The sequence below is a fragment of the Globicephala melas genome, chromosome 2 (genome assembly GCF_963455315.2).
Source record: "Globicephala melas chromosome 2, mGloMel1.2, whole genome shotgun sequence".
Taxonomy (NCBI): Eukaryota; Metazoa; Chordata; class Mammalia; order Artiodactyla; family Delphinidae; genus Globicephala; species Globicephala melas.
The window spans coordinates 174,131,114-174,419,471 of record NC_083315.2 but is presented as its reverse complement, the minus strand read 5'-3'; the positions used below and the strand labels follow the sequence as shown (position 1 = coordinate 174,419,471).

General features: G+C 47.7%; 2 protein-coding genes, 2 long non-coding RNA genes and 2 pseudogenes across 13 annotated transcripts; 4 read left to right on the top strand and 2 right to left on the bottom strand.

Moving 5' to 3' along the window:
* The first annotated feature begins 6,428 nt into the window (after positions 1–6,428).
* On the top strand, positions 6,429–11,205 carry LOC132596791 (uncharacterized). The gene is made up of 3 exons (XR_009562795.1): positions 6,429–6,470; positions 7,632–7,698; positions 11,104–11,205. It is a non-coding gene; the product is annotated as an uncharacterized lncRNA (long non-coding RNA).
* Positions 11,206–18,064: 6,859 nt separating this feature from the next.
* Positions 18,065–83,781, bottom strand: DYNC1H1 (dynein cytoplasmic 1 heavy chain 1). The gene is made up of 78 exons (XM_030883351.2): positions 83,372–83,781; positions 75,924–76,011; positions 73,765–73,938; positions 73,274–73,529; positions 72,550–72,736; positions 70,542–70,813; positions 70,223–70,450; positions 66,146–67,222; positions 65,268–65,447; positions 63,672–63,821; positions 61,886–62,032; positions 59,271–59,411; positions 58,744–58,920; positions 58,500–58,610; positions 58,297–58,416; positions 57,645–57,884; positions 55,887–56,042; positions 55,643–55,756; positions 55,297–55,407; positions 55,009–55,218; positions 54,696–54,842; positions 54,179–54,345; positions 53,903–54,076; positions 53,029–53,194; positions 52,758–52,946; positions 52,470–52,664; positions 51,507–51,789; positions 50,897–50,997; positions 50,141–50,300; positions 48,880–49,123; positions 48,521–48,704; positions 48,038–48,250; positions 47,044–47,282; positions 46,704–46,860; positions 44,827–45,054; positions 44,099–44,329; positions 43,810–43,950; positions 43,393–43,626; positions 43,100–43,306; positions 42,889–43,010; positions 42,257–42,422; positions 41,008–41,171; positions 38,541–38,670; positions 36,975–37,108; positions 36,193–36,307; positions 35,946–36,107; positions 35,650–35,864; positions 35,361–35,565; positions 33,873–34,046; positions 33,642–33,761; positions 33,287–33,407; positions 31,911–32,106; positions 31,312–31,429; positions 31,014–31,229; positions 30,067–30,279; positions 29,808–29,935; positions 27,498–27,651; positions 26,709–26,855; positions 26,462–26,612; positions 26,056–26,309; positions 25,845–25,979; positions 25,648–25,742; positions 25,299–25,473; positions 25,072–25,147; positions 24,209–24,369; positions 23,967–24,078; positions 23,804–23,864; positions 23,586–23,709; positions 23,345–23,458; positions 22,741–22,911; positions 22,436–22,653; positions 22,244–22,347; positions 20,529–20,740; positions 19,949–20,102; positions 19,248–19,390; positions 18,935–19,103; positions 18,598–18,725; positions 18,065–18,429 (listed from the first exon to the last, which is right to left on the bottom strand). Exons 1-78 carry the CDS (start codon positions 83,622–83,624, stop codon positions 18,301–18,303), a joined length of 13,938 nt encoding a protein of 4,645 aa, XP_030739211.1. The 5' UTR covers positions 83,625–83,781; the 3' UTR covers positions 18,065–18,300.
* A 10,051-nt stretch (positions 83,782–93,832) lies between these two features.
* Positions 93,833–93,933, top strand: LOC115867409 (U6 spliceosomal RNA; annotated as a pseudogene).
* Positions 93,934–110,798: 16,865 nt separating this feature from the next.
* Positions 110,799–242,401, bottom strand: PPP2R5C (protein phosphatase 2 regulatory subunit B'gamma). 8 transcript variants are annotated; one of them, XM_060295301.2, is made up of 16 exons: positions 242,253–242,387; positions 241,254–241,319; positions 228,306–228,468; positions 163,332–163,531; positions 143,441–143,551; positions 142,350–142,442; positions 142,131–142,261; positions 137,608–137,667; positions 135,709–135,817; positions 134,257–134,310; positions 128,250–128,420; positions 126,721–126,848; positions 125,942–126,043; positions 123,907–123,979; positions 118,513–118,629; positions 110,799–113,261 (listed from the first exon to the last, which is right to left on the bottom strand). In XM_060295301.2, exons 1-16 carry the CDS (start codon positions 242,286–242,288, stop codon positions 113,130–113,132), a joined length of 1,746 nt encoding a protein of 581 aa, XP_060151284.1. In that variant the 5' UTR covers positions 242,289–242,387; the 3' UTR covers positions 110,799–113,129. The 8 variants fall into 8 exon arrangements, with proteins under 8 accessions (XP_060151284.1, XP_030739216.2, XP_060151280.1 ...); XM_030883356.3 differs by lacking the exon at positions 118,513–118,629 and having other exon boundaries at positions 242,253–242,401; XM_060295297.1 differs by lacking the exon at positions 118,513–118,629 and having other exon boundaries at positions 242,262–242,401.
* On the top strand, positions 204,487–236,189 carry LOC115867229 (uncharacterized). Of its 3 annotated transcripts, XR_009563199.1 has the most exons (6): positions 204,487–204,582; positions 227,448–227,550; positions 229,674–229,922; positions 230,590–230,788; positions 234,931–235,346; positions 235,808–236,189. It is a non-coding gene; the product is annotated as an uncharacterized lncRNA (long non-coding RNA). The 3 variants fall into 3 exon arrangements; XR_009563200.1 differs by lacking the exon at positions 235,808–236,189 and having other exon boundaries at positions 234,931–235,617; XR_011377276.1 differs by lacking the exons at positions 229,674–229,922; positions 230,590–230,788; positions 234,931–235,346; positions 235,808–236,189 and adding an exon at positions 228,617–228,676.
* On the top strand, positions 233,218–233,674 carry LOC115867137 (ATP synthase subunit g, mitochondrial pseudogene; annotated as a pseudogene).
* Positions 242,402–288,358: the final 45,957 nt, after the last annotated feature.

Below are 288,358 nucleotides of genomic sequence, written 5' to 3'. Positions count from 1 at the left end.
AAGTGAAACTGATTAACTGTGTGTGCCTTGAATGGGAACCATTAGCCTCGGGCCTGGATTGGAGACTGTCCAGCGACTTAGCCAATGGGACGGCAGTTGCTATGGTCTGCCATGGGGCCGCTTTTTTAGGACGGGGGGGTGGGGGCCCATGCCCACCCCTTGAGAAACGTCCTCAATACCAGGAATACTGAGGGGATTTGGTAGGTCAGCTCCACCAAGTCTGAAGTTGTTTCATCTTCGTGAGGTGCCCCTTATTCCATTTTATCTTACGGGTGGGAAGAATCCTACTGATGGTACCAGGGCGCAAGCACGCCAGCTCCCACTTGGGTTCTCTATCCCGCAGCCCCCGAGCTAGGGTCTGACGACCTTGCCTCCAAAGATTGAGGTTTAGGAAGAGCCAATAGGACCAGTCCTGACTTCCAAGAATAGAGATGTTTGTTTTGTTCTCTTATGTATCCCAGGTACTTAGTGTTTGGCACATGGCAGGCACTCAAATATTTGTTAACAAATTAGTGTAAGCACTCCACAGTTTATAAACACTTTAACTTCCAGTTTCTAATTGTTTTATTTTGGAGATTTCCAAAACACATGCAAAAAGCAGAGAGGGACACGTAGATGTTGACAAGGACGTGGAGAAATTGGACCCTCAACACGCTGCTGATGGGAGTGGAAAATGGTGCCCTTCTGGAAAACAGCCTGGCACTGCCTGGAAAAGTGAAGCATAGAATCACCATATGATCCAGCAATTCCACTCTTAGGTATCTACCCAGGAGAAATGGAAAACATGTCCACAAAAACACACAACAGTCCTCCCTGGGTATCTGTCCCTCAGGGGCTTGGTTCCGGGACCCCCAAGAATATCAAAATCTGAGGAGCTGAAGTCCTTATATAAATGATGTCGTCAGCCCTCCGTATCCTCAGGATATGTGTACACACGTTTCCATAGCAGCGTTACTCATAAAAGCCAAAAGGTGGAAACAAACCAAATGTCCATCAATGGATGGATGAATGGATAAATAAATGTGGTATAACGGTGCAATGGAATATTATTTGGAATATTGTTGCCGTAGAAAGAATGAACCTTGAAAACCATGCCAAGTGAACGAAGCCAGTCACAAAAGGCCACGAATTTATGATCTTAACTCATGAAGTGTCCAGAATAGGCAAATCCGTAGAGACAGAACGTAGCAGCTGCCTGGCTGGCCGGGACTTCGGGGAAGAGCCGTGGAGAGTGAGCACTTAATGAGTACAGAGTTTCTTTCTGGGGTGATCATAGTGTTGAAAAATCGATTGTGATGGCTGTGCAATACTGTGAATATAGTAAAAGTCACTGAACTGTACACTTTAAAGTGAATGAATTATATAGTATGTGAATATCTCAAACTGTTATTGAAAAAATGTAAAAGAGTTTGGTGGTCCCTCAAAAAATGAACAATTACCATATGATCCAGCAATTCACTTCTGGGTATATACTCAGAAAGCAGTGACTCAAAAAGGTATTTGTACACCAGTGTTCATAGCAGTGTCATTCATATTAGCCAAAAGGTAGAAACAATCCAAACACACTCATCAGTGAATTAATGGATAAACAAAATGTGGTACATACACACAATGAAATATTATCCAGCCTTAAAGAGGAAAGATCTTCTGGCACATGCTATGACATGGATAAATCTTGAGGACAGTAAGCTACATGAACTAAGCCAGACACGGAAGGACAAATACTGTATTTATGATTCCACTTACTTCTTTTTATTAATTAAATTTTCTTTTCTTTTTTTTTTTTTTTTGGCTCTGGTGCATGCAGGATCTTAGTTCCCTGACCAGGGATCAAACCTGTGCCCCCTGCAGTGGAAGCTCGGAGTCTTAACCATTGGACTGCCAGGGAAGTCCCCTGTATGATTCCACTTAATATGAGGTCCCTGGAGCCGTCAAATTCATAGAGACACAGTGGAATAGTGGTCGCCAGGGGCTGGGGGAGGGGGAGTTGGTATTTAATGGGGGCAGAGTTCCAGCTGGAGATGATGAAAAAGTTCTGGAGATGGACGGTAGTGATGGTTGCACAATGTAATTGTATTTGATTCCACTGACCTGTACACTTAAAAAAGGTTAAAATGGTAAATTTTATGTATGTTTACACACACACAAAGTACAGGGAGCTGTTTTATGAGCCCCTACATACCCATCAGCCAGCTTCAACAATTATCATTCTGGGTTCTCACTTGAGTTTGGAACCTTCTAAGTATCTTTACTGATTCCTTTTGATAGATGAGGTAACTGCAGCTCCAATGGTCATGGGTAAGAGGTGAGGCCATGAATGGACTGCGTTTCCCACTACTCACTTCCCCAGTGGGTTGTCCACAGACCTCGGCTCTTTTCCACACCAGCTCTTCCATTCAAAGACCCATTCAAAGCGTGTGATTGACGGAGCCTGTCCTGGGCTGTGTCCTAGATGCCTGGTCTCTCAAGGCCTTCACACGCCACATCACAGCTCCTCCACCTGGGACGGTAAAGTATACATAACCTAACACTTACCATGGTAAGTGTACGGTTCAGTGGCATGAACTATATTCAAAATGTTGTGCAACCATCAACAGTATTTCCCAAACTTTTTCATACCCCAAACAGAAACTCTGTACCCACGAAGCAATATCTTACCTGGGATGGTCTTCGTGCCCCTCTGTCCCAGGCTAAATCCTCCCACTGCCTGACCTCAGTTTACCTGTGGCTACACTCCCTGCATCCTCTCCCTTTCTTGGTGGCATTTCTCACAATTGTCCTGCAATTAGTCTACAGTCCGTCTTGCTGTCTGTCAGCCACGAAGGTAAGCACGTGTATAGTCTGTCCACTGCCAGCCGGGTGCACCTGATATATGTTTGTGGCTTGAGTGGATACCTGGTACACACAACTGTATTTCCCCCCTTCCTATGGGGATGGCAACTTGTTTAAACAATTTTGTATAATTTGGGAAGATGTCCTTCCTTTTTCTAAGACTTCAAGATCTGCTCAGACCTTTGAAAGTGTGATAAGAGATTACGCTTCTGTAGGAAGGAACATCACTTTTCCTCCGAGGAGGGACATTCCAGGAAGCAGGGCTCTTCGTGAGTCATGGTGTATTAACAGCACCATCAAAACCTGAACAAAGATCCTGTGATGCTGTTGCAGCTCCGAGGAGCTGAGCATAGTATCTGCCAAGTGTATCTGCTCAGAACACACATCATCTTTTTTTTTTTTTTTAAATAATGTTTATTTATTTTGGGCTGTGTAAGGTCTTAGTTGCGGTGCGTGGGCTCAGTAGCCCTGCGGCATGTGGGATCTTAGTTCCCTGACCAGGGATCAAACCTGCACCCCCTGCATTGGAAGGCGGATTCTTAACCACTGGACCACCAGGAAAGTCCCTAACATACATCATCTTCTCATGAAAGTACTGTTAAGTCCTCAACACTAGACCAGTGAAAGTTCTAGAGCTTTACATGTGGTCCAAAAAGCACTGTGTATTTTTTTTTAATTCCAAATTAAAAAAAAAAAAAACCAAAGTGAAAAAAATTGATAAATCAGCTACCCACTTTTCAAAAAGTTGAATGGATGAAGCCAATAAAATATTTAACATTTGAACTCTGTTCATTGTATGTGCTGTTGTTTCAATTCAGCCAGCTGGTCGTGGCCAGTCAGGCCAATCCACACCCCATGCAACCTCCCTCCATCCCCTCAGCTTTCTGAAGCAATTTCTGAATTTCATTGTATCAATTCATCTGCAAGTATTTCATCTTTTCCTTAACATATCTTTGTAACTCAAACAGACTGAAGATACTTGGCAATACAAATAAATGCACGATTAAAAACAAGACAGGATGTTCATTTTCACCGCTTGAATTCAACACCATACTGGAGGTTCCAGCTAGGGCAGTTAGTCCTGATAAATAAAAGGCACCCTGATCGGACAGGAAGGAGTAAAAATTATCTCTACTTGTAGATGGCATGATCTTGTATATAGAAAACTGTTAGGAAGGGACTTCCCTGGCGGTCCAGTGGTTAAGACTCCGAGCTCTCAATGCAGGGGGCACAGGTTTGATCCCTGGTTGGGGAACTAAGTTCCCGCATGCCACACGGCGTGGCCAAAACAAAAACAAAAAACAAACTGTAAGGAATACACACACACACACACACACACACACACACACATATTAGAACAACAAGTTCATCAAGGTTCCAGGATACAAGATCAATATACAAAAATCAGTTGTATTTTTATACACTAACAATGAACAATCTAAAAATAAAATTAAGAAAACAGTTCTATTTACAATAGCAGCAAAAAGAATAAAATACTTAGAAATTTTAACAACAAAAAAATACAAAACTTGCATACTGAAAAAAACTACAAAACATTGTTGAAAAAACCTAGAGGAGACCTAGGAAATGAAAAGACATCCCATGCTCACATATTGGAAGATGTAGTACTGTTAAGATGGCAGTATTATCCAAACTGATCTACAGACTCAACACAATCCCTATCAAAATCCCAGCTGGCGTTTTTGCAGAAATTGACAAGCCTATCCTAAAATTCATATGGAAATACAAGGGACCCAGAAGAGTCAAACAATTTTGAAAAAGAAGGACAAAGTTGGGGGTCCACACTTCCTGACTTCAAAAATTACTAAGAAAATCAGTGCAAATCAAAACCACAATGAGGTATCACCTCACACCTGTCAAAATGGCTATCATCAAAAAGTCTACAAATAAATGCTGGATAGGGTGTAGAGAAAAGGGAGCCCTCCTACACTGTTGGTGGGAATGTATATCAGTGCCGCCACCATGGAAAACAGTATGGAGTTTCCTTAAAAAAACAAAAATAGGGTTACCATATGATCCAGCAATCCCACTCCTGTGCATGTATCTGGAAAAAACAAAAACACTAATTTGAAAAGATACATGCACCTCAATGCTCACAGCAGCGCTATTGACAATAGCCAAGATATGGAAGCAACCTAAGAGCCCTAAGAGCCCATCAACAGACAACTGGGTTAAGAAGATGTGGTGTATACACACACACACACACAATGGAATATTACTCAACCATAAAAAAGAGTGAAATACTGCCATTTGCAACAATGTGGAATATTATGCTTAATGAAGTACAGACAGACAAAGACAAATACTATATGATACCACACGTGGAATCTAAAAAATAATACAAATGAACGTATATACAAAACAGAAACAGACTCACAGGCATAGAAAACAGACTAGCAGGTACCAAAGGGAGGGAAGCGGGGAACGACAAATTAGGGGTATAGGATTAACAAACAACTATGTATAAAATTAAGCAGCAAGGATTTCCTGTATAGCACAGGTAACTATACCCATTATCTTGTAATAACTTCCAATGGAATATAACCTGCAAAAATACTGAATCACTATACACCTGAAACTAACACAATATTGTAAATCACTATACTTCAATTAAAAAAAATTAGTGACTGTGCAGCTAATATGATTTGTGGCATATTCATTTGGTAATTCCTTTCACCATTCATTGAAAAAAAGTATTTTTGAGCAGTTATTGTGCTGTGCACATGACGGAGTTTAGGAGTGAAAGTTCCTTGGCTCACAGGGTGACAGTCTACTGAGCCACATACAAATCAACAGGCAGGGGCTTCCCTGGTGGTTCCAGTAGTTAAGACTCTGCGCTCCCAATGTAGGGGGCCCGGGTGGGTTCGATCCCTGGTTGGAACTAGATCCCGCATGCCTCAACTAAGAGTTTTCTAATGCCACAACTAAAGATCTTGCATGCCGCAACTAAGACCTGGTGCAGCCAAATAAATAAATACAATTTTTTAAAAACGAAATCAGTAGGCAGCTTCTACACAGGTTGGTCTGGCCTGCTGTGGGAGTGCAGAGGAGCGGCTCTTAACCAAGACTTCGAGGTCAAGGAAGGCTTCCTGGAGGAGGTGCCAAACTAAGCCGCGGAGGTTAAGAAAGTCGGGATGGGGGCGGGGTGAGGGAAGCCTTTCCAGCTGAAGTCAGATCTGTGGATGGTTGGGAGGGAGGGGGCTTGGTACCTTCCCAAATCGGGAAGGAGACGTGGGAGGGGCTGCAGCCCTGGGGCAGGCGCAGTGCTCCGGTCAGGATGCCGCCGGGGAGGAGCGCTGGGTTAAAGAGTTTGAAGGTCATCCCAGGGCACAGGGGAGTCACTCAAGGTTTTGTGGCAAAATTGTGTCCTTAAAAAGGCCTCCCTGGCCGCGAGTGGAGCACGGATGGGGGGCCTAGCGCGGCGGAAAGGATCAGAGGAGTTTCGCGAAGGGGCAGCAGGAGTCTACCGCCTGAACGTTGGGGCGCGGCGGGCAGGGAGCCTCAAGATTCGTTGCCATGGAGATGCCTGTGACGTCACACAGGTCCGGACCGCAAGACCCTCCTTCTCGACTCGGTGATGGTGACTGTGGGAACAAAATGGACATGCCATTCAGAAGGTAAGTCTGCAGTGACCGTCCTGTGCCCTGCGCACCCGACGTTCGCATTCCGACCCCAGCTGCTCTGAGTTAGCATCAACCGCGGCGCCAACTTCACCTGCCCAGGGGTCCCGCCGGCCCCGACTTGAGTAACAGCACGGCCCCCCGGAGTCGCCCTCAGGAGCCAGTTCCTTGCTACGTCTGGAGGCGGCAGGGGCCGCTGCTGGTCTCGGGCAGGTGGGCGCAGGTGCGCCCGCCCCGCAAGAGGTGCTGCCCCCTGGGGCGCCTTTCCCCGCAGCTGCTGCCGGGCGCGGGCGGATCAGGACGCGGGTGGGCCTCCTCCAGCGAGGAGTGGCCCCAGCGTCCAGGAGGGGCCCGAGGCGGCCGAGCCCAGACCCTGAGGGGGTCCCTGCCCCGTGGGAGGAGGACCGCCCAGCCCCGTGGTGGCCTTGCAGGAGTGAAGACCGCGTTCCCCTCGTGGTGCGTGTCGCTGCCCTGTGGGACTGAGGACCTGGCCCCCAGCCCCGGGGGGGGGGTCACTCGTGGGAGGGAAGAGCCTCCACCGTGCGGGTGGGCCCTGCGGGAGCGAAGCACCCTAGGGGCCCCTCTGACGTGAGGAGTGAGGATGGGGCCCCACTCCCTGGGGCTGGGCTCCCTGCCTCGGAGAGGCCGCGGTTCTTTCCCCCTTAAGGAGGAACATCTGTTGTCCCCTTCCCCGCCTCCCCCTGCCCCGCTCCAGGAGTCGGGCCTGCAGGGTGGAGAGTCCCCGGCACGAGGTGAGGGCTGGCGGCGGAGTGAGGGATTGAGAAGGGGCACCGCAGTTCCCCTCCGGGGGGCGCCCCGGGCCGGCTCTGGCCAGGCTGAGGGCGGGAGGGCGGCCCTCCGGCTGACCCCGCCCCCTCCTGGGATGGCTGGCAGGCAGCCTGTTCTTGGGACGTCCGGAAGCTCCCCGCCCCCAAGCCCACAGGAGAATTCTAGGACGCCTAGGAATTTACCTGGGGTTAATTAACGTCTGCACGCAAAGCTACGCAGCATTTTTCCAAACTAAAATATTATTTTAATCTGTGGTTTCCTCTAGACAAACTGACGTAAAATAAGAAATAAAATCCCGGATGGTCTTGTTCTCTAGGTTTTCTGTGGGTTCCTTCAGCCTGAACGGGAATTCTTCTGTTTTGGTTGCAGAATTTTGTGATCTGATGGATTCTGAGGGGAGCCCAGGAGCTTTGGAGAGGCTGACCTACCACACAAGGTAAAATGAGACGTGGCCACCTCTGAAACGGCTTTTCCCTTTAAAGCTTGGTCAACATTGTCTTAAACTGGAGTTGTAAGGTTTTTTAAAAAAAATATTTATTTATTTATCTTGGCTGCCCCGGGTGTAAGCTGCAGCATACGGGATCTTTAGTTGTGTCATGTGGACTTCTTAGTTGTGGCATGCATGCAGGATCTAGTTCCCCGACCAGGGATTGAACCCAGGCGCCCTGCATTGGGAGTGCAGAGTCTTACCCACTGGACCACCAGGGAAGTCCCCAGGAGTTTTAACTTTTGACCTGATTTTCACATGGCATTAAGGGACAGGAGATTGCAAAATGGAAAAAAAAAATCCACTGTCATTCCTTTTTTTGAAAAATATTTATTTTACTTATTTATTTTCCTTATTTTTTTGGCTGCGTCGGGTCTTAGTTGTGGCACATGGGGTCTTCGTTGAGGCATGCAGGATCTTTAGTTATGGCCTGCAGGCTCTTCATTGCGGCGCGTGGGTTTCTCTCTAGTTGTGGCGCGCAGGCTCCAGGGCACAGGGGCTCTGTAGTTTGTGGCACGTGGGCTCTCTTGTTGAGGCGTACAGGCTCAGTAGTTGTGGTGCGCGGGCTTAGTTGCCCTGCGGCATGTGGGATCTTAGTTCCCTGACCAGGGATCAAACCCGCATCTCCTGCACTGGAAGGCGGATTCTTTACCACTGGACCACCAGGGAAGTCCCTGTCATTCCTTTTTAATTTATATCTCAGAATAATTGTACCCAAAAGTGTCTGGTCAAAATAATAGCAAGTATGTATGAAGGTGTCCGTCTTAAAAATTAACACTGGAGAAAAAAAAAAGAAGAAAGAAATACCCCCTGTGACTTGCGCACGAAAATACAGACTTAAATGTCCCCCGCCCTTCCCAAGAACCTGACCACATACCGGCAGAGTGTATTTGTTTATTTATTTATTTTTTCTTTTTTGTACTTTAAAAAACTGGTATATACTCAAAATAAATCATGCATTCTTTCTAATGGGATTGTATTTTACTATTCTTCCTACTCTTTATTTTTAAATATTTAAAAAAGATGGGGTATACATCTTAATTGACTTTGTATACCACTGTTTATCAGCATTTCACATTATTAATTACAATATAAATTTTTATTATTATATGATTGAATGGGAGAAACCAAAAATAAAGGAGAATTTTGTGTTCTCTTCCTATTAAAATATGACAAGTTATTACACTTGCTTGGTGCATTACAAATTAGAACAAGTGAATAAATTGGTGAGGGAATAAATGAACTGTAAATGCTTACGAAGGACAGGGCATAGCTAATATTTTGAACAGTAACCCCAGCTAAAATTTATTGGGTCCAGTATTTATTTTAAACTATACATAATATTTCCACTAAATTGCAAGGAGATTTGGGACAAAATTTGAAATTGGTCATTGACTATATATTATTTTTAAGCAATCTTAATATTCAAAAACAGTCCACAGCTTCTTGTTGGACAGGATTGAATGCATGCATTCTTCTCTGCTCCTCCCTAATAAATACAACTATAAACCCGAGAGATAATGTAAGAAGCTACCAAAGGAGGATGCTGAAAGGTGGTAAGAGGAAAGCCAGATACTTTGGTACCCCAGGACTGGTGGAGCAGCTTAATGAGATGAAGGCTTATGGCTGCCCCTGACACACACACATACGCTGCAAGTGGACCCAGAAGTTTCCCAGCCCCCATCAAGCAACAGAAGGCAGCTCAAGTTGGCTCATTCATTTCCCTAATTGAACAGGGGTTCAACTAAAAATTGTAAGTGCGTGATACTCGAGACAATGATATTTAAAAGTAAGAAAGGTAAAAAGAAGTAAGTGGAAGCAAAATTTCTACACTTCATCTGAAGTGGTAAAACGTTGATACCAGTAGATTATTATAAGTCACATATGTATACTGTTACACCCAGAGCAACCAATACAAAAACTATATAAAGAAACACATTCAAATACACTGTCACATATAAATGGAGAAAATCCAGCTAAAATGTGGTTGAGCTGGGATTGGAACTTAGGCAATCTGGCTTCAGAGCTGTGCTCTTGACTTCTCTGCTAGATTTTCTCTCAGTAGTTAGACACCACATATCTGTAGAAATGAGTAAAATAGCTAATACTATTGTCCACAAATCAGACACAAAATTAAATCATTTTCATGCATTAGTTCACTTAATTCAAACAATACTCCCATAGGACAGTTATATTTATCCCCATTTTACAAGTAAAAAGTTGGAGCATTTAGAATTTACTTGCCCACATTGATGCCGAAAACTCGATCTCTGTGCACTGGGGATGAATTGAATCACGAAGACAGAGTTTTGGGTGAAGTAGAAAAGAACAGCTTTATTGCTTTGCCAGGCAAAGGGGGACACAACAGGCTTATGCCCTTCAAAAACTGTCTCCAGAACATATTTATTTGGAGCGTCCATTCTTTTTTTTTTTTTTTTTGGCCAGGGCTCGCACCCCGTGCCCCCTGCAGTGAAAGCGTGGAGTCCTAACCACTGGACCACCAGGGATGTCCTGGAGCGTTCCTTCTTGTTCTTTGTGCAGTTAGGAAAGGGGGATAATGTTCAGTCTCCTGACTTCCCTTTAGACTATGACACTTGAATAATATTTGCTGAGAACCTACCCTGGCTGGCCCAGGGGCTGGGAGTTGAGCCGATGAAGGTGTCCTTGGAAGATGTTCACATCCAGGATTGTTTCTTGTTAGAGTGTGTGTGTGTGTGTGTGTGTGTGTATGTATGCGTGTGTGTATGTGTGTATGTGTGTGTGTGTGTGTGTGTGTGTGAGAGTGTGCACAGGGGTTTATCTTTAGAAATTCGACCTTCAAAGACTTCTTGATCTCTCAGGTTCCTGGTCCAGGAAAGGTGCTCAGATATTTGAAGCTTGGCCCAGATCTTAGTTTCACGTGGGTAGAAAAATAAAGACCTAGCCTCCTGTGAGATGACAGGCTGTTTCCAGGCTGCCTGTCTGCACTCGGATAAAGCTAATCGTCTTAGAAACCACTTTGGGGGAAGAAGAGTTTGAGAAATCTTTCAGGACAAATTTTATTGCAAGGAAAGGATGCCCATTTTGAGCTGTTGGTTAGTTTTTGAATATTGTTAAGTGAGAACTTTTTGAGTGTGTTTTTCCTTTGAAGTGGGCATGCAAAATTGAGTTAAGCGCTGGGGCCCACTTCGAGGTGCCCCGTTTGGCATGCGCTGAATCCCTTCGTCCCCAGCATGCCTCTTCCATGTGGTCATATGGAGGGTGGGGGCCAGGAGGCTCACGGTATTTTTTCTCCTCTGCAGATCTTGAGAGTAGATTTGCTAAGCTCCTCTTTGTCGAAAGACCATTTTGCATCTGCTCTGTTCTTTTCTCCAGACCAGCGTCTCTCTCCCCCAACTCCCCTGCTCTCAGAAGCTGGCTCTCTGGACTTCACCTCCACCTTCTATTTGCGGCCGTTGCTCCTGGACTCCAGGTAGGAACCTTCAGAAGTGGCTCCAGTTCGGGAGCTGGCGTGTCCCTCAGGGGTGTTCCTCCTGGGTGTGGCTCCAGGGGTGGGGTGACCTGAGCTGCAGAGCCTCTGAGGTTTTGGGCTTGTTTTGGGAAGGCCCGTTATCTTTTCCCTCTTTCTGCCTTGTTAGCAGGCTTTTTTTTTTTTTTAAATTGGAGTATAGTTGATTTACAAACAATGTTGTGATAGTTTCAGGTGTGCAGCAAAGTGATTCAGTTTTATGTATATATACATATATATTCTTTTTCAGATTTCTTTCCATTATAGGTTATTATAAGGTATGGAATATAGTTCCCTGTGCTGTACAGTAGGCCCTTGTTTATTTTATATTTAGTAGTTGTATCTGTTAATCCCAAATTCCTAATTTATTCCTCCCCCCTCCTTTCCCCTTTGCTAACCATAAGTTTGTTTTCTATGTTTGTGAGTCTATTTCTGTTTTTTTTTAAAATTAACTTATTTAATTAATTTATTTTTGGCTGCATTGGGTTTTCGTTGCTGTGTGTGGGCTTTCTCTAATTGCAGCAAGTGGGCTCTACTGTTCATTGCAGTGCACAGGCTTCTCATTGTGGTGGCTTCTCCTGTTGCGGAGCACAGGCTCTAGGCGTGCAGGCTGTGGCTCGCGGCCTTCAGTAGTTGTGGCTCGCGGGCTCTAGAGCGCAGGCTCAGTAGTTGTGGCGCACGGGCTTAGTTGCTCCACAGCATGTGGGAGCTTCCCAGACCAGGGATCGAACCTGTGTCCCCTGCATAGGCAGGCAGATTCTTAACCACTGCACCACCAGGGAAGCCCTATTTCTGTTTTGTAAATGAGTTCATTTGTATCATTTTTTAGATTCCATGTATAAGTGGTATCATGTGATATTTGTCTTTTTCTTACTTCACTTAGTATGATAATCTCTAGGTCCATCCATGTTGCTACAAATGGCATTATTTCATTCTTTTTTATGGATGAGGAATATTCCATCGTATATGTTAGCAGGCATTTAATTTTTTTTTTTTTTGGCCGTGTCTTGCAGCTTGCGGGATCTTAGTTCCCTGAGTAGGGATTGAATCCATGCCCTCTGCAGTGAAAACACAGAATCCTCACCACTGGACCGCCAGGGAGCTCCCAGCAGGCATTTAATTTTTATTATTAATTTTTTTTGCTATTATCCAGTATTTTACTAATGCATTAAAGCATTCTATTTACAAAGTGAATTTTTTAAAGCTTCAGTAGGAAAATTTGGCAAGTGTTCAACCTGCAACAAATGTCTACTTACCACATTGACCCTTTGCCAGTTAGTACATGAAACCAGCAAAAGATGCCAGAAGAGGCTGAGAGACAAACGCACCCTCTCATCTTCCATTTCTGTCTTCCTGTTGGGCTTTTACTCCTCTGGTTTAATAACCACAATTGTGCAAAGTTGAGGCCCCGATGGGCAAGGGGATGGGGCTAGGACAGGTCAGGGGCAGACCCGGGACTGGCCAGCAGTTGGTTTGCTGGTCCCTCATTTTTCCATTTTAAAACCCCAGGTTAGGGACTTCCCTGGTGGTCCAGTGGTTAAGACTTCGTGCTTCCACTGCAGGGGGTGCAGGTTCGATTCCTGGTCAGGGAACTAAGATCCTGCAAGCTGTGTGGTCTGTGGCCAAAAAAGAAAAAAACAAAAACCCAGGTTACCAGGTTATGACTTCTTGACACCTGTGAAGTCAGTCTATGAAAAAGACCTTTCCCCAGGTGGCCCCTGGAATTGTTTCTGGCTTTGTGTGTGTGTGTGGCCATGCTGCATGGCTTGTGGGGCTGGGACTTGAACCCACATGCCGGGTACTTCTCCCCACGTGTTGGGAATATCACTTTAAATGATTGAAATTCTGGCGACCAAAGTTGAATTCAGGATGATTTCATGTCTAACCTGGTCTTGTGCCATCCTTGGTGCTTTCATGTTTGACTACAGATGCCTCCAGCCCAGGTTGGGGGCTGTCCCATCCCTCACAAACCGAACAGTGCCGTGATCTGCTCTTGTTCTTTTGAAGTTCAAGTGAAAAGAACAGAATTCTTTAAGATCATATGATTTTTCTCTGAGTACAACACTTGTACTAACAGGACTTGTTAGCTTCCTGTGGCTGCCATAACAAATTACCACCAACCAGGTAGCTTGACGAAACAAGAGATTTATTCTCTCGCAGGCCTGGAGGCCAGAAATCTGAGATCCAGGTGATGGTTGGTTCCCCTGGAGACTGAGGGATACCCTGTCCTAGGCCTCTCTCCAGCTTCTGGTGGCTGCCAGAAACCCTGGGTTTGTGGTCACATCACTCCAATCTCTGCATCACTCCAATCTCACATCATTCCAATCTCTACATCGCCTTCTGCTCTGTGTGTGTGTGCATGTGTGTGTGTGTGAAATCTCTCTCTTAGAAGGACACCTGTCACTGGATTTAGGGCCCACCCTAAATTTAGGATGATCTCATCTTGAGATTCTTAATTATGTCTCAAAGACCCTTTTTCCAAATAAGGTCACAAGTTCTGGGGTTTAGGGTGTGGACATATATTTGAGGGAGGGGGTACCATTCATTCCACTCATTTTACGGGGCCTCCTGAGAGAATTTTGGACAGCACCCTCCCATCAAAGAAGAAACACCATATGGCATGCAGACTTCCACCACCCGGTGGATGGGTGACGCTGATTTAAAATGTACTTTGGGACTTCCTTGGTGGTCCAGCGGTTAAGGTGCGACTAGGGTTCAATCCCTAGTCGGGGAGCTAAGATCCCACGTCTTGTGGCCAAAAAACCAAAACATAATACAGAAGCAGTGTTGTAACAAATTCAAGGAAGACTTTAAAAAATAAATAAATAAAATAAAATGTACTTTTCCAGCGGCTGGGTGCCCTTTGAGCCTGATTCCCTTGGGTGGTGATTTGCATGGAGTTGGACGTTTCAGTGACATGTTCATCTCGGAGCAGCCAGTGAAATAATAAACCAGCACAGAGAGCAGCGTGCTAATCCCTCTCACATCCGTGATGGGCTCCTCAGCGGCTCACCCATTTTACTGATGGGGAGACTGAGGCTGGAGAAGCGACTTTATCTTTTCAATTATTTATTTATTTATTTATATTGAAGTATAGTTGATTTTGAAGTATAGTTGATTTACAATGTTCTGTTAGGTTCAGGTGTACAGCCAAGTGATTCAGTTATACATACATATATATCAGATTCTTTTCCCTTGTAGGTTATTACAAAATATTGAGTCTAGTTCCCTGTGTTATACAGTAGGTCCTTGTTTATCTATTTTATATGTAGTAGTGTGCATCTGTTATATTCTAAACTCCTGATTTATCCCTCCCTGCTTTCCCTTTGGTCACCGTAAGTTCGTTTTCTGTGTCTGTGCGTCTGTTTCTGTTTTGTATGTAAGTCAGGAGAAGCTACTTTATTTATTTATTGGCCTCGCTGTGCGGCTGGTGAGATCTTAGTTCCCAGACCAGGGATTGAACCTGGGCCCCGGCAGTGAGAGCTGAGTCCTAACCACTGGACAGCCGGGGAACTTTCTGGAAAAGCTACTTTAGACATCTGAAGTCGTGCAGCTGGGTTAGTAGCAGACATGGATTTTGGACCCGGGAAGTCTGGTCCCAGGGCCATCAGTTATTCAGCCTCCAGGAGAATCTTTGTGGTTTCTGGCTTGGAGGTCTTACAGGATGGTGGAGCCGCTCTAGCCACAGTGAAAGGAGGGGTGTGTCATGCGGGGAGAGCATTTGGTTTGGGACGTACAGAGCGAGAGGTCTCTGGAGCCCACGTGCGTGATTCATCCAGGAAAATTCACTGAGTGCCGCTGCGTGCTCCTTGCCGGGCCAGGCTTGGGGGACACAGCTGTGGACACAGCAGCAAAAAGCCCAGGTGATGGAGCGCGAGCGGGTTGAAGGGGCTGCAGATCCCGGAGACGGAGGAGGAGGATACAGAGGACGTTAGAGAGAGATGAGCGCCAGGGAGAAAAGCGCAGCCTGTGTGTGTGAGAGAGAGAGGATGGCAGCTGAGGGCGGGGAACGTTAGCACAGGGGAGACACGGGGCCTCTAGGATGGCCTCACGCACACTCTGGTGTGTGTACCGGCCAGACGCTGGGCGGGCAGGGGGCACTCAGGGGTAGAGCTTAACGGACACGACTGGCAGGTAGCAATTTGGTGGCTCTCGGGACAGAGTGGTGACTTCTAAACTCTTCCATAGGAAATGTGCAAACAATACGTCTTCTAACATCTCCAGCTTCTGAGCAGAAGCCTTTGTAGTCACACGTGCGGCCCACCTGGAGTTGTCACCTGGGTTAGGCTGTGGCCTCGGTAGCGGGCCGCGAACTGCGGAGGGTGGTGGAAACTGCGGAGGGTGGTGGACGGGGAGAGAGCAGCGCAGCACCGTGGGGTAAACGAGCGGGGACGGGGCGCTGCAAAGAGCCAGAGGAGAGAAGGTACAAGGTCACCCGGCTGAGACGGGCTGGGAGATCCTGGGGCCGAGAGCCACCTTCCGGGGGTGGAGGGGAGGGCGTGGTGTAGGGTGAGGAAGGGGCTGGGGGCCTCCCAAAGGCCCACTTTGACCTTGGCTAGGAAGTGTCCAGGAGAGGCCAGGAAGAATTACTGTGTTTATGTAACCTGGTGGCTTCGAGCTTGGTTTCAGAGAATTCTCCAGTAAATCTGCATGATAAGGGATTTTTTTTTTTGCCGTATGCGGGCCTCTCACCGTTGTGGCCTCTGCCGTTGCAGGCTCAGCGGCCATGGCTTATGGGCCCAGCTGCTCCGCGGCACGTGGGATCTTCTCGGACCGGGGCACGAACCCGTGTCCCCTGCATCGGCAGGCGGACTCTCAACCACTGTGCCACCAGGGAAGCCCCTTTATGTCTTTTTTTAAGATTTAAACAATAGAAATGTATTGTCACAGTTTCGGGATCTAATAGTCCGAGACGAAGGTGTTTGTTAGTAGTTTACGTCCTAAATAATGTCTCTGGGCCCCACTACTTCGCCTACAACTAGGTTTCCAGTTCAGGAAAGGCCCCGCCTCCCTTGAATCCCAGAGAATTTCCTTACTTTTGCTAAACATTTATGTATTTTTTAAACCTTGACCTGGGGCGGTAGGGGCCCACTGCTCTCTGGCTGACGTGTCTCCCGTTGGGCCCTTACGCCCCCAGAGCTCTTCACACGCAGCCGCCCTCGGGGAGCTCGGGCTCTCGGGATATTGGGATTGATGACAGAGTTTCGTCAGGATAGTGAAAGCAGATGGGCCCCTACCCCTGGCCTGAGAAGACTCCCTCTGCCCCGTCCCCTCTCCCGAGCAGGGTGTCCTGATGGGGTAACATCTGAAAGAACAGGTGGCGGAGGCTCGTTCCTTTTTCTCGCTGAGCCTCTGTTTTTTTGGTTTTTTTGTTTTTATTATTTCTTTGGCTGCGTCGGGTCTTCGTTGCTGCGCGCGGGCTTTCTCTAGTTGCAGCAAGTGAGGGCTACACTTCGTTGCGGTGCGCGGCCTTCTCATTGCGGTGGCTTCTCTTGTTGCAGAGCACAGGCTCTAGGCGCACGGGCTTCAGTAGTTGTGACACGTGGGCTCAGTAGTTGCGGCTCGCGGGCTCTAGAGCGCAGGCTCAGTAGTTGTGGAACACGGGCTTAGCTGCTCCGCGGCATGTGGGATCTTCCCGGAGCAGGGAGGACTCTGTGTCCCCTGCATTGGCACGTGGATTCTTAACCAATGTGTCACCAGGGAAGCCCCGGTCCCCCTTTCTGCCGGCTCTGCCCACGGTCTAGCCTGAACCCCTGATGGCAGGTGAGGGGTAGTCTGATGTGGGGTCCCTCCTCGGGCCCCACGGACAGAACTTCCACGGGGGTGAGGCTGGGGGGCAGGAAGTAGGGGCTCAGGGTACTCCTTGTGGGGTCCACGGGGAACCCTGACGGGGAGCCTCAGTCCTGGGCCTGCAGTGCCCTGCCCCCAGCCCCAGGACACATGGGGACAAGGGTCTGGCAGTGGGAGTGGCTCCTGCCCTGCATTCCCCACCCCCGCCAGGCCTTCAGGGCTTCTAGGATGGCATTCCTTCCCCTGTGCCCTGGAATCCCTGCCCGGCACCACCCAGCACCTGTGCTCAAGACCCTTCCCCGTAAATGGGGTGGAGGGGGGCGAAGAAGGCTCAGGCGGGGCCAGGCACCCACGGTGGGCCTCCCGGGGCTCTCCCGGGCATTAGCAGCGCTTGGGCGAGAGCCTGCGGCACCGTTAAATACTCCCGGTGACTGAAGAAAAGCTAAAAGGCCTTATTGGTTCAGAGAAAACCATGTAAAATGGGCCCCAACCTTCAGTCCGATACCGCTCTGGACTTCCTCAGGCCACCCAGGGACCCCAGAGGGCCCGTCCGGAGCTGGGTGGGAGGTGGCTCCGGCTCTGAGGCCCCTGGCCGCTCCGCGGAGGCCGCTGGGGCTGGGAGGGTGTGGGCAGGGCCAGGGTGTCCAGTCAGGCCTCAGGTCGTCACCTCGCTGGGCCCGAGCTTGGCTCACAGGCAGCCCGTGGCAGGACGGCCGGGGTCATGGCGGGGCCTGCGCTGATGCCTGGGCTGGCGCCCCGGCGCCCCAGGAGCTCTCGTGAGGCCCCGCACAGGCCAGAAACCTGCTTCGCAGGACAGCATGCCCGTCACTTCCAGCCACCACCCTAGGGTCGTGGGAACGAAGGCGCCAGAGAGGAGGCGGGACGAGGGCGTCCACCTGGGCCACGGGTTCCCAGTGACGGACACGGCGCCAGCCCCACGCCCCGGGAGCGCCAGCGCTCTCCTAGGAACGGGGCTGCCTCTGTGTTGTGAAGGGTCCAGGGTGTCCACAGGAGCCAGAGCTGAGACAAGAGGCCGGAGCCGGCTCATGCTTAGTGTTTTATTTCATAAAACAAGCCATGCTTCGGCCCTCAAAACCACGTCCCTGTATCCCTCCCGTTTCCACCTCCCAGCCGTCTGGCTTCTTTCGGCTTCTTCTAGCCTCACACCAACAACTTTCCTTTGACAAGTCCGTACCTTCCACACATCCTAATAACGAATAAACGTTAAATATTAATTTTACTGTTACAGAAAGGGGCGCCAGAAAAGGCGAGTCTCACTCGGTGCAGAGAACGGCAACGCCGCGCTCGTAGAAGCTGCGAGGGTCCTCCTTGGTCGCGATTTCAAAGTCCACGGTGAAGATGAGGTCTGCTCGGGTGAAGTTCAGGTAGACGGGAAGGGTCACCTGCGAGGAAAGGGGGCTCTGGGGCAGGGGCTTCACGCGAGAGGGAACGGACGGTTCCTCCTGTGACGCAGGGACTCGCGGCCGGGAGAGGGCGGGGACGTCGCCCTGGCGCCCGGTGGGCGTCCTCAGAGCCTCCCTGACCACAGAGGACAGGAAGGAGCCACTCACCACGTTAGCCTTTTTCTCTGCGCTTGTCTGCTTGACCCAGCGCAGCTGCGTCAGGGGGAGGACGGTGGAGATGGCGTTGGAGAGCGAGAGCTTGTTGTTGTTGCACGTGGCCCCCTGGAGCTTCAACCCTGTGGTGGGGGGGGGCGGACGGTCAGGACCCCCCGAGGGGAGCACGAGCTGCGTGGCCACAGGCCTGGGCTCTAACTTAACGCGTTCGCGTGGGAACCACCAGCAGGCGGCCCGTGAGGGGGCGATGGCTGAGCTGCAGGCCCAGGGACAGGGGAGGGGAACCTGAGAGAGAAGAGAAGCCCGGCCGGCCGGAGTGGCCCCCACTCACCCGTGACCCCAAAGCTGCAGGCGTCCAGCGTGGTGCTCTGCGAGGTGGTGACGTTCACCTCCAGGCAGAGCTCCTCCAGGGACCAGCTGTTGGCCTGGGCCACGTACTGCCTGGTGGCAGTGATGTACGCCTCGGGCACAAACAGGCCGCCCAGGCACACGTGGATGTTCTGTGGGAAGAAGCAGTCCCAGATGAGAGCCGGCCCCACCGGGCCCGAGAGCCAGCACCCGGGCCAGCTGCCGACCCTCCCCGGGGACCCTCCTGGGGACACTCCCCGGGGACCCTCCCCCAGCTCCTCAGGAGTGGCCACCACCTTTAGCTCCTTGGCGCCACCAGAGGCAGCCGCCAGTGAGATGTTCTGCAGCTGTTTGATCCTCTCACTGAAGTCGGAGACCCACTGGATGACAGTCATGCCGGCGGGCACCGTGTAGTGGGACCAGCTCCGGGGCAGAATTCCTGCAAGCGAGGAGCCCCGGCCTGGCATCAGTGCCGACAGTTCCCCCGGCGCAGGTGGGCGCACAGCTGAGCGCTGGCAGGTCTGCCCCCGCGTGCAGGCTCTGCTGCTTCCCCTCCCTGGTGCACCTCACGCCCTGCATGGGCCACCATCCCCACCGCACGTGCTCCGCGCCCAGTCCGGGTGACCCACAGGACGCGTCTGGAGGAGCACAACCGCTCCGAGGAACCACAGCTACAAACCCCCGCCACGGGCAGCTCGGCGGTATTGCCAATGGAGGCTCTCAGAGCTGATGGAAACCCCGGGGGTCCCTGTGCCTTTGGACTCCAGCACCCTGCCCTAGTCCTCCCTAAAGACTGCAGAAGTGAGTAAAGATTCTGTTCAGTGCTCAGTGAACCAGCATAAAACGGATACAAATTCTCGGGCGTTTCTAAGTCTGCTCCCAGGTGCGGGCATCGAGCTGCCCTGAGGGAAGTCTGGGCGAGGCCCGGCTGGGACCTGCCGCCACTCTGAGGGGCTCCCGGGAGAACCCCTGCACCCCAGCGGCACCGCGGGCCCACCTTTCACCAGCTCGTTGATTAGTGTGCGCAGGTAGTTGGTCTGCTTCTTCTTGCCCTCGCACACCTGCACAACGTCAGCAAGATCCTGGCGGACGTCCTGGAGTAACTTGGCGCCCATCTTCACCTCTCTCTCAAAGAATCTGAACAGAGGATCCTACAGGTGTTGGGAAAGAAGGCCAGAGTGAAGGAGTGGAGGGAGTCTGGGAAGAGGTCTTTTCTCCAGCAGAAAAGACAACCAGAAGTAACTCAGCCTCAGGGAGCCCCGGTTTCATAGCCCTCCCCGTATTATTCACAATGTCACCCCAGCTCGACCCTGCACTAGACCTCGCATGAAGCTGCGGGCCTGCCTGACCGATGGCAGCTCTGGGCAATTCTGTAGAGGAGAACGGCTGCCGCCGCTTCCTTGGGAGTCATTCACCTCCTTGTGGAAGACGCACCACCTTCATCCTAGGGACTTCCCTCCAGCCCGGCCCAGGCGCGCGTGCGCTCCAAGACAACACTGAGGTCGGCTCGACCCGCCCGGTCCCACTTGCTAGGACCCCCGCAAGCCCCAGGACTCGGCGGGGGAAGGGCCAGCCACCTTGATGTTCTCCACCGTGCGTTTGAGGTGGCTCAGCGTCTGAGGAATGAGATGCAGCCAGTTGGACGCGGTGGTGTGCAGCGTCCGCATCCAGGCGGGGCGCCCGTCGGACGTGGCATCCGGCCTCGTCTTCTTCTCCGTCTCTGCGTAGGCCAGGTCGTCCTCGTCCTCCAGCATCTGCATCTTCAGCATTTTACTGATCATGTCCACGCCTGGGCCGCAGGGAGAGAGTGCACAGCAGGAGAGCAGAGAGAAAGGGACTTGAAGGTAAAGGCCGCACACTGCGTTTGTTCCACAGGTGTAACTGTGTGCCCTGCAAGGTACCACGTGGGTACCTGTCCTAAAGCACGGAGGACGGCCTGACCAGAAAGGTAAGGCAGCAACGACAGAAGAAGCAGCACCACCAGGTCAAGTCCTGACTGCTGGGCTGCTCCAGTGGCCGAGTGCAAACCCCAGAGGCCTCTGCTAGGCTCGCGCATCCACTGTCGTCAGGGGGTGGGCTCTGGGGCGCGCCAGCGCCAGGCAGGGAGGCCACCTGGGCTGCTAACGCGTGACCACTTCCAGCTGAGACTGCGCGGAGCCGTGTGGCGGCCTCCCGCGGGCTCTGGACTCTGCCTCTGCCTGCGGGTCCCTGACCCGAGTGGGGCGCTCCAAGTCCAGTTCCTGAGCGGCACTCTCACCTGGAGGCTGGGCTGGAGGACAGGGCTCAGCCTCCCCAAGCCAGGCCCCTGTGGCTCATACCTCACGGCCTCCACGTGGGCCACACCACCTGGGGCACCATCAGCTCTGGCGTGACATGGGGCTCAGATAACACTCACTACAGTGTTGAGCGGGACCCAGCGCCGGTCCCAGCAGGCAGCACGGTATTAACTCGCTAAGTGATCTCAGTACACGCTGCTGTATGAGACAAGGCCCAGCGCCCCCCCCACCCCCACCCCCGGCCGAGACCTGCCCAGCACCCAGGCCTCAAGCCCTCCTCTGCTTCCCTGCTGGCCAGCCCGGCCTCCCATTTGGTCACCTGTGGGGCCTGCCACCCCCCACCTCCCCCAGCGAGAGGCACGCGTTCAAGGTCGTCGTCAGTCAGAAAGCAGGCCCCATGGCGAGGGGTTCTTCTCATTACAGAGCTGAATCGCGGGCCTGAGGTGAACTGTTGGGGTCTGTCCTATCAACCAGGGTATGAGTTTGGGCAAATCACCCGTCTTCTGGGCCTGTTTCCCATAAAGAGAAGCCTGGCTCAGATAAGCAGTTCTCAAACCTGAGTGTCTCAGCGACCGGGGGGTTTATCAAAACAGACGCCAGGCCCCAGCAAGTCCAGTTCTGATTCCCCGGCGTGGGGCCCGAGGACCTGCCTGTCTAAATTTGCAGGGGAGGCTGAAGCTGTGGTCTGGGGACCACACTTCGAGAACCACTGGGTTAGATGATTTCTTGAATAGTCCTGAAGTTCCAAAAAAGCGTATTCCAAAAAGAGACTAAAAGATTTAAAACGTCACTTAACCCAAGAGTTTAAGAAAACTGAACAAGAGAAAAAGTGAAATTTCTTCTAAGACAAAAAACCTAAATGCAATTTCCCGACTCCATGTAAGCAGCTATCGAGCCTTTTCCCCAGGACGGAGCCTGTACCGCAGGAAAGACACCAGCGGGAGCAGATCGTTTTCCCTGCCCCCCTGAGTGGAGGGAGGGAGGTGCGGTCTAGGGGAGGACAGCTGGGTACCCACCCTGCGTGGTGAGCAGGACCTTCTCAGCATTGTTGGGCAAGCCCAGCCAGGAGGGGGTCTGCGTGTCCGGGAGCAGCTCCACCCACTGCACGAACTCCTCTCGCCTGGAAAGGCGGCACGCTGTTAGTGCCGTTACACGCGGGCCGGAAGCGCGCGGTGCCTCCCCTGTGGGTCCCGGGGGCGGACGCATACCTGATGCCGTCTGGCATTTGGATGTCTTTGTGCCCGTCGACCTTGCAGGCCAGCTTAAATTCACTGTCGAAACTCCTGGTGGTGAAGAGACGCTCCAGGAAAGTGTTGAGCAGGCGCTGGTCGAACTCATTGTCCACCCGGCCGCCGTAGATGGACTGCGCCATCAAGGTCTTGAGCGCCGCCCAGGGGATCTTGTCTGGAGAGATGTTCTGCCTTCCCTGGGGGGTGGGGGAGGCTGGTCACGCCCACGGCAGGCGGCCACCTGTACGCGAGTCCCCCCCCCCCACGGCACAGCCCACGCTTGCCTTGGCGGTGTCGTCCAGCCACGTGTCCACCGTGTCGCAGGCCGACCGCAGGTCAGACTCCCCGAATTCATACTTCTTCGACCACCCCAGGGGTGCGTATCGTAAGCGCTCTTGGATGATGGCGTGGAACCAGGCCAGCAGGAAGTACAAGCGAGCACGCTCGTTGGGAGACTAGGTGGGGAAGTTAGCAAGGAGAGAATCACCAGAACGCAGCCCCCTTTCTAGCTAAGAAAATAGTGCAGATCCTGTCGGAATCAAAGTCTTAAAAAGAGCTTTCCATGTACTAACGTTGGAACCACTGTGATCTTAGTAATTAACACGAATATTGTCGTTAGGAGAAAACTACGCCAATTTTTATATTAATAAAGGTGTGCTCCCAACTACGCTGTGTAACCAGAAAATTACATAGAAGAGAACAAGTTTCTAAAAATGGTAGAAAAGGTGGATTAAGGCACAAAAGGAAACAGCGCTTAAGAAACACAGAACCGATGCACCGCTCCTGCCACAACGCTCCCCTGCCCACGAGCCGGGCCCCGGCCTCCTCTCGGCGCCCGGACGTCCGCGTGGCCGCCGCACCCAGCTCGACTCCGAGCCCCGTGCTCACCTTGCATATCCGAGACACGGGGATGCTGCTGAAGGTCCTCAGCATGTTGGCCTTCACGCCCGGCGGCGGCTCGAACACGAAGATGCGGCCCGCTCGGAGCAGGTTCACGGGCACCTGAGCAAGACACGGCACCCGTGACCGCGGTTTCCACGTGTGTTTCAGCTCACACACACGTGCACACGGACACACAGGTGCCAAACCAGCGCCTCGCGCACCGCCTCGCGCCCTCCGTGCCGCCCACCTTGGGGTTGATCTCCATGGTGAGGAAGAGCCTGAAGCAGGCGTGCGGCTGCAGCGAGTGCAGCTTCTTCTCCAGCTGCATCAGCCAGCCCGGAGCCAGGTGCACGTTCTTCAGCATTACCCACCTGCAGGGCAGGGACAAGGCCGCAGCCACACCTCACTTTCCGGCCTGAGTTCTTGGGCACTCGGGCCTGGTAAAGCAAAACCCAACAAGCCTACCTGCCCGACTTCACGGCTGTATTTATTGCCTTATCTGCTTGGTTAAAGCCTTCTGCCGAGCCTGGTACCAGAAAGCTTAGTGTCAGCACATGGACTTGGACTTCAACGCCCACCCACACTGAAGTCTGGGGTGCCCCCCGTGGAACTGACCAAGCACCCTTACCAATGGCAATGGACGTGATCTGTGTGTTCTGCTCAGCTGCGAGGTCCTCCACGTGCCCGCTGGCATCGTAACCAGGCACAGAGCACATTAGGACAGGGGTGTTTGGCTTTACCTGCAGATCAGGAAGTCGGAATTGGGTGAGAGAGCATCCCACCCGACAGCGCACCTGTCGAGGGAGGAGAGCCCTGCGGAGGGGCTCGTGAAAACGGGCTGGGTTCAGAGTCCGCGGGGCCAGAGCGTACCTCTGTGTCCACGATGTGGGTCAGGTCGAGCGGCTGCTCCATGATGGACATGAAGGAATCCCCGAGGTTTGTGGAGACAAACATGTGAGCCATGGCCAGCAGGCGGTCGGGGCGGAAGGCCTGAATCAAGAGCAGCCGGTGGATGGCTTGCCCGATGGGAGCTGAAACGAGGCCGTGAGAAGGGCTGGGGGTTGGTGACAGCACAGACTTTGAGATGTTCTCCCGCCTGGACTGCTCTTGCCACCAGCTCTCGCTCTGCAAACACTCATTGTCCGAGACTCAGCTCTAACACCCCAGACACCACGACGCCCGCTCTGTCCTCTCTGCCTGAGAACTCCACCACCTCCACGCTGTCACTGAGCCCTCTGGGAAGAGCTGTGACAAGACCTACGCCTGGGTCTGTGGGTGATGAGCGGTGACTGATTCTAAATGGCTAACTACATCGTACCCATTTGTGGAGAACGCTGAAGATTCTCAGGAACGTCTAAGATCACAGACACCCTACAGCCCACGACTGAGCTGCAGCCACGCTGGACATCACCCTTTTCTTCCTCCCCATCGTGGGGCCTGTCTGGTCCAGAGCCTCGCGTAACACGCTCGAAACCAGCCGGTTTCCCCCCGATGTCGGGCAAGGACCTTCCGATCTATTTCTCTTTTGGTCTTTAAGCATGAGTTGCAACAGGAATTGGGAGTTTTTCGCTTTCTTACGCCTAAGCTGTCTCCTAAGTTTTAACACCGAAATACTTATCTCAGGAATCAATGGCTTTTTATCTTTGGGGAGCGTCCCTGCATTCAAGCAGCAAAGCCCAACTGTACACTCTGGTCCAGAATGAAAACAACGGGGGAGGCCTCGTGGGGCTTACTTGCAGGGCTTTCCTCGCTCCAGAGGTACGGCACCGTCTGCTCTGGGGAGCTGCTGTCCAGCCAGATGCCAAATTGCTGTGGGGGCAACAGCGGAAGTGAGGTTGGGACCAACGTGTCGATGTTTGACGTGAGAAAACACTGCACAACGTCCTGGGTGTTACACGACACGCGCGACTCCCTGGGAGTAAGGCCAGCTTCCCCCCGGGAGCGTTCACAAGACACTTACCTCGTCTGCTTGAACCTTCGCAATCAGATCCCTAAATGCGGGCAGGCAGCTCAGCCGCACCGCCGCCTCGGCCTGCTCCACCGTCAGACCCTGGATCTTGGGCGTCGAGCCAGCGTTCAGGACGATCTCCTTCCCCCTCAGGAAGTGCTGGAACTCGGCATCGTAGGTGGGCTCCCTGGGAAGGGGGCAACAGTCAGCTGGGGTCTCCCAGATTCACTTCTACTGTCACTAAAAGAGCAATAATGGCTTTAAGAAGAAAAAAAAGCTCATCCCATCAGAAAATGCTAGCAGGCAGGCTGCAAAATGACGATGTTCTCTGGTGGAAAGTGAGGCGGGGCAGCCGACTTACCCGATGGTGCCCTTCAGTTTGATTCTCGCCAGCAGCATGGCGAAGGTGATGTGGTCCTGGTGCAGCATGCCTCGAGCTACCCGGTTAAACGCCACCTGGAGCCAAATGCAGGAAGCACTGCCGACCCTGAAGCACTACTCCCGAGCCCCCCACTGCACACACGCGTGCACCCCGGGACAGCCGGGCGTGCGCCGTACCTGGAAGAGGTCCTTGGTGATGATGGAGAGGCGCTGCGTGTGGTCGGTGACGCCCTTCAGGTTCGGGTTCTCGTACAGGACGTTGTGGTAGATGTCCAGGAAGAACTGCAGGGAGTACTGGTACAGGAAGTGTATCTGGAAGTGGCGAAGGCGGCTGTTAGCGCCTGTGCAGGCGGGGCGGGAGCCCCCGGCTGGGCGCGGCCCCGCTCACCTGCTTCAGGGACTCCATGGTGAAGTAGATGCTGCTGCAGGCGGTGGACAGCGGCAGGTACTGCTGGGACACAGTCTCCACCTCCTGCATCACAATGTCCGTCTCCTCGACTTTCCTCGTCACCTCGGCGGCCTCTTTCTTGAGGTTCTCCAGGGTCGTTATGATTGTGTCATCATCCAAAATGCGCCCTTTCACCTCATTCAGAGCTTGTAGCAGAGACTTTTCCAGCTGACGTAAGCGCAGCTGAAATTCCCCTTAAATGATGAGAACACCCAGAGCTCGCTACAGGACTTAGTTCTTTCCACGGAGTGCTCCGTGATGCGTCCGACACAAGCCCGGCGCACCCTCGTCCTGTGAAAGTTCAGGCCCCCGACCTGCACCGAGAACTACGGATCCAGAGACATACCTTGGAGTTTAAGAAGATCGGAACGTTTTTCATCCACGTCAGGTCTTTCTGCCTTGAGAACTTCATTGAGACACTGGCTCTGCAGACTGCTACGGGTGACGGTGAAGTTGACGAAAGTAACCCGGGAACAGAGATCAGGTGGGAACTCGACCTGCCAAAAGGGGCGACAGACCAGGCAGCTTTGCTACACATCCGCGGCCTCACCTAACGCCGCCCCGTCTTCACGGAGGAGGGCCCCGTCCCTTACCGTGGGATCCCGGGTGGACAGGAAGATGACAAAGGATGGCGACAGGTCTATGTCCTGGTCACCGAGGGTGATCAGCACTCTCCCCCCTGTTCGCCGGACTTCACGGTTCAAAACTGGATTCAGAACTGGATCATAGCTCTCCACGTCCTACGTGTGTACATGTGAGGTGTCATTGACAGGGAGTTTTACAGCGTTTATTTTCACCCATATAACTGACTTCCTACTCCAGATAAACACATCTCCCCAGAAGCCACCCAGCTATGTAGACCTGCGCTGCCCAATACGTGGCCATTAGGCACACGTGGCTACTTAGACAAAATTGAAAGTTCAGTTCCTCGGCACGCTGGCCCGTGAAGTGCTCAACAGTGGGGCCGCCATGCAGTTCAGCACAAGCTAAAGAACGTTTCCGTCGCTGTCCCGGTGGATGGTGACGATCTAGACCAACTAGAATTTTAAGTGCAAACACTGCTTCTGTTGGATTTTTTATAGAGGCAGAGCTTTAGCTTTGCCTTTTTAAAACTTTTTTGGCCACGCCGCTCGGCTTGTGAGATCTTAGTTCCCCGACCAGATGTTGAACCCAGACCCTCAGCAGTGAAAGTGCGGAGTCCTAACCACTGGACCATCGGGTAATCCCCTAACCTTGCTTTCATATCAGATGACGTCTTGCAAAGTTCAAAAAGTAGCACGTATTATGTGATTCACATCAACTGCGTTTGCAAAAACCTAAATGCAGCCCTAAAGGCCATCCCTGTGGGAAGCAGAGTCTGCAGAGCTGAGATGCACACGAACCTGGACCAGAAGGGGGTTGCCGAACCTCAGCGCACTCTCCAGGTTCTTCCTGAAGGCGTCGTCCAGGAAGCTGGTCCGTGTGATCTTGCGGTCCTTGTACTCATTCATGATGAACTCTGTGGCCTGTCCTGAGGGGTCGATGATCAGTGGATACCTGAGGACGGGCCCCAGAGAAGGAGGTTAGAGGTCCACAGGAAGCACAAGGACGTGGCAGGCAGAGCCCGACAAGATGACAGGAAGGCTGTCCCACGCTCAGCTGTGGGTTCCAGGTGTATCAGCAGAGACCAACGTGACCTAAGGCTTTTAATACTAAAATCATCTTTTTGAAGAACTTCTATGACGGGGAGGTAACTAAACCACAGACTCTGCTAAGAAGGGCTGTAGTCAAAGCTTTTCTTTCTGGGACACACAGTGCTTCTCTAAGAAGTCCGAGCATACTGCACTAGGATGACTGTTCTCTGTAGAATTTACTGCTGCCCCTCTCAGGGCCAACTCCTGCAGGGCAGGTATCAACACCACTGCTGCTGCAGCCCCGCGAGCTGACGGCTGGGAAGGGTTTACGCTGCCCAGGACCCTCCTTCACTCAATGCTCACGATAACCCTACAAGATAGGTGTTATCCTCACGTCCATTTCACAAAGGAGGAAAAAGGGGCACAGAAAGGCGAACATCATTTGTCCAGGGTCACACAGCTGCTTAACAAAAAAATGTTAAAAACATAGTACACACACGTGATTGTACAAAATTCAAGAGCTACGAAAGGGCAAGTGGTGAGAACCGCCCCTCCCCCTCCTCCCTGGTCACCGGTTTCTGGTCCATGTACACAAAGGAGGTTTATGTGTTCACAGACACACGTGTGTCCCCGGGGGAGCACACCACCCCACACTGTGGCCTGCCGGAAGCACCCTCACACGCAGGCTCTGGACGAAGGGCCAGGTCTGCAAGGGCCCCCGGCCTCCCACCGGGGGGACGCACGGTGACCTGTTCACTGGCCCCAACGAGCGGCGTCAGAGGCATTTCCGGGCCTCTGGTAGGACACACTCTGTCCTGTGAATGTTCTGAGATGCATCATTCTTCACGAGTGCCGGGCTTTGGGACACCCGGAAGCATGCATTTCCATGTAAGACAAATGCAGCCCCCCACACAGACCCCTCATAGACGCCACAATGGATGGACATTCCCGCCAGCGGCCCCTGGCGAGACCCCGCGCCACTTGTGAGACCTGAAGGTTGGCTCCTCTTTGTGCCCTGGGGACAGTGGCATATACAGCAAGGGCTCAAAGGTTCCAAGATGTGCAGATATGGTTAAATAGGACTCTGGGAATCAGTTTTTTGAAAGAGAAAGAAAACCCAGGGTGGCTGGGTTTGGGAGCTGCCACAGAGGAGGGGGTCAGTCCTTGAACTGCTCTGTGAGCCCCCCTCAGCTGCAGGCCCGTTCCTCCTCTTACTCTGGCCCCCTCCTTAAACCAAAATCAGGGAGCCGCTTCCCTTAACTCTCTCTCTAGCTAAACACTTCCAATTCTTGTAATATTTTAAGAGACAGTCTGTTTTTTGTTTTTGTTTTTTGGCCGCACTGCATGGCTTGGGGGATCTTAGTTCCCCAACCAGGGATCGAACCCACACCCCTGGCAGTGAAAGCACCGAGTCCCAACCACTGGACCGCCGGGGAATTCCCGAGAGGGTCCGTTTTGATTTTCGCCCAATACACAGCCATGCCCATCAATTTCAAAAGGTTACATGAGGCTTCCCTGGTGGCACAGTGGTTAAGAATCCACCTGCCAATGCAGGGGACACAGGTTTGAGCCCTGGTCCGGGAAGATCCCACATGCCACGGAGCAACTAAGCCCGTGTGCCACAACTACTGAGCCTGCACTCTAAAGCCCGTGTGCCACAACTACTGAGCCAGCATGCCACAACTACTGAGGCCCGTGCACCTAGAGCCTGTGCTCCGCAACAAGAGAAGCCACTGCAATGAGAAGCCCACGTGCTGCAACAAGGAGTGGCCCCCGCTCGCCGCAACTAGAGGAAGCCTGCGGGCAGCAACGCAGACCCCATGCAGCCGAAAATAAATAAATAAATAATTTTTTTTTTTTAAAAAAAGGTTACATGAGATCCACTCATTGTAGGACAGTTTGGACAGTCACAACGAAAGAAAAAGGGAACCGTGCCCAGCCCACCATCAGAGGTGAGCACGCGGACCCTCCCAATGTCCTATTCCCCTCTTCTAAAGGTGTGTTTTGAAAAAAAATGAAAAGGGGAGCACTGCACACGAAGACTTCTAACCCGTGCCCTTGCTGCGCACAAGCACTTACCTATTGAAGCGTTTCAGCATGATGGCGTTCTCCGTGCACAGGTCGTCTGCAGGTAGGGAGCTGGCTTGCCAGCGGAGACGCTCGTCAGCGTTGGACAGATACTCCGTCCTCGCGATATCTGTGCGGAACTGAGAGGGACAGCAGTTACGGATCCTTTTCTTCAGGACGCAGACAGGCACAGCTTCCCAGTGGAGATGGTGACAGCTTACTGACCCTCATTTTGGCTCCCACCTTTTTGAAATTCCCTGCGGACGGTTACCTGGATGTTGGCTTGCTGTAAGTGATGGGACCAGGTGGTAAACAAGTTCTGGCGCATCTGCTGGTCAAAGTAACCCGCATAAGCAATAAACGCAGCTGACAGGAGACAGTCCCCGGCGATGGTGGACATCTGGTTCTTGAAAGTTTCACTTGTTTTTTCCCATCGTTCCCGTTCAGCAGACAAGCTCTTCAGAAGAGCGGTGCTCCGGTTTACCTAAAAAGAAAACCAAACAGGCTTTATGCTGAAAAGTGCACATCCGTTCCTGCCCACGGTGGGCAGGGTCTGGGAGGGCTGGAGAGACAAGCACACTCATGGTTCAGATCCCGAAGGAGGTTGGGACCCAGATCACCCACAACTGAGGACGACACAAGCCTCAGAATCTGAGGGCATAAGATGAGTGTAGAGAATTAAGTGTCAGCCTTGAGACTTGTGTGTGAGCAGGTATGCGGGCAGGAAGCAGGTGGAAGGAGCCTCCAGGGGAAGGTTGACCTGGAGGGAAGAGGCGCCAGAGGCGGGAGGCCAAAGCGCCCATTTTGAGGACACAGGAATGGGGGCAAGAGCGACGGGGACCACAGCAGAAGGGACAAGCAGAGGGACGGGAGAGCCTGACAAGGAGGCCCTCGGTGATGCCACTTCTGAAGCCCAAGGCGGGAGAACAAATGGGTTTGGAGCTGGCCGCGGGGGAGAGGGATTCCCCGGCTTCAGAGTGCCCGGCTGCCATCCACCTAACACCACTCAGTAAACGCACAGGAAACAGTCACCAGGACCCCCGTGGACGTGAAAGAGCTAATCCCCCGGGATGACCGCGGTCCGTGCGGCCCGTGTTGTCGTCTGTTACTCTCAGCGCTTCCCCCGGCGAGGCGAGCGAGCACGGCACGGTGAAGGACACCGAAAGGCAGCGTTTCAGGGGAGCGGCAGAAAGAGTGCGCTCGTGACGACCACCTTACTTTGGCTTCGACGGCAGCCAGGTCCGCTTTGATGGCCTGGGCCTCCGAGATGAGGACCGCGTACTCCTCCTTGTAGCGGGCGATGCTGGCCTCCAGCTCGCGGATCATCCGCTCCACCTCGTTGGCTTTCTGCTGGTTGTCCTTGGCGTCGTCCTCCAGCTTCTGCAGCTCGTTGCGTAGGGGCTCCACTCGCTTTAACATGTCGGCGTAGTTAAGCTGCGGAGGGCAGATCGACTGTTTGCAAAAGGGACGGGACACTAGGCCCCCTCGCACAGGGGTTCCCAGCCAGGCTGATTACCTGTGCGATGGCCCACTTAACCATAGGCCCGCAGGCCAGGGAGGCCCGATTGACGATTTCGTAATTGTAACTAGGATTGGACATGTAGTTCTTCTTCATCTTCTCCCTTATGGCATCACTGCAAAAGAGGAATTGTATTTCTAAGCATGTGCAGGGCAAAAAGTAAAGAAGAATTTTCAGGGAATCAAAATGTAAAGACTAGAGCCAGCTCCCATCTGTTGCTCCAGTGAGCACCAAGGATGAGCCAGCCCGACCCTAGTTCTCAGGTGGCGAGGCCACTGCTGCTGAGAAGGACCCTCACCTTCCCGCCCCTTCCCTGTTCCCCGACAGGAGACAAGCTCAGGGCCAGCGCTGTGCTCATAGCCACTCGTGGGGACGGAGCAGCATGCGGCTCACAGAGGTAAAGGGGTCAGGGAACTACTGTCAGGAGTGGGGAGAGGAAATCTGACTAGTTTGCGTGGAAATGGCCTGGAAAGGTGTTTGTGCAACTGCTGAGCTGACATTACCTTCTGTGTGCGCTAAGCCAGAGACACAAGGCCACAAGCAAACACGAGAACCTCAGGCCACCAGATCAGTTTCCCCCACCGGGTGCCACCCACCTGATCTCCTCGGCAGAGAAGTTCACGATGGTGGGGATGAAGTTCTCCCTCATGATGATGGAGCGAATCTGCTTCCAGTCCGTCGTGCTCTCCCCGAGCAACAGGCAGATGGACTCGAGCGCCAGCTTCACGGCGGCAGGGGGGTTGGCCATGGACCGCACCTCCACCAGGTGCTGCTTCTTTATGGACTTCACAGCTGGGCGTGGCGGGAGCACAAGAGGGTGGGGTGGAAAGGACGTGGTGAGAAGGGGACCAGAGCACAGCCAGACGCTTTGACTCTCACCAGAAAAGGGACAAGTGCGCAGAAGATCCAAGTGAATGTGGGATGTTCTGTCTTAAAACCCTCTGGAATAGCTGAAGTGGCCAAAATAATGACAGAGATCTTGCTGTACTAAGCGTAAATCGCAACATTCTGTAAGAAGGACAGCATCTTTAAAAATGTCTCACAAATTCTCATCAATTCCTTTACCTCTGTGAAGATTTAAGTATTAAAAAAAAAAGCAAAATTGTTCATTTATTTTATACCAATTGAACAAAGACCTTTTCAGTCTGCCACAATTTAGAAGTTGTCTTTACCGGCTGGGGTGAAGATGTGGAATTAACAGTTCTAAAAAAAAATGGCCAACACTTTCCATAAACTGAAATGCACGTTTTCCTAACCTGAACTTTTATTAAAGCACTTTTTTAAAGTAATTCTTTGGCAGGTGAGAGCTAAATTAAATCCTCATCAAAGCACAACTCTCAGTGAAAATCTATGGTGCATTTTAATTCCTCTTGTGGTGTAATGTGAAAACTACAAGCAATTGGGTTATTTGAAGTAAGTTAAAGGCTGATGGGCAGGAAGGGGCCCAGGGTTAAGGCCACGCCTAGGTACCGGGCAGACTGCAGACTAAGACGGGACGCCGGGTCACTGCGCTCCCTCCTGCAGCATTTCCCAGGTACATGGGGTGGAAAAGGAAGGATGGGGGGCTGCTACCAATAATTAAATTAGTCATCGCCGGCCACGACCAGGACACTCTAATAATTACAGGTAAGACAGCAACACTGCCTACTTCATGACATTTCTGGATGAAATTCAAGCCAGAGGTTTGCAAATAGCATATTTATATCACCAGATTTTAAAAAACGTACCGACAAAAAGCTGATTTTGTCCATTTTCTCTTATGAAAAGGGCTTCACTATGGTGAAACAGACTAGCTTTACGGAAACTTTGCTTTAAGAGGTGAAGACAGTCTTTAAGTATTTAGAAAAGGCTTCAGAGACTTGAGACTTATCAATGACGCTGTGGAAACGTACATAACCGGGACCTCTGGGGGAAGGCCCCCTAATCTGTCCACCCTCCCCAGAGAGCCAGACCTCTGACAGTGTGCACACACCATTCTGGGCCTCGATGACGGCCGGCTCCACCTTGTCAAGATCTTCCTTGACGCTCATCTGTTTGTCTGCGATGACCTCCTGCTGCTTGTGCAGCTGTTCCTGAATTTCTTGGCTCATGACCTAGAAAGGAAGGACGGCTCGGCTCTGGGGTAAGCAGTGGTTAATTCGCTGAGTCCTAAAGTGGCACTCCTCATGCCGCCCGGGACAGACACACACAGACACACACACACACCCTGCCCCCACTACAGACCCGTTCAATCCTAAAACCCATCTCGGACTAAACTCCCTACTCCCTCATGAGACACAGAGATCGCCCGGCCCACACAGGCCACGGTTCCCAAAACACAGAAGCACCTTTTTCTTCTCCGCCTCCTGCTGGTCCTTCACCATCTTCTTCAGCTTGTCGTTGGCCGCCGCGTTCTTCACCTCCAGCTCTTGGCTCTTTATCCTGAGGTCCCGACGCAGCTCTTCCACCTGAGGAACAAAACCACGTCAGGGAAATGGAAAACACGCGGCAATTACCTTCAAATTAAGAGGCCCTCCCCTAGCGCAGCCCCAGAAAACGCTGCTCAGGCCGCGACCTACCTGGTCAACCGTCTCTTTGATCTTCCTCAGCCCGACGTTCAGGTGCATCTGCTGCTCCTCCAGCTCGCTCCGCTTCTCGTGGAACAGGTCGGCGTAGTGATTGATGAAGTCGAGGTAGTGGCGGGGCGTGATGGCCATGGTTCTGCCTCCCCGCTTCGCTAGCCGAGCATTAGCCTTTTGGAAAAAAGTCAAATCTCTTCACTCTTCAGGACGTTCGTCCTCTGCGGCTTAACCTCAGAAGATAACTGTTGCGCTGGTGTGGCGCGACGGCACAGCCCCAGCCCACGGGAATTGCATCGCTCGAGACGGAGTCTAGCTCAGGCGCCCACGGGACCGCAAGGAGCCCTCACACCTCTGAGCTTCTCCTCCGACTTCTAGGGGTAGGGAAGGGCCAACAGGACACCCACAGGCTCAGAGTGGTCTTCACAGAGCCTTCCAGAGGGGAGCAGACTGGACTCTTCTAACAAAAAGAGTCTAAAGGAGGGGCAGCAAACCACAGCCAGCCCGTCAAACCCTGCAGCGCAGACTCTGCATGCGGAGTGTCAGCCCCACGGCCATGCTTGCTCATGGCAACGCTGTTCTCACGCCACAGTGGCAGAGCTGGGTAGCCGTGCAGGAGCCCAGCTGGCACCTGGCCCTTTGCAGAGAGAGTGCGTGACCCCTGCTCTGGGGGAAGAACACAGGCCTGGCCAGAGGGGCAGCGAGAGAAGCAAATGGAATCAGTGTGGGCAGGGAAGGGGCCAGACGGCTCCGGAACACACAGCCGGGCGACAGGCGGGGTGAGACGTCATTGACAGAGGTAGGAAAACAGGTGAGAAACGGGCATCTCTTTTGTGGGTGATGGTATAGCGTCAAATCCAAAGCACCTGGGGGTCTGCCTTTACATCGGTTTAGCTTTACGTTAGTACAGCAGTTAGTTTTGCTTTTGCCATGATCTCAAAACTAAACCCACACTCAGCCATAAAAAGAAACGAAATTGACTTATTTGTAGTGAGGTGGATGGACCTAGAGACTGTCATACAGAGTGAGGTTAAGTCAGAAAGAGAAAAACAAATACCATATCCTAACACATATATACAGAATCTAAAAAAATACGGTTCTGATGAACCTAGGGGCTGGACAGGAATAAAGACACAGACGTAGAGAATGGACTTGAGGACACGGGGAGGGGGAGGGGGAAGGGTAAGCTGGGATGAAGTGAGAGAGTGGCATGGACATATATACACTACCAAATGTAAGACAGACAGCTAGTGGGAAGCAGCCGCATAGCGCAGGGAGATCAGCTCGATGCTTTGTGACCACCTAGAGGGGTGGGATAGGGAGGGTGGGAGGGAGACGCAAGAGGCAGGGGATATGGGGACATACGTATATGTATAGCTGATTCACTTTGTTGTACAGCGGAAACTAACACACCATTGTAAAGCAATTATACTCCAATCAAGATGTTAAAAAAACAAAAAACAAACTCCCCCAAAAAACTAAACCCACCTGGTGGAGAGTCTGATGAACGAACACACAGCTGTTCACGATGGCTTCCCGGTGTGACGGCGGCTGCGGCAGCTTGTCATACACGACTGGCATGTAATCAGGCACGATGTAATTCGGCTTCTCCAGGTCCATCTTACTAGTGAATTCTTTGCCGACCTGATACAGAGCTTCAGTGGACCAGTCCCCAAACCAGTTCAACACACACCTGAAAGAGATGCCCACATCTCAAAACAGCTCCCGAGAGCAGGGTCTGCCCCGCGGAAAGCAGAGCTGAGTGGGATCGGCGTACCTGTTGAACAGAGCGGGGGAGGTGGCCGCGCGGTCCTTGAGCCCCTCTGAGGATGGGTTCATGGTGAAGACGACGTGGAGGTTGCGGATGACCTGGCTGGTGAACCACTTGTACAGCTCCTCGTGCGAGTCCAGCATCAAGCCCTCCTTCTGGGCCCCCTCCTTACACTGGGTCATCAGGGTGGCATACTCATCTCCTTCGAAGAGGCCGGGAACCTAGGAAATAAGACGGCACCGTGGCTGGCCGGTCCTCGGAAGCCGGCGCCACGTAACACGATGCGGCGTGTCACTGATTACCTCTCCGTTGGCCAGAAGGGTATTCATCCGCTCCAGGAATCCAGAATCTAACACGTTGGACTCGTCCATTATAAAAGCTATCTTTTCGTTTTTACAGCCAGAACGTCTCAACACCGTGCGGAGATCCTCATCGAAGTCCTCCCCCGTGTACTTCCTGTGGACCTACAGAGGCGGGGCAGGTCAGCTCCTCTCTTGCTCAAGGAGCTGCGTGCATGAATAGGGGTTGACAGGCTGTGGCCAGACCCACCTTAATCTGGTACACGCTCAAACCGTTCATCCAGGCCACGAAACGGGACAAGGTGGTTTTGCCCGCTCCACTGACCCCGATCAAAAGCAGGTGGCCTTGAGGCTGACGGAATATTCTGAAACATAATCAGAAAGAAGAAAGAGTCAGGCTTTTATGCTCCATTCCCCTTTTGACACTCAAGTCCTAAACCTTCTCAAGATTAGTCTACAACATTTGGAACGCCTTTTTTTTTTTTTTTTTTGCGGTATGCGGGCCCCTCACTGTTGTGGCCTCTCCCGTTGCGGAGCACAGGCTCCGGACGCGCAGGCTCAGCGGCCATGGCTCACGGGCCCAGCCGCTCCGCGGCATGTGGGATCTTCCCGGACTGGGGCACGAACCCGCGTCCCCTGCATCGGCAGGTGGACTCTCAACCACCGCGCCACCAGGGCATCCCTGGAACGTGTTTTAACTTGAATTTGTACGCTAAACATTCGTACAGCAATTGTTATTTGCCAGGTCCGGTGAGGCGGCAAAGATCAAAAAGACATGGCGCCGCCCCCGGACACCCTGATGACTCGAGGGAGACAGGCCGATTCTAGCAGGAGGGTGAAGGGCTGTAGTCGCAGCCGGTGGTAAGCTCCGCTCAGCAGAGCTGGACTAAGAAGCGGGAGTCGCTTGGCAGACGAAGGTAGGGGCGTGGGAGGCCCGTCAAGGGGACAGCACGAGGCCTGGCCTGACCCCCGCCCCCATCAGATCGAGAGCAGCTCGGGTGAGTGGTGAGGCTGCAGCAACAAAAAGCCCACCGGTCAATCCTGAGCACGTGGTCCAACACCTCATTAAACAGGACCAGAGGAACATCGAGCTCTTCTTCATAGAAGACTTTCAGCCTGGCTTTGACATAATCTCTTAACTCTTCTTGGTCTACTGGGATGTAATCCTGTAGGAAAAAAGGTAGATCCAATCACGAAGAAGAAATCATCTTAGTTCTTATAGCAAAGTGGATTATGTTTCCATATACCAAGAAACTGTCAAAAAATGAGACGAGAGCAGGTAGTTATAACATAGGAACAAAAGTATAAGTAGACTAGGATGAGACATGGAAAGACATGGAAAATTTTTACAGAGAAAACTGAACTTCACTGAAAGGCATCACAGAACATCTAAGTAAATGAAGAGATACACCATGATCATGGAGAAAAGAACACACAACTAAAAATGTCAGTTCCACCCAGCTGACACACAGATTCAATGTAATCCAGTCAGAATCTCAGTGGTGGGTGGTGCAACTTGGCAAGCCAATTCTGAATTTCGTTTGGAAGGGGAAGAGCCCAAGACTGGAAAGACGACCCACCCCTTTAAGAACCAGGTGCTCTGGACAGGGACTGTCCTATCTGGTGGCCTTAGAACTGTGATCAGGACCACGTGGTTTTAGCACAGGAAGCAGCAAATGGACCAGTGGACAGGACAGAGCTCTGTAGCAGACTCACGCGCACAGGGAAACCCATGTGACAGTGCGACACTGCAGAGTCCCAGTGCTGGGACCGTGGACATGCACAAAAGAAAAACTGAAAATGAACCCACAGCTCACCCCATACACTAACTCAATTCAGATGGATTAAGGGTTTAAACGATATTCCGTTACGAATGTTTGTTCTTCAAAAGACGCTATAAAGAGAGTGAAAAGACAAGCCACTGGGAGAAGATGGTGCCCATAAATGAAACAGGATTAGTATCTAGAGTCTAGAAATCAATAGGAAATTCTAGAAACACTGAGCAAATCTCTCTTGTTCGTCTTGCTTCTGTGCCTTTGCTCCTATCAGGCCCTGTGCCTGCCATGCCCTTGCCGACACTCAGATGAAGGCCTATGGACACTTGCCTAAGCCCCTATGTCAGGGTCAGCCCTCCCAAGGTGGGGCCATCCACCCTATGAGACGGAGCTCCTAAAGGAAGGCTGTCCTCATTCCTACATCAGCATCGCCTACCGAAGGACATGCACATCAAGACTGTCCTTTCCTACGATGTCGGATGTCGGCTCTCTTTTTCAGAGAAAATGGCAGCTCACAGCTATTCTGGAAATGTCACTCTGTTCAGCATCCTAGTATACGAAACATTTTCACACAAGTTATCCCTCACTGCCCTGATTTCACTGAAGTCCCGTCTCCTGCTGGTTGGATCCACAGCTCTTGGAGTGGTCCTGGGATTCTCTGCCCTGAATTATCAACGGCTGCAAATACACGGCCCATCATGCCTACAGCTGCAGCTTCCTTTATAGTGCCCTTCAAGGAAAAGACGTTTCTGACGAGAAGGGAATTCTAACTAGAAGGACAGGAGCAAAGAAAAGTATTCCTAACGTGATGTAGACGCGTTACCTTTGACAACCAGTTGCTGTACAGGATGGGCCGGCTCATCGCCTTCTCCTTGTCTATGTTGGGGAAGTGCTTCAGAGCAACCATGTCAATATTTTCGTCGGTCCAACGCCTCTCCTCATCTTCTACAAGTCTGTCGGAAGAGAAGACAGAGGCCATGATGAGAAAACACCTGGTTTTGTGGGTGCTGTGGGCTACTCCAAGGGCTGGCATTAGTCTTCTACCAGAAATTTTCATTTTCTACAAATGGAAGAACCTAAGACTCTGAACTCGAGACGACTTAAGTAGTCCGAAACATAGATATTAAACACGAAAATCTTAAAAAAAAAACTCCTCTAAAAATGTTTAATTACATTGATTTACAAAATGAAAACTTCATTTTAGTTTCTAAGCTTGCTTAATATAAATGTTTCAAGTATCAAGGAGCATTATGGGAACAGAAATAGAGAACTACAAGGTGTACAGTTTTGGAAACACAAGGTTTACAGAGGAAACCACAGAGCAAGCAGGTGAGACTCTAACTGTCCCTATAGGTGTGGGAGGTCCTTCTGAGCAGCTGAATACATGATAACTTAGGCTACGAGGTGAAGGTCCAATGAGCATGTCACGTACTTACCGTAGCCAACCAGAATTTAGAAGCACAACTGCTATTGCGATATTTCAATCTAAACAAAATTATATCTCTGGTATGTTAAGAAATATAAAAATGATACTGTAGCCCAATTATTTTTTTTAATTAAAGAAGGGAGAATGAAGGTAGCGCACGTAACATAAAAAGGACTGCCTTTTAAAGCGGCAGAGCCGCAATACAAGAGCTCAAAGCTGGGCTGCCAGGGCTCGTGTGCCCCCGCTCTGCCTCGGTTAGCTCATCTCTCTCCCTGGCTCTCTGCAGGGCAGCTCTGTGGGAAATGAGAACTCCAAGGAGGCTGGCGTGGAGCCCAGTCATCTACAACAACGCAATATTCCAAGACTCCTCGAAAGCATGGGTGAGAAAAGCTGCCTGAAGGCAAGAATAACTGGTCCAGACGTGTGGCTGCCAAAGGCTTAAGTATTTCTTAGCCTGGAGGGAACCACCTGCCTTGCGATCTGCCAGGGGAGTAACCACTAACCGACTCCTACGACTACCCACACCTGAGGCCATGAGTGGTCAGAGGAGCTTGTCCTGCTGGGACCGTGTCCTCTACGGATGGGCCACCTCGGGCGACCTCACACGTAGCCCGGGCCCGAGGGGTCCTGCCCTCCTGCTCCTACTCTGCAGCCCCTCTTGCTCTGTTCCGAGTAACCTGTTCACGGGCAGAACATTTCCCCAAATAGTTTGCAACAGGAAATCGTGGTGCTGCACTAAATAGTAAATCAGTTAAGATTTGTTGTTTGTTAGAAGTTTAGAGTTAAAGCAACACAAGTCTAACTTTTTCTCACTAATCAAAAATGAGCCTAAAAGGCTATGAAGGACTGCAGTGCTGAGATACATAAAATTAACAATATAAGAAAAATCAATAAAAACGACAGAGCAGGAACTAGGAAAACTAAGAACCTACTATAAGACAAAGATCGTACACAACTATAAACAAAGAATACTAGAAAAAGATTCTGATTTAAAAAGGTCAATAGGGACTTTCCTGGTGGCGCAGTGGTTAAGAATCCGCCTGCCAATGTAGGGGACGTGGGTTCAAGCCCTGGTCCAGGAAGATCCCACATGCCACAGAGCAACTAAGCCCGTGCGCCACAACTACTGAGCCCTCGTGCCTAGAGTCCTTGCTCCGCAACAAGAGAAGCCACCACAGTGAGAAGCCCGCTCACCGCAACGAAGAGCAGCCCCCTGCTCGCCCAGACTAGAGAAAGCCTGTGCACAGCAACGAAGACCCAACACAGCCAAAAATAAATGAATGATAATAAAAAAAGGTCAATAACTTTCAAGATGCCTTAAGAGAGAAAACGACTCAACGTTTTACTGAGACTTACAATGTTCAAACCACAAAACCTTCCACAATCCAAGCTGACCACTACAGCCGCTAGCAAGTCTCTCCCTTCAGTACTGGTCACTTAACTAGAGAAAGTCAAAACTTGCAAGACTTGAAATAAGTGGCCAACAGGTAAAAAGAGAAAACTAAAGTCCCAGAGATACAGCTGCAAATCCTCTGATGAGAGCAAAGACTGAGGGTGAGGAAGGGGTGGTGGTTACGGAACTGCACCCCAGGCTGCTGTTAGAAGGCACTGAAATTCACCTGTGACCTCTGTGCCCTGACCTTGTGTGGGGCCCACCCGACAGTGAAAGAGGTGAGTTAAAGTGCCTTGCCCGAGGTTACCGGTAACCAGCAGGGCCGTCGGGGTCTCGTACATAGGGGTGGCCGTGATCAACTCCCAGATGCAAGGCTGCCCTCGCCACCTCACTCCTGTCCATCACCAGCTCAGCCTGCCTCATGCAGACCCTAACTCGGGGGGTCGGAAGAGTCAACATCCTTGGTTTTACCTGTCCTGGAAGAGACGGAGGGCTTCATGTGCCCAAATCCGAATGAGGCCTTCCACAGGCAGAGTCTCCAGGGGTCTCAGTGCCTCGAAGATACCTCGCACCCACCGGGTCATTTCACGGGGCGAGTAGATATAGTGGGGCTGTGTGTCCTGAGTGAACCTCTCCTGCAGGAATCGAAAAGATGCAAGTTACATGTAAATGTCCTAAGACACGGAAAGTAGTTAAAAAGTCAAATGCAGTATAACATTTTTATATTGAGAATAAAGACTCTAGACCCTGGAATATTTGAGAATGAATTGGTAAATAATGTTGGGACTACTGTTCAGTAGATCCAAGTTGCTCACTTTATGTTGCAATTAATTATATTTAAAGATTTATACGTAAAAAAAAAAATAGGGCTTCCCTGGTGGCGCAGTGGTTGAGAGTCCGCCTGCTGATGCAGGGGACACGGGTTCGTGCCCCGGTCCGGGAGGGTCCCATGTGCTGCGGAGCGGCTGGGCCCGTGGGCCATGGCCGCTGGGGCTGCGCGTCCAGAACCGGTTCTCCACAGCGGGAGAGGTCGTGGCAGTGAGAGGCCCACGTACCACAAAAAAAAAAAAAAAAAAAAGATGGCTGTCTCAGGGGAAAGTCGGCAGTTCTCTTGCAAGGGCCCTTGTCAGAGGCTGACAAAGAAACGCAAGCCAAAACCGTGAGAGCCACTTCTGCTCATCTGGTGGGCAAAGATCTTTTTTTTTTTTGGCAGTACCCCGCAGCACGTGGGATCTTAGCTCCCCAACCAGGGATCGAACCCGCGCCCCCTGCATTGGAGGGATGGAGTCTTAACCACCGGACTGCCTGGGAAGTCCCAGTGGGCAAAGACCTTTTCAATAAATATTTTTTCAAGGCTGAAAGAGGCATTGTGGTGGAACTGTAACCGGTCCAGCCCCGACAGGTTTGGCCACATGCAGTCACCACAAACACTGCAGAAGAACAAGTACAAACAGGCACATGTTGGTGCTGTTAAAACAGAAGTGGCCACGTCCTTTTAGAAACGGCACAGCACGGTCTCGGTTTCGTAAGGGGAATGAATACACGTACACGTGCCAGACGAGGACGGCAAGAACAAGAGGATATTCGCGGTTGCAGAACCTGCCGGAAGCATCATCTGTTGAGACCCTGGAGCAAGTCTCCCGGCTCAGCCGGAGTTCCAGGTGAAGCTCAGTCTCTCAACAGAGCCTTTCGGTCACGACGGGGCAGAGACGCCACACACCTGGGACATGGTGTAGAATTCCACCATCGCCGCGGTGAGAGGCTCTGCGTATGTGCGCAGGGACGGGATGAGGCGCAGCATGGCCCGGTTGAAGGTACCGTAGATCTGCGTCAGGGAGGCGGGTCCCGGGTAATCCACATACACCACAGGCACGTGACGCAGGAACCTACACAAAGACAGCCCGGCTCAGCCTCGTATGGCGTGAGGGGCAGCATGCCTGGGAGGGCTGCCTCCCTGTCCCAGGCCGACCCGGGGCTTCCTGACCCGCCCCCACGGCTTCGCGCCACAGCTGACTGAGGTCTCACTCAAACTACTTGGGCCTGGGTCTGACACGTAACTGTAGATGCAAAAAACCGAAAAAGAACCGAGCAAAGGTGGGAAAACGATTCAGGCTTATTTCAGCCTCATCCTGGCCCTACAGGCAGGTCTGGGGCAGCTCACTACTGCCCAGCAAGTCGTCGCTTTCGTTTTGAGTGTGTTCCCAGCACAGTGACATAACCCCAGAGGAACCCCACGACGAGCAGTATTTTGTTACCTTTTTATAATGACGACTACAGTTTCGTCATGCTACATTTAAAGCAAACCCGGAACCGGTGTGTGAGATCAGGGAAGTCTACGGGGCTGTGTGTTACCTGTGAGAGAGGGGCTTCCTTCCAGGATCAGTGGGCGGGTTACAAGCCCCGACAAACTGGATCCTCTCCAGCTTCACCCAAGTTTGATCTGAGGTTCGGTAAAAGCCTCCGTGCTCCACCATCTGAGGGCAAGGGGGAGTGAGACACGTTAGGGGCACACGTGAACAGGACCCGTTGTGGAGGAGAGAGCACCTCGTGGACGTAAACACACCTGTCTGATGAAGGATATGACCCTCTGCGTCCCGTATTTATCCATGTCTGGCAGGTTGATTTCATCACAGAACAACACCAGCCACTTCCCAAGCTGAACAGGGGCCAGGACGACCCCGTTCGGCGTGCGTCTGTACTCGCAGTAGTGGTCAAAAGTCTTTAGCAGGAGCTCTGGAGTAGTAGCGCTGGAGAAGTTAAGACCCACGACCTGGAGAAGGGAAGAAACAAGTGAGGTGCTGGAAGGCCGACCCCGTGCTGGAGCCCCAGGCCCACTGCCCACTCCAGCCTCCTTACCTCCATGTCGGGCAGGGCCCGGAGGGCGCTGAAGAGCGTCATGGTCTTGCCAGACCCAGGAGGGCCGCACAAGACCAGCGGCTTGTGCTCGGCCAGCCAGGTGTACAAGAGGGCCTCGTGGCGGACGGTGTCCAGCGTTGGCACGACGACGTCAGGGGCGGCCACCTTGTGCGTCTCCACTTCAATCTGAGGCACCTTGGCCTGCCACGGCGACCATTCTCCGCTGATGGACACCTGCACACACGGGCGGGCGCCGGTCACCCTGGGACCCACGTACCTGCTCACCTACAAGACTTGCTCGCTTTCATGCAAGTCAGAACCTCCAAGTCAACCTGCATCCCTTGTGCCACAGAAAACTAAAAGGACAAAACCCTCCCACGAAAGAAAAGACGACATCCAGTCGAGGCGCGCACTCACTTCGTAGTCGATGATGGGGATGTTGGGAGCAGCGGGCAGTGGCACCGTCGTGATCCTTCTGATGTATTCACCCAGCTCTGCTCTCATTTTCAGCCGACTGTCTCCAGACAAGGACCAAAGGATGGCGTAAACCAGATACCGCTATTGGAATAGGAAGTGGGTCCCGTTTTGAATGGAATTTCAACAATAAAGGAAAGACATTTACAACGATGTTACCCTGAAGCAGTGGTGCCCAGAGATGCTGCCGGCACCTCCCCCAGCACCTGGCCACAGCTGGACCCCTCCTGACCTGGATGTAGCGCTCCAGCTGCTCGATCTGCATGGGGAAGTCGGGGTGGTTGGCGTTGTACTGGGCCACGTTGCGGCAGGCCTGGTGCAGCATGGAGAAGAGCGAGCCCAGGCAGCGCAGGCGTGTCAGGTCCATGATGTGCTCCAGCTTGAAGGCGTGCTCCAGGGCCTTGGTGACCAGGCCGTTGGACGTGAAGTACGGCTGCATGATCGTTGCTGCGTCCCTCTGGATCTACAGGAGGGAGTGAGTGATGCTTAGCTACCATCTCAAAAAGCGGGGAGGTTTTCATCTCCTCTAACCTAGGCCCAGGAGAGGATCACGCAACTGTGAAAAGTAGTTTTATGGGTTGAAAAAATGAGGAATGAAGCTTCAACGACCAACCCTTTATTCCTTCATCTTGGTGGTTCTCAAAAAAAAAAAATCACGCTTCCTAGGAACATTGGTCTTCACCAACGAAATGCAAAAGGTCCACCTTTCATCAATTTGCAAAGAAAACTGAAAGAATTCTTTAAATTTTCCGTGCACGGCTACGCTTTTGCAGCAGCGACTGCACTGATTATGCAAACCTCCAGCGAGTGGCCGGCTTCAGCAGCGGAGCAGTGACCATCGTGAAAAGCACGCCGCCTTCCAGATGCTCAGGGTGGGACACCCGGCTCGCTCTGCGCCGCGGCCCAGCACCCTCAGGTGCCAGCTGGCTGCACTCGGCGGAGCGGCGCTGGCCCGCGTACCTGCAGCATCGGGGAGGCGGCCTCCTCGCCCTCGTCCTCCTTGCCCTTGCGCCGGCGCTGGGCCTCGTCCTCCCCCTCGTCCAGGGGGATGCTGCGCAGCCTGGCCAGGAAGTTGTTGAATATCATGTCCGTGCTGAGCACGTCCTCGCTGAACCAGACCATGCCGCAGCGCGACACCGTGGCCAGGGTGGCGTACTTCAGGTCCTGCACTTCAAACATTATGCGCACCTTGAGAGAAGAGAACACCGAGCACGGTTAATGACATGGGTTTGGTACAGACCCGGGTACTAATACTTTACCTATATGCCCACTGAAAGAGCAATTTAAATCCAATCTCACTGCACTTGGTTTAGAAGTAAAAATGTCTACGGTCTGCCTCATCACAACATCCACCAACGCTCTCTCCCTGAGAATCTGGGCGGGAAAAAACCTGTGTGTGGTGGGGAGGAGAGGAGAGGAGAGGAGCTCTGGTGGGACGGAGCCAACAGCTCCCTGGGTGGCAGGGTCAGCAGTGAGGTGCTGTGGCCAGGTTCCTGGCCTCGAACCCGCCGGCAGGCTGGCCAGCAGGGTCCCCTTTCGCACGTGGGGTTGGCAGCCTCGCCGAGTCCCACTGCTAGTCGTCAGTGGGGCTGAGATTCAAACTGGACCATCTGATCCCAGAGCCTTAACATCACTGCTAACACGCCTCACAAGGAGATCAATCTTTCTGACAACAGTTAGAATCTACTGGGTAGTGAGCTGTAAGAAAAGAACCCGACAAGTCAAATCAAGACACGAGTCTGCATACGTGCATGTTCCCAGACCCGCGGCTTGGTTTCTGAAGCGGCGATAACCACCGATGCTGACCCTGCATCGCAGGAAAGGCTCCTGCTCCCCAGCGGCTCAGGAGTGCGGCCGGACTCCTCCCTTCCCTTCCACCCACCTCCAGCCCGTCAGGCGACCCCACTGGCACAAGCTTGAACTCACACCCACAGCTCAGCTACTTCTCAGCACCTCCACGGTTGTGCCTGGGGTGCCGTGGCCTCCCAGCTCACCTAGCGCGCAAGCTCCAGTCCTCAGTGACCCCGGGCCTGACCTCATCTCGCCTGTTCCCCCTTGGGTCCCGCCCCAACTTCTCTCCACATCAGCCAACTGCCCCGCTCTCCTCGCACACGCACACGCCGGGCACAGCCAGACGCTCCTCCCCCGCCATCCGCCCCTCCACCTGGAACGCCCGGAAGCCACAGGAGCCGCCCCCTCGTGCCCTCAGCTTCCCCGGGGAGCCTCGGCGCCGCCCCTTCTGCCAGTGCAAGCTCCACCCCTTGGCACCGGCGGCTGCTCTCCTCCAGTTTACTTTCTCCGTAGCCCCATCACCACTTATCCTGTCTGTCTCCCACCTCAGACTGTGAGCCCTGGGAGAGCAGGGGTTTTGTCTGTGTTGCTTACAGCTACATTTTCAGCATCTAGAACAAGGCCCGGCACACGACGGAACTCCAGAAAAGTGGGGTCAAAGTATGAACGCACGCCCAGGCCAGGCCTGCCCATGTTTACCGCTGTCAGGGGGCGTGGTCAGGACCTGGATCAAGGGCTCATTTCCAAGGGATGACCCTGAAAGTGTCCATATGTAAATCCCTTGTTCTGCCATTTCCCAGGAATCCTAACTACAACCCCACCTCACGGAGTCGTAGGAAAGGCTACCCAGGAATTACTGAGTAGGCTTAATATTCAGCAAGTAGTGGAAAGTCATGAATGAACGCTTTGAAAACATTTCTCACCAGCCACAGGAATGGAAAGAATGTAGCACAGAGAGGCCCCGACACTGACTGCTGCCACAGAGGCTGGAGCCGCTCCCCCCGGCTGCGCGCCAGGCAGTCAGGGTGGGATACTTAGCCTCGTACGTTGGGCGGAAGGCTGAGGCGCTCTCCGTTGGGCAGGGTCAGCAGCTTGTTGTCATCCAGCACCGAGTTCAAGTTCTCCACCCACTCGGGATCCACGTCGCCATCGAAGACGATCCATTGGCGCTTCTGCAGCTCGCCCCTCACGTTGTCTATGATCCTGGTGGGAGGATTTTACAGCAGCGCGTGACTGAGGCTGAAAACGCTCAGCCTGTAACGGTTTCTAAAGTGACTTTGATTTGTCCAGAGCGTGGTAAGAAGAATAACGTACGCTGTTACCACGAGGACAGAGTGCCTAGGTCCCAGTTCTCCGGAGTGCGGACACCCACCCAAGTGCACTTACTTTCTCAGAACATGTGTGAACAGCCCATCTGTCCATTCCCTGGTGTTGGGGTCCAGGGTTCCGTACAGGTGGTCTTTGCTGATGGCTTTAGGGTCGATGATATGGGCCACGCCCTCCACACCCTCGAGCCTCTCCAGAGCCTTCAGAAGAACGCGCCAGGCCATGCTCTTCCCGCTGCCCGAGGGCCCCACCATCATCAGGCCGTGGTTGATCTGGGTGATCTGATAGAGCTGGAGAACCTGAGGGCCAGACCGACCAGCACCATAAGCACTCCAGAGAAAGAAGGTGGAAGGTTCCTCACCACTTCTCCCGCCGCCAAGCAAGAGACGTGTGCTGTGACTCTTCCAAGGCAAGTACTGGGACTTTCTAACCAGAGAGACCTTCAACTGGCCACAGCACAGCAAACACAGAGGGTTTTTACTGAACTGTGGAGCTGTCTGACTGAGTCAGGAGATGCTCACCGAGCTGCCTCAGGAGAGACCCCTGAGGTGCCCTGCCGGGAGGACAGAGACCGGATGAACGAGCCGCCTTGTCTAACCCAGGACCGCAGCGGAGGATCAGCACGCACAGCTTGTGCACGTGACACGCTTTTTCTTAAGTGAATCTCACAGAGGAGATAAAGGAAAGAAGTCGATACAGAATGTAAACCCTATTGATTACACATTTATGTTGTTAATCATGGTACTGGGAAGTCTTGTAAGCAGATCATTTACCGCCATAGACGGTTTTCATCGTGATCCCCTTTTAGCCAGCATTTTCAGAGAACAAACTGTACCACATAATTGAAAATTTCAGGTAAGTTTCCCTATCACTACTCTCAAGTTAAGAAAAAATCCTAACAGGACTTGGGGCAAATCTCCACAAACCAGACGACGCCCCTGGTGGACAAAGCCCGGTAAGACGCGGCTTCTCCACCAAGTCCACGGCCATCATTACCGCTCGTGGCCACCTGCGGGGTCTGTGAGGCGCCAGCCAACACCACGATCCCAGCTACCTTTTCAACCCACATCCCGCCGACTTCTTCTCCGTCTCCGTATGTCAGGTACATCTCCTGGCACACTTTCTTGAGCTCCTCCCTCAGCGCTGTCATCTCGCCCCGGTGATACTGGACCCCAGGGAACACATCCGACAAGAGGCTGAAAAGCAGCGGGATGTCTTCTGCCACCAGCTTTGGCACCATCGTCTCACAGACGCTCTGGATCAGGATCTGCGTGGGGTGAAGGGGATGAGCTCTGCGGGGGGGCGGCTCCACGTCTACTGCCCTGTCCCCGGAGGACCCACGGCACAGCTGTCCCGTGAGCAAGCAGTGAGGCCCAGCGCCCCGCCCCCACCCCCAGGCCTCCCGTCAAATGCGGGTCCCCTCCGTTCACCCCGGGGCACGTGAGCCACAGTGAGAGCCCTCCAGGCACGACTTCAGGGTGGCAAAGGGTAATACAAGCAGAGCCTGGGCCTGAGCGGTTAGGGGCGCCCCGCCCACCTCTTGCTCCGGAAGATTCTCCGCGATTTCTCCTTCGTCCACCGCCTCCCCGCGCTCCGCCTTCTCCCTCTTGATCTTCTGGATCCGCTCCCGCTTCACGTTTCCGGCGCTCACCAGCACGCTCTTCAAGGCTCGGAGACCAAAGTCGTAGTGGCTTTGAGAAGAGAGCTGCTCGTCGCATAGTCTGAAAGAGAAAGCGTTTTCTTAAAAAACAGTACACTTTGAGCACCAAGAGCATCGAACAGCAAGAAATCAGAGACGGATACGTGGAAGGTAGTGTTGCAACTACACAGGTAAACTTTAAATGGCACACTTGACACATGCCAGAAACACGATCCAGAATAACTCAAGTGACTCACTTGAAGAACGGGACGATCTTGTTGGCAAGGACCTCGGCGGTGCGGAAGCCCTGTGAGTACAGCATGACCTGGGCGATGAGCTGCCGGTCGGGCTTGGTCATGGCCAAGCTCCGGAACAGCTTCTTCAAGTTGTCTGGAAGGTTCGACCGGCCCGCGTAGCCGGGGTTCATGGTGATGAAGATGGCCATGTCTGGGCTCACCTTGACTTGTTTGTTCAGCAGCTCACAAGTAATGGGGGCAGAGGCTGAAAATCGGAGGATGGTGTTAAGACTCGTGATAGTCAAAAATCCACTCCAAAATCTCTCTAAAACTGCAGAGCAAGCACCCATCTCCCTGCCGGCCCAGGACTCCAGGGGAGCTGGAGGCTGTCACCAGACACGATGCCCACCGGCCCAGGCAGGCCCATCTTCACCCACTTCACCCACACGAAAACCGTCCGAATGTGTAACGGATCAAGTCCCAGAGGCAGGAAGCCCACTATTTGTGCATTACTGAGCGTCACAAGGTCAATGCAAGAATAGAAACACAGCCCAACCACAGTTGCAGAAATAAAAACCAATCCATGTTGTGACAAAACTGACCGGCTGAAGTCACGAGAATGACCCTCTCGTAGGGTCATCAAAGGAAAACACAAAATAAACAGCCCCCCCGCCCCCCATCCCTGGACTACTTAGGGATCAGACTTCCTCCATAGGAGAACACGGAACATGGAGTACACAGGTACTGATTTGACACTCCTTTTGTTTTATTTAGGAGGTCTGGTAAGATGAGTTACCGTTATTATGGGAAAAAAGGGAACTTTAAAAGGTAAACTCTCCAACGTGGATGTATTTATTTACGTCCTCCAGCTCACGAGCCCAGGCTGTGTGCGCAACAAGCTCCCGGGGCCCTCCGAGCAGGCACTCCCACCGTGACGAGGGCTCGTTCCCAACACTCTGGCCAGGAGGCTTGGCTCTGCGGGATGCAGGGAGGGGGAGGGGAATGCGGGGGGCCCAGAGCGGCTCAAACCTGTGTTGTGTGCAGACGCCGGGGGAGGGAGCACAGGGACTCTGCTACAGGGGAAGGACTGATGGCTCCGCGGGGCTGCTCTGGGACGAGGGTGCAGCGTTACCCTGGGCCCTACCGCCTGTCTTCACTCAGGATGCACTGCCCCGCCTGCAGCAGCGAGTCCTGGAGCTATGTTAAAGTCTCGCTTATTTCTGATCAAAGAGGCGACCCCCTCTGCGCCCTCCAGGCAACTGTAAGGAGAAGCCGGTCTCACTCTTATCGTAGCTGGGGCTGGAGTGCTCGCGCAGCGCCTCCTGGATGCACTGCACCTGCTGGGACACGGCCGACAGCATCCGTTCCTCCAGGCGGTTGAACTCGTCAAAGCAGCCCCACGCGCCCACCTGGCAAAGCCCCACAAAGATCCGTCCCATCGCCTGAAATGAGAAGAAGGGAAGGGAGCTGAAACCACGGCCATGGTGCTGGCTGTATGGGGCTCCGATTCTGGCTTGGATGACTGGTCCCACCCTGGGCAAATCACATCTTGAAACCCTTGTCTGCTCATCTTTGAAATGGGAACAATATTGTCTTCCTCCCAGGGTGGGGGGGGGTGGTGGGAGGGGCTGTGAAGGTGGCATCAGCTTCACACATGAGGCAAGGAGCCCAGCCCCACAGGTCAAGTGCCTCATAAACAGTGGTACAGATGTAACGTATCATTTTTCCTCCTGTGCCAATAAAATCCCAATAACAAGGTTAACACGTTGTTTAAAAAACCTTTCCCACAATATTTGTTTATTCCCAGGCATAGACACCAGGAAGATATGTTACACTGACGAGTTTGAAGAATTTGAAGACGTGAAGCTCAAGTCGGTGTCAAGCACGTGCTGGGAACCTCCAACAGCTCAAGTAACCCTGTCCCCAGAGGACCATGCTGTGCTGTAAGGCCAACACAGCTCGAAGAGGTGCCGCCTGCTATTCCCCACCCAGCCCTCTCAGGCCCTTAACTCTAGGTGGTTCCCACAGAGCTTCTCACCTGGAAGTCAAAGGTTTCATCACAGTTGAAAACTAAAACAAAGCGTCCAAGCTGATGGCCGAGAGCTTTGACAGACTCGGTCTTCCCAGTCCCAGCAGGCCCTATTGTTTGAAGAAAAGGAATTGAGAACTCAAGTAAGAACACATCTTTAGTTTTAAGAACTGTAAAAAGCAATTCATTTTAAAAAACCGAAATACAATCATCCCTCGGTCTCCATGTGGACTGGTCCAGGACCCCTGCGTCTACCCAAATCCATGGACCCTCGGGTCCAATAGTTGGCCCTCCGTAGCCACAGGTTCTGCATCCCTGGATTCAACCAACCTCGGACGGAAACTTTAATCCACGGTTGGGTCAATCTGAGGCTGTGAAACCGGTGAGCAGGAAGGGCCGACTGCCTATCTATTAAAACAACTCTGCGTCTAAGTGGACTCACACAGTTCAAATCAGCGTCGTTCAAGGGTCAAGTATAAATGCGATAGCCGCCAACGCATTTAAAGTTTTAGAAGGTACCAGCCAGGCAGTTAAGAAGTACGTTTAGATCATTTGCTTAATCTTGGAAAAGTACGTTTCCTATCTGACTCCACCTGTCCAGGTGTGGGGAGGGACTCACCGAAGGGGGACCCGCCCAACCTGGCCTCCAAGGCCTGTGTCATCGTCAGGTAGCAGCGGTCGGTGAGGGGGGTCTGGACCAGCTTGTCCTGGACACCCAGGTACTCAAAGCCATAGTTAAACTTGGCATTTGCCATTTGAATCGACAACTGCTGCAACACATCGGTTTGCTTAGGGTCAAAGTAAAACCGCATCTGGCTGAGCCACTCGAAAGACTTGGCGTTGTCAATCTTGCTCTTCATCAGGGACCTGGTGACGTCTCTCTGGTGAACCAACTCTGTGATCTGAAGAAAGAGTCACTTTAAAGAGCTTATCAGAAAGTACATTTCATGAGCTGAAGCATGTAAACTAAAGTACGTAAGCGTATCCTCGGGGTGCAGGGGTTATTCAGTAGACTTTTAAATTGAGATTCTAGGTCCAGTTACAGTGTAAACATTCACTTTTAAAAACAACAGAACTGTTGTTCACTTTTAAAAACAATAAAACTGTTATTCACACAATGGAATTACACAGAATCAAGAGCTGCAGCAAAAACAAAGAAACAACAAAGAAAAGCTCTGCTAGTTGCAACTAGCATAAAACGTGATGGGAGAAGAGCTGTCTCTATCCTAACAGTCCATCTGCTGCACACGGCAGTGCAAAGGCCAGCAGCAAGCACTCGGGCTCAGAGACACGCTGGCTGGTCCGCCACGGGGCGTGTTCTCTGCGAAGGACAGGACGAGCGTGTGAAAGACCCAGAGGCACGAGTGTCACCCCTTTGTGTCGGGAGGTCGCGTGTGTGAACTCCTGTCCCCCAAGACTGCCTCCCACAGTGCCAGCGAGTCAAGGACACACCCCAGCTTTTGTCAACAGGACATCCACTTGTTTTTCTCCCTGACACCAATTAGGATGTTTTTCAAGCGTGAGTTCTTTCAACTGTCCGAGGCGAAGCCCCAGGAGCCTGGCTGGGAGGAATGGGACTAACCAAGTGCTCCAGCTTGCGTCTCCGGAGCGGTGGCTGCTCCATGAGGACCGAGTCGGCCAGCACGTTGAGGGTGACCTCCACGTTGCTGAGCACGGAGTGCAGGGGGGCCGTGTCGCCGCTCCCGCCGACGCTGCTCAGCGCCGTCTCCACGTTCTCAGACCAGGCAATCTGGGCTGACAGGACCACGAGCTGGGCCTGCGAGACACGGCACACAAGACCCAAAAGGATGGTTTTAAAGATCAGCCAGTGCCCTCACCTTCAGACTGTCCCCCTTCTACTGGACAGTACCTGGTATTTGTCAATCCAGGTGATGTAGGTATTTGGGTCAATTGAAGTTGCTTTACCAAAAATCTCAACTTCTGTAACAGACTCAGCAAGGAGTTTGGCCAGCGTGACTCTCATCTCCTTCTCTACTAGGGTGAGCCACTCGTTGATTTTGGGATGTTCAGTAATTGACACGGGAGTTTTAAACATAACCTGAAATAAAGAAACTCTAAGAATTAAAGTGCGCAAAGATGGGAGTGAAGTGTTCTAAGTTACAATCAATGAATGTAACTACCTCCTCTCCTTCACGGGATGAGATGCCCAGGACGACAGAGTTGTCTTCATTTAGGATGATGCTCGAAACACCAGCAAACATTTTCTTGAAATGTTTCTGTAACTTAGCTACATTCTTACTGTTTCCAATGATTTCAAGCAAATCTTCATCACCCACAAAATAAAACCTAAAATTAAAATAGCATGTAAGTTGCTAAAACATTACATATACACAAATAAGGGGAATCAAGGCAAAACTTCAAACTGTATAGGAAAGGAAGGTGGATATGGATTGTGACGGACCACCTCCAGCCTGAATTCAGATCACATCCAAATTTCTTCCAGCCCTCAGCAAAAGATATACACTCACCTAACAGATCCTGAAGAGAAGTTCAATGGGTTTCATGTAATTCACTGCACCTTAGGAATTTTTTAAAAACCTGCTCTATTTATATTAAGCAAACTATTCAGAAAGAAAAGAATGCCACTTAGAAAATAAAATACAACTTCCCTGGTGGTCCAGTGGTTAAGACTCCGTGCTTCCACCACAGGGGGCATGGGTTCGATCCCTGGTCAGGGAAGTTCCGCATGCCACACAGTGTGGCCAAAAAAAAAAAAGAATCACAGCTAAATTTTTAAGAGATGCTAGCTGCCTGGGAGGGTGAATAATAGTTTAAATGAAGCTTAGTAAATGAACCCACGGCAGAAAATTAAGGATTATTTGTTATAATTAGGAAGCAATGGATGAAGGAGAAACGGTATTCACTGAATCGGTTACTGGTAACAAAACCCTTGACGCCAGAGTGACCAACACACAGGCCAGGAGGGAGGGAGGGGCGGGAAGGAGGCGCCGGAGCGGACCTTCCCTTCAGTCCCCGTAAAAACCACCCTCTCACCTGGGGAAAGATGAGCGCTCTCTTTCCAGGTACTCTCCCAGGGCTTTCTGGATCTTTCCTAGCAGGTCTGCTAATCTCTCCAGCGACCTCTGTACCCCCTGGATGTTCAGAACATCCATGACCAGGGGAGACTTGGATACTTTTTTCATGAGAGCCAAGAATTCCGTGCTGATACTACAAATCAAATTAAAAGCGAGGTTAACGTCAGCCTTCGTGCAAAGGGTGGTCACCAGCCAAGCCTACCCTTCAGCCCTCCGTCCCGGCTCGAGGCTGTACCTCTGGAACCGCTGGGTTTCCACTGGCAGCAGGTGTTTGATGTCTGCGCTGCCCGTGAAGATGCCCTCCAGGTAGACCCAGCGCCTCTGCACGTCGATCCACACGTCGAAGAGAGCCATGATCCGGTTCAGTTTGTCTTCCCAGCTCAGGGCATCCTCTTCAAACACCTAGCGGGTGGATGGAAGGCAGAGCTCAACTGCTGAACTCTCCACTCTCAGATACACCAGGACTCATGCCAATATGCAGATAAAGATCCTGTCAACTTACGTGACTCACATTTTCTACCAGAGGCACCTGGGAACTGTGAGTCTGGCCATTTTTATTTTTTAATTATTTAAAAAGAATCTATTTTGGCCACACAGCATGCTGGATCTTAGTTCCCCTACAGGGATCGAACCCGTGCCCCCTGCAGTGGAAGCGCGGAGTCTTAATCGCTGGACCACCTGGGAAGGCCCTGACTGTAAGTCTGAAGGTACAACGGTGGATGTGCGGGAGGGACACCTCCCCACAGCGGTACCTTATAATACGGAGAGAGCTTCATGGCGGACACGCTGTTGATGTGCTCTTTGACCTTGTTGAAGAGGTCGTCCCAGCCTCGGATCAGGCGACACTTGTTCTGATAGTTAACCAAGTCTAACTCGTAAGTATTCCACACTTCTCTTATCTGAATGAAACCGAAAGAGGCACGTCATCAGTATGTGGGCGTTCGCCAGCCACACAAGTGACCGAGAGTAATGGAGACAAAAGGGACCACATGTGAGGCTCAGTCTATGTCAGTCTATGTCACAGCCTGAAACAAGATCTGGAATGCCCATCAGCCTATTACCTACCTGCTTCAAAAATTCCTCCAAAGCCATCTCCCCCTGTGCTACAAGCAGCACATCCTTGACAACCGCTTCATTTTTCTGCAAGTCAACGTCCCAGATCTGGCCGAGGGTCAGCTCAGAAACAACCCAGTTTACATGAAGCCGTTTCATCAGCTGTTTCCAGTGGCGATCTTTAAGTGCTTCAGATTTCAGTTCAATCACCAGCATGTTTATCTGTGGAGAGAGGGAGCCGTGTTACCTGTGTGGCGTGTTTCTAGCGGACATCTGTGACCGCAGCTCTGAGTCACCGACCTTGAGGTAACCTTTCAGAAGCCTCTGGACAAACTCGTAGGACGCGTACTGCCGTAGTCGTGCGGGGAAGTTTTTCAGCTGGTTCAAGAGGCCGTCTAAACTTTGCCGAAGCTGTCAAGAGAAACACAAGACGGTATTTAGTTTGCCAGCATTCCTTTAAACGATGGAATGTTTTTAAAATGGTTTCAGGAGAAATTTTACATTAATCTGGATGAGTAATGTAAACGACCATCAAGTGAGGTTTTGTGAGCTCTAACAGTTCCTTGCTTGCCGAGTTTCTAGGTGACGCCTACAACTTTCAGTGCGTGAAGGCGCGTACATAACAGCTACCGGTAGCTCCACGTACCTTCCGAGGCTGCACTGAAACCCACGGCTGCTCCTTCATCTGATCGATCTGCTCCCAGACCTTAGAGAGTTCTGACCAAACGCCTTTGAGGTCCTGTAGCTCCTCTAAGGCCACCTGCGATGAAGCAGAGTAAAGCAGCTGAACTTGGAAGCAGAACCACCCCACGGCTCTCGAGACACTGTGGACCAGAAGCAGCGTGAGCACGAGGGGCCCGGCCCCAGCTGCCCGCTGGAGCGGTTCGTACCTGGACGCGCTCTTCGCTGCCACCGAGAAGTCCCGTATCTGTCAGTTCCAGCGCCTCCTTGGCCTTCGCACACTTCTCCCTGTCGTCCTTCAGCCTGCCGAACTTTCCTTCATATATGGTGAGAGCCTGAAGCGCCTCCTCCGGGCGAAGGTTGCCCTGAAGCAGAGTCAAGGCCAGAGGATCAGAGCCGGGGCTCAGGACACACGAGCTCTGGCTCCGAAACGGTGGAGGGGGCCTGCTGGGCTTCTAGAATATGTGACTCCTTGAACACGTCTACGTGCATAAACATCCAAAAGCTGTACACTGATGATGCACGTCCATTACTGGATGAACTTTTACCTCCAGGGTTGACACGGGGAAGGTGGAGCACCTCTCGACTCAGCCATCCCCTCACTAAGTGCCGAGGGAGACGGAAGAGAAGAGTCAGGACAGACCTGGGCCTGGAGCAGGACGCTCCTGACTGAGGGGACAGGGTGCTTGGGGCTGCCAGCCACGCCCTCCCTGAGGTGCGGAGTCGTTTATCAGTCACCGAGAGAAGAACGAAAAGGAAAGCACTGTTCTCACTGGAGGAGACTCTGCTTCAGCCTTAACACTGTTGACACACTTCCTTTCCATTCTGATAACCTTTGAGGATGACTACACAAAATATCAAAGTTTTCACTCTAACACATTACTAGCAAGGTGAGGCAGCAAAAGATATTCAAATTCAGGTGATCACACTCTTTGTCTAGTGATCAGTACTCACTCCCCTGCAGAGCCTGGAAGCTCTGGCGTTAGCAAAAGCACAAGCCTGCTGAACAGCGGGGCCCCTCGGCCAAAATGAAACACAAGGCAGGACCTTGGGCCCAGCAGCACAGAGGCCAACCCAGTAGACGTGGGACGGCCAAATCAGCCCCCAGCACTGGTGCGGAGAACCTCCATCCACACTACAAAGCCAGACTGACGTTCAGAGCATTTCGAAACCCTTCCCCTTCTATGCGTACGTGTATGTCTAAGTTTGAATTCCACCCAGTGAGCCAGGCAGACCGTGACCTACGTGCCTGAGCCCCACACTGGCCGTCCCCCTGCCTGGACGCCCCCTTGGCCACGGCACGCTTGCCAGCCCCTCCCTCAGCCTCCACATGTCAACCCCCTGCAGAGCAGGAAAGCACCAACACCCCTTTCCCGCGGCACGTGTCACCATCTGACTTAAAATACCTGTTCTTCCCGTTCACTCTTTACCCTCCGTGCCCCAGTGGAGCGTTAACTCCATGCAGGTAGGGCTCCTTTCTGGTCACCACTGTATCTCTGCTGCCCAGAATATAGTCGGTGCTCAATAAATACTTGAATGAACCCAGAGACCAGGGTGTGGCAGGTCCCGGTACAGAAAGCCTAACGACCGCGACAATGACGTCAGAGTTCAGGGCTGCCCCCCACTGCACAGACCTAGCAGTGGCGGCAGCGGGATGCTTGGCCTGCGTCCACGAGAGAGGAAATTCTAACTTCTGACTATGCCTAAGTAAGAGGATAACTTACAAACAGAAAAACGTTAGTCTTTAAAACAATTCCCTGACTTAAGTGACTGTCACGAGGAGGTCTAAGTCGGCTTTTGTGTTTCCAAATCCACTACCTGCAAGTACTGCTCCTTTTAATTACAGGGAAAAGTCTTCATTCTGGAAATCTAAGCCATGGCAGGGCCTTTTAAGTCTCCGAAAGCAGAGACGCCAGGTCACCTGCTGCTGGCTTGGGAGAAGCTGCGGCGCCGGGGGCGAGACTCACCGTGACAGGCTTGGTCTTCTCCCAGTCGGTCAGCAGGTCGGAGGTGCGGCTCTCCACAGCCCGGTCCTCCTGGACGATCTTCATCTGCAGGTTCGCCACCTGCTGCTGGATGGCAGAGTCCTTCCGCCGCATGATGTCGTTGAAGGCCCCCCACTCTCCCTCGATGTTGTCAATGTAAAGCCAGGAAGGCGGGAACTGGAACCTTTGCTTTTCCAGCAAGCGCTGGCCGTTGCGGTAGAGCTTTGAGGGTTACAGAATAAACTTAGCACTTTCCTTCACAAGGGCAGCAGAGACTGCCGTCAGGTTCCCACGGACGGGAAGGCACCCCGCGGCTACGGAGCACACGTGCTCCCCTCCCGACGGCGCCGTGGCCAGTCCCGCGACTGCTCCTGGCTGCACCGGGCGGCCCCGAGCAGGGTCTAAGCGTGCTAGAGCTGGGCGTCACACCCTCCTTCCAAACTATGAGAAGGTAATACAAGTTTGAGGACCTGAAGGTCCACAACTACAGCAAAAGATTTTAAAAGACAGGAGCCTGTGGTTCTCAAACCCTGAAGTGCCTAAGAATCACCTGCCCGCCCTTACAAGCACGGCAGGGGCACGACAGAGACGCGCCGTAGACCCCACCTGAGACACAGTGAGGGACAGAGCTCACCTCCACTTGCTTTTCAAACTGCTTGATCTTCCGTTTCAGAGACTGCACGTAGGTGATGAAGGTCACAGCGTCGGAGGTGCTGGCCGTGTCCACGGAGTGCTGCTCCAGCTCCTGGCGAGACTGTCCGGAGAGAGCAGAGCGTTTAACGGAGAGCCGAGGGGCACCAGGGGGTTCATCACACCGGCAGGACCCTGCCTCCTCACCTTGGAGATCTGGGAGTGGAACTCTGTCATGTTTGAGCCAAGCATCTGCCCAAATTTGCTGAGGACCTCCTTGTGCCAAGAGTCGTACTTCAGGTTCACCTTAGACTGGACCTGCAGGTGAAGGAGCACACGACAGCGGATGAGCAAGTCTTTCACGCTGGAGTGTTTATGCCTCAACTTCATTTTAGTCAGATGTTGCCGTCCCAGCTCCCTGGACACCTTTCAGTGAGACAGCAGAGCTCACCTTGCCGTAATCTATGACTACTGGTCCGAACTCCTTCTTGGTCTCTGCATTGTCAAAGGTTCCTCGGGCCTTCCTTATCTGCACCAAGAGCGCCTGCCACTTGTTGAGATCCTCCCCGAGTCTGTTATAGATGTTCTCAGCTTGCATGTCCCACAAACACTGATACTGAAGCCAGACCTGCAAGTGAAGAAGAACAGAGTTAAACACTACAGTTTGACTTTTCATTTTGTAAAATATTAACATATATTTTCATATTCTGTTAAAAGTCTCATGTTCTTTCATCGCCGTTAGGAAAACTCTCACTTCCAATCCTCAGAATTTTCCTATCAAAAGAGAATAGTTTCCTGTTCTCCAAAATGATTAATATCCCACAAGGTTTGCCCTATTGTTCACTCCTTGTTTTAAGACAGCAAATATCACCTCATCGTTTACATTACACATAGTCAAGGCCTTTTAGCTCCATATTCATTAAATCTCATACTCCTAAGTGTGTAAGACAACATACTTGAATGTAATTAGCTTCTCACCTTGACATACTGCTCGACTTCAGTTACGATGCCCATGACTGCAGAATAGGATTCCTCCAGGGCAACGGGGCCATCTGGCATCCGTGTTAGAGCATTCCGGTAGAATTTCTCTTCTTCGGTCAGTTCATAGTGGACACCCACCTAACCAAACAAAGCCAGAAATGAACGCAGGTAGTGCGCACAAAAATGTGAATCTCAGAGTCACTTTCACTTAATTAAAATAAACCGAAAGAAACTGTATTTAAGGGATAACATTCACTTATCCCAGTCACAGGTAACCAGAAGCCTACTTATAATATAACTCCTCAAACCAACAAAAGGAACATCAACCACAAGCCAAAAGATGTGGCGTCACTACTGGCACAAGGCAAAAACGGTTAGAGAGCAGGCGCCCCAGAGCAGGGCCCTGCAAGACCTGAGCCTCTCATCCAAGGAGGCAGGACCGAAGGTGGCGCCTACGAGAGCGTGAGGTGACCAGACCAAGTGTTAACACCAACGTGGATGCTGGAACCCGCGACACAGTCATTCCTTTGTTTCAACCACTTGTGGGCTGTCACGTGCCAGGCACTATTGTAGGTACAACAAACAGACAAAAACCTCTGCTCACATAGATTTACATTCTGTGGGAGGAGGGAGACAACTAAGGGAAAAGCAAAATACGCAGTATGTCACAGGGTGAGCAGTGCCATGGAGGAAGGAGGGAAGAGGGGGCGAGGGGACGTGGGAGCAGGGAGGATGTATTTTGAGCAGGGGAGCCAGGGAAGGCCTCACTGAGGAGGTAACGCATGGGCAGGGACCAGGAGGTGGAGGGAGGGAGCCTGGTGAGTACTTGCTCCCAGGGCTTCCGAGCAAGTGCAAAGGCTCAGGGGCAAGAGTGCACCTGGCACGTGTGAGGATGAGCAAGAGCCCAGCGCTGGCTGCAGCAGAGCCGTGAGGGGAGGAGCAGATCAGGGAGGCGGCGTGTCACGTGGGGCCCAGCAAGGTGCCGTGGTGGGTGAGACAGGAAGCCGTTAACGGGCTCCGAAAAGAGAAACGTCAGGGCAAACACACAGTTTTAAGACGCACTCTGGCTGCTGTGTTGACGACAGGTTGTAGGGGGCAAAAGCAGACACAGAGAGACCAGTCAAGAGGGGGCTTAAATAATCCGACTGAGGGATTATGGTACCTTGGACGGTGGTAGCGCTGGATGTGGTAAGAAACAGATTAGGGTTATTTTTTTTTTCAATTTTTAAATTAATTAATTAACTTATTTATTTTTGGCTGCGTCAGGTCTTTGTTGCTGCCCGCGGGCTTTCTCTAGTTGCGGCGAGCAGGGGCTACTCTTTGTTGCGGTGCGCGGGCTTCTCATTGTGGTGGCTTCTCTTGCTGTGGAGCACGGGCTCTAGGCGCATGCAGGCTTCAGTAGTTGTAGTGTGTGGGCTCAGTAGTTGTGGCTCGCGGGCTCTAGAGCGCAGGCTCAGTAGTTGTGTGGCATGGGCTTAGTTGCTCCGTGGCATGTGGGATCTTCCCCGACCAGGGATCGAACCCGTGTCCCCTGCATTGGCAGGCAGATTCTTAACCACTGCACCACCAGGGAAGTCCCGATTAGGGTTAATTTTGAAGATAACGACAGTGGGTATCCAGAAGCAGGTTGGAGGATGGGAAAGAAAAGACTGGGGGAGGAGCAAATCTGAGGGAGGGGTCTGAGAGACAAGTCCAGTTTGACACGTCCATCAGGTGGTCACATGGAGACGCCAAGGAGGCAAAGGGACAGGCAGTCTGGAGTTCAGGAAAAGGCCTGGCTGGAGACAGGAACACGGAGTTGTGGCACTGGTATTTAAAGCCAACCCGCTGGATGAGACACAGAGAGAGTGGGGTGGAGACGGCGCTGAACACGTAGAGCCAGTGAAGCAGACAGGCCAGCAAGGTGGAGGAAAGCCAGGAGAGCCGGCAAAAAGAGTGTGGCAAGGAGGGGGCAGGACAAAGAGAACTGAGCTTACGTTCACAGTCAAGGAAAGAGACACGCCTCCGGATAGGATCACTGTCTTCCAGAAAAGTCGGTTACAGCAGAGATCGTGGAATATGTTTATTTGAAAACCACTGGTCCTGTTTAGAAGTACTATTGCCTAGAGACCAGGGACTGAATGCAACGGTCTCTTGAGTTTTCCTTTTGCTCTAGGAGTGTCCTACTAAGAGCATACTATATCTGGGATTTGCTTTAAAATAATCTACTGCTGCGGGGTGGGGAAGGGAATATGATGAAACAAAATTGGCCACATGTTGATAAATAAAGCGGAGCTTTATTTATGAGCTCACATGATTCCCTCTGCTTCTGGGTATGTTTGCAAATTCCCATAATAAAAATGTAAGTGGGAGGGTGGGCAGGGAAAAGCAGGAATTAAAATTCCCACAGAAGTTCACGGAGGGAATTTCTAAGAGACCACTGACACCAGACCTCCAAACCCGACTGTGTGGAAAAGTAACTACTGGGAAGAACGTCAGGTCACACAAAGCTTCCTCCAGCTTTCCCTCAGAGTGCCGAGCTGAGGTCTGGAGTTTGAAAAGACGCGTCAGGAGCTCTTTAAAGAGGCGCGTGGAGGTGGAGTCCCAGAGCGAGAGGGAGACGCAGAGCTCACCTGGTACCTCTGACTCTGGATCCTGGGGAGAGACAGTACCACCATCTTCCAGGCGAACATCTCCTGGTACAGCTTGTACCTGCACTCCTCGATTGGCGGGTTCAAATAGATGACCTGGTTGGTTATTCTCAGCTCATGGACGACATTCTATGAAGCAAAGATTTCATTTTCACTCAGCAATCTATTTCAGTAAAATGGCTTTGATAAAGAACACTTTCTCTCTCTAATTATTAAACTACTTCCGTCTGAACCACAAAGTCTTACTTTATCAACAGACTCCGTCTTCCCTGACTTCATGTTTGTGGTCTGTGCCCCCGCCAAGGAAGAGGAGGTCAGAGGGCAGGCCCTGCTTGGGTCCTTCCTGGGTCCCCCAGTGCCTGGGTGTCATACACACAACAGGTGCTCCGTGAAGCACCATCGGATATGACGTGTGTGATGATATCTGGACACGAGGACCTTGCGACCTGAGAAACCAGTGACACGAGGCTGATTTTACTGATGTATGTTTACAAGTCGGGGTCAGTCTGTGCCACCTGCCAGTGCTTTAAGCTGATGGAGAATTCCAGCTCAGTCTCCACTAGATACTGTATCCACTCAGACACACTCACTGGCTTTTCTGCATCTCAGTATTTTAAAAAGTACACTCTGGGGATGAATATCTGTAATATTCCAAAGTGAAAACATTTTTCAAGCATAAAAGCGGAAAAAAAAAGAAAAGGTATAAAGTCTGCGTAGAAAAAAACGCCAATAGTTTCTCCCAGATCGAAGTTTTTACTCGCCCAGCTCTTCTAGGCTTCTGTTTTGTGAGACCTTTTTATTGGTAAATATAACACACATACTGTAAACTACATAAAACTAACACACGGCTTAATGAATCAGTGTGAGGTGGACAGCTTTATAGCCACCACCCACGACAGGAGACAGGGACCTACTTGCAGAGTCTGAACAGAGCTTTCTGGAAAGCTTGCTAGGCCCCAGCTGGCCACTCCGTCACACGAATGGGCAACAGCTAGCTTGGAGACAGACTGCTGTCCTGGGCGCTCCTGCATTCTCTCACCAGAATTGGACTCAGATTTTTGTGAAAACAGTGACATTTTAGGGTCATAGTCTGAACACCTGCTTGTAGCAGATTATCATGTTCAGTTCTGGAAGTGATTTCTTACACATCATACATGCTTAGAAAGCAGAGATTTTTTTTTCCCAGTGTAAATTTATTTCTAAATATTATTTTCTATTGAAAAAAACTTCTATTTTTGAAACCATTTTACACTTACAGGAGAGTTCTAAGGCAAGTATGAAGAGTTTCCATACACCCTCACCAGCTTCCTCTAACGTGGTGTAATTACCAAAACAAAGACGTCAGCACTGATATAATACTATGAACTGAAACACTGACTTCAGTCAGATTCCCAGGATCTAACAAGGACACACATCACAGTTAGTTGTCACAGCTCCTCACTCCCTTCCAGTCTGTGACATTTTCTCAGCTTTTCCTGTCTCTCTCTCATGACCGTGGCATTCTGGTGTCCTGTGAGATGGCCCTCCACCTGGGTTCGCCTGACGTTTTCCTCATAGTTACTGGGGGGAAGACCATAGGGGTGAAGAGCCCTTCTCATCTCACCACAGGTGACAGCATACATCTCCCCTGGGATGCTGACTTGGGTCAGCTGAGCGTGGTGGCACCTGTCGGGTTTCTCCACTGTAAAGTGACCTTTTCCCTGGTAGTTTTTAAGGGGAGAACCTTGTTTAATTTACTATCGAATCGGCTGCCCTGGGAAATACTGACCTTGATCTTTGGCTCTCCTCCAGGTTTGTGACTAACTTGAGGTGCGTCCGTATCCATGTCAACCTCTGCTTTATCCTCAGCTTGTCCAAGAAGCACCTGGGTCCAAGCTCTCAGGCCAGCTTGCAGGCGGACGCCCAGTATTCTTTCAATCTGCAGAGAAAACACGTCCAAGAACACTGTTTCTTCCAAACGTTAGCTCAGAGCACGTTAACGGAAAGCTGATGCTTTAGGTCCAGGATGGACTGCTTCTGACTGCAAGCCTTCGCCCCTGCTTCTCAGCCTCATTTCCTCCCCTTCCAGCCTCAGATCACCGTCTGCTAGGCTGACTGTGCTTTCCACTTGCAGGATCCCCACTTATAAGGGATAAAGATACCAACACAAACGCAGCAGATGTAGCGAAGGTCTGGATATTTGTTCGGTATGATAGACAATTTACAGAACAAAAGCATTTTCCTGGTAGCCTCAGAGATAAAACTAGAAAACTATAATTTGGAGATTAAACAATTTTCTTTTTCTTTTCAAAACGGAGGCATAAGTGACATGTAACATTATTATTAGTTCTGGACATACGACATAATGATTCAATATTGGTATATACTGCAAAAGGATCACCACAGTAAGTCTAGTTAACAGCCGCCACCAAACAGTGACCATTTTCTTTCAACAAGTAAAGAAGAAAGCCAGAATTCTCTTCTGATCTGTAACGAGACAAACAGATTGACAAATACATTTCCTATGACTAGGATGTCTGTATGTCTTGTTTAGCGTCTGGCCACACAACCATCCTGGGAATGCTGCGAGGGCGGCTTGAGATAAACTGGGACTTGCAGTCGATTCAGAAGAGGGGGGCCTGTGAACTTTCACTGTTTGGGTCCCACTGGTGGATACACTGCAACTTCTGTATCCATTTTAAAGGAGAAAACCTGTGACCCACACACAACAACTTCAGAACTGACCAACTACCATCTGTCAACTGAGTGACCTCCGCCATAAAACATCCTCCTTCTAGAGACTTCACAGCTGCACTCTGACATACACTGACAAGAAAGCAACATGGGGTGGCAAGTATGCTTCAAACACACACACACACACACACACACACACACACACACACACACACACACACACACACACACACCCTACACGCGTGAGCCAAGATCCTCTCCACCAGGAATAAGAGGTTCTTGGATGCTGGGTGGGATGGTGGAGGGGGACAAGGTGGTCAGAGAAGGGTGCCAGGAGAAGAGGGCCAGGAAGAACCACCTAAATTATCAGCAGAGCAGGGAAGGGCAAGTAGGAGGTTGTCAAATATCCAGAAAACAGAGAGAGCTCCTTCTCCTCCCCCACAGCTCCCTGCTCCCACCTTACAAAGAAGGTTGCTACGGCCAACACCACAAAGAAGGTTGCTACGGCCAACACCACAGCTCAGCTCTACCATTAGCTACACGGGGTTTCCGGAGAGAACTGGACTGTCACTGGTAACTTCTATGGAAACGCGCTTCTCAGTGACAAACTAATCAGCTATGGAACAGGGCCCACCGCTACGCAGACAGCAGACAAGTGGGCAGCACCGTGTGTAACAGGCCCCATACCCACCTCCATGTCCAGCTTGTTGACCCAGATGGGCAGGTTGGAGTAGGAGTGCAGGTTGAGGTCGTCCACAGCCTTCTGCACTCTGTTCAGGATCTCGGAGAAAGTCTTATGATCATACATGCAAGTCTCCAGGGACCGGACTTCCAGGTCTATTTTTTCCTCAATAATCAGCAGATCATCCACCTAAAGGAAGGTATACTTAGTATTTAAAACAGCCACTCACTCTATTTCTTTATCTTACGTATATTCTTCTCAATTAATAAATGTCCGAGGCAGAGAAGTTCTTCCACAAATAGCTAACCCTACGTGTTGGCGTGAGAACACACGTGTGACTCTGTGGAGGAAGGGAAATGTATGGAAACGAGCAGCTTCCCCCCTTGCCCGCCCCTGTTCCCGGGAAGGGAGACCTCCGACTGTCAGTTTGGGAGGAGGATACCAACGCGCTCCGCTCAGCACTTTCCCTCGCTGGGAGCCGGCCGCGCACCAGACCAGTGGACTCTGTTCTGCCCGCAGTGGCAGCTGGGCAGCTGGGCGAGGGTCTGGGGTGGAAGTCCAGGTCTGGGGCAGACTGACCGCAAGCACCACGACTGCAGATCGAGAGCCCATTCTCCACGCAGCTTTACCAGTAATAAAGCTCTCGTGCCCTTCACCTCTCTACTGGTTTCCGACCTGAACTCGGGCTGTCACTTAACGGCTTCCCTAAAGCCGCAACACCATCCAGCAGCCCGGTGAGTGAAAGGCTGCTTTCTCCCTCTCAGCGGACTCGGCCCTAAGCTGTAGGGATCACGCGTGCCCTCTGCGGGGGAGCTAATGTATTAACGGATTAGCCATCGCTGGGTTTAGCTCATTCCCCGGACGTGGAGGATGAAAGCAGAACACACCTTTTCTTGGAAGTTGAAGACAGTCTCCGCTAAGCGCTGCACGTAGGGGTCGAGCTTGTAGGACTCCCACACCAAGGCGATGCCCTCCGCGATCAGAGCCTGCACCTCCTTTTTCAAGCCCGCGACCAGCAGGGAGATGGTGTTGCGCTCCTCCACCTTCTCACACGTGCGTTCGTAAGTCCGAACGCTCTCGATCAGCGAGATGGCAAACGGGTAGAGCTGGTTTGCTTGGTGAGCCTTGTTTACAATCGCCAGTGGGACTCGGAAGCCGAGCCACTTGAGGTTTCGAACTTCTTTGGAGAGCGTGATAATCTCGGGGAGAAAGTTAACCTTCAGCTTGAGGACGTTTCCGGACCGGCCCCGGACGCGCGTGCTCTCGATGGTGAAGATGCGGCCTGAGACGCCCAGGTTGCGCTGCTGCACCTTGCGGGCCCAGTCGTCAAAGATCTCCTGCGTGTTGAGCTTCATGCGGAAGCTGTCTCCGTCCTGCTTCAGCTTCTGCCCCTCCACGTGGTTCTCCCAGCCCTTGCCCAGCACGTCCTCCACACGCTTCATGTAGGCCGTCAGCTGTCGGTCGATCTGCTTCGCCCAAATGATGGACCCCGACACCGGTGGCAGGTCGCGCACGTGGCTCATCTTACACGCCTGGCTCTGCGGGTACTGGACCTTGAACTTGTCGTGCAGAGACTCGATGTCGTCCTTCACGCGCTGGATCAGCTGGGTCTGGTACTCGCGGATGGCCCCACGGATGTGAGGCCTGACAAACAGCGCGTTGAACCTGGAGAAAATCCTGAACATCTCATTGGCGTTCTTGGCCGTGCCGAGCTGATCTCGAAGGCGAGCGGTGATCCGGGTCTCCACCCTGTCGATCCTCTCGTCGTATCTCTTCATCGCAGCCTCCCAGGCCTCCGTGCCCTCTTTGGAGACGTCGAGCCCGTCCACCTCCTTGACATTCTCGTAAGCGAGGTTGACCTCCTCTATGGCGTTTGCGTCAGCAGCATCAAAGAGAACCTCGGCTACTTTCATGTCTTGGGGTTCGGGCACCTCTCCTTGGTTCTGCTGTGCCACTGCTGTGACCTGGAAGGAGAGGATTCGTAACGAAAACGTCTGCCAAATGAAGACTCATCCCGTCGCGCACAAGCAGCACACGCCACACAAGATGACCCGTCCACCACGCAGGTTCAACGTTTAGTCAAACGTTTTATAACTACAACTCAACGAGACCATGTAAGACATTATATGGTATGTTTTAACTCTGTGCTGGAAAGATCTTCTGACAATGTAGTTTTGTTGCTTAAGCTAAAAGAACATGTCTTAAAACCTGGGTTTGGGGTTCTTCCCTCTTCAGTGTTTAGACTATGATTAAAATTGCATTGGAAAGCTCAGGAATTCACAGGAGTGCTACGTACAAACTTAGTATCCAACATGCTTTTCCTTTTTCTTTTCTTTTTTTTAAACTTTAAATTATAATCCATCGGTCCATACCACAGTAGAGGGACAGATAAAGTGCTACGGTAACTGAGAAGAGTCCATTCAGTTCCCTTCATGCTACTGGAGAGACAGCAGAGTACACACAGGATCTTTGCCTCAGGAAATGTTAAGACTTCCAGGCATATCTCAGGCCCACACTCTCACAGAATTATAACACTAGGCAGGGGTCTTGATCTGGGGTCCACAGATGCCTCGAATGAAACTCAGACAGTCTGTGAATTTGTTTGGGGAAAATCATTATTTTCACTAACTCCCTAATTAAATTTAGCATTTCCTTCAATTACGAATGTGGGCTACAGCCACCGCTGTTCACAGTTCTGACTCTGTCATCAATAACTCCTTCCTCATCACATCACAGCTGTACACATCCTACGATCATGTTTATGCTCACTACTTCAAACTTATGGTATTAGGCCTGTCACTAGGTCTTGCTCATTTACATGTTCATGGAGAAGCACACAGATGACTAGATCACAATTTCAAAACTGCTGACAACTGTTTATTTGTAAACCTCTGCGTTTTAGTTTATGTATTTAAAAACATTCTGAGGACTCTGGGTGATGACAGTGTAGGAGCAAAAACTGGGCACGGTGATTAAGCAGCCATTTCAAGACAGCGGAAAACAAGCAATGGCGGCCAGCACCTTGAGCTGTGTCTGTATCAGGTAAGAGCAGTGAGCTGACGGCCGTCCTGCCCGGAGGGGCTCCCATCCGCCAGCTCAGGCAGGAAAACCCGCAGCTTTGCAGGTGGGAGGACAACAGCAATAAGCATAAAGGGGAGATTCTGGAAAAGACAGCCTGACGAGGGCCGAGGTACGAAATTACACGGACACACAGGAGACCCTGGGGAGTCCTGCAAGAATGAAAAGTCTGGGCAGATTTACAACTTGCTGTCAACCAAGAATTCTATAACTGGTCAAACTATCCTTCAAATATGAGAGTGAAATATTTTTCCCAATAAACGAGAAATGAGGGAAACTGTTGCCAGCAAACCTATGGAACAAGAAATACTAAAGCAAGTCCTTTAGGCTAAAGAGATAAGACAGCAGAGAGTAACTGAGGCCATAGGAAGGAATGAAGAGAACTGGAAACTATAAATCAGGGACAAACGTAAAAGACTGTATTATTATTTTTCTTTTCTTCTCCTGATTTTTCTAAGATATATATGACTGTTTAAAACAAAACTTGTAACACTGTATTGCTGGGTTTACAATACATGTAATAGGTATGTAATATACATGTATGGAAAGAACAGTGTTATTTCCACCGTTATAAGTACGACAAGCAGGAGGAGACAGGGCTACACCGGTTATGAGGTTCAGTCAGTACTGAGCACATCACGATAAATTAAAGATCTAGAGTAATCCCTAAAAAAGAAAATTCAAAGAAATACAGTACAAGTCTATAGAGGAATTAAAATGATATACTAAAAATAACACAAAAGAAGGCAGTACAGGAACAGAGAAACAACAAAAATGAGACAAATAGCAAATGGCAGGTCTAAATCCAACCATATCAATAATTATCTTACGTGTGAACAGACTAAGTAGTCCAAAAGACCGTTCTGAGAATGTATGTCTGCACACCTGAGTTTATTATACATCTTACAAATGTAAAGGACGTACATATTCCATATGGTTTACAAACAAAAAGAAAGCAGACAATGATCTTTTGAAACAATGATATCTGGGAAGAGGGACGTGGCAAAAAAGGGTCCAGACACCCTAGGCCAGAACGAATCAGCCCCAGTCTCAAGTCTCTCATGGACACAACGAAGGGTTAACATTTAAACCAACACACGCACACGTGTACATATAAATTAGTACCGCACTAAGTAAAAAGATGCCGAGGATGCGTTACTAACAATCTGCTCCACCCTGAATAGCAGGCACTCCTATCGGAGAATGAACCCTTCTAGACGGCATAATTTCTAGACTGGATCCCCCCCAACCCAACTAACAGCTTATTACAAAATTTTCAAACTACAGGAGGGTAGAAAGAATTCTAGACTGAATACCCATATACCGCCACCTAGAGCCTATAATTAACATTGGCTCTGTACTGGCTTTATCCTATATCTATCCACTTACCAACGCTTCTACCTATAAGTATTTCTGGACTGGGTTTTTTAAAGGGAGAAAGGCATTGGTGAAGAAGAGTGGTGGACTGAGAAGAGATAAAAAAGCACGAACAAAGAAAAGGAGTCATTTAATTCTTTTAATAAATCTGAGGCAAATGCAATTATTATCCACATTTTAGAGATAAGGGGTCTGGGGAAAAGGTTAAATAACGTGCCCCAGGCACATGGCTAGTTCAACGGTGGGATTAGGATTTAAACCCACGAAGTCTGGCTCTGGGGTCCATGCAATTTGGAGATGGGGATGAATCGATGGAGAATGTGAAAGATTTGAACTGAAACACCAGGATTCAGAATCACTCGATCTTAAAAGATTACAGTGACGGGTAAAAACGGAGCTAAGGAAGTACTTCACAGTATAAAACAGAAACAAGTAGTTAAATCTAAACAAAAAAAGAGAGAGGGTCATTCAAACAATGCACATACGAATTTCTAGAATGTGAATCACACCTGTGGCCTCAGGACCCTGACAATGACAGCTCTCAGCTGCTCGTGCTGGCGTCTAAACTTCCTCATCTGGTCCAGGCGAGCCTGAAGCTTCCTGTGGGCAGGGTTGATGCGCCACACCATCTTCAGGTTTTCTTCCCTTTTCCTTTTGACAATGTCTCTCAACAACACCTGGAGTTTCTCATATTCATCATCCCAAGTCTGAAAGACTTCAAAGCACGCGACCATAACCTGGTATATAATTTAAGAAAGGAAGTTTATTATTAAAGCGGATTTTCATCTCAGTGCCCCCAGGTTGGTTTTCTGATATATTACAACTCACTTTTTCAAATTCTTCATAAGCAACATGCATCAGTTTTCTAGTGCCCAGCACTTTGAGTAACTGAGAACTCAAGTCTCTTGAGATCGCCTCCACCAAACGCAGTGCCCTCTGAATGGGGTATTTTGTGTTTCGGATCTTTCTCAGATGGGTGAAAATTGCAACAAGTGCCTGCCTTATCTTGTCCAGCTCAGTGGCAGACAGCAAGTCATTCAGAGGAAAATCTTTCATCAGAGGATTGTAGTCATTCACAGTTTCCAAAGCCTGTTTCAGACCTAGATTAACATAGAAACAGTTAATGGTTTTCACATGAAGTGAGACAACTATAATGTTGTTATATGTCAGTTATACCACAATGAAAAAAAAAAGCAAAAAGATATTTCTTTTAGGTTTAAATACTGGTTAAGTAAACGAAAGTATATCCTCACAACAGAGCATTTTGATGTTGCAAAAGATTTACTGACACAGAAATTGTGCTATTTGAAAGAAAAGAGTGTTATTAACAAGATAATCCCAATGTGGTCTCATTATTGCTTTTTTAAGAATATCAGTCAACTCAGACAACTCATATGCACTCCAAAGGCTATGAGTGGTAGCCCCAAAGGTTTCATCTTTTTTTTGCTTTCTATATTATCTAAACATTCTAGTAATACCACCTTAGTATTTTTTTTAACATCCTTATTGAAGTATAATTGCTTTATAATGGTGTGTCAGTTTCTGCTTTATAACAAAGTGAATCAGCTATACATATACATATATGCTCATATCTCTTTCCTCTTGCATCTCCCACTACTTTAGTTGTTTTGTTTTGTTTTGTTTTTTTGCGGTACGTGGGCCTCTCACTGTTGTGGCCTCTCCCGTTGTGGAGCATAGGCTCCGGATGCGCAGGCCCAGCAGCCATGGCTCACGGGCCCAGCCACTCCACGGTATGTGGGAATCTTCCTGGACCGGGGCACGAACCCATGTCCCCTGCATCGGCAGGCGGACTCTCAACCACTGCGCCACCAGGGAAGCCCTACTTAATTTAAAAAAACTAGAATTTTATCATCCTTAAGAACAGTAAAATTTAAATTTTATACCCATGGCTCAAGTTAGGGGAATGTATTATGGACATGGAATCACAGAAAAACCTGGCTCCTGGTCTGTTTTTTTTTTTTTTTTTACTTCCTCTGGCATAAGATTTACAAAAGAAATGTATTAGGAAAGAAATAAAGGTTTCAGAGGTATTAAAAAATTCAAGGTATACACTTCAGTACTAGTGAGTGCCCATATCCCAGTGCCCATATCCCAGTGAACGTATGCAGTATGACCAAAATAACTGGAAGGTTTCCACCCGGAATTCCCTCTAACATGTAACATGTGGGCACCACAACCTTTTTTGGAGGCGAAGAAAAGAACATGACAACTGCTGCAGTCCTGATGACTTGTTCTAACACGTCTCTGGTGGGCACAGAGTGGTAGAGCAATGTCCACCCATGGCCAGTCATTCCACATTTGTGTGCCTGGTACATGCTCATTCAACATCACTCCCCCTGCTGCCTGTTCAGAAAATAACTTTATCTTGACTACTTTTCAGAACAGGGAGGAGGGCAGAGAACAGAGGAAAGGGGTAGGTAAATAGCGGAAGAGAAAGTACTGACCAGCTCTCCTTCCACAGCCCTGTGGGCAAAGAACTTCTGCTTAACATAAACTGTGTTTCTGCTTAGATTGTCAAAAGCACACTTGACTTTACACTAAAAAAGTACAGCCTACTCAAGGAACCAAGTAACTGAGAAAACAGGAGGGAAGCTCCCAGCGTCCCCTGTACTCATGCCTAGAAACTGGCTTATGTTCTTAAAACCCTGGAAGGGAAAGGGAGGTATGTGAGAGAATCATTTTCATTACCTAGAGCTGGGGGAAAGATGAGATAAGTTGCCAAGTAAACAGTCAGAAAAGATGGTGCATCTATTCATTTTCATCACAAAACCCAGGTCAACAGCTTATTGATCAGACTATCAGCTCTAGTTCTTACCTGTGTCAGTGTCGAAGCTGACGGTGGCATGGAAACGCTTGCCGTGTTTCAAGATATCCAGCGTCAGGAGAACTTCTGGGCTCTCTCGTTTCTCCTGGATGCGGTATAACGCACGTTCCAAGTTTAGCCAAAAACTGATTTCCTGTAAGGCAGTTCCTGAGGCAGGATCTCGATCAAGTTTGGTCACCTTAAATATAAAATAACATTCAAGAGTATTCAGCATTTAAACAAAGGTAAAAAACGTACCGTTAACTAAGAACATGCATTATAATTTAGTTTTTACATTTCAAGCAGATTTCCTTCCTTGTATTATAAGCGGTTTAGTTTGAAATCAAAGGTCTGGACTTCCCCGGAGGTCCAGTGGTTAAGACTCCACGTTCCCACTGCAGGGGGTGCGGGTTCGATCCCTGGTTGGGGAACTAAAATGCTACATGCCACAAAGCACAACCAAAAAAAAAAAAAAAAAAGAAATCAAAGGTCTGAGACAGCTGAGATTAGCGCTCTCTCAGGGATGGTATTTAAACCATGTCACACGGTACCCTTGACCACTCCACTCCACCCCTGGGCCGACATTAATCCTCCACTGAGCATTCCCAGGACCAGTGGGAGGTACTGCTAACAGTCATCACAGAATTCACCTCGTTGACAAGAACTCGGACCAGTTTTCTCACAGATATTAAAGAGTAAAGCGTTTTACATGACATTTTCAATACTGTGCTCTTACTTTTTGAATTTCTCGGATCCAGCGGTTAACTCCAGATTGCAACTGATTGAGAAAAGTTGGGTCTTCAACCTTATCTCCAAAGTCTGTAACTTTCGGCTTTTCTCCACGCTCATAACACTGTTTTGCAACATTTGTAATAATTGGATGAATGGGCAGGCTGATCTCTGGAATTTCAATATTCTGCTGCAGGTGAAGGAGTCCCATTTCAAGTTCTGCAATCTTTTTTTCAACGGAAGGAGCCATTTTATCACCATCCCTAAAAAGACAGGAAATGCCTCAAACTTTAGCGCTATTGGTCTCCAAAGAGATTCTATCATCTCAGGTCTGTCAAATGTTAATAATACACATTTTCTTAATGCAACCGATTTACACCCTCTTGGTTTACTAGCTTTTCCCTCCCGATTTCTGAATTTTACATCATCTTCCACAGCGTGTTGTGAACGTTAAGTAAAACACGGCATTCAAACTAACAAAGGAAAAATGGTTTTTACCTGTCTGCCTTGCCAGACTCTCTGATATAGGACTTAAAAAAAGGAGCCACCGCATTGCTAATGAAAGAGTGCAAGGTTTCATACGGCGAGTCTTCACTGAGTGTGAGGACGCGGAGCTGGGACGACACTGGCTTGTCTGCATCAATCACTGGAGTCCGTTTAATGAATGCCAGGCTGAAAGAACGGAAAAGAAGAAATTAGAACAGAGTCTCATTCTTCATCAGTTTCAGTAACTGCAGCCTTCTTTGTGTTGCATGCAAACTAAAAATTCATTTGAATGTTTTAATTTTTAAATCATATTAGGAATAGACTAAATTGTTGCTTTTCTAATAGTGAAATACATTGCTTCTCTTTCTTTACTCACCTATGTGAGAACTAGCGAATCAAGGTTAAGGTTATAACATGTGACCATGAAAGCAGACCAAGTTAGTTTATCTCACATGGGGGTTGAGTTCATAACCTTGCCCTCAGGAAAACTAACCTCCCTAGCAATTGCAAGTTACTAAGCCCCGATTAACTTAAATCCGATCTCATAATAATTTGTCCCATTCATTTACGGCATTGAATCACATGTCAACTTGACTAAACAAAAGTCACCTGCAGGTTGAAGTGATGAGAGGACACTCCAGGCCCCTGCAGCCTGGCCTAAACCAACCCTTCCAGTTTCATTTCCTGCTACACACCCCCTACCCCACCTGAGACACCCTTTAAGCTACATGGCCCATTCTCTAAACTTCATGTGCTTTTGTGTAGTTGCTTAAGAAACCTATATTCATCTGCTGAAATTCCAAGTAACCCCCAAAACCCAACTCCAGCATCACTTCTCCCGTGGGGCCATCCCTAAGCAGGAGCAATCTCCCCAGTCTTCATGTTTCATGGTATTCTACACCTCTAAGATTTGGCCAAGTATCACAGCTAGTTGTGTATCTGCCATCCTTTCTCCCAAAAGACCATAAACTTCTTGGGAAAAGGAGCTATGTTTTATTCCTTTGCACACCTACTGCTGTATCTTACACATAACAGGTGCTCAAAGGTGGTTGAATTAACAGCTTCAACAGAAGCAATATTTGAATTTTCCAGTTCTCAATATTACGTATATGTACTTTATACATAATACTTCACATTATTCTAAAAAGTCAGTGAAGCTTCCTGATGTGACACGCTGAGAAGGAACACAGTCACAGTAGTATTCCTGCTGAAAATGTGCAACTTGACTGTAACCATGGAGAAACATCAGACAGATCCAATGGAGGGGCAGTCCGTCAAACTACTGGCCTGCACTTATCAACAATGGCAATGTCATCAAAGACACAGAAAGAAAGACACAGAATTGGATTCTGGATCATGGGAGAAATACTGTAGGGGACATTATTGAGAAAATATGAATATGTACTATACTTAGCGTAATACTGTACCAAAATTTCTGGAATTTGAAAATTGTACTGAGGCTGTGAACAAGAATGTTTTTGTTCTTAGGAAATGCTGCGAAGTATTTAGGGATAAAGGGGCAGGTTGTCTATAACTCTCAAATGGTTCAGGAAAAAAAATGATGATGCAAACGTGGCAAATGTTAACTGACATCTGGGAGTTCTACATGCTACCCATGCAACACTTGTAAGCTTGAAATTATTCAAAGTAAAAAGTTTTAAAAAGCCAAGGCAAGGTAAACATTTATGCACTTGAATTTGAATATGTCTACTGGAGTATAAACTGGCACAACCTTTTTAAAAGGTGGGAGATCTGGTAACACACATTAAAGACTTCAATGATGCATCGCATCTGAACCAGTAATGCTATCTTTAGGGATTTATCCTAAAAAGAATCAGACCGGTGTACCCATGAATGTTTACTGCTTACTTGTAATAATGGAAACTCAGGTATACTCTGAGAGCATTATTATTAGATATGCTAAGTACGTTACGGCTCAAACCTAGAATGGATGATGCCATGATATGGCAATTAAAATAAAAATATTTTAGATTTTATACTGACTTGGAAATCCTCTTAATTTGAATAAATAAAATCAAAGATAAGAAACTGAATTAAAGAGCAGAAATCTTTTGAGTGTTTTCTTAGCATCTTTGTCTGAGTCGATCAGGATTTACATTTAATCCTCACAAGTTTATAGTCCAAAATAATGGTATATTCATACTACTCACCTATTGGACTTAACTCCATAATGAATGTCTATGTTGATGTTATAGGAAATAAATTCTTTTTCTTCTTCTCCTTCATCACCAACATCCTCTACAAATCATAATAAATATTCTATCAAATTCATGTCAGTATTCCAATTTTTAATTTATCAACTGTTCAGAGCACGACTAGCCTCACCCCAACCCCAGCCTGGCGTTTAAACCCCTACGTGACTCGGCTCTACCGAATTCTCCCTTCTACCCATTTTTTCTGACTGCTGACCCAGGCACTTATTTGCTGTGGGATCTCGGGCAAGGTTCTTAACTTCTTGGCATCTCCGTTTCCTTGTTTGTAAACTGGGGACGCACTGGCATGCCTGGGTCGTTGAATGACTGACTGAGCCGCTGCCTAGAGTGGGCCCCGGCCCCAGGGCGGTGCTAGGTGGTGTCCGATAAGGCCAAGTTCTCCCCACCGCATCCCAGCAGTCTCATCCCCTGTGCTCCAGTCACAGAGGTCGCTTCCCACCCCCAGCCCCAGGGTATTCTGCTCAGGTGTCTACTCAGCACTTGCTATGCGACAGGCATTACTTTAGGCGCATCACACATCTACCCCTCAACGACACTATGGGGCTTGGCATGACTATTATTATTATTATTTTCCAAGCAAGGAATGTAAGTAAATTGCCCTCAGACATGTGACTGGAAAGGGACAGAGTGAAAATTCAGAAGTCTGATTCCAAACCCAGGCTCCTCAACAGCCTGCCCTCTTCCCTCTTTAAGGCCCCTCCAGGGAAGCCCCCAGCAAGAAGCATCCCCAGGTCACCAAGGGGGCATTCACCTGGCTGTCCCCTCTGCTCTTACGGCGCTTTCACAGCCTGCTCTGGGGTCAATTTAGGAATACAGCAGTGATTTGAAAAAGCTTACTGGAATTTAATGCTAAGATAACTCAAGACACATGCGAATAAAATTTCTAGATAAAAATGAAAATTGAAAAATTAATATAAAAATCATAAAAATGGGAAGTAATACAAACCTCTGGATCTAGTACTGATCAGCTAGATGGGTACACCCTCTAGCTGAATCATCTTTGGGACGACATACTGTATGGAATAACTGCATTAGCAAAAATTAATATCGAAGGATTAATCTAACTTGATATGTACGATTCACCTTCACTTCTACGTCATGGTGTAATAACAAAGGCAGTAGACTTAACTAAGTGATCTCGGGAAAGTCATTTTTCTTCCTGTCAGCTTCAAATTCGTAAAACGTAAAAGGGGCAACAGAGGAGGGGGTGGGATATGAAATTAGGTGGTCTAAAAGGTTTCTATAAATGCTAAAAACTACGCACAAAAGCTATTTGCTTCTTTCGTTTTAAGATGAGACAAATACAAAATTCACACTAAAAGAATATAAAGTATTAGTATATTTATTTATATATATATATAAATATATATTCATCAAGACAATTACTCTTCCAAAATGTTGTTTTTAGTATAATTTTAGGAAGGAGAGGAGGAGTGAGTGGCGGAACATTTTCGTATGCCAGTGACTTCCTAGCTGTTTTTTGGGGTTTTTTTTTGCCGTACGCGGGCCTCTCACTGTTGTGGCCTCTCCCGTTGCGGAGCACAGGCTCCAGACGCGCAGGCTCAGCGGCCATGGCTCACGGGCCCAGCCGCTCCGCGGCATGTGGGATCCCCCCGGACCGGGGCACGAACCCGTGTCCCCTGCATTGGCAGGCGGACTCTCAACCACTGCGCCACCAGGGAAGCCCCCTAGCTGTTTTTTAAAATTACTAACTACCTGAAAAAACCCCCAAACCAACCAACTGAGTTTTTCTAACTACTGAAATGTGGACATACCACAAGATAAGATAAATCATACTGCCTGAAACCTATCAAACATATAATTGCAATCTGTAAAACACAAAGACAAAGAGTATAAGGAAATACCCCCAACCTAAAATAGTTGTCAGGGTGGTGGGATTATGAAATATTTTTGGAACTTTCAATAATGCTGTTCTATGACTTATATAAAATATGTCATTAAGATAACACCCAAACAATAAATAGACAATAAAAGTAACATTCTACAATCACCAAAGGAAATTACTAAGTAAAAAATATGCTGTAACCTTGAATCATATCTTCCTCCCGGACAGAGCGGCATCCTCTATACAAATAAAATCATACAGAAAACATGCCAACTGGACACAACATCTAACCACATCCCCAGCACATCCTAATGCGAACAGGGTTACAGGAACTGGCAGCAGGCCAGGTGATGAGTCACGGCTGTCTGGGGACCACTGTGAACGCCCAGCCCAGCCCAGCCCGCGCTAGGAATAACACTGCAATGCAGCAGGAGACGGCTGGGCTCGGGAACGCACACAGGATGACATAATCCTCAGACACGGGTATGCAAAATACGTGTCCTCTACTGCTCTGTAAAAGTCTAACTTCCTTTGATGACAGTAATTTATGCAAGTCATTATTAATATCAGCCACAAACTACATTTTGGATTAGTTTTTTAACGCTCTTCCCCATAAATACGAAGATCCTATGAAGTCTGAGGATGTCTGATTCCCGTTATAAAGAACACATGACACTGTTTTATAAACTGCCGAACAATTTAAACTTTCCTGCCTCTTTATAAATTATTGTATTTTCCAAATAACAATAATTCTATTTCTGCAGAAACTTTAAAAAAAATTGTTTAAAGGAGGAGAGAAAGACACTTATTAGTTGATTCCCAACAAAGAGGGTACTAATCCTGCTATATACGAACACCATCTGCACGTTTATCAGGTAATACCACTTTCGGTAAAGTCTGAACCAGTTTCCTAATGATGCTAAAGTTACTGGTTAATACACAACAGACTGATACTGTGCTGCCTACTAACACATTCAGGGAACTAAAATACCAGCGCAGACAGGCTGCGCCCGACTCTCGAGTTCCTGTGCTGCAAGCCATACTGATACATCTTACAGCGCCCTGTGGACATTTCTTTGGTTAACTTCTGAGAGTTTATCAAATTCCTAGAGATGTTCAAAATGTCATTTAGCACTATTCTGCATATGCTTCTACTGAAAGATGAATGTATTTCAAAGTACAAGTGATTTGTATCATTACCTTGTGAATTAGGTAAGCAATGTGCCTCATTTAATGAAGTACAAACAGATGCACATTCAATTACCTTACGACTCATACCACCTCTCCTAGGTAGATGGGTATGTGTCCGCAGACCGGTGAGCAGGCAACTGGAAAGGGGTGAGGGGAGGCTGCGGGCTCCCCTGCCCTCGGTCATCCCCTCCCTCCCTCTCCCCTCCCAACGTTCTCCAGCCACAGGGCAAGCCTCCTCTCAAGCTACCAAACGAAGCCAGTCATTTTCTTTGGCCAGATGACGTGTTACGTGTTCCTGGCTCTCTTTATCTTTCCTTTTCTTTTCCCTTTAAAATCCAAACAGACTCCTAATACCACATTACTTTGGGCGATTCGCTGTCGTACACTCCCTCCTGGTACGCGCCCTCCTGGTAGCTCTCCGCTTTCCCATCCCTGGTACTTCCTCCAGCCACCTTGACGTCCACCCGCCCTTCTGTCCTCCTTCTGAGGCCGTGACTTCTTCGCATCCACTCCCTGCCCCGCACAAGGCTAAGAGTGTGGTGAGCGTCTTGAGTCTTCTCCTCCATCAAAACATTGTTGGGAATTTGAAAGGAGGGTTGAACCCCATGTAATCCTTGTACACAAGGTAAAACTGGGGCTCCTCTTGACATTTCCAGAAAAAAAGAGAAGGAAGTGAAAAAAACTAAGTCAGTGATGCCTAAAGGATTTAAGACTTCATGCTTTTTAAGGCTAACACTAATTCAAAAGAAATAATTGCTATGAAGTAAATGAAAACAAACACTCCTATTTAATGGATACCAAGGAATTCAACAGAGAAATTAGTTCTTAGGTTTCAGAATCCTTCTTAAAACATCCTTTTCCTAACTGGGTCTTAAAATCCTGCGGTTTTGGTTTCCTCACTCATGACAGAGGCGCTGGACTAAATCTCTCCCTCCGTTCCCAGCCATGATGCTGAGAGTCGAAATTTCCATCTGTCTTTACTTTTTAAGAAGAAGTAACGACTGCTTCCCCTTTCCTGTACATGAATTCCACTCACTACGAAACACCTCACTTTAAACAGCATCTTGCTGCAGACTGCTTTGTCCTGCAGAGGGTGGGGGGCCCACTATGGCGTGACAGCACAGGACAGCAAGAACTCAGGCTGGCGGACTCCTGGCCCAGTGCTCCAAGACAGTGCCACGTCACGGCAAGTGTTTCCTATTAATTTATTAATCATTTTATTAACCATTTTGGGGTCTAAGCCAGAAATGAGTACTTTTTACTCATCCATCTACTACATTTCTTCTCTTTTTAGGGAAATTAAGTCCTCAGAAAAATAATGTTTAAAACTCCACAAAAACATACCTCTCCGTACGCCACCGCGTCTCTAGGAAGCTGAGTCCTGCAAGGAGCAATGGCTTTCTTCCAGACTCCAGTCATCTCTGCACTAATGAAGAGCGTAAAACCCCCTGCCTGGTCCCAGACAAGCCCTGGAACCACCACTCCAGCAGCTGCAAACCGCAGCATCCTTACCAGTCCCTACCTTCACCACCCAACCTTTCACGGGACAGAACACACCCCAAAATGCACTTCAGGTAAAAAGCGCTACAAAAGTGTCATTAACATCGTAATATGCCTATCACGTAGGGATCACCCACCTGGTCATACTTTTAGAAGTACGCTATGAGGAAAACAATTTTCTATAGGCCAGGAATTACAGGAAGGAGATTTCTCTTTTTAAAACGGGGAGCTACAATTTGACATTCCCTTTCACCAACTCTTCACTATCAAAATTAACTGTTAGGGGGCCTTCCCTGGTGGTCCAGTGGTTAAGACTCCGCGCTTCCCCTGCAGGGGGCACGGGTTAGATTCGATCACTGGATGGGGGACTACGAGCTCGCAGGCCAAAAAAAAAAATGATCTAGTGTTACAGTCACTACCTTTATTCTACACTTTAAAGGCGGCTTTACTTTAACAAAAAAACTTTAAAGCTAGCTGGAGTACTTAAAAAAACATATAGAGATATACCTTCATATAAAAAAAAGCTTCTATATACAATTACATGTGTTTGGAAAATTCTTTCCATAAAAAAGGGGGGAAGTGGGGGGAAGATAAAGTAAAAGTAACTTCTCCTGTTCATTAAATAAGTTATATGACTTCATTGTTGGTGGCGGTCTTTATTCAGTTCAAACCATTCAGATTTATTCTCCACATCATAATGCAAGCCTGCCTTTTCACCGTAAGTAACTACTGGATGTTCGTATTTGATTAAATGTGCAAATGGCAACGCTACCTCATAAAAACCAGCCGTCCTTCTAAGTGACCTGGGCTAACACTTATGTCTAAATTATGCTAGTGTAGCCAGGATGCTAAGAAGACTGATGGGACGCCATAGTTCTTCCTCAGATTTTTGTAAGTGAAAAATAAGTTAAGACAGGTTGAATTACTAGAAATACTTCCAGGACTTTTATAAATCCAGGAATGAGATAGGATTTCAACTGCAGACAGTCTCATTACCTAGTCAACATTCAAAAGTGCAAGTCATTATGGAGCCAAGATTTGGATCCGTGGATACTCGCTCTGCTGAAAGGAGAAAATGGACCCATCAAGAAAACAGAGGTGATTTGCACCAGAAAGCATTCAACAGAAATAGGGTCCCCCTCCAATAACTTTAGCAAAGTTCAATTCTAAGTTGTTTGAGAAAAGTGAATCACTGAGGAGCACTCTAGAAGCAAAGAACAAAACCTACCATTTTTTTCTGTAAAAAAGAAACGGAGACCTAAGATGGAAATCACTGATTTCAAAACAAAAACTGTGCAATGAAAATATGATCAAGAATCAGCCAAGGTAAAGCTACTCAAAATACAATAACAATGCAGATTAAAATGTATTTTAATAAAATAATGTATATTCATTAAAAAACGACCAGAAAGACAGATATCAAAATGCTGACAGTGGTCATATCCAGGTCGAAGGATTTCAGGTGGCTTTAATTTTATCTGTATACTTTAATTTTCTATTGTGACTATATACTTTTTTTGAAAGAAAACAGATGAGTCAAAAAAAATTTTTTTTTAAACAGTAGCAGTTTCCATGCAGGAAAACAACCCCAAACACTCGCTGGGTCACACTCGCTGACCCTCCTGCAGAGGTCAATGCTACAATGAAGCATCTCCTGAGTAGGAAAAACCTTTGAAAGAAACAAACTATCTGCAAGGAACTAAGTGTGTGTAGGGGAGCGGTGAGGCAGAGAGTTGAGATTCTCTTACTGACAGAACCATACAGCCTTTGAGATTATAAGAAGCTTGTCTCCGAACACTTTCAGACAATGCCCAATCCTTGGTGCTAAGCTAGCATTTACCTGGACATCATCCTTGGCTTCCCGGATGGACGGTGCCACACCCAGACATGTGCTGTCAAATAAGCTCGCCATTGGCTACAAAATGGTCTGAAAGCATCAAGGGGAAACCCTCCCTGAAGGCAAGCTCCACTCTCAAGAGGAACCTAGGCTTGCTTTTGGGAGGTCACTATTTGAGGAGACTGCTGGAATATGCAAACCTTTTGTCCCGTCCCTCCACTAGGTGCCTAACCAAAGTCTCTCTCCTTTTAAGATCTGTAAAATAGATTCAAAGACCACGGGGCCATCATTAGGATCATCTAAGCATCACACAAATACAAGGCATGATGAAGGAAAACAAGCAGTGGGCTGGACACTGAGATGCTGAGTCTAGCCTAGGGAGTAGGATTAGCTGGTGTGACCTTGGGGCAGTCACTTCGACTGAGCCTCAGTTTTCTCGCGTCTGAAGTGGGCAGATGCACCCACTCAACAGGGACAGCATTAAGTCCAAGAGGGAGACCTGCGTGCGCTATCCACCTAGAACAGTGATGCCCCGCTCGCAGCCGGGGCTGTCACTGTCACTCCTCGGGCCTCGGCATCTGGGTCCGCACAAGGCAGAGGCTGGGATGCCCGCCGGTCAGGGCTCCCCCAGCTCCGGCTCGCCAGTATCTCCCCCTACACCCGGACGATCGAAGGACCACAATCCAGGCTGCCCCCGGCGCCACCCCTGACACATCCCTCCCGAGGCCGGCCTTGGCCTGGACGCAAATCGAAACCGAAAAGCCCATGTGACATTGGAGGCCGGGATGCGGCCTCCGCCCGCGCTCAGCCCGGGAGACGCTGTCTCCACCCAACTCGGCCATTTTGAGGCCGAGCTGACAAAGCGATCCCATTGTTGCGGGTGACGGCGAGGCTGGGCGACCTCCTCCGTCCTCGCGACCCGGAAGGGGGCACCCTGAGGCCCCGGCGTTAAGGGGTGTGGCGGGAGCGAGGCGGGGCGCCGGGGGACCCACCGCAGCCCCGGCCCCGCACCTTTGAGCGTGGAGCGCTCCACCAGGACCGTGTGCACCTGCGGGTCCGAGAGGAACTTGCGCATCTGCTCCAGGGCGCTCTTCTCCTCCAGCGCCGCCTCGAGCGCGGCCGGGGCCTCGCCGCCATCCTCCAGCAGCAGCGGCACCAGCTTGCGCAGGTGCTTCTGCAGCACCGACACGTCGGCCACGTTCTGCACTGCCGACACCTCCAGGCCGGCCGAGCCGTCCTCGCCACCGCCCCCGGGCTCCGACATGGCGCCGCGCTCGGGACCCGCAGGCAGCGCTGAGAAGGCGGCCGCGACTCGGCGCGAGAGCGAGCGGGCGGACGCACGAGAGAAACGAGCAGCACAAGCCGACCGCCCGCTAGCCCACTGCCGACTGAGGAGAGGGAGCGCCGGCTCCTCCCTAAAGGCCGCCGCCCGCCGGCCCCGCCCCGCCGCCGCCGCCGCCCGCCTCCCGTCGCCCGCGGCCGGCACCCGCCGCAGCCACTGGGCCCCCTCACGGTACCGACGTCACGACGTCGCGCTCAGGCGGCCCGGGTGACTCCGCCGCGCAGCCTTCTGGGACTCGTAGTTCCAGTGTTGGGCGGGGCTCCGCAGTACCGACACCTCAAGCCCTAACGGTGGGAACTTGCGGGGGGCGGTGAGAGGTGGTCAGGGACTACGTCTGTCCTGTTCACTGCTGTGGACTCAGCGAACGGCACAGAGTCTGAGACACTGCACTAATACTGAATGAATGAATGGTGTTAACGAGCTAACGTGTTTTGAGCATTTAGCCTGTGCCTGACATTGTTCTAAGCACTTAACCTGTGTAGTTTCTTTGAACGAATGAATGACTACGATGTGTTGAGCTAGAATATAGTCATCTGTGTTATTAAATATACATAGGGAGACTGAGGATCTTTTTCAGAGGGAGAGGAGATGAGGGAAGTGTCACATTGCTAGGCTGGAAAGAAGGAGGTTGGGAGGGGACGTTCCCAGAGCAGGAAGCAGCTTCTGCAAAAGCAGAGAGGCCTGACTGTAGGAGCGATGTACGGGAAAGCCAGAAGGTGACACTTGAACGGTGGGGTGAAGCCTGGCTGTTGTAGGTTCTGGTTGCTAATGGCAAAATAATTCCCCCCAGAATGCCGTGAGGACCACGGGGGAGTGGTCCTACAAGCATCCACCTAGAACAGCAGCCGGGGCTGACGCTGTCGTTCCGATGGCCTCAGCATCTGGGTCCACACAAGGCAGGGACTGCCGTGCCTGCCCAATAAGTTTCCCCCCAGCTCCCATTTGCCTGGACCTCCTCCAGTACACCGAGATGACATAAGGGCCAGAATGGAGGCTGCCCACATTCTTGGTTTAGAAATGACAGTTATTATAAGGAGCAGTAATTGGCTTTTGAAAGTTCAAACTCATCACTCGCTTCTTAAGTTTGGTGGAGGAAGGGAAGCCAAAGGTGCTATTTTTATATCAAAGTGCACAGTCAGAGAGCTGAATCCTGATTGGTAGAACGATGATGGGATGATTTGATTTCCCCAAATCATCTTTGGAAAACTGCAAAACACGCAGTATGCCTATTCTTGTTCAGTTACCCAGTGCCAAGCCCCAGGAACTGCTGGAACATGAAGACTAATGAGATGATTCTTGTCTTTAAGAAGCTCATGGCAGAGGGGACAGATTAATATCCCATCCTCCTCCTGCCTTCCATCAGTCCACTCTTCTTTTTCTGTGGAATTTTTAAAATTGAAGTATAGTTAATGTACAATGTTGTGTTAGTTTCAAGTGTACAGTAAAGTGATATATATATATATCTGTTTCAGATTCTTTTCCGTTATAGGTTAAGATTTTTTTAAATTAATTAATTAATTTATTTTTGGTTGCATTGGGTCTTCGTTGCGGTGCGCAGGCTTCTCATTGCAGTGGCTTCTGTTGCTGCGGAGCACGGGCTCTAGGTGCGTAGGCTCAGTAGTTGTGGCACATGGGCTCAGTAGTTGTGGTTTGCAGGCTCTAGAGTGCAGGCTCAGCAGTTGTGGCGCACGGGCTTAGTTGCTCCGTGGCATGTGGGATCTTCCCCGACCAGGGCTCGAACCTGTGTCCCCTGCATTGGCAGGCGGATTCTTAACCACTGCACCACCAGGGAAATCCCTATTATAAGATATTGAGTGTAGTTCCCTGTGCTATACAGTAGGTCCTTGTTGCTTACCATTAGTTTGTTTTCTGTCTGTGAGTCTATTTCTGTTTTGTAAATAAGTTCATTTGTATCATTTTTGAAGATTCCACATATAAGTGATATCATATGATATTTGTCTTTCTCTGTCTGACTTATTTCACACTAGTCCAGTCTTATATCATATGCCCGAGCAGATCTAAATAAACTTCCTGGAAAAATACAAAGCACTGCAATGAGTTTGTGCTATGATCATAATGGTAATGAATAATAGTAACGCCACCAACAACTAACACTGAGAGCTCACTCAATACCAGGCACTCTGCTAAGGGCTGCCCCCTGCCCCATGTCCTTTGGGGTAGGAACAGGGATGGAAGAAAATCTGTTAGGTGCAGGTTAGTGAACTCTGAATTGACCACACACCATTGGAGCCCCAGAAACCCAGCAGCAAACTGGCAGACGGAGAGCGGCTGCTTGCAGCCTGCACCGTGAGTCAGCACCACCCAGGAGACGCAGCCATTTGGGCATCCAAGGGACTCAAACATCTGCAAACTGGCTCCGAGCCTGGGCAACAGGGCAGCAGGCTCCGGAGGTGCAGCCCTATATGTGAGATAGGCTCAAAATTAAAAGTGTTTGTTGTTTCTAAGAGAATGGAAATCAGAGGAACCTGAACCATCAGTCTACAAGGATCCGTACATTGATCAAATGTGCCTGCATTTCTGTTTTCTAAAGATGTTTGCTGTGTTGAATAAATACATCGTAAGAAGAATGGTCTATGTTGACTGACGGCTTACAGAGGGTGCCCAGCACTCTAAATTCCTTATCCTGGGGGCTGGCTAGACTGCCCCCAGCTGACAGGGAAGGGGATATTTTTGTGAGATGCTCCCTTGGCCTCCTGGGGCAGGACTCTGCCCCGAGCTGACTCTGTGTGTGTTGGGGGGGACCCTCCACCCAAACCTGGCCTCTCCCACCGCAAACTCTGTTTGGCATCTCCGCTTTCTCTTGTTCATAGTAGAGGCTGCTTTCAGTTGGCAGTAGGCAGTGGGTGCTGGCGAGAGAGAATTCTTTCTAAGTTGATGGGGGATGGTAGTGGCTGCTGGGCCACATGTATTTTATCAGAAGTTGGTGATGAACTGTCCACATGTCCATTCCCCGCCCTTCTTCTTCAAGTACTGCACTGGATGGCCCCTCGAATCCAAGCTGAGGGCTCCTTCTCATCCCCATCTTCCCTCTCCCTCTCCCTCTCCCAACCCTGGGCCACACTGAGCCCTCAGCGGAAGTCCGGCTGGCCCAGCACCTTCAGCCTCTGCGTCTGGCATTCCCCTCTCCCCCCTCGAAATTCCACATTGGGTTCGCCCATTCACTCACTCACTCATTCATTCATTCATTCCATGGGCTCATTCCCAGCACCAGCAGGGCCTGGCGCAACGTGGGTGCTTGGTTAATGGCTGTGAAAGCAACGCCTCACGTCTCGGGAACGCGGTGCCGGGTGGCAGCGGCGGCCGGTCCACAGAGCATATTTTGGATTTTGACCTTCCCAGCTGCTCGAAACCAGGCAGCGTCATTCCGTCGCCAGCGCGGGACTCCACCCACCTATCGCTCACCGGGCTACAGGACACTTTCTGATGAAGGTCGTCCTGGCATCCCCCCCTTTTCTGTCTCGGTTCCTTGTCTGATGAGCCTCTGGGTGAGTCTGGAATCACCCCGGGCTCCTGGCGACTTTGAGCCGGGCTGAACGCGGCTGGGGGGCGGGCGGGTGGGGGTGGGAAGCGCCGCTAAGGAACAGAGCGGTCGCTTGGCGCCCTCTAGTGGCGCCGCGGAGGACGCGCACCCCGGAATCTTTTCCGGTCGCTCCTAGGCCTCCTCCCAGCCTGCTGCCCCATCCGTCCCGGGGACGCCTCCAGGTTCACCTTCCCAAGGTCACCCGGGTGACTCGTCCAGGGTCGCAAAGCGAGCAATGGCGGTGACCAGAGGGAAATGCCAGCCCGTGGTCCAGCCTGCATCCCACCGCCCAATGATAAAGTTAGAGGAGATTGCCTCTAATGCAGACAGTTCAGTCTCTCTCCTGCGCGCAAGCCCCCCGGGACGCCTCCGCTGCCCTGGCCGCTCCTCTGGAGGTACCCAGCCTCTTCTCTTACCTGAGAACTGTCTGTGTCCCCAGCCACGGCCACCGCTCCCTGGGGACGCTGGGCCCCACCACCTCTCATGGACATCGTCTCTGAAATCGTGCCCTCGCCCTCAAACGTTCCCTCTCTCCCTCCTGGGTTCTTCCCGGCCACGTCCAAGCTGCTCCAATGCATCCCTTCTTTCGAGAAACCCTTGCCACACCTTCCTGCCAGCACTTCTCATGCTTTGCTGACTTCTTCAGGAAAACTCCTTGAAAATGAGCATAGGTGGGGACTGCCTCTCACCCAGACCAACCCCCCCCCCCCCGCAAGTGCTGTTGTCAAGGTCACCAATGGCCTCCACGTGGGCAAATCCAGTGACCAGTTCTGGGCCCTTCTCTTGCTCGACCCTTGGACGCCATTGACACTGCGCGGCTTGTGTGTGCTGTCAACACTCCCTCCCAGCCCTGTGACACTCAGTACGTCTGCACACCGATGAGTCCCAACCTTAGAAGTCACATCTGCTGTTGTTGGGTGGAGTGTTCTAGAAAATGCCAATCAGGCCAACTTGGCTGAAAGTGTTAAGACCTATATCCGTGCTACTTGTTCTACCTATTGAAAGAGGTGTTGAACTTTTGGCTTATAACTGTGCAATTGTCTCTCTCCACGCAGTTCAGTCTGTTTTTGCTTCCTGTATTTTGAAGCTCTATTATTAGATACATAAAGCATTGTCGTGTCCTTTTCATGAATCGACCCCTGGATCACAGTGAAACGCCCCACTTTATTCCTGGTAGCCTTATTTGCTCTGAAATTTACTTCATCTGATATGAGCACGGTCTCTCTGGCTTTCTCTGGATCAGTGTTAGTGTGATGTCTTTTCCATCCTTCGCTTTTACCCCATCTGTGCCTTTATACTGGGTTGCCCAAAATGTTCGTTTGGTTTTTTCCGTAAGCTGGCTCTAGTAGCACTTAGTTGTCTTTAACTTCATTCGAAACAATTTTGTTAGATTGTACGTGACAGCTGTCACATCCGCGTGCATTTTAAAAAAAGTATCAAAATTGGTGAATTTCTGTGCAGCCATTTTAATATGGAAGAAAAAAAAGCAACATTTTCAGCATATTATGCTTTATTATTTCAGGAAAGGTAAAAATGCAACTGAAATGCAAAAAAAGATTTGTGCAGTGTATGGAGAAGGTGCTGTGACTGATCCAACGTGTGAGAAGTGGTGTGCGAAGGTTCGTGCTGGAGATTTCTCGCTGGACGATGCTCCACGGTCGGGTAGACCAGTTGAAGTTGACAGCGATCAAATGAAGACATTAATTGAGAACAACCAACGTTATACATGGCTGACATACTCAAAATATCCAAGTCAAGCACTGAAAATCATTTGCACCAGCTTGGTTATGTTCATCGCTTTGACGTTTGGGTTCCACATAAGTTAAGCGAAAAAAACCTTCTTGACCATATTTTCCCATGCGATTCTCTACTGAAACGTAAGGAAAATGTTCCGTTTTTAAAACAAATTGTGACGGGCGGTGAAAAGTGGATACGGTACAATAATGTGGAACAGAAGAGATCGTGGGGCAAGCGAAATGAACCACCACCAACCACACCAAAGGCCGGTCTTCATCCAAAGAAGGTGATGTTGTGTACATGGTGGGATTGGAAGGGAGTCCTCTATTGTGAGCTTCTTCCAGAAAACCAAACGACTAATTCCAACAAGCACTGCTCCCAGTTAGACCAACTGAAAGCGGCACTTGACGAGAAACGTCCAGAATTAGTCAACAGAAAACACACAATCTTCCATCAGGATAACACAAGACCGCATGTTCCTCTGATGACCAGGCAAAGACTGTTACCGCTTGGCTGGAAGCTCTGATTCATCCGCCGTGTTCACCAGACATTGCAACTTCAGATTTCCATTTATTTCGGTCTTTACAAAATTCTCTTAATGGAAAAAAAATGTCAATTCCCTGGAAGACTGTAAAAGGTACTCGGAACAGTACCTTTTATCAAGAAGATAAAAAGTTTGGGGAAGATGGAATTATGAAGTTGCCTGAAAAATGGCAGAAGGCAGTGGAACAAAAGTGTGACTACTTTGTTCAATAAAGTTCTCGGTGAAAATGAAAGACGTGTCTTCTATTTTTATTTGAAAACCGAAGGCACTTTTTGGCCAACCCAATATTTAAAGTGGGTTTCTTATAGTTGGCTCTTGCTGTAAAAAAAATCCTGACAATCTCTGCCCTTTATTTGCGGGGTGGTGTGGGGTTAGAGATATGGCTGGGTGAAGTCACCATCTTGATATTTGTTTTCTATTTGTCCCACCTGTTCTTTGCCCAGAAGTGAACCCTTGATTCCCCTCCCCGACACCCCCAGAGCTCCCCATCCCAGGAAACACTGCCTGCCTCACCCAGGTGCTCAGGGTGTTCCTTGGTGTCTCTGAAAAAACTCCCAGCCCCTCACATCTCCGTCTGGTCCAGCAGCAAACCCTGCCACTCTCCCCGGACGCCTCCCAAATCGGGCATCTCTTCTCCACCTGCACTGCCAGTCCCAGCCTAAGGGTCTTCCCCTCTTTCTAAAATGCTCTTCCTAACAGAAAGACTCACAGACACAGAAAACAAACTTATGGTTACCAGTAGGGAAAGGGGGGTGGGGGGGAGGGATAAGATAGGAGTTTGGGATTAACTGATACACGCTACTTTATATAAAATAGATAAACAACAAGGTCTTACTGTATAACACGAGAAACTATATTCAATATCTTGTAATAACCTATAATGGAAAAGAATCTGAAAAAAAATATATGAATCACTTTGCTGTACACCTGAAACTAACACAACACTGTAAATCAGCTATATTTCAATAATTTTTTTTTTTTTTTTTTGCATGGTACGCGGGCCTCTCACTGTTGTGGCCTCTCCCGTTGCGGAGCACAGGCTCCGGACGCGCAGGCTCAGCGGCCATGGCTCACGGGCCCAGCCGCTCCGCGGCATGTGGGATCTTCCCGGACCGGGGCACGAACCCGTGTCCCCTGCGTCGGCAGGCGGACTCTCAACCAGTGCGCCACCGGGGAAGCCCAATAAAAATTTTTAAAAAATAAAAAATAAAAAGAATGCTCTCCCTCCAGGGTCCTAAGGAGCTTGCTCCTTCTCTGCGCCAGACCTCTGCTCAAGCGTGACCCTTCAGAGGGGCCTTCAAAATAACACCACCACTGCTCACCCCTTTGTTTATTGCTTCATTTTCCTCCAGAGCACGTTTCCCTGCATGACACATATTTGTGCTTCTTGCTTAGGGTCTGAGTCCCCACCTAGAACGTGATTCCATGAGGTCCAGGGCTTGCTCTGGTTAACACTGAACCTTAGAGTGGGCCAGTGGCTGGAACTGCGTCTTTGCTCACTGTGGGTGAGGAGGGAATCTTTGAGGCCTGAGGAAATAAACAGAGTAATTCTGTTCCCTTCAGGTGAATTACAGGCTGATTCTAAAAGAACAGAAGTTAAAAAAAAAAAAAAAAGTGGGACTTCTCTGGCAGTCCAGCGGTTAAGACTCTGCGCTTCCAATGCAGGGGGCATGGGTTTGATCCCTGGTCGGGGAACTGAGATCCTTCATGCCACACAGCACAGCCAAAAAAAAAAAAAAAAAAAAACAACCAGTATTACTCAGCAGGTGTTAGCTACAAACACATCAAAGCCGATTTGTAAAGACACGGTCACAGCTTATTTCTATGATGTCCCTCACGTCACACGCACGTGTTGATCGCCGCTCTAAGTCATCCCAGGTGTTTGGAGCTCATCTCCTTCCAAACCCACAATGCATTCCTTCATTTCCTCAAGACTTTGGGAAGAGGCGACACAAATATAAAGTTCTCAATGCATCTTCATGAAGAGTTACTTGATGGGATATCTGGGGATTTGAGAGGTTGGATTACGTCCCCCAGAAGACACGTTGAAGTCCTGACCCCTGGAACCTGTGAATGTGACCTTACTTGGAAATAGGGTCTTTGCAGATGCAATTAAGATGAGGTCATTTTGGATTAGCATGGGCCCTAAATCCAATGACTGGTGTCCTTATAAGAAAAAGGGAAATTTGGACCCAGACACACAGACACACACAGGACGAACAATGTGTGACGACAGAGGCAGAGATTGGAGCGATTCGTCCACAAGCCAAGGGTTGTCAGCCGCCACCAGGAGCCGGTAGAGAGGCCTGGAGCAGATCTTCCCTCAGAGTCTCCAGAAGGAGCCAGCCCTACCAACACCTGGATTGTGGATGTCCAGCCTTCAGAACTGCGTGAGAGCAAATTTCTACTGTTCTAACCACCCAGCGTGTGGTAATTTATTACAGCAGCCCTAGGGAATGAATGCACCACTGTTCCAGAGACAGCTTAATAATTTGACCGGCACACCGAATCCTGCATCATGGAAGCTTTAAGACTATGGGACGGAAGGCAGCTAGGTCTCCTTCTGCAGAAAACGAAGTTGTCTGAGACTTCCTGTGGCTGTGGGATAGATCACCCCACTGCAAGTCTGTCACTGTGTCCTCCGCAAAATAGAATGGGCGAAAGACCTGTGTGTCTGATGGGGCACAAAGATATGAGCTTTGGGCAAACCTTTTATGAGTGCCATTGCGACATGCTGCTTTCAGTGTCCTCATGCAGCATTCCGGGATTCACTCTGATGTTGACATGGAATACCGTCTGGTCATTAAATGTGAGGGACCGGCAGAGCGAGCTTCATCTTCTGGGACCTCTGACACCTACAGCAGAAATTGCAGGTGCAGGTGGTAAGATTTCGCTTTCTGCCCCTCATGAAGAATCTGCTGGACCGCAAGCTGAGGGACGTCTAGCGCAAGGCTAGCTCTTTTGTTGGTTTCCTGGGACTTCCTGAATGGTGATTTGTGCTCCCTCAAACATAAGTTTCTGCTCCGTGCCCTCTCTTTCTGTTCCATCTGTTTGTATCAGCAAGAAACATTATGACCAGGTGGAGGCTTTGGGGGTTTTTTGTTTTTTAAAAATTTTACATTATATTGGCATATAGTTGATTTACAATGTTGTGTTAGTTTCAGGTGTACAGCAAAGTGATTCATTTATATATATACATATACATATATCCATTGTTTTTCAGATTCTTTTCCCATATAGGTTATTACAGAATACTGAGTAGAGTTCCCTGTGCCTTACAGTAGGTCTTTGTTGATTATCTATTTTATATATAGTAGTGTGTATGTGTTAATCCCAAACTCCTAATTTATCCCTCCCGCTACCCCCCTTTCCCCTCTGGTAACCATAAGTTTGTTTTCTATGTCTGTGAGTCTGTTTCCATTTTGTAAATAAGTTCATTCGTATCAATTTTTAAGAGTCCACATATAAGTGATATCATATGATATTTATCTTTCCCTGTCTGACTTACTTCACTTAATATGATATTCTCTAGGTCCATCCATGTTGCTGCAAATGGCATTATTTCATTCTTTTTTATGGCTGAGTAGTATCCCATTGTATATATGTACCACATCTTCTTTATCCATTCACCTGTCGATGGACATTTAGGTTGCTTCCATGTTTTGGCTATTGTGAATAGTGCTGCTATGAACATAGGGGGTGCATGTATCTTTTCAAAGTATGTTTTTCTCTGGATATATGCCCAGGAGTGGGATTGCTGGATCATATGGTAGTTCTATTTTTAGTTTTTTTTTTAGAGAACCCAGGGGAAGGTTTTTGAAGTGATCTCTGCACTTGTAGTCACAGAACCCAGTAGAGCAAACTCCAACATACAACCTCAGGGAAAGTAAGGGTAACTGTATCAATCATGAGAGGCTGGGTTATACTGCAGGGACAAATGACAGTCAAACCTCAGTGGCTAGAACATTTCTTGCCCCAGCTCCATGTCTATCTGGGGTTGGCTGTGACTTTGCTGCATGTGCTCTTATTCTGAGACCCGGGCAGATGGGACAGCTTCTATCTGGAGCACTGTCTGTTGGGCACTCTAGAGCCCAAGAGCCACAACTACTGAGCCCACGTGCTACAACTACTGAGCCTGCGCTCTAGAGCCTGTGAGCCACAAGTACCGAAGCCCGTGCACCTAGAGCCCGTGTTCTGCAACAAGAGAAGCCACCGCAACGAGAAGCCTGCGCACCACAACGAAGAGTAGCCCCCACTTGGCGCAATTAGAGAAAGCCTGTGCGCAGCAACGAAGACCCAATGCAGCCAAAAATAAATAAATTTATTTTCTAAAAACTGGAAGGATACAGAGAAGGTGAGCACGATCCTGCACAAGGGGGACACAAATTCATGAAGCGCTCTGAATCTTTACAACAGTGTGAGTGTACTTAATACCACAGAACTGTACACTTGGAAGTGGACGGGGTGGCAGATTTTATAGTATGTGTATTTAACCACAATTTTAAGAAAAAAAACTGATCAGGAGTAGTTTGGGCAGTGCTTGCCTTCTTCTCATTGTATAACTTCGGATATGGAATGAGCATCTTTTCTCTGCCATGGTGAACCGTCATCGTCTTTTCTAGGTCTGGACCAGCCTCCAACGTGACCTTTGCAGGTTGAGTGATTTGACACGTCTCTGAGTTCCTTTACCGCGAAGGTTTTTGCCAGCACCACTTCCTCGGCATCTTCCTCCTTCTTGTCCCTCCCCAGGTCCCTCAGCCACACACCTCCAGCCCTGGAGCAGCGGCAGAGCCTGCACCCCAACCCTCCCCTGTCCTCCTTTCCTTCTAGGACCGTCACCCTTCACTCCAGTTGCACTGCCAGCTTTATTAGTGTTTTTGGCACCCTTCCTGCACTTCCACCTTTTGGCCAATTCCCTGTGTCAATGATGCATTTTTGTAAGACATTAAGTGGGTTTATCACAGAAGGCAACACAACTACACACTTTGCTGGCTGTGTAGGAACTGAGTAGCAGGTGTGTGGTGACCAACAACTTTTATTTTTTAAATTTTTATTTATTTATTTTTTAATTTTTTGGCCGTGTTGGGTCTTCGTTGTTGTGTGCAGGCTTTCTGTAGTTGCGAGTAGGCAAATAGAGTAGGCAAGTGGGGGCCTACTCTTTATTGTGGTACGTGGGCTTCTCATTGCAGTGGCTTCTCTTGTTGCAGAGCACGGGCTCTAGGCTCGTGGGCTTCAGTAGTTGTGGCTTGCCAGCTCAGTAGTTGTGGCTCACGGGCTCTAGAGCGCAGACTCAGTAGCTGTGGCGCACAGGCTTAGTTGCTCCGCGGCATGTGGGATCTTCCTAGACCAGGGCTTGAACCCATGCCCCTACATTGGCAAGCGGATTCTTAACCACTGCGCCACCAGGGAAGCCCTGACCGACTTTGAAAGTAGCGCCATGATGGGTTGTGGGTCTGAGGCGCACCTGCTGGTGATTTGCAGACTGAATAGCTTGCAGCACAGTTAGTACTTGACGCAGTTACTCACGTTAACGCATCGAGGTAACTGATATTTGACTATATTATTAACTATATTATATTAGTTTTATTATATATTATTATAATATATTATATATAATTATTATATAAATAATATATAAAATAAATAATATATTATACATTAATATTTATAATATTATATAGTTATATTATAACTATATATTAGTTTTATTATATTATATTATAATTATTATATATAATTATAATATAATTATAATTATAATATATATATTAGTTTTATTATAATTATAATATATACTCTATATATTAGTTTTATTATATATTATTATAATATATTATATATATCATTATATAATGTATAATTATTATATAAATAATATATATAATAAATAATTATATATATTATTAATATTTACAATATTATATTATAACTATATAATATTATCTATATTAACTATAACTGATATTTGGCGTTATTTAACTAGACCACAGTAATTAAAATCTGTGCACATCGGAACTGTGCAAAGTAGGGACCACCTACACTGCCACTTTCCCTCTGTCTTCCTGCGCCTTCTCCCCCTGCAAGCAGGAGCTGGCCTGGGTCCCTTGCCGTAGGATTAAAAGCAGAAGGTGTCTGTGGGTCTTTCAGACTTTGATTTTTCCCAGAAGTCCTAGCCCCTAGGAAAACAAGGATGTAAGGAAAAGGAAAGAAGAACTGGAGTCTCCCTTGTGGGCAAAGTGTCCTGGAGAAGTAGGGGGCGATGAGGTATCCTGGGCCGTGGGAAGATTCCCTGGGCTGCAGTGGGAAGGCAGGTGACAAGGTCCCGGGCCTGCTGCCCACCAGCCCCCAGAGAGCAATGCAGGCTGTGCACCCAGGTGGTAGGACCCCAGGCAGGCTGGCCAAAGTGGTCCTCGAGGCTGGGGGCAGCATTGCGGCATGGGACCCGGAGCCTGCAGTACCGGTGTGGATAAATGATGAGTGGCCAACAGGTCCCCACTCTCCCCTCCCCAGGCCCTGTCCCTGTGGGAGTCCTGACTTAGGAAGGGGCAGAACTCTGGAACTGACTTCTGTGATGCGCCAGCCCATGGAATCGTGGAATGGGAACTGGGGTCAGAAATTAGGCTGTTATAGAAAACGGAGCCAGTGGAACTTCCTGCACACACGTTTGTGGCCGGAGAGTCATGCTTGCGATAATCACGGCTGTGCTACCGCCACGAGCTGGCCTGATCTAACGGCTTTATCCGACACCCACAATCTTAACAAGGTAGCTTATTATCACCGCAGTTTGAAGACGGGGTAATAGAGCCGAAGGCAGAAGTAACCTGCTTAAGGTCTCACAGGTAGCAAGAGGCAGAGGAGGAGTTCAGACTCACTCAGAGACTGCCTGTGTCTAGAGGCTTCTAACCACCAGGAGCGCGTGGACTGTCTTTTTTCCAGTCTCCACTGTGGCACCAAGCACAGGGGGGCTGCCAATGCTCCCTCCCTCTCCCAAGTGTCCCCTGGCGCCCACCTCCACTTTTCATCTGTAAAACAGTGATCACTGGCCTAGAGCAACTGCATAGCCATCCAAAACTCTGCTCACAGGGTTAAGCATCTGAGTGTTCACTTTGAAGAAAGAATCTCCTTCTTTACTCCAAAGGATGGAAACGTTTGATGGGGTGCTCCCACATTTTCAGTGGAATTCCCTATCTGGTGAGGTGTAAAGCACAGGGCAGTGTCCTGCTAGGTTGGGACTTTGCTGAACCTCAGTGCAATGATCCCTTTTCACCATGGGGGCAGAGATGGGACACTTCCACGATTTTATTGACAAGACAAAACCCCCATTTTGCCCTGAAAGTGGTAGGATCTAAAGGGTTTCATCAGAAAACATGTACTATTTCCCTGATCCCAGTAGATGCTGGAATCCCCCTGCACTGCCAGTCAGCCTTCTTGTGAGTTTGACAACTGCTGTTTCTGTAACCGAAACAATTTCATATTTACTTCCTAAGTTGAGCAAGGAGGGGCCGTGGTTAAGCCATTTAACCTCCTTGCACGTCTGCTCCTCTTCCACGAAGTGAAGATGTGAGACCCCTTGCTTAGAAGCAGCACGTTTCCCAGTATCGCCCGGGCAGCTGTGCACGGCAACCTGGAGGCTGGGGGCTGGTCGTGCATTGAAAATGGGCCTCTGGGGTCACATAAGGTTGGGAATCACTACGTTAGACAAAGCTTAACGAGTTTCTTCTGGACAGGACTTTTCAGGGCCTCTAGAAGGCCTTGTGAGTGTCTGCGGGGCAGGGGAGGTGTAGTTTCTTAAATTCCTTGGCTATGGAATTCTTGGTGCAACGTCAAAACCCAGCCAGTGTGGGGCTGGAGATTTACAGGTGATACCTGGAGAACACTGCTGCAGAACACAGACCCATGTGTTTAATAACCAAGGGTCACCACTGCAGCTTTTTGCAAAAGCAGGCAACCAGCGCTTCCCACCAATAGTTGATTAGTCCTCACTTTGACCAGACAGAGGATTCCGCAGTCACCCACCAGCCTCACGTGCAGGCCTGTTGAGGGACACCTTTCTCCTGTTACTAAGCTGGCTTTGGAGGGGTTTGGAATGCTTGGCTGGCACGGCAGTGGGTGGTGAGAAAGTCCTGGTTCTGGTAGGATCCTGGCGCTGCCACTACCAGCTGTGTGACCTTGGGTGAGTCTCTTAACCTCTCTGTGCCAAGTTCTCCTTATTTAAATGAGGCTAATGAGTGCAACTGCCCCTGGAGCTATGAGAGGAATACATGAGACAAAGTGGCCAGCACAGCTAGCCACTCACAGGAAGCTCTTTTTTTTTTGCGGTACGCGGGCCTCTCACTGTTGTGGTCTCTCCCACTGCGGAGCACAGGCTTCGGACGCAAAGGCTCAGCGGCCATGGCTCACGGGCCCAGCCGCTCTGCGGCATGTGGGATCCTCCCGGACCGGGGCATGAACCCGCGTCCCCCGCATCGGCAGGCGGGCTCCCAACCACTGCGCCACCAGGGAAGCCCAAAACTTAAGCATTGTAAAGTGTACAATCAGTGGTATTAAGCAAATTTGTGTAACCGTCACCACTATCCATGTCTAGAATGTTTTCATCACCCCAAACAGAAATTTTCAATCCTCTAAACATAACTTCCCATCACCCCAACCCGAGGGGCCGCTCTGAGAAGGGTCGCTCCGGAGGGAAGCCCCTCCTCAGGGCCCCGCCCTCCCCCAGGACCCAGTGCCCCACTTGGCTGGCACCCGCCAGACACAACACCAAAACGCAGCCCCCAGCAGCAGCCTCTTCCCTAGCATTTTCTCAGACTTAAAGCCAAGAACAAGTTAAGCAATTACGTGCTTCTTTAACCTCTCTCAATACAGCACCTTCAGAATGAGAAAGTGAGGTGGACAATTACATGTGACACAGTATCCTTGATGGGATCCTGACACAGAAGAAACACACTGGGGAAAAACTAAGAAACTCTGAACAAACTATGGACTCTAGTTAATAATAATGTATCAATATCATCTCATCAATTGTAGCAAATGTACAACTAATGCAAGATGTTAACAATAAAGGAAATGGTGTGTGTGCCCGTCTATGTGTGTATGTGGGAGGCTGTAACAAGGGCACTCCCTACTCTTAACTTTTCAGTAAATATAAAACTGATTGATTGATTGACACGTTGCGGGGCATGTGGGATCTTCGTTCCCCGACCAGGGATCGAACCTGTGCCCCTGCAGTGGAAGCTCGGAGTCTTAATCACTGGACTGTCAGGGAAGTCCCTTTTCTTTTTCTTAATATAGTCTAATAACAGAAAGTGAAGCAGGGTCCGTTGTGATGATCTCATGTGTCAGAGAGCCCCTCCTCTTGAGGGCCAGACATCCTAACGGGCGGTGGGTGCCTTTGGTTCTGGGGAAAAGGATCCCGATGTGGCCATGCCTAGACTGCTCAGGGGCAGGCCCCATCCTGTACAGTGAAACTTGCAACTCTGGGCCGTGGCTCCAGCATCCTAATTATGCTCCCAGAACACCACAGGCCTGTAAAGGTTTTCCAGACACTGAGGCTGATGATGGAAGCAGAGGGGACACGAGTGACAAGTGGGTCTCATGAACGAGGGCCGAGTCCCTTCTGGAGGCGCTGCACAGGCCCCCTCGGGGTGCAGGAGCCACTGCTGGAAGGCCTGCGGGTTGAGCAGGTTGATGCCTGGGTCCAACCCTGGCTCCTTCACTCCAGGCTGTGCGGCCTCGGCAAAGTCTCCCCATCTACGACACTGACCCCGCACCGCTGTTGGAAAGATCTAGTTAAGACAACAAAGTCAAGTGGTTCGCACCTAGAGGGTGCAGGCCCGCCACATACCCACTGTCTACGACTGGTCCCTGAAGCCATTCGAGGACAGGGGGCGCTGATCCACGGCCAGCTTTCTGGGCAGATGAACAGGGTGCCCGTTTCCCCGGGCCGCTGCGTCCAGCCAGGACTTCGCCCCGCTTCTTACTTGGCAGGCATTCCACTCACCCCGCCTCACCTAGACCTGAGGCAACCCTGTTCTCCCGGCAACACTGTACCCATGTCACAGGCGAGGGAACTGAGGGCCAGATCACTTTTAAGGCGGGTTCTTTATTCAGCAAGTGTTCGAACTCGACTTGCCCACGGCCGCGTGCGGAGGCCGAGACCGGCCGGTAGCCCGCGAGCTTCTGACTCTAGGTCTCTCCGGCCCTTCACCCCTGTACAAAGACACCGTCGCCGCCTCGGTCAAGTGCCCGGGACTCGGCTCGGTCCAGCGCCCCATGGCCCACTTAACCATGTGAGCCCTCGGACCAATCCGCAGGGCCAGGAGCGGGAGGCCTTGGGATTGGCCCATCCCAGCCGTGGGGCGGGACTCTTGTTCGGAGAGTAGAAGCCTCGCCTTTCCTCCCCACCCAATCTCTGTCATCCGCGTGAATCTCGCTTGCTCGCGAGACCTGTATCCGGTTGGTGCCTTTAACCCCCCACAATGCACCGGCGGGGGCGGGGCAGTCGTATTTTGGCATGTACTCGCGCGCTGCTTGCGTCATCTTTCCGAGCCGGAGATTAGGACCCTTCTGGGCGCGGGAAGTTTGCCCGGATCCCAGTTTCTGGATAATAGGATAAGTTTCTTAAAATGGGTCCAAGGGCCTTCCATCGCTGTTCCTTCCCTGGCCCTAAGGCCTTGTCCCCGCAACCGTCTCCGAAGCGCTGGGTTCCGTCCTCACTGCTGTCTTGGCGTGGCTCGCGCTCCAAGCACTCATTTGATTTTTCTCGTTCCACCTAGAGTAGGGATACTTAAGCTGTGGTCCTTGACTGGGGTTCCGGAGGCTGTGATCCGCTTCCAGGTACATGCAGAATAGGCTGTGTAGGAGCCCCTGGGGATTGGTGGGGGCGGAGGGGCTCTCATCAGACTTAGGTGCTGAGAACCCTCACAGGACTAACAGGGCCCCACTTAGTTCGTCTGTGGGCTCTTTGTCAGCACGGGGCCTGGCACAGATGTCCTCAGATGCTTATTAGAGGGAAGAGAATATTCCAACTTTACTTCTCCCAATTACCCTCCGCACACTCCTCAATCTACTTCACGGGAACACTTGGTATCACCGCGCACAGCTTTTGCTTGCACACCTCCCTGGTGGGATCAGGCTCTTCCCTCTGCCGGATCGTTCATTCATTCATCCTTCCATCAAACCATGATGGAGCCTGTGAACTAGCGAGTGGAGGGGTGGAGCACAGCGCCAGACACTGGAGACACAGTGGTGAACAAGACAGGCCCAGGCACTGTTCCCGCTGAGCTCATGGTCTCCGGGAGACACAGGGAGGTTGGGGCTGAGGGAAAAGCCGTGAGCGCCTCTGGATTGGTCACCAGGGAGAGCTGAGACTGAAGGATAAATAGCTAATAACCGAGTCAGGGTGAGGGGGGAACGGCACGGGTAAGATTCCAGCCTGTCACAGGAGAAGAGGAGAGAAGAGAAGGCGTAGGGCCAGCGTTTTGACCCTTGGAGGGTTGCTAGGAAGGTGTGGACTGATGAGATGCGTGTTTTTGGAAGATGCAAAACCAGGGGTGCTCTCACATGAAGAGCTGGCTGGCTGTTTATGTGAGGGATGCAAGAGCAGGAGGGAGTTGGGCAGATGGAGGCGGGAAAGGGAACGGCTGAGCAAGGGCTGGATGTAGAATCCGACATGTGCAGGAGCCTTCCTGGGCCTCAGTTTGCCCATCTGTAAAGTGTGAGGGCTGGACTCCACCTTTAAGGTCCTCCCACCTGTGATTCGAATTTAGCAACACTTCAGGGAGGTGAGGGTTTGTAAGTGATTACAGCAGGGAGAGAGAAGGAAGGGAGGCGGGAGAGAGTGACACAAACACAAAAGGGAAACTGGGAAGAGCAGGACCCAGGGGCCTGCCCAGGTCAGAGCCATCCTTAGATTCAGACCCTCAGTTGTCCTGCTGTGGGACCTTGGGCAGTTCACTCCAGCTCCCAAGGGCTCAGGTTTTGTCTTTGTGATATGGGGATAGTTAGTAATATAGGTGACACTGTCTCTGGGTTTTCGGGGATACCGTAGCCAGGGAACTGCAATTCAGAAAAAACCAACTACAACATTGATTTGCATACATATAAAATAATCTCTGGAAAAACAAGCAAGTTTGCCTCCAGGGAGTGGAACTGGGTGAGTGGATGGTGTAGGGCAGAGAGGGCAGAGAGGAGAGGAAGGAAAGTTGTTTTTTTTTTTTTTTTACTGTTTTTCTTTTTGAATTTTGAACCACATGGCAAGTCAGAGAGCAATGCCAGGCCTTCGTGTTTCTGCACTGGTCACAGCCGGGCGCATACCAAACTTGAAGGCAGAGGGCACATTAGCAAGGGCACGTTCTGGGTATCTGGACACTTGAGTTCTGATTGAGGTCTCCCACCAACACACCCTGGATTTATTTTCTTCACTCATAAATTTGGAGACAAGTGGGGACTTTATAGAGGGTAAAGCAAAATCTTAGGACCCTGCTGGCTTGCAGGGATTCAGATTCTACCAGTGACTAGCTGGTGAGCTTGGGTAAATCACTTAATCCCTCAGAATCTCAGTGTTCTCATCTGAAAAATGGGGATTAATGCCACCAACCTAATTGTTGTGAGAATTTGATAAGATGCTGTGTGCAGCAGCGGGACAGTCCAGCATGTGGTAGGTGCTCAGTAAGAATTACTTCCAGGTGGGGGAGGGACGGACTGGGAGTTTGGGATTCGCAAATGCAAACTATTACATACAGAATGGAGAAACAACAAGGGCCTACTGTATAGCACAGGGAACTGTATTCAATATCCTGAGATAAACCATAATGGAAAAGAATATAAAAAAGAAGGTATGTATATGTATAACCGAATCACTTTGCTGTAGAGCAGAAACGAGCACAACATTGTAAATCAACTGCACTTCAATCAAAAAAAAAATTACTTTCATTCTTTCTCCTATTCTAGCTTTGAAGAACCCATGACTGTTAGGCTGGAGAAACATAACCGAGTTAATGTTTGTTTTTTCCATTTAAAGGCTTTCAGAATGTGTGATGCAGGGAGAACGCGTCAAGAAGCACAGAGTGTCCAGTTTACAGTACAATCTGACCGGCGATTATGTAAAAATACCTGAGCGTGAGGAGGCTCAAGGCAGGCCTCTCATATGCTGGGAGGCGGCGGTGCGATCCGGCGGGTGCTCCTGGCGGCCCTCTGGTGGTGAGGAGGGAGACTGCGTGTCAGTGTAACGGCCTGAGCGTCTCACATCAGGACCTGGCTGATTCCAAGTGTTGCAACCTGGAACAGGAATGTACACTTGTAAAATGTACACTTGTAAAATTAGTGCACATATTCCAGAAATATATAAGCTCTTGAAATATTTATTTTTTGCACATACTGACATTATATATAGTATATGATATATTCTGTTTGGGGATATTATATATGTGTATGCATAGAATATGATTCTGTTAAGCAAACTGTTTTGGAACTTGCTTGTTTCATCTAAACATATATTTTGAATAACTTTCCATGTAAGAACATATAGTTTTAATACAGTCTCCATTTTTAAAAAAAATTTATTTATTTTATTTTATTTATTTTTGGCTGTGCTGGGTCTTCCTTGCTGTGCACAGGTTTTCTCTAGTTGTGGCAAGCGGGGGCTACTCTTCGTTGCAGTGCGCCGGCTTCTCATTGCGGTGGTTTCTCTTGTTGCGGAGCACGGGCTCTAGGCACACGGGCTTCAGTAGTTGTGGCTCACAGGCTCTAGAGCGCAGGCTCAGTAGTTGTGGCACACGGGTTTAGTTGCTCCGTGGCACGTGGGATCTTCCTGGACCAGGGCTGGAACCCGTGTCCCCTGCATTGGCAGGCAGATTCCTAACCACTGCGCCACCAGGGAAGCCCCACAGTCTCCATTTTTTAAAACTTTTATGGAACAGTTGAAAGCATAAAATATACTAATCTTAAGTCTGTGGCTCAATACATTTTTATATATGTATACACCCATAATGCATTCTTTTTCCCAACAGATAAAAAATGTTAATCTCCATAATAATAGTTAATACATTTAATGTGTTCCAGGCACTACTCTTAAGTGCTTCTCCACATAGAACCTTCTTTTTTTTTTTTTTTTAAATATTTATTTATTTGGCTGCCCTGGGTCTTAGTTGCAGCACTTGGGATCCTCACTGACGCATGCAGGATCTTTAGTTGCGGCATGCAGGATCTAGTTCCTGGGTCCTCTGCATTGGGAGCGCAGAGTCTTAACCACTGGACCACCAGGGAAGTCCCCACGTAAAACCTTCTTTAAAGTTTACGTACTATTCCATTCTATGGATGGTCGAAGATAAATATAGACAACATTAGTTAAAGTGGTGAAAATAGATATTATTCAGTCATTACAGGCAGCAGGGGAAAGAGCTGAGTTCTGTTCTGATTTGTGCAGAGGTGACCAGTGTTTAATAGAGTATAGTTGATTTATGCCCATTTTTATTAAAAAAATTTTTTTATTGCATATATTTTTTTTGGCCATGCTGCGTGGCTTACAGGATCTTAGTTCCCCGACCATGGATCTAACCCGGGCCCCTGGCAGTGAGACCGCCGCGTCCTAACCACTGGACCGCCAGGGAAGTCCCTCAGAGGTGACTGGTGTTTTAAAGGGAGGATGAGGGAGTAGGGAGGGGTGTGGGCAGTGGCGCTCAAGTGAAAAATCACCAATGGTGGGTCCGTGTAGATGAGACTGGGCTGGCTGTGTCTGCTAGCCGATAATTACCTGTCAGAATTCTACCCTCCATAAAAGCCCTATGCTTCCTGATGAGTCCATTTCAAGGGAGTGGCTTTCAGGTCGTTGAGAAAGACACCCCTGAGCTGTGGAAGGTACACATACACCTCAAAAGGGACCGAGCAAGGTTCATAACTGTAAGCCCTTCTTCGTAAATGCTCTGAGGAAGGCAGGTCCGGGCCTGTGGTCAGGGGTTGGCTGGAACAAATGGGAAATTCTCCTGGCAGCCTTGGGCTTTCTCAGGCAGGCATTTTAATGGGGGGCTGGGGTCATCCTAGGGACACAGCCTCCTGCTGCTAGAACCAGGCTAGAGTTTGATCGTCTCAGTGCCGGGGTTTGGATGGAGCCATTATGTGCCAGGAGCTCTAAGTTCTCAGGATGCACCTGTATTTATTTAATACATTCTCTGGCTTCTACCACTTTTCACTATGGAGAATAAGGCTACCATGAACAGTCTCAGTGGCTAAATTCCTAGAAGCAGATTTGCAGTGTCAAAGGCATGACATTTAAAATAGTTTTAATATTTAATATTTTAAACATTACCCAACTGCCCTTCTAAAGAGTTGTACAAGTTTGCATAGCCATCACAATAAACATAAATGCTATTTCCTCCCAGCCTCCCCACTCCGGTGTGAATTTCCTTCTTGGTCCATGGTGACCAGCTCCTCCCACCAGGGTGGCTGACTTTTCTGTGGATGAGCACCACCCCCCCCCCCGCCCCGTTCCCTCGGGAGCCCTTGTTTTCTCACTGTGAAACGGGGTGAGGACACATAACAATAACAATTACAGCAGGTGCCGTCTGCTGAGCTTCCTCTGCCCACTTTATTTATTTTTTGTTTATTTATTTTTTTGCGGTACGTGGGCCTCTCACTGTTGTGGCCTCTCCCGTTGCGGAGCACAGGCTCCGGATGCGCAGGCCCAGCGGCCATGGCTCACAGGCCCAGCCGCTCTGCGGCATGCGGGATCCTCCCGGACCGGGGCACGAACCTGTGTCCCCTGCATTGGCAGGCAGACTCTCAACCACTGCGCCACCAGGGAAGCCCCCTCTGCCCACTTTAAATGATCATTTCTTTAATCCTCCCAAACACCTAGAAGGACTGAATCATTATCTGCATTTCACAGATGAGAGCACAGAGGGGGATGGAGCTGGAATCGCAGCCCAGTGTGAAGGCTACAAGTCGCCTTCCTCCCTGGAGCCCAGCTTTGGAGGGTGAGCTAGAAAGCTGCCATGAGTGGATGGGGCCCTCTGGCATCTGTCCCAGCTGCCCTCGGGGGGCATTACGGGGTAATCACCTGTTTGATGTCTCTTCAAAGCTTAGGGGGATGCAACCCCAGGGAGGCACCGTCAGAGGAAACAGATTCTTTTTCCTCCTTTATAGTGAGAGAAAGGCCAGCTGCCTCTTGTGAATTCTGGGTCATCACCTGTAGCGTCCTCGCAAGAGCCGGTTTCAGGGAGAATTAATGGTAAATCGCAAAACCTCATGCCGGAGGAGGGGCGAGCAGGTGGTGGGAGGTGGAAGGTCGGCCGCCCTACCCTGGGCCTCCCATGTGGCCAGAGAGAATCACACCACCGGCGTCACTTTCAGTACAGCCTCTTTGGACATTCAGAATTCACTGAACATTGAGGGGATCAGAGGGCAACTCGCTCATCTACCCGCCGCAAATCTATGCATCTACATGAATTCCTCCCTCTCTGCCTTCCTTCTGTTACAATGGATAATCTGTCCTTGTTCCTGTTGAAGACCAAGCCCTGCACTTGTGCTCTGGGTTCCAGGCCCCTGTCGCCTTCACAGACCCCACGATGGGCTTATTCCCTTTGATGCACAAACACACTTGAGCAGCCCCCCTGCAGCAGGGCCTGTTTTCTGGTTTCCTAAACCCCAAAGTGTCTCCATCAAGATGCTGAGACGTCCCCTGTCCACGTCCTCACCTTCCGTCCTGCTTCCCACCATGCCCAGCGGTTCTCTCTCCGAGGTCAGCAGCCTCCCCCGATGGCCAAGCCCTCCGGAGACCCTTCCCGACCCCACCTGCCTCCGGGCCCCAGGCAGCTGGGCTAGTTAGTTAAGTCTTCAATTCATTCTCTTCTGCCCAAGGGGAGGTGCTCGAGGATAGCGCCATCCTGCTCAGAATACAACAAAGACATGTGTGGAGGGAATGGACCAAATGCGTGAGGTCGAATGGCATCACCATTCAGCGCCACCCAACTGAGCTCGGGTCACCTTGCTGCTTCTCTTTCCTGTGTGCCTCCTGCGTCTGGTCAAGGGTGTGGGCGGGCAGGGGTGGGTGAAGGATGAGAGCAGTGTTTGGATCCCCGCCACCCGGGTGAGGCACGAGCTTTGCTCCTGCTAAGAACAGGGCAGGCCACGCATCCTCTGAGTCTCTGTCCCCGGGCTGCCCCCTAGCTTGGCGCTGGGGTGGTGGGAGAGCACGTGGACACCCCGTCCACCCTCTGTGCAGAGGGACCCTGCACAGCCTTCTCCGGCCACCAGCCTTCCTTCCCTTGCCATCGCGGCCCGACTCCTTGACACGCGGGCGTTGGGAACGCAGGGGCTTTCCGCCTGGTCCCCACGGCCAGACGCCCCGAGTCCCAGTGGTAGCAGAAACTTCGCACCCTGAGGCGGCTCTGGCTCCTCCCGACCGGTCCTCGCTCTTCTGCACGGGACCCCCACTCTCCCCAGCTCATTCAATTTGAGGGGCTTACGTGCCCCCCCACCTTCCCACCCCCCACCTATCGGCTAAGGTCCACATTCCGCAGCGAGCTGGCCCTTGCCGACGACTGCAGCCTCATTCCTCGGCCGCTTTCCCTGGTCCCTCTGGTGACGGTGTAGCGCCAGCAAAACTTCAGGCCTCCCCCATCGCTGGGTCTCTGTACACATCCCTTTGCTTGGAACATTCTCCACCCTCACTGAGCGGAGCCCAATGAGACGTCCCCTGCAGCGCCCCGCCCTCTGCCTGTCGTGATCCTGACTTGTTGGGCATCTCTCCGCAGAAGCAGGATGTCTGTGAAGCTCATCACCACCATTACTGTCTGGCACATCCCGTAAACCCCGTGACGGGATGAGCAGTGAGCGAGATTCCGCAACGGCCTGCCTCTTTCAGGGGTCCAGTCCCTCCCCGGAGGGCATCCCAGCATTTTGCATCTTCATTCGCCTGACAAAGTGAGCAAAGTCTGCACCCAGGGCAGAGCTGGGCACTGGGGACACACGATGCAAAAGCAGATGAGGTCCCTGTCTGACGGTGGAGGCACCTAACTAAGAAACAAATAGAATTACAAATTGTATCAGGGCTCTGCAGGAGAGGGGTGGGCTGAGGGTAACGGGGGTGTCCAGCTCGATAGGGTGGTCAGAGAAGGACTCTTTCAGAGAAAACATTGCCGTTTAGACTGGTGGGATAAAAAGAAGCCAGCCAGGCCACTTTGGGGGATGGGATGGGCATGACAGCCTGTGCAAAGGCCCTGCAGTGCGAAAGAGGTCATCATCGGGTGAGACATGGAGGCCACTGATGGAACACATCGAACACGGGTTGCAGAGGTCAGCAGGAGTCAGAGCAGAGATTCTTATCTCCATGGCGAGGAGTTCAGGCTTTCTTTAAGTGTCATGTGAAGGCACTCAAGTGTTTTAAGCAAGAGGGTGACATGATCACCGTTTAAGATGCTCTGTAGAGAAAGCCGTCACACTGTCTGGGGGATGCTGGAAGCCGGGGCAAGGCAGATGGACAGAGATGTACCTGGGAGGCGCGGTCTCTGGGATTTAAGAATCCCGATTTAAGAATCCCTAGTGGAGGGAGAATCCAGGCTGTGTTCCGGGTTTGACCAGCAGGGGTGACAGCACCAATCCCTGGGATGAAGAAGAGGGCAGGGTCGTGGCTGGGAGGTGGCAGGCAGGTGTGGCCCGTCCTGCCAGCACCGGCCCCTCTATGTGTGGGTGTCAAGACCGTCCCAGGCACCCTGAGGGCCCAGCGCCCACATGCGCACAGACATCTGTTGATTGGAATTCTCTCCACTATCTTCACCTGGGTCAAGTCTTCACTCTAGGGGGCCTGTGTTTGATTTTAATTTATTATACTCAAGTTTTGCAAGAGCAACAGGTGAAAAATAAAGGTACTTTTTTTTTTCAAATAGAAAATGTGTGGTTATAAATGACTGGGCATTTCTGGTACATCCTGTACAATGCACGGATGACTCCAAAAAGCTTTCCTCAAATGTTCTGAGAAACTTGGATTTTAATATGGCATTTTTTTCTATTCAGGAAATACCTAAATTTTTACTTGTTAAAGTAAAAACATTTCCATATGAAGCTTGTTGCCTATCTCAAGTAAATCTTTCATTTTCCTAGAGATATTTAAAAAATTCACAACCTAGAAAGAATGCAAGTGGCAGGCAACATAAAGGATGACCCACAAGCACCCAACTCTGAGATTCCATTAAATATGTACGATGGACCGGGTGCCGAGGCCCACTAGTTCCGGGCTTTCCTGTCTCTGGGTCTATTTCATTTTCTGTAAAACAAGGGTTTTGAACTAGACCAGGGGTTCCCAGAATTCCAGATTCCACAGGTCAGGAGGCGGATCTGCACTGTTGCCATATTATTTTTTCCGGGGGGTGGAGGGTGGCCCACGGTACTGCCAACTGTTTTCAAGTAGGGAATTACTAAGAAACTGCTATTTATGTTTGCCATTTAAAAATTTTTTTAATTTTAAAATTAATTAATTAATTTTATTTATTTTTGGCCGCGTTGGGTCTTTGTTACTGCGCCTGCGCTTTCTCTAGTTGCAGCGAGCGGGGGCTGCTCTTCGTTGTGGTGCGCGGGCTTCTCATTGCGGTGGCTTCTCTTGTTGCGGAGCACGGGCTCTAGGCGCGCGGGCTTCAGTAGTTGTGGCTCGCGGGCTCTAGAGCGCAGGCTCAGTAGTCGTGGCACACGGGCTTAGTTGCTCCGCGGCATGTGGGATCTTCCCGGACCAGGGATCGAACCCGTGTCCCGTGTTGGCAGGCGGATTCTTTACCACTGCGCCAGCAGGGAAGTCCTGTGTTTGCCATTTCCTGAAGGTTTAATGCCAAGAGTGGAGGAAAAGCATGTCAGTTAAAGGATAGATAGTGCTTTAATGGAAGGGAACCGGCTCGTTGCCCTTTCGTCTTGAGTACGGGGGAGCCCTTTATCATGCCCGGCACTGGTGTGTGCAGACTGGCGGCGGGAACCCGTGCACAGCCATCAGAGATCCGACACGGTCCCAGCATCACCTTAGGTGGAGAAGATCTGGGGTCTCAAATCATGTCGGCATGAGCAAGGGGCCAGGAATTGGGAGACGTGGCTTTTACGCTCGCTGAGCCTCCAGGGACCTGGGTCTCATCACCCATGAAGCAACTTGCTATGGTATGAAGTCATGCCGGTCTCCAGGCTGGAGAAGAAAGCTCGTGAGGGACGTAGATTAAGTTACGGTTACTGGATTGCTTCTTGGTTTGGGCAGGGGGCCTGTTCATCGTGTTATGAACGAGTGAGTGAAGTCAGGAAGTCTCTTTTGCCAGAGAATCCCACCCTGGAGACTTTGCCTGGGCCCTTACCTTGCCAGACTGATAACCGAGACGACTGGTTACCTAGACACCTCCCCTTCCTAGACACCCCAGCTCCAAGGGCGACTTCTGCACTTCTGTCCTGGGGTGGGGGGAGTCACAGGGACCGTTTGGCAGATAAAGGAACTGAGGGGCTTGGGTCACAGCCCACCTGCTGGGAGGCCGAGGTCATTGCAGTGACGGGACTGGGCCTACCCCCAGCGACCTTTCGGTAACAGCACCGGTGAGGACAGCAAGGCCCCCAGTAAGAAGGGGGTGGATCAGCTAGGATCCCAAACTCATATTCTTAGCCACACGACTCTGTTCTCCAGACTTCAGTGTCTCTTCAAGAATAATTTTAAACATCATGGTTAGGGCTCAAATAATTCCATTTCTATAAACAGCATTCTGATTCACATTTGCCTACTCACAAAACAAGAGGTGGTCGTTAAAAGGTCATCTCTACTTTTTCCCATTAGAAAAGTAGAAAAATGACCTTACAGAAGGCTCAGCAAAGACGTGGCTGTGATGGACGGCAGCGTGGGCGCCCAGCCAGTGTTGAGCGAGGGACTCCAGCCGGTATCCCTGGCGGGGCTGCCCTGCCCCTAACTGTCGCCGGACAGAGATCGGAACCGGCTTGCCCAACACCATGGCTAAATTTAGCGTCATGATGAGCAGTAAAATTCACATGTTCTTTATTTAGTCCATATAATACACCATTTGTAGAGTTTTTTTTAAAATTAGATAAAAGAGCATATTAAATGGCAAGTGTATGAAGTTTCTCTTCATAAACAATGTCAAAACAAAAAGTTTTGAATTACAAAATGTTAAAAAATACGTAGGTACTTAACATTTCACTAAAGCATAAAGTTACAGATATTTTCTAAAGAAAAATAATTGTGCCACTTACCTATTTTTGCTGTTTCTATGAACTTTTTTTATTCTGTACATAGGACATTTTGTACAAAATATGAAGTCGACATTTTTATTACTCATTACCATAAAACAAAGGTACAATGTATGTACAATATTAAAAGGAAGCCATACTAAAGCTGCACTAAAAAGACACTCGGAATAGTGACATTTCTGATGTACAGATACATTTCAGAAAGAGTGAAGATGCCAAACGCAGAACTTTATGAAGAAAAACAGTCACCAGTTTATTTTCAATGTAGTACTTCTGAAATCAGTTTGGTACAGAATAAACAGTGTATCTATGTAATAATATGTCAGTTGAACAATTAGCACAGGGAATCTGAGTACTAACTAGGAAAACTTTCATAGGCCAAAATATTAAATAATACTCTTGTCAAAGAAAATTAGTTTCTCTCAAAACTTTTTTTTTTCCCTCCCTTTTTGGTGAATGTTTGTCTTCAATAAAGAGCAGAAGTAAAACCTAGACAAAAAGATGTTCTTATCCGTTGAGCTTTCCACATCACCCAAACACTGGTATTCTGCTTTTTCCCTAGGGCAAGAGGAGAGGCTTCCCAGAAACCTCTGTCACAAACATAACTGAGAACATCCAAACCAAGTATATCTGAGAATCTATCAGCTAAAGACGGAAGTTCAAACAATGGTTTATCAAAATACATAAGACGCTGCTTTATACAATAAAAAGCACCCTTTTTCCCTCAAAAGGAGAAGGCATCTAAACTTTTTTTAAAGGATAAATTTCATCATGGTGAAGTGGATGGATACTTCCTGCTCACAAAGAGGGCTTCTCCCCTTTCAGCCGGGGCAGCTTCTAATTTAGCACTTGCTTGGAACACCAGAAATCCCCTCCCTCCAAATGATTTTCCTACAGGAAACAAGGAAATAAACATCATCAAAGGGTTTAAGTGAAACCAACGGGCAGCAGGGACCACAGCTGCACAGGGAACCACGTCTGCTTCTCACAACGTCTGAGTGGATTCCCAAGACCTCAACTGAAAAACAGATCCTGAAAGAAGCCACGTTTTACCTTTGATGCATCAAGACATTTAACATCAAGTTATAGAATCTTATGCCAGAGACAGAAGAAACTAGAATCACTGGTTTAGAGCAGCAGTACGCATCTCAGATAGCTTTCAAGCAGGATAGGTAAGTCAAAATACTGGCCACCCGGAGAGAAATAAAGAACAAAGCGTTAAGTTTAAAGATTTTTCTCCTCGTGCTGTTCCATGACAAACAAAAAGCTGAATCCATGCAAGGAAGCCTGAAATATTCAGCAGCACTGAAGACCGAGGAAAACTCAAGACGCTGTATTTTCCTTATGAGGCGTCTATTACGTGCGCTCTTTTCAACAGAAAGAGACTCCTTGGAAGCCATCGCTGCTGCCGCCTCCACGAAGCCCTCAGGGCCACACTGCGGGGAGGGGGGTGCCTGCCCACGGCGCTGTTCCTGCTACTTTTGCCCAAAGGCAGCGGTGGCCTGCATCAGGCCCGAGAGCTGGCCTCACTCAAAATGATCTCGTCCTAATTTTCTACAAAATGTGGAATTCTCAGAGAATATAATTTTATTAATTGAAGAGCCTTGTTCAAGGGCAACAACGTGTAAGCAGAGAGAAATCATTCTGCAAAGAGTAAAACACGAACACATCACTTTAAAATTCCAATTCCAGTCAAGAGAAAGCTCTTTTTAAAACAAATTTCTCCTACGTGCTCACTCCCGGATCCTGGTCCTGGACCGCAGACTTGGAAATATGGCTTTAGCGATACGCAGAAGCAGCAGGACGTGGTACGCGTGGCATTGGTCAAAGTAAAGCAGGACCTTAGGAAAAGACAGCGGCCGGGGACTGTCGTGTCACTTTCCCAGTTGAGCGGTGTTGGAACGATGACAGCAAGGAACCACTTCAATGAGATTAAAAAACAAAAACAACCCAAAAAACCCCAGAAAGAAACTGCTGGCATTAACAATCACGTGGAAACAATCTCAAGGGTTGTAAAGTCTTAAAAATAGGTAATACTTGTTTAAAGTGCTCCTTTGATTTGAAGAACACTGATGTTACCATTGGACCACCTATCTTAAATGATCGCGAATTCCATTTGGGGAGAACGTGAAGATGATGACTAGGGTGCTTTCCTTAGCTCTGATTTTGGAAAACCGGCTTACTTGGGACCGTGCAGGGGACACCATGGGCGGCATGTGGCCCTGGGTGGTCACCATTGTTTGAACTCCTAGTCTCGAGCTGAGGCGGAAGGATGTTATTGCCTACGGAACGGGGTTGGAGAAAGCTTTGACTTGAGTGTAACTGATTTGCATGGCACACAGAGCGTGTACTTTCTACAGACCGGAGCGGGGCTGGCGCGCGCACGGCGTCGGGGCTAGCGCCCGTCCTGGGGGACCAGCTCGTCAGCACGGCCGTGGGCCTCCAGGGCGCTCTTGGTGTGCAGGTCCTGGGGCAGCTCGGACTTGCGGCGCACCAGGGGCCGGTCCTTCTTCAGGTCCTTCTGTGCCTGGAATAAAAACGCACGGCGTTGGCTACAGACCCAGCGACCCGGAAGTGTGCTCGCTCTGCCCTGAGTCAGCGGTGCCCACACTCAGCGCCTCCCTGGGGATTTGGAGCACACAAAGGGCGGGATGTCTCTTATCACCCTCATTAACCAAGAACGCCTCAATTATTAAAAGTAACCCAAGGACGGCGTGCATAATATTGGCATTGTGGTCTTCTAAAATGAGTAGTTTTGTACAGAGCATCGAGTACCGCTATTTTGCAAATTCACCAGTTTCAGTAAATCCCGTAAATGGTAAAATCTTCCTATTTCACAAAATGTTACCGAAGTCAATTTATGGCTATGTCCCTTCCAGAAGCATTTCAGGAAGTTGAAATTTCCCTTGGAGGTAAATAAAAAGAAACAATGAATAACATACTTAAACTGGACTCGAAGCCAATAAATAACAGGTCTAAAACTTCTATCAAATTTGAAAAAAGATACTTAAAATGAGAGGTATTAAATGGGTCATGTAGGGGGAAAAACCCTCTAGAATTCAGAAAAACTGTATTTAATGATTTGTATAAAATTTCCTAATAAGGGTAAGATATAAGACTCCCACTCCATTCCATTTTTTTCCTAAAGTTAGGACATTTTGGTTTTACTCAACAAAACAAAACAAAAACAAACACCCCAAAACAAAAAACCCTACATGAATCCCTTTTTGCATGGGGATTTAGAGATCTGTGTCTGCAAAGAAAGGCGGGGGGGCCCTGATATGGGGCGTTTATACACCGAAAGTGTCCATTTCCAGGCATAATAGTTAAACAAGTTATTCGGTTTTGGAGTAGGGCCATTGCAGCAATAGCAGTATCTTTGAAACAAAACAACGAGCCACCTATATCACCTAGACACAGCGTCCAGGAAGCTGCCAGCACATGAGGAACTTTAACCAGAACCCCGTCTTCCTTTCTGTTTAGTGTCTCCAGCAAAGGGGAGATTATATTTAATGAGAAGAAGTTACGTTTGTGGTGGTGGTCAAACTCCTACCAGAAGAAAACCTGTATTAAGTCAATCACTTGACAACAGAAAGAACGTATCCCTAACCACTCCTCACAGCACCCAGCTTGCCAACATCGGTGGTACGACATGCAGAGTGTAATTCTCTTTGCGTTAATGAAATAGCCAAGGCCTTGCAGACGCCATGTATGAAAAGTGCACACTTTTGCAGAGCTAATGTTTCTTAGGGTTCTTTGCAAACTTGTATCTGACAACCTCAATAATATCAAGGTTTGTAAGGAATTTTCCATGACATCATTTTAGGATTATTTCTAGAACTGTTATTTGAATATTAACGTTCATTTATGGCAAAGGCAGGAATTCTGGTATTTTTCTCCTGGGAACTAATGTAAGATGCCTTCAGGACAACCCCGCCTGTCAGGAGACTGTGGAGGCCCCTCCGTCCCTGAGGGGCTGCCTGTCACGGTCACAGTCCTTGTAAGAGTGGTCTCATCTGTGGAGCGTGTTTGCCTTCGACCAATGCAAAACTCAGAGGGAAATTCTACCCTGAAGTTTATGTCCATTCCAGGTGGAGCTGTAAAACAAAGCGAAGCGAAGCAAAACAAAATCAGGCCTTTCCCATACTTGAAATATTTAATAAATGCTGCAACAGGCATTCCAAAGAGAAGAAACATTTTGACAGAAAATGCCTGGAACCAATAAATGCAAGTTGAGAAGGCAAACATGACCCCGGAAGCTTCTGGAAGGACAGAGTGTGATGGACCCATCTGAGCCTTTCTGCATAGCCATTTAAAACCAGTGTGTAAAGCAGAGAGCAATTTCACAAGCGACAAGGCGGGAAAAAAAAAAATCAGAAAAAGGGGAGGCAGGAGAGTGGGACATCATGCAGACGGTCCCTCTAGACGAGTGACACTGGTGGAGGGATGTGTGGGCCGAGCATGCTGTTGACGGTGGGCAGACAAGACAGACGGACACGCTGCCCCAGACGCCCCTACGGAGGTGCGAGCCGGAGAGAAACGGCCTCTGTCTGCAGCAAAATGGCAACGCTGAAAGGCTAAATCTATACAGTAAATGGGAAAACGACATCGGGGTGGGTCATACAGAAGAGCGCACGTTTTACTACTGAATTTAGGACAGAACTCATCAAAAATCTCTCGAGGGACCAGATTTCTCTGTCTTCACCATCACAAGCTGGAATGACAGGGAAAAAAGGGAAAATACTTCATGTACATAACATTGTCAGTGATTTTCCTAAATATAAAAGCCTTAAATACACTTCTACGTACTGAGTAAGGAACACCTTCAGTTCCCACCTTCCGTCTTTCTACACCTTCCTTAACTGCATGGTTGACACTGCTTTCCTCCCGACCGACTGTTAAAAATGAGAATTGTAAAACATTTTAAATGTCTCTGATATAAATGTCATTCACATGAACGTTACTAGTTTATTTTGGAGGTTCTATATAGGGTTACACAATCTTCTCAAAAGAAACCCAAATCATGGTTCCGACAGGTAAATAGGTAATTGAATTCCTCCACAAAATTCCAACCAAGTACATTCCATTAGCATTAGGGTCTCCTCTCCCGGTTCTCCGGCAACACTGTCGTTTCCCTCACATGCATCCCGAGCCCACATTCGAATCATTTCAAAGAAATGCGGGATTATTTTGATATTTGGGGGAAATTCAATTGACCAATAGAAATCTACAGTAAGTCTTGAAATTGGGTCGTGTTAGTCTTCCAACTTTATTATTTTTTCAGAGTTATTTCGGCTATTCTAGGTCCTTTGCATTTCCATGTGAATTTCAGAATTAACTGGTCTATGTCTTTCAAAAGAAGAAAAGTGCCTGTTGGGATTCTGACTGGATTGCGTTAATTTTGGGGGAGAACTGACGTCTTAACAGCATGGAGTCTTCCAACCCAGGAATGCGATCTGTAGAGATCTAAATGTTATGGGTAGGGGGATGATTTTTGTAAGAATGTCAATTACACAGAAAACTCAGTCATACAGTCTAATTTCAAAAGTCATGAAAACAAACCAGCAAACTGAAAGAGCTCTCCAAGCAATGTCCTGTCTACACGTGGTGTCTCACAACTAACGAGGAGATGACTACAGAGGCTGCTTCCTTCGTAACTCCTGCAGGGAAGGAGGGAGACACGCCCTCCTCCAAGGGCCGCTGGAAGATCGGCCACCACGGAGATACTAGAGCTGACTTTCAAAGGTAGCCTTACTCAAGATGAGAATGCTATTTTAATTTGCGTTCCTTCATCTCCTACAGAGTAAGCCCTAAATCAGAAACCACAGGTCCATAGATTACGTAATTATGTAATACGTTCCTTACATTTTGGGCATAGTTTATTCTTTTCCTAGCTTTCATTATCAAGTCCAAGGATGTACCTACCAAAAACAAAAATCCTCCAACCCTAAAAATATTTAATGTGTAAAGACTGGCTTGTTAGACATCAGTTTCCTTGTCTACGTTGTACGGCCCGAGTGACCTAAAGACTAATATGTGGCCACAAACCCCGGGCAGGCTTGCTGGTAGCAGGGACCCTGATTTTGATTTCCTCCGACCGCCTTCAGTAACGAGGCCAGTGTTCACGTCTTTCAACCCACCTGAAGCCAAAACATCAAAATGGTAATCAAAGAGGTGGCCTCAAATTCCTTTCCAAGTTTAAAAAAAAATTAAGAAGTAGGAAAACTAACACCCCAGAGAAAGAGGGAAAGATAAGGATTTTCACGTTTTTTATTCAATCTGTTCACTGCTAAGAATATTGCGAGGAAATTATGGAATCCAACTGGATGAAGTAAAAAACGAGTTACTGCTGTTCTTGCACTGTATGTTTCGTGTTTGCGTCCACCTGCTTTTATCTTAACCTAAGGCCAAGGACTAGCCGGGCAGGAAGGGGCAAGGACGGGCCAGTGCAGGTGCTTTACTCTGGAAGCACCAAGGGAAAGGCATCTGGCCTGGCGCTGCCTGGTCGGAAGACGATGCCGGCCACATATGGAATCCCAGATTTCCTAGTAGCCACATCGAGAACGTGAAAAGCAACTGATGAAATTTATTTTAATAATATTTTAAAAATTTAACCCAGTAGATCCAAAATACTATCATCTCAACATGTTGTCAGTAACAGAAAATTATGAAGGGGATGTTTCTAGGTCCTTCCCTCACACTAAGCCTGGGAGCTCCCGGGTGTGTTTTGGGCTGCAGCACGGCTCAGTGCAGACGGCCACATGTCACGTGTGCCTCAGGGCTGCCGTGTTGGGCAGTGCAGTCTGCATGGTCTAGAGCCTGTGCTCTTGGTGATGCCTGATCCTGTCTGATCAGGTGGGGAATACAATTTACTTGAGTTAAAAACAAGTAGGTTAAAAAAAAACCCCTCTCTGTCTGAGCTCAGAATGACACCATCATCTAGAAACCATCTGCATTCAGTATGCAGTATAATTTTAGCCTAACTTGTTACTTTTCAGAATTGTAGTGCTGGATGTCTTTAGGAATTCTTAGCTCAAAGGGGATTAAAGTTTCAGAGTCAGAAAGGGCCATATCCCCAAATCCAGTTAGCACTTTATCAACTGCAAGGATTGAGAACAGGAGGTACAATCAGAGACCTACGGCAACTGCGAGGCTCCTTATACGTGGGAACTCCACCCACTACCCTCTTTAAAGCCTAAATCGCAAAGGTTCCCCATTTAGCGATAGGGGCCTTTCTTTGGATCGCCACAAAGCGGAGACAAAACCACTTGAGTGTGGGTATTGCGTGAGGGTCCTGACAGAGCCCTGACCCTGGCACAGGCCTGCGAGGCAGCGCGACCCTGCTGTTGAGAGGATGAGGGCTCTGCCTGATGTCCTGGGGCCCGGGGGCCGGCAGTAACTGTGGAGAAGTAAGAGGGGCGCCTCTGGGCCAGAGCAGAAGTCGCACGGGGGCAGAGGGCGCAGAGGGGGAAGACATCACCGCAAACCTCTGAGTCTTTGCTCTCGTTAACATCTGACTGCAGTGAAGAATTGGGATTATTACTGTTACAGTAAATGAAGAAAGACATTTCAGGCACATGCTTAATCCTTACAAACTGTTTCTACTAGTTTGATCTCAGACATACGGGTGAAAGGTTTCCTGTAAGACTCCCACCATGGCATTTTTCACTGTAGCTTGTACACAGGAGGCACTGCTGTCTATCACATCACTAAGATCACAGGCACGTCTTAAGCAAGTCTCTAAGGAGCGCGTCCAGCGCAGCTCTGTGCACTTTTACCTGGCGAGCCTCTGCGTTCACTGTCTTTCTCAGCATCTGCACATCTTCAAATAAAGGCCCATCTGTCTCCACTGCCACCGGAAGGCTCATGGTGCTCGCTTGACTACACACTGCGTACTGCAGTGCAAAGCGCCGAGTCACTCTCGGTCAGGTCAGCGCTCAGGGCTCGGCTCCGGGGCTCCTGGCCCAGGCCACCCCCCGCGGCCCCTCCTGAAGGGAGCCCACGTGCAGGGAGGCGCTCCCTGCCCGGCCTACACCTGCAGCGCCTGGGCCCCGGGCATCGCCTCACTCCAGACTGTCCCAGCCCCTTGCTGGGCAACGCCCCACCCTGGAGCCTCCAGCCTGCTGACTCCCCGTGAGCCTGGATCTGGTCACGGGAAGCTTCCCGTGGAAACCTCCAGCCCCCAACCTCTGCACACAGCCTTGCCCTCCTCTATCTGCCCATCTCGGCATTTTCCAGACTCGCCTAAACCCCATCACCGATCACACCCTTTTACTCACAGCCTCTCTGCTCTCCTCCCAAACAACACAACCCCGATCGGTCCCACAGCTCGCACCTCACTCTGCAACTCCGTGGCCGGCCCTGCGGGAGGCCTGGTACGCCCACGTGCCAGTGGGGTCCCCTTGGCTCCGCTCCTGTTCCCCACGGGGCGCCCTGGGACTCCACTCTCTTCGGGGTCTGGGCCAAGTCAGGCCCTGCTGTGAGCAGGACGGGTTTCTGACTTTGTTTCTGTGAGTGGGACGTGGGTATGAGATCACTTTGGAGGTGGCTGTGACGGCGCGGGTGAGCTAAGGCACACGGAAGGCCCTGACTGTCCTCAGCATTTGGCGGCCACTCTCTGTGCGTCTGCCGCGAGCTGGGCGCTATTCCAAGCACAGCCTGTAAAGTGTCTGCTATGATCCCACTTGGCTGACGGGAACGCTGAGGTACCTACGCTAACCGCGGGGCCCCAGGCCAGTGAAGGGGGAGCTGGGGTTCCGAGCCACAGCCTCGCACCCCTTCCCCCACGCCCTGTGCCCGGCTCGTGCCCTCCTGGCCACAGCGAGCCCCTCTGCCTGGGGCCCCGCGGCACCCACCCCTACGACCCGCCTGGCCCACCACCTCCCTCCTGCCAGGCGTGCGAGCGACCAAGAGGGCCGCTCAGCTCTCAGCAGCCCCTCCCGCCCCCGACCCCTCGGCTCACCCCCGCGGCTCTGGGCCTCGCCTCTCCGACGGGACGCCGGGCACCAGGCTGTGGGTGACCGCTCTGCGGCCACGCGGGGGCCACCATCATCCCTGAAGCTGCCCCTCCCTGCCTGTGGTGCCGGCCGCCCCCCGCTCCTCTGTCACTGCTGGGAAGACAGTCTGTACCCCTCCTCACGCCCCGAGGGTCTCGCCGACCCTCGCCCGCGCCCCCCCGACCCCCCCACCGGCCCCCGTGGCTGCCTGGCCCAGCCTCTCCACCACCCTGGGAAATGCGCCGCTTCCTCGCGGGAGCCACACCCTTGGCTCTGTTTCCTCCACCCGATGGGCACCCAGGCCCCCGCGGCGCGCTATGCCTGCCGCCCCCCCGTCAGCCCCGTCCAGCAGCGGCATCTCCACATGTTTCCCCAGGAGCCCCCGAGTGTCCGGAAGAGCTTCCTGAGCGCAAGCCTGCCGAGGCCACTAGCTCTGGATGACGCTGTGACACCTGCACACTGTTTTGGGCATAAAACCCACGCGTCCTGCCCCCTCTCCAGCTCTGTCCCTGACACAGATCACACCCACCCTCCCCCATGAGTGACGCTCCGTCTATGAGCAGCTCGGTTTCCCAGTCGCCCCTTCCCCTGCCTTGAGTCCCCGGCTGGTTAAGCCCCTTAGGTGAGCCTCTAAGAGGCTGGCTCCGCCTCCAGGGCGCCCAGCACTCTTGGGGGCTAAGGTCCTGGTGCCGCGGGGACGCCTCGCCGTGGCCACCCTACCCTCCAGCCTTCCTTTACGTGTCTCTAAAGGCGCGACCAGGCCTCTCGCCAGCATTGCCGGCACAACCCCCAGCGCGTGCTATCATCCGACCGCGCGGACTGGATTCTCTTTGCTTCCATCCTGGCTCCCCTCCTTAACACCTGGGGCCGTGTCTCATTCTCAGTTTTGTTTCCTGGGAAAGCGCATTTGGGACACGCAGCTGGCACCCATCTGCCCAGAGAGGTGGTGACCTGCTGGGCGCAGGGAGCTGGGGTCTGCACGGCGCCTTGCCCCCTGGGGCTCAGCTGGGCGGGGCAGACAGAGCAGAGACGCTGCAGTGCTCGGGCGGTGGTGCGGGATCTTCAGCTTCGGCCGCACCGAGAGGACACCAGCGCTCTACACGGACCCTGCCAGCGGCCGTGCCTAGAGCAGTGCGGGCTCCGAGGCCCTGCTGGGGCTCAGGGCAAGGAAGAGTACGCACAAGGATGCTACAAAATGCCTACAGGAAATCGATGTCACTAGCAGGCTCGGGGGCAGAGGATTCTCACTAGGAATAAAAACCTTCCCGAGGCTGAAGGTCTTGACAGGTGAAATAAGGAAGGCCCGTTTCCCCAGAGAGGCTCATCTCCCAAAGGAAAGGCAGGCAGCCAGACTCTGTGCCCTGGGCCTCCTAGGGCGTCGTCTTGTCATTGCAAAGGGGCAGAAACACTGAGCCAGAGCCACACTTAAAATTCACAGAAGTGCCTTGTCTTCATTTCACATGATCCCCACAAAAGGGAGACAGGAGCGAAACTGTGACATGGCCTCTTTTGGTGGACTAGGAAAAGCGTATTTATGTTAGAAATCCTCACTACGTTAGAAATCTTCACTATTAAAATCTTCACTTTAAAAAAATTAAATCACATTAAACATTAAATAAAAAAATTAAATAACATGAAAAAATTAAACCGCCACAACTGCTAAAACAGACACAACTCAAATCCTGAAGGACCACAGCTTTCCAAATCCCAACCGGCCTAAACGGGGACCTGCTTTCACATCTCCAAGCAGACAAAAGACTTAGCCTGTGAAAACACAAGGGTCAGCATCAGGAAGACTTCTAGGTACACGCCAGTGAACAGAGTGAGGGATTGGGAACCCACCTAAAATAAGGAAGCTATTAAATCATTTCTCAAAACGGCAGATTTGAGATGGGGAATCGGGCTTCAAAAACCCACCTACGTGTTTTCGTTACGGAAGTGGCACGCAAGCTGTATTACCCACAACACGATTTACTTTTTGCTGCTGTTGTAAATGGCAAGCAACGACTACAATTTAGAAAGGACTTGAGAGAGGGTGAACAGCGGGTACCAAGGCCCTCGTTTCCACTTGGAGACATTAGCCCACGAAGTACTTTCCGTTTCAGACACTGCTCGGTGGACTGGAGCATGCGGACAGGACCTGCTGGGGTGTGGTCACAGACGGTTTTCACACGCAGACGCGAGCAGGACGGCGCTCAGGTCAGAGCGCCACAGCACAATGCAGGGGTGAGCGCAGGCAAAGCCCACCGCACTCAGGCTGTGGCCCGAGACATTTTAAAACAGAGCAGCCAAAGGAATAAAAATGTGATGTAAGAACACTTAGGAAAAGTTCAGAAAAAGAGAAATGAGGACAATATATATTTTGGAAGGAACATCTGTTACAGCACAGCAGTGGGGCCAGGCCACCTTTGCTAACACAGTCACAGCCAGCTCTTCGCTTGTAATGTAAGGCTTTATGCGATTTTCTATGAGATTATTCCTATTTTCCAGGTAAAATAAATAAAATCAGACCCTCTGATCTGTATATAGTTTACATGTTTTTCAAGGGTGTTGATTTCAAGGGTGTGTGTGACGGGGTCCTTGACGACCCTGATTGGGACACGTCTGCCCTCGGCACGGGGCCGTCTGGACAAAGTAAGACGGCCTGGGCCCCGTCGGGCAGGGTCCATCCACCCACTGCCCCAGACGTATGCTTTTACTGTGTCTTACAACAAACGTCAGTCAGTATTTTAACCTCACGTTCAACATAAATTCTACTCTTAAGAGTACATACCCAGGGGCTTCCCTGGTGGCGCAGTGGTTGAGAGTCCGCCTGCCGATGCAGGGGACACGGGTTCGTGCCCCGTTCCGGGAAGAGCCCACATGCCGCGGAGCGGCTGGGCCCGTGAGCCGTGGCCGCTGAGCCTGCGCGTCCGGAGCCTGTGCTCCGCAACGGGAGAGGCCCCAACAGTGAGAGGCCCGCGTCCCGCAAAAAAAAAAAAAAAAAAAAAAAAAAAAAGAAGTACATACCCATAGCTATCTACCTAAATTAGCTACTACACAGTTTCACATGCTATTTTCACATAAAATAGCATTTCTGTGTAAGAGCATGGAATAAAAATGGTTAGAAAAACGCCAGTTACTTGTTTCAGGTGGCATCAAGGACATACACTTAAGGATGTCATTCAGTTTTCCTATGGTTTGTGTCTTGATTATAGTTTTATCAGAGGAAATACAAGTCAGCATGTTGTTATTTAGGTATTAACTCTGTATTCATGTATCACTTTTTATTAAACATCAGAGAGATTGAAAACCCACATAGCAACTGAGATAATAATGATTTATGCATACCTCTCACCAAAGAAAATAAATAGATAGCTTGTAATCTGGTTCACTGTATTGAACCTTTCAGGATTTTAGGGGCAGCCGAGTAGCTTTCCTCAGAAAGTAAAATCTTTTCTGGGGAGCTAAGGACAGCCTGAGAATTCTTAGTGTGGCAAATGATTTTCAGTGATAATCGGACAGGCACATAGCATCAGAAAGAACGTCTGTTGGGACAGGGCTCCAACCCCCAGCCCCTGGGGGTCAGCCCGAGGTAATGCATGGGGGGACACTGCTTCAGTGCTGGCAGTTCCAGAAGACACGTCATTGGCGCCCACCTGCCAGGGCGTGCTGGGATGGGAGAAAGGATTAGCGGCTAAGATGACGGAAGTCGGTCACCTTTTAACAAGAAAGGCTCAGCCTGCAGAAACCTCATTTTAGGAAAGAGGACATTGACTTCATACTTAAATCTATTTCAAATCTAATTTCTTTTCCTTTAGAATTAATTTGATATTAAAAAGAAAGGAAAATATTGTTTGAACTACAGCATCTATGACATTTGAGAAAGCAAATTACAATCTTGGCCCAAAACAGAGCTTGTATCCTGACTTTCTTTTTACCACAGTGTATTCATAAGGTTCGTATCTTATTTTAAAAGCATAATAATAAAAAAAATGTCAATTCTGTGGTAAAAACCTTTGTGGGGCAAAATAAGTACTTGTACAAAGTTGAAAAGTATTTTTATTGCAGATATTTTCATATACAGTGTTAGTGAAATTGATTTCCCTCCCCTCTCACGATGAATCCACACTCCTATCTCATAAAAACATTCAAGTTACACCCTAGACGTTTTCATGTTACTCTCTTTTTTAGTACCTGGGGGTTTGCTTTGGCTAGGTTTTCTATTTTAACCCATGCTTCTTCTCGTTCTTTCATTTTTAGCTTCTCTCTGAAAAATAGCAAAATGTCATCGGTGTTAGAGAAAAGAATCAAATTCAAGAGAGAAAATGTTAAGGGGGAACGTGGCCAGCAACACAACACCTATTCCCCTTTGTCACTGTCTGGTATTATTCCATGTACGTCACAGTGGTGACCACAAGGTACATAACGGGAAAAAAAAAGAAACTGGGCTTAGAGGAAAAGAGTTAAAAATATAAATACACCAAAATTTTAACATGTCTAAGAATTTAAGCTCTTAGAAACACTTGCACAAGCACATCTATGTCTCCTTCCTTCCCCTTGTTTTGTCGCTTCATCACAGGACATGTATGATTTTGGTGAGAAGCTTACATACCCATGAAAAGTGAGACCACACCTTAGTGTGAAGGAACCAGGTGAAGACGTCCTTACGGAGGCGCAGCCTGTACGTCCACACCAACAAGGCACATGACCTTCAGCACATGACTTGTCATGGGACCGACTCTTTTTTTTTTTAATCTAGTAAATGTGCTACATGATCTTTAAGGTCCCTTTCAGAAATGGGATGTTCCACGAAAGAGGATGCGCCGTTAGAAAAGCCCCGATGTTCACGGATTTCACACCTGGACACTGCGTTCAGCTGAGGCAGGAATGGGCTGGGCAGCCCGAAGGCTTAAAGAGCCCACAGCCGGGTTCCCTGTGCCCCTTCCTGCTTCATTTGTCACTGTCCCTCACACACTACGTCTTACTCATTTGTATTCTGCTGTCTTTCTCTTTCCACACCACCCAGAATGTAAACTCCGTAAGGGCAGAGGTTTTTGTTTGTCTCATTCGCTGCTATGTTGCCAGAACCCGTAACAGGGCCTTGCACACAGGTAAACGCATACCGTCTAAGGAAAGAACGTGGCACTTTGTTATATGTGTACTGTAATTTGAATTACATTCATTCAAAGTCTATCTACCTCGGCTCCAAGTGACAAAGAATCAGATCTGCTCACAGTCCACACCTGACTCTGAAGATGTGGTTTTGATAATTAATGAATCATACTGTTACGAGCATAGCCTAGGGACAGAGTCATCTAGCACAGCGGTCCCCAACATTTTTGGCACCAGGGACCGGATTCGTGGAAGACAATTTTCCCATGGACTTGGGGGTGGGGGAGGGGATCGTTCAGCTGGGAATGTGAGCGACTGGGAGCAGTGGGGAGCGATGGGGAGCGGCTGGGAGCGGTGGGGAGCGATGGGGAGTGGCAGAGGAAGCTCCTCTCGCCCTCTGCTCACCTCCTGCTGTGCGGCCTGGTTCCTAACCGGGGTTGGGGACCCCTGTTCTAGCCTGTCCCCGGACAGATGTGGGTTCTGCAGTCCTCACAGCATGAGAGCAGGGCCCTGATTTTGTGAAGGACTCTGGCACTAGATTCCAGAGAACACCCGAATTTATGGAGATCAACAAATTAGAATAAAGCTATGCTGGATGAAGATTCCTGCTCTTTCATATAAACCTTACAGGATACAGCTCAAATTCCTGCCTGACAAACGTGAAAAATGACTACACGTTATTGCCTTTAAGTGTCCCCTGAGAAAAGCAAAGACCCTGAAAGTTAAATTCGTGACTATACATGCACTTTCTGCAATGATTAAACTAGTAGTGTAACGGAGAGAACAGCTAACTTTTTTTTTTTTTTTCCTGGCTGCACTGTGTGGCTTGCAGGGTCTTACTTCTCTGACCAGGGATTGAACCTGGGGCCACTGCAGTGAAAGTGCTGAGTCCAAACACTGGACTGCCACGGAATTCCCAGAGAATAGCTAACTTTAAACATGTTTGCTTTGAAAATAAGTTATCATAACAAAGTTTTAATTTGCTTTTCAAGTACAAAAGGGCTGATTTTGCTTTAAAGTGAAGAATACCTTTTTAGGACAAACTAATGGGAGAGGTTTTTTAGAATTAAGGAAAAAAAAATCCTTGAAAGAATAACTTCTGAAAGGAGCAACTTACTTCAGTTTCTCTGCTTTAAACTGCTGGGTGCAGTCATCAAATAGTTTTTGGTTCATCTCCATGAAGAGTTTCAGCGCGTTGTATATCAAGCCATGTATCGTCCTGTAACGAAAGCTTCGTGTTGAAACTCAGAATGCTTCATCTCTTTTGATCTGTCTCCCTTCCCTCCTCCACCACAGACTGTTTCCTCTCCCGACTTACCAGCCCATTTCAATGGCCCACATTTCACAAGTACCAGTTCAGCAGAGAAAATGACATGGCATCCATACTGACTGCTAAGGTCTCGGGAGATGACCACTGAGTAAATCAGTCTGTTCATCCTCAGCAAGTGAGAGAACAAAGGAGAGAAGCAGGGGCAGATGTCAAGAGTCCTAGTGGTGTTTAGGTTACCTGCTCTTCTCTCTGGCTCCCCAGGGTGAGTGCCAGCAGGGCTCTGGGGCCCCCGCGTGTGGGGTGGCCACTGTGTCCCTGCAGGGATTGAGTCCTGAGGTTGTGACAATCTTTAACTGTTCCGGAGGGAACTTAAGAGGCGGCCCGGGAGATGCTGCTCCCGACCCCACCCGGGATGAGATGGGGGGTGGGGAGTGAGGCAATGCGCCCTACGTGGGCTCGGCACGGGGATAAGGACGTGAACGGAAGGCCAAGACACAGCCCACAAAGAAGTCAGCGTCTTGTGTTTTAACTGATAGTCAGACTTGGATTCAATCACAATTGAAGTATCAGCAAAATATGCAAACTTTAAAAATGGCCGGATCTGACGGCAGCCAGCTCTCTCTTACTTGTTCCAGTGGGTCTTTGAGTTGCGGTACAAGGATGGAAACATGATGGGCAGGATCTTGGCTGCATTGTCACTGATGAGACTCATGATGTACTCGTTATTCCAGTAATACAGCGCTCGCTCTGCCACCTGAAAGACGGAGGGCGTGACTGCTGTTTTTGATGATCAAAGTGCTCTATTACATATGTAAATAGCAAAATGAATTATACTGGATTGGAAAATTATTATTTCTACAAATTAAAATACTCTACAGACGGTAATCCTGAAGAGCCTTCAACAGAGAGGCAGATGATTTCCTGTCTGTCAAGATCACTGTCACTCATTTTTTCATGAGTTCAATGAACATTTCGGCTAGACATGGGCTAGATGCCGAGGAGACAAGTCAAACGAGTTCATTTTACCTATCCGTCAGCCATCCACCGCCCATCTATTACGCGTCTACACCACGGGCAGTGCCGTCTGGCACTGAGGATTCTGCAGTGAACCAGGTGAGGCAGAAATCCTTGCTTTCGTGGAGCTTACGTTCTATGGGGGTAAACAAACGATGGGCGAATTGTCTGACTTGCTAGAAGTGTTAAGTCGTGTGGCGAACAGCAGCAGGGGACGGGAGGGAGTGCTGGCATGTGTGCGGAAACATGGCTTCCGCTTAAAATGGGTGGTGGCGGAGCCTGTCCCTGCAGAGGCACTTGAGGGAGGGGATGTGAGATGACAGCAGGGAGGGCAGCAAGGGAACACGGGAGGGGCGGAGGCCACCGAGGCGGCCAGTTCTGAAACCGCCGGCAACGCAGACATGGGTGTCAGCTGTGCGGACACATCTCCCCTCTCCCGCTGGGCTGCCGACTCCCTGGTGACTGTGAGGCTTTGCTCCTTTTGTGCCTAGATTTCTACCCTGTTCACGATGAGTTCACAACAAACACCGTCTCAACGATACAAGAGGATGGGGTCCCCAGTATGTTAAAAGAAGGCAGACAGGCTGGAAAAGCCACTGGGGATGACGACCTTTGAAAGGGGCTTGGAAGGTGTGAGGAGGAAATCAGGGAAAGTGGGAAGCGGCATGACCGAGGCACCTCTCACACAGGAATGTGGAAGGTACAAGAATCAGAACCATTACTGTTTTTTAAAGCGTAAAGGGACGCAAACTCATATATGTCAGAAATGAAGAGCTCATGGAGGGAGGGAACGCAAAGCTAAACAGTTTTATCTTCTCCGTGAGCATCAACCACTCAAGTTGTGGAGAATAAGGTTGTGTGCGTTTGGGAACCCAGTGAACAGAGAGCCAGAGGTCGTTTACAGAGAAGCTGTCTTTAATTACTCTTATGGAGAAACACGTTTTCAGTGACAAGGGGGGACGAGGTGCTAGAGTGTATTTTGTAGAGCTGAAGTCTCAGGATCTTACTCTGAAATTCACTGAAGCAAAAGCTTGAATATTACCTTCAAATTACCCGAGAAGCAAAACATGACCAGCTCCACACCGCGACCTACCAGCTCCAAAGGGAAGTGACACGAGCCCACCGTCTCCGGGCCGCATACCTGAAAGTGGGGACTGGAGACACACTTGGCTAACTGCCGGAAGAGAGGCTCCATGATCTTCACAAACTCTGATGGTTCAATGACGTCTAGAATCTCCTCTAGTTCATTTAGGAACATGACTTCTTTTGGGCTGTGAGTCTTTGGCCAGTACTTGAGGAGTGCCATCACCACCTACGGAAGAGACAACACAGTGTGACGCCCTGTTTCCTCAGTAAGGCGCCCCCTCTGCAAAGCCACAAGACAAGGTGGCGCTTTTTTCCTTGCAGAAGGAACAGTGATTCAGTAAACTAGAATGTAGGTTTTTTATAATTAGAGAGGTAGGTCTAATTTTATATACTTCAGAATCACAGTTTTAATTTATGTGAACCACTCTGATTAACTACCATCTCAGTAAGAGTCAGATCCTTAAAAAAAAAAAAGAGGCAGGTAGGAGAGTTCAGAGAGAACAAGACCAGTGGAGAAACACAGAGCATGTGAATTCATATATATGTCTTAGTGTGGAGACATATACACAGAGGCACAATTGGCTTCTCTCTCAAATTAACTGACTGTTCATATATATTTGTACACAGACATACATACACAGTGTGCGTACACAGTGTTTTCAGTCATGCTAAAACACATCGGAAAGAGAGATGTCAAGCACTGATGCTAACAAGCCCTCTGTGTGTGGCCACGGGCGGGTGCCCACCCCTCGGTGCCCCACAGCCCTCATCAAAGTCTGGGGGCACGAAGACCCTCGCCCTGGGGCTGCTGAGAAGACTTTATTACTAGACCCACGCACGTGCCTGAGAAGTTGCTGGCCGCAGCGAATGGGCGGCAGCCTGGCCTTGGCTGGGGCCCCACCCAGAGCAGGCCCATGAAGCCGCTCCCTGCGAGGCACGTCTCGTCGGGCGGCAGCAGCCTCCCGGTTGGTGAGTGCTGGGCACTGTGTTCCCTGCCCATCAGACAGGCAGCTTCTGCCGGGCAACCTTTCTGTTATCGTGTTCCTGCAGTTCCCAAACTTCCTACCAGTAAAGGTTCTTCACCCAAAATATCAGATTTGGAATGCAGATTAACAATACCCCTGAGAGTTTAGCTACCTAAAATAGTACAGTGATCCAAAACACTTTGTTCGTATATGTAAAGCACACACACATACTTGCACACCTAACTGTACAACTGCAACCGGTTACTTAAAGCAGCTGTTTAGCCTTATCACAGCGATCTCTGGACCCGTCATCCCGGCCCCCGGCCTCAGGACTGCTGTGAACATCACTGCAAATGCTCATGCTTCCAGATTGGTGGTGGTTTCCATGCACTAGTCATTTCTGGCTCTGCAGATCATGCCAGCTGTGCTCACAGGCCAGCCTGTGAGTCCTCACTGCGGTTAAAAACAAGGGGCTTTTCAACAACATTCGTTTAGGACGATTCTATCTTATGCTTTTGACCTTCAGGCTCCTGGATAATCTTTTATATTTTTACACTTTATAAAACTCCAAAATTTACTCTAAAAGTGCTCCTAGTTTTGAAGTCTGACGTAAAAATTTATGACATGACTGTCTTTAAAGAGAGATTATTGGACTTCCCTGGTGGCGCAGTGGTTAAGAATCCGCCTGCCAAAGCAGGGGACACGGGTTCGAGCCCTGGTCCGGGAAGATCCCACATGCCGTGGAGCAACTAAGCCCGTGTGCCACAGCTACTGAGCCTGCGCTCTAAAGCCCGCGAGCCACAACTACTGAGCCCGCGTGCTGCAACTACTGAAGTCCACGTGCCTAGAGCCTGTGCTCTGCAACAAGAGAAGCCACCGCCATGAGAAGCCTGCGCACCGCAACGCAGAGTAGCCTCCGCTCAGCGTGACTAGAGAAAGCCCACGAGCAGCAACGAAGACCCAACACAGCCAAAAAGTAAATTAATTAATTAAAAAAAATAGAGATTATTTTTTAAAATGCATCATTTAATGATTTTCCTACTTTTTGCTCAAAACCATTTAACAGGTGTTTGGGTACCTACTAGACACTGTGTATTGGCATCACTTTTAAGAACACAGCAGATGCAAATCACGTCACAAATCCACCATTCCTCGTCATTTGGCAAATGGAATTTTATTAGGAGAAATACATTAAGCTGTGAACTACAGGACACAATTGATTTAGCTGTTTGATGTCTCTGGAAAAGGTATTATTTCTGGAATCAGAGCTATATGCTGGGCTTACTTTTCACACTATTTGGAATGACCTATGACCAATACCCAACGTTTCAGCTGCTTCCGAGGGTGCCTGCATTTTGCAGAGCGGGAGTCCGCTCGGGGAAAGCTACTCTGAGCCAACAATGGCTGCTTGCGGCTGGGCGCACTTCAGGATTGAGCTTTCCTGGGGAAACCCAATGGGCGGCCTGCTCCCGGGGCGGGGGGGAGGGGGTGGCTAGGGAAGGCAGGCGAGCCTGGCGTCCCAAGGAGCCCCTCTCCTGTCCTGCAACACCAGGGAAAAAGGCCACAGAGTAAAACTCAATCAGCCTCAAGAGACAGGTGGGTGGAAAAGTGTTCGACGTGCCCAGAAAGCTCTTGGGCACTGTACAACGTTTACAAATAAAAATAGTAGTTACAGGTTACAGACAGGAGCAACAAACGTCTTTTAAACGGATCAGACTTTAAAAATTCCTGAGCCTGGACACACACAGACTTCGGGGTGCCACAGGTGCAGGACCACGAGACGCACGCGTGTGCCGACTGCCCTTCCCAGCACCTTCGTGAGAGTTTACACCTTCATCTAATTACCTACATGCCTTCGATGCTGAAGTAAGACAAAACGGGCTTTGTGTTGTCATAATACATGAAGTTTCAAAGGAAGGAATTTACTGAGGCGAGGCTCTGAACATTTTTAATGTGCAGAAAATTCATCTGCCTTCTGTAATCCAGAGAGCAATTATGTTACCTCTGCTGCAGGAGATCAAGACATGAAGTGGTTCTGGGTGGAAATATTGGGGACTGGGCGTAGGGGGCTTGAGGTAGCTTTGTGCTCGTGCCGAGTCAGGGTTTTCTGTCTACCATTGAAGACGGAAGGACCCCACCGAAGCCAGCACATCCTCTCCTGCCTTGTAGCCAAGCGCAGTTAAAAGCCCTCACTCCTGCGCAGCTGTATTAGCGTTATTCGTGGGAATTTATAAACTTTATCGGCTTTCACATTACTTTCAGGTGGACGACAGAAGAGGGTGGGATGCGCACACTGAGTCTTGCTGGAGCAGGATTAGGACCAGGCTCTGACAGACGGGGCCGGGGGACCGGGACCTGCAGGGAGTGGGCTCGGGGGGGGACCCTTAGGCCGTGAGAGATGTGGGGTAACACTCAGTGAATTCTTTCGCCACTAGAGAGTATGAGAAACATGCACCAAGAGAGATCATCGCAGAAAACCGCACTCTTTCTCTCCTTATTTTTGAAATCGGAAAAGGGCAGGGTATGTGTTAGGGTTTCTTCACATGGTACTTTAGTTTGGAGAAGACCATCAGACACAGATAGGAATAAGGATGTGTCACCACTGAAGAAAAATATTAAAGAGGGCTTTTTAAATTATCAGGGCCATCTCATTTTTCTTTCCCTATCTGAACATGTCTTCAGTTTCGTAGGAGCATAAAATAACACATCCTCACCCTAAGTTGGAGTAAATACTTTGTGTGATACTGAAGTCTGATAAGATTTGGTACATTTTCTTGGGGGCTTCCAGAATGTTGGACAGAGTTGAGGCAGAGGCGCGAGGAGACCCCAGGGATGGGGTACGGGGATGGGTCACTCTGAAAGGGGCTGCAGAGCAGGGCAGCCTCCATCACCTCCACAGGCAGCAGCTGAGGGATATGACCAGGGGCTTTTCCTGAATTTTGGGGTGCGATGGGGGAGGCTACACATAGAATTTAAAAGCTTAAAAAGAAAGGAGAGATCAGAAGCAGTTTAATTCAAGAATACAGTATTAAGAATTTCTATTTTTTTTAACTATAAAAATTAAAATTTCACAAGAAACCTGTGAAAGACCACTAAAGGGACAGGAAAGACTCAGGAATTACAATATTTACCTTTTCTGGTCCAATAGTGACTTTTAAAAGAATGTTCAAATGTTTAAACTAGCATCTAATACTTCTTGCTTTGTTACTCAATAGTAAAAACAACCCAATTAAAAAATGGGCAATGAATTTAAAGATATTTCTCCAAAGAAGAAACACAAATGGCCAACACACATGTGTAAAGATGCCCAAGGTCACTAGTCATTGGGGAAATGCAAATCAAAAAACGCTCACTAGGATGGTTATAATAAAAAAGAATGGAAAATAACAAGTGTTGGCGAGGATGTGGATTAACTGGAAGCCTTGTGTACCGCGGACGGGAATGCAAAATGGTGCAGCTGCTGTGGAAAATGGTATGCCATTTCCTCAAAAAGCTAACCACACAGAATTACCATATGATTCAGCAATCCCACTACTGGGTATATACCCAAAGTGACTGAAAGCAGGGATTTGCACACACATGTTCATAGTAGTATTATTCACAACAGCCAAAATGTGGAAACAACTCAAACTTCCATTGATAGATAAATGAATAAACAAAATGTGGTCTAGCCATACAGTGGAATACTATTCAGCCACAACAAGGAGTGAATTTCTGGCACACGCAACAATATAGGTGAACCTTGAGCAAATTACGCTGAGTGAAATAAGCCAGTTACAGAAGGACAAATCCTGTATGACTCCACTTACGTAAGGTATCTAGAGCAGTCAAATTCACAGAAAGTAGACTCGAGGTTATCAGGGGGAGGGTGGAGGGTAAGTGGGGAGTTACTATTTAATGAAGACAGAGTTTCTGTTTGGGGCAATGATAAAGTTTTAGAGACAGTGGTGACAGGTGCACAACAGTGTGAATGTAACTAATGCCACTGAACGGTACACTTACAACAGAAAATTTTGTTATATAGTATATTTTACCACAATTGAAAAAATTAATAACCTAATATATCAAAAACCATTGAATCATACTTTTTTTTTTTAAGTACAGCAAGTTATTAAACAAATACCTTTGATTTTTCTGATTTTTGTCCTGGAACAGGAAGAAACACCAAAAACATTTTAATGCTGAGGACTAAAACTCCAAATTGCAAGGTGCAAGATGGTTGGTGAGAAGTAAACAAAAGCAATTGTACACCATCATATGAAAAGCAGGTCACATGCAGAACAAAATTTGTTCCTGTACTATATCTACTAATTTAAATCATGATGCTAATAATTATCAAATTACTACTAAGTATTTTCTAAGGATATATTATGTGTATAGGACTATATTCTAGGCTATATCCTAATTCCTGATTGGGTCCACAAGAAATATAAAACCTAGGTCTACCATATGAATCATACATTTTAAGTGGGTGAGCTGTATGGCATGTGAATTACATCTCAGTAAAGCTGATAAAAAAGTGTATTCATATGCTTCAACTGGCACCTGACACACCAGACTTTGTGAATCTTGGTTACAATAGCCTTTTTATTTTTAATAAAGATAAAATGCCAAGAAACTTAGAAATCTAAACACTGACCAGTAGCAATCTAATGTTCATTTATGATCCAATGACCATAAAACAGTGACACCATAACTTGGAAAGAATTTTCAAGACAGTAAAATCTCTTTAGTATAAATAAGCATGTTGAACCCTTGCTACAATGCCTCTGGCTGAAGTCAGTGACCTATGCTGTTCAACCAAGCGACGTGGGAGTATTAAACCGCACATGACTTAGCAGGACGCCGTTCAGAGTAAAACGCAATGAGGGAGAAGACGGCCATCTTCTTACAGGAACAATCACTTCGACAAGGGAACTTGTAATTAAAATCACTACAGTTTGAAAACTTGTAACACAGGAATGAAATCAGTTTGTGTTCACTAGTGTTATAACTTAAGATGAAGAAGCTGTCTTGGGGAAGCAGCCAGACTGCGATACCGACACTTAAGACACACACACTATATCACAAGGCCCTGACCAGAGAGGGTGTACTTACCGGTTCAGTGAGGGTGCTGTCCTTTTCTAAAAACTGCACTACACAGTATGCCAGCTACAGTAAGAGGAGAAAAAGTATTAATATTCCATTTTAACATGGAAATGCTGTACCACCGTTAGACATCTTCCTGTGGGGAGACAGGGCTGGATGTGATCAGTGCTGTCCCCTGCCCGCAATGTCCCCCACAGCCCTTCTCCTGGGTGGACACAGGCTCCGTCCAGTGGCCCCGCTGGAGGCTCTGGGAGGGGCTCTGAGGGAGGGACCCCAGGATCAGTGTGCAACACAGATCAGCTGCAAAAGGAACATCAGAAAACTAAAATAAACCAGGAGACAGTCTTTTAAACCAACACCGACAAGCCAGGCCAGGTTTGGTGGGAGTTTTCTGGTGCCCTTTTTGGAGACTGTAATGGACAAGTAATCTAACTGCTGGGAAAAAGCAAATTAAAATCTGTTTCCATCTTAAATTCCTAAACTATTAATTTCTAATACAGGACAACTAACACGGTAACAAACTGGCTGGATGTAAAGATATTACCAGGCAATAGGAATCAGAGGAAAAAACTCTAAGTGAAAGATTTCCCAGGAAGCCAGTGTCATTAGAACCGTCTAAGGATACACCTTCTGATGCCATGAGGCAAACTCCCCGAGGGAGGTCCCGCAGAATGGGGGTTCTTGGTCCTTGGACCCAGACGTGGGGACCACCCACCCTGCACCCACAGTGACGGCGGGCGTCTCCCCAGAACCTTCTGTGCTGCAGTCAGTGTAGCTTACATTCTGTCTGCACGGAACTTAGAATAGGAAGAGTGAAGGAAAACATAGACTTCCTGGGGAAATGCAGCTGACCAACCAGATAGAAACCACTCATGGATCAGGTTTTCAGTTTTCAAAGTTATAAAAACCCCACAGTTTTTTAAAAAAACCCTTTTCTTTCTTTCTTTTTAGAAATATATACTTTTTTTTGGCCACGCTGCACAGGATGCAGGATCTTAGCTCCCTGACCAGGGATCGAACCCATGCCCCCTGCAGTGGAAGCACGGAGCCCTAACCACTGGACCGCCAGGAAGTCCCCAAACCACTTTTTCTTAAGCCATTTTACTGGCCGTGGACAGAGAGGCGTTGTCTTTGAGGTGCTAGGTTTCAATCCCACCACAGGAAGCCTTCCGGAGAGGTCTTCCTTGACCCCTTCCTCGCGTGAGCCACTCCCTTCTCAGTGCTTACAACCAATTTTGAAATTCTCCTTTCCTGAGGTTTTTCTGATTTTCTCAAAAGCAATCTCTCTTTACTCCCTTATCCTTTCGCTCATCACCAGCACCCTGACACCCAAGTCAACGCTGTGATATATGAGACAAAACACTCCCAGTTAGAGGCTGGGGCTCAGTATCCCGAGTTCACTGATGTCCAAGCAGAGACGGACGAGCTCCGGGCCCACCAACGTCACGGAGGAGCCCTTACCTGAGGATGGTAGACGCTCAGAGACTTCACTTTGTGCAAAGGTAATAACACCTTCAATAAGAAAATCTTGTGCTCTTCTTTCAGTGGTAAGGCAAATCCATTAATTATACTGTGAAAACAGAATTTATCCAAAGTTTGAATATTTACAAGTTCCAGATTGAAAAACATAATCTTTCTGTTTTTCTTTCAGTTTTTGTTTTCAGCATGAAAACCAGCAAGCCAACCATGTGTGCCGGAAAAAAGGAGGGAGGAGAGTAGCAGAAATTAAAAGATCATTAAACACCTTCAGGGAAGCACAGTCACTTTTATCTTGTAACTACAGGACAATTTAAAAATTCTGAGTGTACAGGGAGCTACCCAGAAGAGCAGGGGTCTCTGGGGGCAAAACCTCCTTCCTTAGGCAGGGCATGAAGACCGGGTAGTAGCTCGGGTGGAACACCGGCACCTTCCTCCGGCCTTCACCATCTTCAGGAATTCACACTTTCCCAGAGAGACCCTGCCTCACGCGAGTGCTGGCAGAACAGGGTCTGAGTGTGCAAACTGGCATTGTTTCAAAATCAACGAGAAAGCTGTCCCCTTCCGCAAGGAAAGGGGGTCCCCTGCTCTCAACCTCCAAGCTGAAGCTTTTGTTTGTGACACCAAGTATTTTATCTATTTGGCATTATAACGCGGTATAAGTTCCTGCGAGCTGTCGAAGCAGTTCAAGCGATTTCTAAATTGGTCCCTCCTTCATGAGCCTGGGGCACATGGGAGCTGCAGGCAGGGTTAACCTGAAGTGGCCTCCAGGATGGTGTGTGCGTTCAAATGAGGGAACAAGAGAGGACCTCTGAGGCCCTTGCGTGCGGTGTGGCAGGCTCTCTGGACACTTTACTCAGTTCACCCCAGCCCTGCAACAACCTCAGACGTGAATATGAGTATATTGCCATTTTATAGATAAGGAAACGGGAGGCGAGAGTGGTTAAGTAAGGCCGGACAGCTAGTAAGGGCACCGACTCAAGCACTCACTACACTCTGCTGGGAGAGAGAATCCCAGGAATATGTCAGTGTAGAGTTCTCCACGAGGACCGTCATTTGTTTTACATTATATCTGAAACAGTGAGGAGAGTTGCTTTCAGAAGGGCTGGACCATAGATCTACCAGATGACAACAGTGTTCCTTTGAAAAGCTTACTGTGTTCAGATAGTTCTGGGAATCGCTAGATGAAGCACGAGTACAGCTTCTCCCCTGCAGGACTCCTCAAAACCTTTAGCTGCTAACATACACTGAATCCCCAAGTAAGGTGCTGCGGAAGAAGCACTTCCAAGCTTATTCAGCCGTGGAACCCTGAGGAACTCTGTCTGGGAATCAGTGAGTTAGGAGGTCTGACAGAAAACCTATAGGTCATTGATTAAAAAAAAAAAAAAAAAGGTAGCAAGCAAGAACTCTACCTGGATTAAGACGATGAAATTTTGAAATGTTAATTATTTTATAAGTATACATATGAAAAATTTATAAAATCAAAGCGACACGTTAGCATTTACTCGATACCCCAAATGTATAATAAATGACCTATTTTTCTTCTAAGTGTCAAATATAAACCTTCTTAATGTAACTATTTTTAACACTGCTCTTGAGGAAATAATTGAAATTGTGTTCCCATAGCGATGCTCCTGAGGTACATGAAACAGAATCTACGTGTGGAACCATAGGGATGGGAGAGGTTTGTCATTTAGTGTCATTCAGTTCTGATCCAAGAGCTCACCAGCCCCGGCCATTAAGTGAGGCTTCTTTACGTCCTTTTAGAGAACGGTTTAAATTGCCTTGCCTTGGGGAGGGGGCTGTGGAATGCAATGAACTGGATCATTTCGGCATAAATCCCATCTAAGGCCTTTCGCTACCGACAACAAAGAGACAACTTACCTTCCCAGTATTTCCAGTAATTCTGCTATGCCATTGTGATGCTCTGTTTCATAAATAAATCTAGAAAAAGCAATTTGTCATTTAGAATTAGACACTGAAATAATGGCTGGAAAAGACTAAAATCCTCTGAATACGAAAACAATGCTTTTAGGAAGAAAACCACGTAGCCAGGCAACAATAAGCAAATCTATTTGTGAAAACCGTTCCGGGGGCTCTGCTAAGTGTTACCAGAGAGACTCCGCAAAGCCTGGACATGCAGACACTTGGAGGGCAGAGGGCATGGGCTTGCTCAAATGTCTCCCTAACGTTTCATTTTGAAAGTTTCAGACATAAAGTGAAAAGATGTTTACAGTGATCACCTGTATTTCAACCACCCAGATTTGACAGCGAACAACTTGCTGTTTGCTTTATCACACATACATCTCTATCCATCGCTTAATCCATTTTATTTTTTGCTGCATTTCAGCCTAAGTTGACATCTTACTCAATTTAAAGCCTCCAATATTTAGCACAGTCTCTGCAAAGGGTACAAGTTACTTCCTCACCACTGGGGTCGTCTCCCCTACTTCCTCACTGACACGTCACACTTTCCCTGTGCTGCTTCAAGTGCCGTCTTCTGAAACACCCATCTGAGTAGCCCGACTCACCTGCCCCAAGAAAGCACTCCCTGGGGCCCCCGCGCACGCTCCCTGGGGCTCCCAGCAGCTCCTGCACCCTGTGCCAGCCTGAGGATGGGGACGACGACTTATCGTTACCGTGTCGCCCCTGGTGCTATAGGGCCGAGCCTGGTATCTGACCGATGCTTGAAACACGACTGCTGAATAAACTGGGCCCAGGGAGAGGGAACAGGGACAGGAAGCAGGAAAGCATCTTCTCTCTCCAAGGACTCCTCAGAAACAAGCTGCTCCTGCCCCACAGCCTGGCGCACCTGGCGTCAGGCTAAACCAACACACAGCGAATTCCGCCTGAAGCGAGAGGTGTCTGGGGTCTGAGAAAGGTTCCTGCCTATCAGACAAAAACTACTAGTTTAGAGCCAGCTCTAGGCCGAAAATCAGTGTTTGTGATGATTAAAATTTTTCACTGTACCTGTTTGAAACAAACGGAAGAGTGACCTTAAGGTCCAGAACAGGTCAAACGCCCACAACGTGTGACGTACTCCTGAGGAGCGGGTCTAACGTCTCTGGTTTTTGACAGATCTTTCAAAGCGGGGGCACGGAGCGAGGAGAGAGCCCGTTTGGCTAGAACAAAGGTGGGCGACGGGCGGGCAAGGCAGGCACACGGAGGCTCAGACACCAGCTTAGACAGATTGGAGTTGAGACCACAGGGACCGGGGTCAGAACCAGTGAGCAGCGAAACACAGTGACACGGAAACAAATGCGGCCACAGCACGGAGCCGAGGCGGGAAAGTACCCGTGATGGACCCCGGCAGCCCGGCTGGTCAGATCACGGGCAGCAGGGGACAGGCTGCGCTGCGCGTGGGGCACCCGTGTCGGCCTCAGACACGCCGGCCCCGCCACTGCCCCTGCCCTGAGGTGGGAAGCCGGCCTCACGGGAGCCCCAGCCTCCCTGGGCAGCTCCACGGGGAGGTGCTTTCGTTTGTTTGTGAAACTCCACCTGAGGCTCCCTTCACTTCACCTGTTTTATTTGAAATACTTAAGACAGTTTAGATGTACAAAGTAATAGTGCAACCACCCAACTCCAGTCCCTCTTCCTCTGTTTCCACCTGGAGGGCTGTGCAGGCAGCAGGTGGGCGAGGCTCCTGAAGCCTGGGTGCTCGGCATGTGGAGGTGGCCGAGCCCCTGGGCACCACTTGTGATCTGTCTCCAGCAGTACTAACATTTAAATAAGGGCAGCCTTTAGCCAAAAGCCATTTTGTTTTCCTAGATCAACACTGCTATATTCTCATCGGTAAATTCTTCATTCCCGACTATTTTGTAGATTTGGAGTAGGTACAGGAAAGAGAATGTAAGTGTAGCTCCCCTTCTTTCTCTTCCAGAGGGAAACAAGAAAGTGGGGTGCAAAACAGGAGGGAAGCCCTAAGGGCCCATGCAGAGCAGGCTACAGTATGCCTCCCTCTTTCAGCCAAAAGGAACTAGGACTCTCCCCAAACTGAGCTGGAACCTGCCTGTGAAGGACAGTCTCGCCATCTATTCCTCTCCCTACTGGAGGACGTGTTCTGTGCCGCACATGCAGAGGTGGAAGTCACTCCCCCTTGAAGCTGGGCTGTCCTCAATTCCCTAAGTGGCTCTGACCGGTACAAAGGGACGAGGCCGGTGCGCACCAGGCCCCGGCCAAGCCCTGAGGAGCACGGGCAGCCACTGCAGAACTCGGTCCCGGGGCTGCCCGCTCACGTTCACGGAGCCCCGCCCGGGCAGGTCACAGAATGAGAGCAATGGCAAACGCTGATGTAAGCTCCCAAGCCGCGGGGGTTTGTTCGGCAGCAGAGAGAACTGAAGCCCGGGCTCCACCTGCCACCCAACCTTCAGGCTCCACTGTGTGCCAAGCAGGCACGATCCCTCACCCAGAGCTGCGCTTAACGCACCTGTGAAGATGCTGACTGGAGTGAGAACCCACAGAAGTAAGTAGGAACCTCACACTAACACTTCCAGGAAGGTCAACCAAACACGCCTGAAATACTGTCTAACCAGCCGCAGCTACACCCCGTGGGACGCAGATGAGCGGAATACAGCTCTCGAGATCATCTGCAATTTTTCTCACATGGAATGAGGAGGGGGCGGTGCTGAAGGTGGAGAGTCAGGCCGGCTGTGGGATCCACAGGACCTGCTTCCTCCTGATCGGACGCATCAGGAACGGTTTTTACAGAAAAGACTCCCGAAAACAAAACGAGGACACCACACACTCCAGCACTGAGTGCTCAGCGAGAGTCGAGCTGCACTCCGTAACTTCTGAACAACAGCCTAGTTAGGTAGTTCAGTTACTAAGTCGGGGTTCCTTAAGGTATGAGGCAGGCACTGACTGGTGATTCTGCACAGAACCTATGTGAGCAGGGAAGAAACCTTCAGGCAGAGCTTCCATTTTAGCCTAAAAGACTGGAACTGAAATCCTACCTGTCTGCTGTTGGTTAAATAGTGTATGCTACGTTTTGACAGATAAGTACGTCGGCCAAGGAACAGTCTTGTTAAAAAGGAAACACGACACCAAGAAATACAAAATAGGAATATAACATTTAGGAAACACGATGCCACCACCTAAGCCGGTGTGTCCAGCCTGGGCTCCAGCATATAAACGGGCTGTGGGGAGCTTGGAGGGAGTCTGAAGGGAAGCCACATGCAAGCTGGAGGTTCCGACACCCAAAGGCCACATCACGTGCGAAGATAAGGAGGGCGCTGGACCTCGCGACCGCAGGCAGGCAGGGCGAGGGACAGCAGGGGCTGGCCGCCCGTCACCGCCAGGACTCCTCACTGCCTGCGGCATCCTGGAGTGCGGGGCACGTGGGGTAAGCTGTCCCCTAAAAACTCATGGAGTCAACTGCTCGTGCAGTGAGCATTCCAGGGACAGAGAAGAAACCACACTGACGGTTTCATCCATCAACGTTCACCTGGAGCCCCCAGAAGCCAGGTAGGAAGCTGGGGCTGGGGCTGTGAGATAAGCGCTGGCTCGATGCCTGCCCTCCCAGGAGGCCGGACCGTCCGCCAAGCTGCGAGCCTCCCTGGCGCAGGGATGTCTCCGGAAGCCTGGGCGGGTGAGGAGAAGGGCTGGTGGAAGGGAACGTGAGAACGTTCCAGGAGGATCAGGCGAGGCTGCGAGGCCCTGGTGTGGAAGGAGCCCGGAGCCTGAGGGGCACCCGAGGGCTCGCCCAGGACCTACACCCGCTTGTCCAAGGAGCGTGTCGGCATAGGAGCCGGCAGATGGAGGGGCGTTAAGACTCTGCGACTCAGAGGGGTGGCGACAGGGAGGCTGTGTGAGGGGTCACGGGGTCAGGCTGAACACTGAGCTGGACTGTCAGAACATTCCTCCAGGAGCCCTGGGGCAGGGTCCTCCCCACTAAAACAGAGCCAGGCCTCTGTGGTCCTGCAGGCCTGGGGAGGCTGCGACCGCTGAACACCGCGCTGCCTCAGCCACTGCTTCCAGCAGTGCACGGCAGGAGTCTCCAAAGATTCCCCACTTCACTCCTCGCTCCTTCCCTCTTTCACTGAGACTCAGCGGGGACGAACGAGCACCACACAGGTGCGGGGAAACCGCTGGCTCTGGAGGGAGCGATTCATCCACACAGAAGGAACCACGTTCAGGGTGACCGGGCCTAACGGTAAAAGCCGGAACAAACACCGGGTGTGTGGGGGGGGCGGGCGGAAGGAGGGAAGCAGGCACAGAGGGAAGGCGGCCCTGCCCAGCGCAGAGGCGGAGGTATAGATGGGGCCCACCTGCCAACGACGAGCCCGCTGCTCAGGAACGGCCGCTCCTGCTGCCCAGCCACTTTGCTACAGCCAACGACGAGGTGGGACATCGAGTGTGAACAGGAGCGTCACATGCAAAAGGGAAATGTCACCCCCACACTGACTTACCTATAAAATATATTATTTATCTGTTTTCTGATGTAAGCTCTTAAGCCTAAGAATTTTCCATAGATTCGGTGAAGGGTAGTTTTAAGAAAATCTCTCTCGCGAGGATCTTCACTGTCAAAGAGCTCTAAAAGCTTCAAGAAGAAAAAGACACTCAGTGATGCGGTATTCTCTCTAACGGTGGATTACAGCGTTTGTAGTTTCAGCTAACTTGCACCTTACCTGCAATACAAACTTCTGATCAATATATTTCTTCGCTATATTAGGTTGGAAATCTGGAGACTCTAAAAATCTTAAGAAAAATTCATAAACAAGCTAGGAGGAAAGAAAAACCACAGTGAGTCAAATAACATGGGATTTTATTAAATGGAGATTAAAAATACACCATGAGTTGAATCTTTGTCTGCAAGTATCAGCCTTAAAAAAAAGGGCACATGTCTAAAGGATTTATGTCAAATCACATGGCTTAATTATAACGGATGATGGTAATTGTTTTAGTTATTAGCTAAGAACCACAGACTACATCCTTAAATGGCATTTCCACAAATGATTTCCATGGCTGTTGTCACCAATGCTCAGAGACCACAGTGCACAGCAGCCATAAGCCGGGCTGTGACCAAATCCCAGGTGGGGTTTGCAGCCTGTCACCTCCAAGTGTCCCAGCAGAAAGCCAGGTGGACAGGAAGCTGGGAGTGTTAGGTGGGCAGGTCACAGACACAGTCACCCGGGGCCGGGACGTTCCTCCCCCTTCACGAATGGTTACACATGACACTGTGGGAGGGGACGTTCTGCTACCGAGATGGCCTTTCCTGTCTGTTCTCCATCGAGCTCCTTCCCAGGTTTTTCACCTCCCCATCTCCCCTCCTTCAGCTGACCCAGACCTCCCGATCTAGCTCGGGGCAGGGGGGCATGCGCCCTGCCCAATCGATCTTTCTCCTTAAAAACGTGTTAGAAAAAAGGCGTCAGCCAAGCAGATGGGCCTCGGGGCGCACAGCGGGCACACACACTGAGGAATGTTCGCATAAGACCTCCGCCCTCAATCCCACGGTCACTTGCACTGAAAATATATTGGCAATTCTGTCACTTTGTAGTTTCTGCCGAGCGTCCAAACAAAGAGCCATTAAATGTTCTCTCTTTTGCTAAAATACTTCTCTCACACGTACAGGTCTGCAGGGTCTATGACACCGAAGTGCAGAGGCCCATCTGCGACCAGCTGGAGAGGCCCAGGCCCAGGGCTCCTGCTTCGGAGAACCCCCCCGACCCCACGCTGACCCCCGCCCTTCTGTGTCTAGTGCACCCCCAGAATCCAGTACCTGCAGGTGAGGCCAGGCTGCTTCTAACGTTGGCTCGTCTTCCTCTGGGTCAAATTCTGCTCCCGTAGGGTTGGAGGAAGGTGGTAATGTTCGAAACATGTTAACTGCAAACTAAAATCCACATATCCTATAATTATAACCAGGACATTAAAAATATTTACAGAGAACATTTAAAACAATCTTAAGGAATTCTAATGATAACTGCTTCCAGTGGTTATCTGGCTCGTCCTTATTCTCAAAATTCGGAAGTGGTGTGGGTCCTGAGAGCCTGGGTCAAAGCCACAGCTAGACCCACGGCCGTGGACAGCCAGCCACCAAGGTTCCTGCCTGACCTTTCAGATAACCAGTGCCAACAGATGCTGATGGGCAGGGATGACACCTAAGGCCTTTGTTATATCCAGTAAGTGCAGAGCAAGGAGAAAAGTTCAAAGCGCTAGTAAGAAAAGGGTGAGGTTACGAAAGAAACAGCAGAGATCAAAGAAGTGAAAACGGTGAGAAAATGGCAGAGGCCGCTTCACACCGGAGGTCGTGAACAGCTTCCCTGCCAAAGTCCTCTGCAGTGACAGTGATGAGAGCGGCAAGTCAAGACAGAGTAACTCCCAGGTGGGTGGCTAGAGGATCGTTTCCAGGGAAAGGGCCGCAATGTTAGCAAGGAGAGGAGTCATCATGTCATGGGACAGCCGGGTCCGTGTGCCCAGGGACTGGACGGGACACACAAAGTCTGGACGATTCCCTTGCATGCCTCATGGCCCTCTGCTCTGCTCTCCACCCTGTACTGTCCCTCACCACTCTCCCACACCCCAGGCTCCAGTCAATCTCCATTTCATAAAAATCAGCGTGTTTTATTTACAACAGATGTTTTCTACACAAAATCCACAATTCTTTGGGGCACAGGTACATTTTACTGCCTGTATGGTTAATATGAATAAAGCACAACATATACTGACAGGTTCCTGATATAAATGTAGAAGTCTAGTTTTTCACTGTCACCAATTCATAACCTGTGTTTCTTTCGGGGTCAGGTTAAATATGTTGCCTCACCGAATCTCTGAACACGCCATATGCCGGTTACAGAGCTCGACTCGAGGGATCAAAAAAAGCCCTCCGTCCTTCCAAGCCCAGAAGCACAGACCCACAAGATAGAATCCGACTCCACTACAACAGCGAGGGTCTCTACGGAGGGTTCAGAGCAAACCTGGCTGTTCGGATAACAGTCTTGTCAAGACCAAGCTAAAACTCCACGGCACCCGTTTTGTTTTATCCTGTCTTCCTGCAACACCATTTTCCATGAAGAAAAACACACACTCCCCAAGTCCTGGGCTCTAGAAGCGCCGAGCATCAAATGTTTGCTCTCTGCGTCGTGCGAGAGGAGCAGACGCAGACAGTCCAGGAATGGGAGCAACAAAGAATGGCTGGAACGAGTAACTAAAAGCCAGAAACAAGGAATGAAAGAAATCTTTTAATAGAAATATGAGTAATGCTCCTCTGACGTAAGTAAAGAGAGGAGGAGGAGGTCTGGAACCGGTGAATGGGGTGTGTGCACACGGCCCAGCAAGAGGCCTCCCAAACCACAGTGACCGGTGAACACAGGCTGGGACAGATGTTGTCAGGTAGAAGGGGCGCGTCCTCCACCGCTGGTCCCCAGGCCCCCCGATCCCAAAGCCCACAGAACAGAAGAAGGGGACACTGGGAGCCCAGCCACCGTCTCCTCCGGGCCTGCGGCGTGGGGATGGGGGCAGCAGAACCAGCCCTGTCACCCCTGGCTGTGGAGTGCGGAGAGGACAGGGTCAGAAAGGAGCCCAAGGCCTCTGTGGGGCGCGGCACTCCTGGGGGGGGGCTTCCCAATCCTCTCCCTCAAAGCCAGTGATCGGGGGCTCCAAGAGTCACCCAGAGACCAGGGTGGGGACGGTGGATCCAGGCCGCGTCCCCGGGGGCAGAGGTGTCTGTGGGCACCGCCGTGCTGCCTCTCTGGGAGACTTGCCCGAGTGCCCGTGACATCGTGGCACAGGGCACTTAGAGGGGAGCACACACACGGGCCACCTCGGAGGCTGCACGTGAGGGCCGCAGGGGTCAGGGGGGAGAGAGCAGTGGTCAGCTCGCCCGGGCAGGGGCTGGAGGCTGGGGCACAAAGGGGGACGGCTGCCCCTCAGGGAGGGTCTTTCAGGAAGCCCAACGCTCTCCAGAGCACAGATGCCCCCTGGGAGGGGCCGCCGCCCGGGCAGAGGCCAGGCTGCCGCAGGACATCAGGCACAGGCGCTGTGGCCCTCGGCCCCTCCTCTCCCGCTTTAGGTCCCTCGCCGGCCAGGCTGCCCAAGGGGAAGGTGGGGACAGATGAGGTTCTGAGTTGGGGATTGAAGCGATAAACTAGGTGCGACAGCTGGAACCAGAGGGGCAGGGAAGGGAGATATAACAGATTGTGATTAAAGGCGATGGCTGAAAAAAATAAAACGTACCCGTGTGACACCTTAGAGTACCCATTATTCAACCAGACAGCAATCTGAGTGTCACTGTGTTGGCGTTTAGTAACTGTGGTCACATCTAGATCAGCTGACTTTAAGTAAAGGAGAACGTGGGTGGGCCTCAACCAATCAGTTGAAAAGTCTTCTAAGAGCAAAACTGGTTTCCCTGAGGAAGAAGTAATTCCACTGTGGATGGCCGCGTCTGAGCCTGCCTCACGGAGTTCAGATTTGCCCCGTCTGACTCCACAAGGCATAAGACAGTTCCTCAAAAATCCACCCACCCGCCCACCCATCCATCCACCCATCCATCCCTCTTTCTGTCTCTCTCTGTCTGTCTCCATCCTGCTGGTTCTGTTTCTCTGGAAGGACTCTGACTGATCCACCCGGTCAGCTGAGATTCCTGAGTGACCTGCTGTAGTACAGCTAATGATTCCGCCTAAAGTTGAAGTCCCACTGCACAGTGTTCAGTCAGCTACAGCCCGTCCGCAACACCTACACATTCACCGAATCCCAGGTGCTGAGTCAGGGGCCTGCAAGGGGCCATAGACCAACTTGCTTTGAATGCAAAAGTCCCCTTTTCATGTCCTGGGAGGATGACCACCCTCGAACCAGGCAGTTTTATTACTGGCCAACTCTAATGGATAAAAAGTTCTATCTTTCACACAACAACAAAAACCTCACACTGTAATTTCTACCCTCTTTTCCTACCACGTTAATTTAATGCTCACCTCTAGAGAAGGCTAAAGATACTAAACGCTAATATGTAGATTAGAGAGCAGAAGGCAAAAATCAGGCCACCTTGAGCTGTCCATGGGTTTCTAACCCTCCACCTTTTCTTAGCACAGCAGCTTCAGGGGTCAAGTTAGTGGAGTGCCATGGTGTTGACATCTGCACGCTGTCTGCACGCGTGGAGCGTAGTCTGAGAGCCACAGAAGGCGATCGTTGTCAGCATCACGCCATGGAAACCAGAGGGAATCTGTTTCTACCGTAGGTCTAGAAGTCTTAGATCTGATGCAGACTGCGCAGATCCATCACCACCTCTCGGCTGAGACACACCGATTCGGAGTGCACCGTGATCCCTGGACACAGAGCTAGAATCAGCTCTTGCACAGAGAGAGGCAGTGTGGCCTCAGGGCACAGCCTCACCAGGCCCTCTTCTCACTCAGACCGGGACCCGAGACTGAGAAGCCTGCTCAAGCTTTGGTTTCCTCACCTGTTGAAAGAGGGTAAAGCCTCTCTTTGCACTGGGCGCATGGGAAACAGACACGTCACCACGCGTGCATGTATGTGACCCGTGCAGCCCCCGCGTGTGGTGTGGACTGACCGTGGTGGTAGGAAGCCCCTGCTTTTACAGCTTTCTTGACATTTTCTACTTTCAGTATTTAAATGATCCTGCAGATGTTCTTCTCCCAGTTGCTAAATTTATTGAATAAACGCAAACCAAAATTGCTCAAGAAGTGTTTATGCAAAGTTCTCACAATTCAATAACACGCAGCCTTTCTATACCTGTAATATTCATCACCAGTGGGCGAAGTAATAAAATATTCACGCTGTGACACAACTGCAGTACAGTGGAACATATAAAGGTTTAAGACAGGAAGGGATATGCTCCAAAAAGAAACACTGATAATCTAATTTCAGAGACAGCAAGGAAAGAAAGGTTGATTATTCAGTTCTCTGTTTAAATGTGTTTTTTTTGTTTTGTTTTGTTTTTTGGCGGTACGTGGGCCTCTCACTGTTGTGGCCTCTCCCGTTGCGGAGCACAGGCTCCGGATATGCAGGCTCAGCGGCCATGGCTCACGGGCCCAGCCGCTCCACGGCATGTGGGATGTTCCCGGACTGGGGCACGAACCCGTGTCCCTTGCATCGGCAGGCGGACTCTCAACCACTGTGCCACCAGGGAAGCCCCAGTTCTCTGTTTAAAACCACAAAGGTTTTCTTTTTGGGGGGTGGGTGGGGCCGTGTTGGGTCTTCGTTGCTGTGCGCGGGCTTTTTCTAGTTGCGGCGAGCGGGGTCTCCTCTTCATTGCGGTGAGTGGGCTTCTCATTGCAGTGGCTCCTCTTGTTGCAGAGCACGGGCTCTAGGCGCGCAGGCTTCAGTAGTTGCAACATGAGGGTTCAGTAGTTGCGGCTTGTGGGCTCTAGAGCGCAGGTTCAGTAATTGTGGCACACGGGCTTAGCTGCTCCGCGGCATGTGGGATCTTCCCAGACCAGGGATTGAAACTGTGCCCCCTGCACTGGCAGGCAGATTCTTAACCACTGCACCACCAGGGACGCCCCAAGGGTTTTCTACTATGCTTTTGATTTTGTTTTATTCATGTGATAGGGTTTATAAAGGTGAGTCCACCACAGGCCAAATTACAGCTCTTCCTCCTATAACAGGAATGCCAGGTTCTGAGGGTCATATTGCTAAGAGATACATTTTGGAGGTGGGGAGGTAGGGAGTCCTTCCACATTATATTTTAAATAGAAAGCCGTCATTTGGTTGCAAATGATATAACTGGAAAAACCAGCAGAGACAACAGTCAGACCATCACAGCTGGGCCACCCATACAAAAACCCAAAACCCCAACCTAACAGCAACATCTTCTCCACCAACAACAGGCAACGAGGAAACATAACCGATAGGAGGACCCCAGGTACTAGGCCACAAAAATGACCAAGGGCCTAGGGACTCACAACCCCCTTGTAACCCAGTTACAAGGCTTCAATGAGAGCATGAAAACCCTAAGAAAGGCACTGAAGGATACCCGAACGAATGAGGACCCTTCCCTTCTCCAGTGTGAGATGACATTGCATCACAAAGATGTAACTTCTCCACAAAGCAATTTATACTTTAAAAGCAATCTTACATATAACTCTAACTCGTTTTTTACGTGGATGGTAAAAATCCTAGTAGCAATCTTAAAGGGAAGAACTGTCCCCTTCCTCACTTGTAGAATTAGTTCAATCTGGTTTCACAGCAGAATTCAGGTATCATCCTGGGGAATGTTCGCTTGACGATTCACTCACTGCTGACCCTCCATCACCTGCCGTAGCGCCCGGCAACTAGTAGATCCTCAAAGACCTGCTGAGAGCAAGCGGATCCTTTGGGAAAAGCACCTATCAGTCACCTTATTAACTGCAACACCAAGTAATTACCTAAAAACTTCCCGATTAAACCTTAGCTCTCAGCTGCAGTGTACTTTCGTCAGGGGAGCCTCCCCCGACCCAAGGCCCGGTTGGGTCCCTGATTTCAAGCTCTTCTATCATCCTGCCCCTTTCCTTTGCGATCTTTGTCTCAAATATAACCGGATAGTCGGGTAATTCTTGGCCTAATGTCTTCCCTCCTGGTACCACCTCCCAAGGTCCATGGTACCGCCTGGCACAGAGCAAGCACTCGCACGAGAGGTGAGTGAAGCTGGCTCTCCTCCTCCACGAATCCACACCGCCACTTTCTCTAAGGCAAGAGCTGCTTTCAAAGAATGCAGCTTTACCTCCAAATAGATGCCCGAAGAAAAGAACTACAAGCTAAACCCTTACTTTGAACAGCCTGCTATTTTTACAATCACTAAAATATGCTCTCAATCAAAGTTAAAGATCTAGAAATAAATACCTACAAATCTTTGTAGAATACTTAATAAAGGAAATTTACTCTCAAGTTTTCAACAGTGGACTTTTAAATTTTATGACCATTTCACAAGTGTATAACAGCATCTTCTTCAAATGAAAATATGCTAGTCATTTATAATTATGCATAGGAGTTTATTTTTTACTTTTATTTGTGAGTTTAAGAATAGAAAATTTACCTGCAAAAGATAACCACTCATCTGTAATACTTATAATTCAATTGGTGCTATTTAAACACAACATTGGAACTGCAAGTTTTTCTTAAGTTGTTTACTCTGGTCCAAAGGTGAGTTTTACATAAGGCTTCTGAATGATTTATTCCCTAATATCTTGTTATGAAAAACCTCAAGGCAAAACAGTTGAATTTTATAGTGACTAACGATATAGCCACCAACTAGACTCTACCATCAACGTTCTTCCCTGGTGGTCCGGTGGTTAAGACTCTGTGCTCCCAATGCAGGGAGCCCGGGTTAGGTCCCTGGTCAGGGAATTAGATCCTGCATGCCGCAACTAAAAGATACCACACGCTGCAACTAAGACCCGGCACAGCCAAATAAATATAAAAAATAAAATAAAATTTAAAAAACAAAACAAAACTACACATTCTGCATTCTACACGATAGAAATGAACTGAAAAGGGAAGGGAAGCTTCAGAGCTAAAGTACTTATTTCCTAGTCATATATGTAGACCCAACTGTTTTCTTGCTGTGGGCCCCCCACCACTGACCAGATGCATACAGTTACAAAATTATAAATTATGCAAATAACCTTCGGTTAGTATGTTTTTTAGAATCGTTGTTGGATCACCTGTGTGGATGGAATTAAGTACTGATCGAGTATCTATTATAAACGAAGCAGAGACTTATACTTCTGGACAAGACAGAGTAACAGGAATGGGATTTGCCCTACTTCCTGAAACAACCAAAAAACCCAAGGAAAAACACATGGAATTCTGGTTTGCAAGACATGGATTTCAGATAGTGCAAGACAGAGAGAGATTTCTGAGAGATGGGGAACAAATGTCCCGCTTTCTCCTTTGATAGAATTTCCAAGTTGCAGCACAGGGAGAAAGAACCCGGGTGAAGTCCAGCAGACACAGGTGGTTAGAATCTGCAAGGCAAAGTCCCAGAGAGGAGAGAGCTGCACAGAGAGAACTCCAGAGACTGCAGAGGTCCTCCTGAACTATTCATAAGTGGACTGAACAGCCCACTGGGGTGAGAAAACTACTGGAGGCTGCAAAAAGAACCACCTGAAAAGACCAGAGAGACCCAGTATTCACCCAGGGCCGGAGCAGTTCCTGTTCCCATCAACGAGACTGGAAAAATCCATTAATTCACAGAGGACTGGGCTCATAATCAGAAGGGTCTTGTCTCAGTCGTGGGGGATAATTAGCCATAGAGTGATTATGACTATAGTCCTTCCTAACGCATCTTAAAAGCAAGAACCAAAAGGATCAAACTGTTTGCAAGTAACTGCATCCCAAACAAATCCCCAGATATCACTAGAAACATATCAGTACGCAGTACTCATCAAGGCAAAACCCACATGGTCAGACGTCCAATAAAAAAATGACCAGACACGCAAAGCAGCATGAAAAATGTCATTTATAACAAGAAGGAAAACCAATCAACTGAACTGACCTGGAATTGACACAATGGTAGAATTAACAGATAAGGCTAAGATAGTATTCTATGTGTTCAAAAAGTTAGGTGGAGACATGAAGATATGGAAAAGACATAAACTACATGAGATGAAGACTACAACGTGAGAAGAAAAATTTATGGAGGGAAATTAACAAAAGCTGAGACATTGCAGAAAAGGTTACTGAACTTGAAGACAGCAAAGGGAATCACCAAACGAAATACACAAAGAAAAAAAAGACTTTAGAAAAAAAGAGCATAAGTCAGCTGTGGAACAACTCTATGAGGCCTAAGACACATTTCACTGGAGCCTCTAAAGGACAAGGTGTGGGAGACAGAAAAAAATATTTGAAGAGATAAGGGCCAAATACTTTCCTAAATTTCATAAAAACTATAAATGAACTCCAAAGACAAGAAAAAGAAGGAAACTACACCAAAGCACATCATAATCAAGTTGCTTGCTTAAAAAGAAAAACAGAAAAAATCTTAAAAAGTAGCCAGAGGAGAAAAAGATACATTATGTCCAGAGGAACAGAGATAGGAATGGCAGCAGATTTCTTACCAGAAATAATGCAAGCGAGAAGAGAGTGGAGCAAAATTTTTAAAGGATTAAACTTTGACCTGTTGTTCTATACCCACCAGAGGTATTGTGGGTTCAGCTCCAGACCACTGCAATAGAGTGAATGTCAGAAAGAAGTTAGTCACACAAAGTTTTTGATTTCCCAGTGCTTATAAAAGTTATATTTAAACTATACTGTAGTCTATTAAGTGTGCAGTAGCATTATGTCCAAAAAAAAAAGTGCATACCCTAGTTAAAAAAATACTTTATTGCTAAAAAATGCTAACCATTATCTGAGCCTTCAGAGAGTCAATCTTTTGCTGTTGGAGGGTTTGAAATATTTTGAGGATTACCAAAATGTGACACAGAGACAGGAAGTGAGCAAATGATTTTGGAAAAACAGTGCCAACAGACTGGCTTGATGCAGGGTTGCCACAAACCTTTAATTTGTGAAAAACACAAAATGTGCGAAGTGCAATAAAGTGAAGCATAATAAAATGAGGTATGCCTGCGTATCTTTCAAAGTCAAAGGCAATCCTTCGACAGATGAATGGATAAAGATGAGCACATATATACAATGGAATATTACTCAGCCATAAAAAGAAACGAAATTGAGTTATTTGTAGTGAGGTGGATGGACCTAGAGTCTGTCACACAGAGTGAACTAAGTCATAAAGAGAAAAACAAATACCGTATGCTAACACACATATATGGAAACTAAAAAAAAAAAAAAAAAAAAAAAGTGGTACTGATGAACCTAGCTGCAGGGCAGGGATAAAGAGGTAGACATAGAGAATGGACTTGAGGACATGGGGTGGGAGGGGGAAGCTGGGACGAAGTAAGAGTAGCATCAGCATACATACACTACCGAATGTAAAATAGGTGGCTGGTGGGAAGCAGCCGCATAGCACAGGGAGATCGGCTCGGTGCTTTGCGATGACCTAGAGGGGTGGGATAAGGAGGGTGGAAGGGAGGCTCAAGAGGGAGGGGATATGGGGACACGTGTATGCATATGGCTGATTCACTTTGTTGTGCAACAGAAACTAACACAGTGTTGTGAAGCAATTATACACCAATAAAGATCTGTTAAAAAAAAAATCAAAGGCAAAAGAAAGACTTTTCCAGATGAACAAATGCTAAAAGAATGAATCACCGGTAGATCTGTGCTACAAGAGAAATCAAAGAAAGTCCTTCAAGCAGAAGGAAAGTGATATCAGATGGATATCGAATGAAGAACACTGAAAATGATAACTATCTGGTTAAGTATAAAAGAGTTTAAAAAATTATTTAAATCTCTTTAAAATAGAACTGTTTTCTAAAAATAATATACGGTGGGGTTTATAACATATGAAGAAGTAAAATGACAATAGCAGGAAGACTCGTGGAGAAGAAATAGAAGTACACTGCTGTAAACTGATATTTACATGGTGTATTGTCACTTGAAGGCTGACTGTGACAAGTTAAAGATGCATTCTAGAAAAGCTAAATAATTGAGATCAAACAATAAAGAGTGATAGTCAAAAAGCCAACAAAAGAAACTGTAATTATAAAAGTATTCAATTGATCCAAAAGAAAACAGAAAAAGAGGAAAAGGGAACAAAAAACAGATGGGATAAACAGAGAAAAAATACAGCAAGATGGTAGATTTAAACCCAACATCAGTACTTAACAATGCAAGTTAATGGTTTGAGTACCTCAACCAAAAGGCAGAGATTGTTTGATTAAGGAACAAGACTTGGGCTTCCCTGGCGGCACAGTGGTTGAGAGTCTGCCTGCCAACGCAGGGGACGCGGGTTCGTGCCCCGGTCCGGGAAGATCCCACATGCCACGGAGCGGCTGGTCTTGTGAGCCATGGCCACTGAGCCTGCGAGTCCGGAGCCTGTGCTCCGCAATGGGAGAGGCCACAACAGTGAGAGGCCCACGTACCGCAAAAAAAAAAAAAAAAAAAGGAGCAAGACTCAACTATATGCTGTCTACAATAAGCCCACTTTAAATATAAAGATACGAATTGGTCAAAAATAAAAGGAAGGAAAATTATACACATTAGCACTAGTCAAGAGAGTGCTGGAGTGGCTATATTAATAGCATACAAAGCACGTTTTGGAGAAAATAATATTACCAATGATAAAAGGATCATTTTATAGTTATAAAGGAGTCAATTCAACTAATAATACTAATACTTATGCACTGAATAATATGAAGCACCTTATACAACTGCAAGAAACAATTAGAGATAGAAAATAAAAAACCCCAATTACAGTAGCACCCAAAAATAAAAGACTTACTTATGAGTCTAAAAACATACATAGGGGATCTACATGTTGAAAACTATAAACAAAGATGATCAAAATGGGGATATATACTGTGTTCACGGATTGAAAGGTTCAATATTGTTAAGACAGCAATTCTCTCCAAATGTATATATTCAATACAATTCCAATTAAAACCCCTGAAGGCTATTTTGTAGATAACGACAAGCTGATTCTAAAATTTATTTGGAAAGATAAAATAACTAGAAAAGCCAAACAATTTGAAAAAGAATAAAAAGGTTGGAACGTTCATATTACTTGATCTCAACATTTACTATAAAGTGACAATAATGAAGACGGTATGGCATAAGCAAGAGGATCCCTAGATCAATGGAACAGAATACAGAGTCCAGAAACAGACTCACGAATATGGTGAATTAATTTTTGATGAAGGTGGAAAGGCAATTCAATGGAGTATGGTTAGTCTTTTCAACAAATGGTTTTCAACAAACACTTGGACATCCATAGGCCAAGAAACGAAACTGACAAAATGGATCATAGATTTAAATGTAAAACTAGAAAATCTTGAGGAGAAAATTTTTTTGAGTTTGGGCTAGGCAAAGACTTCTTATATATGACACCAAAAGCACTAGCCATGAAGGAAACAAATCAACAATTAGACTTCATCTAAATGAAAAACTCTGTAAAAGACACTGTTAAAATAGAAAGACAAGGCACACACTGAAACATTTGCAAATCACTTATCTGTCAAAGCATTTGTATCCAGAATATGTAAACAAGGCTCAAACTCAATAAGAAAACAACCCAATTAAAAAACAGGCCAATGATCTGAACAGACACTTCCCCAAGGAAGATACACAAACGAACACAGGAAGGAATGCTCGGCATCACTAATCAAGGAAATGCAAGTTAAAGTCAAAATGAGATGAAAGGACTCAAGACACCAAACGCTGACAAGGATTGGAGCAACCAGAACTATCGCACGTGGCCGGCGGGAGTGCAAAAAACGGCACATCTACTTTGGAAAACAGTCTGGCAGTTTCTTAGAAAGTTAAATGAATACTTAATCATACGACCCAGCAATCCCACGCCTATGTGCTCGCCCAAGTCAAAAAAAAAAACAAACAAAAATCTATGTCCAAAACTTGTACATGAATATTTATAGCAGCGTTATTGCTAAAAACTGGAAACAATTCAAATATTCCTCAACTGGGGAGTGGACAAATCATGATACCTCTATATAATGAGATACTACTGAGAAAAAGGAACAAACCACTAATACATCAACAACATGGAGGAATATCAAACAGATTATGCTAAGTTAAAGAAGCTAGACTCAAAAGGCTACACACTCTCTGAGTCCATTTATATGACATTCTGGAAGAGGCAAAATGACAGAGCTAGAGGACGGATTAGTGGTAGCCAGAGATAATGGATAAGGGGAAGGTCTGAGTTCAAAGGAGTAGCAGGAAGAACTTTTCTGGAGGGTCATAAAACTGTTTTATATCGACTGTGGCGGCGGTGGTTACATGACTACACGTATTTATCAAATCTCAAGAGAACTCCTCACTAAAAACGTAATCTTGCCGAATGTAAATTTAAAAATAATTTAAAACGTTACAGAAAGATAGTAAATATTTTCTAGGCTCTAAGTTCTCAAACCTTCTTGATTCACAATGCCCTTAATATCTTAGTAATTTCTTCACTGTGCCCCTAGACCAACAGAAATACCTATCAATTTAGGAGCTTAAAAAACCCCAGCTTTAGTGAGGTATAACCTTACCGTATGTAAAGTGTACAGTTCGATACATTTAACATTTACATACATCTGTGAAACCATTACACAATCAAGACGATAAATATACCCAGCATCCCCAAAAGTTTCTTAGTAACCTTTTTTTTTTTTTTTAGGCCACACCGTGTAGCATACGGGATCTTAGTTCCCCAACCAGAGATTGAACCTGTGCCCCCTGCATTGGGAGCGTGCAGTCTTAACCACTGGACCACCGGGGAAGATCGCTTACTAGTCTTTTGGAAAAAAAAGTACATATAAATTAAGTTGGTGGCGGTTGGAGGTGGGGGTGGGTTTAGGTAGAATTGGCGAGGGGTGGAGTACGGAAAAAGATTAACTTTTTTTTCTCTTTTTACATTTATTTCACTTATTTAAAATAAGCACACACTTAATAAAAACATCAAACAAAACAAAGGGTAATTCTCTCAAAATAAGAACAAATCTCCAAGAAACGGCTCACGGGGTATCTGAAGTAGAAAAATCATTCGCTGTTTTTCAAAAAGCACTTTATGCCTGAATCTCCCCTTAGCTCATCGATGATGGCAGTGCTTCTTCACCCCACGTTACTGTGACTTTGGCAAAACAGAAACAACTAAGCAAAAAGAGGAATGCGTGACTTAAATCATTACCTGAAAGAACTATCGGAAGCTTCACTGGTTAATATACTTCCTTGAATTCAAAACATCCTTTCCTCTCTCATTTCTTCACCCTTACAACAAGTAATACTTTCCAGTACACACTGTAAACATCAGATATAAAAACAGTAGAAGGAGACTGTCCAACATCAATCCTTAAATGAAACACGAGACAATCATCCTGGGGATCTGGGCATGATACCTCCCACAGGACCCAAGAAAAACTCCTCTGACCTTAACAGAAAATGTTGACTTGAACCCTAAGCATGAAAGAAAACTTGTAAGGTACTATCTAGTCATTTACAAGCAGTACGCATTAAAATACCGTGATGAACTCATTTTCCCTGGAAACCCAACATGAGTCCTGATAAGGACAGTACTGCTATTACACTATACACGACAAGGTTTTTTTTTTTTTTTAAAGAAAAACGCATTTATTGATTTTTGATAATGGCAAATGTGATACATGATCATCATGAAAATTTTTTAAAATTATAAAAATTTACTCATAAAAGGGGAAAATCCACATAATCACACTATCTAAAGGCAGCTACTATTAACAGTTTGCTCTCTATTCCTCTAGAACACAGTCTCCCGGAAAGGTAAGGGTAGACTGCGTAAGGGCACATTCTGCATCTTTTTTTTTTTAATTGATTAATTAATTAATTTTTGGCTGCATTGGGTCTTCATTGCTGCACGCGGGCTTTCTCTAGTTGTGGCGAGCAGGGGCTACTCTTTGTTGCGGTGCACGGGCTTCTCACTGCGGTGGTTTCTCTTGTTGTGGAGCACAGGCTCCAGGTGCGTGGGCTTCAGTAGTTGTGGCACGTGGGCTCCAGTAGCTGTGGCTCACGGGCTCTAGCGCGCAGGCTCAGTAGTTGTGGCGCACGGGCTTAGTTGCTCCACGGCATGTGGGATCTTCCCGGCCCAGGGCTCGAACCCGTGTCCTTGCATTGTCAGGTGGATTCTTAACCACTGCGCGACCAGGGAAGCCCCACACCCCACATCTTATTCACTGACTGCTACAGAGTAATCCAGCACCAAAGATGTGGGTAATTCTAGAGAGGTCCATCTTGACGTGAAGCACTTTTGAGCCATCCACTTCATTCAACCATTGATCTAACCGATTCCTTTTCTGACCTGCAGGTGGTTTCATCTGTGACTAAGACTAGTCTTAGTGCCCTTGTCCAGGCAGGAGACTCCAGAGTGAGCATTACTGAGCCTCTGACATCCCAAACCTTTCTCTCTGGAAACTGACAGCCCAGGGGGAGTTAAGAGTTGTCACAGGTAGTATGTGAGGGCTTAACCTCAGGGGGCAAGGCAGGGAGGCCATTCAGAATGACCTGGAGAACACGTGTAAGCAAAGCGCTGCGACCCAGGAAACGCCGTTTCTGACCTGCTCCCGGGTGGCGCTGGTGCTGCGGCCTTGGGGCAGCGCTCTTTGAGACGAGTGGTTCTCACACTTTTTGGCCTCAGGACCCCTTTAAACTCCTAAAAATGATTGAGGATCCCAAAGAACTTTTGTTTATGAAAGTTATATCTATGGATATTGACTGCAGTAGAAATTAAAGCAGAGGAATTTTAAAAATATTCATTCATTAAAAAATAGCAAACCCATTATGTCAGTATAAATATAAATTTATAAAAAATAAATTTTTCATAACATTTGCTATTTCATAAAACAACTCATATTAAATAAAAGTATTTCCCAAAACAAATTCAGTGAGAAGAGTGGCACTGTTTCACATCTCTGCAAATCTCTTTACTGTCTGGTTTAATAAAAAACAGCTGGATTCTTACATCTGCTTCTATGTTCAGAATGTTAATTTGGTTGAAATATAGGAAGACTGTCTCCAGCAGATATGTAGTTGGAAAAGGGAGGGGTATTTAATAGCCCTTTTAGATATTGTGGACTTCTTTGATACTACACCAAAACTTGATAAGTGGTAGTTTACTAAAGGTTAGCTATTCTGTGGAATCATAAATCTTATCAATGAGGGGGTCTCTAATTCACGAAAATCCACTGGTGTGTCTTGCATTCTGAACGGCCCTCTGGCCGATGAATGATTTGGGATCATCAGTTTTGGTCATTTAGAAAATACTGGCCTCACTGAATTATGTGTATTCATATATTTTAAATATATTGCCTATCGGACTGGACTGCTATGCTTTTTAAAAACAGAGTTATTGAGAGATAATTCACATATAACACAATCCGCCCTTTTAAAGTGTACAATTCAATTGTTTTTAGTATACCCACAGGACTGTGCAGGCATCACCATGCCTCATTCCTTCTGTCGTGTGTATTAAAGATCTAATTCATTCATAACGACACCAATCTCAGCAGGAGAGCTTGCAGCACCCGGAAGCTGAAGCTTGCACTGGTGGATACAAATCTTTCAAAATCCAAAATTTTGCCTGAAAGCTCAAATTTTATCTTTGGCAACAAACACTGTCAATTATTTTCCTTGAAGTGACATTCTTATTTTATTTTGTGAGAAAATGCTCCCTAAATATCCAAGTCTGCATAACCTGTTTGTCAATCTTCAAGTAAAAATGGTGTTCTGTGAGAAAAGTGGCTACGCTATTGGCTGGATTTTGCTATCAGTGTTTTCACGACGAGAGAAATGCCAATGCCTGGAAAACAGACTAGTCAATTGAAAAAAAACAAAAACGGATGGCTGACTATATTTTAAAAATGAGTGAAATTAAGAGATAATGGAGTTTATGTAATTTAGGCCTGAGAATTTAGATGCCAGGAGTTTCCCTTCCTGAGTAATTCTCCTTTTCATCCTCATCTCCCTGAACCTAAGCTTTTGAAATCTGGAAAGTAAAAGTCAGGCTAGAGGATCTATAAGGTTCCGTTAATTTCTAGGACTACTGTCTATGATGTATAAAAATACACAGCACACGTGAAAAGATGCTGGACATCATTAGCCAAGAGGGAAACGTAAATCAAAACCACAGTGAGGTCCTACCTCACACCTACTAGGATGGCTACCGTCAAAAAGACAGATAGTAACAAGTATTGAAAATGCGGAGAAACTGGAACCCTCATACCCTGCTGTGGGAATAAATGGTGCAGCCACTTTGGAAAGCAGTCTGGCAGCTCTCCAAAACGCTAAACACATAGTGTTAACACGTCACCAGCAATTCCACTCCTAGGTGAACACTCGAGAAATGAAAACATATATGCACAAAAATCTTGTACATGAATGGTCACAGTAGCATTATTCATAACTGCTAAGTAGCAGAAATAACCCAAATGTCCATCCATGGATGAATAGATAAATAAAACGTGGTATATATTCATATAATGGAACATTATTTATTTATTATTTTTAAAATTTATTTATTTATTTATGGCTGCGTTGGGTCTTCGTTGCTGCGGGCAGGCTTTCTCTAGTTGCGGCGAGCGGGGGCTACTCTTCGTTGTGGTGAGCGGGCTTCTCATTGCGGTGGCTTCTCTTGCTGTGGAGCACGGGGTCTAGGCGCGCGGGCTGCAGTAGTTGTGGCACACGGGCTCAGTAGTTGTGGCTCATGGGCTCTAGGGCGCAGGCTCAGTAGTTGTGGCGCACGGGCTTAGTTGCTCTGTGGCATGTGGGATCTTCCTGGACCAGGGATCGAACCCATGTCCCCGGCATTGGCAGGCGGATTCTTAACCACTGTGCCACCAGGGAAGTCCCTGGAATAGTATTTATCAATAAAAAGAAGTTCTGACACACGCTACAACATGGATGAAACTTGAAAACATTACGCTAAATGAAAGAAGGCCACATAGTGTATAATGCCATTTCTAAGAAAGATCCAGGTTAGGCAAATCTATAGAGACATAAAGTAGATGAGTCGTTACCAGGGGTGGGGAGTGGGGAGTGGGGAGTGGGGAGTGAGGGAGGAATGGCAGTAATGGTTAATGGGTATGGGATTTCTTTCAGGGGGATGAAAATGTTACAAAATTAGATGTGATGATGCCTGCACAGTCCTGTGAATACACTAAAGACAACCGACTTGTACATTTTAAAGGGGCAGATTGTATATGTGAATTACCTCTCAACAACTCTGTTAAAAAACATACAGCAGCACAGTCTAATAGGCAACATATTTAAAAGAAGTAAGCGTAAGAAGTGTAACATCTGTAGAGCTTTGGATTCTTCACAGTAAGTGGGCATTAACGTCTTTAAAAATACTACGACAGGGACTTTCCTGGTGGTCGAGTGGTTAAGACTCCACATTTCCACTGCAGGGGGCATGGGTTCGATCCCTGGTTGGGGAGCTAAGATCCTGCATGCCGCATGACGCGGCTGAAAAAACCAGAACAAAACGAAACAAAAAACAACTATGACAAAACAAAAATACACACACACACACACACACACACACACACACACACACCAGGCAATCCTTCAAGCAAGTTGGCTGAGTGCCACTTCAGTGGTACGCACACCAGGGGCGTCCAGAGGGAACTACAAAGGGGCCCCCATTTTTTCCACCTGCCCTGCTGGGTCCAGGCACTGCCTGGGGTGGAGGCCTTCCATTGGCTGCTTGAAATCTACACCCACTCGCTACTCCTGAAAGGGTTAGAAACCACTGCCAAGTACCATCCCCACCACACGCCTTCTTCATCATCATATCTGTCATCAATGCCTTCTGTCTTTATAGAAAACAAAACAACAGCAAACAAAACAGAAATCCTCTCTGCCCCACACCACTCATTCAAGCTCGAGGTAAGAGAACGGCTGTGCTCTCTCCTGCCCTCGCTTCAGTCAGAGGACAGAATGGACGGTCTGTCCCCTGTTCTCTCAAGTGACGCGGAAAAGCGCCTCTTGTGCACATATCTTCATGGGACAGTGTAACTCATCTTGTACCAGATTTCTCTCTGCACCTTCTTCCCGCCTCATGGGCAGTCCTGTAACTCTACCTACTTCCCCCGTTTCACCTTCTTCACTGCCTTACCTTAACCTAAAATGACATATTACTGGTCAGAGCCTTGGGAGGGCAGAAGCCTTGGTCACCACTCTACTTCCTCATCTGAAAAAGTGCTCAGCGCATACTCGGGAAGTGTCTGCTACGTGCTTTAGGGGCACAATAAAGTGGCCAATACTCTGAAGATGGCTTGAATTTCCGGGTGGGGAACAAAGCTAAGACGGCAGGAGGAGAACCTGGCTATTAGGACATGGTTTTAACAGGGAGATGAGGAGTAATGATTATTTAATCTAAAAAAAGTCTCAAGGGCTTCCGGTCTCCTAGGTGGTTCTGGTAATGCGCACCGCCTCTGTGAAACGCACGGGAGAGACTGATTCAAGCAGGCAGGCCCGACGTGGTGCAAGGGCAGGGCTCTGACCCCAACCCGCCAAGCCTCGCCTCACTGGGCTCCGCAGACTCCTCCCTCCTGGGTTAAGAGTGGGACTCAGGGACTGCAGGCAGCCGAGGCTCTGTCGAAACTGAAAAACCTTCCATACGTGTCATTTAATATAGAATAAACTTACGTGTTTATAAATTTAATAGATGACATATTAGTACATGTAATTCAAAAAGAGAATGAATTTAATATATAATAAAGCAGCATTTAAAATCGACGGAGAAAATGGAATGTTCAACACACAATGTAGGGACTAATGATTTTTCAATCATTTTATAAGACAAAGTTATATCCCTACCCTGAGCCGTTAAAAAAAAAAAGTTCCAGGAGGATTACAAAATGTACTGTGAACAACAGAATTATGAGAGTGTTAGGAGAAAGTATTAGGGATTTTTCTTTGTGATTCTGGGGTTTGGGAGGCCTTCCAGAGTAATTGAGAGTTGAAACCGAGAGGGAAAAAAAGACATTCCGCAATTTTCCTTAGTCTGAATGGGTGAGGTTTTTGGGGATTTACTGCTCAGTATATGCTTGTGACGGTTCTTCTGGTGGGAGTCTGGTGGAGGAACCCAAACGGCTCTCACAGTCCTAGGCTGACTACATGCTGGTAAATTCTGAACTGTAAGAGTTAACAGTAATAAATTAATCAGGTTGATCTCAACTTTGGATACAACAGATTGTGAATGCAAAAAGAATCCGACTTTCTTTTTCCAAAGCAAACACACTAACGTAAGAAAGAAACATATTTTAGGTCAACGAGTCTAGTCAATTTTGAAATATATAGCTTTGGGGAAAAAATCAGAAACTTGAGGAGTTCAATGGAAATCAGCATTTAAAATTTTATGTTAAGCCACGAGGATTCCCTAGTAACTGGGGAGTACTATTTCAAAAGCAGACAAAACACCAACAATTCAAAAAAGCTCAAGAGAAAACTGGAGTTCAGTGTCAAACGTAAGAGTTTTAGTAATGGTATCACATGAAATGTTTCCAGGCGGTAGTGACTGAGGTCACAATGGGACCTGCAAAGGACCCGGGAACAGGAGACTGAGATTTTGGGGCTGAATGAAACCAACGATGAACTAACTGCAGGATGACAAGAGCTGGGTGCATCTCAGCTCATCAGGGTGGACTGTCCTGACACCAGCTTGGTCCCACCACTGTCTTAACTCCTCCCCATCATTAGAATTTTCCTGTACATGTATGGACAACATGCTTACTTCTAAATTATATATGAGCACTATTACATTAATGTTATATATCTTAAAAAAGATTTAAAGAGGGTAAGGCAGTAAGTACAAATGAAAGTTCTAACATTTCTACCCCACAGGGTAGTTGTGAGGATTAAATGAGTTAACACATGTAGGGCACTTTCGTCCCTAGAAGGTCCCTCGCTGTAATCCAGGACATATTACAAAGATTTTCATTCTTCGAGGTACAAGTACAAATTTTTGAACAGCAGCATTTTTTCGTGGCAAGTGTCATGTTAGGCTCAAATGTCTTAGCACAGTCTAAGAATATCAGAGTCCTGTTTGTAACTCAGGTTTGGGACACGCTGGTTAAACCGTAATCACTTACCATATGGACTACTTCTGGGTAAATAGGCTCTGTGATCACATTCCGATTATGGGTGATATATTCTACCATTTCACTTAAAGCAGCTCGTTTTACTTCCTTCCACTTTAGGTCACTTAGTGGATCGGAAACAAAGTCAAAGAGGACACAACACTGACGTAACTTCTGGATAAAAAGCTTCTCTTGATCAGCAGGAGGAACATCTGAAAAGGAGAAAGCAAAGTATATTGACTGCAAAAATGCTTAACCCAGAATTATTGTGAAATACTTTTAAGCTTTCTACTATTTTTATTTCGAATTAATAGAGATTCAAGAAACAAGAGATGGGGCTTCCCTGGTGGCGCAGTGGTTGAGAGTCTGCCTGCCGATGCAGGGGACACGGGATCATGTCCCGGTCCGGGAAGATCCCACATGCTGCGGGGCGGCTGGGCCCGTGAGCCATGGCCGCTGAGCCTGCGAGTCCAGAGCCTGTGCTCCGCAACGGAGAGGCCACAATGGTGAGAGGCCTGTGTACCGCCAAAAAAAAAAAAAAAAAGAGATGGGGTAGGGGTGAATAGAGGTTAAACATTCCTTAAAGAAAATGAAAGGAAAAAAGAACAGCTAGTCACTGCTCAGATCATATGCTTCGTATGATAAAGTTTCTATACTTTTTAACTCTCTGAAGCCACGTCCAGAGTTACTGTTCAAAATAAATTCCTTCTAAATGCATTCATTCAACAAACATAACCTAGCACCAATGATCACATGCTGGTACTGTGCTGGGCAGTGGAACAAGAGGCAAAAACCACAGCCCCGGTGTGGGGAGCACGGACACCCACACCGCGTGACAGCTGCAACAGGTACAGGCAAGGTAAGAAAAGGTCACAGGAAGGATGCTCCCTCAGGTCTGCTGTTGCTCTGGACTTCCAGGGGAAGGGCACGGTGGCCGTCCATCGGCCAGCTGGCAAACAACAAGTGGCATCAGTGTGGAGCTTCCCAAACGAGCTGTCACACACACGCTGTGAGGGTCTCCACCCTGGTGCCCCACACAAAGCACATCTCCTCCTCAATGCGGGCTACGGTCAATGCACATTACACACGATGTCAACAATGTAGAAAGAGCGCAAATGGTAATATTACTGAGGGAGTGCTTACCAGGGCCAGGTGCCATATTAAAAGCTTTATACATATTTACAAAATGTAATCTTTGCAATGACATAACAGAGACGAGATACAGGCATAGAGGGTCAGTGCAGGGCTGGAAAGTGATGGAGCTCTGTGTGACTTTCTAGAATTCTGGGAGGTCTGGAAAACTCCAATCTGCCAGTGTGAGCTTGACAGCTTTTTTCAGTGAAAATGAGATCAGTGGTGATATTAACGAATAGGGTTTATAGACACATTGACTAAAATGTGTCCAAGATCTGCAAAATGGCTCCAAAGATCTCCACGACTCAGTGAACCAGTATTTTCCACGTGATCAATAAATGGTGTTACAGTATCAGTCAAGGGCAAAAGAGCCATTCAAAGGGCAAGAGAGTCCACTGGTTTTTGTTTTTTAAAATTAATTTATTTATTTATGGCTGTGTTTTGGGTCTCTGTTGCTGCGCGTGGGCTTTATCTAGTTGCAGTGAGCGGGGGCTACCCTTCGTTGCAGTGCGCGGGCTTCTCACTGCGGTGGCTTCTCTTGTTGCGGAGCACCGGCTCCAAGCGCGCGGGCTTCAGTAGTTATGGCACGTGGGCTCAGCAGTTGTGGCGCACGGGCTTAGTTGCTCCGTGGCATGTGGGATCTTCCTGGACCAGGGCTCGAACCCGTGTCCCCTGCATTGGCAGGCGGATTCTTAACCACTGCGCCACCAGGGAAGTCCCAGTCCACTGGGTTTTAATGTAATAAAGTGTATAGAGAGTTTATTCACATGGTTTCAGAGTCCACATTGCAGATTCGTTCAAGAAACTTCTCGTTTGTTAAGTTTTGGTGTAGTATCAAAGAAAATGTCCACAACTATCTGAAAAGCCTATTAAAATACTCCTCCTTTCCCCAATCAGTGTCTTCCTACATTGTTTCAACCAAAACATGTGGCAACAGACTGAATGCAGAGGCACACAGGAGAATCCAGCTCTCTCCTATTAAGCCAGACATTAAAAAGATTTGCAAAAAGAGAAAATGATGCCACCCTCTCACTAAACTTGTCTTTGTTTTAGGAAATATGGCTATTTTCATAAAAGTGTGATATTTCTGTTAACATGTAATAAGGTTTATTATTTTTAATGAATTAATAAACACACATTTTTTCTGGTTTAATTTCTAGCGTGGTCAGTATCGGTAGCCAAATCCGCATAAACAAAAGCTCTCTGGGTCCTACATAGTTTTTAGGAGCGTGAAGGGGTCCTGAGATCAAAGCTGCTGAGTGCCCTTCCCCACAACAGCTGGCACCCCAGTGGGCACCTGGGGGCAGGGCCTGGCGCTCCTGCTTCCACCCGCCTCTCTCTGCCTCAGAGCCCGCCCCGCCCACCCTGCTTTCCTTTCCTGCCCTAACTGCCCCCTCCTGTTTGGGGTTCTTGCTCAGGCCTCCCTCCCTGCCTGGTCAGAGAGGACGTACTCCTGGGCTGTCTTTAAGCTCCTACTGCCTTGAACAGGCAGCTGCCTTCTTCCCCATCTAGCTGCTGTCTGAGGGCAGGTCCCAGGTGATTGTTTCCTGGTTCTCGGTACCCCCTAATGCCCAGTGTGGAGCCCTGCAAACAGCAGGCACTCAGCACAGCCACCGGAATGGCCCATTTCCTGGGGAGCTCCCCTAGTTCCCACACTGCACGCAGAGGTCAGCAGTGCACAGCCGGTGCAAGGGGTGAGGATATGCTGCCTGAAGGGTACTCAGGGGACCATGGGAACCGAACTGTGATCCATAAACATTCTGAGTCCAGGTGACTGGAATCACTTAAATGAGTAATAGTCACTATAATGTTTGGGTACCTGTACATGCAGATATCCAGCCCTTTTCAATGAGAAGCTCTGTGCTTGACTTCAGTCCTCACTCAACTCTACACCTCTGCTCACCCTCCACTTTGCCAGGATCATCTTAAATGAGTGCATTTTGTAGCCACAGCTTGTATACGTGGAACCTTCTGGCTTTCTCACGTCCTTGGTGCCGCAGAGAACTGAGAAGCCCACATTTACCCCAAGAGCCACCTGATGATGACTTAGCTGTCACCAAAACACTAAAACAAACCTATTATGATAAGAAGAGCAGAGTAAAATCTTTTTCTTTTTTCATAGAATTTCTATCTAAAATTCTTCTAAAAAGCAAGGAAATCTCAACTTTCTGGAAATTGTCAATTCTCCCAGGGTTCCAGACAGCTAAGGTGTTACTGTACTATTTTCGTTTATAGTTTATAAAAAAGAAGTTTGTGAGCATAATCTCATGAACTCTTTTATTATTATTATTATTATTTTTGTTTGTTTTTTCGCGGTACGCGGGCCTCTCAGTGCTGCGGCCCCTCCCGTTGCGGAGCACAGGCTCCAGACGCGCAGGCTCAGTGGCCATGGCGCATGGGCCCAGCCGCTCCGCGTCATGCGGGATCCTCCCGGACCGGGGCACGAACCCGGGTCCCCTGCATCGGCAGGCTGACTCCCAACCGCTGCGCCACCAGGGAAGCCCTCTTTTATTTTTTAACACCTCATTTGGTTACATTTACAACTGCACTGTTTAAAAAAAAGTATATTATACCAATCAAGTTGAATATAGTTGTAAAAATACTGCATCCATAGCCCCTATCAAATATTTCCATATGGTTTTTGAATGCAAGTTAATTTAGCTTCTTATTGGTCACCATATTTTAAAAATCTTTGCTTTCTGCTGCGTTAACAGGACTGTACCACTGGGAATAAAAATGAGTGGAGGTGGTAGAAGAATATGCTTTTTTACCTTTATGTATTCTGATTCTTTAACAGTGTGAGTTATTTTTGTAATAATTAAAAAATAAGCTCTTTAAAAACTATTAAGTTAGCACTGCTAATCTTGAAAGAAGAAAAAAGGTATGACAGAATACAACCTGTATCTGACTTTACTGTTCTGATTATCATGTAATGTGAACCAAATGATAAAAACTAACTGGGACTGACACTGTTGGTATATTACACTTCAGTGTTTGGTATTCAAGAGTGCCTGACTCTTAGGTAATAAACCATGACCCTGGATTTGACCCAATTCTTACAATTACTCCTATGAAGCAGATTTTTTAAAAAAAGAATGGATTTTGAATTCTGCCCATGAGTGACACTGGCTTACTTTAATTTTAAACTGTACACGGACTAATAACACCAACATTCTTGTTTCAGGACATATTAATGAGCAGTCTTAAGCCCAGAGAATACCAACTAAATAGCATAATATGAGACAAAATTCTGTAGCCTGTGGGCACTGTCAGGAACCCCGTGACAGGGCTCTGTAACTAGAAAGGGGTGTGAAGAGGACAGCTGCCCAGGACAAGTCCCAGGACACCACCCAGAGGCCCAATACCACACTGAGTCCTCTGACCTAAGAGAAAGAGGAACACGGAAGAGGCAATCACCGTTTTGGCTGGAGAACACTGTTAACGTTAATTAATATATCCTTTTATTATTATTTTTCACGTTAAGCGCTGTAACATTCTTCTACACAAATAATATCACAAGTACCTCATGTTTGTAGAAATCTTTTCGCCCCCTCCCCCCTTCCCCAAACTATTTTCACTGATTTGTTAATGTGAACTTGGGATACTTCCCAATTATTTCAAGGTAAATCCTTGATGATACCAGGAGCAAACCACATGGACATACTCATGCAAAACCTGCAGGGGGCGAGGAGCAGAGAAAAGACTCCAACCCATGGCACCTGAAGGTGAGAACGGGTCATCCTTCTAAAAACATACTTACTAAAGGGAAGCCTGTAATTAATAAATGATGCAAAGGGATGTTTAATGAAGTTACCCAGAGTGGGGGGCAGCCCCCATTTCTGGCTTTGTGAGTGTTCCTGGTCCCACGGTGGAGGAGGGCAGCGTTCTCACATCAGTGGCACGCCAGACCAAGCTATAAGGAGTGGACACCTCCACTGACCCCTGACCTCCAAAGTGGAGGTGAGCCCTGGGGGCTACCCAAGGTGATGACAGTAGAACTTCTACTGATATTTTCTTCTGCAAAGAATAACAAAGTAAGATGCACTGATATTTAATATAGGAATTGAGCGCTGGAGGTGTGTGCTTGAGACTACTCTACTGCCAGGTAAGTCTGATCAAGGGTCTGGAGGCCACTGCTGGGCAGTGGGCAGGCCTTCCCAAGTGAATCCTAAATGACTGAGCATGTCACAGCTGACTCCACAGGTGTTTTGAGCATTTGGGCACCTCAGTTACTGAAGGGACCGATGGACGTGACAATAAATTTTAACCACCAAATTGTAGGATAGGACATGATAAGGCTGCATCACTAAACTATCACTGTATGTGAAGAGGCATCATGTGAACTCTATTTGTGAGTAGAAAAACTATGGGGGGAAAAAAAAAAAAGCCAAGCCCACTTCCACATGACACGTCTTGGTGGTGAGGAGAAACATTCCAAGATACAAAAAGGACCAACTTTCAGTAGGACAGTCACAGAAAGACAGGCCTTTCTAGCACGGAGATGATGGCTTTTCTCAAATAAACATAACCCCAATGAGACAAAAAGCCAGAGCTGCACAGACCACAGGCCCAGAGAACATCACCTGGAGAGATGCCCTCAGAGGCACGCCCGTAAGGGTGGGAACCACTTTGCGCTCACTCATGTACTCCTCTGCTAAGCAGCTAAGGCAGATTGACTTTCAGAGACCCCCGTGCGTCCACCGCTCCCCGCCCCCCACCCTCCCAGCACTTGTGCCACCTTCCTGATAGTATGGGGCCACGAGTCTACGAACATGTGCCTGTCCTGAGCCTGCAGACAAGAGACACCACACAAAACTGAAACCAGCGTGCAAACTCTCCAAAAGCACAGAGCCAATCCTTCAGCTCTGGGGTCCTCTTGTCTTTCCAGTGTATTTATTCTTAGTACAAAGTGAGCAGGAATAAAGTTGAATCCAACTACTAACAATTTGGAGTAAATTTGGGATTCGTCATTAATATGCACTAATCCACTTAGTTCTATTTCGCATACGAGAACACTTAGCAGATGGCAAGTTTCCCCCACCGAGAACAGTTCGGCGGTATTACTTTGTTTTTGAAAGTAAAATTCATGCACCATTTTTGAAATGACCATTTCCCCATGGACTCCTGCGTCTCCTCTGTCCTGGATCAAGTGTCTGCGGACACGAGAGCCCTTCTGCTGCACCATCGCTTCTCTGGGCACCAACACCACGGACTCTCAGAGCCTTACAACGGGCCTTACTATGTGTGAGACTAAGTTCCTTCCCCTTTCTCTGCTTCATGTCTTGACTATTCACGGCCCTTCAAATTTCCCCTATCAATATGGGGAGAACAGCAGTCGCTGCAATATTGAATCTTTGGAATATTTCTCCAATTACTTTTTTCCTTAAGTGTCTTTCAATAAAAATTTACAATTTTCTCCTAAAAAAGGAAATCTAAAAAATAAATCATTTTTTAGATTTATTCTTAGGTATTTATTAAGTTCTGATGCTACTGTAAAGTGTACCTTTAAAAAGACTGAAGAATTTTCTAACTGCTGCTGTGATCTAGAAAAGAACAGATTTGGGGTATTACTTTTGTATCTAGCTACCTCGACTCTTACTAATCCTACCGGCATATCTGCAACTCCCTTCGGTTTTCTGTGTATGCCACCCTCTCACTTGGAAATGCCCACACTGTTCTCTTCCCTGCCTGAGCAACGCGCTGCAAGGAAGCGGTGAGAGCGGCTCCCTCATCTCCGTGCCCTCTCAGAGGGAAGCTCTTGCTAGCTCCCCACCCATAGCTCCCCACCCAGTTCGATGCTTACCCCCAGACTCTCTAGATAACGCTTCCCAGATTAAGGAGCTGACCTGTAGGCTCAGTGCCACCCCAATCCACATCCAACAGAGAATTCGGTGAAGTGCTAAGTGACTTCTAAAAGGTATCACGTGGAAAAGCAAAGGGTCAACACCAACCAAGACCCTTGGAGAAGAACGGCAGGGTGGGGGGACTTGCTGTTCCAGAAATCTAGACTCAGCGGGGAAGCTTCATAAATGACAATGGCCCAGCCCTGTACTGCCACAGAGAACAGAGCCCAGAACAGGCCTGTACAGACGTGGATAACTGATTTAGGACAGACTGGATTACAGAACAGTGACGAAAGATCAGTCTTTGAAAATATGGCGCTGGGACAGAAAGGAAGGAAGAAAGGAGAAAGAAAAGAAGAAGAAATTGGACCACATTATATGCAAAAATAAAAAATAAGTTCCTGGAGGGTTAGGACTTCAGTCTGAAAGACAAAACTCTAATGCTTTTAGAAAATAATACAAAAGAATATCTCATAGAGAGAAAGAGGTAGAGGACTTCTTAAGACCTAAGAACTGTAATCATTACAAGACTGATATATTGAACTATACAAAATCAAACATTTTTCTTCATCGAGACACCACAAAGAATGAACAGACAAGCCACAGAGTGGGGGAACTATTTGAATACATATAGCCAATGAATTAATGTCCAGAATATGTAAGCATTTCCAATAAATCAGTAAGAAATATTCAGAGTACCAACAGAAAAGGAGGCAAACGTCTTAACCAAGCACTTCATGAATATACCCCAAAGCCTAATCACTCGTGAAAGGCTGTCACTCATTTATGGCCAGAGGAATGCAAATTAAAACCACAACGAGAGGGACTTCCCTGGTGGCGCAGTGGTTAAGAATCCGCCTGCCAATGCAGGGCACATGGTTTGATCCCTGGCCAGGAAGATCCCACATGCCGCGGAGCAACTAAGCCCGTGCGCCACAACTACTGAGCCTGCGCTCTAGAGCCCATGTGCCACAGCTACTGAAGCCCGCGTGCCTAGAGCCCGTGTTCCGCAACAAGAGATGCCACCATGGGCTTCCCTGGTGGCGCAGTGGTTGAGAGTCCGCCTGCCGAAGGAGGGGACACGGGTTCGTGCCCCGGTCCGGGAGGATCCCACATGCCACGGAGCGGCTGGGCCCGTGAGCCATGCCGCTGGGCCTGCGCGTCCGGAGCCTGTGCCCCGCAACGGGAGAGGCCACAACAGTGAGAGGCCCGTGTACCGCAAAAAAAAAAAAAAAAAAAAGAGAAGCCACCGCAATGAGAAGCCCACGCACCTCAACGAAGAGTAGTCCCCACTCGCTGCAACTAGAGAAAGCCTGCGCGCAGCAACTCAGACCCAACACAGCCAAAAATAAAAATATAAAATAAATTCAAAAAAAACCCACAATGAGATATCACAAGACACCCAAAAGAATGGCAAAAAGTCTGAGGAAAACAAGTGTTGGGAGGAGCTGTGCTCGGCTGGAGGTCTCTCACTGCTGGGCAGGGCTGCGGGGTCTGGCGTCACCAAGGACAGAGGCCGACAAATGTGCCTGTGCGCTGGGAATACAGGACCTTCCGGGAGCTGTAGGGGTGCCTGGTAGGGGTGCTGGTTACAGAAATATTCGCTTTGTAATTATTCATGACACTCTTTAGTTGTTCTATATGCGCTGTGAGTCACATTACAAATTAAAAAGGCCCAGGATCCGTGCCTACGGCAAAAGGCCCTCAAGAACACACAGTGAGACACGAGCCTCCTTCCTCCACAGCCACCCTCTGCCTCCGACCCTCCTCCCAAGAGGCAAGCGCGGCAGCCGGCGCCTGGGTCTCCCCGAGCCGCCCAGCACGCACACTCCAGGCACAGGTATACGTGGCGTGTCCTCCATGACAGCTTTAGGGGAACAGACACCGACAATCTCCAAACTAACCCCCATCTACTTGGGACACGACACACACGATCCCAGCACATTTCCTAACGTCCCTCTATGCGGTATTTGTGTGGAAGAATTTCAGCTCTGGATATCTTTTTTTTTTAATTGAAAAAATTTCCCAGTCCAGATGAAATCTAAGTGATCTCTAATTTTTCTAATTATATAAAGTTTCTCCCTCTTCCTCTCAAAGATCAGCAATTATGACTCCAGATGTATAATATAAAAATTGTGGTATGACTTATCAGATCTAAAGCATCTGGTATGAAGCAGAGCAGAGCAGGCACCAGCCTTGAACACGTGGAGCCTGTATCGTAAGGAATTAAGTAAAAAATTTATCTGACATACACATGCCAGGCACTGTACCAGGCATGACAACACAGAGATAAATTTAAACATGATACTTGATCTAAAAGAAAATAACAACTAAAACATATGAGAAGTGTACTGACGTGTGAGGTGTGATGGGGCCTGGGGGTGGGGGGGCAGGGTGCAGGTGCAGGAAAGGGTTTCCTGGGGTGCACTTGAGCTTGGCCTTGGAGGGAGGGCAGGAGCCACATCAGTTCAGGGAGGCTGAGGCTCACTGTGGAGGGACCGGGGCCACGCTCAGCTGCAAAGACTTTATCTACAGGTGCCCACTTCTCAAATCGGAGGGCCTTGAAGTTACAGGGCAAATTCTCCTGGAAAACCAATTTTCCTCAAAAAGACAGAGGCTTAAATGAGAATAACAGATTACACTTTACAAACCCTAAATTAATCACACTGGATCTTTAGTCAAACATTTTTCATAGAGGAGGAACTCTGTCTTGTTCATTACTTTGTCCTCAGTATCTAGAACTGGTCAAGCACATACTGGGACCTCAAATATTTGCTCAAAATAAAGAAGGCGATCTGAAAGAAGGGAATTCAGGTAGTTTAACTGAGCGGTACCATAACTTAAACCATATTTGTATTAAAATGATGGTACATGTATCAGAGTAGAGTGCAAAGTCCATATAAACTCAGGACAAAATCAAGTTCTTCCAGGAAACCTGGACGCTTGTGACAGGCATTTCAGCACTCTGGGCTCTCAGAGGTTTGCATCTGGATAGAATAATCTGAGAAGCACTGTGAGTAGATAGCTTTGATCACAGAGGGTTTTTAAGCAGATGAGCGAGTGACACAACGTGACCTGGGAAAAAGATCTTTTCAGAAGTGACACGGGGGACTGAAATGAGGATGACAGAAGTAGGAAGATCTACTTCAAAGGAGAAGGCAACAGTCTGGGAACCAATTTCTCAGCCTTGTCGCGAGGCAGTCATGACACCAAGCACGGTTCCTCAGGGTGCTGGCCTAGCAGGGATCATTTTTGGTAACAATTATCTCTTACTCCATAAATCCAAACTTCTACAACTTGAAAGCATGATAAACATACTGAATGAAACACTCACTTCATGTAGATGATGTGATGAAACGAATTCTACCCCGATCCTTGGCACCTACATAATTCCAAAATTGAGTTAATCTTCTCAAACAGTTCCTAACTTGGTTGATGATGTTCAAAATTACAATAAATCTTTCTCAGTGTCACAACGCCAAGTTATCACAGTTCAACCATTCTAATGTTTACACTTTCTACGTTAACCTCCCACAGATCAAGTTCCTCTTTCCCTTGCTGTTTTCTCTTTCTTTCTTGGTGGTTCTTAAAACTAGGTCTGACCTACAATCCACAGTGTCTTAGATCAGATGGGACTTCACCGCACATACTGAGCCTCTGGTCAGGTTTCTCGATGGATGTTATTCCATTCAAATACAGCCCACGTGCTCCCCGTGTCACGCTCTGTACTACCTAACGCAAGGAGCTAGTAACCAGCTGGTACCGCAAAGGGGCCAGAGCGCTCGTCTGGCTAAGAGTGTCGAGCACTGTCTACCTGCTGTTCGGAGAGAAATAACCAAGAGCACCAAGCCCTCCCTCCCTCCTGCCCTCGCTTGCGCTGGAGTCGCCCTTCTCCAGTCCTTGTGGGTGGCATCCCAGTGCGCGGGCAAAGCGTTAGCACTGCCTGCTCTATTCATCTGGACGTAGATCTGGCGACGCAAGACTGCCCAGCAGCTTCTACATCGCCACTTTCACTTTAAACAAGTTTTGCTGGTGACAACCATAGCTTGAAATCCACTGTGAACGTTCCCTTTGCAAATCCCAATTCTGTAGGTTATCAGCTCTGTTGCACTCGTTCACTAAGCTTACATCCTCCCTCCCACGGGAAAAGACCTACGACCCCCGGGCCGAGTCTGCGGTGGAAGTCTACCCAGGACAAGCCGATCTCGTGTAAATCCCACAGCCGACTGGCTTCCCCACAAACCTGGGCACTCCTCCCTCCAGCCTTTGAGACCTTCCCTCCCTTCTGGTTTTCCTGCCATTCTTCAGCCTGCCTTTATCTGCAGAGAAAGCGGTAATATTCACTTTCCTCGCGACTTTCCACCACTGACCCCCAGCCCAACGTCCCTTTCTACACTGTGAAACTACAGCGTAAATCTATAAGGCAGATAGTTTCATTTCAGAAAGCGGTGTCTGAAGCCAAGGTCTAGTTCGCTCCTGTTCTCTGCACCTGAGAACCGGCAGTTTCACTGGGGACGGCGTGGGGGAGGCATGTGGGGCGAGGAGAGCCAGAAGCAGCGGGTCAGACTGAGGTGAGATAAAGGCCAGGAGAGACTGGTTTCCTCAGAGAAGCTCTTAATTACGGCAAGTGAACTTCTCAGTGAGGGCAGTCACATGGAAGAAACATACTGATTTCTAGCCTAGACCCCACCATAAAGAACATGGTGAAGTCAGGACAGGACTCTAAGCCTCAGGTTCCTTAAGCTGTAAGACAGCGGACACACATGGACATTCAGGACTGTGTCCCCACCTCCTGGCACAGGCGACGCACAGGAGGAACTCCACAGATGTCTGCTGAATTAAAGCCTTGGCTCTCTGACAGTTAAAGATTAAGACAGCTCGAATTCCTAGGAGCACAAAGATACAGCGCCAGCAGCGTTGACAAAGGCCCTATTTCCTGCTTAAGAACCTAGTTCTAGAATGCCTGTTGGGAACAAATTAGACAGACCCTCACCACTAGTACAAATCAGTAAACGTCCAGCACCTCTGGTTGTATCGCCTCATCCTTCACTTAGGCTGGCATTCCTGCTGAAGCGTCACACCCCACCACTGCGCCTGCCGACCAACAGCTCTGGCAATGGAGAAGCTCTTGCCTAAAGTGCAAGGGCGGGCATCATTCCAGGAAAGCTGCTTTCACTACATTTCGCAAATAAGAGATGGCCAAAGGCAGGCTGCAGAACGTTTAATATGCTTACCAGCAGATAGAAGAGTGTGGAGTTGTGAGAAGGATATCCTGAAAAAATACACAGAGTCTTTTCAGTTTTTATTTGTGTTCTCTACTTCCTTTCTCTGTGTCTCAAATAGATATGAGCGGTTCTTTCTGGAAACGAGTTCTCTTAGGATGGATTCTGGGCTCTTCACGTATGTCTGGCTCAGGGCTGCAGCAAGCAATAGCCTTGAAGGCCCGTGTGCCAGGTCCCGTGGAGAACGAGCCCGGGAATCAGGGCTCTAAAGTGATACAGGCACCAGGACGCTGGGAACCACGAAATCAGGGGCCGTGTGCACGTGTGTTGTGTGCCCACCCTCTGGGGAGGTGAAGCAGATAAAGAGCGGTGCTGGACGCCTCCCTCCCCCTCGCAGGAGCCGCCAGCCTCCTCACCTCCTCACATGCCCAGCACCCCATCCCTCCAGGTCTAGTGTTAATTAATCAGTGCTGATGTTTACCTGTGCTGGGTTCCAGTCTTCAGCTCACCCGCCCATCAACTAATCCCTGCTCAGAGGCCAGTCATGGTAAGGTTACCGGCCAGTGACGAAGAACGATACCCCCTGCCCCCGCCCCGTCTCCAAGGCTCAGCGCACTCTGAAGGCGGGGGTGGCCCACGCCCCTCCAGGGACATGGAGCGGAAGCCCTCCCCAGGGGCTTTCTGATGTCTGACACTGAACTTGGCCTCATCTGGGGAGGACCATGGAGATAAAGACGGGCACAGCATCCTCCACCTCCGCGGTACGCTCAGCACACAACAGGCGCTCGATGAATGTGCCACGAAAACTAACGACGGGACAAAGACACAACCGCAGGTGCTCCTGAGCAGTGATTCGACACCCCTGCGCAGGGCGTTCTTCTCGGGTTAAAGCCTAATGCGTTTAGTGCGTCATCCAAGGCGTTGACCGAAAGGTTCACTTGCCCTTGGAGAAAAACATGCCACCTAAGTATGTGACTTTTTTATTATTAGTTAAAACAAGAAACACTCTTGTGTTCTGGTATGTGTTGAAAGACATTTAGCTGATCCTTTTCTGCATAGCTGATCCCAAATTACATGGCAAATCGAGATGCTGCTGCTGCTTGGTTCCTATCTTCTTGACATGCAGGGTTTGGCGAGGGGGAGAACCTGTTGGCCTAAGGAGGGCTCCGCCTGGCTACCGCGTGAGATGCTCCTGAACCTGGGAAGAGGAGCCCGACCCGCCTGTGGGGACGGCGAGGGGCAGAGCTGCAGGCGGAGGCAGGGGCCACACGAGGAGCTCCAACAGGCAGCTGCAGCCTCCGTGTCTTGGGGCAGGACAGGCATGGCCGGGTGGGGAGGATGAGGTGCCCCTCCTTTCAGACAGGACGCCAGCTCTCGGTCCTTTGCCCGCCTGGGCATCTGCTCCCTGTCTGCCTGTCGGCCTTGCCTGGTCCCCCCTGGCAGGCCCTTCCCTCTCTCGACCCTGAGAAACCTCTATTCTTGACTGCTTTCTATATTTTAAACCAGAAGGACTTTATTAGAAAGGAGCACACCATAACGTACCCCCGGGGAAGCGCCTGTCTGGACACCGAGGGCACTCGCCCGACCTGGGGCAGGACGTGGCCTTTGGACAAGCCGTCCCTGTCCTCCAGTGTTGGAGCCACAGTTGAATTTGGCGATCTGAGCTGGTGCCATTTGGGAAAACAAGGTACTTCCAAAGACTAGTTCTTTATGGTCCAAGTTTTATAGTTAAATCAAGACAACTGCTGCTCGGGGTACCTTGAGGTCATCACTAGGCACAGCTGCCCCCTTAGTTTCTAACTCTGAATCCTCCACTTAGCAGATATTTATTAAGCCCCCGAGACACCAGGCAGCAGTAGAACAAAGGCATTAAGAACTGGGGTGGAAAGTGAGAATACGTGGGCTGGAATTCCAGCTCCACCTGTAACTACCTTAGTGACCTTGGGCAGAATACTTGATCCCTCTGGGCCTTGGTTTCCTCAACTGGGAAGTGGGGGTAACTACGCAGTGGGGTGGCTGTGAATTAGCAGACGTGACGTGCTAGAGTGATGCCTGAGATGGAGTGCGTCCTCAGTAAACGGTGCTGGTTTCTGGTTTCTGTTCATCAGATGCAGTGACTTGTTAGCTTCTATCATTCAATCTTGTTTATGCTCCTACCCTTAAAAAATGTCTGTTACGGAAGCAACGTTTTTCATCCTCTCCAGGCATTTCCAGGCAGGCCACTAATGCACTGCACTCAGCAACTAGATCTGCACCTAACAAAGGACGACTCTCAGGCTGACGGTGTCTGGTTGTGCGTAACGCAATTACACGGATGTTCTGGCGAACAGGGCACCGCGGCCGTGCCCTGCTGCTCTGGTTCTCAGAACAGTGTTGGCGCAAGGGCAGCTACTTAACTGTTGGCCGAGAGGGGCTGAATGGACCCCAAATCCAATTATGACCCATGTGCCTGCTGGGTCACGGAGGAGCCAATCTCCCCGATGAGTTCATGGACGTTTTAGACTATCAATTTGTGGCGTAACGGGATTTGAGTGGGAAAATATCCTTAAAATTTGGAAGGTTTATAAAGGATTACGGTGGAGCTGGGGTTTTCTGAGGGGCAGGGGTGCTACTTGAAGCTTACACACGTAAGGAGGCAAGTTAAACTGGAAAGCGGCAAGCAGACCGGGGCGGCAGGAGACACTGCTGTGCCCCGTTTGGGACCAGCTGCTTGGCATTTCTGGGCCACAGTTTCTGCGTCTGAAAAATAAGGTTCTTTCTGGCTCTGTAAGACTATGGGAGAGTGCTTCTCTCAAAGACCAGGGTGCTGGCAGCAGTTCCCAGAGGGCGGAAAGATGAAAATACAACAGGTCTCTAGAATGGGTCACGTATAAGCGGGCACCATAGGGAGGAACATATAAGAAACCAAGGGCCTGAACTTACACGTGAAACCTTTCTGCATGCAGCCGACCACTGGTCAACATGTATTACACATTTCGGAAGAATCCTGGTTTCAGAAAAATAACACACGCTCACCGTAGGATAAATAAAATCCAAACAACACAAGGAAGGCAAGCTCAGCGAGCAGCACTGTGGGCATTCTGGTGCACACCTGCCGGGGCGGGGGGTGCTCTCCACGCACACAGATGTGCTGATGTGAATGACTGAGCTACTGAAGACCATGCTTCATTCGCTCCTGTTTTTACCTTACTCAACCCTCTGTCAAGAATGTCCTGTAGATCAATAAATAGACCAAAATATCTTTAATTGTTTGGAATTTCACTGTCCACGTGTGCTACAATTTAACAAATCGAACCTTCTAATAAGAATAAATCTTCTCATGGTGTTTTTTTTTTTTTTAAATAACGTGACCAAAAATGCTTTATGATTAATGATGGAACACATTTACCTAGTTCTACTTCCTTCTAAAACCTCACTAAAAGTTCAGTGAAGGGCTTCCCTGGTGGCGCAGTGGTTGAGAGTCCACCCGCTGATGCAGGGGACACGGGTTCGTGCCCCGGTCCAGGAAGTTCCCACATGCCGCGGAGCGGCTGGGCCCATGAGCCATGGCCGCTAAGCCTGCGCATCCGGAGCCTGTGCTCCGCAACGGGAGAGGCCACAACAGTGAGAGGCCCGCGTAAAGCAAAAAAAAAAAAAAAAAAAAAAAGCCGTTTAAAAGCAACAATGGGGGCCCGGTGGTTAAGAATCCGCCTGCCAATGCAGGGGACACGGGTTCAAGCCCTGGTCCGGGAAGATCCCACATGCCGCGGAGCAACTAAGCCCGTGCGCCACAACTACTGAGCCTGCGCTCTAGGGCCCGCGAGCCACAACTACTGAGCCCGCGTGCCACAACTACTGAAGCCCGTGCGCCTAGAGCCCGCGCTCCACAACAAGAGAAGCCACCGCAGTGAGAAGCCCGCGCACCACAAGGAAGAGTAGCCCCTGCTAGCCGCAACTAGAGAAAGCCCGCGCACAGCGACGAAGACCCAACGCAGCCAAAAATAAATGAAAATTTAAAAATATGTATATATATATATATATATATATATATATATAAAAAGGCATCAACAAGCTCACAAAATAGTGAGGATTTATAGGATCAACAAGAAAAGATAACAGAAACCAAAGAGATGAGCCCTGCACCAGAGGTCGCCGCCTGGGGGAGCAAGGCAAAACCGGACCCAGGGCCCAGAAGGAGGGGTGGGGCTGGTGAGACTCCCCCACCCCAGGTCACTGAATATAAATATACACACGTGAGAGAAATGGCAGAGCAAATGTGGCAAAATGTTGACAAATGAGTGAAACTTGATAAAGAAAATTCTTTGTGCCATTCTTCGACTTGTAAATTTGAAATTATTTCAAAAAGTTAAAATAAGAGCAAACAAAACGACAAATCGGGAACGAAAGTTGAATTTTACAGAATGCCGTCTTCACATTTATTGAGATGTTCCCATTTGTTTTCCTTGGCCTGTTAACATCACGATTCTCTCCTTCCCACCAGGCTGGCTAGAAGCATCTCTCCCCTCTCCTTTCTCCTTTCGCTGCTGTGGCCCTCCTTCCAAAACCAGCTCTTGGGTTTCATTCCTTTTCCCCCAGTTTCCTGCTTCATTTGTTTCTGCTTGTCTTTAGAGAAGACAGTAATTCTTTAATTTATCTTGGTCCTTTTCTTTCTAAGCGTTTAAGTGATTTCCTCTCATCCTTACTTAATAATCGTGTCACACATCAACTCCGTAAGCCGTCACCTTGTTTCATTCAGTCACCCACTGGAGGCACCGTGGCTCTGGTAGGAGAGCCCAGGCCCGAGACAGCTGGCCTGGCCAACCCTGTCCTTCATTCCTGGGCAGTGTGTCGAGCCTGTGCTTCGCCCTCCCAAGAGTACAGCGAGGATGATGACAGTGCCGATGACAGACAATAGACGGGATGCGCTTATAAACAGTCCTTGTAGCGCGGCTGTTACCTTTACCAACTTGTTCATTTGAGGATGAAGCTTTCAAAAGGCAGGGAAGGGCCTGCTTTTATGGGTTTCACTCAAGTGAGGGAGACAAGCAAGTAAAACCAAAATCTCAACACCTCATAAACAAAATGATTTTAGGAAAGAAGAAACCCTAGTGATGGGTTAGATGAGGCGGGGGAGGCCTGTCCATGGAGACAACTCGGGGCTTAAATGCGGACGCTAAGGAGCAGCCAGTGGTGCTGAGATCCAGACAGGGCCACGCCAGCAGCAACCAACGCCCTCTCTGCCCTGAGGCCTGGTTTCTACCTTTGCATTTATCCCCATTTTTATTGCATTATGATGAGAGAATATGGTTTCTACTTATTTCAACTTGTTGAAAATTGCAGAGGTGTTTTTTTGTTTTGTTTTAAATATTTATATATTTATTTATTTAGGCTGCGCCGGGTCTTAGGTTAGGTTGCGGCATGCAGGATCTAGTTCCCTGACCAGGGACTGAACCTGGGCCCCTTGCATTGGGAGCATGGAGTCTTACCCATTGGACGACCAGGGAAGTCCCTGCAGAGGTTTTCTCTGCGAACTATTATTTGTTAAATGTACAAACCTTGTGAGCACTTGTTTTCTGAAGTCTCCCTGGTTCACCATGATAATCTGTAGTCACCACCTGATCTGGGACAGGTAGGGCCATCCAGGCACATTCCACCCCCGCTGCCCCAACCCCGGCCTTATCAGTTTTTGTTTGTTTTTTTTGGGGTACGCGGGCCTCTCACTGTTGTGGCCTCTCCCGTTGCGGAGCACAGGCTCCGGACGCGCAGGCTCAGCGGCCATGGCTCACGGGCCCAGCCGCTCCGCGGAATGTGGGATCCCTGTGGACTGGGGCACGAACCCGTGTCCCCTGCATCGGCAGGCGCACTCTCAACCACTGCGCCACCAGGGAAGCCCCTTACCAGTTTTGTCTTGCAGTCCTTCTAGCTCTGGACACAGAACCACCTGGGTAAATCGCGTATGTTCACGGTCGCTCTGCCATCCTGTGCGCTGTGCACTTTGGGGTGGTGAAGTAATCCTGTCTCACTGAATCTTATTTTGCCTTGATTTCAACTTTGCCCACTATTAGTGTTATGACTCGGGTTTTTTTGCATCTGCCTAATATATCTTTACAGCCCATTTCTTTTTAACACCCTTTTATGTATGACCCATCTCACTGTAGGATTTAAAGAAGTGAGAAGAACCATGTTTGTTCAATTTGTTATATACAGTAGTATACATATAAGGGTAAATGTAACTTTAAAAATTATGGAAATAATCCTTAAATTTTGCTAGTCTAGAAAAATGTATGCAATATCCCAGCCAGACATTTAACATTGGATTATATTTAAATAAATTTATTCAGTTTAAATAGTATTTTGGAAAAGAACTATCTTCAGACCCTTGACATATAATCCTTGAAGTATAACTTTCCAAAATAACAGAATGACATGTTTACAGTAATGATAAAACCAGCTGTAAGCGAGTGCATGATCCTAGAAGCTGCGATTCTGGTCTCAAGCTGGCAGGTCGGCAGCCCAGAAGGGACGGCTTTGCCCGTGGCCGCAGTCAGGCCTGGCTGCCACTCTCTCTCCGCGGGCAGGTCAGGGGACTTCCATCCCCAGCTCTCTGCCCACAGTTCAGCTGAAATCCTGTCCAGCTTCCTGGCCTCGACTGCGTGGAGCATTTCAGATGCTTTTTTGCTGGGAATCTAATCCTATTTATTTTTGCTTGGGGACTGAAAAATGTCCTTAAACAATTTTGAAAATCTAATTTCCTACTGTATTTTATCTTGCTAATTTTCCATACTATCTTCACTTTTAACTCTTTTAAGGAATACTAATAGCTTACCATTACTGAGTACTTACTATGTGCCAGGTATTATTATAACTCCTCTAAGCCCACGAATCCTGTTACACAAATGAGGAAACAGATCCGCACAGAGGTTAAGGGTGACAAGGCTCAGAAGCGACAGGGCTGGTGTCTGAGCCCAGGCAGTGTGGCTTCGAGCCTCTCAGAGGCCTGTGGGAACAAGGAGCATGCCTGTGAGGGGACACTTCTGTCCATACTGGTACCATGCAGGTGGCCAGGAGCCCTTTCAAATATCCCAGGCTGGTCCCTACACGCTGCCTGCTCCTTACAGGAAGAATCAAGGCCTTGATGTTCCTGGTCAAGATAAAGACTGTGTCTGTCACCCAGTCTCTGCAAACCTTAACAAAATATTATTTCTAAGACCTTAAAAACTCCTCAAAAAAAAACTGTGAATTAAAATCAGTGGTGCCTAATATAAATAACTTTGACATAGGCCAAGTTCCGCAATAGCCCATATCCTAGACGAGAGGGTGGGATGTACAAAGGAACCCTTTAAACAAGTCGTCAGATGTCTGGGATTCTGCCTTAACTCCAAGTCTGACCTAATAACATTACCACCAACTAAACATCCAGAGCACCCACTCCTCCTTCTACCGCATTCTCCTGAATACTCAGCCACCTGCAAAATGTGCCCCAAGCTGCAAGTCACTCCCTCAAGGGTTCCCTGGTGTAATTGGCCCACCAGCTCTCAGCCAGTGCCCGCCCCTGAGGCACCCCACCCCACCCCCTTCTTCCCACTCGCGGCCACAGAACATCGCTGTCACAGCACCTGCCAGTCTTCCTCAGATGGCCCCGGCCAAGGAGCTGTGCTCGCCGCATCAAAAGCAACAGCGCTGGGGCCATCAATCCGGCTGCAATCAGAGACCCCAAACCCTGAAGACAGAGGCTGCATTTTCCGCTTACTGTGAATGTGCTTTGAACACACTCCTAAAAGTAAAATCCTTCTCCAGGACTCTGGCAAGAAAGGCAAGCAAAATAGAATACCCTGCCAGACTTTCTAATCTTCCTCTGAGGCTTTTTATCATGTGCTCACAAGTGAGCTGTATTTAAGAAAGTGAATTTCCAAAATTTGAGGACTTTTTCTCGTGGCTTTTTGGGAGAGGAGAGGGTATCAGAGGGTTAATTTCTGATTTTTCCCAGCATATAATAAAGAGTCACTGCTCTAATCTCCAACCAGATTCCCGATAAGACCAAATTGGTATCTTAATGCATAAATCCTTTGTATAAATGCCCCTAAGCAACTTGACAGCAGCTTGGGCATTAAGCATGCATTATATGACCTCACAGTTTTAAGAGACCTGGATGCCAGGACGGGCAATGGGGCTCTGAAGTTTCACCTACGAGACAGTGAGTCTGGGAAAGGAATTTCTACTAGAACCACCACCTCAACTTGAGAGGGAAATACTTTCTCAGATTAATTACTGGTGGCCTGTGGGACGTCAACAGCCGCACTTAGATGCCTAATCAAGTGACATTTAACTTAATGTCATGATCTTTCTTCTTCTCCTTTTTTGAGAAGACTGTTTTGGGCCCAGATTGGAAAGACCACTTCCTCCTGAAACTGGCCTCAGTATCTCTGTCACCGTTTCTAACCTCACACACAACCTCCACGGCCTGAGCACAGAGACGAGGAAGGCTGGACGGAGACAAGGGCTTTCCCGTCCCACAGACAGGCTTCTGGGGGCTATGTCAGTCGCTGCACTCTGGCCAGGCGGACAAGGTGACCCTTTGCATGTGACACAACCGTCCTGACTGGACCATATTTGGTCAATCAGAGGAACAGACCATTTTAAACTTTGGATTCGATGCAGATGGGAAGTCACAACCGAAGCACTCTGAGCCACATTAGAGAGAAAGTTCAAGACAAAAACGTACTTACAGTACTTCGATGCTCCCAACAGCGCATGTACAAACACCTTGCTGCGTGATCCCTGACAATTTGGCGAGAAATCTGTTTTGGAAGAGTCAGTCGCCCTGATGGTTAGCTAGCAGAGATGGAGCTCAAACTCAGGTCCTCTCACTCCATCACGCTGTGTCCTCTCAAAATAAACCAAATGAACATAAGGGAGGGGTCCCTTGGGCTAGATGATCAGAGCCAGGAATGAACGCAAAATTTAAGATTAGTTACCCACGGTGGTAGTTTCTGAAGGATTATCACGCCACATAATTAAATTAGTCTTTTTAGGCAGCTTTCTGATCCTGTAACAACTTGTGCCAAACTTCGAGAGTCCAGGAATCTCCTCGCTGACCTGCAGTAACCCCATCTTCTTAAAACATCTGCTCCAGTCAGACCAAGCTGGCCAAGACTCCTCGGCGCCAGCAGGGCTGAGTGCCTCTCCGGCTAATGAAGACCGCAGCGCAGGCCCACTGTCGGCCACAGGGGCAGACCCAGGCTGCAGGTTTCTCTAACACCCAGACCCCACTCCCAGGCAGCCTGGGCCAAGAGTAAACAACTTGATCCCAGGGAAACGTTTTGGCCAAGTCAAAGCTCTTCCCCTGAAAAGTGAAGTACCAATAATCAGCTTTCAGTAGTTGGGATATGAATTTGGAAACAAGGGAAGAACCGGGCAGAACTACTCACCGTGGCTGCTAACACGACGGGTTTTAGTACGTTCCAGACTCTGTGGCAGGCGCTCACACCCTCTTCTCATTGAGTACCCACAACTATTCCACCACTGAGAAATGTTACTATTCCCAATTTGCAAATGAGGAAAGTTACTCAGGAGGTTAAGTAACTCACTCGAGCTATACCACTGAGCAAAGGCTTAGAGAGATGCAGAGAAATTACCCGGTGAATGAGGGCACAAAGAGGCAGTGACAGTGAGGCTAGGAGGTGGAGGAAGAGGGCAGGGAAGGCCAGAGCGCAGCCGGAAGTGGACAGACAGCTGTGAGCTGTGCCGCTGTGCCCTTCCCCGAGGGCTGCCGGAACCCTGACCTTTCAGGCTCCAAGTCCGGCTCCACTGAGGCTGCTGTTTGGAACCAAACGGGAGACTGGGGGGCTCTTTGGAACAGTCTTCCTGGAATGAACTCAGTGGGCCCATCCCAGGGTTTCTGTGCTTCAGGCGTTCACAAACGCCTTCTCAATACCTGTCACATGTGTGCACAGTCGTGCTACCGTTTACTTGGTGTTTTTATTTAAATGGACACACCCTTTTTTCTAAGCCCTGTCCTAAGCAACAATAATCCAAGAAATTGTGGATCTGACATGCTAATTACATATTTTTATATTCATCAATGTATAACCTTTAAAATAATGTTCACTCAAAATCATCTCTTGTGCCACCAGCAGTGCATACCGACCATACTTGGAGGCATCCTGGGCTGCCCACCGCATAAAGAACAAAACAGAAACCCTCTTGCGGCTGGTTCACAGTCTTCTACGCTGACTCTTAGCACCCAGCAAGATGCATGCTTTGGAGTCACCCTCTGCGGTCCTGAATGAGAAGCAAGATCATTCAAGCCCTATCATACATTCTTACCGAGGGATCAGTTCCTCTCAGCCTCTGCTGACCCCCTTCCAGTCTTTGGTTCTATAAATAAAAGACTTATTTAGGAACCCGGTGTTAGAATCTCTCCATCTATCCCAGGCAATCAATTAGTTCTTTTAGGTTTTGCCTTCAAATCTACATCATAATATTGCTGCTAAAATAAGAATGTCTTCAGACAAATTAAACCCAACTTTAACCAGGGTAAGTAACAGACGAATTCTTCTATTTATTTAAGGAAATGACTACAATAAGGTGGGCATGTCCCACCTCACAAATCAAACAGGAAGGTAAGCACCTTCCTTTGTGCATTTTGCATTGGTTTTAGCATCACAAACTAGAAGGAAGCTTAAAAAGATGCTATCGGGGCTTCCCTGGTGGCGCAGTGGTTGAGAGTCTGCCTGCCGATGCAGGGGACACTGGTTCGTGCCCCGGTCCAGGAGGATCCCGCATGCCGCGGAGCGGCTGGGCCCGTGAGCCATGGCCGCTGAGCCTGCGCGTCCGGAGCCTGTGCTCCGCAACGGGAGAGGCCGCAACAGTGAGAGGCCCGCGTACCACAAAAAAAAAAAAAAAAAAAAAAAAAAAAGATGCTATGCCCATTGGGCCATCAGTAGCATAAATTTTTTTCTGAAACTGTTACATAGCTCCATTCAAAGGTTGAACTGGCCCTCCAAACTGTCTTTTAATAACTTTTTTTCTTTAATATACTGTTGCACATGTTCTAATGTTTTAGGCCTTATCAAATTCTTCTTTGGAAGTAGCCAAAATTTAAACAATAAAATGTCTTATATAAACATGCAAGCATGTCTTATACATTAACCTATCATAGACACCAACAAGAAGGCTCCTATTTCATTTGTGGTAAAACAAACAAGACAAACACCACCAAAGCTGAGCAAGGTGCCCTTCCTGCGGGCTGCTCACACCCTGGAGAGCTGCCACTACCGCCCTATCACAGGGCTTTGCAGTTGTATGCACCTGGATTGTTTACCTTTATATTCCTCACCTGGTATGACAGGTATGACACAAAAGTGCTCAGAAACGTGTGCTGGGCGAACACATTTACAAGAAGGCCCCAGTATAGCTATGTGTCCAACCCTGACCCCTGCACCTGCACCCCTGCATTTCTTCACCTTCCCGCGCTTTGCTCTGCCAGGTCGCCCTCACACTCCCAGCCCATCCCGGCCGCGGAAAGCCCAGCCGGCTGGCAGATGCACCCTTGGCACCTCATCATCCTCTCTTCCTGCAGCCCCATGCAGCTCTAGGGCCGCTTTCATTTGTGCTTCCCCAGCAGATGTTTACTTCTAATTATGCTCAGACCACAAACTCCCTGAGGGCAGAGCCTCTTGCTTATCTTGTGTTTCTTGCTTTATGGACTTGAATTACCCATTTACACCTTTAAACTCAAGTATCTGATAGAAGAGCTATAATTCGACCTAACTCGACAGAAAACGTGTGTCTCTTTTAATAGAGTAATAGAGTTATGTTAAACTTCAACTAAACACCTTTTGCTAGAAGTGATCCATTTCATCAGACACAGGCTTCGCACACACAGAGCCTGCACAGCATTCCCTTCAGGGGCGTCCCATCAGAAGCCCGAGCTCCGGTGACTTTTTGGCTGCTCTGATTTACGCTGATCTGGGCTAACCCTCAGCTGTCGTCAGCCTCAAAGCAGGACCAAATCAGGTCAGAACCTTCAAAGTCACAACTGAGAATTTGTTTACAGTTCTGAGGTAGATCGCCCTTCGTTAGTTTCAGTGAAACCCTGCTCTCATTTTGAGGAAGCAACGTACAGCTCATAAATCCTATGCAGCTCCACTTGTGACAACTGAAGATTTCACTGGTGTAAAATGTTACAGGGGTGGTAGAATATGAGTTGATAACACGAACCTGAATTAACGGATTTAGACATTTTCTCTCTCCTATGGACAACACCCTTCGGAGCCTTGGAGAATGAGTGGAAGAGCAGTTGGCATTTTTAGGGTTCACACTTCAGGCTTCCATTGAGTCAGGACGCTATCTAATTAAGATCTTCTGCCTTGGCGATAGGCCTGCACAAAGCAGATGTTTTCATTACAAAAATGCTACTCTTTTTACAAAATGATACTCACAGAATCTGAGGTTTAGATAACACCATGCATGCCCTAATTTCAGTTCTAGTTCTTACGAGGCCAGAACGCTGAGCGATCAGCTGTGGCAGCAGAGGACAAAACAGCAACGGCTTCCGAAACTTCTCTTTTTCGTCACCATGGACGCTACATCAGTGTTCAGTTTCAATTACAATTTCAATGCCGCAAAGCAAAAAACAACACCGACGACAACCGCCACGCAACAAAGTGGGACTGAGCGGCTAGCAGCTCGTGGGGAGACACAACTGGAAGGCAACATGAAAGGGTGACAGGGTGGGGGGCTGGTGGTGACGGTGGCGGAGCCATGTGTGAATTCCTCCTCCATGTGACCAGCGTGCTTGGGACTGTCCCTCTGCGGTCAGGGTTGACGCACGGAAAACCATTTAAACACTGACAAAACTCAAAACATTTACAAACATAAAGTCAAAGTTAGGTGGAAAATCGCCTTCCTTAAAACAAATCCACCTTCGTGGACTATTTATTATGAGATCTTGAAACTGTTAAAAGTAAAGCACAATCAGTATTTTAAATGAAGGCAAGGTGACAAGCTCAATTACTTCAGGAAACTAAGGAACCTGAACAGTGGTGAGCGTTCAGATTGCCCCAGAACCCCTAGTCCAGGCGGGGCCCTAACCCAGAGTTTCCCTCCTGTGCGTTTCCTTCTGGAACGATCAAGGAGAGAAAGTCTAAAAAACAACAACAACTACTACGCTGTACTCAGAATTTATAATAAGGGTTCTTCTCACTTAAAAATAATGTAGGGTCTTTCCCTTCCCTCCATTCTCTTTTGGGGGCAGGGGAGGACAAATCACGGTCCCCTTTCAAGGGTTACAGGACAGAACACTGCCAACTGCCTCCAGCCTGGTGGCTGGCGTCCCAGTAAACACTAAGACAGAGCCACCAGACAGAGCATCAAGAGGAACTTTATTCCAATTTCTCCTGAAGGTGATTTCAAAACTTCAACTTTCCAGGGTGAAAGGTTGCAAAAAGCTGGAGAATGTGGATCGTTTGTGAGGTGAGAATAAAGAACACCTTCGCGTTTCAGTGGAGTATCAACACGAACCTTTCTGCTGTCCCAAAGCAGAAAGTCTGTCTACCTAGTGAGCTTCTAATGATTATGCTTAGAGATACAAATTAATAATATATACCTGTGTGTGTAAGCATATATCCTGTGCTCACCCGGATTCATATAACCTGATACACCCCCCTCCCACCTTCCGGCTCATATATAATTACAACATTGAATAAAATGGCTTTAAAAAAGTTGAGGAGAAATTCACACAAAACCTACAATTAACAATGTTAAAGTGCATAGTTCAGTAGCATTTAGTGCGTTCACAATGTTGTGCAATTAACCCCTTTCTCTAGTTTCAAGACTTTTTCATCACCCTAGAAGAACACACGCACCCTTTAAATAGTCCCCCTCCAGTCTCTCTTCCCCCGGCCCCTGGCAACCACCAATCTGCTTTCCGTCTCTACGGATCTGCCTGTTCTGGACATTTCATATAAGGGAAATAGAAAATGGACTTTTAAGTTACATAAATTGTCTGAATTATTATGTGGTAATTCCAAATGTAAACAAGGTACAAATCTGGGATTTGTGGCTTAAAATGATGCTCTGGGGTTCAGATTTCACAGACCAGTAAAATTTCACAAGGAATCTTAAAAGACTGACATTGGCTTACCACCCTAACTGACAAATAGGAACATTTAAACAAATCATAAAAGATATTTTAATACCACAAAAGACAATCCTAGAATAGATAGACCTGTAAGTTGAATAAACTTAGCTTTATGAGAGACACACACTATATCATCTTTATTTCTGCCTGGACAGGTAAAAGCCTTGCCCCAGAGCAGCGCAGGCATTTGGAAATGACTGATCCTGGGCTGTCACCTTCGGCACATCTGAACCTAGATAAACTACGTAGTGCACTCCTGGCCAAGAACTTGATCTTCCAAAAAATGATAACTTAGGGAATGAAACGGGTTTCATCCTGTAGGAATCTTTTTGATGGCCAAGACTGACCAGGTCTAAATCCACCTCAAGAATCAACAGAAAAGGATGGCAGCTTTGCAAGAGACACCGACACACTGACAATCAGGTAATTCCACTTCACCCAGGTGGACGGATGCCAGCCTGGGGTCTGGGTCTGGCGAGGTTAGACAGCAGACGGTCAAAGAAACAACCTTTACAAACACAAAAGCTCTAATGGGCGGGTTTCCCCCAACTCGGCCTTTTAAACTGGGGCATGCGGTCTGGGCATGTGCGAGGGGGGCGGTGCATGTTTATTACGGGGTAGACACGATACCCTTCCTGGAATATCAGTTTTACAAAGCAATTAAATCATGTTAAACATCTTTAAATTAAACAGTATTAATTATGAAACAGAATACAAAATTCAAATAGCTTTCTGTGACAAAACCCAAGACTTCAGAAACTTAAACATTTTGGGGGTTCTTACTAGACCATATCAGTCCCATGGCCCCAGACTTCCAACAACAGCCAGTTCTCCCTCAGTCAGAGGAACTGCCAGGCAGAGTGTGAACTGCACTGTCCTGATCTAACCGATTCTAGCCCAGACAAGGCTACTGAGAGAGGCCAGGAGCGCTGACAAACTGTCCTAAAATTTACATGGAAATGCAAGGAATCCTGAACACAAAACAATTTTGAAAAAGAAGAACAAAGCTGGAGGACTCCCACTTCCTGATTTTAAAACTTCCAATGAAGCTACAGTAATCAAGACTGTGGTACAGACATACAGACCAATGGAACAGAATAGAGTCCAGAAATAAACCCTCACATTTACGGTCCATTGATTTTCAACAAGCACGCCAAGTCCATTCAATGGGGAAAGAACAGTCTTTTCAACAAATGGTGCTGGGAAAACTGAATAGCCACATTCAAAAGAATAAAGGTGGACCCTTACCTAACAGCATATACAAAAACTAACTCAAAATAGATCAGAGACCAAATGTAAGAGCTAAGATAAGATGATAAAACCCTTAGAAGAAAACATAGCAAATCTTTGGATTAGGCAATGATTTCTTAAATAAGAGACCAAAAAACACAAGCAACAAAAGACAAATTAGATAAACTGGACTTCATCCAAGTTAAAAACTCTTTTGCTGCAAACAGTACCATCAAGAAAGTGAAAAGACAACCCACAGACTTGGAAAAAGTGTTTGCAAAGCATATCTCTACTAAGGGATCATGATCACGATTGCCACCTTTGACTGCGCCCTGCAGGCCGCAGCACACTTCACCAGTCCGGTCAGCTCCCTCTCACCCTTCACACGTCCCAGGTCACCGCTGCCCCTCAACCTTCTGCAGAGGCCTCCCCTTGTGCCACCAGGAAACCCAAAGCCATTCGGCCTCACCTTCCCCAACTTCCTTCTTAAATTCCCCCTCCTGCCCTGGAAATTTCTGAAAACACACTCTGCTGAAGACGACGCTGAAATTCGGGTCTGCAGCAGATCTGGCTTTGGCAGCCTTACCATTCACACACACGAAAGAAAGAGGGCTGACCGCAGAGTGACAATACCTGAAGCACAGCAAAACTGGTTCATTCAACAAAATGAAACACAACAATGAAAGGTCAGTTCAATCAGAACCAGATGATCTGAGTTGAGGCCCTGGTTGGGGTGTGGAGGGTGACTGAGTTGCCCGATCCTCCTGCATTCCATGCTCTGCTGCCCTCACGAGTGAGGGTGTGCACGTAAACAGGCTGGGCAAGGACCGGCAAAGGTAACCTCTGGTCACGTCTCAAATCCAAATCCATGATCGTGGCCTTTCCATACTGTGTTCTAGCCAGTTAACTAAGAGCACAGCACAGAAACATAGAAAGACAGTACCCTCTGATTCTGACCGTGAAGATCAATAATCACATATGCTCTCTACTCTTAATGCTCTGCCTCTCTTTTACGTTTTTGAATAGGTATTATGTTTACGGGGTTCAAACACACACGCGCGCACGCACACACACACACGCACGGTGAAAACCCTGGCGTCCCCCCAACAAAGGTATCACTTTTAGTTTCCCGCCTGTCTTTGAGGTTCACCGTGGAGCCGTAACAGAAGTAGCCTGGCCCTCCCTCCCTGCGCGAGGACCAGCGGGGGCGGCACACTCTGCAGTGGCCTCCTCATCCACTGCTCGCTGACGCGTACTCCACTCATCAGTCCACAAAGAGACGCTACTTAATTGACCTGAACCCTTTCCCAGCATTTCTCTCACCACATTGCCACACTCCATTCACAACACACTCCCCAGTGCGCTGAACCGGGGACCACCAGTGAGCTTATCAAGTATTACTTCTCTTGGGAGGCCTGCCCCCGCCCCCAGGCCCGCTCCCTCCTCCTTGGTGCCAGTCTGAAGGTGCACAGACATCACCTTCAGCGCCCAGCACAGTGCCAACCACCAAGGTGGTGATTTACAAATATTTGTCAAGGGAATGAGACAAAGCTTTAGGTGGCCGTAAGGCAAAAGGTCAAAGCTAAATTTTGTTCTCCTTTCTGTTAGGTATATTCCATAAAGTTTTCCTTCCCTTTGAAGCAAACTCAGTTAACTAAAAATTTTGGTCTTACTTTTAACCTTATGTGGCACAACAAAGGATGCAGCGCGGCTACGCTACCAACACTGAAGTCAACAAGAGCACACACACGGAGTATCGTAGGGCTTTATGAAAATCAGGAACATGAGTTCACAGGCTTTTTATAAACTACAATGTAAACATCCCCTCAGTTGTATACATCATCAAGAAGTAGTTGTCTTTACTACTGTCTCCCCTCGGACAAATGCCTAAACTAAAACAGCCAGTTTTCAGATAAAGAATGTCTCTCCTCCTTACAGCCCAAAAGCTCCAAATTCTATTACTACCAATAGAACAATATATCTCACTTTGTTCTAAATTCAAAGAATTACTCATGAGGAATCTTTACCAGTACTAAGTTTATGTTCAGCACTGAAATACTCATTAGCTATGCTGAAAATGCAGCTTCAATGTAAATCTTTCAGGATGTACAAGTTCCTTAAACGAAGTGGAAAGCAGTCCCCGAGTCCATGTTTCTTCAACGGGAGTTTCCAGGCTACGCTAAGGGGCAAGTGGGTGCACTTTTAGGCCCCACTGACTTAATTTCATCGGTACCCACAAACCCCCAAGGTACAGCCTTACCTTCATGACCCAGAATCTGCATCTCCTGTTTTTCTAGATGACACCATAAGATCAACTAACCTGGTTTCAGCTGCACTGCACTCTACACCGCTGTGAAAAACTGAGAGCAGAAAGTACTGCGTGGCCAGATCTCTGTGATAAAGGAGCCTGTGAGAGCAGCCCTGTGCACATCCAGAGAGGTGTGAGCCCGGAGTTGTGAGTCAGAAAACTCAACAGCTCTTCCTTCTGACCTTAGGCAAGTCTGGGAACCTCTCTGCCTTGGCTTCCACAGCCGTAAAAATAGGACTAATAATACCTGTTTGCTGTCTCATAGGAAATAGGATGGTTAATGAACACCTGCAAGGAGGTCTGAAGATGAAAAAAGTTCCTGGGCGCTAATGACAGACAAGCGTCTCCACCCTCCTTTGGCTATTCGGCCATGCTGCAGACGGGGAGGACCAAACTGCTCCGAGGAAACTGGTCTTCCTAAACAATCTCTCTTAAGGCCACACAATTTTGAAAAACTCTGTAAGAAATGCATTACGGTAATGCTTGGTGTACCAGACAGTATGCAAGGAAGCACACAGGGATGGCAGACGCCTGAGCTGCATTGGCTCTTGGGCTGCTGTGCCTCATTTCTGCACACTCCTAACTGGTATAAATATTTACCTGGGCAGCGTGTTTCAGTTACTTTGGATGTCACAGTCAAGGCTATTAACTGGCTGATAAGTCCCTGTTTCCTGACGAAGAACACTTTACCAAATATGCTTCTTAAACTCCCCTTTATATTTTTAACATGATGTACAGTTTTAAAAATTATTTTAGGGGCTCCAAGTTTAGCTTACATTTCACTTAAAGGCTCTCCTCCTTTTTTAAAATAGAGGAAAGGCTCAAATAAGCAAAGGATTAAGCCTATATACTAAACAACAAGACTGGAGACTGAACTGTTTTTTATAAGTTGGTATTTGGCTTTACAGAAACACATGTGCGTGCATGTGCACACGCATACCCCCCAAAAGGTATTTTCCTAATCTACGTAGGCAGGACAGTCTACCTTTATTTAATTGGATACTGATAATTGCAACTCATACCAAATTAAACGCAAAAATTCAAGGTTAAAATTTTGAAAGTTTACACTGAACTGATGCACAACACTTAGAAGTGAAAAATCCAGAATTCATATGCACTGATACTGTACTATTTGAATAAGAAAAGTCAACCCAAGAAAGTTTACATGCCTTAGAAAAGGTCAGTTTAAATATCTGATGGCCTCCTCTGGAGAATAAATGAGACAAAATAAGAAAGGAGTGCTTAAGGGGAAGAAGTAGGCAGAGAGGAAGAAGACAAGCAAAACATTTCAGGACATCACAAGTCTAACTTTGGCTTAAAGTGTAAACTTAAGTTAACCTTTGTTTAAGATTAATAACACCTCTTCAATATAATGTCATTTGTGACTTTATTGCAAAGAAAAAAGTATCTGTATTAAAGTCTTAAAAAAACCCTCACTCCTTGGACAGTCACTCAAGTTTTCTACTAGCATAGCATTTCTCTTAACTAAGGATAAGAGAAAAGGAGGAATCTGCTCATTCTTATCCTGTACTTTTGTCCTCAGGGACAGCAGGCTGGAATTTGAATCTAAGCTCCTTTCTTTCAATTCCCTTGAAAATAAGTAATTTAATCAAACGCATTTTAAAATATAATGCATTCGCAGACTCAGGAAGGTATGGAGACAGTCAAGGACACCAGTGACCCGGTAAGCGACACTGTTAGGCCTTCGCCTTGAGTCCGCTAGCTCGATTCTGGTACGATTAGATCTAATTTGGGAAGGGGAGGGGGGGTCACTAAATTGACAAAATCCCAACGTTTTCAACATCTAGTAAAATATTCTAAACAGCAGGCAAGAAGGGTCATCCACGTTCTCTCAAGTGAGATGTCTCCCCGGGACCAGGCCTCAGGCACACAGAACTGTCCACATTTCCTGCAGCTTGGTGTGGCAGAAGTGGTCCAAGTTCTAGTCAAACAGTGCACGGTTTCTTCAGGCCTTGTCACTCACTATCTGGTCAGGTCTGCTCGTGGACATTCGTTTTTGATGTCTGTAGAACGAGCACAGAGCTTCTTTCCCATCCGGCTCTGGGCATTAAGTGTCTGCGATGGTCCCTGGGATGGCCCAGGCACAGGGCAGGTGCTCCTCTAGCTCCTGCCTCCTCCCAGATGTCCACCAAGAAAGTTTAAAGCAAATTAGCAGGAAGACGCGGAAGACCACACTTAAGAGTTTATGTAATGTATGTATACATAGTACAAATTCAGGATAATATAACGTAACACTAGCTCTGAACATCAGCAATTATTTTAGAAAGCTATCAAGATGCTAAGACCTTGTGAGAAGTTTAGTTTTCTAAAACTGCTATAATGTCAACTTTTTTTCTTAAGAAATAGAAAACCAGGGAATTCCCTGGCGGTCCAGTGGTTAGGACTCTGTGCTTTCACTGCCGAGGGCCTGGATTCAATCCCTGGTCCGGGAACACTGCGTGTCAAAAAAAAAAAAGGAAAAAAAAAAATACTGTATACTTTCAGTGAATAAATAAATCCATATTTACATTATTTAATGTGAAAATACGCACACGCAGACAGAGATGTGGAATGATATACAGCAAACTCCAAACAATTTGCTCTGAGATGCCAGGAAAGGTAGGAGACTGATTCTGGGGATAAAGCTAGGGAGAATTTTAGTTTTATTCGTAATTAAAAAAAATTTTCAAAGTGGCTATATTCACATATGGATTTTTTTAAAAAGATAAACGGAAGCTGACTAAGGCCAAAAGAGAGGCCCCGGGTCCTGGGGTGACTCCACTGCCCACACGCTGGGTGGAGTTATCACCTCCCACTGTGGCCTGAGAGACCTGTTTACATTACTAGCTGACTAGTTAATCTGGGAAGTTTTTTTTTTGAGGTAGGAAGAGAAAAAATACAGAGGCTTGGTAAAAAACAGGGTCAGGGTCACATCCTGCTCATGCTAGAGAGCTCTCCTAGGCCAAGGGTCTTCAGTTTTTTTGGTGTCAGGATCATGTCCTCTAAAAAAGTCTGGAGGACCCTGAAGAGCTTAGGTCACGTGGGTTCTACCTACTGATAATGACCAGATTAGAGAATGTTTAAAACATTTACTTATTAATTCATTTAAGATGAGAGGAATGGACTCATTTCGTGCTAACATAAATATCATTTTGAGGATAACTTCATTAAAAAAACAGCAGGAAGAATGACACTGTTTTACATTTCTGCCTATTTCTTTAAAGCCTTGCTTAAAAGACAGGTAGACCTGCATTTCTGCTTCTGTATTCAATCTGTTTGATATGGTATTTTGCTTGAAGTATATGAAAAGAAGCCCAGCCTTCACAGACATGTTTAGTTGAAAACGGGAGGTATTTCAATGGCTTTTAAAAAAAATTGTCGATATTCTTCTTTGATTCTATGCTAACATTCAGTAAGTGGTACTTTCTTAAAGATTAGTTGCACCATGGAATCTGGAACCATATTGATGGATGTTTCAGTGACCTCAAACCCTGAGATGTGTCCTGCAATTTCAATGTGTCTCCTGCCCATGCATGTTTGCAGCATCACTGAATGTGATGGCATGCAGTCATGCAGATCTTCCACCGTTCACATCAAGAAGCCCTGTTTGTTAGTATCACCAGGAGCCGTCAGCACCAGGAGCTGTCAGGTTCACGCTGGCGGATACACGTTTTCCAAAATTCAGATTTTTGCTTGCAAGTCTGAATTTTATCATGGGCAACAAATAGTGTCACTGCTGTTTCCCCTGAATTGACAGGCTGCCTTCATTCCTTTTCGAGAAAGCAAACGTCAAATATTCAGGTCTTACTAACCCAATCTGTCTGTCTTTTGTTCTTTCAAGTATTGAATAAAAATGATGTTCCTGAAAAAAGTGGCTAGTTCAGCCTGCAACTCACACGACCGTGCAGTGCTCCTAGAGACTGCCACCGTACTGCAGTGTGCCCGAGGGCTCTGTGCGAACTCTGCACATCATCCACAAAATGTTATTAAAAGGTGTGTTTGCAAGAGCTGAGATTTACCAACCCTAACGTTTCATGCTTCATCAAGGATGGTCTTAGGTCCGACTGGTGTGGCGTGGTGGAGCACACGCTGGTTTCTAGCTGGACACCACTGCGTACTCCAAGCAAGGAGCTCTTCTACCCACCACTGCCTTTGCACCATCAGGGCGAACGGCCACACGGTGAAAGAGGCAAAAAAGGCCTTTGCAGTCTTGGAAAGACAGTTTTGACCTTGCAGATCCCTTGGAAGTATCTCAGGGACTCCAGGGGCCCAATGACCGCACCTACAAACACTGCCCTATGGAAATGCTGAAGATATCGTCACAGCTTCAGAGTTGTGAAAACAAGGTTATCATATACCACCCCTAGAGAAGCCTGGCCTACTACCTGAAGGTGAAAAAAACAACTTCTAGTTGTATATGTATCAAAATGATCTACAAATGCAAACATACACAGACCACCCCCGCCCCATTTCTTCCTCCTTGAAGGCTACGAAGAATAAAGGACCAGCAATTTAGGAAAACTAGGCTTGCTCCCTAGAGTGAAACATTACTATTTTCATAACTTTATAAGTCAAAATACCATAATTAGAACACATTGCTGGTGAATAACACAACCAGCAGATAAAAATCCAAATGTAATACACGAAGTTCACACACATCAACGACAAAGCAGAGACTGAAAAACCTAATCAAACAGGTGAAACAGCTCAAGCTCTATTAAAAATATCACAATATTAAAACTTGAAGCAATAAGGTATAAGGTTATAGTCTGGATCCCACTTAGTTCAAATACTATCTTTTTTTTTTTTTTTTTTTTTGGCCATACCGTGCAGCATGTGGGAGCTTAGTTCCCTGACCAGGGATCAAACCCGTGCCCCCTGCATTGGAAGCGCAGAGCCTTAACCACTGGACCGCTGGGGAAGTCCCACCAAATAATCTCTTCATTTAAAAATCCCAACACAAAAAAGGAATTCAGGAGTTTAATGTAATGGGATTTGACAATTTGACAGTAAACTTTTGGAAGTCCAGTTGCTAAAGCATCAGAAAGCAACATCTGCATTTAAATACAACTAAGGGGAAATGACAAGTGAAGTCACCCTATATGGGACTAATCACAGATAAAATCTCTAACTTCTAAAAGTAGAATTCCTTATGAATCTTATGCTAAAACACTTTTCTTCAAAAGAGTTAAAAATGGGGTGAGGAGAGGAATGTATTAAATGCTGATTTCTTATTAACAGACTAGATCCCTGAGAGTGAAAAGCCTGAAAGGGGGTCAGTAAGTACACTCTGACTAGAGAGACTTTGGATCACCTTACTAGGTAATTTTACACACAGTCTACAAGCAGAACACAGTGCACACTCCAGGATCATCAATGATACTGATTTCTTCCAGGTGGTGAAATGACAAGCAAATTGCAAGAAGAGAGGCTTGGTAAATGGGAGAGGGAGAGAGCAGACAGAGACAGAGACAGATAAGCTTCAAGATGAACAAATACAGGTAATACAGCAGCGGAAAAATAAAATAAGTTGTGGTTAAGATGCTGGGCTCTGAATTACCACAGTGACCTAGAAAAGAGACGATAACCACAGCAACCACTAACACTTCCCATAGTCTTACAACACTCCGGCACCATTTTAAGCGTTTTGTGTGTATGCACTCATTTAACTAACCCTCATAAAAATACAGAGAGGTAGGTCCTTTTATCCCCATTTCATTCCCATTTCCAAGCAGAGAAGTGAGTTAGCCTGCCCAAGACAGCTCAGCTAACCAGTGGTGGGGTGGGAGCAGGGATCCGAACCCAGCCTTGTGGCTTCAGACCCCCCGCCCTTAACCACTAAGCACCCTGCCTCTCAAGTTCAGAGGGAACCTTGTTTTTTACCTAAGAGCGTGCCATAAACTGTTATGCTTTAAAAGTCCAATAAAAATGCCAATAAACATCAAAAAAAGGTGTATGTCCCAAAAACACCGTTCGGTAAGATGGTGCAGCTGTCTGTGCAGTCACTACAAGTTAGCAACAAGGGGACCGTGCTGGCTGCAGGAGGCCACCAATAAGGCACTGGGCTACAGGGTCTCAACCTCACCCCACCTGGGATGACCAAGCCCCCGCCTGATTATTTCACTGGCCACTAATTTGTCAGCAATGGAGTAAAAGGAAAAACACAGGAAAAGCCAAAACTTGAATATAAAAGACCACTGCTCACTATTTAGGAAACAATTTCTAAGTAATTACATGTGCTTTGCACATTTTTTCTAAAGCAGAACATTTTAAAGACATTTCTCCCAAACATTATGGAAAAGTTTAAACCTACACAGAAGCTGAGTACTTGTATTCAACGTGTACACCTGTATACCCACTTCCCCAGATTCACCAATTGTTCACATATTAGCATATTTGCTTTACATTTATTTTTCTCCTTGTTATTTGAAATAAGTTGCAGAGATCATGATACTTCACCCCTAAATACCTCCGTCTGCAATTCCTAAGAATGAGGACAGTGCCTACAAATCACAATCCCTTTAAAACTAACAGTAATTCCATAGCGTCCCACATCGCTCTGCACTCGACCAATGTCTTCTGCAGGCTTGATTTTACTTTGTTTTGTTTTTAGAACAAAGATCTGATACAGGTTCACTCACTATATTTGACTGTTACATCTCTTTAGCTTTTCTTTTTAACTAGAGGGGCTTTTGATTTATGAATAATTCAAGGGCCTGAAACAAAACCAGATTTTTCTTGCTGTAGTAGTTTGTCCTTGTGCACTTTAGCCACGTCTTTCCAAGATTAATAAGAAAGATTTTTCCTTGAGTACATTAGTGAGAGAAACTACCCCAGTTTTGGAGTTCTCCGCATCCTTGGTGGTACTTTTCCCATCTGACAGGGAAGAGGAGGTGAGGTGGGCCTTGTCTGGAAGCAGATGTGGGTGACAGAGGTCTTGCCTGCACCGGCCCCTTGCTCCGGCCTCTGGTCTGGGATGCTCTGCATGGCCAGGAGCTGGGCTGACAGAAGGGTGCTTTGTCTCATCTTATCACCTGGAAATCCAGAGCCTCCCCAAAGACTGCAGGCCAGCTTTAGCTGGGTCTCCAAAAAAGGTCAAAAAGATAATACCAGAAGATGACATATGTGGCTGCCTTTCCTTCTGGGACGGCCACCAGCAGCAGCTTGGGGACATGTAGCTGACACAGGGGCAGGGGCCCTGGACTTGGCCTTACAGCCTGGTAACCTTGGGGAGGAGTGACTAGGATGCATCCGGCCGACCTCCCGGGCAGGAATGCTGGGAGGAACAAGTCGGGCAGTGTTCACAAAAGCGCATCACATCTGGCAGGCCGCCGTCGGATAGGAGGAGAACCACCCTGCAGTGCTACCTGATGTGTGGAAATGGAGCAGGGCGTACCCCAAACCTCTGTGCCTTCGAAGACACGGTCCTTCCCTAGATGCAAAAACACACACCCTTTTCTTGACTACTAACCTTGCTTCTTTACTTTTGTCTCATTCTTCCACACAATTAACATCTTTTAATGAAAAAATTCTAGGAGTTTAGCTTTTGCTGCAAGGCAGGAGTCATGATCAGTTCCGGGAAGACTAATTAACAAAAGTTGTGCGGGCTTTAACACAGACATGCACCCCCCAGAGAGTTATTTGTTACTCTGGTTTCCTTCCTCACTGGCAGGAATGACAAGAGAAAACAACTTCACACAGGCTCATTCCAGGGAGCTTTAAAGGTGTACTTCTAAAAAGCCGCCTCATAGACAGTGACAGCTACACAACACACAGATGTTAGTGCAGCAAACACCTTGAGCTGGACTGATACATCGGTAGAGCTCTGAGGAGCTCTTTGGGTTTGTGATTTAGGTGTCTGGACATTTTAGTTCCTTCTAGTTTCTGGAATGAGGGAAGAGTGAGCTAGCATCATCACAACATTCACTGACTTTAATCACGCAGGAGTGTCCACACCTGGTGAACTCTAGCAGTGCACTGTGGCATGTGCACAGGTGTGCTTAGCAGCGCTGGCTAAGTCACCAGATGGGCTGCAGCGGGAAAGGAAGCCTTCGGGTTTGACACCCTGCACTGCCCCCTGCTCGTTCTTTTCTAAATTTTTTTGGAAAGGTAAAGACTTTCATTGAATTGGTGACTCAGGAACACTTGTGAGAAAACAAACTCTTCTATAATCAGACTTCCATTCCCCAGGAAAAATGGGTTTACACGGAGAATAGTTTGCTCTCCAGCTCCCCACCAGGCCGAGGTTACTCCTCAGTCTTTCAGAGACAGGACTCACCAACCGACTACAAGATCGGAGCAGTTAACAACTTGCTTGAGGCCAGAGTAAAAGCCAGCTGGCACAGGATGGAGGTCGCTCTCTTCCTCTCTGGCCATTAACATCTTTTTTGGCTTGGCTATTCTTGCCTTAAACCTGGCTCTGGAAGTGAAATATATTTTACTATACTTAACAGGCAATTACAATTCAAGGAATAGTCTAGAACAGGGGTGGGCAAACTATGTCCCACGGGCCAAATCTGGCCAGCCTCCTGCTTTTGTAAATAAAGCTCTGCTGGAACACAGTCATGCCTATCTATGGCTGCTTTCTCAGCCAAAAATATTTACTTTCCAGCCTTTTCTGAAAAAGTCTCTCGATCCCAGTCTAGAACTGTGCTGTCCAATACAGCAGCCACTAGACACATGTCTATTTAAATTTAAAATAACTAAAATGAAGTAAAATTAAAAATTCAGTTTCTCAGTTGCAGTAGCCACGTTTTAAGGGCTCAACAGTCACATGTGACCAGGGGCCACTGTAGTGGACAGCACAGAGGACATTCCCACCATCGCAGACAGTTCTCTCGGACAGCCCTGGAAGTACAGGATTTAAGTCATCAAGCTAAATTTACAGCCATCAAGTTCCTCCAGGTGACGCCTTCTCCTTCTACAGACAGAAAAGTTTAGACTTTTCAGCAACATGTTCCTGTCACACTTGGACTTTTTAGGATATGCTAATTCACTATATTAACTGCAAACTCTAGAATATGTAATAGGAGACAAATATCAAACCGACTGGGACTACTCATCAGTTTAGTGATCGTATTGATTGATTTGTTCACTTGACTGCCCCACCACCCAGGGGACTGTAAACTCTGAAAGCTGGGCCACAGGGCTTGCTTCATATTCCGAATTAGGTTCCTGCTTGGCACGTGGTGGTAGCGACTTGACAAATATTTGTAAAATGAATGAAGAAATGGACCCTAGGCACAAAAACTGTCATATACCAGGGGCCACTGAAACGCACGGATGTTGATAAGACACTGGGGAAAACCCGCTATTATAATCCTGTGGCAAAAGTTTCTACAAGCAGCCAACATTTCTATTTTTAAAATAAAACAAAAAAAAATTTTTTTTTTTTTAAAGATTCCAAACAAAACAAAACAACTGCCTTGGTTTGTTTAACTGCCTTGGTTTGGACTCTGGCCCTACCACTTACAGGCTGAGTGACCTTGGGCTGGTGACTTTACCTCTGTGCGGAAGACCCTTCTTCTCTAAATGCACCCTGAGTCGGTGGTAAGCCTCAGTGTTGCCCCCTCCCCTTCCCAGCATCACGATTACATCAGCCCCTGCTCTCTGTCCTACCACCTGCCCAGAGTCAGCTCTTCCTGTGCCCCTCCTGCACCAGGGCCCCTGTGTGGGTCTCCCACTAAACCATCCATTCCTCTGGGGTGGGGACTCTCAGCACTGGACATACAGAGGAGATGCATAGTGGATATTAAATTGATCAAGACTCTAAAAGCCAATACAAACAAAATAAATTTTGCTAAACCACACATTAACATGCTTGCTCTAAAAAGTCCTGATGAGTAAATCAAGCGTTCAAGTTTTAGCTAGTTCACTGTTTGACCCAGAAGTTAGTTTTAGGCCCTAAAGGTTACCCCTTCTTAAAATCTCAAGTCTCTTTTAGGTTAATACGCTTCACTACTTTTTCCCTTCACAATTAGACAGCAACCAACCACTCAACCAACAGCAAAAAAATTCAAATTGGTCACAGTAAAGTCTTGGAATTAAAAACAACAACAACAGTGTGGTATAAGATATAAAATCAAACAATTCCATTTCAGAATAAAGTTCAAAAAATGACTAGTACATTAAATGTTTAATGAAATCAGAAAACTCAAACTAAAACAATCTGTTATTTATAAGAAGATACCTTAAAAGTATCAAAATACACATTTTATATGCTATAAAGTCTTCTTTTTGCTAGTCAGTCACCATTTAAGAACTTATATCGAAACACAATTACATTTTGTTTTTGCCCATTTGGCTCCTGCAACTAAAATACCTGAGTGCCATCTGTGGTCAACATTTGCTCTTTCCTGGGTGCACTACAAAACAATGTGACCTACAGGTTGGTCATTGTGGACATTAATTTCCGACAGCTTCTTTCAAGAGGGTTTGGAGAGAAAAGCAACACCCATTTTATTCCAACAGACTGGGTATTCATGTGGTTTTATTTCCTTTATCTGCAAACACCCTAGGATCTGAAAAATCTTGTCTGGTATTTTAGTCATACAGACTATTAGTCACCTAGAGATCCTGCCCCCACCCTTCCTTGACATGGGTCCTTAAAGGAGATTCTGACAGAACTGTTCTGTTAGGGACAGAGCTGTGATACTGTATAAATTTTAAAGTGGTATGATGAAGCTTAACATCCATTTTCTACTTCACCCAATTATGAACAAAAAATTTGTATAACAAATACTTTTAAATGCTAAGAAAAAGTATATGATTATCCTGATACCTATATTTTAATATAATTATTAATTACTATGCTAATTGTGTTTTAAGCTAAATTCTGAACTCCAATTCCGTATAAACTACAAGTGGCAAACTGTAATTATTAAAAGTGATCTATACACTCATCGAAAACTTGTTGCCATTTAAAATTTTAAAGGCAAATGTCAATACAAAGCCTATTTAAGTGCAAAGTATCTCCTACTATTCAATAAAAACGCTAACAGCTCAGAAATTATGACCCACGACGGATTCCAATATTTCAAAGCACGAATCTATTTCTCTTTTAGGCTCCAGGGCAAGAACGAAAACAATCCTTTTAAAGAAGTTCTTTTCTAATCATTTCTGCATATTTTCTGACTGCAATTCATCGTTAATTCAGACGTGTGTCCCGGTGAAACCTTCAGGGTGTTAAGCAACACAGATGTAACAGAAACTCTGCGCACGGACAACTTGGCCAGGCGTGCCGCCCGCCTCTCCTTCCTACCCCCCGCCCAATGCCTTCCCCGGGCAGTGACTTCACATCCTTTGACATCAGCACGGCTCTGAAAGGGGGATGGGAGAGCGAGCAGAAAGCAGAAAAACCAGCTTTGAACTATGCATGCAAGGCCTCTCTCAAGACTCAAATTCTGTAAGTAGTTCGTAAAATGCCAAATTGCAGTGACACACCCAGCCTCCTCTGGTTAGGTCTGCCGCAAAACGGGGTGAATTCTACTAGAAAGGACTTCCTGCTTTTCTTATCTGAAGCACAACAGCCATTTATTAACTAACCACAGAAGGTTCCGTTTCAGTGAAACACACAATAACTTACCTCGAATATGGAGTAGGGCCACGGGCTGGAAAGGCCCATTGGAGTTGGCCGCATCCACCACCATCCTGCTGCCCGCTTTATTACATGTCAACATCTAGACTTCAGCGGGAAAGGCAATGTACTCCTTAAGGCAAGAAACCAGCCTCCATTTTAGTTTAAAAAAAAAAGACAAACTGAAGCTCTCTGCAGCTGGAGGGAACTGGCTGGTTCGTGATGTCAGCAGGCACGGGGCTCGCTGATTGGCCGGAAGCTGCAACTTAAAATGACACTAAAAAAACTGCAAATGGAAAGAGCATTCTGTTTGGCTGTCAGTGTGCATGAAAAGCCTGGACATTTTTTGGCTTTCTGCAGTCTTCATTTCTCAATAACTTTTAGGCAAAGATCCCATTTCTTAAGGGGCAGGACTGAGGCCACAACCCTGGCCAGACTATAAACACATGATTCTGAGAGAGCTACCACAAAAAAAAAAAAAAAAAAGTGTGCATGTGTGTCTACATGAACTTTAAATTTTAGCATTTCTCTAACTGGTACCCCAAATTCACTGGTACCTTATACCCACCTGGCCACCTCCTATTTTCTATTCTAATTACTTTAAATATCTGTATCATATTTAGTATTTTGGCAACCTAGTTTTGTTTTTTTTTAAAGCAAATTGGCTATCCAAATATTACACAATCCCAATTCATCAGTTTGGACTCTTGTTCAACCTTTCCTACTACCAAGTTACGAATTAATAATCTTCAAACACCTTTTTCGGGATCTAATTTTTTTATTGGAAAAATTCAGTTAAAAAATTATATGAAAAATGAAAGCTTCTTTAAATTTAATAGGTAGAAAGTGCTGTAAGTTAAAGTTATTTATACCACCTGGCTGTGAAAGTTAAAGTCATAAAATAGAATGCAAGTGTTTATTTTTGTACCTTAAAGATGTCAACATACCACTTTTATTTAATTTTTTACGTTTTGTTTAAATTAAATTTTTTAATTAAAAAAAGATATTTCACTTTTTTTTAAAATGGGTCTAGTATTAAAAGCTATTATTCAGATCTTAATTTCCTATCTTCAAAAAAGGTTAATGTGAAAAGCTGAAGAAGAAGGACATCATTTCTGAATTGGAGTATCCTGGCCTGGGGAGGGGGTGTACGTGTGTGCTGGAGAGATGATTCCCTACAAAAAGAAGTGCTATTACTAGCTCCAAATGAAAATGAATAAGCTATGAGAAAAACCTCTTTGCCAGGCAGAACTGAAAAAAATTACTCACTCCTTCACATACACACACACACACACACACACACACACACACAACTAAGTTTGTCCAAACCATGTCTTCTCTTTCTATAAATTCTCACACAACGCCCCTCGGCCCCCCCCACCCCCCCCTTTCCCAGCTTGTGAACAAGAACCAAAAAGCCCTTTGGTTTCTAAACATAATACACAACAGTAAGAAACACCTGAAATGGACCGGGGTTAGCAGTACATCTGTGGGCTGGCACTCCACACATTTCAATGAGCAAATGAAGTGCTACAATTGTTTGGGGGTGCTTATTAAGTTCCCCTACGTTAGTAAGAAGGTAGGTTTTACTATGTGTATCAATAGCCATTAAGAAAATAAATGAAAGCAAACCAAATCCTACCCCTGCCCCCGTCCGCAGAGCTGAAGGAAGCTGCTGGGTTCCAAAGCTGGCCACGAATTAAATGATAACAAGCAATGGGGAGTGGGTGTCATGTGATGGGCCTCCCACCTGCCTGGCTCCTCTGCTGTCTGCACAGCCTGTGCTCCCAGTCAGGTATTGTGAATCGAGATTCTGGCTGCTGACCCTCTGGGTGCACCAGATGCGCAAGGATGGCTCTCCCAGAACTATCACCTCCTCACGCAGGAAATGGTGCCAGATGAACTCAGCATTAAGGATCGAGGCTTGCAGGGGGCTCTGTGAGGGGTCAGGAAGCAGATGCTTACTGTAGATCTTACTTTAAAAACAGAGGGACCTGTTCTCAAACAGTTTAATACTTCATATGAGATGAGATGGGGAAATGTGCCTGTCCTAAGATTGTGCTGTTGAGTGGAATGCAGAAATAACACGGAAAGACTCCTAGACTCTTTGTATAAAATATACAGGTTAAAGTCAAAGAAAAAGTGAAGACACCTGTTGATGTATTTTCCCTAATGATCTCAGATCAAAGGATCTCAACTTTATTAGTGATTTTCCCCCATGCTGTTTTGCAGCCTTATGCATATAAAGTAGTTCTTTAAAGGACTCAAAGTCTGTGATCTGGAAATCACTGATGAAACATACTCTAAAATATAAATAAGCAAACAAGCAGATAAATAATATGGAGAAAAAAAAAAGACTTGCACAAATAAAGATAAGGTGTGTTTCGGGACTGGAAGCATACGTACTATAAATAAGCTGATGTTAACACTTCCCCAAATTGATTTATAGTTTTAAAGCAATTCCATTCAAAATTCAGAGGAGTCTCCTTATTTTTCTGGGTATCTGACAAAATAATTCTCAAGTTCACTTGGAAAAATTAAAAGCATGAAGAATGAGAACACTTCTCATGAGAAAGGCTGGTCCTACCAACTATAAAGCTTATGAACGAAGGACAGTGTGATTTGGGCTTAAGAGACAGGTCTTGGAACAGACAGCAACAGCTCCCAAAACAGTGAGTGTAGTTGTACAAATGTAATATTTGGATAAGGAAGGAAGCTCAAATCCACGGAAAGGGGAAGATTATTCAGACAACTGGTTGGCTATATGTGGGCAGAAGTCAATTTAAGTCTTACCAAAATAAAATCTGAGACGGGTTAAATAAAAAAACAAACACAGTTAAATTTTTAAAAAGTCAAATCATACCCCCCACAAATCCCCACAGCTTTGGGAAGAAAAGGGAAGTGAGTATATCAATTCTCAAGCCAGAAAAGGATGATTAAAAAACACTGGACAAACCTTGAGGGGATATTCCTCACATTAAAAAATTTACAAATTTCTGTATGTTCCCTCCAAAAATCAAAAGGAAGTATAAATGCTATAACTACAAGAGGTTAATAATATACTGCGATTAATTAGAAAAACACTGAGACCTCAGTGTTCAAATGATTCAGTTTACAAAAGAACTATAACCGCTCAATAATTATATGAAAAAAGTATTTCTTCACCTATCAAATCAGCAATAATTTAAAAAATTATAATTAATACTGGTAAAGGCATGTTGTAACCTTGCCAACAAATCTATAAATTATTCTGATCCTTTTGGAAAATAATTTGGCAATATGTAAAGATCCTTTGTTTATGTAATTTAACTTTTGGGAGTCCATTCCAAAAATGCAGTAGCCATGAGTGAGCATCACATTTTAAAAGATATTTATTTAAAAAACTGTGCTGAGACTTCCCTGGTGGCGCAGTGGTTAAGAATCCGCCCGCCAATGCAGGGGACACGGGTTCGAGCCCTTGTCTGGGAAGATCCCACATGCCGCAGAGCAACTAAGCCTGTGTGCCACAACTACTGAGCCTGTGCTCTAGAGCCCGCGAGCCACAACTACTGAGCCCGCGTGCCACAACTACTGAGCCCGTGCGCCTAGAGCCCCTGCTCCACAACAAGAGAAGCCACCGCAATGAGAAGCCTGCACACCGCAACGAAGAGTAGCCCCCGCTCGCTGCAAGTAGAGAAAGCCCACGCGCAGCAATAAAGACCCAAACGCAGCCAAAAATAAGTAAATAAATTTTAAAAAAAACCAAAAAAAACTGTGCTAAAGTATACATAATATAAAATTTACCATCTTAATCATTTTTAAGTGTACAGCTCTAAGTGGCATAAGTACATTCACATTGTTGTGCTACCATAACCACCATCCATCCTCAGAACTCGTTTCATCTTGCCAAGCAGGCAATCTGTCCCCATTAAACACTTCCTCCCCATCCTCTTCCTCTCAGCCCCTGGCCACCATCGTTCTACTTTCTGTCTCTATGAATGTGACTACTCTGGGTACCTGATATAAATGGCATCATGCAGTTTTTGTCCTTCCGTGACTGAATTACTTCACTCAGCGTAAGTGTCCTTAAGGTTCGGCCATGTAGTAGCATGTGTCAGAATTTCTTCCCTTTTTAAGACTGGATAATATTCTATTATAGGGGTATGCCACATTTTGTTCTATCCATGCCTTGATAGACACTTGGGCTATTTCTGCCTTTTGGCTATTGTGAATAATGCTGCTGTAATATGAATATATAAATACCTATTTAAGTCTCTGCTTCCAGTTCTTTTGGGTATATTCCCAAAAGTGCAAAGTATGGTAATTCTATTTTTAGTTTTTTGAGGAACTGCCATGCTGTTTTCCATAGTGGCAGCATCATTTTACATTCCCACCAGCAGTGCACAAGGGTTCCAATTTCTCCATATCCTCACCAACACTTGCTATTTTCTGTTTTTTGATAGTAGCCATCCTAGTGGGTGTTAAGTGGTATCTCACTGCGGTTTTGATTTGCATTTTCCTAATGATTAGTGATGTTAATCATGTTTTCATGTGCTTACTGTCCATTTGTATATCTTCCTTGGAGAAATATCTATTCAAGTCCTTGCACTGTTTTTTTTTTTTTTTTTTTTGGCTGCGTTGGGTCTTTGTTGCTATACGCGGGCTTTCTCTAGTTGCGGCGAGCAGGGGCTACTCTTCGTTGCGGTGCACGGGCTTCTCATTGCGGTGGCTTCTCTTGTTGTGGAGCACGGGCTCTACGCGCGTGGGCTTCAGCAGTTGCAGCACGCGGGCTCAGGAGTTGTGGCTCATGGGCTTAGTTGCTCTGTGGCATGTGGGATCTTCCCAGACCAGGGATCAAATCCGTGTCCCCTGCACTGGCAGGCGGATTATTATTTTTTTTAATTAATTATTTTTTGGCTGCGTTGGGTCTTCATTGCTGCCTGCGGGCTTTCTCTAGTTGCGGCGAGCAGGGGCTACTCTTCATTGAGGTGCGCCGGCTTCTCACTGTGGTGGCTTCTCTTGCTGCGGAGCACAGGCTCTAGGCACGCGGGCTCGGTAGTTGCGGCTTGCGGGCTCTAGAGCGCAGGCTCAGTAGTTGTGGCGCACAGGCTTAGTTGCTCCGTGGCATGTGGGATCTTCCCGGACCAGGGCTCAAACCCGTGTCCCCTGCATTGGCAGGTGGATTTGGCAGGCGGATTCTTAAACACTGCGCCACCAGGGAAGTTACCCTTTGCACATTTTTTTAAACGGCTTGTTTTCTTGTTGAGCTGTAGGAGTCCTTTATAAATTCTGGACGTTAATCCCTTATCAGATAGATGATCTCCGAATAGTTCTTCCCATTTTGTGGGTTGCCTTTTCACTTTGTTGATTGTGTCCCTTGCTGCACAGAAGTTTTAAATTTTGATGTGGTCGAATTTATCTACTTTTGCTTTTTGTGCCTGTGCTTTGGTGTCATAGCTAAAAAATCATTGATAAATCTAACATCATGAAGCTTTTCCTCTATGTTTTCCTATAAGGTCTTTGATCCACTTTGAGTTAATTTTTGTGTTTGGTGTAAAATAAGGGTCCAAGTTCATTCTTTTGCATGTGGATATCCACTTTTTCCAGCGCCATTTGTTGAACAGACTGTCCTTTTCCCAGAGTGGGTGGCACCCTTGTTGAAAACCATTTGACCATACCTGTGACGGTTTATTTCTTGGCTCTCTTCTACTCTATTGGTGTATGTGTTTGTCTTTATGCCAGTACCACACTGATTCGATTACTGCAGCTTTGCAGTAAGTTTTGAAATCAGGAAATTAAGAATTTTGTTCTTCATTTCCAAGATTGCTTTGGTTATCCAGGGTCCCTGGAGATTCCATGTGAATTTTAGGATGAATTTTTCTATCTCCGTAAAAAAACACTGTTAGGATTTTGACAGAGATTGTATTGAATCTGAAGATCTCTTTGGGCAGTACTGATGTTTTAACGATATTAAGTCTTCCAATCCATGAACACACATTGGCTTTCCATTTACTGGTGTCTTCTTTAATGTCTTTCAGCAATGTTTTGTAGTTTTCAGCATACAAGTCTTTCACCTCCTATGTTAATTCTAAGTATTTTATTCTTTTTGAGAGCATCACATTTTTATTTATGATTCTAAAATACCAGAAACAACCTTAATGTCAAAGGGATTATCCCACACAGTGAAATATTACACATCCATCAAAAATATTTATGAATGTGTAAAGTAAAAATATACGTGAGAAGGGCAGTGTATAATTTTTCAGAAATAGTATGATCATAAAAAGGAACACTCTCAAAATATCAACAGTAGTCACCGTGGAGTGTTATGGTTATGGGTAGTTCTTCTTTCTGAAACTTCTCTATATTGTTCAGTATTGCTAAAATAAGCACACAATACTTTGATGAAAATTAAAAGTAATAATTTTAAAAAAGACATGTAGATTAAGTTACAGCAGAGAGAATCCCTTAGTGAATGCTGCCTCTCAGGCACAGGCTAAGAACAGAGAAAGGGCTGTGATGGGAACCCAGGAAATATGATGCAAAAATTTATGGTGATGCATAAATGAGATCAAGTATGTAAAAACACACAAACCAAAATTAGCCTAAACTAGGCATGACAAACTGAACCAACAAATTACAGGATGTTGACTCCCCGTCTTGAAGAATCCATTACGGACTCCTTAAATTTTTACTGCAAGTTTGCACTGAATCAATAGGCTCATCTAAGCTCTCGAGGTTCAATTAGCCGCCAGAGTACTTTCCTCACGGATGAAACAAGGACTCAGCAAACACACTGGAGGAGGCTCACGTGCAGCCCCATCGCTGGCTTGGGCATAAGTCTTCACCGCCTACTCAGGGAGAGGCCGCCCGCCCTCAGTAACTCCACGCTGGTTCTTCTTTCCTCACCTGTAAAGGGGCTGTCTGTGATCACCCCACCGCCAGGGCTTTTAGAAGGCACAAACGTCACCGATGGAGCGGGGAGCTCAGGAGGGGGCAGCTGCCACTGAAGGAGGATCCCACCGCACGTTGCTCCAGCCATTATAGGGAAGGTGCTGGAAGCAGTGGACACTGTAGCACTTGAAGAGCAGGGTCTCGACCCTGGGGCTGCAGTGTGAGGGTGCCGCAGAGCCACTGACGGGGTCTCTGCTTGGACTAACCCCTCTGGGAAGTCTTCCTCTCCCCTCTCTGGGCCACAGGTCTCTTCCCCATCAGCCTCAGGACAGTGCCTGGCACACAGCAGGCGTTCCATCAAACTGACTGAATGAAGGGCCGAATCAAGCAGTAACACCCAGTTCTGATCCTGCAAAACTCCCTCACCACTCTTTATACCCCATCCCCGTGGCGCGTAACCAAGAGGGGTACGCCATCTAACCACCTGGAGAACGACACGTCCCACCCCCTGCATGCAGAGCCCCCATCCAGGCTCCCACCACACCCTCCACTGCTGTCTGTGCCCAGCCCTCGTGCCCCCCATGGCACCCTCCAGCCACGCTTCTGGACTCTCCCATGACAACCTTCCTGCCGCTCTGAAGGGCTTGAGCTGACTCGGAGGAAAGGCACCCTTCTGGGCTCAGTGCAGAGCTCCTTCCAGAACCGAAAGTGGGCAGACAGACCACAGCTCTCAGTGCGTCCACCCGTCAAGGACGCAAACACAAGCATCTCTGTACTGCACAAAGATGAAGGTTGAAAAGGAGTTATTCTTTATTCTCTGCTTCCTCTGTCACTTTATTTGGGCTTTTATTTAAAAACAAACTGCCATTTGTAGGTAGCATTTCTGAATAAAACTTTCACATTTTCATTTCTAAATTCGGCTGAAGGTTTTAATTTTCATCTCCCCGGGCAATTTTACGGGCAAATTAAGTATGCTCATATTTTAGTGAAGAAGGTTTACAGTTTCTTTCATTAAAAGAAGGTTGTGTCTTGGGGGCTTCCCTGGTGGCGCAGTGGTTGAGGGTCCGCCTGCCGATGCGGGGGACGCGGGTTCGTGCCCCGGTCCGGGAAGATCCCACATGCCGCGGAGCGGCTGGGCCCGTGAGCCATGGCCGCTGAGCCTGCGCGTCCGGAGCCTGTGCTCCGCGGTGGGAGAGGCCACAGCAGTGGGAGGCCCGCGTACCGCAAACAAACAAACAAACAAAAAAGAGAAGGTTGTGTCTTGAGCCCAGAGAGTTGTGGTGTCATAACTGCAAGGCACTGACACTGCTGGCAGAGCAGACACTTAACCGGAAACTACACGGGCATGGGTGATGTACATTTTGTTGGGTAGGATATCTAACCTAAAAAATTTGGCTTCGCTTACAGTTTAAAATAGACTTCTTCCTTAGGCAGATCAAAGATACCTAGCATTCAGCTGTGTTCAAAGGTTGCCAGGGCACTTCTGCTTGCCAACAGCAAGGTCAAAGGGACAGGCGCCTGCTGCCCTGTTGATCTGAGTGAGTCCTGCGAGTGGTTTAAAAGGGTGGACAAGCTTATCCCAGGAAAGGCCAGCGGAGGCGAGCGGAGTAGACGGTGTAAAATCTGCCCCGAATACGCTGTTGGGAGACCTTTGCTTATTTTTGTTCTTGCCACAGTTAGGCTGGAAAACCTTTAAAGCCAAAGCAAGTCCTCACCCCCTTCCTTGTTCTGAGAAGGTAGGAAACCCACACAAAGTACACAGAGCACACGTGACATGCCAAAGTGCTTTCGTGTTGACTATTAGCAACAAACCTCACTTCACAAAAAAGAACCTAAGGCGCAGGGAGCCGTGAGCCTGGGAGGGGTTCCAGCCCCATAACAGTTCTGAGAAAATGGAAGGATGTGGGAAGGACAGGCAGACGGGCCCAGAGGGCTTTTCATTCCTTCAGCAAACCTGTGTCTCGGGGATCCGTGGCAGATGCTAGACTGGGCACCAAAACAGCCTCTGCCCTCAGTGACACTTTAGACAGAGCAGCGTGTGGTGTGTTCTGCAACCCCAGTGTCCACCATGCTGAACAGATAAAAGGTGCTCCTTCCACACGATGGAATGTTGTGCAGCCTTAAAAATGAGGAAGGAAGTTCTGTATGATTCCACTCGTAGGAGGTCCCTAGAGGAGTCAAAGTCACAGAGACAGGAAGTAGAATGGTAGGTGCCAGGGGCTGGGGGAGGGGAAGAGGGAGGTATTAACAGGCACAGAGTATTTGTTGGGGACGATGAATAGACAGTGGTGATGGGCACACTGAATGTGAATCTATTTAATGCCACTGAATGGTACACTTGCGAATGGTTGAAGTGATAAATGTTATGCTATGTATATTTTACCACCATTTAGGAAAAAAGATAAGGCAGGCTTGAGCCAGGGTGGCTCAGGAAACACTGGAGGAGGCAGAGCCAGCAGGGCGTGGGCAAGGGCACGCAAGCAAAGTGTGTGCGTCTGTGTGTGATATAAGGTGCCGGCAGAAATCCAGGTGAGGTCTGGGGAAGGCCTGAGCTAGACATGAAACGTAAGATTACAGCTGCCAGTTGAAACCAACTCCCTGGGTTCTTCCCAGAAGGGGCTTGCAGGGTGTGACAGGCAGAGGCTTGAGACCAACCCTGGAGTAAAAGCCACGCCTGTGGCCTGACGAGAGCGGACAGGAGGCCGCCCTAGGGCCAGGCTGTGGCTCGAGGCTGGGCTCAGGCTGACACGAGACCAGCTCTCAGTTGTTCACAAGAGCAGCATCCATGGCACCTCTGCTCCCCAGCTACCGCCAGAACAAGGGTCTGGGTCTGGGTCTGCGGCCTCCCTCAGAGCAAGGGCCACCTCTGGTCACTGTCACTGTCCTGACCACCTCCCCACAGTCCAGACAGCCCAGGTGGTCAGTAAATATCTGCTGTGAACTGGCACGTGCCTCACCAAGATGAAAGTTTCCTTCCATTATTGTGGGCAGTCAAGAGAAGACACAGAATCAAACGTGGCACAAACAAGACTGATGAAAGCTGAGTTTCTGAAGCCATGAGAATTAGAACAGGCACTATGGTAACTTCTCACATTCCATTTTTATTCTTCAATTACTGGGCAAGAGGTAAAGTTCCTCTAAACAGATGCTAATTCATTTTTAAGCAGTAAAAAATGATCACTTGTATGGCGAGACTTTCAATTGTATCAGAAAATAAACTGCTTTGAATGAGGTTGAAGTATTGTATTTGCACAAAAGGAGGGCAAGACATATAAACTTTTAACTGCCACTCAAAAGCCAATTTTTAAAAATTCAGTTAAGTTCTCCGAACAATAATGTAACAACTTCTTTCCCAAATGGCCTAACACTGAGCATTTCTAAATTTCTGCCCCAGGGTCTCCAGTTAACGTTAGGCCCTAGTTGTTTCATTATAACTTTGACTTCTCCCTAGGCCTTTCTTTCCTAAAACAAGGAGAACGGCCTCAAGAAACAAAGTTCATGATTCATTAGTCACCTAAAAAAACTGGTCTCTTCATTTAACACTTCTACCTTCCAGACCGAAAATATTAAAAGAAAGGACTAACTCAGAGAAACCTTTCAACGAACAGGGCCTGAAGACTACATTCAGCCTCAACGTTAAAAAAATAAAAACAGGAAATACTATTTTCCACTTAACGAATGACTTAAGCATTTAAATGGCCTCAGTACTAGAAAGGGGCAATGGGACAGACAGGCACCTCCTGCGCCCTGGGCAGAAGTGTTCATGGTGCAACCTCTCTGGACAGCACATCTAAAGGGTTCTTGAAAACGCGTGGCCTTTGATCAGTACTTCCCTTCCTTGATTCCAGCTTAAGGAAAGGTTCAAAAGTGTGAACAACAAAAGATTTACATTAAAGTACGGTTTACAGCAGCTGAAAACCATGAGAATAATAAACGGTGTTTAAATCATGCTCCTATTTCCATTAAAGCATTAGACACCACTTGATAATCCTTGCCTGAGTCAATAGTTTCTCTAGAGATTTCAACGTTTAATCTGGCATTCTTCTAAAAGCAGAGCTATTTCTTGCCAAATAGAACTATTTGGTTATCCTGACATACAGCTCCTACTGGAAAGTGAGGGTAAGCTTAATTCTTTGCCTTTCAGTTACAAGTTTCCCTCAAATGGTGAAAACTAAATTTTTTTTGGCTTTCTCTTTTTTGAATATCATTATGTGTTTCATTGATGTCAGTGTGTTTTAATCTACTAAAATCATACTTTCTTCTCTTTTTTTTTAAGATTTTATTTATTTATTTATTTATTTATGGCTGCGCTGGGCCTTCATTGCTGCACGTGGGCTTTCCCTAGTTGTGGCGAGCGGGCGCTGCTCTTCGTTGTGGTGCGCGGGCTTCTCATTGCGGTGGCTTCTCTTGTTGCGGAGCACGGGCTCTAGGTGCACGGGCTTCAGTAGTTGTGGCACGCAGGCTCAGTAGTTGTGGGTCACGGGCTCTAGAGTGCAGGCTCAGTAGTTGTGGTCCATGGGCTTAGTTGCTCTGCAGCACGCGGGATCTTCCTGGACCAGGGCTTGAACCCATGTCCCCTGCATCGGCAGGCGGGTTCTTAACCACTGCGCCACCACGGAAGCCCCCATACTCTTTTTTATGTTCAGGTGCATAATTTTAACCATTGTGTGATACTTGGACTAGCTGCTGTGTATTTTTTGGCATGGCCTCATTTATTTTTGTTTCCTTGATTTGTGACACAGTAAGATGTCCCCCCAGGCTTGTTTGTACCTTCCCTGCCCCAGACTTGGAATCAGCCATTTTTCAACGAACCCTGATTCCTTTCAGTGGGGAATGATATTAGAGACCAAAATCAGGGTACTAGTGGGTGGTCGTTGCTACTGGACTGCTGTTGCTTTTAGGTACTTTCAGTGGAGGGAGCTAGAACATAAACATATATTCTAGAATATATATATATATATATATATTTTAGTTGTGCATTCATAACATTGTAGTGTTTTCACTTGTTTCTTGAATTTTCATAGTTTTATCTTTATCTTACACTGAAAATCTTTATTTCTAATTTCATTGACGTAATTATTGCTATATCATATTCAAATGATTGACAACAATAATGATATTATTACAAACAGTAGGAACTTTGGGTTGGCTCATTTCATTGCCAAAAAGAGCTGTTGGTATATATTTGTTGTGATTCCATTAAATTTTTAAAATGTCCAGAGAGGACTGGCATCTTTAGGATGTTCAAGTCCCCTTTCTAAGAGTGTAGTGTGTAGTTGTTCAAGGCCACTTTCATTTCCTTTAGGGGTGTTTTTAAGTTTCCCTCATGTGGGTTTTGCACATTTCTTAGCAAGCGTGTGCCCAGATATTTCATTATTGGTGCTATTATTGTAAATGGGATCTCCTCTTCCATTATGTCTTCTAAATAATTGTTAATTGTTTATTTGGAGGTTGTTGATTTCTGCATCTTGCTTTCACCTCCTGCTTCCTTCCTGAATTATCTTATAGTTTGCACTAGTTTTTCAGCTGATTTTTTTGGATGTTTTCAGGTATCTAATGAGCTCTGCATGTAAAAGCAATCTCACCTCTTTGTTTCTAAATCTTATACCTTTAGTGTCTTTCTCCTGAGTTGACTGAAAGCATTAATGGAAATAGGATTTCCATTGGTTGATGGGGAACAGACACTGGCAGGGTGCCAAAATATACCTTGTAGATTATCACTGGTACTTCTGAATTGCAAAGGGAAATACTGTGCAATGGAGAGATCAATCGGTCACCACCTTACTGTAATACAGCGGTAAAATCTAGCATCACTTTTGCTAGTCATCAGACAGTATGCATCTCTCACAATAAAGAAACTGTCTCCTGAGTTACACAGCGCCACCCCTGGTATATTCTATCCACAGAAGGTTTCCATTTTCAGGAACTATAGGGAATAAGGGGGACACTTTACAGGACAATCATCTTGGCTAATTTAACAAGTCACACACTAGTGCTGCGGTTGATGGCACTCTCAGGCTGGTAGTGACCCCAGCTGTCTGGCAGAAGCAAAAACAAATCCCTGCTGAAGATGATACTTTTATCCTAGGTTTCAATTTATTTCAGACATTTGAGTACAGTGACCAGCATACACTAAAAAGGAGTCAGGTATACAGGAAATAAGACGTCATGAGCAAAATGTGACAAGGACTTCAGATGTTGGTAATATCTCACACAGACTATAAAGCAGCTGTGCTGACTAAAAGAAATGACAAATTTGATGGTTTCTGCAAGGCAATAGGAAAATACTTTTAAAAAGTCACACAGCAGATTAAAAATAGAACTTCCATAAATGAAAAAAGAATATCTGAAATTTAAAACTTTGTGGCTGTATTTTATATTCCATTTTTCTAGTAACTTATTTTTACTCTATTTTATGAAAGTACTAGTCCATGGTGGGTTGAAAATTAAAAAGAAAACTGGTCCTTCACCATGGATAACGTGAAACTCTGATCAAGAATACAGCACGTGTAGTGACGTGGATGGACCTAGAGTCTGTCATACAGAGTGAAGTAAGTCAGAAAGAGAAAAACAAATACTGTATGCTAACGCATATATATGGAATCTAAAACAACGGCACTGCTAAACCTAGTGGCAGGGCAGGAATAAAGACACAGATGTAGAGAACGGACTTGAGGACATGAGGTGGGGGGAAGGGGAAGCTGGGAAGAAGTGAGAGTAGCACTGATGTATACACACTACCAAATGTAAAATGGATGGCTAGTGGGAAGCTGCTGCATAGCACAGGGAGATCAGCTCAATGCTTTGTGACCACCTAGAGGGATGGGATAGGGAGGGTAGGAGGGAGGTTCAAGAGGGAGGAGGTATAGGGATATATGTATACATATAGCTGAGTCACTTTGTTGTACAGCAGAAACTAACACAACATTGTAAAGAGATTATACTCCAATAAAGATGTAAAAAAAAAAGAGGGGACTTCCCTGGTGGCGCAGTGGTTAAGAATCCGCCTGCCAATGCAGGGGACACGAGTTCGAGCCCTGCTCCAGGAAGATCCCACATGTCACAGAGCAACTAAGCCTGTGTGCCACGACTACTGAGCCTGTGCTCTAGAGGCCACAAGCCATAACTACTGAGCCCACGTGCCACAACTACTGAAGCCCGTGCACCTAGAGCCCATGCTCCGCAATGAGAAGCCACCGCAATGAGAAACCCGTGCACTGCAACGAAGAGTAGCCTCTGCTCGCCGCAACTAGAGAAAGCCCACCTGCAGCAATGAAGACCCAATGCAACCAAGAAAAAAAAAAAGATGTTAAAAAATAAAAAAAGAATATAGCATGGTAAGTCACAAAAAGGTTGAAAAATACAATCTTAAAGATAGTAAACGAAAGATTCCAATACACATCTGATTAGAGCCAAAGGGGGAAAATAAAGGAAACTAATACAGAGATAACAACTGAAGAAATAATGGCTGAGAACTTTCTACAACTGAGGAAATATAACAATCCACAGACTCAAAGTGAATGGCAAAAAAGACTGATAAAAAATAAATCTATACTTGGACCCCTGGCAATGGAATCACTGGAAAAAAATCAATGTCATAGTCAAAATCAGAAAAGTGGCCAGAAATTACAAACAATACTTTCAAAAAGAATGAATTTGGGGACTTCCCTGGTGGCACAGTGGTTAAGAATCCACCTGCCAGTGCAAGGGACACGGGTTCAAGCCCTGGTCCGGGAAGATCCCACATGCTGCGGAGCAACTAAGCCCATGCGCCACAACTACTGAGCCTGCGCTCTAGAGCCCACGAGCCACAACTACTGAGCCCGCGCGCCACAACTATTGCAACCCACGTGCCTGGAGCCCGTGCTCTGCAACAAGAGAAGCCACTGCAATGAGAAGCCCACGCACCCAACTAAGTGTAGCCCCAGCTCGCCGCAACTAGAAGAAAGCCCGTGCGCAGCAATGAAGACCCAACACAGCCAAAAATAAGTAACTAAAATAAAGTTTTAAAAAAAGAATAAGAATGAATTTGGCTTCTCAATACTAATGCAAGTCAAAAGGCAATGAAATACTTATCTTCAATGTACTGAAGGAACACAAAAATCTACGATTAGATATTCAGTGATTATCTTTCAAGAATGAGGGCAAATGAAGACATTTTCCAGATAAACAGTTTGCCACCAGCAGACGCTTATTAAAGAAAATTCTAAATGATGTATTCAAACAAGGTTTTGACCTCCAACGGAAAGTCTGAGATGCAAAAAGGAATGAAGAATAAAATGATAAATACGTAGATAAATCTAAATGGTCATCAACAGAATAAAACAGTAATACTGTTATGGAGGACTTAAAAAGATTGGGATTCAGATACTCAACGATGGAGGAGCCTGAAGAGATGGCAGTGGCAGCCTTCCTTTTCTGAGGTATGATTGACATAAAACATTATATAAGTTTCAGGTGTACAACATAATGATTTGATATTTGTATATACTGCAAAACGATCACCACAATAAGTCTAGTTAACAGTTAATATCCATCACCATACACAGTTACAAAATTTTTTTTTCTTGTGATGGGAACTTTGAATATCTACTCTCGTAGCGGCTTTCAAATATTCAATACATTTTTATTAACCATAGTCACCATGCTGTGCATTACGTCCCCGTGACTTACTTATTTTAACTGCAAGTTTGTGCCATTTGACTTCCTTCAGCCATTTCGCCTACCTCCCCACCCCCTGCCTCTGGCAGCCATTTTTAAAATTAATAGACTTTAATTATTGGGTTTACAGAAAAGCTGAATGTAAAGTACAGAGTTCCCATACCCCTCTCCACCCTCCCCTAGTTCCTCCTATTATTAACATCTTGCAATAATGTGGCACATTTCTTACAACTGGTGAGCCAATATTGATACGTTACTATTAACTAAAGACCACAGTTTACGTTACGGTTCGCTTTGTGCATTCTGTGGGTTTTGACAAATGTAAAATGCCGTGTATTCACCATTACGGTAACATATGGCGAGTTCCACTGCCCTAAAAATCTCCTGTGCTCCGTCTATTCATCCCCCCATTCTCCCAACCACTGGCAACCACTGATCTTTTTATTGTCTCCACTGCCTTTTCCAGAATGTCATGTAGTTAGAATCATACAGGATGCAGCCTTTTCAGATTGGCTTTTTTCATTTAGTAATGTGCATTTAAGGTCTTTTCATGGCCTGGTAGCTCATTTCTTTTTATTGCTGAATAATATGCCATATTTTGGATGTATCATGGTTTGTTTATCCATTCACCTACTGAAGGACATCCTGGTTGCTTCCAAGTTTTAGATATTTTGAAAAAATTGTGGCACCCCAAATTCTTGCATAAAATCATACAGTGCAACCAAGCAGGCAAAATCAAATACTCAGAGCCAACATCTACAACAAAATTAGGTGAAAATGTGTCCCCACAGACACGTGAGCATATAGGAGAGCCCACCAGCAGCCACAGGCTCGTGTGCTATCAGTGTCTGGGGGAAGACGGCAGAGAGGAACGACGGGCGTCCTCTGGAGCTGAGAACTCTGAGATAACCAGAGAGCCCGGTGAACCCACCTGAGAACAGCGGCTGAAAGCAGAAGGGGTCTGTACCCCACAATGGATGAGGGCAAGGAGCCCGCAGCCAAGACTGAAGGGGCCCTTGGAACCCTCAAAATTCAGCAGCCGTAGCTTTCTTCCAGAACTAGGTCACACTGGTGAGAAACTGCTGGGAAGAGAATCCAGACTGAACAGCAGAGGGGCAGGAGAGGAAATGGAAAAAGAAGGTCCAAACATTAGCAGGGGAAGAGAACCAAATCAGGGCACTCAGGAGGTAAGCCACCACAATTTAGAAAGTTTCACAAAAATAACCGAAGCTAGAGCTCTAGAGCCCAAGCTCCTCTTCTCTAATTTCACACACACGCGAGCATCAGGAAGGATCAAAGTCAAGTCCTACACAGAGTTCTCATAAGGAGAAAGCGAAAAGGAACTAAACGACACCTATGCAGCAGTAAAAGGATGACAGGGAGGCGTCCCACAAGGACACTGAAAACTACAGCCTAACAGTTCAGGATGAGACAAAAGACATTCAAGGAATAGCGTAATGTCAAAGGACTACATGAATATTAACAGAAAAACTCAGAAATAGGTAATAACTCTGTAAAGAATTAAAAAACGGAAAAAATAATTTCGGAAATGAAGATTAACTGAAAAGAATACAAGAGCAAATAAGCACAACATAAAATGCCCTACAGGGAATAGTACATGAAAAAGAGAAAAAAATTAAATCAAAAAGGAATGATAAAAACCCAGAGGGAGACAACAAACATAAAAACAGGCAAAGAAGATTCAATATTTATACAATAGGAGTCTCCACAGGAGTAAACGAAAGCAAGGGAACAGAACAAATCCTCAAAATAATAATCCAAGAAAAAGAGATTTGGTACACATTTAAAGAACATAGCACGTATGTGGGAAAGTCGACCCAGAATGATATATTCCGAAATTACTGGACTTTAAAGAAGAAAAAAACCTGTTTAGGCATCAAAGGAAACAGACCAAGTAACTTGTAAGATAAGGAAAATTAAACTGACATCAGAGTCTGACAGCAATGCTTTATTACAGACGGAAGTGGAGGAACATCCTTAAGATACTCATGAAAGGAAAACGTGAACCGAGGACTTTCTATCCAGACATTCTTTGAAGTCTGAAATAAAAGTGTCCTAGAGAGGACGCTTCACACCAAAATAATGAGGGGTATCAGCACAGAGACTGGAGGTGAGCGCCAGCTGTATATTCCCGTGGAGAACAAGTGTAAACAGGGACGGGAGGGAGAGAATACAGTTTGTCACGACTATGTGCTCTGAGAATGAAGGCAGTTAAACTATAAAAAAGGCGGAGGGGGAAGGAAATGAAAAGATGCAAAAATTTTAACCTTTCAGTCGTCACACTGGTCACAATGTTGGTATCATTTTTCTGAAAATACACTGTGTATAATGTGGGACGAAGTAAATGAATAATTATCTGGTACTTAAGACAGAAGTTAAATAAATGCCTGCAAACCTGCATTTGAGCGGAAAATATCAGTATGAACTCCTGATGTGCTATATCCTGAAAAAACCCTATTTTCTAATTTGGTCTACTAAAAAGTCCTGTGAACAGTGACCATTCCAATAGCAACGAGAATCCTAGCACCCAGACTGTGGTCTTGAAATACCATTCCCCACTAAAAGGCAGGACTTCTTGGACAAATGACTGATTCTAAAACCTATACAGAAATGAAAAGAGCCAAGGCAATTCTGAAGAAAAAGCTGAAGGACTTACACTACCAGACACCAAGACCTCCTAGGGTGTGTTAGTGGTTCTCCCGACACAGCTCAGGCAGCCAGGGGAACAAAACAGAGCCCAGAAACGGGTCCGCACAGTGATGGTACTTTATTTACAACAAAGATAACACCACACTGAGTGAAGGGTGACCTTTTCGACAAGGGTGCTGTGCCAGACGGAGAGCCACACGGGAAAGGAATTGTGACCTCTAGCATCACAGCAGAAACAAAACTTAACTCTACATAGACTGTACAGTCCAGTCCGAAAGGTCAAAGAAAGTTTTAGGAAAACAGACATAAGATAACATCTTCACTACTCTGTGGAAAGCAAAGATATATTAAACAGATCAAAGTACTCTCAAAGTGCTAACGCCTTTGAGAGTGAAAATTCAAGACACAAGAGTAGAAGAAAATGTGCAATTCCCATATCTACAAAGGACCTACATCTGAACTCCTACAAATCTATTTTTTATAAAATCTTACAACCTAGTAGAAAGAAGGGCCCAAAGACTTAAACCAGAACTTCACAAAATAATATATCTGAGCAGACGATAAACCTACGAAGAGATGCTTAACTTCACTCATCATCAGTTAACTTTGAAACCAGCTCACCAGAATGGCTAAAATGAAAGCCAAACTACAGTGGAACAAAGTATTTGCAACACATATATAACCAACAGACAGTTCATATCCAGAATAAAAACTCTTTAAAAAAAATTAAGAAAATGGCAGTCCAACGGAAAAGGGCCGATAAACATTTGTAAAAGCCCCCGACCTCATAACAGAAGCGCAAATTAAAACAACAGTGAGATACCACAATGAGATAGCGTGGTACTGGCATAAAACAGGCGTATAGATTGATGTGATAACACTGAGGGTCCAGAAATTAAACTTTACGTTTGTGGTCAATTGTTTTTTGATAAGGATACCAAGGAAACTCCATGAAAAAACAGCTTCTGCAACAAATGGTGCTGGGACAACTGGATATTCATGTGCAAAAAGATGAATTTAGACTTCTACCTCACATTACACAAAAAATTAACTTGAAATGGATCGCAGACCTAAGTATAAGAACTAAAACTAGAAAACTTCTAGAAGAAAACACAGGAAAAAAACCTTTGTGACCCTTAGTTAGGCAAAGAGTTCTTGGATACAACATCAAAAGCAAGATCTATAAAAGAAAAATGGAATAAATTGGACCTCATCAAAATTCAAAATTTGGGGGCTTCAAAGACGCTATTAAAGCGTGTAAAAATTCGAGACACAAACTGGGAGAAAATATTTGTAAATAATATACCTGATAAAGGACTCATATCCAGATTACATAAAGAATTGGCATAATTCAGCAATAAGAAGATAGGCAATTTAAAAACAGGCAAAAGATCTGATAGACATTTCATCAAAAAAGATATACAGGGACTTCCCTGGTGGTCCAGTGGTTAAGACTCCACGCTTCCACCGCAGGGGGCACGGGTTCGATCTCTGGCTGGGGAACTTGGATCCCGCACGCCACGCAGCACAGCCAAAAAAAACCCCACAACGTATACAAATGGCTAACAGGTACATGAAAAGATGCTTAATATCTGTACCCAGTAGGGAAATGCAAATTAAAACTATAAGGAGATAAGATACCAGTACACACCCATAAGAAAGACTATAATCAAAAAGACAGACGATGACAAGTGTTAGCAAGAATGTGGGTATATCGGAACCCCATACATTGCTGGTGGGAACTTAAAATGGTCTGGAAGACAGTTCAGCAGTTTTTTTAAAAAGCTAAACATAAACTTACCACACAAGCCAGCAGTTCCCCTTCTGGGTATCTACCCAAGAAAGATGAAAATATATGTTCAAACAAAGACTTGTATTCAAATGTTCAGAGCAGCGTTACACGTAATAGCTAAAAAAACAACTCAAATATCCATCAATTGTTGAATGGATAAATAAAATGTAGGATATTCATATAATAGAGAATATTATTCAGCATTAGAAAGAAACCATTCAAAGTGGAGGAACCTCAAAAACATTATATTAAGAGTCAAATGTAAAAGAGTACATATTGCCAATTTCATTTATGTGCAATGTCCAGAAAAGGCAAATTTAGAGGCAGAAAACAGATGAGTGGTTGCCTGGAGCTGGGGATAGGAGTGGGGATTGATGGCAAATGGGCATAAGGTAATTTTTTTGATGGGCGATGGAAATATTCTAAAACTGTATTGTGGTAATGGTTGCACAACTCTACATGTTTACTGAAATAATCAAAATTTCCAATTACAGTTAGTGAATTTTTCAGTATGTAAATTATGCCTCAATAAAACTCTTAAAAAAAGGCTATGATTTGAAAAAAAAAAAGAAAAGAAAATCTATGGATAGAGCTGAAGTTATACTCAGAGGAATACATGGCTTTAAGTGAACTCTGTATTTAACTTAATAAATGAGGAAAACAATAAAATAAAACAAAACAGGATAAGTAATTAAGATAAAAGTGGAAGTGAAATATATTGAAAACAAAATAATCAAAAGAATAAATGAACTCATAAAGAGACATCACCACCACAGAGGTAAAAGAAATTAAAAGATTCATTAAAGAACACAATGTACCACTCAATACGTGACCTACTCTAAACTGACCTAACGTGGAAGGAATCTGCAGATTTATCGCCGAGCAAAGCACTAGGCCCAGCTGAGTTCTAAAGCAACCTTTTCACCCTATGTCATGTACTGTAAGATGCATCTGTTATTCCACATTTGGTTTTTGCTAAAATCGGGTGCATTTTACAATCCCTGTCATCGGATGGCAGCACGAGAGAGTGGCATAAAAACGGACAGACCATCCTCAGGAAAGATCACGAAGTGCCAGGATCAACACATTTTAGATCTGACAAAATACAGTAGTACAAAAAAGGAAGAAAACTCTGGCCCAGCTTCACACAGTAGATATGAAAGCAGATTAATGAAAATTAATAAACTGAACCCAGCACGTAGAAAAGTTATTAACATACTGCGACAACATTGAGGTTTATCTCAGTAATGCAAGAATAGCTCAAAACCAGAAAATCTATCAACACGGCAATTATTAAATTAACATCTTAAGGAGAAAAACCATACGGCACCTGATAAAATTCAGCAGCAGTGCTAGCTCAAGACCAACCAGCCAGGGTGGTGCTGGTAAGAGCCAAGCAAATGTGAACCATGGAGCAGGAGCAGGCTGGGTGAAGGCGATTTACCAGAAACCAAGGGCCATCTTCACATGAAACGAGGAAATGCTGAAGCCTTTCACCAAAATGGGAGGTAACAGGGAGGCCTGCTCTCACCTCTGTTATCTCTGTGTTACTGGTCCTAGCTAACGGCATAATAAAATTAAAACCACCAGTATGTGTTGGTATAAATATTGGAAGAGAGAGAAAAGTATCTAGTTACAAATGACAGGACTATATATGCAGATGCTAGTAAAAAATTACTAAGATCAATAAGAAAATTTGATAAGGTGACAGAATAAGAAAATATTTAAAAAACCAACAGCATTTCATTAGATTGGTAAGGACTAACTAGAAGTAGAAATGAAAAAAATATAACCCCATCACAAGAGTGACAAAAACTATAAAGCACTTAGGAATCAATTTAATGCAAAGGTAAAGACTCCCAAGAAGATCATAAAACCTTCTAAAAAGTCAGAAAACAAGACCCGAAAAACGGAGGTGATGCACCAGGTTCCTAGATGGAAAAAGAGTATCATAAAACATGAATCTTCCCCCAGTTAATATACCTTTAATGTAATTCCAATCAGGTCCTTTCTTGTCTGAGCCAGACAAAATCACGTTAACATGCATAAAGATGCGCCAGACAAGGCCAGTGAGGGGCACGCCTTGACCAGTGGGAAATTCTGGATATGTGGGTGTGCTCCTTCCGGGCACAGTGTAAGTACAGGCTCTGCCTGGCAGAGCACATCCCTGATGGGCACTAGGGACAGGGCCTGGACCCTGGAGGCTCAGCAATAGCTATGGGAAGCCTTTTCCACCCCAGACATTTGAGTGCTGCGGCTGGGCCTCCTCAGGGCACTGGGGAGGAGTGACAGCAGGCCAGTGGGCGAGGGTGCTGGCCCCAGCAGAGCAGGCTCTTGGTCCCCCCGAACCGAGAGCAGGGCCGGTTTCCAGGCGTTCCACACAGTATCTGATGAATGAATGAACAGCATCAGAAAGGTATGGACTGTCTGGGAGGGGAGACTCCTCAAAAATGACCTATATGCATGTCATCTACTACAAAGCTAAACCAAATATACGCCAGATACAAGCTCTGTAAAATGCAGCGAGAGGAGAGCCTGGATTCCTAGCAAGTGAGGGGCCAGAAATGCATCCGTGAATCCATAAATCCCTCCCTCTATCCACTACTCCATCCCTCCACCTCTTCCTCTCTCCATCTACCCCTCCCCCTGTCCAGCAATTCCGGACACCTGCACTGAGCTCTGGCTCTCTGCCCTGCAGTGCGGAAGGCGCTGGAATACACCTGTAGAGATGACAAGCTTCCTGCTCCAATCTCATATGTGATGAAAATTGACTGCAGAAGACCCACTGCTATGAATTGAAGGTATGAAAACTGTCTGATGTTTCATTACACTAGGCTTATATTTTAGTAAACGTGAAAGTGTTCAGAGGTTCACATTTGACTTTGGGGTCCTTACCCTATTTCCCCAATAAGGTTTTATGTACTTCAAGATCTCCTAGAGGAGCACTTTTAGGGGCTGAACACCCTCAGACGGAAAGGGGTGGCTGTGCTGTTTGGGGGGACGTTTGAAGCAAAGAGCACTGTTCCCTGACTAGTCTCAAGGAGGAAACCCTGGGTAGAGGTACTCCCCAAATGACTCACAAGGAGCAAGTCCATAGGGGACTATCGTTATAGCCCTCACTTCCCCAACACCAGAATAATGAAGAGCTTCTACCACAGTTTTTACAATTACTCTACTTGTAGTTACTCCTTTCTGAATTTCTGGAGCTCTAAGACAAATGAAAGAGGAGAATTACTTAAAAGAAAATTGGCTAGCTTAATTACAATTAACAGGAAAAGATTTAAAGTCTTTCCTCTGCATGTGTGTGTTTTTTTTTAAGTGTTTTGTACCTGTAATGTACTCATGATTACATTTTTATCTTAAATGGCTCTGGAATTTGAAATATTAGTTGGTTAAGTTAGTGACATTCAATCTAAAAAAACTGAATAAAGAAAAAATAACCCTACAGAATTTAAACACAGCAAAGGTACAAGAAACTAGCAAACTATCAAAAAGTTACTCTTTCCCCCTAAATGGGGAAACTTTTAACTTTTGAAAGATGAATAATAAAAATTACCTTTTAAAGATGGTAGTTTTTGAAGTTCTCTATTATTGCTGGCGCTAAACCTGGAAGAATTTTGCCGTTTGTCTTTCTTCACTACGGGCTGAGGGGCTGGCACTTTTACTTTACTAGATACTGCAGACGGGGCAGCAACAAGGCTGTTTTTCCTGCTGGGAATCTGTTTCCAAAATGAAAACAAAAACAAATGAGTACGTCAAATGGTTGTATTTTATAGCACAATTAGCATAGGCAAAAAATACACATAAAAATGCAAGTTTTGGACTTCCCTGGTGGCACAGTGGTTAAGAGTCCGCCTGCCAACGCAGGGTACACGGATTCCAGCCCTGGTCCAGGAAGATCCCACATGCCGCAGAGCAACTAAGCCCACGAGCCACGACTACGGAGCCCATGTGCCACAACCACTGAAAGCCCGCGCGCCTAGAGCCCATGCTCCGCAACAAGAGAAGCCACCGCAATGAGAAGCCCGAGTACCGCAACGAAGAGCAGCCCCTGCTCGCCGTAACTAAAGAAAGCTCGCACGCAGCAACGAAGACCCAACGCAGCCATAAATAAATAAATAAAATAAATAAAAATTTTTAAAAATGCAAGTTTTGCTCTGGGATAGTCTCCTTCACGCTACTGTAAACAACTCAACCCCTTATAGTTGCTGGAGTTTGAGGCTACATCCCACCCCTACCAATGCTACATTTCAAGAGACTTCACAGATATACCTAATTTCCCGTATCTTCTTTCAAACTTCTTCCTTATAGGTTGATGATAGTGACTCTCCAAAGATGTTCACATCCTAATTCCTGGATCCTATGAATATGTTTCCTTACTTGGCAAAAGGGACTCGGCAGGTGTGATGAGGTTAAGGATCCTGGGATGGCAGATGATCCTGGGTCATCAGGAAGGGCCCCACGTAATCACACAGGTCTTTGCGAGACAAGAGAAGGCAAGGAGGCCACGAAGCAGAGGTCAGAGGACGGAAGATGCTACGCTGCTGGCTGTGATGACAGAGGAAGGGGCCCTGAGCCAAGGAGTGCAGGTGGCCTCTAGAAGCTGGAAAAGCCCAGAAAACGATTCTCCTCTAGAGCCTCCAGAAAGGACTGGCCAGGCTGACACCTTAATTTCAGCCCATTTCAGACTTCTGACCTCCAGAACTCTAAGATAATGAGCTTGTGTTCTTTTAAGCCATTAAGCTTGTGGTCATTTGTACAGCACCAACAAGAAACTAGTATAGCTGAATACCTTATAAATGACAGCTTTCCCTGTTTGCTCACATTCAGCCCTCAAAAACCAGTAAAGGCTACCGAAAGGCGCTTTCCTCTTGAGCAACAGGAAATGCCCTTGTTTCTAGCCTTTCCTTGCATTCGTCTCCAGGCTCCAGATTCTGTGTGCTCATCTCCAGCCTGCTCCGTGACAACTAGGCTGTCCCACGACGCGCAGTTGACATGCAAGGTGAAGAGCATTGCCAGCACTCAAGCAGAGGCGGTGGATGAGTGTGAGGGCACACGCAGCAGAGCCGGGGGTCCCCTGTCATCCGTGCAGGCTAACGGGTCGAGCTTGCCCAGGAGCCCTGTGGAGCTTGGCTGTGCTCGGCCCCAGCAGTGACGGCTGACAGCCACAGAGGTGAGTGTCCGCTGTCAAGATTCTTTGTGCAACACACTCCCTCCTGTCTGCTCAAGGATGGACTCTGTACGTGCACACAGGCTCTTTTAAAAAGCCCATCAAACTCGTCCTAGAAACACGACCCTGCCAAGCCCCTTCCGATTACAGAGCGCCAAGGAGACACACTGACTTGAGCCCCCAACTATATGCTCTCATCCTTGAATGGGATTTTTACTAAGAAGTGAGAGCTGCTTTATTTTTTAATAAGGTGCTTAAGGATATTTGGAAAGAGTTTTCCAAGAAGCCATACTGCCACGCACAGACAGAACTCTGAACCGTGAGCCAGGGCCTGGGTTCCCTTTTCTCCTACAGCCAACAGCTCCTTCCTCGAAATGTGCTTTCTTGGGCTCTGACCACGATGTCTGTCGTTCTTTCCACCTAATCATGAAAGCATGGGTCTTTCTTCCTTACAAACACCGTCCATAACTCTCCTGTTCCACGGAATTCCCCAAGTTAAAACCATCCTGCACGGCTTTCTCTAGATGCCCCCAGAAAGCCCTAGCGGTTACTCCACAGTCTCAAACAGCCCCTCCTAGGAGACGTACTCGTTTCCAATGTTGTTACAGACACACACGTCCTGCACACTAAAGTCCGTTTCCTTTTTATTCTCCTGTAATGCCGAACCCAGTGCCATGCACATACTGACCGTGACAAACAGCTGGGTACAGACATGAGCAAAAACAACACCGCTGCTCCTACCCAGACAGGAGAATGGACTGTGCGTCTTACCGAACGAAGCTTTTTGCACTAGGACTGGGTGATCCGGCCAATACACGGAGCAGACCGAGGCCAGGGGTATCGACAGCCACCACAGGGCGCACGCTGAGGTAAGGTTTCCAACGTCCGGGACAACAGTTACCCGAACACCTGCCGCCTCTCCCTCTGGCCTCCCTCCAGAGCGCTCTCCTCGGGACGGGACGGGCAGAGTGAGCGTCTAGCAAAGAAAACCTGGCTCCATCACCCCCTCCAGCTTAAGGGCTGTCTCCAAACTCCCGCAACCGCGGTCACCACCTCCCTGCTGGGGCTGGGCCTGGCGGCCCGCTCTCCACGCTCAGGTCCTGGCGAGGCCCTCCCCGCTGCCCAGGCGTCGCTCCTGGCCCCCTCGGCTGTAACTCCGTCCCTCTGCCAACCCCGAGGGGACGTCCCCGCACAGGGACCCGTAGCTGAGGTGCCTGTGAAGTCTGAGGGCTGCTCTGAGGACCCGAAGGGGAGGAGCTCTACGTGTGGGTGTGCGCGCGCGCACGTGCGTATGTGCGTGTGCGTGCGTGCGCGCGCGCGCCACTGAGAGCCCGCGTGCAGCCGGCGCGAGGCCGAGGCCGACGCGGCCCCAGGCGCCCTAGCTACGGAGCTCCCCTCTATCTGAAGGAGCTGGAAGCCATGGAGAGCGTTCGGGCTGGGCGATGACACAGAAAGCTTTCCCTTTTTAAAAGGCCCTCAGGCTCAGGTGTGGAAGCCGAAGGGCCCACAAGAAGGCTTTTGGTTGTCTAGACAGGAGGTCAAGACCCGGAAGCGGAGGCGCGTGGGCGGGGGGGGTGTCTCTGGGAACCCGGGCTCCCGCAGATGGCGGATGGTGGGACGAGTCACCGATGTGGCAGGGAAAACAACTAGAAATAAGCCCAACGGTGAAGGGGCTGCGGCACCCGGGTGGCGATTCCACACGAACGAGGCGAGGAGTCGGAACTCAACGCATCTCCCGCTCCCTCCACGGCTGCTTTATCTGTATCACACTAACCAGTAGCTGAAACCCCATAGCGGCATGCCTTTCCATCAAAGCAGTGTGGTACTGGCGTAAGGACAGACATGCAGATAGATGGATGGAACAGAATTAAGAGCCAAGACCACTCAGTGGGAAAAGAACAGCCTCTTCAACCAATGACGCTGGGACAGCTGGGTAACCACGTGCAAAAGAATGAAATTGGGGGGGGATCCCTACCTCACACATAAACAAAAATTAACTCAAAACAGATCAATGACCAGTCATATTCACGACCTAAATTTAAGAGCTAAAACCATAAAACTCTTAAGAGAATACAGAGGTAAATCTTCATGACCTTGGATTTGACAGTGGGTTCTTAGATATAACACCAGAACCACAAGCAACAAAAGAAAAAACATACATTGGACTTAATACAAATTTAAAACTTTTGTGCATCAAAGACACACACACACAAAGACACAAAAGACACTTTTTATTAAGAAAGTGAAAAGACAATCCATGGAATGGGAGAAAATATCTGCGACTTTTGTAATAAGGGTCTAGTACCCAGAATGTACAGGCAATATCAGAGATACTGGAGGAATTCCAGGTCCTGCTCCAGACCACGGCAATAAAGCAAACATCACAATGAAGCAGTCACGTGAAGTGTTTGGTTTCCTAGGGCATATAAAAGTCATGTTTACACTATACTGTAGTCTATTAAGTGTGCAATAGCATTACGTCTAAAACAATGTACACACCTTAATTAAAAATACTTTATTGCTAAAAAATGCCAACCATCATCTGACAGCACAGGGTTGTCACAAACCTTCAATTTATAAAAACAACAGTATCTGCAAAGTACAACAAAGTGAAGTGCAATAAAACAAGGTATGCCTGCGTTAAGAACTCCAACAACAGAAAGACAAACACCCATTTAAAAAACTGGCAAAGGGGGCTTTCCTGGTGGCGCAGTGGTTAAGAATCCGCCTGCCAATGCAGGGTACACAGGTTTGAGCCCTGGTGCGGGAAGATCCCACATGCCATGGAGCAACTAAGCCTGTGTGCCACAACTACTGAGCCTGCGCTCTAGAGCCTGCGGGCCACAACTACTGAAGCCCGCGCGCCTAGAGCTCATGCTCCGCAACAAGAGAAGCCACTGCAATGAGAAGCCCATGCACTGCAACGAAGTGTAGCCCCCACTTGCCACAACTAGAGAAAGCCCGTGCGCAGCACCAAAGACCCAGTGCATCCGGGAAAAAAAACCTGGCAAAGAACTTGAACAGACGTTTCTCTGAAGATATACAAATGGCCAATAAGCACATGAAAAGATGCTCAAGATCTTTAGCCATTAGGCAACATGCAAATGAAAACCACGATGGCATAACACTTCACACCCACTAGGGTGGCTATAATTAAAAAAAAAAGAGAAAAAGGAAAACAAGTGTTAGGGAGGATGTGGAGAAATTGGAAACACGAGTGCACACAGCACTCACCGAAAGCAAACTGCTTGAGGGCAGGGGCCCTGCTGTGTCCCGTGCTGAATCCCCAGCACCTGCGATGGCGCTCAGCACGTAGTAGGACCTCAGAACGTACCTGCTGGATGACTATGAGTGAGTGAATCTACTGAAGGGAAGCCTGCAACGTGAAAGAGAATGACCGTTCAACCGGCCAGTCGGGGCGACGGACTTTCTGTCCTAGAACCACAGCCCAGTTTGTCCATAACCTCGCGGAGAAGGCCCCAGCGCAGGTCGACACTGCTGTGACTTACTTGAAGCCTCAATTGGCCATACTTTGGCACTATGCCAAGGTTGAGCTGGTCCCTCCAACCCCTGCTGAGATCCCTACAGCTATTCAGAGCTTGAAAAAAATTGTCAGTGGTGCTCAAACCGGTAGCTTCAAACAGCTCACAGTTAAGGAAGCTCTGCTGAATGGTTTGGTGGCCACTGAGGTGTGGACGTGGTTTCATGCCGGAGAGATCACAGGCATGTGTGGCATCATTGGCTATGATGTTTGAAGACCAATCTTTCACATGTGATTATATTTGCTTTATTATTTCGGTATTCTTGGACCATGTATGAGCAGACTGTTTTTTGAATAAAATAAGGCAATGTGTCAAAAAAAAAAAAAAAGGAAGGAAGGAAGGAAGGAGGGAATGAAGTCAGGGAGGGAGGGAGGAAAGAAAGAAAGGAAGGAAGGAAGGGAGGGAGGGAGGGAGGGAGGGAGGGAGAAGGAGAAAGGCCAGATGAAGGGAGGAAGATGACTCTGGGAGAGAGAATGTTCCCTCCCACTACAGAGCCCATCCTCTCCCTCTGACCACACCATACTGCTTCCGGTGCGATCCGGAGCAAACCAGAACAGTCCAGAGAGGTTTGCTCTGTCATGCAGGGCTCAGAGTGGATCAAGTGAAATGGGAAAGTACAGACTTCGCACTACTTTCTTTTTTAAACCATGTGTGTTCTGACCCCCGCACCCCCCCCCCGGCCGCCGTAAAGATAGATGCCTAAAAAGAAAGACGAAGACGAGAAGCAGACAAGGTGGCTGTCTCCCTGGGGCCTCTCTGGGTCCACTCCTGTGGGGACTGGCGGGGCCTCCTCTGTGTTTCCGGTGGGGTCTTTAGAACGTAGGCGGGTCCTGGACCAAGTGGTAAGCAGGGCTTCCTTCCCACCTCACCACCAAAGCCCCTTCTCACCTGTTTCTTTACCCTATTTTACCCATCTCCTTCTCTTTTGCCAATTTATGTCTTTTCTCTTAAATTTAATCTTAAATTTGATATTTCATATTAAGAAGAGTGATAGCTAACAAAGTTAAGTTCAGTGCGCTCACATTAGAGTTATTTTGGAAGCTACTGCTAGGGTCTAAGGCAGCTCTGTCCAGTAGAACTTTCTGTGAAGTGGGAAATGCTCCCTATCTACTGTCCAGCAGGGGAGCCATTGGCCACGTGTGGCCACTGGGCACTTGAAATGTGGCTAGTGTGACCAAGGAACTGAATTTCTCAATCTAATGTATTTTTCATTAACTTAGACAGCCACGTGTGGCTAAAGGCTAACTAACCTCTTGGATGGCGCAGGTCCAGCACCTCAGAGCCGCCAGGTACCCACTGCGCAAAACCAGCTTTAGGTTGGAGCTAACGCCCCTTTAGAGCCATGCTCAAGTTCATCTTTAAAAAACACTTATGATAAAGGAAAACGCAAAGTCTTCCAACTAACAAAGATTTTCTTCCTCCCACCCTTGGAGAGTTAAATTTCTAGGCCGGTTCTCTCACTCCCCCAGGTGGAGAAGACGAAGATGACACTGTCGCCGGCGTTTGGGAAGCAGCCCTTCCCAGCATCAGCTGTTCTCAAACCTGAGGGAGAAGCACGGCCCGGGGAGTCTCCGCTCCACACGACAGACTGACAGCAAGATGCAAGGCTGTTACCAAAATGCTGGGCCAAACCAGATGGCATCACTCCCTGACCTGGGCAGGTGCCCAACATTCAAGGAAACACTGAAGACTTTCTCGAGTTGTGATCTGTCAGAGGAATTTTCCCTGTGACTTAGGAAAATGTCCCCATGACATGCTGGTGCAGACTGACTCTCCCAGCTCCCCACACGCAGGTGGAAACCTCGCCACCACCGTGGGGCAGGGCTCAAGGCTTGCATTCGCTCGCAGCTGCTTCCACGAACTGCAACACTTTACATGATTTCACGTAAGTCGCTTGAAGAACTCTTTCTAGAATTACACATCATGTAACGGAGCTCTTATTTAAGAGGGACAGGGATGCTGACTGATCTTATCTGCCAGCTTACCTGCTACACACACGCCACATCCAACACGCACTCAGGAACTCCACAATTTAATGGCGATCCTGTGTTTGCTTAGATGCTTTCAGACATCTGATTTCCTCACTCAAAGCTCCAGGTGGCTCTTTACAAGAACGTGCTCCATCTTGTCCCATCTATTCAGCGGCTGCACGTGTGACTGACTGGGGCGGGGGGCGGGGGCAAGTTACTCCCAAGTCTCCTGAATGTCCAAGCTCAACAGATGTGACACTTCACAAGTAACAGAAAACAGTGCTTCACGAGTAAGGACAATAGCATACTCTTTATCTTACCAGTGCCTGCACAGGACGAGAGACGCTCAAAACAAACCTTTCTCTCTCTCTCACAGGGAAATAAAGGCGTCCAAGGCACTATACATAATAAATAGTTGGTGCAGCAAATGACTGCTATTCAGACTGAAAACATGGACAAAATACGCTCCAAGATGGTGAGAAAAACCTTCCTTTAAAGTTTAGAAAAAATGAACTTGACTTGGAGCTAAAAAGATGCAAGGATTCAGATAAACAAGAAAGAGGATGGGAAAAAGTATTCTACAACAGTTCTCAAAGTGGGGTCCCTTAGGCCCCTTCTGGGATCTACTATTTTTATGATAACACCAAGACACGCTTTGCCTTTATAACCATTGTTAGGTTGATTTTTCAAGGCTACCAGAGATGTGGTATCAAAACAGACTGAACGCAGGCGCAGACCTGAGAGGCCAGCTGTCTTTTATTAAGCCAGACATTAAAGAGATTTGCAAAAATATAGAGCAATCCCATTTTTTCCGTGAACTTCTGTAAATAGTTTTCTCATAAAAAGACTCTAGGGCTTCCCTGGTGGCGCAGTGGTTGAGAGTCTGCCTGCCAATGCAGGGGACGCGGGTTCTTGCCCTGGTCCGGGAGGATCCCACATGCCGCGGAGCGGCTGGGCCCGTGAGCCATGGCCGCTGGGCCTGTGCGTCTGGAGCCTGTGCTCCGCGACGGGAGAGGCCGCAGCAGTGAGCGCGTACCGAAAAAAAAAAAAAAGACTCTATTTATGTTAACATGTAATGGGTGTGTTATTAGATGAATTAATGCATATTTAAAAATTTTCAATTTTAGTTTCTAATATGAAAAACACCTGAAAGCTACAGCCCACCTAGATCAGAGCTCTTTGGGACCCTCATGAGTTTTGATGTCCCTTTTGTTTCAGCAGCACTGCTCTTCTCACGAACACGTGGCAGGCATGATTTGCAAGCAAATACACATGCTCTGTGGAGGGATCTTTCTAGAGCAGTGGTTGCAACACGGGGCCATTTTGCCCTCCAGGAGACACTGGGCAACGTCGAGAGGCACTTTTGGTTGTCACCACTGGAGGGGACGGGGAGCTACTGGCATCTAGTGGGGCTGACCAAGGATGCTGGGGAACATGCACAGGATCACAGGGCGGCCCCGCAGGGAACACCTGGCCATGGTGCTGAGGGTGGGCTGCCGCTCAAGGGCAGCGGTGTCACCCGTGGGAGACACTCAGGGCCTACCAAGCATCCAGCTTGTAGCGCAGGGCAGGAGTGGGCGCCAAAGAGGGGGCGGCTCAGGGAAGCCTCACTCCCCCGAGGACAGTGAGCTCACAGCACCTCCGGACCCCAAGTCCTTCCAGTCAGCAGCGGACTGTCCTCTCTGCAGAGCCATCCTTCCTGAACACCGTGGCTCTAAGCAAAGATGATGCGGACTGATTGGAAGAATGGCAATTAAAAGCAGGGAACTCCCATTTCCTATAAAATAATTACGTAAGAATTTCAAAAAAGTTTTTTTTTTTTTTTTTGGCTGCGTGGCATGCGGGATTAGTTCCCCAACCAGGGATCGAACCTGTACCCCCCACAGTGGAAGCGCAGAGTGAACCACTGGACCGCCAGGGAAGTCCCACCACAAAAGTTCTTAAAGTACTATTCCTTTGAGTCCTCTCTGCGTTTCACCGGAGTCCAGTTTAGGGTTGTACTGGAAAAAGTCGGGAAGAGAACGATGGAAAAAGCGGCATGGGAGGCCCCCAGTGAGAGCCTGAGCTCAGAATTCAGCCTCCAGACAGAGGCTTTTGGTGTTTGGGGACAGGAGTCGGGGACTCTCTTCTCGGGAGGGGACAGTCACGGCCGCCTCCCCAGAAAACCCACACAGCAACACAACCACTTCCTCGTCCTCCTCCAACTCACTCAGCTTAAAACGCCTGCTACAGAGTCACATGACTGGAGAGTCAAAAAATGTTTCATGGAAAGGTGTCTTTCATAAAAACGTTATTCCCATTAACATGTAACGGGTGTTACTGTTACTACTAGATGAATTAGTAAATATTTCTAAAATTTCAGTTTAAATTTCTAAGACACAATTCCAACACCGATGAGACCCCAGCAAGACTTGGCTCCCTGTCTCCGGAACCCTGGGGGCAAGGGGCCAGGGGACTGTAAACGGATAGGTCATAAAGAGAAAGCAAAGTTACCACTAAAGGTGGAAGGGGTCAAAATAAGCTAACAAGTTGGAGAGAGGATTGTTCAGCTTTCCTTTCAGCAACAGATATTACGTAAGAGTTGCTGTAGAGACTTTCAAACAAAACTGAGCTGAAGCAGGATAAGTAAGATACACAACTGGAGAAAAACACACAACGACCTTTAATGTGCTTACAACGAATCACTTTACAAAAAGCGCGAACACTTTTTAAAACGTAACTTTGGACACAGTACACAAATTAAAATAACGGTATCAAAACCCAGGGCTGCATGGTCTGATCCCCTAAAATGGACTTTAGGAATCTCTGAGCAATTTACTAGGATTCTAAGTGTTCATCCAATGAGCCTATCTATGTTTCTACAGACTTGAGTGTTGCACTGAGAACAGCTGCTCAAAGATGAGTTCCCTCTGTCCATCTCCACAGTTTTCCAAGGTCAAGTTACCTGTGAGCCCATTTGCATCCTCACTCCTTAAAAGTGTGCTATGAAATAAACCAGCAGGATGTACTGGGCGGAAACAGATTCCCAGGACACGTATGGATAAGCAAATCAAACATTAAACATTCTATTGGAAAGAGAAAAAAAGCAAAGAAAGATGTTCCAATACACATCGTTCAAGGAATAGGAGTTTCTACCAAAAGACAAAAGTTGCGCAGCAGCAGTTACGACTCTTAATGGTATTCTGTTACATGGGAAGACATATCCTGCCAGATATCTTGCAGGGAAAACTTTCAAGAGAGGTCACGCCTAATCTATCCCATAAACTTAAAAATGGCCAAACCTGAAACTCACCAAGTCGTTTTAGGGAAGAGGAAACAGGGCCACAGAAGTTAGGTGCCATCGTTTATGGCCATCAGGAGTCAGCATTTTATTCACTAAGCCCCTGGCTGAAGCACTCTATCCTTTACTGCAGGACTTCTTGCTAAAAACCCACGCCATCAAATGTCCCCCTGTTCTAACCACAAAGTGGTCTGCAATGTTAGCCACCTGCTCCTTTGTTTTCCGTGAGGCCAGATTATCACCGGCCAGGACTTCTGTGTAAGGACCTTCCCCACATTTGAAGGGGTGTATTATTTAAGTCAACCACAGGCCAAGTTCTTCAACGTTTTCTCTGTTGGGATTACTTCTCTGCCCCGGATGAGCACCTACTCTGCACCTTTTGGGCTGGGCAGCCCTGGATATGCTAACTATCCTAACAGAGGGGTGTCCACAGGGTAACCTGAACCAACGCTGACTGTGAAGGTGACGTGACATCAGAAAGGTTTGAAAAGCAGCGTGGGAACTGCAGACCTATGTGAACGGTTCAGGTTAAAATATTCGAGTTCAGAGTAGTATCAGCAGACAGTAGAGGAAGCGAGTGTGTGTCATGGTCTAATTCACCTGCGTGAGTCCATCACACTTGGTAAGGGGGTGGGACTAGAAATGAAGAACAGAGAGGAACACTGAGGTGAGAGAGACAATGGAAAAGCAATGGTCAACTCCAAGTTCAAAGGAACGGAAGTGCCTCAATTTGTGCGCCTGCGAAATATACACAGTGATCTGCCAACTGCCATGTTAATATGCCATGTTGCCTCTGGGATCCTTAGGAGGAAGTAGTGAAGGGCCCAACATTTCAGTATTTTTCAGTGGTAATTTCAAGCTCTGTAGCTCCAGCTCTTAGACAGTAGCGCTAGAAAAGATACAAAAAGACAAGTGGGGCATCACACTCAAGACACTGCAGGCCACACCTCAAGAATCTTAAGCAACTGACCATCTAAGAACCCAATCCACCTTAAACACACATTTTACTTATCATTGGCTTTGGTATCTTTGAGTTACTGAGAGGTTTTCTTCAGATTCAAACTTAACATTTTCCCATCCTTACAGCCAGGTTCTTTCCACTAAAACAGGAATAAATGAAACATACACGCTGATTTTTGTGTGTGTGACACGAACAGTGAGAGACAGGTATGTGAGCAAGAAAGGTTCGGGGGAGCACTAGGAAGTCTAAGCAGTTTTAATGCAAGATCAATAAACCAAAAAAGGGAAAAGGAAAGGCATACACCCTTGCGTGGCAACTAAATTTCATTTAAATCAATTTAGTCAAAAGAGTGACAGGGAAGTAATCAAGTCAAATGCAAGAATGCCACAGTAAAGCTTGACTGCCTGCTATAAAGAAAGGGCAGGGAAAGACTGGCACAAAAATATTGATAATTAAGGAACCTTTCGGATTTCTGTTTTTTGCTTTGGGGAGGGCAACAGATTTGCTGGAATAAACCACCTCCTGAAGAGGAGGGAGGCTTAGAATGTACCAAATGATAAGGAAAAGATAACCTGGGGCTTAAAAAAAAAAAAGAAAAAAAGGCTACTGCAGATAATGGTCTTATCTGCCAGACAGAACTGAACTCTACTCTAATTTGGCTTATAGGAAAGGGTCTGACACTCGTAAATTACTGTCATCTGTGATAAGACAAAGGACTTCAACAATCCAGCTCTGGAGAACTATGACACCAAATTAAGCAGCTTCTCTGCTACCAGTGATTCAAAAGGGCCTATTAGCTCTGCCTGGGTCCATGCAGCTCCTAGACCCGTAGCCCAAGGTCCTCCAGTTCAACAACTAGTCACAAGGAAGAAAAGGCAAAGCCAAGTGCTGGCTCTGCAAATGCTATCAAAGCCCAATCCCACCAGGTAGACACAATCCTCATGGAGCATCCCAGCTGTTTCCTCAATGAGCCCAAAGGCAAGAAGCAAAAGTGGTCAGAATTGGCCACTACACAGAAAAAAATGTGAAAGATGATAGAAGATTGCACAAAAATAGCAAAACTAGATAAGCCAAAATATACCAACATTGTTGGGGAAAGAGGCTAAGGGGAACAGACATCAACAGAGAAAAGCACAGGGCACGAGCAGCAGAGACTGCATCCAGGAAAGCAAGGGTGACAGGAGAAAGAGGCTGAGCTGCTGAGAGACAGATCCGGCCCCTTGTAAAGGAAGAGGGAGGATGGGAAAACTAATAGGAACTTGAACAACTCCAGTATGAGAGAGCCCCTGAAACCAGTCTCCACAGGAGGGCTGCTAGATTTGAGATTTGGGGGGTGGGGGATGAACTTAAAAATACTAGCAGCACAGATACGCACAACTTTCATTAAAACATTTATATTTCCCCAAAGGCGAATAATACAAACCCAAATAACTAAAATGGAGGATTATGAAAGACACTAGAAAAAAATCTCATACAGGGAAACATTTTAGAAGACCCTAGGTTTTCTCACCCTCATTTTTTCTACCCTAAGTTAAAAGGTGTTCATGAAAAAATGTAAAGTGAATATTTAAGAATAGTTACCTCTGATTCTATTATGTCTTGTCCTTCTTTTGAACTTTTTCCACTTTTCCCTGCTTTTGGCGATTCCTGGGAAACATAAAGCAGAATCAATTAAGCTTCTCAATTTTTAGACTGCTAAACATCAGATAAACCAAAATGCAGTTTTACAAATAGTTATACAATTTAACAATGACTTTTGATAGTTTTAATCAATACCATCAAGAAATTCTACATCGTATGGTTTAGAGATACAATATTGTGATGCGACACCCACCCACCCAAATTCAGATTCTCCTTGTTTTCTTCGTCTGCATTATGTGGCACTGACAACTTTAAGCAGAAACAGGTAAACCCACATTTATACAGCGCTCTCAGCATCTTGAAAGATCCACACCACATCCCTTTTTTTCCTTCCCACCCTAAACCCTGCGAGCGAGGATTTCTGGGGTGATTCTGAAACGCTACAGAGCTCCACCTGAAGCAAAAACATACCCCCCCCCCCGCAAATGCAAACGCAGCACACTCACATGCATCGCCGCCGCCGCCACCCAGGATAATAATAGTATTTCAGAGCCCCAGAGCGTCCCTCCGGAAGGCAGACGATTCTTCCTAAGCCTTAAGCGGAGTCCGTTCGCTGCCCATCTCCCCGGCCGGGGGTCCCTGATAGGCGCCTGCACCCTCACCCCTGGAGCCCCTGCCCAGGCGTCTGCGAGGCTGGGTCAACCACCTGCGCGGCCCCACCTGCCCCCTCACGCCCACCGCGCGCGCTGCCCCGAGGCGGGCACCCACGCCGCCCCCCACCTTGGCCGCCACCAGGGCCATCAGGACCCCCGTCCCGGCCTGGGCTCCGCGGCCCCGGCGCGACCCGCCGCCCCCGGCCCCCACCCCGGGAGGGGGCAGAGAGCGCCCCCGCTCTCGCAGCACCCCTGAGCCCCGCCGGGCCCCGCTCCCGGGCAGTTCCCCGCCGCCCTCCGCGCGGTTCCTTGCCCTCCCCGCCCGGCCAGTCCAGCGGCGCGGTACCTGACTCACTTTCTCCTTCTTGTTTTTATTCGGCATGGCTGGTGCGGACCACCGCCGCCGCTCCCGCCACCTGCCCCCCGCAGCAGCAGCTCCCCCGCCCCGGCCGTCGCGCCTCCCCGGCCGCCGCCGCCGCCGCCGCCCGGGGACTGAATCGTTCGCTCGCTCACGGTTCTCCTTTCCCAGGCTCGCGGCGGCGGCGGCGGCGGCGGCGGCGGCGGCGGCGGCGGCGGCGGCGGCGGCGGCGGCGGCGGCGGCGGCGTCTCTCCGCCCCTCCCCCGGCCCAGCCCGGCCCGGCCCGGCCCTCCTCTCCTCTCCCCCTCCCCCTTCGCTCCCCAGCCCTCTGCCGCGCCCCGCCCCTAGTCCGCGGTCCCGCCCCTGCACCTCCTGCACCGCCCGCACCGCCCCCGCGCCGGCCCCGCCCCACCGCCCTCCAGACACCCCGCCATTGGCCGAGGCACCCTCACGTGCCCTAACGCTCTCCTGTATCCCCGCCCCTGCGCGGCCTCGATGTCCCCCGCCGCGCTCCGGCTGGAGTCGGTCTCAGGTGGAGCGGCGGGGGCGGTGGCGGCTGGGTGAGCCGAGCCGAGTTGGGGGAGGGAACCTGGAGCTGCAAACTGAGGCGACAGACCGGGGACCGCTGTGGAGGTTCGGGACGGAGAGAGCAGGGGGCAAGTGAGGCGTGGAACAGGCACGTTTGAAACGGATGGCTACAACTTCTGCAGCCGGCGGGGTGCGAACGCCGACCTCTGGCCTCGTACCCTCGCCGCCGCGGCGCTTGCCGAGCTCGAAAGTGCCCGGTAGCGGCTGAAGAGGCCAGTCAGCCACGCGAGCGGCGATTTCACGGGCTCTCGCTAGGCCCTACCTACTGAGGCTGCCCCGCCTACTCCTCCGTCGGCCCCGCCCCCGATGTCCAGCCCGCCCTCCGAGGCCCGCCTCCTCCTTGTTGGCCCCGCCCCGCAGATCAGGCTCCAGCTTCGCCAATGGGATTTTATTTTCTTCTTTATTTTGGTTTGATCATAAACCATGTGAGGAAACCTCTGCATCATGACCAGGAGTCACGTGATTTCCTTCGCCTCGCTCATAGCTCTGGGGAGATGAGTTTTCCAAGGAAAGAAGGCTAACTGTTGGATACACTACTTCCACAGTCTGTCTAGTGCAGAAATACATTAGGTGTTAAGGCTCCCAACAGTGAGCGGATTTCACATGGGGGAAGCATTGGTGTCTCACCTGTGATGATTAGGTGCTGAGTCTTACTGGGCACTTAGAAACCACTGTGTTCTCTTAGGCCCCAGTTTTCACTCCTGAAAGGCGCCAGGCAAAGCAGTTTGATTATTCTGTGTGGCTCTGCCATGGGAAAGCTAAAAGAAGAAAAAAAAGATCTAAAGTGAGTAGTGTCGTGTGAGGTCCTGAAAGTGAGTTGTGCCTGCAGGTGTCTGAATGTGTGCTTTTAGAAGAATATCCTCAGGTAAACTGCACAGGCTCAAACAGCTGTTTGTGCAGAAGAAACGGTTTTTGATTAGTCTTTTAAGTGGGTTAATAGTTTCTCCAAAACAAATAGTGAAAAATAGTGGGGGGCGGGGGGGTAGAGCAATGCCTCTAGTTAATAACATTTCTTTTTTCTTTTTTTTTGCGGTACGCGGGCCCCTCACTGCTGTGGCCTCTCCCGTTGCGGAGCACAGGCTCCGGACGCGCAGGCCCAGCGGCCATGGCTCACCGGCCCAGCCGCTCCGCGGCATGTGGGATCTTCCCGGACCGGGGCATGAACCCGCGTCCCCTGCATCGGCAGGCGGACTCTCAACCACTGCGCCACCAGGGAAGTCCAACCTTTCATTTTTAAAATAAAATATATGCTGACAATTTAATAAACCCAGTATAAGTCTGTATCAAAAAGGGTAATTCTGAAACTATTAGTTTATGACCATGGAGCTCTAAGGGGGCTCAGGGGCTTCCCTGAGACAAGTTTATGCCACCAGTATCCATTCATTCAACAAACATTTGTTGGATGCCCACTATGTGCAAAGCCCAGTGCAAGGGATTCTGTGGGGAGACAAGGCACGACCCTTGTCCTCAAGCACTCCACGTCCTTGGGGTGGAAACAAGAAAGTCAGCAATCGCGAGGCGTGACGTGCAACATGACAAGTCTACAAGGTCTGGAGTGAGAGTGGTCTGGCTCATAAGCGTGAAAGAACACAGGAGTATTCTGTTATGGCCGGAGTTGAGAGTGAAGGAGCGAAGACTTCCGATTAAGACTAGTACTCCTTGGCGAGAAATTGGACTTTGTTTTTGACTCTGGTTCGGGGTCACTGAAGGATACTAAGCTGGGGAGTGACTTGCGCATTGTGCTTTAGAAGACACTGTGGCAGGAATGTTGGGGGAGGGGAACAACCAGGATCTAATTATGGTCCAGATGCCTGCCAGCGAGGCATCTCTGTGGCAATAACAGGAGGAAGGATCAGAAATACACTGGAGGCCGACTTGCTCAGGTGGGAGAGCCAGAATCGAAGATAAAAGGCTGATGCTCGAGTTTGTAGTTTGGGCAACGTCATGACGAGGAAGGGCCACGAGTGGAAAGCAGGCTTTTGAGGGAATGTGATTTCCGTTTGGGGACATGCTGAGTTTGAGTTGCATCTGCAACATGCCAGCAGGGGTGTCTTAGTTGGCAAATGGAGATGCAGATCTGACACTCAGAGTGTCCGTGCATGTCAGGGTACGTATTTATCAGGTCGGTTTGAGTTTGAGGGAAAGTATAGGACAAGATACCAGAAAAGCTGCCAGTTACCACCCAATGACCTTGACGCCATAGCTACCAGAGAACTTGGAATCAACACCATCACCTGGCACATGTGTTCCTTAATGGCCACTGAACTGGTTTTCGTTTGTCCACATTAGAGAGGGCCATCCCATAGCCAGTGTTAGCCAACAGTTAGTTATAGAATGTTCACGGGGGACCCGGGGTACCGTGCAGTGTCCTGGCTGCTGTGGCGTTTACAGGAACGCTAAAGGCAGATGCAGCTCCTGCTCTCAGAAGAAGGGATTCGAAATAGGCCGTCAAAGGGCCGTACAGATGCTGCGCACACGTTCCTACTCAACATCTGTGCATGTGTGTGGTGAGTGTGTGCACGTGTGCCTGAAGGTTACCTCTCCTGAGATGCCCCACCTTCCGCGTTCATAAAGACACTGCCCATACTCCACAGAAGCCCTTTTCTTCAGACACCCCCGGCCCTTCTGGAACACTTCTCTGAGGTGGCCCCTGGTAACCTAGAAATGCTTTTTCCACATCCGGCTTCTCTGTACAGTGGATGGCTTCATTTGTGCCCCTGAGGTCTCTCTCAGGCTCAGAGAGGTCCCAGAGGACTTAGGTCTTTGGCTGCACTGCAGTCGTCAGCCATAGGACCGCAGAGTCCTGCTGCCTCACTCGGGGGTGGGGGGGGGGGCTAGGCTGGTGCAGAAAAGCAGGGCAGAGAGAAGATGGCTCCGACCTGGGATCGGCCGTGGTGCCCCTTTGTGCGCTCACCCTCAGGAGTGCTTCCCACTCTCTCACCTTCAGAGTCGTCTGTGACGCAGGGGCCTCACCCTCACCGTCTCCTCTGAGGCTGGCCTGCCTTGGTCCTGCCTGCCATGCTGCTGCTTTGGCCTCCCTGACCCAGAGCTCCCTCTGTCGGCTCTCTGGACATCAGCCTGAGTTTCTCATGTCCTTGCCCCTCTGGGCTCTCTGGGCGTTGAGGTGGTCTCGCATACTTGGGCTTTCAGCTGAGCTTCCTGGGGGAGTGATCACGTCACAGGCATTCTGTGTTTCCCAGGGCCTAGTGTTTGTTGAAGAGACTGATCCCCCTGCTTCTGTGGTTTGGCTCATGGTCTCAGACTGTTGTACAACCTCCCACTGCCTCTCTTTGCGTGTTGTCTCCCCCTCAGCCTGGGGTGTGCTTACAGGCCCTCTACTCTGCCCACTAGGCTCCCAGCCTGTGCTCCTCCCCTCTCCTGGCAAGGGCTGCCCATGGCCTGGACTGGACAGTAACTTCAAGGCTACCCCTCAGGCCTTGCCCACCCTAGGAGTTCAACTCATTTACTCCCTTACCGTTTCCTCCCTTCATTTCCAGAGAACTGTCATTAAACACTCATTTCTTGTTGAATTTGGATCTATTTATTCACGCACTACAAGTTTGCCTGCAGATTTGGGGTTGAGGGGCGGGGAATCAATTTCAGTCAGATTACAATAAAATGAAGTATCTGTGTGGAGTGCTGGCCACAGAGCCTGGCACATAACGAGCACTCCGTTTGGTTGCCACCAAGGGGACCATGATTTGATATGAGGTGCTCTTCAGTTCTGAGGATCCAAGGAAGCCCCCCAAAGTCACCAACTTAAGGCCCAAGGGCACCCAGAGTATTCGTTAGACTAAGAAAAGCCTCTTACTTAGCCCCTGAAGAGCTTTGATAAGTGCCATGGGCCAGGTGGTCCCACCAGCTGGGGATAAATACCACCCAATTCTGCAGGGCATGCCTGGAGTACTTTCCCCATGGAAGCCAAAAGGTGAGATATTTATGAAGATTTTAAAAACTTAAAGTTTTGTAGATTGCTCTAAAACAATCTATGAAAGTCATAAAAAGTTCTAAAATATTTTAATAAATTTCATAACTGGTATCGAAGAAAAATGGGCAAACAACACAAAATATTTCATTTTCATGTAAATACAATCCCTTTCTTTTTTCCTCCTAAGTCCCTAAGTCCAGTGGAGGAGATAAGACAGGACAGAAATAACCGGAGGTGGAGAGAGAAGAACACGGTAAGAGCATTAGAGACTCAGGATTAGGAGGTTTCAGAGAGAGGAGGGGTGACGGGCACAGAACGCTTGCAGGAAGGCAAGGCGTTGGTGAGTAGCTGCAGCGTGCTCAGTGCTGAATTTGAGCTCTTGTCCTAAGTTTGGGGTTACTGGCTTTAACAGGGAGGAAAGAGATGGCCCTGTCAAGAAGGTCTAACTAGAAGTAAATGAATGAAGGATCTGTGTATTGAGGCAGGCAGGGGCCAAGCAAAGGACTGAGAGAGAGCAAAGCACGGCTGGGGTGATGGCTTGGGAGCCGCCCGCATTCCTATGCCTGCCTGGGCAGAGGGAGGCCGTGGTGCTCCCAGAGCCTGCCAGAGTCACTGTCAGAGCCCTGTGTGCAGGGAGGGAGGCCGGGAGAGGGCCAGGGAACCAGTGATGTGTTCCTTGGATGTCCCGTTCCAGGGCATGGAGCAGGGCAAAGAAGGGTGTGTGTGTGTGCTTGGGGGCCTGGTGCTCTGGAGGGGCCTTAAGTGGGCAAACCTTGTATTGCAGAGGAATGGGAGACTTGGAATCACAAGACTCAGGCTTATGTGTAGACTCCATGTGATCTGAGCTCAGACCCTCTAAACCAATGGTTCTCAAAAGGGGGTGATTCTGCCCCCCAGGGGACATCTGGCAATGTCTGTAGACAGTTCTGCTTGTCACAACTGGGTGGGGGGGTGGGTGCTACTGGCATCTAGTGGTTAGAAGTCAGGGATGCTGCTAAACATCCCACAGTGAGCAGGGCAGCCCCACAAAAAAGAATCCGCCTGCCCCAAACGTCAACACTGCCAAGATGGAGAACCCACGGTCTACACCCACGTAGGATGGATATGATGCAACCTGCCCTGCTCCCTCCATGGTTACTGTGAGCACCATAGGAGATAATGGGCCGAAACTGTGTCTACAGACTTCATTTAAGAAGAAATTCTCCATCTGAACAGAACTCTACAGTTTGCTGAATGTACTTACACACACACACACGCACACACACACACGCACACGCACACGCACACACACACACGTTGTTGCCATCTTTCTGCCCTTTACACAGAGAAAGAGAAAACCTCAACTGTGCCTTAGAGAGAGGAGAGCAACACCTTGTCTAGTGAGCAAAATTCCCTTCTAGGTAATGACTCTGTCCTGGGAGACCTGAAAAGACTGCCTTTCTGCACAAACCGTGGTAATTCCCTCACAGGCAATGACTCCGTCTTGGGAGACCTGAAAAGACTGCCTTTCTGAACGAACCATGATCCAAGTTTTAACTGAGAGGTAATGAGACTGACTTTCAAAACAACTTTTTTAATTGTAAAATACACATAACATAAAATTTACTGTGTTAACCGTTTTAAAATTACCCTTCAGCACTCTTAAGTATACTCACATCCAGAGTTTTTTCACCTTTTGCAAAACTGAAACAACTTCCCATTTTCCCCTCCCCCCAGTCCCTGGCAAGCACCGTTCTACTTTCTGTTTCTATGAATTTGGCTACTGTGGTTACCTCACATAAGTGTAATCACACAGTAGTTGTCCTTTCGTGACTGGCTCATTTTATGCATAACAGCCTCAGGGTTCATCCATGTTGTAGTATGTGCCGGCACTTCCTTCCTTTATAAGCTGAATAATAGTTCACTGCATGGATATACCACGTTTTGTGTATTCATTTATCCCTTGATGGGCACTTGGATTGCTTCCACCTCTTGGCTATTGTGAATAAGGCTCTTATGAACATGGGTGTGTAAATATTTCTTTGAGACCCTACTTTCAATTCTTTTGGGTATATACCCAGATGTGGACTTTCTGGATCATATGGTAATTCTACTTTTAATGTTTTGAGGAACTGCCATACTTTTACCATAGAGGCTGCACCATCTTATATTCCCACCAAGAGTGCACAAGGGCTCCAATTTTTCCACATCTTCACCAGCACTTGTTTTTTTCCTTTTTGATAGTAGGCAACCTAACTGGTGTGAGGTGATATCTCACTGTGGTTTTGATTTGAATTTCCCTAATTATTAGTGATGCTCAGCATCTTTTCATATGCTTATTGGCTATTTGTGTATCCACTTTGGAAAAATATCTAGTCAAGGGCATTTTTCAATCGGGTTGTTTGTTTTCTTGTTGTTGAGTTGTAGAAGTTCCTTATATATTCTGGATATGAACCCCTTATGGATATGATTTGAAAATATTTTCTCCCATTCTATAGGTTGCCTTTTCACTCTGTTGTGTCGTTTGATGCACAGAAATTTTAAATTTTGGTGTAATCCAATTTATCCATTTTTTGTTGTTGTTATTGCCTGTGCTTTTGGTGTCATGTTCAAGGGATTATTGACAAATCCAGTGTCATGAACCTTTTCTCGTATGTTTCATTCTGAGAGCTTTATAGTTTTAGCTCTCTTATGTTTAGATCTTTGATCCATTTTGAGTTAATTTTTGTATATGGTGTAAGGTAAGTGTCCAACTGCATTCTTTTGCATGTGGATAGTTTTCCCACAACCATTTCTTGAAGAGATTGTCCTTCCCCCATGAATGGTCTTGGCACTCTTGTTGAAAATCATTTGACCATATATGCGAGGGGTTATTTCTGGGTTTTCTATTCTATCCCGTTGTTCAATATGTCTGTCTTTATGCCAGTACCATAATGTTTTGATTACTGTAGCTTTGTACTATGTTTTGAAATTAGGACATGTGAGACCTCCAACTTTGTTCTCCTTTTTCAAGATTGCTTTGGATTGCTCAGGATTTCTTAAGATTCCATATGAATTTTAAGGTGGATTTTTGTATTTCTTCAAAATATGCCATTGGGATTTTGATAAGGATTGCATTAAGTCTGCAGATTGCTTTGGGTAGTTTTGATGTCTTCACACTATTATGCATTCCAATTCATGAACACAGGATGTCTTTCAGTATATTTGTGTCTTATTTCTTTCAACAATGTTTTGTAGTTTCTACTGTATAAGTCTTTTACCTCCTTGATTAAGTTTATTCTAAAGTATTTTATTCTTTTTGATGCTATTGTAAATGGAATAGTTTTCATAATTTCCTTTTTGGATTGTTCATTGTTAGTCTATAGAAATGCAACTGATTTTTGTGTGTTGATTTTTGTATCCTGCAACTACTGAATTCATTGATTAGTTCTAACAGTTTTTTTTTTTTAAGGGAATTGTTAGGGTTTTCTACATATAAGATCATGTTGTCTACAAACAAAGGTAATTTTACTTCTTCCTTTCCAATTTTGATGCCTTTTTTTCTTACTTACTTGCTCTGGCTAGGACTTCAAGTACTATGTTGAATAGAAGTGGTGAAAGTAGACATTCTTTTCTTGTTCCTGATCTTAGAGGAAAACCTTTCAGTTTTTCACCATTGAGTATAATGTCAGCTGTTGGCTTTTTATACATAGCCATTATTATTGTGAGGTAGTTTCCTTCTGTTCTTAGCTTGTTGAGTATTTTTATCATGATGGGGTGTTAAATTTTGTCAAATGCTTTTTCTTTGTCAGTTGAGATCATCAGGTGTTTTTTCCCCCGATATTCTGTTAAGTGGTGTATTACATCAATTGATTTTCACATGTTGAGCCATCTTTGTAATCCAGGAATAAATCCCAGTTGGTTGTGGTGTATATGGTCTTTTAATGTACTATTGAATTCCTTTTGCTGGTAGTTGGTTGAGGATTGTTGCATCGATATTCATCAGAGATAATTGTCTATTGCTTTCTTTCATTATAATGTATTTGTCTAGTTTGGTATCATGCTGATTTCATACAATGAGTTTGGAAGTGTTCTGTTCTCTTCAATTTTTTGGAAAAGTTTGAGGAGAACTGGTGTTAATTCTTCTTTAAGTGTTTGGTGGAATTCACCAGTGAAGCCATCTGGCCCTAGGCTTTTCTTTGTTGAGAGGTTTTGGTGACCGATTCAGTGAGACTGCCTTTTAGAATGAATGCTATAATTTTTACATCCCCCAAATTTCCCCTTCAGAAGAATAGTCCTTCACTTTGGAGGAGTATGTACCTTTTATAGCTATGTACTTTTCTCAGAAGATTTATAAAACATCTTTTTTGGAATAATGAACTCTAGAGACTTTACTTTTTTTTTTGCCATAGTTTGTTTTCTTCTTAAAGAGGAAAAAAAAAAAAAAAAAAAAAGAAGCAAACCCAGACATTACTCTCAACTTCACCACATTTGACGTAAAATGACTTTTGGCGTTTCCAGATACCAAATCCACACTCAGAAGGTAAAGAGGGTTTGCCACCCTTTCAGGTATTTAATAGAAGGTGCTGCAGGCTTATAACAGTATGAGTTCTGACTCACAGTAAATTAAATTTAGGACTCATGACAGATGGGTCCCTCACATGGTTAGCTCCCAGGTTGAGGTGTCTACAGCTGTGAACTCCTGGGCAGGACGGAGAATCCATGCAGAGGGTCCTGCATGCATCCCAGTTCTGCCACTTGCTGTCTGTGTATCAAGTTCACTCAGTTTCCATTCACTCCTTCCTGAGCCGCACCAGCTACGTCTTGTTCACTTAATCGCCCCGGGGCTCAGCTTCCTCATCAACTGAGTGGAGATAAAGATGCCCCACCCCCCAAAGGGCTTTGTAAAATAAAGTTCCAAGACAGTCTGGTCAGGGCTTCACAGGCCTGCGACCTGTGAGGTTGGGCTGGGCCCAAATGCAGAAGGCCGCCGGCTTTGTTTGATGCTCAGACATTATCTTCTTGAAATTATTAATATTTTTGAACAAGGGGCCCCGCATGTTCATTTTGCACCGGGCTTCACGAATCACGCTGCGATCCTGTGTCTGCTGCATGGTGGGAGCTGCTGTGGTGGTGGAGGAGGTGGTCGTTCCTGCCCTCTCTGTACCACCCGGTACCCGCCGGTCCTCTCCCACCCCTCCCCTTGGAGCCCTCTGAGTCCTGAGAGGCTTCCTGGGAGGCACCTGCTCTCCGAGCCACGGCATATACACACCAGGTGTCAGATGCCCACGGGGTCTCGGAGCCCTCGTCCTGCCTGGGGTGGTGAGGACTCAGACCCTCTCTTTTCATTGCTCTGCTTCCCAGTTTCAGAGCAGGGCTGCCTCTCTGCCTGGGGCTCTTGGGGTCTCACAAAGGTTTTAGGGAAGAAGAGTTTCTGACTGTTACTTTCCTTAGGCCATGGGCATGAGTCCGTGGGAGCACATCTGAACCGTGGCATGACAGTGGCTTATACTGAAGTTGGGCCTCCTATGTACACGCAAAATGGAAACGATCATAGCCATTCCTCTAGACTGTTGTGGAGCTTAAATGATATATGAACATGCCTGGCATGGGGTTAGGAGGTGCTTAAAGAACTCCACAACAATGCCAATTCGATCAGCTGCCATTTAACCAATTGTGTGTGTGTGTGTGTGTGTGTGTGTGTGTGTGTGTGTGAATCAGTGACTTCCATTGGAAGCAAGATACAAATATTAAAAGCAAGCTATATTTTAATCCATCAAAGCCATTCTATAACCATTTCAACAGCTTTTTCCTTTAAATATGTATTTGTAAATATTTTCTAAATTATAAAAAGTTGAAAAAATAAAAATGGTATAAAGAACATCCATATGCCCTATACTCAGATTTACTCATTGTTAGTATTCCACCCCATTTGTTCTATCTATCTATCTATCAATCATCTATCTACCTATCTACAGACATAATTTTTCTCTGAGCCATTTGAGAGTAAGTTGCTTAGATTACGGTCTTTCTCCCTAATACTAGAGTTTATATTTCCTAAAAATAAGGGTATTCTCTTACATAAGCACAATGCATAAATTTACATTGATACAGTATTGTAATCTACTTCCCTTATTCCAGTTTTGTTGGTTGACCTAATTATACCTTCTAGAGCATTTTTTCCCCCTCCACTATAGGATCCAACCTAAGGTCAGGTATTGCATTAAATTGTCATGTCTCGGGGCTTCCCTGGTGGCACAGTGGTTAAGAATCCACCTGCCAATGCAGGGGACATGGGTTCGAGCCCTGGTCTGGGAAGATCCCACATGCCACGGAGCAAATAAGCCCGCGAGCCACAACTACTGAGCCTGTGAGCCACAACTACTGAAGCCCATGCGCCTAGAGCCCATGCTCCACAACAAGAGAAGCCACTGCAATGAGAAGCCCGCACACCGCAACGAAGAGTAGCCCCGCTCGCCACAACTAGAGAAAGCCCACGTGCAGCAACGAAGACCCAATGCAGCCAAAAATAAATAAATAAATAAAATAAATTGAAACAAAACAAACAAACAAACAACAAAAAAATTGTCATGTCTCTTTAGCCTTCTTCAATCTGGAATATTCAATCTAGAATATTTCTACAGCCCTTTCTTTCTTTCTTTTTTTCTTTTTTTTCTTTTTTTTCTGTATGTGGGCCACTCACTGTCGTGGCCTCTCCCGCTGCAGAACACAGGCTCCGGACGTGCAGGCCCAGCGGCCATGGCTCACGGGCCCAGCTGCTCCACGGCATGTGGGATCCTCCCGGACCGGGGCACGAACCCGTGTGCCCTGAATCGGCAGGTGGACTCTCAACCACTGTGCCACCAGGGAAGCCCATCTTTCTTTTCTCTTTTTTTTTGATATTGACATTTTTAAAGAGTACAACTCCCCCTTCCCTTTTTAAAAATGGTACATTCCTCATTTTTGTTGTTTGATTTGCTTGAGGTTGTGCATTTGATTTGCTTGAGGTTGTGCATTCTCGTGTCTGTCTTGGAGTAACACACTGGAAGACAGCAGTACCATCAGCTTTTTTTTTTTTTTTAATAGGATACTACTTTATTTATCTTATTTTTGGCCACGCTGTGCGACATCTTATTTCCCCGACCAGGGATCGAACCCCTGCCCCCTGCATTGGGAGTGCAGAGTCTTAACTACTGGACCACCAGGGAAGTCCCAGTACCCTCAGCTTTTAAGTGATGACTCCAGATGCTGGTCTGAGTCAAACTGAGGAAGCAAGAGGAAGTTTTCTCTGGGTGAGCCTAATCTCCCTCTGTGCCTTTCTTTCCTGCTTAGATAACCCTAACGCAAACCTGATCTATGAGAAGACTTTCTAACCATTCACACCAAGATAGAAATAAGACCATTTAAAACCCTCTGTGTGCTTTGCCTCTTTCATCCCTGGTGAGCTCTGTCCCAAGCACGCTCACAATATTGATTCCTTGGTTCCAACCAACAGGAGGCACTCCACGCTAACTTGAGCGAAATACGGAGGTTTATTGGCAGGGTCCTGGGGGACACAAACACGAAACGAGGGTGGCCTGGGTCCCCACAGCAGGAGCCCTGGGCAGTCTCTTGGGTGCCGGATGCAGCACCCAGAGCGTCACTCTCTGCCGGACGCAGCTCTGGCTCCTCCACCGGGGTGCTCCTTTTTGGGGTGCAGACTCTCTAGAGAGCTGCGGGGGAAGGGAATGGGAACTGTGTTTGACAGGCAGCCTGTGGTCCCCTGAGTTACATGGAATTAGGGAAGGAGGGTTCCCCAAAGGAGAAGATTCAGGACAAATGGAAGAACAGCAGATACCCAGTGGCCAGCACTCCACCGTTTTCTTGGCCTTTTGAACCCCCGTTGCTTCTCTCCTCGTGAAGGCACCAGCAAAGCCTCTGTGCTGCTGACCCGTGAGTGCTGGGCCCTTCGTGGGGCTGCCTTGTTCTCAGGCACGTTTGCTGCCACATTATCCCTTAGCCACAGGGAATCGGCCCAGATGTAGGGGACTCGGATGAAGGGGGCCAATCTGTGGTCTGGGCGACAATTTGGGGTGTGTTTTGATGTGAGAAGGTTTGCTGGGCCATCTGATCTAAGAAATTCAGAGAGAATGCAGCAAAAAGTCAAAGGGGCTGAGGCTGGAACATCAGGAAGGACGGGGAGCTGGGGAGGCTGTTTTGGCCACATTTAAGCCAAACTTACGAGGGACAGAAGGAAGAGGAAAGATACAGAGATTAGAGGCCAAGGGGGCCAGCTGCTAAAGGGAATGGAAAACCCTAGGCACGCTGGAAGCAGTCAGGACTGCAGAGGTCAGAGCCACCCTGGAACTACACCTGTCCTCTAGCCCCGGTTCTCGGAGGCCAGGCCCCGTCAGAGCCTCTGTCCTTGGCTTTCCATGTGAGTCTGTCCTCTGTGTAGCTTGCCGTGGACTATTCTTCAAGCTAGTCTGACTGAGTTTCTGTCCTGGCAGCCAAAAGCCCTAATGGTAGTGCTATGACTGAATATTTGTATCCCCCTCAAATTCATATGCGGAGGCTCTAATTCCCGGCATAACGGTGTCTGGAAATGGGGTCGTTGAGAGGTAACTAGGTCCTGAGAGTGGAGCCCTCATGATGGGCTTGGTGCCCTTATAAGAGATGCAAGAAAGCTCGTTTCCCCTCTCTCTGTCTCTTCCTGTCTCTGAGGACTCGATGAACCAGGAAGCAGGCTCTCACCAGACACCAGGTCCCTGTCTCTGAGGACTCGATGAACCAGGAAGCAGGCTCTCACCAGACACCAGGTCTCCTGGGGCCTTAATCTTGCACTTACTTCCCAGCTTCCAAACCGTGAGAAATAAGCATTTGTTGCTTAAGCCACCCAGTCTATGGGATTCTATTACAGCAGCCCAAACTGCTACAAAAATAATACAGGCAGATTGCATGACTGGTCCTAATTCTTCACTCCTCCCTGTATCCAAACCCTCTACCGTGTAATACAGGCAGATTGCATTACTGGTCCTAATTCTTCACTCCTCCCTGTACCCAAACCCTCTACCATGTAATACAGGCAGATTGCATTACTGGTCCTAATTCTTCACTCCTCCCTGTATCCAAACCCTCTACCATGTAATACAGGCAGATTGCATTACTGGTCCTAATTCTTCACTCCTCCCTGTATCCAAACCCTCTACCGTGTAATACAGGCAGATTGCATGACTGGTCCTAATTCTTCACTCCTCCCTGTACCCAAACCCTCTACCATGTGACTGTTGCAGGGCCCTCCTATTGTGGGTGGAGCGTGCTTCCCTGCCTTGTGACTTTGGGTTCGACCATGGATTTGCATCAGCCCGTAGGATGAGGCAGAAGTGAAGGTGTTTCAGTTCCAAGCCTAATCTTCAGCAAGCCTGAGTGCTCCCCTTAGCCTCTGTGCTTCTGCCATTGCCATGGGGAGAAGGTGCCCGGGCCAGCTTCCGGTTCTTGGAGGTGCATGGTCCCTGCAAACTCCACCTGCATTATCCACCCCAAGCAGCCACAGATGTGGGAGTGATCTCCACCAAGCCCAGCATGGATCAGCTCACCGTCCTGTAACCCTCAGGTAACCCATAGATCTATGAGATGAAACGATGTCTGTTTAAGTCACTAGGTTTTGGGGTGTTTTTGTTATGCAGCATATTGGGCAATAGCTGTACAATACAAGATCTAACCGAACCATCAAAGTAAAGATAATGAACTTCAAAGTCCACCTTTTCTCCTATTATAGTGCATCATTTATGGCACTCCTACTCTGTGTATCTGGAGTTGGGATTATAACAGTGAAGAGGATAAACAAGCCCCTTCCCTTATAGAACCTACATCCTAATGGGGGAAGACATACAATGAATATGTAGACAAACAGGTGAGTGAGGTCATTTCGGTTATTGATAGGGTATGAAGAAAACCAAAACCAAAACAAAGTGAGTAATGCTTTAGCCTATGTGGTCCAATACAGTAGCCACTAGCCACATGGACATTTATATTTAAATTAAAATGAAATAAAATTCAACTATTTAGCCACCCTAGCCATATTTCAAGTGTGCAGTAGCCACATATCTCTAGGGACTACCACATTGGACAGCATAGATACAGAACATTCCCATCATCCCAGAAAGTTCTATGGACAGTGCTAGCTAGGTTAGACTCCATCAAGCGCCCGGTTAGGGGTGGGTGGTGGCTACTTTCGCTGCAATGATCACGGAAGGCTTCTCTGAGAAGCTAAAATTTGAACTTAGACCCGATGAGGGAGTCAGCCATGTAAGACACTGGGAAAGAGCTTTGCAGCCTAAGGACCACCTGGTGCAAAGGCCCTAAGGCATGAGTAGACATTGGCAATGCAATCTGACTTAGACCCTGAAAGGATTGCTCCAGCCGATGGATGAGGGTGGATAGAGGCGTGGGTGGGGGTGGGCAAAGGAAGCCAGAATGCTCGTTGGCAGCTTTCACAGTGGTCCTGGCTGGATGTACATTTGACTTGGGCTGTTTTCTCCATCATTAATTACAGCTTGTACTGATCTGGATAATCTCATGTTCTCATTATCTTTGGGCCGTTCTGCTACTGACATGACACCGACCAGCAAGATAATACTGCGTTTCACAGATTGCTGTTTGACTCAGCTTTGACAAGGTGGGGTAGGCCTGGTTACAGGGGTCTGCATGGTGGGGTAGGCCTGGTTACAGGGGTCTGCATTTTCTCCATGTTTTGAAAATCTAACTCACTCCAAAAGTAAAATATTTGTTGCACAGATTTTAGCAGATACTGGTAAATAAGAGAAAGAAGAGTTAAAACAAATTATAATCCCATCTTCTAAAGGCAGTTGTTGTTCATGCTTTGTGTATATCTTTCCATTTTTTCTGTGCATATGCATATATTATATATATATATATGTATTTTTTTTCATTGACACAAATGGGAACAATGAAACCTGCAGCTTTATAACTGAATTTCTTGGTACCTTACCTTGCTCCTATGCATAGCTCTGTGGGTGGTCCTACCCAGGAAATTGGTCCTTCTGTTTAATCTCCCTTCCTGGTGTCAGCGTCACTGCCACCCTCTTCACACCCCTCCCTCCTTTGAGTCCCTATTCTCTCTCTCTCCTGGACGCCGGGTTGCACCACTGTTGCCGAGGACAAGTAAACACAAGGCAGAGACCTTCCACCCTCATGTGGGGTTCTTGTCCAGGGTGGTCTCCCAGCTCTGCCTGTCTTCTGGCTCTGCCCAGGGTCTCCTCCTTTTGTCTTTGGACGGTTAGATGTGGATTCCTTGACTCACTCTTGATCCCTGTTAGCCTTGCCTTGGACCCTTCCTCTGGATCTTACCACCACTGGCTGCCTTGGGTGGACATCTGCCATCTTTCTGGCCCCGGGGGCCTAGCCCCAGCCTCCCTGGGTCAGTGTCCTGGTTTGGTCATCTACTCCCCATAAGAAGGTGTTGGAGCAACAGTAGCCTTTTAAATGGCCCCCAGATGTCCAACTATTTCTGACTTGATCAATTCTGCTCACCGTTGGTGACCTTCCTCAAATACGGGCTGGATCAGGTCACGTTCCTCCTTACAGACTTTCCACGGCAGCAGCAAGACAGATCTGACTCCTCAGCATGCCAGCAGGGCCCTCTGAGCTCTGCCCCTGCCTCTGCTTCCTCTGCCTCCCTCGTGTCTTCCCGGCACCCCCTCTCCACACAGTCCTGCCTCTGCTCTAGCCCGCGCCTGCTCTGCGCTTCCCCGACCTCCTTGCCTAGTAAAGTCCTCCTCGATTTGCAAACTCAGCTCAAAGTCCACCCCAGCCCTGGTGCCTCTCCCAGTCTCCCTGCTGGAGTCACTCCCTCCTCTGGGTTCCAAGGACGCCGTCTCAGCACCCCTAGAGAAACATTTTCTTTGTCCTCTTCTTTTTTAAAGATTTTTTGATGTGGACCATTTTTAAAGTCCTTATTGAATTTGTTACAATATTGCTTCTGTTTTATGTTTTGGTTTTTTGGCCCCCAGGCATGTGGGGTCTTAGCTCCCCGACCAGGGATCGAACCCGCACCCCCTGCATTGCGAGGCAAAGTCTTAACCCCTGGACCACCAGGGAAGTCCCCTCTCGTGCATTTTTGGTGGCTGCTCAACTGTGTATCCCGCTCATCTCTCACCTGGGATCTCTCGTGTCTCTTCTGCTGGGATTACCATTGAGCCTGGTGCAGAGAGCAAGGCTAGGTCCACACTCCTTCTCCACTTCCAACCCCCGTTGCAGGGAAGCCACTGAACTCTATGCCTCAGTTGCCCCATCTGTAAAATGGGCGTAGTGATTGTGCCTCCTTTATCGATTGCTATGAGAATGAAAGAGAAAATAGTGACTATGAGTTGCTCTCCCCTATAACTCTATAGTCTCCTTAGGGGCAGGAATCATGGCACATCTGTCTTGATGTCTCCACCCCTCCCCCCCAGCCCCAGCTGAGCACAGTGCCTGGTATACAGTAATCACTCAATAAACGATCATGGAACTGGACTGTCAGGCAAGATTGTACACCCCTTTTGTGAAGGACCCTTCCTGTATTCCCACGGGACCTGGCACATTTTAGGCAATCAGTAAATGCGTTTTAGATTGAACTTGAAAACATGTCCTCATTTATTTCTCATGGGTCAGGATGCTGTGGCCAGCTGCTAATTCATGCTGGTTTCTTTGGACCCTGGAGGAGCAAAGAAAAGTGGCACGAAGGAAAAAGGGGCCATATGCCCAGCAGATTTTCCCTGAGACACTTGGCATCTATAATTATTCACTCTTTGAAGGGAAAAGGTGGCATTCTAATTTATGCGCTTGGCATTCTCCTAGTCGTGCGGAAAACCCTTCTGCCCAGCATCACTCGATGTCCACACGCTGCAGAGGCTGCTTTCACCCCAGATGTGTTGCTCGCCTTTCCCGTTCCCTTCCTTCCTTCCTTCGGCCAGTTTTAAATGACCTACAGGGTTATTAGAATAAAAATTCTGTGCGATGCGTCGCATGAAATGCCTTTTACCTACAGTCGGCTATGCCCAGAAAAGGTAACCTCGTTTCAAAACACCCTCCAAAGCCATGATCTGTACCCATGCAAGGTGAGATGAGGCCATGAAAGCAAAGGAGATGCTGCCCCTTCGGGCTCAGATGCCACGCCCCACAGAACAAGGCAGGCCTGTCGTGGTGAGAAATCAATGAGGCCATTTTGGACCTAAACTATGATTAGTTGTTCTGGATGTCGCTGAAGACGATAAACTATTCAGCATGCCCACACACAGACTTGTACATTAAATAATTTGCAGGGCTTCCCTGGTGGCGCAGTGGTGGGGAGTCTGCCTACTAATGCAGGGGACACGGGTTCGTGCCCTGGTCCGGGAAGATCCCACATGCCGCAGAGCAGCTAGGCCCGTGGGCCACAACTACTGAGCCTGCGCGTCTGGAGCCTGTGCTCCGCAAGAGAGGCCGCAATAGTGAGAGGCCCGCGCACAGCGATGAAGAGCGGCCCCCGCTTGCCACAACTAGAGAAAGCCCTCACACAGAAACGAAGACCTAACACAGCAAAAATAAATAAATTAATTAATAAACTCCTACCCCCAACATCTTCCTTAAAAAAAAAATAATAATAATTTGCAGCTATTACACATCCATAGCTGAATCAATTCGATAGGCATTTATGAGGTGCCTACTGTGTGCTTAATGGTTAACTAGGAGCTGTGAGGACTGTAAGAGTCTGAGACTGATTCCACTTAAAAGGGGGCTGCTCATGTAAAGAAGCAAACGAAGACCTAAGAAGAGTTGGTCACGCAGACCCCTGGCACTCAGGCGTGGCTCCCGGCACACCATAGGCGCTCAATGATTGCTCATGGTTTCAATGAGTCAGCGACACTTCACGCAGGACCTCCGTGTGTTACCTCGCTTTGGGAAGTCAACCGGGCAGGTGTGTTAGTGTCCGTCCTAGGACCACACACCAGGAGGCTGAAGCAACAGAGTTATTGCCTCACAGGTCTGGAGGCTACAAGTCTGAAAGATGTCTTAAGACGTCAGCAGCAGGAATTTCCCTGGTGGTCCAGTGGTTAAGACTTCGCCTTCCAATGCAGGGTGTGTGGGTTCGATTCCCTGGCGGGGGAGCTAAGATCCCATGCCTCGCGGCCCAAAAACCGAAACGTAAGACAGAAGCAATATTGTAACAAATTCAGTAAAGACTTTAAAAATGGTCCACATCAAAAAAATCGTTAAAAAAACAACAACAACAAAGATGTCAGCAGGGTTGCTTCCTCTGAGGGCCACGAGGGAAGGAAGCCAGGCCTCCCTCCTTGGCCCGTAGACGGTTATCCTCTCCCTGTGTCTTCATGTTGTGTTCCCTGTGTGTGTGTGCGTGTGTGTATGTGTCCCATACATGGGACACATGTGGAATTAGGGGCCACCCCGACCACCTCACTTTAACTTGAGGACCTCGGCAAAGGCCTGATCTCCAAATAGGTCACGCTCTCAGGTCCTGGGGCTTAGGACTCCAACATGGCTTTCTTGGGGGGGAAACAGTTCAACCTCTAACAACAGGAGCGGCTACCCTGTGAGCAGGGGTGGGGTTGGGGGGCGCAAAGAGAGTGAAGAGCTTGCCCAGGTCACATGACAAGGATGAGCCCACATCAGAGCCTTTCGCTTCAGGACCCCATGCTTTCCCCACTGTCCCCCAAATCCCCCTCCACGCAGACTAGGTAGAGGGACAGTCAGGGCTGTGGAAATGCAGAGCAGAGAGAAGGGTGGGCCTGGAGGGAACATGACCTCACGGAGAGGAGGCCCAGCCGTGGGGTCCACGTGGAATTCCCTGCCTTGCTTTGGGACAAGCTCACGCTGAAATCGAGATTGTTGGGGTGACCTGGCTCGGGTTCTAAAATGTGTGACCGTGGGGCGTTGGGCGGGAGGAACGGGGCTGTTACAATAAAAGGGGAGAGAAGGTGGGGAGGGATTGACTAGGAGGCCACAGGTGGAGGTGATGTGGCTTATGAGAGAAAGGGTCACTCCCTGAATCCCATGTGCTGCAGGGCTCAAGGAGTTCAAAGTCGCAGACCCGGATTGTGGAGAGAGGTTTTCTGGAGGTGACAAGTGGGGTGCAGAAAGGACTTTTCCTGTGTGATGAGAGTGCTGGGAGGCCTGAACTGTGAGTCATCCCTCCAGGAAGGGCAGCCTCAGCTCAGCAAGCCGGGGGTGCCCAGCGTGCAGAGGAGCATCCAGGCCTCTTGGGAGAGGCCTCCTGCCCGCTGCTGCCCAGACAGCCTTCCTTGTCCACGTCTGCTGCAGCCCAAGCAGAATGGCCTTGGGGCCACAGAGCACCTGTAGGCCCTCCTACTTTTTTTCTTTTTCTTTTGGCCTCACCACGTGGCTTGCGGGATCTTAGTTCCCCAACCAGGGATCAAACCCGGGCCCATGGCAGTGAAAGCACTGAGTCCTAACCACTGGGCCACCAGGGAATTCCCCACACCTCTGCTGATTTGACTGTCAAATAGGCGAAGGCCCAAGGCTGCTGTAGCTGAATCCCAGTTGTGTACTGTTTCCCATGCTTCCACAGAGACGTGCCCCAGCTAGCAGTAACCTGTATGATCGGAGAAAGGCCTTATGTGGAGCAAATCTACCAGCCTCAGGAGCAGCAACAGCTACCCAGGGCTGGGGGGTGGGGATGGTGGTAAACATGCCCTGAGATATGGCAAAACTGCTCTCCCTGGGAAACGTGGGAAGAAGATAAATTTGAACAGTGCAGAGTCAGAATTATAGATTATTATCATTCAAAGAAATGCATGCTCATTAGCTGTAGTTGTAAGTTCCTTATATAGACAGCGATGACAACCAGATTCACAAAGAATCATCTAGCAGGCCTCCCTAGAGTCTAAATTGAAGGAAAATGTAATGATTTACTGTTTGTACTCGGAAGGCTTGTGTGGCAGATTGCACATTCCAGCGTGGTCCCAACAAGGTTTCCCTTTTTCACAATGTGACGGTGACATTCCTCCCATCCAGACGTGGGACTTATGTTCCATCCCCTTGAAACTGGGTGGGTCTGTGACTATGGTGGGGGTAATGCTGGGTGACCACCGAGGCTAGGTCATAAAAGACTTTCTCTCGGACTTCCCTGGTGGTGCAGTGGTTAAGAATCCACCTGCCGATGCAGGGGACACAGGTTCGATCCCTTGTCCGGGAAGATCCTACATGCAGCGGAGAAACTAAGCCCATGCGCCACAACTACTGAGCCTGCGCTCTAGAGCCCGCAAGCCCAACTACTGAAGCCCGTGTGCCTAGAGCCCGTGCTCTGCAACAAGAGAAGCCACCACAATGAGAAGCCAGCGTACACCACAACAAAGAGTAGCCCCCGCTCACTGCAACTAGAGAAAGCCCACACACAGCAACGAAGACCCAACGCAGCCAAAAATAAATAAATAAATATTAAAAAAAAAAAAAAGACTTTCTCTCAGGACATTGCATTATACTTAGCACCCAGCTGCCATGCTAGAAGGAAGCCCAGTGCACATGTGGAGGCTGTGTGTGGGTGTCCTGGCAGCACCCTCAGCTGAGATCCCAGCTGACAGGCAGCACCAAGCCCAACTGTGTCAGTGAGGAAGCCGTCAGATGGCTCTACCCCAAGATGCCAACTGCAACTCACCAGCAAGAACACTAGCTGAGCCCAGTCAGCCACCAGAACTGGGGGAGATGATGATACAATACTCATTGAAAATGCTTATTGTTGTCTTAAGCCACTAAGTTCTGGGGGTGATTCATTTCACGGCAATAAGTAACTGGAAGAGATATGAACGATGCTTACGGGAGGCAACTGACCGAATGAACACAGTTGATTTCACCCTGTTGTTTGCACATAACATGCTTGAATATGCACACATACTACTGCCTATTAGAGGCATAATTACATCCGCCCACTTAATTATCAACGAAGCGCTCTGAGATGGGTCGGGGTGGGGTGCTGTAGACATGCAGAGCATCGGCGGAGCCCGAGGCCCCAAAGACAATGCAGTGTTCATTAATTAGTTAAGCAGATATTATTAGTTGTGTTTACCTGAGAGGAACAACTGTGAAATAATAAATCTGCTGATTTCTATCCTCCTCCTTTTGCAGACTGAGTTTTTATTACTTTAATCCCAACACCAATCAGAGAACTGCAGTGTCTAAATATTGAAATTCTGTGCTTCCAAAAGCTGCTAAGATGTACCGGCAACATGATTTTCTCTCCAGAGCCCTAAGTTTTAGAGAGAAATCCAAATGCCTCAGGTCCTTGTGGTCAGGGGTGATTCAATGTGCCCTGTAATGACACCAGGCACCAGCGCTCCAGTGCCTTCTGGGTGCACAGCCGTTGCTCACAACCTCATTAAATCCCTAGGACAACCCTGCAAGATGGTAATGATTATCCCCATGCCCTAGACCTGGGCACCTCTCAGGGGTGGGTCCAGTTTTATGAGTCCTAAAACTTTTAAATTAGGGTGGTTCCTTGAAGGGAAAGAATACATTTTCGAATACAAAGTGAGGTCCAGGGCCTTGGGAGCCAGGGACCCCAAAGGTGAACTGTTTAGCTTCCCCTTAAATGGACCTTTGAGCCTGTAAATGGTAACACTGGAATTTGAACTCCTGTCCAATGCAAAGTCCAAGGTATTTCTGTGACACGCCAGTCTTCCTGTCTGATGGGGAACAGCAGGCCAAGTCTAAACTAGGGATGTGGCACTTTCCAAGGAGTTGCGTCTGCAGGATGGGCAGAGCGAGCTGGCCTCTGCTCTCAGCGTGCCTGCTGCAGGGTGGCCGGCTGCTGACAGCATCGCGGTATCTCCAGGGCACCTGCCCCATCATGGGGATCCTCTGGCAGGTCGCTGCCTCTTGGGGACGGCTCCATCCTACTCCCCTCATATCCCTCCCAGGCTGCTGTCTTTTGCTTTCGCAGGCGGGCAAAGGGTATTCCTTCCTGCCTCTAGTTCCCTCCTCCTACCCCTTGAAATCATTTAAGTGAGAAAGGCAGGGAAAACGTTATTGGCAGGTTCTGCTATTGACAGGGGGCCTTCTTTTCCTTCTGAAAGTAGAAACAGGATCCATCTGGTCTGGCCGTGGCTGTCTGGTCCCCGCAGGGCACCACTGGCGCCGGGAAGCCTATCTTCCTCCCACGCTTCCCTGGCCACACCCCTGGTCCGTGATTCCCGCCTCCATGAAAAGCAATTCTTTCTTTTCTTGCTGGACATTTGCCCTCCTCTGGCTCCTCCACTGAGCCACCTCTGCGGGAGAATTCGGGGAAGTGGAGCGTGTTTCCACACTGCGCGCAGGGAGAATACTGTGATCACTCTTTTTGTCACCCAGGCCCTATGCAAGGGGTTGGCAAACAGTTGTGGGTGTTAGAATCTTTCGGGGGGTCTTGTTAAAACAGAAATTCCTGAGTCTGCTCTGGAGCTTTTTATTCAACGGCTGCCCCCGCCACCCCGCCTTCAAGGCAGATGTGCACCAAAGTCTGAGAACCCCTGACCTGAACCATTGCTCAGAGCATCGAGGACTAGGCTTGGACTCTTTTGCACGGACACCAAAAGCACTGTCTGGGAGGAAGTGCAAAGCCATCAGGAGCTCCAGAATGAAAAGGCACAGGGAGTAAGGAGAAAAGGGTGTGTCTCCAAGCACGGCAGCCTCCCACTTGGGGCCTCTTAGAAATAAGTAACTCTGGCTTTTTTTTTTTTTTTTTCGGAACGCAGGCCTCTCACTGCCGTGGCCTCTTCCATTGCAGAGCACAGGCTCTGGACGCGCAGGCTCAGCGGCCATGGCTCACGGGCCCCGCCGCTCCGCGGCATGTGGGATCCTCCCAGACCGGGGCACGAACCCGTGTCCCCTGCATCGGCAGGTGGACTCCCAACCACTGCGCCACCAGGGAAGCCCAACTCTGGCTTATTAAACCAAATTGCAGCTGGGCCCCGTGTGCTCCCCGGCTCCAACCCCCATCTCTCTGGAAACTCTGAACTTCTCAGAAGGCAGGCATCCCGGGGGTGGGAGGGGGCCGTGGGGCATGGTGCAGGTGTCTCAGCATCCGCCTGTCCAGCGCTTCATCGTTCAAGAGCAGATAGTCAGGAAGCAGGTTTTGGACAAGAGAAGAGCAACTTCTCATGTGTGGGATTCTTCATCTTATTTTTACAACAGCTTTACTGAGGTTTAATCGACTACGTTAACTGCACATAATTGAAGTGTACAATAAGTTTTGACATAGACACCCACCTGTGAAATCTTCACCACAATCCAGATAAGACAGACCCGGCACCCTCAGAGTTTTCTGTGTCTGTTCGGAGCCCTCCCTCCCGCTTCCCTGGTGCCCACACCCCCAGGCAACCACTGATCTTTTTTCTGTTACTATACATTACATAGCATGTCCTAGAATTGCATACAAATGGAATCATGCAGTGTGTACGTATTTTATGTCTGCTTTCTTTCACTCAGCATCATGATTTTGAGATTCATCCAACTTTCAGCATCCTGTTTGTACGTCCGTTCCATTTGCTACAATTTTGTTTGAATTTTTGTGTTCATATGCCTGAGAAGTAATGGTCTGCCCTTTTCTTCCTTCTTCCCTCCTTTCCTTTCTTCTTTTCTTCCTTTTTTTTTTTTAAATATCTTAGTTTTAGTATCAAGATAATACTGGTCTCATATAAGTTGGGAAATATTCTTTTTCAATTTTCTGGAAGAGTTGGTAGAATGAATATTGTTCCTTTCTTAAATGTTTGGTAGAATTCACCAGTGAAGACATCTGGGCCTGGAGTTTCCCCTGAGGGAAGGTTTGCCACTATAAATGTATTTCTTTAATAGATGAAGGTAATGAAGAGATAATAGATAGATAATAGACAAATCTATTCAGGTTATCTATTTCTTTTTGAGACAACTTTTTTTTTTTAGGATGTTTAATCTTTTATTTCTTGGAAACATCCGGTGTCTAAGTAGACGGTATTAAATAAATATTGAGGGACTGATCCAAGTCATCCAACAACAAAAAATATTCCTTTATGAGACAGAAATATTTGCATTTATATTATCGAAGTTTTTCAATAGACAGCATTCAAATAAAGGGATTTCTAGTTAATTCTAAATTAAATGAATCCTATCCTAAACAACTTTGATAGTTTGTGTCAATCAAGAAATTTGTGCATTTAATCTCAATTGTTTAATTTATGGGTATAAGTTGTTCATAACGTTCCCTTTTTATCCTTTTAATATTTGTGGAGTCTTTGGTGATATCGCCTCTCTCATTCCTGATTTTGGTAATTTGTATCTTCTTTCTTTTTTTTTTTCCTGATCAGTCTGGTGAGAGGTTTATTCATTTTATTGATCTTCCCAAAGAACAGCTTTTGGTGTCATTGACTTTTTTTTTTTTTTTTTTTGCGGTACGCGGGCCTCTCACTGTTGTGGCCTCTCCCATTGCAGAGCACAGGCTCCGAACGCGCAGGCTCAGTGGCCATGGCTCACGGGCGCAGCCGCTCCACGGCATGTGGGATCTTCCCGGACCGGGGCACGAACCCGTGTCCCCTGCATCAGCAGGCGGACTCTCAACCACGCGCCACCGGGGAAGCCCTGTCATCGATTTTATCTATGGTTTTTTTCTGTTTTCTATTTCAATGATTTCCATTTTAACCATATGGTTTCCTTTCTTTCAAGTTAAATTTGCTCTTCTTTCTTTGGTTATCAAAGTGGATGCTGAAGGCATCAATTTAAAATTGTTCTTCTTTTCCAGTCTAGGCATCGAATGTTATACATTTCCCCCGAAGTACTGTTTTAAGGGTATATGAATCTGCTCAGGCTGCCATAACAAGATACCACAGATTGGGTGGCTTAAAAACAGAAATTTATTTTCTCACAGTCTGGAAGCTGGATACTCAAGATCAAGGTGCCATTAGGGTTGGTTTCCGCTTTTATAATTCCATTTTAATTCCTTGGTTGACTTTTTGGCTACAAGCCTTTGTTTTGTTATTTTAGTGGCTGTTTTTGGCTTACAGTGTACATATTTAACTTACCACCATTTACCTTCATGTGGTGTTATATCATGTATATTATAAGAAACATAATAATATATCACTATATTTCCCCTCATGGCCTTTACGTTGTCATACATTTTATTTGTACATATGTTACAAAATCCTACAACACATCATTTTGATTTTGTTTAGATAATAAATTATATTTTTTAAAAATTTGAAGAATACAAAAAAACCTAACTATGAACCCATGTAGTTAACATTTGTGCTCTTCATTCCTTTCCGTAGATCCATATTTTTACCTGATATCATTTTCCTTCTGCATAAATGACATCCTTTTACATGTCCTATAGTGCGCATCTGCTAGTAAATTCTTTAAGCTTGTGTGTATGTCTGAAATTATCTTTATTTTTCTTTCATTAAAAATCTAATTTTTCTGGGTGTAGACTTCTAGATTGGCAGTTCTTTCTTTCAGTTCTTTAAAGATGTTGCTCTACTGTCTTCTTGCATGAATTATCTCTGGCAAGAAGTCTGCTGCCATTCTTACTTTTGTTCCTCTGTACACGATGTATTTGTTTTCCTCTGGTTGCTTTTAAGATTTTCTCCTTATTACTGGTCTTGACCAGTAATTTGATTATGATGTGTCTTGATAGAGGTTTCATCATGTTCTTTGGACTTCAGATTTGTTGAGATTTCTGGATTTCTGGGTTATAGTTACCATGAAATTTGGAAGATTTGGGGCCATTTAAATATTTTTCTGAACTCGTCTTTTGGGGACTTTAATTATATGTATGTTAGGTCACTAGAAGTTGTCCCATAGGTCACTGATGCTCTTTTCATTAAAACTTTTTTTTCCTCTGTGTTTTATTTTGGATAGTTTCTATTGTTATGTCTTTGAATGAACTAATCTTTCTTTTTTAAGGTCGATCTGCTGTTAATTTCACCCAATGTTCTTTTCATTTCATGCATTATAGTTTTCATCTCTAAAAAGTTGATTGAGTCTTTTTTATGTCTTTCATGCCTCTGTATAACATATGGAATACAGTTTTAATAACTGTTTTAATTGTCCGCTAATTCTAACATCTTTCTCAGTTCTGAGTTGATTTTGATTAATTGAGTATTCTCCTCTTTATGGTTTCTGGCTTTTTTGCATGTCTGGAAATTTTTGATTGGATGCCAGATGTTGTCCATTTTATCTTGTTGGGTGCTAGATATCGTGTATTGCTACAAATATTGTTGAACTTTCTTTTGGAATACAGTTAAGTTGCTTAGACACAGTTTGATCCTTTCTGGGCTTGCTTTTATGATATGTTAAGGGGTTCCATGGTAGCTTTTATTTTAGGACTAATTATTTCCCAAGGAGGGAAAGTCCTTCCTGAGTACTTTACCCAATGTCCCATGAATTGTAAGTTTCCAGTCTGGCTGGTTGGAACAGACACTATTCCTAGCCCTATGTGAGTACCAGGCACTGTCACCACTAATCCTTTCAGATGGCTTTTCCCCCAGCCTTGGGTTGTTTTCTCAGAGGCAAGTCCTGATAAAATTCCCTGCGGAATGCTTGAGGGGGACTCTCTGCAGATCTCTGGCTTCTGTCTCTATGCAGTTCTCTCTTCTCTCAAACTCTGTCCTGAGAATTCTAGCCGTCTTAGTCTCCCTGGACTCTCAACTCTGTTTTCTCAACTCAACAAGAATGCCAACTTCCACCTGGGTACCCCTTTCTGTGCCATGGCCTGGGAACCCTCTAGAGGAAATAAGCTAGGGTAATTGTGGGGTTCATTTGTTTTCACATTCTCAAGGATTATTGTGTTTTGTTGCCTGAAATCCAGTGAGTTTAGAACTCTTATTTCTTATATTTGGTCCAGTTTATTTTGGTTGTTTCAAGCAGGAGGGTAAATCCAGTTTCTATTTCTCAATCTCGTTTGGGAGTGAAAGTTTCCACCTTCTTTTAAAGTTGAAAATACTCTTCCAGTTATAAAATGAGTTCACACTCATTGAAAAATAAATCAGAAAATAAGAAAAATATAAAGAAGAAAATAAAAATCACTCCTCATGTCATCATTCATCCGTAACCCCTGTTAATGTTTTGGTCTGTATTCTGTCATCTTTTTTCTGTGCACATGTGTGCGTGTAGCAGGGTCACAAGACCACTCACAATACATCAGATGTGCAAAGAAAACAGAGCTTCTTTATTTTCCCACTGAATTAATCTGAGCTTTCCTCAGAGGTACCATCTGCTGGGTAATAAGAGGCGGGGAAAACAGGAGTCCATTCTAATAACATTAGTCTCACAATAATTTAAACAATTCTTTGAGAAATTCATCATTCTTAGGCTGAAGTGCTTGACCACTCAGATCTCTTACTGCTCCCATCCTTGACTCCTCTACTCGGGATTGTAGCTGGTGTTTGAGGGGAGGGCTGTAGGATGTCTGGGTCCTCTTGGTAGCCAGGAAGAAGGGGTCCTCTGGTCTACACCTATTCTCCAGGTTCTCCCTGGTTTGGACTGCAAAATAGTTGCCCTGCCTGCTCCGTGGAATGGTGGCTGCTGAGGGGCCACAATAATAGGAGACCAGCTCACGTAGGGATCATGAAGGGTCTTGTGGGCCATTGTAGGGACCTTAGCTTTTATCCCAAGTGAAACAGAGGCGCCACTGGAGCGTTTCTCTGCGGTGGTAAGAGATAAAATCCTGATTGAAAGGGATTCAAGAGAAAATGGGAGAAAAGGAATTGGAAACAGTAAAAATGGATACTTTCAAAGAGTCTTACTGAAAAGAGGAGGGAAGTGGAATGAGGAATCAAGAGTTTTTTTGTTTTGTTTTAATGGGAAATAATGGGAGTTATCCAACAGAGAGGGGAATGAGGGCTGGTGGAAAGTTGCTGAAGTGTGGGTAGCTGGTACGTAAGTGGGGGGTTGGGCTTAGGGCACAGCCAGGGTATGGTAGGACAGGCAGCTGGCTAGATGTTCTCCTTGGATGGCTTCCCTTTCTCACTGAAATAGGAAATAAGTTCATCAGCTGAGTGCAAAGTCTTGCAATGGGGAAGGAGGTGTTGGGGTTTTGGGGGGAACGGGGTGGACATGTAGGATTGCCAGTCTGCACTGAGGGCGTACTTGAGTGAGACCAGTCGCAATGTTTGCAAGCTTTCCTTCATCCTCATTCAACTTAACAGGTGCTGCCATGATGTTATCCTTAACCAAGTTCAAGGTTTTCCCAGGCAAATACAGTAAAGTGAGAGGGAGGAGAGGGATCTGAAGATCTGCATGAGACAGGAGCTGCAATCGTGGCCCATTGAGTGCCAGCTGGGGAGGAAGGGGAGTGAGGGTATGAGGGGAAGGGAGGAGGGGAAGTTAAAAAGTGGGGAGAACAACTAATGACTTGTAGAGCTCAGTGGATATGAAAGTTGTTGGCATGTGTTGTTGGTGGGAACATAAATTGGTATGGCCACTGTAGAAAACGGTATGAAGGTTCCTCAAAAAATTAAGAATAGAGCTGTCATGTGATCCAGCAATCTCACTTCTGGGTATATAGTTAAATTTAATGAAATCAGTATCTCAAAGAGATATCTGTATTTCCATGTTCATTGCAGCATTATTCACAATAGCCAAGATGTGGAATCAGTGTAAGTGTCCATCAAAGAATAAATGGATAGAGAAAATGTGACATACATATATATATACATATGTTTACGTATATATATATGTATGTATATAAAATTCAGCCATATAAAGAAGGAAATCCTGTCATTTGTGATAACATGGATGTACCTGGAATACATTACGCTAGGTGCAATAAGCCAGGCATAGAAAGACAAATACTGCAATATATCACTTATATGTGGAATCTAAGAAAGTCAAACTCATAGAAGCAGAGAGCAAAGGGTGGTTATCAGGGGCTGTGGAATGGGGTGAATGGGGAGATGTTGGTTGAAGGGTACAAAGTTTTGGTTATGCATGATGAATAAGTCTGATTTAGTTAATAATACTATATTGTGTACCTGAAATTTGCCAAGAGAGTAGATTTTAAATGTTCTCATCACACACACACACACACACACACACACACACACACACACACGCACACACACCCAAACCCCCGAAATTTATGTGGAGTGGTGGATGTGTTAATTAGTTTGATTTTAGTAACAATTTCACAATGTGTACATATATCAAAACATCCCATTGTACACTGTATGTATATATATATGTAATTCTTATTTGTCAGTTATACTTCAATAAAGGTGGAAAAAATTTTTAAAATCTGAGACTAATTGAGTCTTCAAAAAATTACTAGTGAGAAAATAAAAACAAAAATAAACAAATGGGACCTAATGAAACTTAAAAGCTTTTGCACAGCAAAGGAAAACATAAACAAGACAAAAAGACAACCCTCAGAATGGGAGAAAATATTTGCAAATGAAGCAACTGACAAAGGATTAATCTCCAAAATATACAAGCAGCTCATGCAGCTCAATGTCAAAAAAAACAAACAACCCAATCCAAAAATGGGCAGAAGACCTAAGTAGACATTTCTCCAAAGAAGATATACAGATGGCCCACAAACATATGAAAGGATGCTCAACGTCACTAATCATCAGAGAAATGAAAATCAAAGCTACAATGAGGTATCACCTCACAACAGTCAGAATGGCCATCATCAAAAAATCTACAAACAGTAAATGCTGGAGAGGGTGTGGAGAAAAGGGAGCCCTCCTGCACTGCTGGTGGGAATGTAAACTGATACAGCCACTATGGAGAACAGTATGGAGGTTCCCTAAAAAACTACAAATAGAACTACCATACGACCCAGCAGTCCCACTACTGGGCATATACCCTGAGGAAACCATAATTCAAAATGAGTCATGTGCCACAATGCTCATTGCAGCTCTATTTACAATAGCCAGGACACGGAAGCAACCTAAATGTCCATCGACAGATGAATGGACAAAGAAGATGTGGCACCTATATACAATGGAATATTACTCAGCTATAAAAAGAAACAAAATTGAGTTATTTGTAGTGAGGTGGATGGACCTAGAGTCTGTCATACAGAGTGAAGTAAGTCAGAAAGAGAAAAACAAATACCATATGCTAACACATATATATGGAATCTAAGAAAAAATAGGTTCTGAAAAACCTAGGGGCAGGACAGGAATAAAGACGCAGACGTAGAGAATGGACTTGAGGACACGGGGAGGGGGAAGGGTAAGCTGGGACCAAGTGACAGAGTGGCATGGACATATATACACTACCAAATGTAAAATAGATAGCTAGTGGGAAGCAGCCACATAGCACAGGGAGATCAGCTCGGTGCTTTGTGCCCACCTAGAGGGGTGGGATAGGGAGGGTGGGAGGGAGGGAGATGCAAGAGGGAGGGGATATGGGGATATATGTATATGTATAGCTGATTCACTTTGTTATACAGCAGAAACTAACACACCATTGTAAAGCAATTGTACTCCAATAAAGATGTTAAAAAAATTATTAGTGAAATATTTTACATTTTTTTCTGTACTAAGTCTTTGAAATCTTTTTATCTGGATGTGTATCTGGTGTGTATGTCACACTGACAGCACATCTCATTTTGGACCAGCAGTGTTTCAGGCGTTGCGGCCACTGCCTTGGACAGAGAGAATGACCATGGGTGGGAGAGGTCAAGGAGGAGTGAGAGATGAGATCGTCGGAGGAGCGGAGGCCAAGCAAGGGAGACACCATCTCTGTGGATTTCAGATCACCAAGAATTAGGACAGGAGAGGCTTAGAGTGGCTGAAAATGAACCATGAGTGAAAATCTCTCGGACAAGTAAGAGGGACCAGGGATTTGCAGATAAGCACAGGCAGGACCTGGAGTGTTTGGGGAAGGTGGGAGGGATAATCTGAAAGTAAACATGAGGAACGAGGAGGACACTACCGAGAGCTGGTCTGTCTGGACACAGACCACGAAGATGGGGAGAACTTGCACAGGAGAGATGCTCCCATAAGGTTGTGCTCATCTCCTAATCTAGCCCCATCTCCCCAAGAGATGACCCAGGAGTCCTGGGCTTCTTTGGTGGATGAGGAGAACAGGGATGAAAACACTGTCTTTTGGCTTGATTTGTAGCATTTGCCCGTTTCTGTGGTGTAAATACTCTCACCATGGCTTGTTTCAAATTACCCATGGTTTAACAACCGGCTTGCAGAATGCCTGCCCCAAAACTGAACAATCGGCTCTTGTAAGCTGGTACGAACCGGTTCTGGCAGCAGATCATTGGATACAGGGTCTGGTGGTCTCCAAAGCACACAGGATAGATCCTGGTGGTCTCCAAAGCAGATGGCATGGAAGGATGTGACAGCAGAGGCTGGAGGTGGGGGGTGGGAGGCATGGAGGTCTTACAAGAATGATGGAGAACTCGAGCTGCCTTTGAAACTCTCTCATGGAGTTTGGAGAAGCGGGTTGCATCTTTCACTGACTTTTAATATGCATTTTACTGTATCTTTGGGATGAGTCACACAGATCCCTCTTCCTGGAAGGACCTTCACCCCAGCTGCTGGGAATGCCTTCAGCTCAGTCCTGCAGGGATTGCTCAGCTGCAGAGCCACCTTGCCCAAAGTCCCGACCCTTCTCGGGGCAGCCTTATGCAATGACACATCAGCATGGGATTATAACGTCAGCCAACTCCACCCACCTCAGGACGACTCTCCAGGGACCATTCCAGCTCGCGCATACCCTGTGGGAGCCGCCACTGTGTCTGCTTTGCAATTTCCCTCTCCCCGAGCCCTGAGCTTCCCTCCCCTCCCATCCACAGGTATCGATCCCAAGCCCAGTCCCTAATAAACATCCCATCTCAGACTCTGCTTTCCAAAGAATCCTCCTGGCCATGCTCACCCCATAGAGACGAGTTCAAAAGAGCCAGTTTGGGCTTTCCTGGTGGCGCAGTGGTTGAGAGTCCGCCTGCCGTTGCAGGGAACACGAGTTCGTGCCCCGGTCCAGGGGGATCCCACATGTCGCGAAGCGGCTGGGCCCGTGAGACATGGCCGCTGAGCCTGCGTGTCTGGAACCTGTGCTCTGCAACGGGAGAGACCACAACAGTGAGAGGCCCGCGTACCGCAAAAAAAATAAAAAGAGCCCGTTTGATAGGGTGGAGAGGTGCCTCGTATGAATTTGCCACTTTGATCACTGGGGGGTTGAATCTTTTCTAAAAGGCATTGGCTGAATTACTTCCTTTGTGGATTGCCTTTTTGAATTATTACTTCATTTGCCTGTTTTTCTATTAAGGTGTGTGTCTCTTTTTTAGGGGTGAGAGTGCCCACGTGTGTTACTGCCATAAAGATATGCATCTTTGCTTTCTGTATGTGTTTCACATAATGTTCTCAGCCTTCTCAGTCTATGGTGTGTGCTTCTTTTGTGGTTAAGAGCACAGACTTGGCCACAGTGACCTACCACTTCCTAACTGTGTAACTTTGGGTACATTCCTTTACATACCAGAGCCTTTGTTTTTACATCTATAATTGGAGATGATATTAATACTCCTTAGGTTTGTTTTAGGGATTGAATGAGTTAATAACGTCCTTATAACAGTGCCTGGAATACAATGTATATGAGATAATTATTTGCTTTTTTATTAGTATCTATATTATGTTTTTCTTATTGGCCATACAGAGATCACATTTTATGTAGTAAAAGCTATCGTTTATGGGTTTTGCCTTTGAAGTGATATTCAGGAAAAGCTTCTTTATTTTAAGATTATATAAATATTTACCACCATTTTCTATTAGCTGCACTTTATGGTTTCATTTAAAATCTTATGCCCATCCAGAATCCAGAGTGTATTTTGATGTGAGGTTTAAGATTGTGTGTAGGTACATAGTTCCTGGGCGCCCAGCGTTTCTTTAAGGAACTGTATTAGCATTCTCCAGAGAATTGGCCCCAATAGGATATTTATGTACATGAAGGGGGATTTACTATGAGGACTTGCCTCACCCAGGTTTGGAGGCTGGGGAGTCCCACAGTCTGCTGGAGAGCTGGTGGTGCAATTCAGTCCGAATCTAAACACCTGAGAACCAGGGAGCTGACAGTGTAAATCCCAGTCTGAGGGCAGGAGGAGATGGCAAGGGATGTCCCAGCTCAACAGTGAGTCAGGCAAAGAAAAGGGAGAAACACCTCCTTCACCCACCTTTTGTTCTATTCAGGCCCTCAATGGGCTGGATGATGACCCTCCACATTATAGAGGGCAAATTTCTTTACCGAGTCCACTGATGCAAATACTAATTTCATCCAGAAACACCCTCACAGACACCATTGGAAATAATGTTTAATCCGGGCCAGTCAAGTTGACACAGAATTAGCCATCACAAGTTCATTCTTTGTCAACCAGGCACCACACAGACCTCCTAAAACCATACTTTATCTCCAAATAAATAATAACAAGGTCATAATTCTGCCTAACACAATATAACTATCCTGTATACAACAGAAAAACCAACTCCTTCCCCAGAAGAGGAGGTAACGTCCTTGAGTGATGTTCACTCTTCTCCTTGATATCCTGTAACTTACATACTATGATGTAAAATGAACAATACTTCACTACTGTGATACCAAGTCAATACATCTTATAATATATGATAAGGGAATAAGAGAGGAAAGAAAACCCACACACATATTCACAGCAAAATAAGGAGAAAATACTCATGACAGTAACAGTCCTTGTTTTTGTAACTGGTCACATGATCACAGCTGGTATTTATAATGACCTACTTCCATTACCCGTTCTGTATTCTCTTTGCCTTCAGTAAGCCCCTTAGCTGGTCATGGTTCTTTATATGGTGGGGTGACCCAAACCTTCATTCCTGAAGGGTCTGGGCCATTGGTAGTCCTGCTTGGATGGGGTTGTTGCAGTTTTCCGTGAACACTAATCACAGAGACCCCCTAAGGGATCCCCTGTGTTCCAGACATACCCTTGCCCACCTCAATTGTGGAGTGGGAGTCCAATTTCCCCTTGAGGTCAGGATCAATCCCCCAGCCAGCACCATAACTCCCTTCTTTGCCTGTTGGTTCAGAGGCAGGAGGGGCCCAAAAAGGCTGGGCGACAGTCTTAACTTCCAGTTCAGTGGCATCATTATTGTGCCTCCTGGTGGAAGCACTCCTCCCTCTGGAAGTAAGACCTTTAGGCCAGCAGGTCACAAAGTTGTGGGATCAGGAAACAAAATTTTGCTAGCGAATCACTAGGGGTATAGTGGGAGATGCCATTCCCATTTCCACACCCTCATTCCTGGACTTGTGAATCCTGGCTACCGGAGAAAGAGCTCTGCATATTAGATGCTGACCCAGAGCGTGTACAGCCTTGTGGAAGACCTTGCACCAGCCCCGTAAAATACTGCTACCTAACTGCACCGTGATTAAGTCTTTAAAGGGCCATTCCACTCCACTATCAAGCCAGCTGTCTTAGGACGGCGGGAAACATGGTAAGAGCAGTGAATCCTATAAGCTTGGGCCCACTGCTGCACTTCTCTGCTGTGAAGTGAGTTCCTTGATCAGAAGCAATGCTGTGTGGAGGCTTTCTGTGAGTCCATCAATGGTAGTTTTGGCAGAACCATTGCATGCAAAGGAGGCAATTCCGTATCCAGAGTAAGCGTCTATTCAAGTAAGAACAAAACACTGCCCCTTCCCCAGTGAAAGTGAGTCAATGTAGTCAACCTGCCACAGGGAGCCGCTGGCTGATCGCCCCAGGGAACGCTGCCACATCAGGGGATCAGTGTTGGTCTCTGCTGCTGGCGGACTGGGCACTCTGCCAGACTGTCGCCCGATTGGCTGTGGTGAGTGAACTCCATGTTGCTGGGCCCACGCAGAGCCTCCCTTCCTGCCACCATGGCCACTCTGTCCATGAGCCTGTTGGGTGATGACAGGGGTGGCTGGGGAAAGAGACCACCGTTTGATTATTAAAATATAATCACCTGATTGTTAAAATGCTGCTTTGCTGAAGTCATCCTTTGGTGAGATTCGCAGGAAGCACAAATATTTGCATGCTTTTTGCCCGCTCACAGAGGACTACACTTATACCTCCTCTCCGAATTGGTCGCCAATTTTCCAATCCTATTCCTTCCAAGTCTCTGGCCATCAGCCAAGCCACTGGCCACAGCCCGTGAACTGGTGTATAATCACACACCCGGCCATCTCTCCTTCCGAACGAAGTGCACGGCCATGTGCTCTGCCAGAAGTTCTGCCCACTGAAAGGATTTCCCTTTGCCCGGTCCTTCAGGGGCGTCCCAGAGAGGGGCTGCAGGGCTGCAGCTGCCCACTTTCTGATGGTGCCTGCATCTCGTGCAGACCCATCTGTAAACCAGGCTGGATTCTCCTCTCCTTCTGTCAACTGGTGGTAGGGAACTCCCCATGGGGCCACAGGTGCGGGCTGGGAAGAGAAGGCAGTGTAGCAGGAGTGGGGACCGTGGGTACGCGGGCTACTTCTTCACGTAACTTTCTTGTGTCTTGGGGGCCTGCTCAGACCCGATCACTTATACATCCTTTCCATTTGGTGATGGCGTGTTGCTACGCAGGCCCAGCTTTATGGCTTGGTGGGTCACCCAGTTCATGATGGGCTGCTCGAAAGACACTGTAACTTGGTGACCCATGGTCAAGCGTTCAGTATCCACTAGGACCCAGCAGGCCAAGAGCTGTCTCTCAGAAGGAGAGTAGTTATCTGCGGAGGATAGCAGGACCTTGCTCCAAAGTCCTAAAGGCCTGCACAGCAATTCACCTACAGGGCCTGCTAAAGGCACCGAACAGCATCGCCTTTTGGCACTTGAGGTGCCCCTGGGTCTGCTGGATCATGTGGCCCGTGGCAGAGCAGCCCGGATGGCAGCCTGGACCTGCTGCAGAGCTTTCTTTTGTCCTGGGTCCCACTCAGAACTAGAGTCCGGGTCACTAGGTGAATCAGCCAGAGCAGTACATCCAGATGAGGACTACGTGGCCTTCAAAATCCCAAGAGGCCCACAGGCATTGTGCCTCTCTCTTGGTTGCAGGAGGGGTTGGATGCAACCGTTGGTCCTTCACCTTAGAAGGGATATCTCAGCATGTCCCATCGCACTGGACCCCTAGAGATTTCACTGAGGTAGAAGGCCCCGAGTTTTATTTGGAATGACTTCCCACCCTCTGACATGCACATGTCTTACCAATAAGTCTAGAGAAGTTGCTATTTCTTGCTCACCAGGTCCAATCAGCATAATGTCAGCAATATAATGGACCAGTGTGATGTCCTGTGGAAGGAAAAGCAGGCAATGTCCCTGTGAACTAAATTACGACCCAGGTGGGAGATCTGATCCACCCCTGAGGTCGGGCAGTGCAGGTGTGTGTGTGCCCTCGCCGGCTGAGAGCATCTGGCTTCTGCTAGACCTCAGGGACAGGAATGGAGGAAAAGGCATTTGCCAGGTTCACAGCTGCACACCAGGTGCCCGGGGAGGTGTTAATTTGCTCAAGCAATGAAACCACATCTGGTGCAGCAGCTGCGACTGAGTCACTACCCGGCTAAGCCAACGACAATCCACTGCTGTTCTCAAGATCCATCTGTCCTGGGGCTTCCCTGGTGGCGCAGTGGTTAAGAATCCGCCTGCCAATGCAGGGGACACGGGTTCGAGCCCTGGTCCGGGAAGATCCCACATGCCACGGAGCAGCTAAGCCCGTGCGCCACAACTACTGAGCCCATGTGCCACAACTACTGAAGCCTGCGCCTAGGGCCCGTGCTCTACAACAAGAGAAGCCACTTTAATGAGAAGCCTGTGCACTGCAACAAAGAGGAGCCCATGTTCGCTGCAACTAGAGAAAGCCTGTGTGCAGCAACGAAGATCCAATGCAGCCAAGAGAAATAAATTTATATCTATATAAAAAGATCCCTCTGTCTTCTCACAGGCCAAATAGGTGAGCTGGATGGGATGTGGTGGGAATCACCACCCAGCATGTTTCAAATCTTTGATGATGACATCAATCTCCGCATCCCTCCAGGGATGGGTGGTGGTTTGGGTTCACTGTTTTCCTGGGTAGAGGGAGTTCTGGTGTCTTCCGCTTGGCCTTTCCCACCCTCGTAGCCCACACTCCACAGGCCAGGGAACCTACATGGGGATTCTGCCTGCTGCTCAGTGTGTCTTTTCCAATTACGCATGGACTTGGAAGTTAACCACAGGATGGGCTTGGAGACCCGCTGTGAGACAGACTTGAGCTAAAGGTCCATTGACCACCAGATCTCTGCAAGCCCCTCCTCTGATGGGAGGGTGACATTTGGGGTCTCCTGGAATCAGTCCAGAACCAGTGTCCAGTAGTCCTCAAAAGGTCTGATTATTCCCTTCTCCCAGTGTGTATTTACCTGGGGGAAGGCTGGGAGAAAGCCTAACGTGCTACATTTCAGTAGTGCACAGCGTCCTTCCTCACGGGGATATGGCCTCCCCTTCATTCAGGGGGTCCTGGGTCTGTAAACTGCCTCAAGTCTGGGAATCCATTTAGGGGCCATAACTCTGCTTTTATGATTCTGGTCAGACGTGTATTCACTTGACCTGGAAATGTTTTATTTATTTATTCATTCATTCATTCATTCGTTTATTGGTTGCCCAAGGTCTTAGTTGCAGCACACAGGGTCTTCGTTGTGGCACATGGGATCTTTAGTTGTAGCATGCCTGTGGGATCTATTTCCCTGACCAGGGATTGAACCCGTGCCCCCTGTATTGGGACCGCTGAGTCTTAACCACCGGACCACCAGGGAAGTACTGACCCAGAAATGTTCTGCTGATAGAGACCAAGTAAGAACCGAGGGCTTCCTGACTGTTTCCCTTCTAGGAACGTCATGATCTCTGCGCCAGCCTGTAGGTCTTGCGAGTCAGACCATTCTCACCGTGGCTTTGACTCTGCGTCCACTGTGGTCCCCACGCCCCCTTTGCCAGTGGCTGGTGAGTGCCGCCGTTGGCCCCTGGCAACCCTGGGTCCAACACTTCCCACTGCATTTAGATTTCCCAACTTAGTGACCCCAGTTCCCAGGGAGGTCTGGTCTACAGAGAAGGACAATCACAGAGCCCTGCAAGGATGGTGGGGCTCCTGTCACCCGTTGATTCTTCACAGTCTCGGTGAAAGCTGTCTTCTGACCCTCCCATGTGGGTGAGTATATCTTAAATGATAAAGCCACTCTAACCTCCCAGTCTGCCTAGGCCTTTGAGTCCCTTTCTGTACATTCAAGCAAAGAATAGTTTAACTCCCTCAGGTTTGGGCTACCTTTTGGTCCGTGTTGGAGCCATTAGAGCCCTTTCTAACATTCTAAGCTGCTACATAAATGCGGAATGTCTGCGTAGTGAGTCCACGTCAAAAAATTCAGCCTGAACAACCTTATATTCCTTCCCCCATAGCCCACACCCTTAGTATCGATTCCCACACGTGCTCCTGGTTTCTGTCTATAAATTAGGAAACTCACGTAGTTCTCTTGGAACGCAGCTCACCCCCTCATGAGTCACGCTTTGTACCCCATCTTTAGGGTCCCATTGGGACTAGAGTCTAGTTATAGGTCTAGAAGCAAAGAGGGGTGATGGGGTGGGTCCTGAGGGGAATCAGGCAGCTGGTAGTTTCCTAGGCATGTAGGCTTCATCCCCTCAGATGGAGGTGGAAAGTTCGCTACCTCTAGCCTGGAGAGTCCAATACCCCTACAAGGTGGGCAGACCCTGCCACTGGTAGAGAAGACTCAAAAGAATTTGGGGGTTCAGTTTTCCTAGCTCATCAGGGTCTCTCCACACGTCCTCATGCTCCCCCAGTCAACGCCCTCACTTTATTTTTTTTCGAAAGCATTTAAGAATGTATCTTTATTTAAATAAAGACTGCACAATATCCAAATATATTAACATTATTATAGAATGATTTTCTATTGTTGTCTAAGAGAATTATGTAAATCATCTCTACATTCAATATTAACAAGGCTTCGTGGTTTTTCTGTTTCTTTTTTTTTTAACTTTTTAATTTTATATTGGAGTATAGCTGATTAACAATGTTGTGTCCGTTTCAAGTGTACAGCAAAGTGATAACACCCTCGCTTTAACAGAAAGGAGACGCCCTGTGAGGCTGGGAGTTCAATTTGCTTTGTAATTCCGCCAACCACAGGATGAACTGCTGTTTGAGTTTCAGCAGTTCCAGCCCTGCAGCTCCGGAACATGACCATCTCCTTCAGGGCACACGTGGAGACTCTTAGGTCATTTTTGCGGATTGCGTGATGCCCAACCCTCATTGGGGAGGGAACTCTGCTTGACCGAGTCCACTGATTCAAGTGGTAATCTCATCCAGAAACACCCTCCCAGACACACCGGAAAGAACGTTTAATCAGGACACCTCCTGGCCAGTCAGGGTGACGCAGAAAATTAACCATCACAGAACCCGACTGGTCCCCATTTTATTGAAACTTTTAAATAAACCTTTTATTTGAGGATAGTTCTACAGTTACAGGATTATTAAAAAGATCGTCCAGAGAGTTCTTGTAAACTCCACATGGTGTCTCTTATTCTTGACATCTTGTATCAGCATGGTACATTTGTCACAATTATTGAGCTTATATTGACATATTGTTATTAACCAAATTCCATACTTTATTCACATTCCCTTAGTTTTTCCCTAATGTCCTTTTCCCATTCCAAGATCCCTCCCAGGACATTACATTACATTCAGTTGTCATGGCTACCTAGGTTCCTCTTGGCTGTGACAGTTTCTTAGACTTTCCTTGTTTTTATGACCTTGACATTTGAGGATGACTGGCTATTTTGTAAGGTATCTGTCAACTGTTAGATGTTTTTCTCATGATGACACAAGTGTTATGGGACTGGGGAAGGACAACCACGGAGGTAAAGTTTCACTTCCATCACGTCGTATCCAGGGTACATGCTATCAACATCCTGGTTGACGTGGACCTTGATAAACCGGCTGAGATAATGTTTGTCAGGTTTCTCCTGACAAAAAAAAATAAATGACCTCCCCCTTTCCCACACCGTGGTCTTTGGCAGGAAGTCGCTGTGAAGCTGACACTTGAGGAGTGGGGAGCTGTGCCCCGCCTCCTTGAGGGTGGAGCAGCTACGTCAATTATCTGGAATTCTTCTGCATGGGAGATTTGTTTCTTTCCCCACATTTATTTATTCAATCATTTATTTGTATCCATATGGACTCATGGATCTTTATGTTCTACTTTGGGTTACAATCCAACGCTAGGTTATTTATTTTCTTGCCCAATTTGTTCCAACTTTGGCCATTGGGAGCTCTCTCAGTTGGCTCCTGGGTGTCTTTGTGTTCATTTGGGGTTCTTTTTTTTGAGCTGCCCACTCCCCACGCCAAGTGTGGCCTTGGCATCTGAGCCCCTCTGCACCTTGACCTCCTGCAGGAGGTGCTCGCCTTCCACAGAAGTTGCTGAAGGGGACGCCGAGCTCACCTGGCGTGGCCTCAGCCCCCATGCTGGTGAGAAGTTACCCCAGGACAGAGCCACTTCGAGGAGCCAGGAGCCAGGAGAGGCAGATGCAGAAAGAGGGACAGAAAGAGCCGGACAACTCCTGGGTCCTGTGGTACTCGGGTCTTGGTCTGTTCAGTTATCGACCTAAGACATTTTCTTTTTGTTTAAAGTGGTTTAAAGTGGTTTCTTTCTGACCGGTGGTCCGGTGGTAAAGAATCCACCTTCCAATGCAGTGGATGCGGGTTCGATCCCTGGTCGGGGAACTAAGATCCCACATGCTGCGGGGCAACTAAGCCCGTGTGCCACAACTACTGAGCCCGTGCGCCTCAACGAGAGAGCCCGTGTGCTGCAACTACGGAGCCCACACACTCTGGAGCCCTCGCCACAACTAGAGAGAGAAAACCCATACGCCACAACTAGAGAGAAGCCCACGTGCCACAACAACAGATCTCGCATGCCTCAACGAAGATCCCGCATGCTGCAGCTAAGACCTGATGCAGCCAAAAAAAAAAAAAAAAGTAATTATAAATAAACAAAATAAATAAATAAAAAATAAATATTAAAAAAATAAAGTGGTTTAGTTTGAGTTCCTGTCACTTGTAACAAAATGATTTAATTGATAAGGCTTTGTTATGGGCTGTGTTTTAGTCTGCTCGGTCTGCCATAAAACAAAACATAACAAAACCCCACAGGCTGGGCGGCTTAAACAACAACATTTTATTTTCTCACAGTTCTGGAGGCTGGAAGTCCAAAGTCAATGTGCCTCCAGGGCTGGTTTCTGGTGAGACTTCTCTTCCGAGCTTGCAGACATTGCCCTCTTGCTGTGTCCTCACGTAACCTTTTTCAGTGTGTGCGTGGAGAGAGAGAGGGTATCTGTGGTGTCTCTTCCTTTTTTTTTTTTTCTTTGCGTACGCAGGCCTCTCACTGTCGTGGCCTATCCCGTTGCGGAGCACAGGCTCCAGACGCACAGGCCCAGCGGCCATGGCTGACGGGCCCAGCCGCTCCGCGGCATGTGGGATCTTCCCGGACCGGGGCACGAACCCATGTCCCCTGCATCGGCAGGCGGACTCTCAACCACTGCGCCACCGGGGAAGCCCTCTCTTCCTTTTCTTATAAGGACACCAGCCCTACAGGATTAGGGCCCCACCCTTTGGCTTCATTTATCCTTAATTACTTCCCTAAAGGCCTAACTCCAAATATAGTCATATTGGGGGTTAGGGATTCAACATATGAATTTGGGGGGGGACACCGTTCAGTCCACAATAGGTTGAATTGTGTCTCCCCACAAATTCATGTGCTGAAGTCTTAACCTCTGGGACCTCAGAATGGGAGCTTATTTGGAAATAGGGTCTTTGCAGATGTAACTAAGTTGAGGAGATTAGGGTGGGCCCTAATCCAATATGACTGAGGTCTTTATAAGAAGAGGAGATCTGAACACAGACACACCATGGGAAGATGGGAGTCTGGCTGCCCAAAGCCAAGGAACCACCAGAAGCTGGGAGAGAGGCCTGGCCCACGGCCATGCTGACACCTCGATTTCCGAGTTCCAAACTCCGGAACTGTGGGACAGTACATAACTATTCTAAGCCCCTGTGTTAGTTTGCTCGGGCTCCCATAACAAAATGCCATTGCCTGGGGGGCTTAAAACAACTCGTGTTTATTTCTCACAGTTCTGGAGGCTAGAAGTCCCAGATCACAGTGTTGGCAGGGTTGGGTTCTCCCGAGGGCTCTCTCCTTGGCTTGTGGACGGCCGTCTTCTCCTCTCCCTGTCTTTACATCATCTCCACTCCGTGCTCAAGCATCCCCGGTGTCTCTTTGACCCATTTTACCTTTGTGGGTCAAATCTCCTCGTTTTATAAGGACACCAGGCACAGGGATGAGGGCCCACCCATGTGGCCTCATTTTACCTTAATCACCTCTTTATTTTTTATTATTTTTAAATTTTTTTTGCGGTACATGGGCCTCTCACTGTTTTGGCCTCTTCTGTTGCGGAGCACAGGCTCCGGACGCGCAGGCCCAGCGGCCATGGCTCACGGGCCCAGCCGCTCCGTGGCATGTGGGATCTTCCCGGACCGGGGCACGAACCCGTGTCCCCTGCGTTGGCAGGCGGACTCTCAACCACTGCGCCACCAGGGAAGCCCCTTAATCACCTCTTTAAAGGCCCTGTCTCCAAATACAGTCGCCTTCTGAGCTCCTGGGGTAAGGGCTTCACCACGTGAATTTCAGGGGACACAGTTCAGTCCATAATAGCCCTCAGTTTCTGGTACTTGTCATGGCAGCCCTAGGAAACTAACACGGTCTTTAACTTATCTGTATCGAAATGTCTGATCACTGGTCCCAGCTCTGCGCAGTCCAAACAGTGCTCTCTGGACCTCATCTCAGGACCTCAAGGTGGCTGTCCACCTATCCCCCCATTGCCAAGGGTCCCCTTCTTTCCCTGCTTCTCTCCTCACCCCGGCCACACACCAGCCCCTCCCAGGCTGGTCCACACACAGGCGCCTGCACATCCCCTCTTCTGCGGCATCACTCCCGGGCGCTTCCATCACAGAAGCAGCACTGATTGATCACCTGAGGACCCAGTGGTGAGCACAGCAGACCCGTCACTGTCCTGGCAGAGCTCACGGTCGGAAAGGGAAGAAGGGCCAGTGAAGACCAGATTGCAGATGGTGTGGGAACTGCTGCTGGAGGCCACACTCCCTCCCCTGCAACCATCCAGGGGCGCCTTTTCCTAATTGGCACAGAGACTCCCTGTAGGCCAGCCAAGGCGTTGGCGGGGGGAGGCGGGCATTCTGGAAGCTGAGGGAGGCTCCCCAGGGCTGGGTCTTGAGTAGCTTCTCATTTGGGGGAGCCTGCCTGGTGGTGGTGGGCGGCTGGAGCGCTCACAGGGGATTTGGGAAGGAGGGATGGTGGGACAGCTGGGAGGCATGGGGCAGATGGGGGCTCTGGAAGGTGGAGGGACAAACAGGACAGTCGTGAGCTGAGCTGAAACAGCATCTTGGGAACAAGAGGACGGCTCGGGTGTGGGGGGACGGGTCCAGCAGGGGGGACCTGCGGGGGAGGGAATGCAGAGGGTGGCAAGGGGGTTACCACGCTGTCCCACCCAGCCTGTTGTAAATTCAGTATTCCAGAGCTCAAAAGGTGGAGAGGACCACAGCCTTGAAGTAAATTTGCGTGGGAACGCACGCTGTCGCCAGCACCTGTGCGGAGGCATGGAGCCCCGGTGACCTGGTTAGAGGGGACTGTGCTGACCCGAGGGAGGAAGAGCCTGGGTCCTCTCCCTAGCCAGTCCTCCACGAGCCCAGATCCCCTGACCCCTGCACTGGGCTTTTTCCCAGGGGGAGCTCCACTTCCTGCCACCACCCTTGGGTCACTGTGACCTGGGGACGTGCATCCGTCAAGATGAGCCACCAGCCTCCTTTGGGATGAATCCAGGGTTGACAGGAGGTGACCTCCGGCCCCTGTAAGGCTGGCACCGGCCAGGCCGTGGGTCAGACAGGGTGCAAGTCCTGGAGTGGCTGGCAGCGTCCCAGCTCTAGAACTTGAGGAAGGAAGTGACCCTCTTGGGAACCTCGTTTGACCCCCTGGAAGAAGAGTGGGCGCTATTGGGGGTGGCAAGCTCTCCAGAACAGAAGGCTTCTCTCTGCTCCAGCCCTCACTGGAGCTCCCAGGGAAACTGGAAGATCCGGAAGAAAGGCAAGTAGCCCCTCCCCATCCTGTCTAAGCAACATCCTCCCGAAGCCCCTGCTTCCCCGGGCTGCCTGGACCTCCCCACCTTAATGTCACACTTACTCAACTCATCGATCGACCAGCAAACAAGGTCAAGATCCTCCTTGCTGTGTGTGTGTATGGGGGGTTATCATATTATCATAGCACTCACACCAAGAGGCCTTAGAACTCTCTAGAGCAGCACCTTCAGTAGAAACAGAATGAGAGCCACATATGTAATTTAAAATGTTCTAGTAGCCACATTGAAAATGTAAAAAGAAACAGGTAACCCTAATTTTAATATATATTTGATTTAACTAACACATCCGAACCATCATTTCAACATGCGATCAGTATAAAACTTACTAACGATATATTCTGCATTCTATTTTTCCCGCTGTCTTTACTTTCCAGGGTGTGTGTTGCACTTACAGCTCAGCTCAGCTCAGAGCCACACGAGGACAGTGCAGTTCCGGACCATCAGGGAGAGGAAGGGGCTTACTAAGATTACCCAGGAGGCGGTAGGCAGCCAACCCGAAACCAGAACCTTCTCATCCCCACAAGTGGCCCCTGGGGATCCCCAGCATCTTCTCAGGGACTTGTTCAAAGAAGTCTGAAGGAAATGGGGTACGAGACTACAGTGAGGCTGTGCTGAGGACAGCTGTTCCCTCTCCCCAGCCCTGCACCTCTCCCCGTTCATTTGACGCTCTAGGTGGCAGGAAGGGCCACCCCACACGTGATGGAAGCTTCTGGCAAACACTTGCTGAGCCTCTTCTAAGCCCCAGCTTCTGCTCCCCTGTGCAACCCCCCAGCTGTCACCCCTCACCAGATAGAGAAGTGTCTCCCATCTGGCCCTGGACACCGCGCTCAGAGTGGCTTTCATTCTACTTGGTTCCTTCATCCATTCATCCCTCCCCCTCTTCCTCCCTTCCTTTCTTCCTTCTGGAAATGTCAAGTGAGCTCCCAAAGGCAGGGGGATGCAGCAGTGCAGGAAATGCTCAAAAGGGCATGGAGGGGGATGGCGGCAACAAGAGAAACGAGGGATGTCATTTCACAAAGGGGAGGGGGGCGTGAAACCTGGGATCGAGGAGGAGGAGTGGTGTTAAAGTTCTCCATGGCCTGGCCAGGTCAGCCTCACGGGGAGGAGAATTTCAATCAAAGACCTTTCCCTTTCCCCCTGCATCACAGACAGACCAGTGTGGGTGGCTGCCTGCCCACCAGATGATCAGCCTGGGCTCCCAGGGCAGGCAGGGGCCAGGCCACTACGTCTTCCCAGTGGAGCCAGAGGATGGACGGGCAGCCCTGGGCAACATGGGATTCCAGGCCTATCAGTCCGGAAGAGGGAGGCTGGGGAGGTCAGGGCCTCTGGGCATCCCTCTGAGGCAGGTCATGGAGACGTCAGCAAGAGCCAGCGGGGCATCTCCTGGGTGCTGGGAGCCTGCTTTTCCTCCTTTGCCAGTGGACATCCGGAGCACCGGGCCGACTGGCCTCCAACGCAACTTCCTGGGGGATGTGAGA

Excerpts from the sequence above, each read along its gene's own strand:
- PPP2R5C (XM_060295301.2), bottom strand. The coding sequence starts at position 242,288 with ATGCCGAATAAAAACAAGAAGGAGAAAGTGAGTCAG. Across the intron at positions 241,320-242,252 it reads AGAAGGAGAAAGTGAGTCAG|GAATCGCCAAAAGCAGGGAA; the intron begins GTACCGCGCCGC and ends TATGTTTCCCAG. Across the intron at positions 228,469-241,253 it reads AAGACATAATAGAATCAGAG|ATTCCCAGCAGGAAAAACAG; the intron begins GTAACTATTCTT and ends TTTTGGAAACAG.
- DYNC1H1 (XM_030883351.2), bottom strand. The coding sequence starts at position 83,624 with ATGTCGGAGCCCGGGGGCGGTGGCGAGGACGGCTCGGCCGGCCTGGAG. Across the intron at positions 38,671-41,007 it reads CTCCGTCTCTTCCAGGACAG|ACTTGTAGAAGATGAGGAGA; the intron begins GTAAAACCAAGG and ends CTCTTCCGACAG. Across the intron at positions 35,865-35,945 it reads CCCTTCTGGCCAACGGAGAG|GTTCCCGGCCTCTTCGAAGG; the intron begins GTAATCAGTGAC and ends CTTATTTCCTAG.